General features: G+C 30.5%; 15 protein-coding genes across 27 annotated transcripts; 9 read left to right on the top strand and 6 right to left on the bottom strand.

Moving 5' to 3' along the window:
• Nucleotides 1-9,963: 9,963 nt before the first annotated feature.
• LOC129906068 (protein YIPF6) lies at nt 9,964-11,090 on the bottom strand. Its single transcript, XM_055981700.1, has 6 exons — nt 10,952-11,090; nt 10,777-10,899; nt 10,629-10,707; nt 10,399-10,564; nt 10,178-10,335; nt 9,964-10,109 (listed from the first exon to the last, which is right to left on the bottom strand). Exons 1-6 carry the CDS (start codon nt 10,967-10,969, stop codon nt 9,997-9,999), a joined length of 657 nt encoding a protein of 218 aa, XP_055837675.1. The 5' UTR covers nt 10,970-11,090; the 3' UTR covers nt 9,964-9,996.
• Nucleotides 11,091-14,674: 3,584 nt separating this feature from the next.
• On the bottom strand, nt 14,675-17,078 carry LOC129906067 (uncharacterized). Its single transcript, XM_055981699.1, has 4 exons — nt 16,924-17,078; nt 16,516-16,840; nt 16,271-16,457; nt 14,675-15,177 (listed from the first exon to the last, which is right to left on the bottom strand). The coding sequence occupies exons 1-4, from the start codon at nt 16,986-16,988 to the stop codon at nt 14,924-14,926; spliced, it is 831 nt and encodes a 276-aa protein (XP_055837674.1). The 5' UTR covers nt 16,989-17,078; the 3' UTR covers nt 14,675-14,923.
• Nucleotides 17,079-21,480: 4,402 nt separating this feature from the next.
• Nucleotides 21,481-31,447, bottom strand: LOC129920587 (uncharacterized). The gene is made up of 6 exons (XM_056001967.1): nt 31,318-31,447; nt 28,485-28,629; nt 22,106-22,433; nt 21,866-22,052; nt 21,701-21,807; nt 21,481-21,641 (listed from the first exon to the last, which is right to left on the bottom strand). Coding segments are annotated over exons 1-6 (900 nt in total). The 5' UTR covers nt 31,319-31,447; the 3' UTR covers nt 21,481-21,509.
• LOC129920572 (ras-related and estrogen-regulated growth inhibitor) lies at nt 28,877-68,099 on the top strand. Of its 4 annotated transcripts, none has more exons than XM_056001953.1 (7): nt 28,877-28,903; nt 44,595-44,766; nt 64,034-64,170; nt 64,245-64,403; nt 66,740-66,892; nt 66,981-67,158; nt 67,229-68,099. In XM_056001953.1, the coding sequence occupies exons 2-7, from the start codon at nt 44,658-44,660 to the stop codon at nt 67,471-67,473; spliced, it is 981 nt and encodes a 326-aa protein (XP_055857928.1). In that variant the 5' UTR covers nt 28,877-28,903; nt 44,595-44,657; the 3' UTR covers nt 67,474-68,099. The 4 variants fall into 4 exon arrangements, with proteins under 4 accessions (XP_055857928.1, XP_055857899.1, XP_055857909.1 ...); XM_056001924.1 differs by lacking the exon at nt 28,877-28,903 and adding an exon at nt 36,914-37,198; XM_056001934.1 differs by lacking the exon at nt 28,877-28,903 and adding an exon at nt 36,914-37,204.
• Nucleotides 68,100-68,958: 859 nt separating this feature from the next.
• Nucleotides 68,959-74,880, top strand: LOC129906120 (UDP-glycosyltransferase UGT5-like). 6 transcript variants are annotated; one of them, XM_055981763.1, is made up of 6 exons: nt 68,959-69,211; nt 72,979-73,249; nt 73,313-73,692; nt 73,750-73,948; nt 74,015-74,454; nt 74,515-74,880. In XM_055981763.1, the coding sequence occupies exons 2-6, from the start codon at nt 72,992-72,994 to the stop codon at nt 74,801-74,803; spliced, it is 1,566 nt and encodes a 521-aa protein (XP_055837738.1). In that variant the 5' UTR covers nt 68,959-69,211; nt 72,979-72,991; the 3' UTR covers nt 74,804-74,880. The 6 variants fall into 6 exon arrangements, with proteins under 6 accessions (XP_055837738.1, XP_055837740.1, XP_055837739.1 ...); XM_055981765.1 differs by lacking the exon at nt 68,959-69,211 and adding an exon at nt 69,258-69,329; XM_055981764.1 differs by lacking the exon at nt 68,959-69,211 and adding an exon at nt 69,576-69,669.
• Nucleotides 74,881-85,011: 10,131 nt separating this feature from the next.
• Nucleotides 85,012-94,312, top strand: LOC129907429 (UDP-glycosyltransferase UGT5-like). Of its 3 annotated transcripts, none has more exons than XM_055983641.1 (6): nt 85,012-85,224; nt 92,409-92,713; nt 92,795-93,171; nt 93,256-93,454; nt 93,527-93,966; nt 94,023-94,312. In XM_055983641.1, the coding sequence occupies exons 2-6, from the start codon at nt 92,453-92,455 to the stop codon at nt 94,294-94,296; spliced, it is 1,551 nt and encodes a 516-aa protein (XP_055839616.1). In that variant the 5' UTR covers nt 85,012-85,224; nt 92,409-92,452; the 3' UTR covers nt 94,297-94,312. The 3 variants fall into 3 exon arrangements, with proteins under 3 accessions (XP_055839616.1, XP_055839614.1, XP_055839617.1); XM_055983639.1 differs by having other exon boundaries at nt 85,012-85,241; XM_055983642.1 differs by lacking the exon at nt 85,012-85,224 and adding an exon at nt 85,772-85,913.
• Nucleotides 94,313-97,202: 2,890 nt separating this feature from the next.
• LOC129906295 (uncharacterized) lies at nt 97,203-114,718 on the top strand. The gene is made up of 16 exons (XM_055981994.1): nt 97,203-97,320; nt 102,107-102,355; nt 103,309-103,679; nt 103,739-103,937; nt 103,994-104,433; nt 104,501-104,777; nt 106,772-107,017; nt 107,079-107,403; nt 109,375-109,592; nt 109,650-110,089; nt 110,156-110,321; nt 112,723-112,971; nt 113,095-113,465; nt 113,524-113,722; nt 113,785-114,224; nt 114,295-114,718. The coding sequence occupies exons 2-16, from the start codon at nt 102,110-102,112 to the stop codon at nt 114,572-114,574; spliced, it is 4,467 nt and encodes a 1,488-aa protein (XP_055837969.1). The 5' UTR covers nt 97,203-97,320; nt 102,107-102,109; the 3' UTR covers nt 114,575-114,718.
• LOC129907432 (UDP-glycosyltransferase UGT5-like) lies at nt 105,993-110,574 on the top strand. The gene is made up of 7 exons (XM_055983646.1): nt 105,993-106,119; nt 106,772-107,017; nt 107,079-107,400; nt 109,288-109,336; nt 109,394-109,592; nt 109,650-110,089; nt 110,156-110,574. Exons 2-7 carry the CDS (start codon nt 106,772-106,774, stop codon nt 110,433-110,435), a joined length of 1,536 nt encoding a protein of 511 aa, XP_055839621.1. The 5' UTR covers nt 105,993-106,119; the 3' UTR covers nt 110,436-110,574.
• A 1,617-nt stretch (nt 114,719-116,335) lies between the features above and the next one.
• Nucleotides 116,336-127,733, top strand: LOC129907430 (UDP-glycosyltransferase UGT5-like). 2 transcript variants are annotated; one of them, XM_055983644.1, is made up of 6 exons: nt 116,336-116,587; nt 125,206-125,457; nt 125,516-125,886; nt 126,371-126,572; nt 126,888-127,327; nt 127,388-127,733. In XM_055983644.1, the coding sequence occupies exons 2-6, from the start codon at nt 125,206-125,208 to the stop codon at nt 127,662-127,664; spliced, it is 1,542 nt and encodes a 513-aa protein (XP_055839619.1). In that variant the 5' UTR covers nt 116,336-116,587; the 3' UTR covers nt 127,665-127,733. The 2 variants fall into 2 exon arrangements, with proteins under 2 accessions (XP_055839619.1, XP_055839618.1); XM_055983643.1 differs by lacking the exon at nt 116,336-116,587 and adding an exon at nt 119,728-119,915 and having other exon boundaries at nt 127,388-127,731.
• A 2,093-nt stretch (nt 127,734-129,826) lies between these two features.
• On the top strand, nt 129,827-138,648 carry LOC129907428 (sterol carrier protein 2). The gene is made up of 5 exons (XM_055983638.1): nt 129,827-130,049; nt 136,695-137,018; nt 137,077-137,267; nt 137,319-138,202; nt 138,262-138,648. The coding sequence occupies exons 1-5, from the start codon at nt 130,005-130,007 to the stop codon at nt 138,450-138,452; spliced, it is 1,635 nt and encodes a 544-aa protein (XP_055839613.1). The 5' UTR covers nt 129,827-130,004; the 3' UTR covers nt 138,453-138,648.
• Nucleotides 138,649-140,160: 1,512 nt separating this feature from the next.
• On the bottom strand, nt 140,161-152,332 carry LOC129907427 (uncharacterized). The gene is made up of 8 exons (XM_055983637.1): nt 151,492-152,332; nt 151,168-151,433; nt 144,991-147,000; nt 144,784-144,924; nt 144,577-144,716; nt 142,399-142,538; nt 142,036-142,326; nt 140,161-141,981 (listed from the first exon to the last, which is right to left on the bottom strand). The coding sequence occupies exons 1-8, from the start codon at nt 152,039-152,041 to the stop codon at nt 140,444-140,446; spliced, it is 5,076 nt and encodes a 1,691-aa protein (XP_055839612.1). The 5' UTR covers nt 152,042-152,332; the 3' UTR covers nt 140,161-140,443.
• A 3,846-nt stretch (nt 152,333-156,178) lies between these two features.
• On the top strand, nt 156,179-158,833 carry LOC129907431 (UDP-glycosyltransferase UGT5). Its single transcript, XM_055983645.1, has 5 exons — nt 156,179-157,208; nt 157,276-157,480; nt 157,939-158,161; nt 158,227-158,443; nt 158,545-158,833. The coding sequence occupies exons 1-5, from the start codon at nt 156,577-156,579 to the stop codon at nt 158,786-158,788; spliced, it is 1,521 nt and encodes a 506-aa protein (XP_055839620.1). The 5' UTR covers nt 156,179-156,576; the 3' UTR covers nt 158,789-158,833.
• Nucleotides 158,834-162,442: 3,609 nt separating this feature from the next.
• Nucleotides 162,443-171,011, bottom strand: LOC129906431 (uncharacterized). Of its 2 annotated transcripts, none has more exons than XM_055982204.1 (2): nt 170,482-171,011; nt 162,443-163,089 (listed from the first exon to the last, which is right to left on the bottom strand). In XM_055982204.1, the coding sequence occupies exons 1-2, from the start codon at nt 170,879-170,881 to the stop codon at nt 162,473-162,475; spliced, it is 1,017 nt and encodes a 338-aa protein (XP_055838179.1). In that variant the 5' UTR covers nt 170,882-171,011; the 3' UTR covers nt 162,443-162,472. The 2 variants fall into 2 exon arrangements, with proteins under 2 accessions (XP_055838179.1, XP_055838178.1); XM_055982203.1 differs by lacking the exon at nt 170,482-171,011 and adding an exon at nt 166,781-167,337.
• A 34,988-nt stretch (nt 171,012-205,999) lies between these two features.
• Nucleotides 206,000-207,421, top strand: LOC129906070 (uncharacterized). Its single transcript, XM_055981702.1, has 6 exons — nt 206,000-206,110; nt 206,171-206,280; nt 206,343-206,568; nt 206,656-206,709; nt 206,770-206,993; nt 207,054-207,421. Exons 1-6 carry the CDS (start codon nt 206,057-206,059, stop codon nt 207,055-207,057), a joined length of 672 nt encoding a protein of 223 aa, XP_055837677.1. The 5' UTR covers nt 206,000-206,056; the 3' UTR covers nt 207,058-207,421.
• Nucleotides 207,422-207,537: 116 nt separating this feature from the next.
• On the bottom strand, nt 207,538-208,912 carry LOC129906617 (putative nuclease HARBI1). The gene is made up of 2 exons (XM_055982433.1): nt 207,788-208,912; nt 207,538-207,736 (listed from the first exon to the last, which is right to left on the bottom strand). The coding sequence occupies exons 1-2, from the start codon at nt 208,476-208,478 to the stop codon at nt 207,606-207,608; spliced, it is 822 nt and encodes a 273-aa protein (XP_055838408.1). The 5' UTR covers nt 208,479-208,912; the 3' UTR covers nt 207,538-207,605.
• Nucleotides 208,913-255,663: the final 46,751 nt, after the last annotated feature.

The raw sequence follows: 255,663 nt of genomic DNA, 5'->3' as shown, positions 1-255,663 counted from the left end.
CTCAACGAACTTGAGTTCAAGTTATGATTAGCATGCAATCATGATAAGCATTCATGTATTTTTGAAGATTAATAGAAACATTTGATGGGACACGTTTTAAATTTAGTGTAACTGATAGGATTTCAAGCAGTTGGTGGTGAGAAATTTGATTAAATTAATGTGATCTAAAACTCAATGCTAGTAGTCATCAAGAAATGCTTTACATTTTACAAAAAATGTTCCTGTCATTTTTAGAAAATACTCGGCTTTAATTCGCTTGAACTGCTAGTATGCCATATTTCGCTTGTAACATTGCATTTCTACGAATCATTCGAAAGGTTTAGATTTCAAGAAGAAATTTCATGCATTGGATTTAAACGAAAAAGTATTCCAAAGGAAAGACCCTACAAAATAAAAAACAATATTAAGGACATGAATTTGTAGGAACAAAAGAAACATCCTTACTTTTTAAAGGCCTTTTCGCTTTCTGCATTGTTGCCTTGCCACACAATTGCTTGGGCCCGGTACCTTTTGTTACGAATGGCAACACTGGCCATTCATGTCAGCACTGAAGTCAACACCTAATTCAGCGCTGAAGACAACCATCTTTGAAATTCTTGTTTGAAATGTATTTTTATATATAGTCTTGTTACGTCCTTCAGACGTGCAGGTCATGTGTTAGTCTTTCAGAAACGGAGATAATAAATGTGGGTTTTTTAATTTATATTTTTCCCACAATAAAAGTCGTACTAGTTTCATTTTTAAGAAAGGACTAATACACCTTTATTAGGCCCCCGGGAAATCAAATTGAACAGATGAATTTTCGTGGAGTTATCTGGTAATCGTTAGTACTAATTTATCCTATTTCCTTGACCTTTTATTAATTTATTAATCAATCAATAATGATCCTTAGTATTGTCTGGAAATATCCGATTCGGAATGCTTAAGAGAATCACAACTGTCATTTAGTTAAAAAAAAAAACGATTTAAAAATTACTCGGAACTACTTGGAACTATCCGAAATATCCGGACTACTCGCACGACCAAACGAAAATACTTTCAAAAAAGATTTAACCAGATTTTATAAAAGAAAAACTAAGAGAAGAAGGTTATCTCGGTTAATTCCTCGCCTGGCCAGCCAAATAAGTTATTCTTTGGACTGCCGGTCTAATAAAGTTAAGATTTCAACAAGTGCCTTCCTTTGTCTTCTTATCGCATCTTTGGCATTAAGACAGATAATTCAAGTCAATCTCAATTCTTGCCAAAAATGTATTAATGATCATTTTCATTTAAGATTCACTTTAAAAGCTCATTTACTGACGTTCGGGATCGGAAATAAAAGATCTAAAAGATCACAAATATAAAACTCCATAAATAATCTACTTCAGCTTAACATATCTGTTCACTAAAGGGCTGATGTACCTAATGCTCAATGTACACGGAGAAAAAAAAGGGCACCTTAAAATAAGATGAAGCGCACATTAAATTTCACAACCTTAAAATTAGAGGATATCCGCTTAAAATAAGGTGATTCCACTTAAACTCAGGTAAATTTAATGTGAACTTCAGTGAATTTTCATCTTAAAAAGCCGACACAAAATTAAAATTATAGTCAAACTTTAGATTAAGTTGCAGTTTATCATACTCATTGCCAACAGTGAGATAGCATGATGGTAAGGGACTTGCCTAGTGACCCTACAATTTTATGTTCGATCTTTCTTGTATTTTATTTAAGTCTTTCCACATAAAAATAAGATGATCTCCCTCTTAAATTAAGTGGGAGATCATCTTATTTGCGCATTCAAGAAATTAATGTGATTTGTCACCTTAATTTAAGGTGGAAGTCATCTTAGCAAAAAACCATGCAGAAATCCGTTTAATTTAATGTGGGATCCGCTTAATTTGATGAGGTGTTTTTTTCTCCGTGTAAGATACTGCATCTCTTACCAATATTTTCTTCTTTCATAACTGTTGTAACTTTGTTCAAAAATTCATTCAACATTCTTTTTCCCCTCATTAATATTTTTCATTCGAAGTAAATTTGTATTCTTTCATTATCATCTGTACATTCTGATAAACATAGGTAATCACTTGTGCCACACCCACACAGTCTAAATAATTTTTGTTAAAAGTTATTGAATAAGTCATGAAAATAGTATACCCGAAAGGAACCATAATACAACGGTTGTTTACCATGCCACGCCACTATTGGTGGATCGATTCGACACTGAACTATGTTTATCGATGTCACCAATTTAGATGAAACACATCTAATTCGCATCATAAAAATTGAGCTTTGGTTTTGAGCTAAATCCATTTTATTATCACGAATTTTTCTGTAAGCGCACTATTCTAAAATTTTACAAATAATAAAAACGACTAAAGACTTAAAGTTTCCAGGTCTTTTGAGTTATTCCAATACAACTTAAGTTATCTTAAGTGGTTTGATTACAGAGAATGGAAAAATGTTAAGAGTAGGACACTCAATAAAAATTTGAGTGAAACAAGTAAGTACCATAAGTTATGTACACAATGTACGTATAGGAACCTTCAAATGTTGGTAATTTGTATAATACGACAATGAAAGTAAGAATAAATAAAAGATTCAAAAAAAAACTTATAGTGAGAGAAAGTATGATATGAGTTTCAAAACTTTACATGGTGCGAATCAAGAGCCTACGATTTTATTACTACAAATTTTGAAATTTTCTATTAATTGAGATTAGCTTGGATTTAAAAAGGGGAAAAAGAAGCTGGAACACAATATAATTGCATTTTTTGAATATGGGATCCTCCAAATTTCATATTTAAATTGAAAATAACTTTAACTTTAATACATTTACACTTTTCCAAGCCATAAAATACAAAAAACTTATACCTTTCATCATTGAGTACAGTCAAGGTTCAAATATAAATAGAAAGACTTGAGAAAATAGAATACGAAAAGCTAGCTAACAAATTAAGCTTTTGGAGTCTACACGCTTCAGCATCACGTGAAAAAAGAAATCCTTGTGTTCGTAATATTCTTGTCACTTACATACTATCTACATACATTATTGTTTATCAATTTTATCAGTAAATTGAAGTCAATGAACTGGATTTTCTATTATTATTAATTCTTATAGCAACTGTACCATTGTGTAAATACTATTGGTTACTTATAGACGTTCCTAAAATAGATGCTTCATGCATACAAATGAATGCATCCTGTTCACCTTATCTTAAATAAAGAAATAAAATCTTCGGAATGCGTTTTAATAAAAACAAAAATTTTTATAGACTTATTTTGCGAGACGAGCCTCTCATTTCATAAACATCTTTTATCTCAAAAAAAAAAAAATAATAAGTAAGTAGCAACTCATATTGGAGTTTGTTGTCTAGCTTCTCATTGAATGCGTTTTTAAATATTATTCAAATATTTAAAAGTGCGTATTGTATTTTTTTTTATTACAAAAAAAATCATAGTTTTCAGCCTTGAGAAAAAACACAAAAAATATTTGTATTTTGAGAAAGATGATTTGTTCTTATCAAACTGATGATGGGCATAATGCTTTCTAGCCTGTGACAGATTACACCAGTTTCAATTGGAACAAACCAAATTGTAAAGAGCGAGAAACAAAATATTTAGCAAATAATGACGAATTTATTATACAATTCAAAATTCAATCAAAACAAAATTATGAACAAGTGGTGTACAATATTTTGAAAGAGAGAAATAATATACGAGGTATATTTTATTTCGCAGTTAAAGAATTTTAATTGGTTAGGTAACTTTATCATAAAACTTTAGCTTTTACAATTGTTACGGATTTTCAAACATACTAAAACATCAAGAGATATAAAAATTAGTTGCTTTACCTAATATCGTTTAATGACTTTTATGAACGATAACGCATTTCTTGTTTGTTTATTGTTGAGAATGTTTTGAAAATATCTATTTTTACTATCGATGGAAAAAGTTTGCACTCGGAAATAATTTGGACTTTTCAGGTCATTAGGTATGTAGGTATTCTCTTTCTAAAAAAAATTAACAGATCTATACTCAAAAACAATAAAGAGTTTTCATAAAAAAAAATTTAGGTGAAAGGGTGTTTTTTTCGAAGAGACGTAGTAAAATCTGTAATTGGTCCCAAAAAGCTAATAATTCTTTTTTTTTTTTTGGTTTCGATGAAAAATTGAACGTTTATACTTAAGTTCTTAGACGTTTTACACGAATCATTGGCTTTTTGGGACCAATTACAGATATTACTGTCTCTTCGAAAAAACACTCTTTCACCTAAATTTTTTATGAAAACTCTTTCACCAAATTTCATTACGGTGACCCATCATTTTTGTTTTTACTCAAAAAAACACCCTTTTAACCATGATATTTTTATAGACACTTTAGGTTCTTATTTCTAATCTGAAAATTAACATAATTGTTAATTTCAATAGGGTACCACTAATATTACTCTAGTATTACACACTTTTTCAAATAAACCCATATTTGCTCTACACCTTAAAAAAACACCCTTTTACATGAACAAAATTTATAATTTTGTTTTATTCGTAATTGCCATGGGAAAGACGACATTTTTAATACATTTCGTAAGGGTAAAAATAAGATTAGGGTGACAGATGGGAATAATTCGCCTTATCACTACGGCTTCTGGTTGGTCTATTGTGATTTCCCTTTTTTAAAGTCCACGTACAAATCCTGAGTTTATAAAACTTAGTATGTATGTTTTTGGGTGAACTAGCTGCGATGTTTTCCGCTTCGAGTATAGGTAATACCCGCCGAGGTGATGGCGACGTTTACTTATTGATTAAGGATTAAGCATACAGTTGACACAGCATGTGTTCTGCTGTTTCTTCGTTACACATTCTGCAGATATCGGTCTATATGCATAAAAAATAGTAAATACTAGTATTATGAAATTAATAAGTATAAACTAGGTTTGATATGCACAAAATGCTCATACTTTACAATTTTTCACGTTAAGCATTTTAAGCATATGACCCATCGTCTTGTGTAATGCCCATGGTCTTCAGGTTTTTTCACATGGGTTACGGTTATATTTTATCTGTTGAAGTCCAAAAACAAGCACCCTTGTTTTTAATCGGCTGTGACTTTTCTTATAGAAATCGTATTGACATTAATTAGATTCAGCATCAAAAAATACCTAAAAAACATGTGTCATATGATGATATTCCAAAAAAAAATTTGTACTACATATATTTTTGACCTTCACCTTCTTGTCCGCGAAAAAACACCCTTCTACCCAACTTATTTTATAGACTTTTTTATCCTTGGTTCTTATCCCAAAAGCAAACTTTTTGCCAAGTTTCATGAGTGTAACCTACTAATAATGTTCCGCGTCAGCAAATAAGAATAACGAACAAAAACTGCTCCAAAAGTGATCGCCAGCCTTTTCACCCGAAAAGTAGGTACAATCAAATGAAGAATTAGTTCCAAGATTTTTAGAAAGTATGTTTAATCAAAGCAGTTTCAAAGCCATCCTATTTCAAATTAGAAATTAGAATTGCAGCATTTCCCGTAGCATCTCGAATATCAGATTATATTACTTTTAAGAAAGAAACTAGGTATTTAAATAATAAAAAAAAAAACATCATCTAATCAATTGCTTTCGGTGATAATAAATATTCAAAAATTTTAAGCACAACTGTGCTTGGTGCAGGTTCATATCCCTTTAAGCACTTATAGCTGGATTTTATAAGCCAAACAAGTTTATGTAATTAATTCGATTATTAAAAAAAAAAATAGTTTTAAAAAAATAAGTTTTAAAAACAAACAAAACTTTTTTTTTATTATATGAAATGATGATTGTATTAACCTTGTTTTGACCGCCATTAAAAATATTATGTTGATAAGGAACTACTGTTTGCATTTAGTTACGTCTATATAGTTTACTTATACAATTTACAAAAGGGTGCGGGTGAACAATTTAAGTGAAAACAAAAATAAATAATAATAAGATTAGTTGCATTTATATCTTTATATAGGAGCTTTAGAAATGTTTTATTAACTTTTCACTTTGCCTAATCTTGATGAGGTTTAGAGAGACTATATTCAGCTGCTTTCTTTCATTCAAATCCAGGGTGACTGTCACATAACAATCACGGTTTATTCTCACAAATACACGTGATATTATATTTCCGGAAAGTGACGTTCGACATTCACTTAGTAAGAAATAGCAGCATTGAACTTCGAGTTATCTTAGTGGTTTTTTTTTCTAAAATTTCAGTTTTGTTTTCTTTTGGGAATCAGACATTTGCACATATGTATATAATATATATATAATGTATGTACCTAAATATTATATTAAAATTTTATTGATACGAATTTGAACCCAAACTTTAGAACTTGGTACACTTTTACATCTCAGTACTTTTTGTGCCAGCATAATTTCAACATAGGAGAACTTGGCTCTTTTTTTAACAGTAATGTTTTTGTTGTGATTTATTTTTAATTTATAATCACGTAGGTTGGACATTTTTAAATTCCTTCTACTTTTTTTTAAATAAATTATTTTTTTCCAAAAAATTACAAGCCGTCAACATTATGCAAAGCTTAATGTATTTTTTCACAAAAAAGAATATTCTGGATTTAATTCTCTTTTTATTGATTTTTATGGACGTCAAGTATTTTCAAATTCTTTGCTGTTAGCCAACAAGATCTTAAGTTCATAAATTGCATTTTTGGGTTTTTGATTGAGTTCTTTATTCTCTTTAATTTTGTATCAGAAACACAAATTTGAGACAACTACATCAGAGTTTTGACAATTAGTCTGTTATTGAATAAATAAATAAATTGTAGAAATATGCGGGTCAATACTCAAAACGTTATCGATTTATATGCATTTCTCAAACTTCAATCTCATTTTCTGAAAAACTACAATTTATGACTAACGCCAAGAATTGATCCCGGGATTCTGATTATCTGTCTTGACTCTTGAGCTACAGCCTAAAATACTAGACTGCAGTTTTATTTTTCTTTGCAGCTGCAACTGATTTTTAAAAATTAAGTTTTATACGAACAAGAATTTATAAATCATTTAAACTTGTTTCACGACTTTTTGTATAGATTTTAAGACCGTGTGTGAATTGCGTTAAATAGTTAACAGACTGTACAATTTTTGACACTATTGAGGATTTTCAGCTGTTAAAAATTTATTGGGCTCTGGGAAATGGTTAAATTTGAGTTAAATTTTTTTGCAGATGGTTTTGTTTTGTTTTTTTTTTTTTTTTATTAAAAAGGAGTTTCATGGCAGAAAAGAGGCAGAGAAAAATATTAAACAATTTGAAATTTTTTTATTCACCCCAATGGTGTCAAAAATTTTCCACGGTGTTAACTATTTAACGTTATTCACACACGACCTAACCCAGAGATCTCGAAAATCATATATTAAATAAATTCTGTGAATACGTTTTTGAGATATGATTTTTTAACGTTTTTTGTTGTTGTATTTCCGGGCTATATCTTGAGTAAATAAATGACCAATCTAAACATAAGAACAATTTGCTTCTACACATCTTTTAACAAAGTCACGAGGGGAAATTGAAAAAAAAATTAAGGATCAAAATTAACGGTATTTTAAAGGGATCTTACGAAATTGGAAGAGGTTTAAAAAAAAACAGATAATGATTACTAGACTAATAAATTTATAAAATTAGGTCCTGTAGGTACCTACATACATAAATCAAAAATGTATCTGCTGAATTGATAACAATTTTTTCCAGCTCGGTTATAGTACAAGATCCTGAGAAGAAATGTGTACCTACACTAATCTTATATTTGAAAATGAACAAGATTGCATGTAAGACAATATACAGTGGTGGTCATATTTTTAAGAATAGTGAGGGTTTTAAAATGTCTTAGCATTTCTAAAAATAAATTGTACAGAAATTAAATAAATTTATACTTTATTTTCAAAAACACATTGTACAGGTCATTAGATGTAAAGAATAAAATTCAATATCATTCACACAAATTCAAAAAAAAAAAATCGATAAATCAAAACTTTATGTTTTTCACCTGGTCAAATTTATAGGGACACTGATTTAGTTCTCTAGAAAATGGTCAAAATTGTTACAAGTTTCTGCTTTTAATACTTTATATGTGCTTAGTATTTAGCCACATGGGCACAATTTGCAAACAGCTTGACACCTACCAAGCATAGACCCTAAAATCCTCCACAGATTTAAACTAATAATTCCTTCCCATGTTTTCTGAATCTCAGCTTGACTTCTATTTTTTCTTTTCCAATGCAATCTTTTACATACTTTCACAAACTCTTAGTGCTATTTTAATACAGTGGATGCAAAAAAAAAAATTATATTTAAATTTTTTTTAGACTGAATAAAGGTGTTTAAATTCTTTGCCAAATGCATTGAATCATGATCCTTTTGTAAAATCCATCTAAAAGGTATATTATTCTTGGCATACAGCAACAAGTCACTCCCCCATATGCCACCGACGTAAAATTTTGCAGCCATTGTATCTTTTATAAAAAAAAAAATGACCTTCTCCAGCAATAAAAATGCTTTCCTCATTTTAAGGTCAACGTAACTAGATTTCCATTTATAATTAACGTTTATTTAGAGATAAATTATATATTTTCCATAACTAATTTAACTTTTCGTAACTTAGAGCCAATTTGAATAAACTGATTTCCAGGAAAAATAGCACTTTCATAAAACTACGATGATACTGAAAACTTATACTGTCCTTTAAAATATGACCAGGACCACCACTGTATATTGCCAAAAACAAATTACAAATCGGTTGGCTAGCATAATGCATAGTAATACATATTTTAGATAAATAACTCCTTTCCCAGTGTTTTACAAATCGGATAAAATGCATTCTCAGTATTATAACTTCCAAGCATTTTAAGTGCAAATTATGATACTCTCTCAATTTCCCTGATTCTGAAGACCTTAAATTCGCATGAGCAACCCATAGAACTTGAAATATTAGCTCTTAAAATAATTTTTGTTTTGTATTCGTTACCTTCAATGATTCGATTTTCAATAAAGTAAGTGATAACCATTGTTGTAACATTTATATGAATCAATTATCTCTAAAGCACAAACAAAAATCTGTAAGCTGTCGATCTATAAGTTTAAGAAATTTTTTATAAAATGTTTAATAATCTGAAAATATTCATATTCAAAGTCTATAAAAGAACTTAGAGCCATTTTTTTCACTCGGAGTTGAACATAACTTGAGGATTGTTATCCTCAACTTCCGAATTCGGTTTTATTCACTCCAAGTTGACGTTTTTAACTTTCGATTTTAAACTTGAGATTTGATCAACTTCCAGTTTTCTCAACTAGAAGTTTGCCGACCAAACTTGAGAGTTTGCTTCAGATTTTTTTTTTTCAATTTTTCTTTCAAAAATTTTGTGTTAACGAATTAATATTCCAAAGCAAAAAAAAATCGAAAAAGCAAACAAAAACCGAAAAATTAAACACAAAATAGAATACAAATATACCATCGATATGACAAATTCAAATTTTAATATAAATAGATGACAGTTTGTGTTTCATATTTCATAAATATCTCAGGCATATTTTTCAAACTTAAAGTTGGCCAACTTTAGATCTTTAACTGGAGAGTTGAGAAAATAATTATTGAATAAAAAGAAATTACAACTTGCGTTTCAACTCTCGAGTTAAAGTCAACTCTCAAGTTGGCAAACTCGAGGGCTTACTTCAAGTTGAGCAATAGTGAAAAAAATGGCCCTTAGTAAATCTCAAATGTACTATAAAATCATTAAAAAAAAAAAGTTCAAGTAATATAAACTCCACAAAAGCAGTTGTGAGGATTGACTCATAACTTTGCGTTTCAACTGTTTTCAATTGAATTTTTAAATTCCTGTCCGTCCACTCAATCGCTAAACTTATTTTCATTCATTCTTCTTCTTCTTTTTTTTTACAATTTCTATTATGTGATTACAAAAAAAAAAAAACACTTGAAAATTTAATTTATTTGTATAAATGCAATGTATTTACTTAATTATGTGAGATAACAAGCCACGATACAATAAAGAAGAATAGAAATATTGGATAGACGGCAAGAGGCTTACGATTTGGGGGCTGACTTTCACCCAAAAATACAAAAGAAGCTGAAATTATTAAAATTACGTATTAAAATTTAAATCATTTTCTTTTGTTTTTGAAAAAAAAAACATACCATAAGTGGCCCAAAAGAACCCAACCATAGTTGTCAATAATCTTAAGAAAAACAACAGCTTTGTTTGTGTTGCGAGGAGAATGACACGACAGACAATAAGTGCCAAGGCGACTGGAGTCAAACAATAGCCTAAAACACAAACTGACTGAAAGAAAGATCTAAAACAGAAGAGAACAAGTTAACTTAACGAACTCAGTTAAAATTGAAAATGGAAAATTTACATGTTTCCTCCGAGGAGTTTTGAATTGAGTGTCACAATTGCTGCACCAATCCACACAATCACAAACACTTGGGCGAATTCGGGACCTCCGTCGTAAGTACTGTCAGCAGATCCTTGCAGAATTGTTGCCATAAAAGTGCACAGCACCAATGGTCCCCAGAGATCCCCTAGAATATGTAAATTAGATTGCCGGTGACTAAAATCGATAGTGAATAACTCAAATCAACTCACAATCACGCAGCAAACTTGACTTTTCTTTTGGATAAAGAACGTGGTAGAACTTGACACCGACAGCTCGGATATCACGCATCTAAAATGCATAACAAAACAATTGAATTGTCTCTCAGAGATAAGATATCATAATTTAAATTAAACAAACCATTGTTTCTTTAATAGGCTCATCAAGAGTATTGAAATCTGGAGCTCCCAATTGTGACGTGTTTTTGTTTTTTGAGGGAACAGACATATCGCCCTCAAGACTTTGTGGAATGTCATCGAACATCTGCGGAGATTCTTTTTTAATTTTTGTTTAAATTAATATTGTTTAGACTCACCTCAAGTGAAGTATCCATTTTTACTTAATTATTTTAATACTTTTATTTATTTTTTGTAAAAAGTCTATCTGCAGAATTGTGATGAATAAAACATTTTTTTTTTGTAGAATTTTATTTACGCTGTCATAAAATGACAGTTGACAGCAAAGCAAAGTTGACGTTTAATAAAAGTGATGCCAAACTTACCATAAGATGTGTTCGATTCAAATATTTTAAAACGTACACCATTTTTTTTTATTAATAAGCCCTGTTCCATTGGAGGTGGTAGTTAACCATGGTATAAAAAAAGAAGGTATGATCATTAGAAAAAACTCAGTATCGAGAACTGTCAAAACTTATGGCTACTTAAGGTTTTGACAGCCCAGCCCATTGAAATTGTTGTTGTAAACAAATTTGTCTTGGAAATTGTTGTTGCTTTTGACTTTGCCAAATGCAAACGTCAAAACCTTATTACCCCATTTTGTAAGATGGCGGCTCTAATGATCATACCTTGTCTTTTTATACCATGGTAGTTTACTACTAGTAGATGTTTTGGTTAATCTAGTACTATCATCTACTCATGCTCTTCTTCCCAAGTACATACGATTTGTATTGAATTCGTTAAAAGTGCATTCCATTGAAAATCGCTAGTAAACTACTAGTAGTACTTTGCCACCTCTCAATGGAACAGGACTATAATTTTATTTCAAATAGACCCGTTTGGATGCTTTCAGAGATAACTTTTAAAGCCTAGTACGCAGATCGAGATAAATTTTAACTCCCATACAAATAAGCTAAAGAATTTAGCTGAGATAAAATGTATCTGAGCATTTTATCGATAACTTGTGTGGGAGCTAAAATATAGCTCGGATCTGCGTACCAGGCCCAAGCCTAAAAATCACTTTCATTTTTCTTTAAGAGAAGTTCTATTTTTTTGAGATATTCTGATTTTTCAAATTTTGGGGGCCTATAATTGTTAAGTTTTGCATATTTTAAGTGTTTGTTTCCTCCTGTAAACATTCTCATCAATAGCCGAAAGTGGTATTCGATCCTATAAGTATGCAATGAAGAGCACTATAAGACTCCTGTAAATATTCTCATCAACAAAAGAAAGTAGTATTCGCTTCTATTATGCTATATCAGAATACTTATAGTGCTATTTAATACTATACACGAGAGAGGAGAATTAAAACGTGAGGGAGGAAATGAATCGTAAGTTTTAAGAACGGAATAAGTCCATTTTGCAAGATTGTTGGGAAAATGCGAAAAACTGAATAGGTTCTGTATTTTACTGTTTTCAGCTGTTTGACCTTCAGAAAAAATAAAGATTATGTAGATTTGAGTAGAATGAGATAAAAATTATATTTCTATCGGTTTCTGGTAGAGAGGTTTTAAAAAAAAGGACTTATTCCGTTATTACAACCTACGGTTTGAAATTTCACCCAAAAGCCAAATTTTGAATGAAATAAACATATAATTTATTTAAAACAAAAGTTTTAATGATAGAAATCGATTAACTATTGGTAGAGTTTGAGTAATCAAAGCAAAAAAGTGTTATACATAGTAAAACAAAAATTTTTGTTGTGGTCTTGGTCTATTTTTTACTTTAGTAAAACAAAAAATGGGAAAATAAAGATAGGTTCGAATGGTCATTCCTCGGTTAATTTTCAATGAAAAAACTTTTTCAGCCCAGCTTTGAAGGAAATTAAATCCTCTGTATTTATTTAGAGCAATGCATATGATATGACTATCTCCACCCGAAAAAAATACCGTTAAAAATGCAAAAAAAAACTCAAAAAATCGCTTTTCTTGACTTTTTTTCATGTTTTTTTTGGCCCGTTTTGGTATGGAATTTTTTTTCAATTTTCCAAAATATTTTTCCGATATTAAATTTGATTCTCTGCAACAAATTTTAAAATCATTTTATCAAAATTATGCTTTGCTTAAGAGATATATTGAAAAAACCAAAAAGGGGGGCTTTTGTACCCCTATCTTTAATTTCCACCCTCTCATTTAATAGCACTCCGCGGTATTATCTTCTCTTATAACCCATTCAACGTTTTCTGAAACATAATCAATAGCCTGAAATCCTAGATTTATTCTGTTCTTCAAACTTATAAAATTTTTCAACCCCTGTAACTTCGACACCCAAAATAATTTTTTTGTCTAAAGATGAAATTTGCATCAAAAAGTCAATTTCGGAATAAAGTGGACCTATTCCGTTCTTACAACTGACGATTCAAATATAAAAGATGCAGAAATAAAAAAAAATTAAATTGTGTTGCATTTATATTGACTTTTGTTTTGATGTTAACTTATTTATATAAAACAAGCTTATCCGAGGAGCTAGGCTCGTAGGTACTATTAGTTTAAAAGAGAAATATTTAAAATTTTACATTGATTTTAACTGCTTTTATATTTTTGAGTGTGAATAAATATCAAACACTTCTCAACTAACTTCATTATAATGTGACACTATAAGTACTTCCCAACATCATTATAGTGTGACACTGTACAGAACTCCAGAGAATCTTTATACAGTGCGTACAGTGCGCCAAATAGATTCTGATAAATAGAACATTCAATAAGGTTTTTAGCACTATAACATGGTAGATACCTATCTATAATCTCCCAATCATTGTTATGTGTGGAGTAACTATATGGCCTAAATGGAAGAATCTACAATTACATATAATGAAACAAAATTGAATGTAAACTAATGTCGTTTTCGATTGGCTCTCCGGAAGCGTCCGGAATCATTCAGAAGCCTTCTGAAACTGTTTTATTCGCACGAAAATGACAGAAAAAACTCTTCTCAGAAGAGAAATTCTCTTCTCGATTCAAAATCAGAATCCATTCAAGAAGCACTAATACATCAATATTCAAAAGTCAAAATAATCACTCAATCAGTTTCTTTTGTTTTGTTTTCTGAAATTATTTTTTTAATTTACTTTCAAACAAATAAGAGCATTATTATATTTATTTAAAATATTTTACCACCCATCTATCCTATTAATTTATTGAATATTACCGTTTTTGAATATTAATTTATATTATTTCGTTTGAAGGAAAAAAAAATTATTTAATGTTTGACGTTTGAAAGTTCACAATTTTATTTGTTTATTAACAAATACAGATATAAAATTTCAGAATTGAGTGACAGTGATTCAAACTGTTTTATTGGATTTCAGAATGAGTGAATCCTTGAGTGAAACCAATCGAAAACGACATAAGTCTTATGCACTTTGTAAATCAATTGTCAAAAATTGGTACTGCTTTTTGTCAACCATCCAATTTTTCCACAACCCAAACAATTTCTATTTTCATTAAATCATCATGAGCGTGACATGTACGTAAATCACTCATCTCACAATACACATCAACTCAATAACAAAACATTAAAAACCCGAATAAATATTAAAATCGATCATTGCCCTCTCACAGTGACACTAAAAACCAAGAAATAAAAGAAAATTTCAAAACAAACTCATACAATTTTTAAAATAAATTATGAATTACCACCCAAAAAACATCAGCAACTCAAAATGCCCCAGACAAACACTTTCATGCATGAAATATGAAAATAAATCATCCGTCATTAGAAATACATTATTCTGTTTACAAAAAAAAAATTCTCAAAAATGTTTATTACTTATTTGATTTCTTTTTTCTTTTTTCAGCTATGGGTTAACTATGAGCAATAATAATGACGGTTTTGAAAATTTTTTCAAAACAAATATCTAAGCGAAAAATCTTGTTTCGTTTTCAACCATAAATTGCACTTTTCCTTCCTATCAAAAGTGATAAACTAACTACAAAAAAATATTAATAAATTGTACATAAATTAATTTTGTTTTATTTTTTTTTTGTTTGTTTTAATTTAAAATTACATAAATAAAAAATACAAATAATGTAAAAATGAGAGCGACAAAAATCTCATGAAAATTATAAATAATATGCGTTTTTTTTGTGTGTGTTTTTGTGTATGGAAATTTACAACTTCTTCTTCTTCTCGTAGTTGGATTGAAGCCATTGCAAGAGATAACCAACCTCTTCAGGAGTTTTGATCTGGAAGTTGGCGTATGTCTTCAAGGTTGGCAATTCTGATACACGGAAAGTCTTGCCAATTCCATGGAGCATTTTCATGGCATCCTCATCGGTGGTATCATCACCGGCATAGATGATTTTCAATTTTGTTGCCCAATCAGCATCGAATTGCTTCTCCAAAATCATCTTGGCACCCTCACCTATATTAGCAGGGAATTAACGAAAAAAAAACACAATTATTTTCAAAAATAAATCCATTTCACATCTCTAAAGATGAGAATTGAGAGGATAGAAAAAATATATTTCCATCGAAATGACGGACGGGTGGAACAATTCCAAAAACCAAAACCATCGCTACTTGGGCTCTATGGGGCTATTATAATGAACATTTTCGAATATCAAAAAAAAAAAACCTAGAAAACCGTCCCAAATGATCTTGTTTTTTTTCCATTCAAGAATAAGTAACGATATTATGTCCAAAATAAAATACAAGTGAAATCGGATAGAACACAAAATGTTTTATTTATAGTCGCGCCTGTAGGCGTCATGGCAAGTTTGGCTGTTTTTGAGTTTTTGAGGTAGATACGCGCGCTCTTGTTCGTCGAATTAATACCCACGAAAATGCTAGATATTCATGTTTAACGGTATTTCTTTGCTGTCCGACTGCTGGCATATGGTGGGTATATCCTGCATTATTCAACGGTACATAGAAACTTTTGCACTCATCTCTGAGTGTATTGCAAGATGACGGCGAAAAAAAAACTAAACGGAACCGAAATTTCAAAAACTCTAATGGAATAGAAAAACGATGAAAACGAAAACGAGATGATGTTGGAATGTTTTTTCAAAAATAAAACTGAACATTGGAAACGAAAAATAGAATTTCTATCTATCCTATCGTGTACTGTCCAATTTACGAGCGCGTTCAAATTCTTGGCGAGAAATGTTTTTTAACCCCCTTACTCCCCCCCCCCCCCTCATTTCTGAAGAAACGACCGAAAGAACCGATGATTAAGTGGTTATTGGTTGTTTTTTATGAAAAAAAACGCCCACGGTTTTTTTTATTTATGAGATGAGAGAGACGCGACAGATTAATTTCTATGAGCAATAGAAGCAGCCGTTAATTTTAATTGCTTTGCACAGGTGCAGGAGGAAAAAATTGAAAATTCCAATACCGCCCGACGACAATTTTTTGTAAATACCACGTTCAAATATTTAAATGATGCGCGAGATGGTTTTTAATTAAAATTTTTTAGATGCGTCGTTTGAGTTTTAGTATATTCATCAGCTTACCCTTATCCCAGTTGACCCTTGGTTTGCCCTCCAAAGCGTATGGGGTTTCAATAAGTTGGAATCCATGCGATTGAATAATACCCTTGGCGGTTTCGACGAGTTTGGCCTTCAGTTTGTCGTTGACACCCTTGTAGCGGTATGAAACGGAGATTTTCTTATCCTCGACCCAGGCACCACTGCATACAACCTGTCAGCCAAAAGTTCCAGTCAGTTTGATCATTGAAGGAAGATCTCGTCAAACTTACCTTTTCTTTAAGTTCTTCAACCAATTTCTTGTGTTTTTCAAGAAGTTCTTCGGGCATTTCAATTTTAAATTTCTTGCCGGAAGGATATTCAACTTCCAAACCATGGTTACCAGCATAGGTGACATTTGGCAGTTTCAGGTGGTTCTTAATATCAGCCAATTCACGGCCAGAGAAAATGCAAAGGAAAATCTTTTCGTTTTGAGCCAATTTCTTGATGTTGATTTCATTGTCCTTGGGCATGGCAGACAATTCTTCGGTCAGGGGGGCCAATGTACCATCGTAATCCAATAAAAGGGCAACTTGATCCTCAGCTGGGTTAATGAAACTAAACAACACAAGAAAATCATTCACAATTGAAATCACAAATACTGGAGTAGGTTTGTTTGATTTCCAAGAAAAAGAACCTACCCTTCAAGGTTTTTGACGAAATCTTCTTCCTTCTTAAGGATCGGAGCTTTCTTTTGCTCTGCCATAATTATTTAGGTTATTTTTCTATTTTTTTCTTGAGTTAAAAATGAAAAGTGCACCCACCGACTGATTCAGCACTACTGACAAAAAATTTTCCCAACATTTGAAATCATCCTCGAAAAGCGGGCGTTTTCGTCCAAAAAAAATATAAAATTTTCATATTGAAAACGTTTATGTAGAGACGACGACGACAGAGCAGCTACACACGGATTCTCTCATAAGAATCTAAAATTAATATAATATTGCTCTCTGTCTGAGGCGAGGCGTTGGCAACGAACGAAGACAGCGTTTTCGTGTACACATTAATAATATTATATTTTTCCGTTTTTCCTCTTTTCAAAAACAAAAAATATAAAAAAAATTGAGGGAACGTGAACGGTACAGTGCCTCTATAGCCTGAAGATAACTCTACCTATACCTTGCCTCTTTCGCTTGCTCGTCTACTGCATATACATCATCATACGAAACACTGTTGAAGAATTCATTAATCATTTGCGGTGTTGGTCTTGTGAAGCGTCAATAGAATTAAGTAGATTTTTGGAACGAAAATAAAATATACAATCTTGTATTACATTGCTTATTGGGTTTAAGCGTTTAAGTAGGTACATGGGAGCGTTACGGATTAGACTATTGAACATTATAGTATTTGTAGGTAACAGCAAAATTCTTGAATCTGATAAATTGATTTACAAAATAAATTATTTGCCACGCAATATATGAAGGTTTTTGTTTTAATATTTAAGCTAAATCGTGTTGACCAACCCGAATTAGTTTTTGCACCACAAGAAAACTTTGCTTAGGATCTGGTACTTCTGATTGAGACAGAGTGGAAAGCTTTATTGCCAAAAAACAAAAAATATCGAAAAATACCCGAATTTTTCAGTCTTAGGTGATTTTTGCCTTTGAGTATGGGCAAATATTTAGTATAACGGCCCTTAAGCTATGTATTTCCTTTATTTTGAGGCCAAAACAGTTTCAACGGTTTCTAAAATATGGTTTCGGTTTTAGGCTCAAATTATTTTGATTTAATGTTCTTACTTAATGGAGACTGACATCTGATTTAAAACATCTAGGAAATGCAGAAGACGATATGTGGGACTGAAAATCAACAGATGAAAAACAAAGATGATCAGCCTCGGAACCGAGTCGTCCTCACAAATGAATATTTCTGAACACGAACACCCTTAGGAAAAATTTGAGAATTCCAACATTTGAAGTATCTTGGGACTATTGACGCTCTCTCTACCAAAGGTGGGGCCAACAGACATCAATAACAAAGGCGTACGTTCAGCAGCTTGGGCCCCGAGCAAGACTAAATTTTTGGGGCCCTTTTCTATATATTTTTCTTTTGAAGAAAATGTAGATTTCTTTCCTTTTATTTTTGTTTACCGTATTCAACATTTTGTAGCTAGTATCGCCCAGTTTTTATTTCAATTTGAAGTTTAATAAGTGCACTTCCGACCCTTGAAATAATACTTGTTTACTAGCAACACATACCTACTATTTTTATTTTCTTGAGTCCCAGAAATGAAAGATGACAGAATTTTAACTGGCAGTCTTATAAATCTGCTTATTTATGTCTACTTTTTTTTTTAATTTTTTGGGGGCCCGGTGTTTTTTGGGGGCCAAAAATTTTTAATTTTTTTCGGACCCAATTAAGGTAGGTAAAAATTCGGAACCTGAGTTAACATAAGATCTTTTTGCTTCGTTATTTTGTTTATGTGAACAAGTTTCTTCCTCATATAATCTCCCGTGGGGCCATGCCGTCTGTCGGGGGCCCCGGGACACTGCCCCCTCCCGGAAAGAATAATAATTTTGTCTAATTTTGGTTGTAAAAACTCTTTGAGACCAAGCTACAAAAATACCGCTCAAATATTGAATCCGTATTTCCAAACGGAAACATCACTTGGAAAGCATTTGTGAATCGTTGTCTATGGAACATCTTAACGATAAAAAAAAACGAGAAGCTTTGGCGGAGCCAGCGCAACTTGTTTTAATTATATTTTGAAAGCAAAAGAAAGAACGGCTTGCAAGTGCGGAAATGAATATCACACAATGAACATCACACATGATGTAAATAAAGAAATACAAACATAAAGAAAAACTTTGCGAAAACATTCTAAAAATTTATTTCGAAAATAATAAAATATTATAATTTCAAAGCCTTATAAAAACTTTTCTATAACTTGTAGGGGTTCGTTATTCAATTAATAACACTAATCCTTAAAAAAAATGAAAAAAAAAAAAACTGTCAACATTAATATTTGTTCTTAATAATGTGATATTTCATTTAATTTTATTAATTTCGACTCTTTGATACAAACAACTTTACTTTAAGTTCCGAAGTGGAAAATCATATTCTGTCACTTCAAAGTGGATTAATAAGTCAATGTTCGTGCAGCATTTGGTTGTCAACAAGATTTTGAAGCAAAAAAAAAAATTAGACAATTTATAAAAATCACCAAGAAACTTGTCTTTCTCTATAAAGATGGCAGACAACAACGACGTCGTCGACAAAGACCGCCGCACATGACTAGACTATGTATTGTAGGTCAACAAGTGTTTCTATATCAATCAATCAAAACTGACAAATATTGAGCACTATATATTTTCAACTAAACATTTTTAAACATCTATAAACCATCCCCTCAGTTGTATAATGCCTCATATAATAATTCTTATTTTGAAAGCAAAAGTAATATGTCAAAATTAAACACAAAACTTTTTTGAAAAATATTTTTTTTTTTCACAATTTTATTTAAAATATTTAATTATTTGTATAGGAGGATTAAATAAATAAAAAAAAACATAAATTATTATTTTTTTTTAACAAGAAACATTCAATGAACAAAAATACATTAGATCAACTTTTTTTTGATGAAATTTATTATTTATAACAAACTATAAAAAAAATTCATTTAAATGAATTAATTCTTTTTTGTCTCTCAACTTGAATAGAAACAAAACAGCATTAAGATGTCGCATTTTGTTTCCCCCTAATTAACTCATAGTCAAAAAGGCATTATAAAAATAAATATAATTAAATATCTAAAGACATTCATTTATTGCTATGAAAGTCCATAAACATATTCAAATTACCGCACATGCAACGAAAATTGTCACTGACGAATTCTTAGTAAAACTTTTATTGCAAATTTTTTGATTTATATGATTTTAATCATAGTTTTTTTTTTTTTTTTGTTTGACTATTCAACCAACTTAATTATTTAGTAAAGCTTGTAAATAAAATTTGAAATTGGAAAATTTTTTGGCATCATGCCATTGGTAATAAAAATTGTGTCAAAATACATTTTATTGATTTTACTTATTTTTTTATTTTTTGATAATATTTTACTTGAGAGTGATGATTCTATTGGATCTTTGTTTTCTTTTTATAATATAGAATTATTGAGATAAGGCCAATTTAATTTTATTATGAAAAATAAAAACTTAAATCAAATAACTGAGAAGGAAATTCGTTCGGTCTAGAAAAATTAGACAAATTGTATTCCAAATTTCAGTTCAAATCACGTGAACAAAAATTGGAATTGGTATTTGTAGATTTATTGAATTTTATTTGTATTGATTTGTAGTGAACTCGCAACTAGCAATTTTAAATATATTCACAGCTTATCCTTTTACCCGACTTGATAAATGAGATATTATAGAAAGCGTCTTGTTCGTACGCTTTAAATCCCTTAAAATAGACTATACGATGTCGGATGAATATCATGAGACAAGAGAAGTCAAATTGTTTTAACCAAAAAAAGTTACGCATACACCCCAGTGACCTAAAGAAAATTTGCGCTCACTACAGATTACCCGTTGCCATCGTCCTGGAAAACTTGAAGTGTAAAAGATTATGTATCCAGTATTGTTTTTTTTTTTTACCTAAAAACACATATATATTGCAGAAATGAGTTACAATATAAATTTTATTTTTGATCCTATCTATCAATTTTGCTGTGGAGCCATGTAAATCTATTAAAATTATGTTAAATAAAATATTTTTTTTGTAATCGTACAATGTAAGAAAACATAAATTGTTTATTTTTTGAACCAATTAAAACAGCCTGTCGTGGGTTTATTTAGCAAATCAATTACATTATTATAATCTTGATGACAAATAATCACATAAATAACCAATTAATGTCTATAAAACTGCTGCTGTTGGTCGATATACATATGCCTACCATCGTTGCAGGCATCATCATTTCGATGGCTTGACAAATCACTTGCTAAATGCATTTGCCAGCGTAATTGAATGTGAACGAAACATTTGCCAAAATCTACCTTACACCATGTGTAACATCTTCAAATAAGCATTTTAGTTCTTTTCTCTCTGAAAATGAATAATTTCGGTTCTGCGTATTTTTGGCAGCAAAACTCAATCAAATTGCTTAAATACATTTTTATTAATTCATAAAATCATTACAAAAAGAAATATATTTTTTTTTTAATTTGACAAATATATAGAGAGTTAAATAAATTAACGTTGCATTGGCTAAGTAAAGAAGTTTTGAGAACTAACACGAACTTTGACAAAGCCATCTTATCAAATCATGGACGAGTTCCTGTTTGGGTAGTCTGAAGTCTGCATATGTTTCGATTTTGGGATCGGTTGCTACTCGGAAGGATTTACCAATTCCTTGTAAAGCCTGAAAGTTACAAAAATTCGTTAAAGTTAGGATTATCAAACAAAACCTTGTAATCTTACTCTCATGGCATCTTCATCTGTTGTATCATCACCAGCAAAGACAACACTGGTTTTTGACTTCCAATCATTGCCAAAGTTATTCTTAAGAATCAATAACGCAGCCTCTCCTAAAACATAAAATATAGTTAAGAAAAAGCTAAAAAAAAACTTTTATCAAATTATTACCTTTATTCCAATTTACTGGAGGTTTTGCCTCGATAGCTGCATGAGCTTGATTAGCTGAGAAACCATGCCTTTTAATGATTTCCACAGCTTCTTTCCTTTGTGCTTCAATCAAGTCTGATGCGGTGTCTCTGTAGTGGTAAGTAAGTGAAACCTTTTTATCCTCTACCCATGCACCATTTTTGTTTAACTAAAAGTTGAAAGGAATTTATAAAACATCATATTGATAAACCGGTTCCATACCTTCTTATTAAGCTCATCAACAAGACTTCTATATGATTTCTGAACATCTTCAGGTAATTGATAATCTTGTCTACTTCCATCAGGACTTTGAATTTCAATACCATGATTGCCAGCATATGTGATGTTTTTAATTCCAACCTTTCCCTCCACATCTTTCAAGCCTCTACCAGAAATGACAGCCATGAAAACTTTTGGATTTTCCGCTAACAAATGCAGGTTTTTTTCTAGCTCTGGATCCATAACAGTGTTGGCGGGATTATCACAGAGTGGCGCCAAGGTACCATCATAGTCCAGCAAGACACACAACGTCTTATTCGCACTTAAGAAACTGTAACGATGCAATAATTTATTTTTAAAATAATTTCCGTTCATCGCTTGGAATTATACATTTTTCAATACTTTATGTAGAATAAAACTATTTTTAGATTGATTTTTGGGCCACTCGTGACTGATCTAGACAATTTTTTTTTTAAATTCTTGTTATGGATTTTGGAACTCTTTAAATCTATTTGTAGGTTATTTGATTTTTAAGTATAGATAATTGGGTTAGCGCTTAATGGAATGTTTCTGTTATTTCATCAGAAATATAAATCATGAGTTTTTTTTTGAGAATATATACAATACATATATATCCATTTTTAAAATAATTAGAAAAACAAATGTTTATCATTAAGTATTTAGAAAAAAAAAAACTTCAAAAAAAACTTGATCTTATTTCTAAAATCAAGATAAATGATTGATGTGGAAAACATATTTCTTAAAAAAAAACCATTTATTAATTTACTGAGACAAAGAATTCTATTATAAAATCCATACCTAGCTTGTTTTCGAAAGTGAAAATAGACAAAAACAATAATAATATATTTTTAAGAACAAATTAATTTTATTTGTTGCTATAAACAAAATTGTGAATCAGTGAACATCTTCCAAAAATAGAATTCATATTGTGTTGGTTTTTTTTTTGTTGTTCAAAACATTAAATGCATTTGGCCAGGTATTTGGTCTCATGAAAAATATTTATCACTTTAATAGATAAATACAAGAGATATCGGCCAAAATACTATTTAGTGCTTAAAAAATTGCCCCTTTTTTGAATTTCATTTTCCTTGAAGAAAAAGTACAAATTAGTAGAAAAACTATATTGAGCTATAAAAGTAACATTATTGAAACCCAAATTTGGATCTAATTGTTTACAAATTACGGTAACATTGTGGTTTATCTTGGTAACGCAGTGGTATTTAAAGTTTTAAAGTTGATTTTTGGTAATAAACTATTAAGAGTATTTAATTAGTTAATTTTTCTGTGATTTAACTTCATAGGAGACTTACGTTGTTCCTATACTTTTAAATAGGAATATCAGAGAGCTTAATTACCTATATAATTTTACAAATAAAACTGAAATTTGCAGTAAAGCAACGCAGTTGTTTGGTTTTGATCACTTTCTGTTTAAACTGTCATAATTATAGAAATAAAATTCCCAACATATCGGTGCAAATGTTATTTTAAAAAAAATTAAAGTATAACCATTCTATGTCAACTAAAATATATGAAAATAGATATATGAAAATATATTGATAAAAATTTCCATATTTTTTTCAAAATTCACTGTCCAAAGGGACAACTTTTTAGGCACTAAATAGTATTTTGGCCCATATATAAATAAAGGGCGCTTTAAAAAAAAAAGAAAACAATTAAGTTGCATTGCTACGTTTTTTAAACACTTGATAATTTTTACAATTAAGAGCTTTTCAGAATCATTAAGCAAAATAGGTAATTAATATATAATTTTTAAACTTAAGAAAAAATTTGGTCATAACACTAACAAACTCTAAAGTTGTTTCAAACTCTATAAGTCCCAATTTATCCACACATCATTAGTTTTAAAGTCGACATTTTAAACTCCATATTTTAAAATTAGTATGAGATCTGACAGATTTCTTATTTTGAATGGAAAAGCTCTCAATCGAAAAATTCCGATATGTTCATTCCCTTTTCCCTCGAGGATCTTTAATTTTTTTATCTTTTTATTAAAGAAAAACCGGGAAACCAAAAATATTTTCCCAGAATAGCGTTGATAGATACATTGGCATTGACATCGTCGATTTTATTTTTCAGAAAAAGTTTAAGGGGGGAAAACCCTCTGGAATTTTTTTATTTTTGCATTATTAATTAATTTTTTGCCTAAAAAAATCATTTATCAACCGAAGAAACTATTTTAGTGGTCTTAGCCGTAAATGAAGCCTCAAAAGTCCCCAGATAGTCCTGAAACCCATGGGTTCCGAGCCTACCACAGTACAAAAATGAAAACTTTAAACGACTTTTCTCGAAACACGTTTTTTTCCGCGCCGTGCAACGTAACTCAAAAACTAATGAAGCTATCGACATGAAATAAAGTGCAAATTACTCGTTAACTCATCACTGCATGAACCTAAAATTTCAATTTTCTCAAAAACTAGAAGACATAGAAACATATAGTTTTAACTGTTCGATAAGGAATCAATTGAGGCAGTTTTCTGTGTAAGTAATTTGTTTACTAAAATTCACAGTCTGGACAAAAATACTATTAAATGAGTTTTAAAAAAAAATTGTTCGCCTATTTTTAACTTTGAAATCGATTATTTCAAAAACTATTGGTTATATTATATTGATTTAAAAATAAAAATCAAATGAACAATTTTTCCTTTCGGAAATGGTATCATTTATTACTGTAAGTGTTGCCGTTGTTTTTTAATAATTTTTTTTTATTTTGATAATTTTTTTTTAGAAAACTGCCCCTCCCACCTAAACGGGGGGAGATAGACCCCCCTTCCAAAGAAAAAAAATGTTTGTATTGAGCTCCTCTACAATAACCCGTTATCAAATCCTGGCGCCCAGGTTATCCTACTACGTGCCGAAACAACATTTTTGTTCTATACCTAAAAGTTCGAATTTCTGTATCTGGGTTTAAATCGAAAAAAATTTTTTTCTCAGCCAATTTTGGAGTGATTTTCATAAAAAATACCTCGATTGATTGGGAAATAGATATTGTTTATGAATATATTTTTTAAATAGCATGTTGTTTTGAAAACATATACTTTAAATTGATGCCGAAGTTGGGCAAATGACGAAAAAAATGGAATTTTTGAACTTCGACAGCTTATAAATTCTAAGTGGTTCAACCGAGTTACATGTTTTATACATTGTTGAAAAGGTATATTTATCTTATATATTTTTTATTTTGTTTTGCTGAATTGTTATATTTATATTCTTTAGTTGTATAGCTTTCTTCAAATTCAATTAAAACGCCATTTTTTATTTTTTAATATTTTGCCAATATATTTCGAGGTGATTTACACCTCATCTTCAGGGCTAAAAATAGTTATAAAATTAGCGTTTTCATATATATGTATATAACAATAATATAATATAATAGATTACCTATGATATAATTATATTTATAACATATAAAATATTTTCACAGGCTACAACATTAATATTTATGAAATGATTGATTTAATTTTTATTTTTGATTTTTAATTTTTAATTAAGAATCAAAACAAGCAAATTACTGAGTACAAATAAATAAAGTAATTATTTATAACAAATTAATATTTATGTTATTTTAAGAACTAACTATTAAGTTATGGTAAGTATTACTATAGTCTTTTTTATCAGTTTTAAAATAAAAAAAACAAAATGGACATTCTTTTAAATTCGATGAAACTAAAATTTTGAAATCTGAAAATCAAAAGTTTAAATTACAAGTGCATGAAGTAAATCAAATAATTAAGTACGAAGAAATAGCTTGTAATTTTAAAACTGATAAAAAAGACTATAGTAATACTTACCATAACTTAATAGTTAGTTCTTAAAATAACATAAATATTAATTTGTTATAAATAATTACTTTATTTATTTGTACTCAGTAATTTGCTTGTTTTGATTCTTAATTAAAAATTAAAAATCAAAAATAAAAATTAAATCAATCATTTCATAAATATTAATGTTGTAGCCTGTGAAAATATTTTATATGTTATAAATATAATTATATCATAGGTAATCTATTATATTATATTATTGTTATATACATATATATGAAAACGCTAATTTTATAACTATTTTTAGCCCTGAAGATGAGGTGTAAATCACCTCGAAATATATTGGCAAAATATTAAAAAATAAAAAATGGCGTTTTAATTGAATTTGAAGAAAGCTATACAACTAAAGAATATATATTTATCTTCTATCAGAAACTGTAAAAAAATCGAAAATGGTTAAAAATTGTCGAAGCTAGAATTTTTTCAATGGGTGAAGGTCCAAAAAACCGTTTTTTGCCCGTAACTTCAGATTTTGGGGGTGTTAGGGGATTTTCAAATACCGTTTCGTAATCAGTGCGATTAGCTCTACAAAACCTGATAGGTCTCCGCCCGCGTATATTTTGAAACCTCATTTTTGTAACACCGTGTTTTTATTTTACACTTTTTTTTGCTAAATTTAGGTTCATGCAATGCGTATAAATATATTTTAATGGAAAAAAATTTTCTTTTGATTATAAATAATTAACTGGACCTTGGCATTGCACGGCGCAAATGCGAGGCATCAACTTTAAACGGCTGTAGAGCCGCCATTTTGTTTTTTTATTACTTCAAAAAAATTGTGTTAATACTTCATGATGTCAATAATATCATGTATTTTTCCAAACTTTAATTAATGCTTTCAGTTTTCCAAAAAAAAATTCTTGAAAAACCCGTCGTCCAGAGGGATTTCCCCCCTTAAGTGTTTGTGGATACTTTTACAAAAAGAAAAAAAAAAAAAACATTTTGTTGCGGTTACTTCGATTTAGTTAAGCTGATTTTTTTTTTAAATTTTGAACTTCATACCAAGAGCGTTTCAAATCATGTATCAGTTTAAGTATAGGAACAACCTCAGGTTAACACTGGTCTCCTCACGGACCCCTGTGAGTTAAGAAGGGACCTAAATATTTTGGGCCTAGTAAATAGTACAACATGTAGATTCTGTAGCGAAAAATAAGAAACACCAGATCACATTTTGGATAGTTGCAATACATTCATACACCAAAGATTCAAACACCTGGGTCGCTTACCAGGTCAAAGAGGAGAAATTGCACTCAAACATAATATCTTCATTGTGCAATTATTTACCTCTTATTATTTGTTTACGGTTTAGAGTCAATTAAAAGTTACCTAAGAAAGTTGCACTTAAGTACCTATCCAATATTTGAAATTTAAGTGTAGATACTTTACCCATTTGTTATTGTATACATTTTAGATTTAAGATAAACCTTTACTGTTAATTTGTATAAATCGATTTAATATTGAACTTTATTTTCAGATTTTTCAAACGACACACAATAACAAACATTACTCTTCTGCGGGCAAAACATTTTTATGTTTCGGTTAATGAACCCATAACGAAGGCAATGCAAATGTTTTTTTTTTCATTAAAAATAAAACAACAAAATATCACAAATATGATGACACATAACAGTGAAGAATATAGGAGTAATAAATGTTTGGTTTCCTATTCAATAAAATAAAAATAACAAAATAACAAAATAATCCAAGTCTCAATTGATTGACGAAAATAAAATATTGGTATAAGAAATTCATGAGGGTCGTTATCCTGTAAAACAAACATAATTTTGCAAGTAAAATGAAAACATAAAAGGTTAGTACTCTCTGTGTTTATGTTAGAAAATAAATGCTGGAAAGTCTCAAGAGAAAACATTTTAATGTGTGAAATTTATGAAAAAGAAAAAAAGTCTTTTAAAATACCTATATTTTAACTAAAATTTAATAAATTAATTTTGCGAATTTAATTGAAAAGTTATCCAAAATGGATATCAACTTATTAATATATCAGAAAAAATAGCTGTTTTGGGATTAAAAACACGCCCAATTAACAATTTAACTTATATAAAGTTTTACAGAAGCTACTCTAGCTGCTATAAGACTTTTTAGAAGCAAAATTCTTAAATAGGCGGTCTGAAATATAACGATTTTGAACTTTCGAAATATGAAGTAAAAAAAAAATGAAAACAAAAAAGGCAACACTGATCACTCTACAGAATAAAGCTTTTCTCATAGTCAATCAAGATCATAATTTTCTTTAACCTAAACCCTGATAATGAATTATTAAAGTTCATCGCACACTATCATAAATTTGACAGAATCTATTGTTGCATAATCAAGATTATCGATGTTTGTTAACAATTTTATTATAACACAATGATCACTTCAGATGAGTACGAGTATAAACTGGAAGTGAGATTATCAGTTCATAAACTTGTATTTTTTGTACCTAACATTGATTATGTGTGTATAGACTGCTATCAGCATTTAGAATTAAAAAGATAATACATACTTTATTGTGAACTTACCCCGGAAGTTTTTGTTCGAACTCCTCGGCCTTAGAAATAACTGGAGCTACTCGTTTCGACATAATATCCGTGTTTTCCTCTGTTGAACAATTATTAATCACTGTCAAGGACAATAAAATAGCTAGAACACTGCTGCACAAAGTCACTAAAACAAACAATAAAAAAAACTGTGGTAATCGATTTATAGATAAAACAATAAAAATCTAATCGATCAAATAAGCGAGATTGTGTTCACGATAGAACTGTCAAACAAGACTGCGTTACAAATGAAAACTGTTCACTTTGCAACTAACTCGACTAACCTATATAAATGCTCGTATGGTTTTTTTTGTCCGTGAGGCACCCCAAGTCGATCGATATGAGGATGGCTCGCAAATCTCAACCTACATGAAACTATTTTATAATGAAGTGATAGCTTTGTAAGTAGGCACTTGACTCGAAATCGCAAACACACTACATTCTATTAACAAACAAAAAAAAATATAAAACTAAACTCACAAAACAGTGATAACAACTTGAATGATTTTTTTTTTTCTGAACTGATAAGAATCCAGAAGAGTTTCACTCAAAAGGCATCTATCTGAATGCGGCAATGAACTATGGTCATTGTGTACAAAAACAATATCAAAGCTACTAAAGATGATTTTGTAGATCAGAGGAAAGTGTATTGGTTTGTTTATTATGGAAGATTGTGGTTTTTGGAATATTTGAAGAAAGTGATGAAGGTCAAGAAGACGCCAGACATTTATTTTGTTTTTCCCGAAGGTTATTTTAAGATATTATATTTTATTTTTGAACTTTTTACTGGCAGTTTTTTTTTAACTTTTGTTGCAAAAAAGCCAAACTGTTAGATGCATTGAGTTCAGTGAATGATTTTATATGTTGAGTCCAAGCTCATTGATAATCTCGAAATTTCACTTTTTTACTTGTTTTTGACCTTTTTAAACTGATTGATTAAAATGCAAAGTGCGATCATGAAGCTTGGCTTTAGGGTCATAGGCTTTCGGTTGAGTGACATTAAAAAAAGAAAAAAAAAAAATGGAAACACTTCAAAAGTACTTAACAAATTTCAGATATTTTGAATTGCTTAAAAAACTTTTCTTTGGTTTTAAATTGTTTTGTATTTTATTGAAGCTGAAATTGTTTTTCTTTTCTTAAACCTAGGTATATTGCACAATTTACAGAGATATTGTATAACTCTTCCTTACTACTGAAAAATAATAACTTTTTTATTAAAATTATTACAGAATTCATGTTAAAAGGACGAAGGAAAATCTTATTTGGTTTTAAATGATTGTTTAAAATTGATAAAAATGTTGACAACTCTCAAACACGTTTGTTGGGTCTATATGTGAAAGGCGTTCGTCGGATGAAAACTTGTTTTATGAAAAGTGCCAGAAGGAACACTTATTGAGTGTCGTTTTCGGGTGGATAGAATGAATACCTTAGGCAAGAAATCATAGGTGTGGAGGGTTTGTGGTAAAGAAGACCAAACCAAGAAAGAATTCTGCATCCTTATCGACTTGGCAGCGGAATGAAATATTTATACAACTCTGGTTTCAAGAAAAAAAAAAATATTTTTCCACCAGTAGGTTCACAACAGCTCTTTGGCTATGAGAGAACATCGTAATTCGGGTTATGATGTAGGTACTCGCTCATCCCACTCTTCTCCTGATTTAGTACCATCAGCCTTTCATTTGTTCCCGATCATAAAAATGTGTATCTCGTAAGTGATATTGATGATCTAATCCACCCAAAACAAAAAATCTTACTACCGCCCGATATTCATATTTTTTTTTTAATTTTAAGGACGAATTACGGAGGATGATTTGTACACAAACAAAATGAGATACAAATTGGAAGTTCTCATATCGTCGCCGTTCAATGAGCCTAAGTCCATTTCGACTTCAATTACATTTTCCCAGTTAACAAATAACAAAAACACTATTTTTCAAATTGTAAGAGAACAATTATTTTACCGAAATGTTAACGAACACGTAGATTAAACCATTTTTGGATTTTTAACATTGGATAACCAATTTCTAACGCGATTTCTCAAAAAGTGAAAAAAGGACTTAGGGAGATTTATAAATTAGATTTTCGCTGATTTAATCGCTTCAACTGTGTCAGGTCGAGAATTTTTCACCTTGCCAAAATTCGCTATTATGCAATATCTTAAACTTATTCAATTAAAAATTCAACTCAGGGGTTTTCAGTCAATTTTTACAATTAAGTTAACTTATCAACTGGGCTGAGTTAACCTTAATTATTATCTTTTCACTGTTAATTTGCAATGATAAACTGGTCCTTAATAAAGTAACTTAGGTTAGATAAGGCTTAACAAAGAGCGTATATCAATTTGTATACATTACGTATTTTCAATGTAAAATTCGATGGTGTTGTTTGATTAGCCCAAATAAAACTGACCCAAGTTCGTATTTAAATTATAGCGATATATATTTTCAATCAATATAATGAGCCTGACAATATCAAATCAAAAATAAGGAACTAAATTCGGGGTCAAAAATGTTCAATCATGATTAACAATGTAAAAAAACTTCTTCCAATTCAGCATTATTTACATAGTTAACATCTTGTTGTTATCTATAAATACAATCCACTTTTAATTAAATGAAAATAGTAAATTCGATTGATTGAAATCTTCAAACTCAAGTGATGGGTATTTACAATTTATCGATTGTTTATCTATTTTTCTTTTTATGTTTATCGAAAAGTTTATCAAAACAAAAACCGTACACTATAATACCACGTGAAGTGCATGCATGATCACAATATAGCTTCAACATTTAAAACATTAATATATTTAACTCACTTTTTGTAACTTGTTATAATCTATACATAAACTTATAAATATATACGAACTTAATCAATAAATTTGCAATACTGCACTATAATACGAATCAAACGCTTTGATATTGGAATGTGAACTGAAACTGATGATTTATTCATCTTGTGGATTTGTAAACACCACTTTGATTCTGATGCTGTCGTCATTTTAACATAGCAATCGCAGGGGGATGTTCTGTAATCAATTGGAATTAGAACTCATCTTGACGTAAGAACTTTCCCCGATCTTATTTAAATTGCAAAAAGAAAAACAATAACAAAAAATATTTCCATTGACGTAATTTCGAATAACTATCGGGATTTTAATTAAAATAATTTCTTTCATAATAAATCTAGGTTTGAAACAAAATATTAGGGTACCGTTATATAAAATAAAAAGTTGTAGAAAAGAACAAGAAGACTTTTTTAAACCATGCACTAGGCCAAAAATATCGGAATAGTGACAAATTTTTCTACAGTTCTTATCAAATTAACTACATTTTTAAGATGAGTACTAATAGTTTAATTAATTACACATCATTTTAAGAAAAAATAGGACTTTTAGGATTTAAAAAAAATCTTAAACCGAATTCTACCGTTTCTTTTAACTTTCTTTGGAATTTACTCGTGCGTAAATTTTTTATATTTAAATATTTATTTAGTTGAATAAAAGTCGCCATTTAATTAGTATTGAATATGTAAAAATAAACATGTTAAGCTTCTAAGAGTATAGAGGGGTTGTAGTGTAAGTGTATTGTCTATATCCAAGTAATAAACCTACGCACAACGCATCATCAAGTGTCTAATCCAAGGTAGCACGAATTGTTTACACAATTTCACACCTCTTATGTGTATAGAACAACAAGAAGTTTCCACTTGTTGATGTTGACACCTAATTTAAAAGGACACGACATGCAAGGATTATTATAATTGACAAGTAAACTAATGTGCATAAACATGAACCACCATTTCGAGAAGGAGAATAACATGTTTCTTCGTAAACATAAAAGGCCATTCATATGCATAATATGATTTCATTTAAATTTAAATCAAAAAATAAATATTCATTACAAACTTTGAACTGATAATATGTAATGTTTTTAATTCAATAGACAGAGAAAAATTTAATGATTTTTCTATCCTTGAGTTCAAAACATCAAAAAAGTGGGAAATTATAGGGACAAGAACAATATGCTTATATTTTCTCAATCATATAGAAAATTAAGCTTTATGAATTTTTTATAACACTACTAACATACATCAATACTCAAAGTTGTAACCAAAGTTAATGGAAAATACATTTAATATGTATGTGTGCACAGGAAAACTCACATGAAATAAATGTCCTTAACCTAATTTAATTAATGTCTTTACATTTTAGCTCTATATGAAAAAAAAAAAACATATCATTAGAATAAATTATTAATCAACAACATAAGTGATGATGAATTTATCAACTTGTCGTAGACTATATTCACTCGGAGGTCATAGCACTCAACTCAACAATATCTTATTCAAGAACCAAACATTTTTTTTTTGACATGTCCATGTTCATACACGGCTACCAACTTTATCTTTATTATCTTAATAGCAACGTTTATTGATTTGTACATAGTAGGTGCTATGTCTACTTGTTATCCTGGACTGGATTTGTCGAATGTTGGTTTGCATGATATAATTTTTCGAAGGAAATCGTGTAAAATGGCCATATAAATCGTGATGAAAAGTGTTTTCAAACTGATTCTGAGGCATGATTCAACACAAACAAAAATCTTGTGTGCCCTAAATTTTAAAATGAAATTTTGGTATCTTAAAAATAAAAAAAAAAAAAATGAACCATTTCTCCCGTTTTAAAACCCTAATTAGGTAATTGAGCTTAATTTCAATCTAATCAATTGTCGAAAATAGCTTTATTTGGGGCTTTTTTGAATTTTTTTTATCTGACTTAATTCAAGCGACAAGAACAATATGCTTAGCTTATACTTTAAGTAGAATAGAATCAATTTTGACGGGGTTAGTGATGAATGGCCAAAACCGATATTTCCGTACCATGTCAAAAAAATTGTTTATTTTGTACAGCCTGTTTTTGACTGAACCTGAATTTTAAATTTGTCAAGTACATTCATTAATTTCAATACGATCTCTAAGTAAAATAGTTCAATGAGGTAAGCGAATTTTGTTTTAGTTAATATTAATTTTGTCCGTTCAAAAGAAAACTCTTGGGGTATGTGGAAATTTTAGAGATTTTTTAGCAAGAGTATGTCTCCTATTTAACGCCGTTTATTATTCCAACAAATATACCAATATTATTTGGAATCCAGCTCATGTTAGATTTGAAAGGAAGAATGAGCGACCAAGCTTTTCAATTAATTAAACAAAATCAAATCAAAGGTGAACTACATTGAATAGCTTAACCATTCTTGTGTGCGTGCAGGAATATAAGGTACCTGAATTTACAGCCGAGTATGAACGTCTATGCAGAGATGCACTTTTTCATGAAAATGATACTCTTGGAGGGCTTGTCATTTCCTCACAAGAGTACCCCTAAAAAAAATTTTTTTAGTTTAGTTGGTGGAGGTTGAGAATCGAACCCAAACCTCTGGCGTTATAGTTCATCGCAACAACAAATGGTTGCTAATTATTGATAAACTAAAGTATAGGTTTCTTGCACTTACTGAGACATTTTTGTTTTTGACCCTCCATCCAAATATTTCTAATAATAAATAAAAGTTTCTCAGCTCAGTACTGAGTTGGAATAAAACACAGCTTATGTCAGTTGTTGCCTACTTCCAGTAATTATTATTGAAGTTATACTTCTTATGGGAGGGTGAGTATGAAAATTTACTTTTTGACAAGAATGTCAAAGGGATTATGACGCGATCACCCTGGGTAGCAGGGCTGTCGTTTCACCTTTAGAGTAGGCAGTACTTTAGTATTTAAAAATGCAGTACGCCGCAGTACGGCAAACATAAAACACACAACACGTTGCAAGTTACATGTTTCATGTGGCAAGTTGCATGAGGCAAGTTGCATGTGGCAAGTTGTATGTGGCAAGTTGCGTGTGGCAAGTTGCATGTGGCAAGCTGCATGTGGCAAGTTGCGTGTGGTACGTTGCATGTGGCAAGTTGCGTGTGGCAAGTTGCATGTGGGAAGTTGCATGTGACAAGTTGCATGTGGTAATTTCCATGTGGCAAGTTGCCAGGGTTGCAAAAAGCTCACATTTCAGCTCAGCTCACAGCTCAGCTCAAATTTGAGCTAGCTCACTTTTGAGCTAGGTACCATAGCTCAGCTCATTTGAGCTGAGCTGAAAGTGAGCGCCCCCAACTTCCAACGCCTATATCTCGGAATTTTGAAGAAAATGAAAAAAAAATGTTTGATGCCAAAGGTAGCGGGGACTCTAACATACATTTGGGTACAACTCTCATCCGTGTAGGTCCACGCGTTCTCAAACCGGGAGAACTTAAAAGTAAAAAAAAAATACGCACGATTCTGAAAAAATAGGCATGATGTGGCGGTTTAACATGGAAGGCGATTTTTTAAAAATCTGACAATGTGCAAAGCGTAGGCCCATGACACAAGCTATCATTTGGCATCACTCCCAAAAATTGCTCTCAAGCAGTTTAGCTTCCAGGAGCGTTCAAAGATTCGGGGATTTTTCGAAAAAAAATTTTACCCCAACTTTCAAAGGCGATTTTCTCGGAATATTGAAAAAAGTCGAAAAACCGGATTGAACCGGAATTCAAATGAGCTGAGCTATGGTACATAGCTCAAAAGTGAGCTAGCTCAAAATTTGAGCTGAGCTGTGAGCTGAGCTCAGCTAACTTTTGAGCTTTGTAGCAACCCTGCAAGTTCCATATTGCTACTACTTGTTCTTGTGCTGAAGCACACACAATTCTCATAAAATTACCATATCGCACATTTTATGCGCAATTCATTTACTTTCGTTAACCATCAACCGTACGTTCTGAACCGCACAACATGAGTAAATTTCACAGAATAAATTGAAAACTACATGGACGCAAGGAGGATGAAAGAATTAATTTATTGTTCACTTGATAAAAATGTAAAAAAACTAAGTGTGGATTAATTACTTCATAATAGAAATTAAAAATTTCAAATAAAATTAATTTACATAATACTGAATGAGAAGAGTATAACTTCAGTCGCGTGTACATGTGTACACACACTCTTTTTTTGTATTAAAATTGAATTTTTCGTTTGTTTTCTGAAAGCTTAACTTGTTTAAAATAATATAATTTCCAACACTTTAACATTAGGTAAACATATTGATTTCTGGATAAAGCGCAATATGTTTTTTTCTCTAAAATAAAATTAAGAAAAATGATACACATACACCACAGTGACCCAATCCAGGCCGCCACTGCGTAAACGCTTAACTATCGAAAAAACAAATTGGAAGTGAAAGATGACTATTGGATTGGTAGTTACGAAAACCACAAGTCTTCCCGTCTGCATCCTTTATTCCGATGAGTACAGAGTTTCTGCTCTGGCCCTAGCTCTATAAGGGATGTAGAAAAACTTTGGTTTGCACTAAAAAATAACAAAAAACTATTATTAGTATGTATTAAATATAATTATTATAACATCAATTGTATACAAAAATTTACTACTATAGGAACATTTGTATCGTAAATTAAAAAAAAAAATATTTGATACACTTTTTTAAAATATGTATTGAACACTGTCAACAGCTTTTTGTTATTATTTATACCACAATAATCTGCTACTCATTGATAATTTTCATTCATCCGAGTTCCTTCCAGAATTCACAAAGGCCACAAAACACCTCAATCTAACCTTGTACACTCGTATGGTAAACAAACCAACCATTGGACAAGTTGAAGTGTTTTCCCATGCAAAGGCTAACAACATTAATCAAACAAACATTTTATTTTCTAGCCAAAAATAATAATAACTCACCCGACTGAATATTTTTATCACACCAACAATAAGAGACAAAAATCTGACTAACTTTTGGGTTTATAAGTGTTTTATACACCGTACTAGATACGACAGCAGTAATTGATATAAAAGAACTTAACAGTTGGCAGTCCTGCGCGCCAAAACTCTTTCATTTTGTTGCGAAACTTTTAAAACCACAAAATATTAAATCCAGTTTCATTTTCCAATTTCTTGTTGATAGAACAAAGTTAAGAACTTTATTGCTGCAACATATAAAACGATACTAACTGAATGTATCTGTATCTTATAGAGACTCCAATAACTTTTGCTACAAAATTGGAGTTCACATTCTGAGAGTGTCGGTCTATTCTATCAGTTCAGTAGTTGTTGTCTTCCACCGGAGAAGCATTTTTTGCATAAAGCATCCCGATTTGAATAATTTCTTGCGCAAAAATTCGTATAAAATGAACGTGAAACGGATGAATTGGAATTAATCGAATACCAACTGTTGATTGGAAGCATTTTAGTTCCTAGTTTTTTTTTTTATTTAATTTTAAGGATTTTCATTTTGTGTTACGTACAAACAACCGGTATTCCTATTTTTATGCAAAAAAAAAAAAAAAAGAAAATCTAAAAAGAAATTGGTTCACATTAATAGTCTCTACTGCCAACAATTCAGGAGTTTGAAATTATTTTTACCGATAAGCCCATCATCATCATCTTGTTGTCGTCGTCATTATGTCGTCTCTGCCATCGAGTTATTTGTTTTGTGATTTTAGCCATAAATGTTTAAATTGTGCGGTTATTGGCCTATACTGAATATTATTGTTGTTGTTGTGTATAACGCGAGTGAGTTTACGTCTTTTTTTTTTGGGTCCCATGAACTTTCAAGCCCAATCAATTAATTTTAAATCAAAATAATTTCCTATCCATCGATAACAAAGGTAAAGGTAAATACATATATAAATTTATGTGCCTTGACAATATTTGATACTTTGTGTGTATTGCGTAGATTACACTGTGTTTTCCAATAAATTTTGATACATTTTGGTGGAAGGATAATGTTTTTGGGTATTTGTGCTTTGTTGGCTTTCACGCACTCATAACAAATACAATTTACGATGAAGATGATATATAACATACTGTGTGGTTAATATAGGCATTACGAAACCCTAAGGTTTAGATCAGGTGCGTGTCTGTACAAATTGAGAGTATTCTTTATTTTTTCTAATTGATTATTTTTTTAGTTTTAATTTGTTAGCCCTTAATTGGTTAAGTTTATGTGTCAGTTTAAGGTTATTTACCATTTTTTTAACAGAAATTTGAGTACCGTGTTCCTGAATGTGATGCTTTACGATTTAACCTTCAAATCGGCTGCAACAGCTGCAATATTTTGAAGACTTGGTATCTTGGTACCCATCAGCTTGACGTCAACTTTGTCCACAACAAGTTTAATAATTTAAGTGAGCATCAAATTCGAGTTTGGACCCCAAAATTTTCCATACTGTATAGCAGCTTTGAAGTTTGTAAAAGGACACGGAGAAAAAATGGCACCTTAAAATCAAATAAATAAGGTGATTCCACTCAAACTCAGTTACTTCAGTGAACTTCATCTTATTTCAATGTGAATCATCTTATTTCAATAAAAATTTTAAAATTTAGTCACACTTATTTCTAATAGTGAGATAGCACGCTGGTAAGGCACTCGCCTAGTGACAGTTTTTAATTTCCAAATACTAAAATTGATTGAATAAAAATTGCCATGTTTCTGCAATATTTATATTAGCTCAAGGAATTAAACAAATTGATACTCCCATCTTTTTTCATACATCAGTTTTTCTTGACTCAAGTCCCTACACAGAGAAAAATATGACCCGCTTAAAACTAACAGATTGCCATATTGTTCTATCGTCCATACATTTCATAAGGAAATCTTATTAAAATCAACGATTAATAAGGTTTTTTTAAGGAGATTTCTTATTATTTTTATAGAGAAAATCTTATTAAAATTTGACTGAAAAGTTGAATTTTTTTGCAACTTATCACTAGAACAAAAATCGCGATCAATATTTTCATGGCAGGTTGGTTCAGGTGGTAAGGTGGGCGACTAATGATTTGAAGTCTCCAGTTCGATTCCCAGCCTGGTCATCGTTTTTTTTTATTTTTTTGCAGATTTTAAAACAATAAGGAAAACTCGATTGTTTTAATAAGGTTTCCTTCTTGGATGAAAACCATAGAGAAATCTTATTGTTTTTGTTCTATTTTATGTGGTCTATTTTTCTCTGTGTATTAGGATCAATTTTATTTAACTGGTTTTAATGGCTCCAAGTAGTTAAGCCTAAACGGATGGATGGATTTGCTTGAAATTTGGAATTGATGATTTTTACGTGATTCAATAGATCCGTTTTTTTTTTATTTTTTCAATATCTCTTTTTTAAAGTATACCTCCCATATAACGTTTTCGAGGTATTGCAATTTTCTCAAAACGGCTCTAACGATTTTGATTAAATTTGGTGTACAAAATACTCTTATTGATTCTAACAAAACTGGGTTTTTAGTTTTTCTCAAAAAATTCGGAGAACGGAAATATGGCGTTGCCGTTTTTCAAAAATTGACATATTTTTTAAGTTCATAGATTTCATTAAAGCATAAATCAATTTTATTCAAAATTTACAGACTATATTTAAGTGTAAAATGTAAAAAAAAAGTTTTTGAAAACAAATTTTAAAAATTAAATTTTTTTAACTTTCTATTTTTTAAAAATTTTTTTCTCTGCACACTAAACAAAATGTCAAACTTCCAATAGATATTTAAAAATAAAGATACTTTGAATTACATGAGCAAGTACGCGCGACCCAGTCGTGCATTTTATTTTAATTGTGTTTGTCATTTATTACGCATCCTTTTTTTTCATAGACAGTGATTAATTGAAAGAGCAAGTTGCGTTCCTCCCAACGCTTAAACAACGCTTTTAAAGAAAACTAAAATAATAAATATCTCTACTTTAACTCTTAATAGGTTGCAATCTATACTTCACTTTGCAACGCTAAGTCAAAAAAAAAAAATAATTTATTTTAGTACTAATATTCCACAAAAACCCGTTTGCTGCTAACTTTCAAATAGCAGTTCATTGACAGTACCCCATACAGATGTTCGTTCTTGTTGATTCTCATGAATTAGTGTGACCAAACAAAATTTATTGATTTATTCTTTATATGTATTATTATTATTAAAAGAAAGAAGTTAAACCAGATTATCCCATAGATCTAACAATTTCCAAAATGTCTTCTGGGCACGTTTTACATTTCGAAGCTTAGTTTCTTCTTTACTGCTGTTGGAATAAAAATTGTTTCAACTTTTTTTTCTCGCTTATTTGAAAAACTATGTAAAATAAGATGTCTTTATGTGCTATTTTATCCATGCATTCCAAAGCAACCAGAAAGTAAATACTTTAATTTAACGAGGGATTTGTTATACATATGTATTTGTAATAAGTGTGCCGAAGGATAGCATTCCTTGCGAAAATTCGTTTTCGTATAGTTTAGAAAAGAGGAAAATAAAGGTTGCTAACGGTCAGATTTGGTAAATAAGGCTCATGCTCAGCATATTGGAAGTCGTAGTAGTTAACTTTTTCCTTAGCTACCGCCAAAGTTAGATAAATATCAAGACTTTTTTTTATTATAATCGAAAAAGCTTACAAGTGTTTTTTTTTTTTCCGAAATAATACTTAAGGAAAACATAAAAAGAGATAAATTAAAAAAACAGGCATTCAAAATCCCATGCGTCCCCCTTTTTGGATTCGCACTTGAATTGGATGTTAAACCCCAATGACAACAGTTTCCAGGTGATAAGCACAATTAAAATCGAAAGGACGACATTATCGACGACAACGTCTGCTTCTGTGATATCACAAACACACATACACATGGTTAGGTTTGTTGTGACTGTCATCCGCCATCCACGTTGTAGTCGGTCGTCGCTATTGACATTTCATTTTGTTATTTGAAAAGGTTGCCTGCCTGCCATTTGCTTATAAATATGCGACGTGTTTTCCGATGATGGCTATCAGTTTCACTTTACACCTGTATTTTACTGTTTGATTACTTCGTCACGGGAAATCAAAACACACAGAACACAAAAATTTACGGCATTAATTACAAAAAAAAAAAAAGATGCGGGAAATATGTATATTTTAGGTTTTAATGGCGCAATTGGATTCAAATTCATTTATACCACAAAAATGTAACGCGCAACAGTTTTACTTATATAGATACTTTAGATAGGTACTTGTAGGTTTTTCCACAATGATTGTGAGTTCTTATTATGTCGTTTATAGAAAGTAGAACGAGATTAAGTCGCAGTCAAACAAAGACAGAGACGAGGGCACATCTATGAGACAAAACAGGTGAATGGGGGTTGGAGAGGGTTACGAGAATCTACCTATATTACCTACAACAATAATAATAAATTAAAGGTAGAAACACAGACGAAAGAATAACGAGATTTTGAGATCTTAAGCCATTGGTTTTATGTGCGTGCACATATTTCTACTCACACACGTAGTAACTATAAAAGGGCTTCAATTTAATATTAAATAAAATAAAATGAAAAAAAAAAACACATCTCATACCAAGCTCTTTGGGTTATTTTGCGCTTGAAGAAATATTTTTTTTGGAATTGTAATTCAATTAAGTAATTAGAATTTAATTTTGCGGATTTATTAATAATGTTTAATGTTGAATCCGAAAGAAGAGGTAAATAGTTTAAGAGCCAGCGACAAAATTGAAACTTAACTTCGTGAATAAGAACAATGCGTAGCTTAGCAACCCTATTCTAGTCATGGGGAATCCCCACCGATATGGGATTTCTAAATGGAAAAATCAATTGGTACCTATAATTTTGTTTTAAGGAAAAACACGTCATCGAAAGGGGGAGAGGGGGAGAGAAATGTAGGAATGTATTCCATTTGCCTTATTAAGGATAAAACTTTAACAGAAAATAGGATAATTGGTGTAAAGGTCGAAAAAATACCCAAAAAGTCAAACTGTATTGGGTATTTTCTAGTTAAAAGAAGAAAATTGGCGGTACCATACCAACCTTTACATATCTATGATATCTAGATAGGAATTGATGATACATTTTCATATCATATTTGTGAACTATTTCTCGAACAAGGAACAGAATAGTTTTTTTTTATGGTACCCAACTAGCATACAAATTTGTAGAGTACAAAGGGTTTGTTGGAATAACTTTTTCGACTCTTTTTTTTTGCGCCAACACCGGTTAACTGAATTTTGTATTCACTATTTTACGACCTTTACAAAAAATACAATCAATATCAAAACATTTTGTTTGGTTAGGAAAATCATATTGCTATTGAATTTCGGGTCATAGAGCTTTGTAATTTAATCAATTATTGAGAAAAAAAAACGTTACAGCAGCATAAAAAAATTAGAGCTCGACAAGCTCAAAGCTAGAAATCGCAGACAAAAAAATATATCAAACCCCCTTCATCAATGCATGCATTTCACAGCTCAAAGCGGTTGCCATGGTGTATATCTACAAAAAAAAAGTTTTGAACTACTTTAATCAATTTTAACTACTTTTTTTTAAATATTGCTACACATAAATATAATAAGTTTCGTTATCATAACTTATAACTTTCCAAGAAGTCTTAGCAAACATCGGTACATGCAGGGACTTAAAAAAAAAACTTTAACTGATTCTTAGAAGCTTTGAAGTGGAATTCGGTAAGACCTTAGCGAAACTTTCTTATTTTTCTTCAAGGTTTTACAATGTATTACATATAAATTCTATGCAAGTTGATTGGACCTTGTTAAATTTATTTCTAACAATATTTACGCGATCCTATTTTAATATAATCAGAAAAGCAAGGACTGAAGCTAGGAATTGACCCAAGACCACTGGCGTCATAGTTTGCCCCTCAGTGGAGTACTAAAAAATTGGGATTTAATTGCATAAAGGAATTTGCCTAAAGCTAGAACCCGTTGATGGCGGCGCGCCCCAGACATAGTAAGAAAAATTCCCAGGTCAGTTTCAGGCGTTATCGATGAAAAAAAGGATTAAAGGAATAACTCTTAATATTTAAAAAATAATAAAAGAAAGCTTAACGTTTCAAAAAATAGTTTCTCAAAAATAACAAAATATTTTTGCATTCTGTTTTCTATTTTAGACTATAAAAATAAATGAGAGCATTGAATACGGAAACCAAACAAGTTTGAAAAAAATTAGTTCCAATTTTTATGTTCAAAATTTTGAGTCCTTAAAACAGCTTTATTTAAAAAAAAAAACCAAAAAGATATAGCACGTCCTAACTAAGTCAAGTTTTTAGAAAAGTGCCCCTCCTGGCTAAACGGATGAGAATATAAATTTTTTTTCTCGTTTTGACCCAACCGTGAATCACCCTGTGTAAAAGAATCATCCTCAATTTAAGTCTCAGTACAGGATGAAAAAATAACGCCAGGAAAACATTTACATAATAGACAACAAAAAAATGTTCCTCATACGACACAGTGACCGTAAGCTAAAACTTTTAAAATTGTTAGAAATACTTTGCAGAGAAAAAATCTACCTATATATTAAACTATTAAAAATATCTAAAAATGACTTCTCCTTTTTTAGATTCTGGTCGTTTAAATGATTTGTCTGTGCTAGACAGACTATATACTTCGTTTTTATAATATTTTTTTTTTTAATTGGCTTATAATAGATCAATAATTTTCATTATTCATTGTTTCCTTAAATTCGAATGCTTAAATGAAAATTTTGTTTATACTCTTCCGTCTGTACGTGACGGGATTTCTTTTATAAAAAATTTGTAAAAAAAATTTTGTTTTGAAATTCAAAAATCATACCTAACAGTTAAGTGTCACTAGTTAGGTTCTTTTTCATAGGTATTATCCCCACATTTTGGTTCCATTAATTTTGATATTGGTTCTTTTATCAGTTTTTTTCACGAACCTATTGGTTTTCCTCACATTTATCTAAGCTATTACGTACCTTTGAATAAAAAAAATTAGGGATTTGTTAAAGTCACCATCCTAATCAATACTTATTTTGCCGCAGGTATAATGATGATTTTTTTTTGTTAAATTTTATCCTTAATATGTATTTGTATATATATTTGACTATATGACCATTATCATGTTTAAAGATGGTTTGTTGCTATTCCGCACTAATTCGACCCGAGGGTGACGACGGACGACAACACGCACGCACTTTAACAAATACGTGGGTTAGAAACCGGGTATATTTCAATAAAAGATTAACCATAACTTCTTTTATATACAAAACATCTTAACGTCTTAAGGCAATTTAGATAATTTTCTTTAAGTGTTATCCATAAGTCCGGGAATCTTGACAAATTTCCGGCAACATTTGTTCATATAAAAAAAAAAAAAAAAGAAAAGGTCTACCTCATTTTAATTTGAAAGATTTTCTTGGTTTGTTGTTGTTTGAGTTGAAAGATACAGCAAAAAAAAAATGTTTTCTCACCACGATAAGATGACTCGCATCATTTATTATTATTATTATAAGAAGGACAAAATATTCATCTTAGTTGTAGAACAAAATGTATCTCATTAACTATAACCTCAGTTAAATTGTTTATTTTTTTTTTTTTGTAAATACAAAGTAGAGTGATAAAATCTTTATCATGAGAAATTTCTTTCAAGAAAAATTATTTTTTAAAAAAAGCTAAGCTAATTTACGAGGAAGTAATTAAATTAATTATTATTTTAAATGGTTACGAAAAACTGATTTTATCATTTTAAAAAACACCCTGTGTATTACTTTCTCTTATTTAATAGCTAAGCTTATTTTACTTAGTTGTTTTCTAATAATAAACAATTTTTATAACGTTTTCAAAAGGTACTCAAACTTATTTAAACAAAAACTGGCGTTTTCTGTAATATAGTGTGTTTAACATCAAAAATTTAAATCGTATTTGGTTTTCATTTTTTTTTTTATTTTTAAAAATACTTTGGCATCTTAATCAATAAAATGTTAATAAATTGGACAGTTTAAGGTCTGGGGTATGATCTTCAGTATTTTAAAGATTACTCATGTTGCTATTAAAATAAAGTATACGAGTATATTTTAAAATCTAAAAGTAAAATTGAAACATCTAAGTAAACAGTTTAAAAATAACAAAATAATTATACACTAACTATTTTAAGTTGGGTCTTTGAAATTATAAATATTTTACTTTTGATGTTTTTAATTGGTTTTGTAATATTGACCTTCAAACAAAATATACTTAGTACTAGTTTTTTTTTTACAAAAGATGTTAATGTTTTTTTTGTTGTTGTTTATTTTTAGGAAACTTCTGAAAATGTAAGCCTTAAAAATCTTTTCAGTCCCAACATTCTAAGCGCCTTGAAAATGAATACAACTTCACCAAAATCTTCATTAGCTAAACTCGGATTACATACATCAAAAACTAAAACAATCAAAGTTATGGTTCTTGGACAAAGTGGTGTTGGCAAAACAGGTAAACATTATGTTTTTTTTAAACCTTTTTTAATAAACAATATTTAAAAATTAAAAAAAAAATTGATTAAAAATAAACAACAAAATAAGTAAAATTTTATTGTGTAGTAAAATATACATTCGGTGATTACTTAAAATGAAATATCCAAATTTTGGGCATTTTGAAAAGTTAGGACCAATAAAGATTTCTTGTCCATTTAACATTGTTCGGGCCAAGAATAAACACGGTATACTAAATAAAAAAGAATGCAGATATTTTGGAATTTTTCTAAAAATGCAAGAGATTTCTCAGATTGGGACTCATACAAATAGTCCCTCAAGAAATGCAAAAAATAGTTGAGACAAATAAAAATAACTTCTTGAATTAATAGAAGGATCCTCCGAAGGGTCAAGACCAAGGAAAATGCTCTCGAGCAATCTTTTAATTCTTAGATACAGTAAGCAGATATGACAAAATAAGTTATGTGACATTTTTGGCTTTAAAATAGACCCTAAAAAAGTTCCCATTTTAAATAGGGCAACCATTTTTAGTATCAACTTCATTCATTTGTCACCATTTTGAACCTTTAACCTTATGAGCTAAGTAACTTGACTTGACTAATATTAATATAAAAACAATAAATGACCCGTTGAATTTGATAATCACTGGTGTTCTTCGTTCCTACAAAAATAATTAACTTAATTGGAAAAATAATAACTGATTCGCTATATCTCTTGAACAAAATTATCTTCGCTCCATATAACCGTGTTTACCGCGATTGTTACAGAATATGACAACAAAAAATAATATAAATAAATTGTAAAAAACAATTGGTTTGTTTTCCTAAGACCTAAAACCAAAAAAAAAAAAGACAATCCAATTTTGACATCCTTGTGCTGCCCACGAAAGCGTGACAAGAAACTAAATTTCCAATAAACCATTTAAAAATTCAACACTTTGGCCAAGTGTGAAAGGACTTTTAAAGCCCAGCGAATCAAATTTCCATTTATCATTACATTACCATAATCGTTTCAGCCTTCAAATATAAATATTTTTTCTCTTAACTTTTGTATCCCAATCCTAACAAAAGAAACAACAACAAGAATAAAAACAAACACCATCTGTATTGATGGATATAATAAAATTATGGATTTTTATTTTCTAGCTTTAAAAGTTGCGGATCTTATAAACATGCTGCGCTTTTCCCACTGTTTACTTCAAGGTTTCGATAAGTTTTTCGTGTCAGTTTGATACTTTTTCGATGTGGATTTTTTTTATTTATTTATTTATTTATTTATTCATCAAACAGAGATAAAGTACTCTTTTTAGACTAAAAACTAAAACAACAATAGTAAAATTTAATTATAAAAATAAATAACAATTATTTAGGTATGTAAAAAAAAAAATTTCATAAAAGTAATTAACAAATTATTAAATTACTAATTGATTATGCTTAAGACATATAGTTTGAAAGTATCTCTTGAACAACTTCTAAAAATATCGATCCTTAAACATACAGCATTAGTTTCCCTGATGCAACGAGAAATTGGCTCGTTTAGGCCATAATTTGTTCTATGGAAATATTCATAAAACAGATTTGATTCCCGGACATTTCTTTGAGGAACACGAAAGTGAATAAAATTTAATAAGTGGGGACATTTAATGTGATAGGTTAAAATATCTCTGACAAACATAACAGAGAAGCAAGTACGACGACTTTCTAGAGTTTTTATGTCAAATAATAAGCATCTAGTATTGTAAGTTGGCATTTCTATTTGCCAATTTAATTTGTAAATTAAATATCTTGTAAAGTTTCGCTGAACTTTTTCAATTCTATTACAAGAGTTTCTATAAAATGGATTCCAAACTATACTAGAGAATTCCAAAATAGATCTAACTAGAGAGTTGAAAAGTGACTTGAGTGCATAAGGATCTTTGAATTCTCTTGTATTTCTCTTCAAGAATCCAAGCATTTGGTTACCCTTATTAACCATATAATCTATATGTGGTAAAAATGAAAGTTTCACATCTAAAATGACACCAAGATCTTTTTTACGCTCAACTCGCTCAAGAATTACATGATTAAGTTCATAATTAAACAAAATGGGGGTTGTGTGTCTGAAACACGACATAACCTGGCATTTAGAAACATTGAGATGAAGCAAATTACGCTGACACCATTCTGTGAGTTTAAGTACATCTTCAAGAAGTAACTGACAATCGGAAAAACACTTTATTCTACGATATAACTTGAGGTCATCCGCAAATAATAGGCACGGTGAGGATTTAAACATTAAAGGAATGTCATTTATAAATAAAAGAAACAGTAGTGGACCCAAATGACTACCTTGTGGGACGCCAGAGGGGACACATATATTTTCAGATTGGCAGCTTTCAATTTTTACGATTTGCAACCTATTAGAGAGGTAAGATTTCAACCAACTCAGAAGATTAGAGTGAAATCCAAGCAAAGACAATTTATGTAGAAGCACCCTGTGATTAACACGATCAAATGCTTTTGCAAAATCTGTAAATATTATATCTGTTTGTATATGATTTTCAAAATTATTAATGATGTAATTTGTCATTAATGACAGATTTGTAGTGGTTGACCTTCCTGAAACAAAGCCATGCTGATATTCAGATATGTAACTTCTTAATTGGAAAGACAACCTATTATAAACAATTTTTTCAAATAGTTTAGGCATGGCTGAAATCTTGGAAATTGGTCGATAATTAGTAATGTCCTCCTTAGATCCGGACTTAAAAATTGGAGTTAAAAAAGATATTTTCCAACAATCCAAAAATTTTCCTTCAGATAGTGAAGCATTGAAAATGTCAGTTAGTGGTTTAGCGAGTGAAGCGCCACATTTGACTAAAACTATAGGAGGAATACCATCAGGCCCCCCATTTTTACTCCCATCAAGTTTAGAAAGTGCTTCTTCCACTTCGGAAACATCCAAGACCATAGACCCTATGTCAAAAACTTTTGAAACACTTGGTAATTCTTGATTAGATGATATATCTGAAGAATAAACAGACTCAAAATATCTTGCAAATAAGTTGCATATTGAATGAACATCACTAGTAATGGTATCTTGGAATCTCATACAGCTAGGATAACCAGTAGTCTTGCGTTTAGAATTGATAAAGTTCCAAAAAGATTTACTATTATTTTTTACATTAGATTCAATAGTAAACATGTACGAGTTGTAAAGAAATTTGTTCAAAATGTCAAATTCTCGTTGAATAGTTTGATATTTAGCACGTAATTCAAAACTTTCAATATTTCTTTTATGTAATTTAAAAGCTTTATTTTTTTTATTTTTAAGATTAATCAGTCTTTTATTGTACCAAATAGGATTAGAGCTCGATATAACTCTTTTGCTTGGAACGAATCGATGTATTGCATCTTTGATAGCTGTCAGTAGATTTTTATTAGCAGTTTCTAACTGTCTATCACTGTTTAATAGAAAAGAATCCCAAGGAAAGTTAAAAAAATAATCATTCATTGCATCAAAGTTCGCTTTACTGAAGTTTGGAACATAAGTATTACTAATATTATTTTTTTTAATAAAATCATAAAAATGAAATTTGCCTTCTAATGCTACATGGTGCACTGAATTTTTAACAATTGGCAGGTCAGATTTTTCAACGTAAATAGCAAATTCTTTATCCACAAAAATCAAGTCAAGCAATCTTAAATTATCATTTTCAAAAGAGTTTATTTGAATTAAATTAAATTGACTGAAAAAATCAATAAAAAATTCTTCAATTTCTGAATTAACATTATATGGAACTAAATATTTCTCATCTGGATCTGGGATCCAATTAATATTTCCTTGATTGAAATCACCAATACATATAACATGTTGTAAATTATTAAAATTTTCTAAGATATGTTTACAATTATTAAAATGTATACTATACACCTCAAGAGAACTTCTAGGTGGAATGTAACTTAACATAATAAATATTTCTATATTAATATCACATAAAAGCTTTATAATTAATTGATCAATGTCAAAATTTGATTCAAAATTGTTGATATCAACTTGTTTACATGATAAATTAGAACGTATGGCAATCAAAACTCCTCCACCTTTTTCCATACCTGTTAATAAATTACATCTATCTTTTCTAAAAACATTATAATTATTACAATCAAATATTTCAGATGTTAATTGATTAGGTGTCAACCAGGTTTCTGTCAACATTATAATATCATATTCACAAGATGCAAAAATGATGTATAAATTATCTAACTTAGTTCTAATGCCTCCTACATTTTGATAATAAAAAGAAATAATTTTACTTGGTATGATGTTTAAAGAAGACACAGCAGCATTAACTGGAACACTTGAATGAGTTGTTGAATCTTGAACATTTGGATTGTTGATAGCGCCAGTTAAAGTTAAGTAAGGTTGGGTGACTGGCGAACACTTTCGTTTTTTGGCCTGTTAATGAATTCTTTAACTTTTACAGAACTAGGCCATAAAGTGGGGTCACTCAATAAATTATCAAAACAGTCACCAGGAACACTTAGTTTAAAATTAACAAATTTTATATCAGGCTCAGGAATATCTTTTTTAACCAGTTTATAGCACTTGAACAAATCAGTAGGTAATTTAGTTTGAGAAGCTATATGGTTTACTAACTCCTCTGGAAGAGTATTTGAATGAAACTTTGAAACATGTAGCCACTTAGCAGGAATTAAAGCGTTAAGAGAACTTGAGCCAGTTCCAGTAAGTTCACGATGTTGATTTTGTGTCGATTTGGTTCTACGATTTGCATTGCGATTAGAAGCATTGTTTACATTTTTTTTAGGATTATTTATTTTCCCACTTTCATTAGAAATAGGAAAAGGAATTGGAGTAAACATAGTAGAATTATTGACGGTTAAATTAGCATTATCTCCTTCACACTTATTTGCAGCAATTGTTGAAGATTCACTTTTCTCGTCGACGACGATAGCAGCAACAGCACCAGCAACAGCAGCAGCATTATTGTTCTCAACATCCACGACGTCATCAATATGATTTGGTGGTATCATTTCTGTTGTCCCATTAATAGTGACCTCATCAACTCTATTTGCAAAAGAGTTCAACCCAATTGTGTAATCTTGTCCCATTCCCGATGCAGCAGAAATATCATCAGCGTTGTTATTGTTTTTAATAACAATATGTGAAGAAGCAGCATCGATGGAAGACCTCTGGTTTTCAAAAAAAGACATTATTAGCTTTAATTTGAAATTAAATTCGCCTTTTAATTCCGTAATTTGTAAGGGGCGCAGCGTATTATTTGAGACTTTTTCGTGAATTATTCGTAGTTTTACATATACTTTGGGTCATTGTTAATAATCTATCAAGCTTTTTCCAAAATATCGTTTTATATTTAAATGCTAATAACTCTTAATTTTATTTTATAGTGAAAAAACTCCTTAACTCATCCACCAAAATACCAAAAAACAAGACTTTATGAAAAAACTCACTTTCATCGCTTCTAACCTTAAAACGGGCTGCATGACAAAACTGCCAGACTTTCGCCCGGAAGACCTCTGAATTTTGATAGCTGACAATATCACCTTTAATTTGACACCAATATTGTCTTTTAAGTCTATGAGATGCACAATGCACTTTACCACGCCAATCGTGCCAGGATGCGAACGGGAAGACCTGTGGTTTTCGTAACTACTAATAGCCCTCTTTCACTTCCCATTTGAAATTTTCTTTAGCTCGATGAGTTGAGCGTTTCTGCAGTGGCCGCCCGGACTACATTACATTCGAAATAAATTTTTCCAGTAAAACTTTAAAAAACGCTTGTGATAATAAAAACTAAAAAAATAGTATTAAATTATCCCCAAAACGTGAAAAATGAAAATAACTAAAAAATTAAAGCTCCTAGAAAGGAACCAGTGTGAACCCAAATGCATATAGTTAAAATAAGCATAACTTTAAAGTTAGCACGAAATTTACCCCCAAAATGTGTTAAACAAAAAAAAAATATAAAAAAAAATAGAGCTCCTGGAAATAAATGAATGTGATTTTAAGGCTTATAGGTACATAAAGTTTAATATAAAATTTTCTGGAAAATTTTAATAAACGCCTAAAACCCTAAAAATTAGTATGAACATTTTAAAAACTAGAGCTGCAAGAATGAAACCAATATGATTTTTGAGCTTACTGAATCCAAATCCATACCATTTGATATAAATCTTTCTGGAGAACTTTAAAAAGTTGAAAATTGTTGGCCAGTGTAATTAAGTGACGACAACTCCAAACCGAAGCTATTCTGCCTTTTTGGTAAAGCTTTTGTCAGACAGATACTGATATTATTTATTCAAATATTCAGCACTCGATAATAAAGAAGCATTAAAAACTATAAAAAATTGCAATTGCAATTGTCTCCGGGGTATTTTAAAGTAACGCCATCAAAATACGCCTTGAGAAGAATAACCATTGCACCATAGCCGTATTTAGGGGGGGGGGGGGGGTTTGGGGGTTTAACCCCCCCCGAAATTTTTTTTCAGAAAATCAAAAGATACCTATATTATAAACATATACAAGTCTTATATGTGCAGCACTTAATGATTTGTTTTTGTATTTTAGTGATTTGATTACCTATATGAAAATCTCCCTTAAAATCACTACCAATTTTGCATCGTTGCAGAAGCTGTCGATGAAGTTTGTATAAAGGAAAACAAAAATTGTTTGGTCCATTACAAAGAGTTTTTATCTTTTTGACCATTTCCTTAAGCACTATGTTAACACCTTAAAATGCTCTTTTAAGAACCCTCTAAATACCACAAGTACTTATGCAGGGTTTTTGGTGCCGAGACTAAACTATGCTTTTTCAAAGGGTTTCGGTGGCCGAACTCGAATCCAATCCATCTCGTTTTTGAAATATTACCCTTAAATCTATTTAAATCTTTCAGACATCTTTTTTACTGTCCGAGATATCTTCAGTTGCTTATTACCCACTTTTGGGTATGTATCGATTTATTCAGAGACTGTAGTACCTAACAACGCTAGGAAATAACCTCGAAAACTGGTAAAAAGCGGGATTTTCGATATTCTAACGAGAATATCTCAAAAACGCGATGTGATAGAATTTTTCTGAGTTCGGATTCGAGCTCAGCATATAAAAAACCTTTGAAAAAGTATATCTTTGTTTCTGTAACAAAAACCTTGTTGGCCATACTCAAAATAAAAAAAATGCGATTATACTTTTGCAATGAAAGAAAAACTTGTTTTTATTTCTAAAAATTATAAGAGAAAGTTACGGGACATTTTGTTCTTCTCAATATTCTTGTTTTTTGATCCCCTTTAATAAAAAAATAGTAGGGTGTCGCTGCAATACTCGGTTTTATATAAATAGCATTTTTATATGGTGTGATTATACTTTTGCAAAGCACTGTATTTACAACATTTCGTTATTCTTTTGTTTCAAATTATAAAATTAAACAATTTCAGTTTATTGTTAAATTTCAAAGTGAAGTATAACACTGGTCAACAAAATTAAACTTCTTTTTTGTTACAGAAACCAGGGTATACTCTTCTATAGGTTTTTTTGTGTGCTGAGCTCGAAACCGAAGTCAGAAAAATTCGTCACATCACGTTTTTGAGATATTCCCGTTAGAAAATCGAAAATGCCGCTTTTTACCAGTTTTGAGGGTTATTTTTTAGCGTTTACTTATTTTTTTTTTAAATTGAATTTGTGACAGTTTCTAAAAGAATTAAGTTTTGTCTCTCTAAATCCGTTTAAATCTTTTAAATATCTATTTTCTTCCTCGAGAAATCATAACTTGAAATCAAAGTGTTTGGGGCATCTCATATTTATTTGCTTTTAATATCGAATAGTTCTGTACCAACCGCTTTCAAATTTTGACACAATTCTTTTAGAAACTGTTACAAATTTAATTTAAAAAAAAAATAAGTAAACGCTAAAAACTAACTTTGAAAACTGGTAAAAATCGGCATTTTCGATTTTCTAACGGGAATATCTCCAAAACGTGATGTGATAGAATTTTTCTGACTTTGGATTCGAGCTCGCCTATAGAAAAGTATATCCTGGTTTCTGTAACAAAAACCTTGTTGACCAGTGTAATTAGCTCATGTGAAACAACTTGGATTATTTAAAATTTTGGTTTTTAAGTATTACTAATTTTATTTAGAACTCAATAGAACTCAGATAGAATGTACCTGTCAATTTTCTGCTAAAAAATTTCAGTGCAAAAAAAAGTCCATTTTTCAATGTTTTATATATTAAATTGTACGAAATAATTTTGTTTATAAGGCCTTAGAATCGTTAAAATTTGTTTCTTTAAAAAAATTTTCTTGCTCGCTAACGCTCGCAATTTATATCAACCAACTTATCACTCTTTGTACCTACAAAACTAGAGATGCCGCTGAATAGTCGGCCATTTTTAAATTCGTTTACCCTAAGCAGGGCTTTTTTAAACTTTTAACTACGAATTCCTCTCCTAAAAAATACTTAAAAAGGATATTGGCAAATTTTTCGCTTCTACACAGTTCAAATGACTATTTGATTTAGCGGGATTTAGAATCGACTGCAGTTACATATAGTTGATACAAAGTATTGTGATTTATAAAAAAAAATTTGTTTGGTCTGAGCTACCCCCCCCCCCCCCCCGAAATGAAATCCTAGCTACGGCTATGCATTGCACATAGGTGCTTTTCGTGAATTTTACCGGCCAACATTTTTTACTCGGCCATTTCTTGACAACAAAAATTAAATTGAGCACACTTAAGTACTTAATAGTGCTGAATCTAAGAAAGTATTTATTTGAAATTCAATGTTATGGATTTTTTTTTTAAATTAAATAAAAAAAAATATGTATGTACATTATATAATGACTTCAAAATGCTTTTTGACAACTGCAACCATAGGTATATTTTTTCTGACTTTCAACTCTATTTTAGAATAGAAAATCTTTTCAAAAAGTTTACTTTCAATTTATTGATTTCCTCAATATGATATGATTTAACATTTTTAAGGAGGCCCATAATGAAAAAAAAAATCAAATGATATTGTTTAAAACTTTATTTAAAATTTCAAGACTCACTAACTTTTTGGACGACCACCCTTTAAGATTTTCGTTCTTAAATTGTAGAACATTCTATTTCACGAAGTCGATAAATTTAAATTATTGAATAATTATTGAATAAACTCTGAAATACCCAAATGAATACTTTTCAAAATGTTCAAATCAGAAAGTATAGCCTAAACAAAACATTCAACAAAATAAAGAAAAGAAATACACTTTAAAAGTCTTTAAATAATATAAAATAGCAAAACGTGTATATATCTTCTATCCGAAAGAAATTTACGTTCTGCCTTCACAAAAAAAAAAGAGAAAAAATTGTACATAAATCGAAAAAATTCAATGTTTACTTAATGTCCTTCATAAAGTGAATCGAAATTAACAACACTCATTTCGAGATGAAAATCTCCTTCAACATTTTTAGAGATAGTCTTCTTGGAAAAAAAAATCTCAACTGCTAAAAGGTGATAAAAAAAATCAATTCCCTTATTTAATTCCATGCTTTTCTCTGGAAGTTCTATAGGTATTTCGGTGGTACTCGGTAGGTGTCCCCAATGTCAACAAACATAGAGTGGATGAACCTTCTTTATACCTACCGACGCACATTGATGCCAAAATATAATACTGGAAATCGTTATCTTGAGAATTTGAAATTCTGGCACCCAGTTTATTACAAATGTGATGAAAAAATAATAGAAAATAATGAAAACATAGAATAAATCGATACAATCTACTAGTAAATGTTTGAACTCTTGATGTAGGTTGGTACACCTGGCCATGAATAAGTAGCTAGGTCATGGCGCCTATACCCAGCGCCATCCAGCTAGTTAATGGTTAACTACACATTTAGATCTGCTATCTAGATATTAAGGGTGGTTTGCTATTGCTTTCACGGTCTAATTTGAATTCTTAAATAAACAGTTTTTTTCTTTCCCTTGAAGTTGATGTGAAATTGACTATGAATGTATGAATACAGAAGATATAGACGCACTTGTGTAGAGATCAAGGAAGTTGAATTTGTTTTGTAAACAAATAAAAATATTCTTTAAATATGAATGAGAATGGTGGGGAACATTTGAGATGATATACTTTAGATGTAAACTGAAAATTAATATCAATCTGAAAATTTAATAAAAAAAAATGTATATAAAAAAGGAATAGATAACTACCAAAAAAAAATTACATTCGTAATATTTTATATTTTCAAAAACAATGTGACAAAATAATTTTGAAATAAAAATAAATATGAAAATTTTGTTCAAATTGAAAATTTATTGAAAAAAAAACTTTTAATACAACAAATTTAATGCATAAAAAATATTAACACATTTAACGTAGAGCCTTGAACTTTTATTCTCATAAAATATATATTTCAACATAAAAGCTTTACTGGAATCAAGAAACCACGAAATAGGTGTGTTCGCAACAATAAGCACTTTATAGACTTACCTGGATGATTTAGGTAACCTCTTTATGGTTTTTTTTTTTGTTTTTGTTTTCCAATTTTAGTTATATTTTCTTCATGATAGCAGTGAACGTCCTTTTATGAAGCTCATAAAAGTGATGATTCAATTTTTTTGTAGGTAAACGCAACTTTGAAAAAAAAAAACAAAGTTTAATACTTCTGAATTCTGAGAATAGTCAGGCAGTATCTAAAATGGATAAAATGATTATGTTTTAAGAGAGCAGGAGTGTGAAAAGTGAGCGCCAAAGTTTAAGATGGCCAATCTACTTCATAAGTGTACGGGAGAAATGTGTTGATATAAAGTTTTTTTTTATTGATTTCTTTTTGTTGAGTTTGTTGTTGAAGTGCATTTAACGCCATGTGTATTAAAATATGATTTTAATAAAATATTTTCAATTGTATATGAAACTTTAATATCAAACACTTCAAAACCATTTAGTAGATCATTTTTAAAAATTCGCCAAAGGAATAATAAAAACAAAAAAATAATTCTAGGTTTTTATCAAAACCAACATTAAGATGATGAAGAAGTTAGAAAAAGTGGTTCTCGTCATGCCGGTCTTCGGTCCGTGCGTCATCCGTGTGTTCATCAATACATCGATCTAGGGCCTAAACCCTAAACGGACGGTTGGATTTGCTTGAAATTTGGTATAAAACCTTTTTAAGTAATAACTTATTTAGTGCATTACATATGTCCCATATAACTTTTTGAGGTTTTGTAATTTCCTTGAAAACGGGCCCAACGATAAATTTGGTGAACATAGTTAAATTTGTTATTTTAACAAAACTCAGTTTAGTAGAGTAACTAAAGCAAATTATTAGGGAACCCGGCCGAACAGCTCTGATTTTGACGATTTTTTTTTTTAACGTAGGTAATTAAAAATACTTTAAAGTCTATAGATTAAAAATTGCCGGTGTTGCCGTATTGTTTTTTAAAATAAAAATAAAAATTTTTTTTAACAAAACCAGTAAGGGACAATCTTCCATCGTTTAAGCGATAAATGCAATTTTCTAACGTTCTGACCTCAAACACAAACAAAATATTTTGAAAACAACGGCAACACCTACAATATTTTAAAATACATTTTTAAAAACCCAGAAGCTCATTCTTATCTCTTAAATTTTAATCCACTAAATTTAATCAAGACTTTTTGAAAAAATGGTCCTCAAACTCAGAATTTAAAAAAAAAAATGTTGTTAGAAAAATTTAAAATGACTTTTTTCCAAACTTTTTCTAATAAAATATGAATTTATTTAAAAAAAATGTTTGGCCATAAATATTATCAGTTGAATTTCGAAGCAAAAAAGGTCAAATATATCACACTTTTGAAAAAAAAATGAAAAATTACTTCAATTTCAATGTTTTTTTTTTATTAAAATTGAATTTTTGCATTGAAATAATTAATTTTCTCAAAGACTGTGGTAAATAGGAATTTTAAATTTTTGCTATTTAACTTTCAACAGTAAGGGTTATTAAATCAAGAAAAAATAATTTTATGTTTAGATGTTGAACTTTAAAAAAAAATAAGTTACATTTTTTTTCAAAACTTTTATTAAAAAAAGTTCTTCGAAAATGAAATACTTTTTAATTTTAAGTTTAAAAAACGACATGTTCAAATTTTTTCAATAATTTTTTTTTTCAAAAATCTGAGTTCAATTACCATTCTTTCAAAAGCCGTTCATTCAATTAACTTAATTTTAATTTTACGTATATGACTAAGCTTCTAGCTTTTAAAAAATACATATTTGAATATTGTAGGTGTTGCCGTTGTGTTCAAATATTTTTTTTTGTGTTTGAAGTCAATTAATAAGAAAATTGCATCTATCGCTTGAACTATGGAAGATTGTCCCTCACTCCCATATATTTTTTTTCCTTGAATTTCCTAGACAATCTTTTGGCGTCAATTAATTTATGAAATTTAAGAAAAATTTTTTAAAAAAATTTGTTTTTGTTCACAAAAATCTTCAATTAAATTTAAAAAATCAAAACGGCAACACCGGCAATTTTTAATCTATAGACTTTAAAGTATTTTTAATTACCGACGTTTGAAAAAAAAGATCATCAAAATCTAAGCTGTTCGGCCGGGTTCCCTAATATTGCCAATTTTTGAGCTTTAGTTACTCCACTAGTTATTTGTTTTTCAAAAAGTCGAATAGCCGAATTTAAGAGTTGCCATTTTTTTTGAAATTTTTTTTTTTGTAAATCGTATCTATTTTGAGAGTTTTTTTGTTTAATTTTTAAATACATAGTTTTAATAGTTTGAAACTATCGAACAAATTCTAGAAGTGGTTGGTTTAAAAATCATATTTTATCAATTGTATTGGTCTGATTTTGAAGATTATTGTCTTCAGTGTGAGGGAAAATGACAGGACATCATATTTTATATTTTAAATAAAAAATATAATTCAGTTTGTCCTTCACAAATTGGAAGAGGCACTATAAAAATACTTATATTGCAATATCTTGAATTCTTAATGCAATTCAGCAAAACTTCCATGAAAAATGTTTTCCAAAGTTATAGTTCGTTAATTTGATACAAAATTTGTTAATGACCCGTTTTCACTGTCCAAAATGCCCATTTTTCTTTAAAATTTTGTTTCTAAAAAGTCTCTATTAATTTTTTGTTAAAAAGATTTATTTCATTAGTTTTTTGTTTTATTTTTCTCAAATAAAATAACTATTCCTGATTTTATTAAAAGAGTAAAGATATTTGACGATGAGCTAAGGGGTGCCATACTTAATGCAGTTCCCATCTACTCGGCCAGAAGAGTATGAGAGTCTCTATAGTAGTAAATTGTACTAAATTATCTACTCATGAGTTAACTATACGAAATACGACTATACCTCCTCCAGAGAAATGTGGCTATTTTTGTATAGCTTAATTCAGGTATTTACTTTTAAAAACATTGTCTGTATTTATATGTTATTAGCTCTACAAATGTATCACATTTGATAAAGGGATAGTTGAAAAATTTGAAAATCAGCAAAATCTGATAGTATTGTATACCAAACTCTCCGTGCCTATGGGTCAATCCCCAAGTATCTTTCAAGCTGAGGTAAATGCCTTTGTAAAATGTGCAGAAATAAACCTCGAATTAAATCACCGGAATAAAAATATTGCCATTATGTCTGATAGTCAAGCTGCCCTAAAAGCACTTAAATCCTACGAAATCAACTCCAAGCTAGTATTGGAGTGTATAGGAAAACTTAACGAACTTGGCAAAATAAACAAAGTCACTCTCCACTGGGTATCTGGGCACGTTGGTGTCCAGGGTAACGAGGAGGCGGACTCCTTAGCAAAAACGGGAGCAAATTCCCCTTTAATGGAACCCGAACCGTATTGCGGAATAGGAGAAAATGTCATTAAAAATAAAATTAAACTAGACGAGGAGAGCAAAAAACTGGGCAGAACTACCAAAACTGAGACAAGCGAAAATGCTCCTTATGAACTACAACCGAGAGCTTTTCAAATCATGTATCAGTCTAAGTAGGAACAATCTCAGGTTAATCACTGGGCTCCTCACGGGCCACTGTAAGTTAAGTAGGCACCTACATATTTTGGGCTTAGTAAATAGTGCAACATGTAGATTCTGTAGCGAAAAAGAAGAAACACCAGATCACATTCTGGGTAGTTGCAATGCACTGATACACCAAAGATTTAAACACATGGGTCGCTACCAAGTCGAAGAGGATAAATTGCACTCTTTGAAAATACCCCAAATAATCAATTTCATGAAAGGAATTAGGTTAGAGGAGGAGCTATAAAATGAGGTACTAACTCATTTAGCTTCAAAGGGGGGGTACAATAGATCTTACAGGTCGCAGTACATCTTACACCCCATACATTAATCAATCAAAAATAGCTCGTATTGTCTAAGGTGAGTATCATTTTCATACCATTAAAAGGGCTTTAAAACCTATAATCTTGGTTTCCTTGAGTACATTAAAACATTGATTGTTAATCTGATATGTCAAATAAACTGATAGAACTAGAACCTTTCACACAGGGTCTTCACAAAAGAAAACTGACTCTTTCATTTTATTAGCTATGAATAATAAAATGATAATAAATCTGTAATTATCAATCAATCAACAGGTACCTTAATTTATCATGACATCTGATATTATTTAAAACATTTGGTAAAGTATCTAAATCTACTCGATAACACCCACAACTTATATACAAAATGAGCAGATATACATTATATAATTTTATTATTATGTGAAGCAAACATAGCAGAAGAAACAAAAAAAAATATTCTCAGACAGAATAATAAAGATTATACATCTATTTTTGTGCACGAATTTTTATTATTATTATTTTTATCATAATCAATGTTTCATTCATACATTTATATCCACTCAAAAAGGCTACCTAAATCTTTGTTCATAAAAAAACATTTCAAGATAAAACTCACCTTCGTGTAGTACTCGCATTAATTAGGCTAAAATAATAATTAGGGGAATGTTAGAAACGTGATCTATGTATGTATAGGGTGTATGTAGGGTTATCATATCTTCAAGAGCTTAATTTAAAAGGGTGTCTTTTTTTCTGTGAATCTTTTGTTTTTCTTTAAGATTTGTGATTTGAAATTAACTTTGTCGTGCATTTAACATGTAAGACAACTTTGAACTATTTCCTTTTATCAAATTCAATACTGTCTGTATTGTAAAAAAGTCCTTAATTAAATGACTTAAACTAAAACGCCAAAGCCTTTAATAAAGACTGAAAAAAACTTAAATTTGTCAGATGTCACAATTACTGATTTCTGTAAATAAAGTTTTACACAGCTTTAAAATATCGTCAAAGTCTCATCATAAAATGTCAACGCTTACCCAAAAGGACAAATTTAAGAAAAATCATCTACCAATACCATGAATGAGTGACAGGTGACAGTTATCCTTATCGAAGTTGGGTGATGACGACACCCTTTGAAATCCTTTGAAAACTTTGACTAAAAATTACTTAAACAACCCTAAGTCCTTTAGAGCTCTTAATCATGATAATCCTAAGGCACAGAAAAGGGTATTTTAAAAGCAAAACAAAAACACCTCACATTACAATAAAACATCATTTCGAATTCACTTGAAAGGGTATAATGTGCTATGTGTTGTATGAAGACAAACAAAAAAATCGTTTATAAATCGATTTTCATTTATAATTCTTTGGAAAACAATAAAGACAACAAAAAAAAAACAAAACAAATCAAAATGAAATATAAATAATCGCACGCAATACTTTCTAATATCCTATTACTGATTAATCAATCATTGTCAATGGTTTATTCTGGGAATCCTTGGAATTCTGGTTCTGGCCTACTTAAAAATCAAAACTTCCATTTTTAAATCAAAGAAATTGAGATGTTTTGCGGGGGTTTCCTTTTATTTTGTTTCATCTATCAAATTATCAAAAATTATCCAATGGGTAAGTGCGCACAGAAAATTGACTTGCGAAATTATATAAATATGTCCTTGCTCGCGTATAAAAAGGAATTTCCTGTTTAGATTTATATAGGATGGAAATATCCAGAGAATATAAAATTCGATTATACTTTTTTTTTTAAAGCCCCCAGAGTGGCAAGAGTTATAGAGAAATTTGTGATGCTCATTTGTGTTAACAACTGTTGCTTGTGATAGATATGAGGATGAACACTCGTATAATTGTATATCTTTTGCATAATGTTTTGAATATTATGGATATTTTATACAATCTGGTGTGTTTCCGATCAGCAAATATATGCTCGTAATATGAAAGAGGATAGAATGCACGCATCATTGACCAATAAACATGGATGTCTGTTTGCCTATACATTCAACTGACAAGACAAGTCAAAGGACATTTTTATGAATTCTTGGGATATGTTTCCAATTTTTGTGTTTGTATTTTATTCAGTATAGTACATCCACAAGCGATGAATATTGAGGGTTATTTGAGGGCATTATTTATTCTTTTCTGGTTGTAACTTTGTTCAATGTTGTTGTGGTAACCTAGTTGAGAAGTTTTGGGGAGAAAGTTTGAGTTTATTTATTTTTTTTTTTTGTAGAAAAAGTCCTTCTTCCATGACGGACGATGAAGACATAGACGACGCTGACATTTTGCCCATGCCAGAGGGTGAACAAATTAATTTATATGATGATTTTATTAGAACATATTTTGTTTTGTGAAGTTGTTTTGAAATTTCAATTTATTAATTAATTAATTGGAAGTAAATTGTAAGCATTCATTCAGTTTTGTTTTCAAACCAAATATTTTGCTAGGAGTCATTAAATTTGTTTATTTACATAAAATATTAAATACCTTGGTTATTAAATCGTTTGTTGTAAGAATGCTTTGAGAAATATTTTGCCAACTATTCCAAATATTTTGTTTTTGAAATTAATATATGACTGCGTTTTCCAGTCAAATACTAAAATATAAATTTCAGAGATATTTGTTGTTTTTTAAATCATCAAGTAAAGACACTTTTCAATATAACCCTTTCAAAAAACTCATTTTTGTCAGAAAAAGAATTTATGTACCTACAGCTATTAAAGAACACCAATAGACTTAAGTAATATTTTAAATTTACGGAATTTTAAGTTTTCGGAATATTGAATATAAGGGACTTTGGGTTGCATTCAAAAATAGAGCTGATTGCAATAGCTGCGTTAAATCACTCTGCTATTTTACTGAGCAGACAACAGTTGAGATTGCTCTTCAATATAGCTGCTAAGTCAATTAAAAATTCAACCCAATCCAATTTTCTATGTTCTTTTGTTTATTTTTATACATTATGAACATAAAGCGATCAAATGAAATTTTACTTTTTTGTAAGCAACATATTTTTAATCACATTTCAAATCCGGAAAAAATTCAAGAGTAATTTGTGGTGCTAACTGTAATTTAAAGAGTGATAAAACATCCGCTATTAATAGCTGCTCACTGCTCTTTTAAAATCGCTTTTAAGTACACCCCTTTTCAAAAATTTCACACTTTTTCCTAGATACTTTAAGGCTTTTGGATGGTAAACTTTGAAATAATGCCGAAGATTGACATTTATGAACTCAAGATGATTTAGGGCAAGCATTGAAAAACTTTAATTATTACAAAATAACAATGTTCAAAAAAATTGAATTTATTTAATTTCTCTAGAACAAATTTTATATTTATTAATTATTATTTAATTTTTAGTTATTTTTTTTTTTTTTTTTTGTGAATTTGAAGCCGTTTGTAAAATTTATGATATCACGCTTTTGACATGTAATAACTTCAAAATTAAAAGTCGGTAGCCTTTTTGGATTCAGTACACTTAACAAAATTTAATTAATTTTTATCATGAAATGACTTTTCAAATAATTTTTGTTGCCACAGTTCATGAAAAACACCACTGTGCAAAGCACCGAATCGCCTTGTTGATTATGATTAAAATTTTGATTTCTTTGATACGAAAAAAAGAGTAGTACATACAATTTGCCATCATAACAACATTTGTAAGAGAGAAAAAAAGCGTTAAAGCATCTATTCATTTGAACTAAGAAATGTTGCTTTTCGGAAGACCTTTATCAAAAATATCCAATTGATAGAAATCAAGACACAAATTCCGACAAACTAATAATAAATTAAACAAAACAATCAACAAATCTTTTTTTTTCTGTTCAGATCCCAAAGGGAAAAAAGGACTTCTCTTAATATGAAATCAAGTTCTAAACGCTGTTCTTTACATTTTATCAAAAACTTCAAATTCAATTTTTTTTTTCTATTCAAAACGTCCTCTTATGGCTTAGTCCTTATATTCATTCTAAATATAAAATGAAATCACATACATACATATTTTAACGTAGTAAAATTTCATGAGTTCCTAAAATATTTACGTAGGTATTAACAAAACATCTGAATGCGTAAAATGTTTTCTTAAAATTTTTTGATGGAAAATAACGTAATTTTAAAGAAAACTCCATTTCGGTTTACAAATCGGGTTAAAATAGTCAATTTTGTGTTGCTTATATTATTTTGTTTTTATTGAAAAGAATGTCACATTGCTTATTCAACACACATCCAAAACTCCCTTTATCATTGTACGTCTATGTCTACTTTCAGTATATCTATGTATGCAATAGAGGTATGTATGTTAAATTGGTTGGATGGGCTGAAAGAAAGTATAGTATCTTAAGACACCCACAAAATAAATTGAGCAAAAAATTACCACCCAAGAATTTACGGAATCGGTTATTTTACGATACGACTGAGGCAATAATCCTCACAATATTCAAATAAAATAAAACACAGAGACTCAGAAAGACAGTATATATTATAGCTTTTATACAGGGTGATTTGTATGCGAAGTCAGTTTGTTGTTTGTCTGTCGAAAGAAAAATTATTATTATAAACGCTTATGAAATAGATAAAAAAATAGTTGTGTTCACTATGGTGTATACGTACTTTTTCTAATTTTTTTTTTGTACCTAATTTTGTATATATTATTGAATGTGCTAAGAACTAAGAAGAAAAACTCTAAAATACGGGAGTTGTTTAAAGGTTTAAAGATTTCTGGCAGTGTTGCATTAGAAACTTGAGGCATTCGGCCATAACTATAAACAATTCTGCCAAAAATCACAGGTGCCAGGTTTGATATTTTCTTGTATTCTATCTTGTTTAGAAGTAATTTGCAGCCCACCCTGTATGCTGCAAATCTATACATGGCCTTATTCATTTCTTGATCCTGTTTGATTATTTAAAAAAACATCCACGTAATATCGTTTTTTTTTTTACTTTTTCCAGCAATGGTAGTTCGATTCATAACAAGGCGTTTCATAGGTGAATATGAATCTAACTTAGAGAAAATCTATACTCACACAACGATGGTAGACAACGAAATGGTGCAGTTCGATATCCTGGATGCTGCCGGACAACCAAATGTAAGAATATTCAAATTTATCTTTACGCACGAACTCCGTACATTTCTGGTGTTTATTTTTATTATTCCTTCTAGGAAACAGAATTTGTACGTTTAGAATCGAATATCCGGTGGGCGGATGCATTTATATTGACTTATTCGGTAACGGACAAATGTAGTTTTGATGAGTGTAACAGATTGAAGTTCCTGATAAACTATAACAAAAGACGACGTAAATTGGGATACACAGCTAAGGTAAGTTTTAGCCGCAACATAGGAAATGGAATCAATTAAGAAGTTTAATTGATTTATGAAACTCCTTCACCTTTAAAATTAAATACGGGGAAACAAAATACTAAGACAAAATATAAGTTTTTGGTTCTGTTTGTTTTGTATATGTGGTGTTGTACTGTGTGGGTTTTATTTTTTTTTTTTTAGTTTACTAGCGGAGCTTTGGTAGAAAAATCCTTATAAGCTCCAGATTTTAAGATGTGTTGTGGAAAATTACCTATTTGGAAGAGTTGAAAAAAAACGTAAAAATGGCAAATATTAATGTATTTTGAATAAAATCAAGAACTCAAATTGGCTGCATAAAGCAAGTATCTACTTTACAAAGTAAAATTGCCAAGTAAAGTATGAAATTAAAACAATTACAACAGATCATTCAATTACAGGCTTTTTGTTCTATTACCCTCCAATAGGTTATGAACAGGGTTGTTAAAATATCAATTTAAACAAAATGCATTTGAAATTAGAAAAAAATTTCTATATCTCTCCAGCGATGTCGTTTTGGCCAAATCAATCGGTTAAATAGAAACTATTCATTACCAGGGTTGTACAAAATCATTTTATTTTTAATGCATTTGCTTTCCATTACAAATTAAAAAATAAAAATACTTATTGCAAATACAAAAAATTTGCATCGAAAATAAATGCGAATTTCTTACAAATTTGGCTTCTTGTCGTTATATTATCTTCAATATTATACACTGAGGGAAAAGCCACTATAAAACAACGTGAAATCAATGAAAACCACATTGATTTAACTATTATTCGGAATGATTTTGCGTTGAAGATGGACATTTTAAAATCAACGTGGAAAATAGGTTAATTTTTGATGGTTTCGTATCACATAAATCAAAGTAATTCAAGTTTGAAACAACGACGTTTCAACTTCAATTTATTTTTTTCCTCAGTGTAGTTGTATGGCCAAATAGCCAAAACTGTTAGAAATTCGACGAGTATTAAAAAAAAAAATTTTTAATGCACACATTTTGCATTGAACTTTTTTTTTTTGACGTAAAATATTTTTATTTGCAATAAAAATTTTATTCTAATGCATTTTTTTTTATTTAAGTACAATAATTTTTTTTAATGCAAAATATTTTTAGTTGCAATAAATATTTATTTTTTTTTTTTCAATGCAAACATTTTTCAGTTTCAATAATTTAACGCATTTATGTATTATTTGCAATGATTTTTTGTTTTTAATTTGTACAACCCTGGTTATGAATAGTTTCTATTGTACCTACCGATTGATTTGGACAAAACGACATCGATGCGGAGATATAGAACTGTTTACGTTGTAAATATATTTCACAAATTTGATGTCAAATCATTGAAAAATCATTTAAATCATTTTCTTTTGACGAGAAGTGGTCAATAACTAAAGTATCGTCTAGTTTTCCAAAAAAAAAAAGGCTGACTTCATTGTGAATATTGTTATCCGAAATTGTTTGCCCTTGATAGTTTTCTGCAATCTTTTTAAATTCAATCTATCTATTTTTAAACATTTGTTTTTGAAATGTTGATAGGAAATGTCAATCACGTTTATGCTACGCAAAATAACTCAATAATATTTAAACCTGTTTTTTTTTTTTTTTGTTTTTTTAATAAATAATGAAAATATGTACCAACCTACTGAATACGCTTGACTTAGAACACAAACCTGAAAATTCTTTCAACTCACAGCTTAGTTCTTAATATAAATTTATTTTAGTTGCAAATAAGACTTTTTAAACTTTTTATGTTTAAACTTCAAGGTTTTCTATAAAGAAATTTAAAAAAAAATCAGAAATATCTCCCAGCATGGAAAAATGTTTAAATATCCTAAACGAGACATTTTAAGCGAAAGTGAACCCCCGTTAAAACGTCTAAAAAGGCATTTTCGAAATTGCCAAGCTCAATTGGCCTGTTGAATTATAAAAAAAAAAAAAATATCAGTCCCCTTTTGTTGACAGCCACGACAAAACACCAAAGATTTTATTAAAATTCCTCTCAATAGCCCTGCACTTTTCTCCAGTCGCCAAAGAAACAGCAATATTTCGATGACAAAGCCTCACATGTCCAATAAACGTACTCAAACTCATACAAACGTTAAAAGCCAGGCAATAATATAAATTAAATTCCTGATTTTGTATTCAACATGTCAGTCAGTTAGAAGGAGAAGACAGGGAGCACCCCAATTCCATTTAATACCACACACGACATATCAGAACTCAGATACTCAAATACCACATTCCCACCCTTGGAACTTTTTATTTTTCCTTCGAAGCCACTTACCTTTTTTTTTTCTTCTTACTCTTTTACAGGATGGAATTTCAGATGTGCCAGTGATTCTGGTTGGCAACAAAACAGATCAATGGGGAGACCGTATGGTAAGCATCGAAGAAGGACAACGAAGATTCCGAGAAATCTCATGTGTTTGCTTTCATGAAATATCTGTACGAGAAAGTGTTGATCAGGTAATCTCTATCCCGGAGGGTGTTGCAGTACACAGAGAGAACTTTGTGTTCAATAAAATTGGTGTTTATCTTCTTATCTCGTTTGTAGGTTCAATCGGTATTCCGAGATGTTTGTCGCTTTTGGAGAGTACTAAGTAAATTTCCCAAACTCAAACGGTCCACCAGTGATGTCCAGAGTGCCACTGAAATGGTTTTGAGTCCTGATTCCGGAGTCGCCTTCTATCCAACATCGTCCAGTGAGAACAATTCCCGAAGGTCATTTTTCGGTAAAACTATACAACATCCATTTATTCAGCTTTCAATATTTTCTCGGATTTGATTAAGATGCAATTTCAGATAACACATGCCTTGAGGAACGCTGTGACCACAACGAATTCGGTGACAAAGTCGGATCGAGTAGCTTGTGCAGTTCGAGGGGTGAAATGGAGACGCCATTCCGTAGTCGTGCCTCCACCGATGGGACTTTGCTATCTCGGCCAAGGCGATGGCGCTATCCCCCGCCTGGATGTGATTTACCACATTCGAATCGTGTTGAACGGCGAATGAGTATTTCAGCTCGTGGCAGTAATGCCAGTTACTAAGGGGATGGGTTTTTTTTTTCTATTTGCTATTAAACAAAAACAGGGTGTTTTTGGAATTTCGCTGTAATTCAGATTTGTTTCGCAGAAAAAATCATTATTCAACCGAGAGAGATTGTATTCAAAGAATTTATGGGAAAAGTCTTAATTTGAAGCTTTATTGGGTTTTCATTTGTATGAACTTACTACGTTTTACAAAAAGATACATCTACCACAAATTGAAGGATTTTTTTCTCAGAATATACCTACATTCTCTTGAAAGATTTCATCTGAAAATTAAACCAACACCCTGTTTTCTTTTGCAATTCGAACTCATCTCGACTGAAGACATAATATACATACATTCAGAAATAAAATGAAATATATATTTAGGTATTACTCCAATATGTGATCTCAAATTACATTTATTGCTGCGGTTTCAAGCCATAACGCAAAAAGTAAAATAAAAAAAAAAAAAAATAAAAATTCATCAAGTGGGAATTTTTTTTTCTCAGGTTTTATACCCACTTAAATAAAATTAAAAAAAAAAAATTAAATTATAAACAATTAATTATTACCAAACAACAAGGGGACGGAATACGTTTTTTAAAATTATTTATATATACTAAAGTAAATTATATACAATGAATAAATAAATTTAGCTAATAAATTAACATTACTACATGCATAAATAAAATTATAATTATATTATTTATTAAATAAGTATTAAATAGGTAAATTAAATTTTAAATGTATAAAATGAGCTATTACCAAAAATTTTGTGAACTGTTTCTGTACAAATTATACAAAAATATATTATATATTATATTATGTAGGTAATTATTATTTCAATGTAAAAAATAAAAAAAAGTCAATATGCTTTAAATAAACTTAAAACAAAAATATATTATTGAGTTTGGTCTATGGAAGAGAAGGTTCAAGAGTTTTTCTGTATTGTAGAAGATTTGTTTAACTTCATTTTATTTTTATTATTAAAATTTTGTTGTTGTTTTTTTTTTTTAATTAAAAAAAGTATAGTTTTTAAAGAAATAAAATAATTTCAAAATTTTAATTTTTTATTAACAATCTGTAAGGCTTCAAAAAGGTAAGTCAAATAGATTAATAATACTTAATAAAATAAGTAAAAAATGTGACGTTGAAATTATTTTCATAACTATTAAATTAAGTTATATTTGATGGAACTATACAGAAAAATAACCAAAAGAAATCACAAATACACGTAATTTTTCAAAAAAAATCTGGTCACACTATTGTCCCACCTACTCTTATCAGTTTGAAACTCAATTAGTTTACTCTTATATATTTTCAATTCCAGTTTTTAATCAACTTCACTCCAAAAGAGCTTTATCTCAATCTCTTCTCATTCTCTCAACTCATTTTTTTTTACAAAAAATAAAAAACAAACCACACAAAGTAAATCAGTATCATTGATCATGATCATCATTAAGACGTTTTATTCTCTGTCTTGTTTTGAATTTAGTTTGAGTATTTGCGCTGAGTGAAGTTGTGATTTGGCGAAACATAATTTATTTCACTTCTCATAAAAAAATATAAAAAATATAAACAAATGAAACCTAACTCTGTTATGCTTCATAAAACATAAGAATGAAATAAAACAAATTTATATTATAAATTTTCAAGACAAAGATCAGTTTTTTTTTTTCTTCAATTGTGACACATACGATTATACAAATACAAGATTATTTTTTCTTAGTCTTTAAATTTGTTCTTTTTTCTCGAGGTAAGTTAAGTTCTATAATCTCGAGTTTTACCACAGCTGATTTAATTGTTTGCTTTTGTGTTGATTGGTTTCTTCTTCTTGGAATCGATTAAAAAGAATTTATTTATTATTGAGTAAGGTATACAGTCTCTTTCATATTTATGTACATATGTTGGTTTTTTTTCTGAAACTATGACATTTGACTTTTGTGTGTTGTTATGTGCCGGTGTCGAAGAAGATAAGATTACCTTTTAGTTTTCATGTAACACGTTTCATAGCATTTGTGGTCAAAAATTGTTTTTTTTTTGTTTCATTGTCTAATTGACACATCGTCTTTTATTAAAAACAATAAAATATATAGTAAGTCCGTTATAACTATTCTTGCATTATTTACTAATCTATTAAAACAATACTGGGAATCGGGAGTGAATACCTTCTTCAATTAAACCTAAAATGCAATGACATTGATTAACACACGTGTAGGTGAACATTTATAATTCTTGTTTGCATTTCTATAATTTGTTATCAAGTTTTTAATTATAGTTATGAGTATGACCGTAGAAAGATTTTCCGAAATTACATTATATGAGTACCTAATTACCGAAATAATCGAAAGAATTATTTCTATTATGAAAATTTTGTACTAAAGTCGTCGATTGGTTGTAACTTCTTGTGACTTTTCATTCTTAACCTGTATTTTTGATCTGTCTGTATGTCTATGTATGTACGTCAAACTGCTCGCTGCACTGGATGTTAAAGGAGGAATTGCAATTATGTTTTGGGCCAAAACTAACAGTACCTGTGACCTTTCATACAATATATAAGTAACCAAAATATAAAATTTAATTTTCCAAAAACGACTAACGTATGTATGTATAACCATTAATCAACTTGAAAATTATATTAAAAAGCGATATTACTTTCAAAAACTTTGTGTATAAGGATTTTGAAAATTTTGAACTTGCAGTTGCGAATATCTAATAAGTCTTAAGCTTATGACTACAAAATTAACTTAATTTTTTTAATAATTAAAAAATAACAATTTTTCGAATTCTATCTGGGTTACCAGATTTTTTTTTTTTTTTATTTTAAATTTGTTTGTAGGAAATATCGGAATTAAAGTTAATATTTTAAATTAAACTACATGTCTCTACGACTTCTAGTTTTTGAGTAAATTGAAAAATAAGAAAATATAAGAAAATATAAGAAAATATTAAAAATATAAATAAAAAAATAAAAATCTAAAATAAAAATGATTTTTTTATTTTTCAATTTACTCAAAAACTAGAAGTCGTAGAGACATGTAGTTTTCAGTGTTTGATAGAAAATTCATTAGAGCATTCACAGTCTTGACAATATTATTATTCAATGTGTTTTTTTAAAGTTTTTTTTTCCTAATTTTAACTTTAAAAGTGGATATTTCAAAAACGATTAATTTAAATATTTTGATTTAAAATTTAAAATTAAGTGTACAATCTAAGCTTTTAAAAAAAGTATCACTGATAACTGTAAGTGTTGCCGTTGTTTTTAAATATTTTTTTTGGATTTTAAGTCATTTTTTAGAAAGTTGCATCTTTCCACTCACCTAACTAGGACTTATACTGGTCAGAACCGACTGTAATTACACAGTTCCTCATAAAATCGCTTAGACAAACACATATATAAATTTCGACTTTACAGAATAAAGTTTCGTTTAATGCATGTAAACTGCACACCTTTAAGTTAGTCTGGCAGGCACTTGTGCACCTCAAAAAAGTCTGGCAATTTTTTGTTTGATCTTCTCGATGGGTAAACTAAATTCTATAAAAATTTCAACCTTACAAGAGCAACTTTTTTTTAAGGTCATATGTCATATGATGTGCACCGCTGAGGCCTGCCAGACCAAGATATTTTTACTCAGCATGCTAAAAATGACCACTGTAAGAATTTTCAGCCATAGAAGAGCTACCTTAGTCAAATGTGCAACTAGCTCTCCTACTATTACTTTTATTTGAAAATGCACAAAATAAACGGTTATTTTTACTTGCTCTGTGGGGCAAGTATTGGTTTCGTGTCGAAAAAAAAAATTTGAGGTTTTAATCAAAACCAACATTGCGATGATGGAGAATTTCGAAAAAGTGGGTCCCGCAATTCCGTCCGTGCGTCTGCGCGTTTGTACGTCCATCTGTACACATTTCCACAGCCTAAACGCGTGAACGGATTTTCTTCAAATTTGGTACAGATGATATTTATAGAATTCTGAAAGTAGTTTTTTATTATGTATATATTACTTAGAAAGTGTAGGTACCTCCCACACAAACTTAAACTTTGCACACGTAATACTCAAAGCAATTGCAATAAAACTGCATTTTTAGTTTTTCTCAAAAAAGTCAAATAACAAAAAAAAATTAAATTTAAAAAAAATTTGCCCTGAGTAAATTTCGGCTCTTTCTTTAAAATTAATATAGACTCAGCTCTTAAAATCTACAAGTAAACTAACTGCAAGAGCAAGTACGTGTGACCCAGTCGTGCATTTTATTTTTGTTTTTGTTTCTAAGTCCTGACAGTTTTAGTACCGTAACTGTTTTTTTTTTTTGTGAAATTGCGAATATATGTTAATATCTATGAGTCAATTTCTATTAAAAGGTGTTTGTTAAGTCTCATAATCTTTTAAAAGATGTACATATGTCTTTAATAAACCTTTACCGCATGTACAAACAGAAAACAAATTAAGTTACATAAAAGTTCTAATTTAATGAAAAATAAATTAGAAATAATGAAATATATTTAAAAACAAATATGATATTTGCTAAGTGAAAATATAAAGTAAAGTTTTCTACAATATTGAACAAGTAATATTTGCTGAATGTAACATAACCCTTCAACAGTTTCTTCTTAATTAAGGCATACTAACAACAATTTCAATTGCTTGTAGTTTGAATTTCTGTATTAATAACAAAGACAAATAACTTGCTGAGTCAGGTAGTAAACATTAAAACTTTTGCTTTCTTTGAGATACAACCACAAATTGGAGAACAAGTTTGAATCCAAAAAAATTATATTTTTCATTATCTTAAAAGAAGCAGCGTAGTATATAAGGCTTCCAAATGTGAATTAAAATATTTAAATTACCTTCTGAAAGCATGGAATAAATAAATACAATCACCCCTTCATTAAAATATAGGTTAAAACTATAACAGAATCAAACATAGATAGTTTTTTAACAACATGTTGTGAATAGATTTATGATTTATCATATTTCTACCCAAAGAAAACAGTATCTAATGTAAACTATGTTAATACCATGACTTTCAAAAATTTCAATGCTTGCAATCTGATTCAGCAATTTATAAGTCCTTACTATTTGATACAAAACGTGCAACTAATATGGCTTAAAAATGTTATCTTTGATTATATTTTTATCAGTTATGGCTTTGACCAATGACGAAGTATATCTTAACTGCAGTTATTATCATATTAAAATCAATATAAAACGATGGTCATTTGCAATCAATACTTCCAGTATTACATTGTTATGCCAACTTTTAACAACAGAATTTAAATATTTTAATTAAATTTCCGGAAATGTTCTAAATCCTACATCAACAACTCAGTCACAGTAGGTTAATTACAAAAAAAGTTTGTTAAAGAAGGTTACAAATTTAAATTTGATTTCACACAGGACTCATCCTTAAAAAATATGTACATAATTATCTAATTTATTCATTATTATTATCTACCTTGTTTCAGACTTTGTTTACTTTGTCTTTTAATTTATTTTAATTTACTTTTTTTTTTTTGTACAACAGCTATCATTCCACCATGAAGGTTCACGCCCTGATTACTTTACTCTGTGTGACAGCCATATCACAGTCAACAAATGGAGCAAAAATACTAGGCCTTTTCCCTTATCCAGGAAAAAGTCATTTTGATTTCTTTCATCCCCTGTTTTTGGGCTTAGCTGAGGCAGGACATGATGTTACAGTAGTCAGCTATTTTCCAAATAAAAAACCTGTTGCCAACTATACAGATCTAGTTTTAGATGGATTGCCAGTAATTATTAACTTTGTTGACCTCAAGGTAAATTAAAGTTCAAGTTTTTATAGAAATTTAACAATATCTATTGGTTGTTTTATTTTCCAGCAAATCGAAATGTTACACTTTTGGCTTGGAGAAGTAAGATTGGCAAATTTTGTTGTTCTCCATCAATTGGGCATGGAGTCGTGTGAGGCTGCTTTTCAATCGAATGCCATCAAAGACCTCCTAAAAACCTCTCAGAAGTTTGATGTTATTTTAGTGGAAAACTTTGTAAATGACTGCATGATGGCAATAGCTCATATGCTTGGAGCTCCAGTAATCGGATTGACTAGCCACGCTCCCATGCCCTGGCATTATAACAGAATGGGAAGCCCGTTTGTACCGTCATTTATGCCGAACCATTTCTTGGGTCACTCAACCCAAATGGGATTCCTTCAAAGATTAAATAATTTGTTGCATCAACGTATATTCAATCTTCTACATGAGTAAGTAAACTTGCTTTAAAGTCCTTATAAATTTGTGTCTGATATTTTTTCTTAAAGTTACGTTTGCCAACGAGCTACTAACAACCTGATCCGGAAATATTATGGAGATTCAGTCCCACCAATAGAACAATTAGTCTTGAATACAAGTGTGATGCTCATAAACCAACATTACTCCCTGAACGGTCCGACACCGTATACTCCAGGAATAGTTGAAATTGGAGGATTACATATTCAGAAGGCAAAACCTCTAGATTCGGTTCGTCAAAAACCACATTTTCTGATCTAAAAAACAAGTTTAATTGATAAATTTTCCTATCCACAGGAAATAAAGCAAGTCCTTGATAATGCCAAGAATGGGGCAATATATGTAAGCTGGGGATCAATGGTCCGGCCGGAGACCATTTCACCTGAAAAGAAAGCTGCCCTAATAAAGGCTTTATCACAATTTGACCAAACTATTCTTTTAAAATGGCCAAAATCATCGATCCCAGATGCACCGAAAAACTTTTACCTTCGCGAGTGGATGCCTCAAAGGGACATATTGTGTCACCCTAATGTTAAAGTGTTCATGACTCACGGAGGTCTTCTCGGAACTACCGAAGGATGTCATTGTGGAGTTGCAATTGTGGTAACTCCATTTTTCGGTGATCAGTTCCTTAATGCAGCAGCAATTCAATCTCGAAATGCTGGTGTTGTATTGCATTATCGTGACTTGCAAGAAGAAAATATATTGAAAGCTCTCCGAACTGCCCTAAGTCCAAGGTAATAAACTTTTTTGTTTATCATTTTATAATCAAGTGTTAATATTGGATCTCCTTTTAGTGTTCAAGAAAATGCTAAAATTATTTCAGAAGCATTTAGAAATCGTCCTCAGTCACCACTTGAATTGGCTATTTGGTGGGTTGAAAAGATTGTTAGAACCAAAGGATTACCATTGGCTGTGAATGCTTCATCAAGAATGCATTGGTTTACCTACTACAATCTAGATGTATACGCTGTTCTATTTATTGTGTTGTTTTTGATAATAATTGGAATTAAAAGACTGGCAAAATTATTATGTTGTTCGAGGAAGACAAAGAACAAAAAAGACATTAAACAAAAAAAGCATTAAAATTTTTAAGAACCTTTAATTGCCAATTAAATAAAAAGAAAGTTTCAGTACAAATAAAGATATAAATATTAAAATAACCTTATATGTTATACTATTTTTTTCGAGACTAAATAAAATTCTTGGTTCGTAGAGACTAGTTATAGCGATCAAAAAGTTGTATGTCACAAACCAAGGTTGCGAATTTATGAATTATAAAAACACTAAGTTATAAGATCTTTTTTTCATTGTAAATTTTAAAAATATGTAAGTAAAGTAAGGCATATACAGTTCGTAAGCTATCTTCGTAAATATCTTATTCATAAGCTAGTTTTGCATTACAAATTGAAAAAACTTTTTAATTCGCAAGCCGTTATAGATTCCTGAATTAAATATAGATATATTATTCAACATGTTTCACAAGTGGCGAGATGCTGGTTTGAATCCAGTCCTCAATTAACATATTATTTCCTAAGAAAATAAACTTCAAAAATATTTTACTTTACAAGCTTTTAATGAGAGGAAACATAAACATTTTATAAATTTAAAACATTTTATAAAAAAAGGTGATAACCTTTAATTATTTAAAATGGTAATGCCTTCTATGTATATATAAGTTTTTTGTTAGAATTAGCTTTGCACAAAACCCTCATTTCATATTGCTCATTTTCTTTCTTTTTTTTTGGCAAATCGAAAAGGTCCACATACGAAAACAATCTTTCCACAAGCTTATACTTAACAACAAACAACGATCTTACTGAAAGAAATGCTTGATGATCTTCTTAATTTGAACATCTGATGCTGATGAAAAACTTCATCATCTCACTTTCATGCTGAGCTTGAGGAATAAGTGAAGATAAAACATTATTGCTCGCAAGATAACCAATATCAAAGAAGTCATCGCCGTTATCCGAATCATCGTTGGGAGAACTATTATGTAAAGTAAAGTCTTTGGGCTAAAGTTTAAACTTTCTCCTGTTTTCATGGATCGAGGAGATTTATATCCATGCAATTTTGAATCGAAGGTGCGTCATGGCAATTGTTGCTACAGACAGGGCCTCTAAATTTGAGTCTTTTATTTTTTATCAACGATTCTCATTTATTTTTTAATGTCAAAATAGTTGGCAAGAGAAACCCGTAGTGGCAGTTTTCCTCACCTTAAAGGGACATACCAAAGTAAGGTAATTAGATGTATTCGAAATTGCTATTTTCAAACAACAAACGTTTGTTGGAAATCGTAATGAGTTCGCGAGTCAAGAGCTTGTCTTTTAATTTATAAATTTGATTGAGGCTATTAAACAAACTATACCAGTGAGTACCTAGTAATGGATTTTTTCAAGCTACATCCTAAGAACTTTTGTAGTTCTTCCTTACTTTTTGGTGAACGCAAGCATTTCTATACGTTTTCAACGTTATTAAAATGTATCACTTTTGTGGATGGACATTCGTTTACAGCCTTGCTTGTGTCGTAGCTTGCGATTAAGTTCAAGGTGTGACTAGCATATCGCAAGTGGTATGAAATTTGTAAGTGAATAGATTCATTAACAACTCTTTCATCCTCCCAATGGATTCTATTTCATTTTGAAATGGGTTAATTTTGTCTGAAAACAATGTTTAGAAAATTGACGATTTTTTTTTGTAATTTCGAAAAGAAATTGATTCCATTTATTTTTATTTAATATATCGATGGTTCGTAAGATCCGATTGTATACCTGAAACGACTATTTGATATACAAAATCTTCTTTTGATAAAATCATACACAATCAATCACATTTTTGTCAATAAATTAGATCTTTGTGATAATCTGATTCAAATATGCAAGAGCATAAAGATGTCATTTTTTGTTAAAATGAATAACAATGGAGCTATTCAATAAAAACGATAACAATCTCTTTTCCAAGATGGCGGCTGCTCCCAACCCCCAATTATCCCAACAAATTGACTTTTATGATAAGGACAACCAACCGAACACATTCAATAAAAAAATTTTGTCCCGCGAAAAATGCGATTTCATACCCATATTTTGACTAATTTCCCTGTACAAGTACCTACATATATTATATCTTATCATATAAACCCTAATAAAAATATTCCATTAAACATTTATGCAGTTTTAACTATAATAAAGGATTTTTTTAACTCTTAAAGTTTATATTAATGTCAAGGGAATAATTTTAATTTTTTCCTACTGCATCAAACAAATTTATTATATGGCTATTTGATTTTCTATATGAGGCTTAAAACAAAGATTTAAAGTCAGCACATGCATGACACACTTTAACTCACCAAATTAAGTGTTATGCAACATTGACTGTATACAAAAAATTTTGTTAATATACAATGTTGCCAAAAATATTGAAAGCCCACTGTAAGAATAACATAAGAACAGCTTGTTTTTCTTTTTTAAGCTAAATTTAAAATTTGTGCAAAAACTCACTTTCACATAAAATCATTAAATTAACAATCTCATGGCTATATATTGTTTGTTTCAGGGTTTGAATGGAAAATAACATTAATGTGCATTAAAGCCTTAAACTTTACAAACAGAAGTTGGTATAAATCATTCAATATCAATATTAAGGTTTTCAATAGTAGATACCTAATATTAAGGTTTTAAGGTCCACCAAGGATTCTGACGATTTCTTTACTTGAAAAAATCGTTTGCAGTCTTCTCTTCTTTTTATGGCGATGAGTCAATTGAAGTGTGAGTTTTTTTATCATGAAAAATAAAAACAAACAAGGAATCGCACTGAGAAAATTATCTGACTGCAGATCTGGGTTGGGTATGTCATTTATGACAAACTTAAAGACGTAACTTTTTTAGATCTTCATTAAAAAATCCACACTAGACCTTGTCGTGAAGAATAAAAATTATGAGACTCTATTTTGAAACTGATCGTTGAAGATAAATGACCCAACAGCACGAGACATTGATAAGGTCAAGGATGTCCATTCATCTCAACAAATGATATTTGATATGATTTGATTCCGTGAACACGATTCGTTTGCTGTGTGCTCTATGCTATGCAATGCATATATAAAATAAAAATAACCATTCTGAAAATAAATAAAAATAAATAATTTATTCAAATATGAAAATTGCATTTATTGGAAAAGTAGCCATTTATGTAGGCATACCATTTAGTTAATTAATTCCATGTAGTCATTGGCCAATACTTATGGTGACTCTGGTCTGAACTCTGCAGTATAATTATACCCCAACTTTATTCCCGCAAACTAAAATCTATACTCGGTTCCAGAAGCATATCATTAATGAAAAGCTAAGCTTGGCTGTTTAATATTTAATTTGAATTACAAATGAAATTCAATGCATTTTCTTTTTTGCAGTATGAAACCATTAAGTTGTCCTTAGCCAATTTAATGTTACAAAATTGAGTTAATAAAATGTTAGATAATTATGAAATAGGAATAAATAAAATTGAACTACAACACAAATGACCAGTCAAGACTTGTTTATGAACACAATTTAAGATAAAATATGAAAATGTTTTTACTACACCAAGTTAACAACGATATAATAATTAAAAAAAATTGTGATTAATGGAAATCGATCTTGACTTGTTAAGCGTTTAGATAAGAAAAGTTTATTTTTTTCGCATTTATGTTAATATTTATGAACTATCATGTGTGATACAACTGACACCTGGAAGAAGAATTTAATTATAGTATTTTATAAAATATTAATAAAATAATAGAGTTGCCAGGTCTCAGCCAGCTGTTACTTTCAGGTTACTTATAAAGGTCGTTATAACCTAAAGCTTCCCAATTTGGCCCACGAGATACAAATGCAAGATGGCAACCTTCGAAAGAAAGATCAAATATTTTGGTTGTTTCCAAAACTTATTATACCAGTAAACAATCAGTCCGAAATGTCCGCACAGCCTCAACTTGAATTTAGTTAATCAAGTCAAAAGTGAACTGCGTCAACAATTATGGGGCCGGTTGACTGCCGATCGAACTGGATGGAAAAGAAGTGCTGAGATGCAATCGTACGGAAGTGAGTGTTAAATTTATTTTACGACCTCTTTTAAATGCTTCGAAACTTAAACTTTTATCTCTAATTAATAAAATACAAAATAAAATGTATTTTTAAAATACAAATAAAAATATGAGATAAAGTTGTTCTTAAAAATAACTTCAATTTATGTGCAGTAAATATCTTATTGACAACAGGTAAAATAACATGTTTCATTAAAAAATAAAAAACAAAGTCGATAAAAAGATATTGATTCATCATCTGATACCTGATTATCATTATAAACCACTAAAAGCAAAAACAAAAAAGTGCACACAAAAACAAATTTTTTTAACAGAATTTGATTGTAAAGCAAAGGTAATGTCAAAAGGTGATTTTTCTATTCAAATGGATTTAATCAAACATTTTTTTATAATTTTTAATGTTGAGTGGAGTGAATGTTTGTTTTTGCTTTCAGTCTGAAGAAATATTATTCAAGCAAGTAAATAAGTTCCATCAAAATTAAATTAAGAATCTAATAGGCCCTTATTGCGAGTGTCGTTCAACTTTCGATACGATAAAAGTCGATCGAATCGATAAATATCTGTTTTGGTATTGTGTATCTCTTTCTACAAAAATATTTGTTATTGTAAACAATGAACTTGACTTGAGTCGATAGTAAAATTGTAAACGAAAAAGTTGGAACGATAATACAACAAATTTCGTTCCCAACAGAATTTCAAAACACCAATTTTAATTTTAGATGATCGATTTTCGACAAACGTCGTCTATCGATAGACAAACGACACTCGCAATAAAGGCCATAGACTTTGAGCTTTAAGTTTTTGTTGACTAATGGATAACGTTTTGCACTCGAAAGATATAATATTTCAAATATAATAATTTAATTTAAGAATGATAAAGTGCGAATATAATTGAGTTACCTAAAACAGAAAAATTTTTTACATACTTACTGAAATATAAAAATATCTTATTAATTTTAAAAATAATACCAACTTGGCAATATTGGTGATTATAAAACAATATTTTCCTAACTTTGTTGCAAGTTAATTTTTCGATTCAGAAACTCATAATTTATAAACCTAATCATCGCATCGTGCTTATGCAGTCAAGCTGTGATTAATTTAAATTACAAATTCAGAATTTTTAGTTGTGCTTAATTTAATTGCTTTTAAAAATAAATGAAATTATCTTCGATATGGTAAACTTTATTAATCGAATCTTAAAATGAAAGTAGTCTGTCAAATGCTAGGTTTCCATATGTCGTTGACAAACGACATATTTTTATCAACATGACAAGTGCAAATAGGTTAAAAGTGGTTTAATTTAGTGAAGTTATTGAGTATTTAAGAGTGATATTTGCATATTGCAATTCATTAGGTAGCATAAATTTGTTTGCTCTTTTTTGCTTGAATCAGGAACGATTTTTCATTCAATTCAAAATAACAAATAATTTTCGTCATTTGTCTTCATACATTTTTATATCTATTATGTAAAACTTATACTTATACTTTTTATTAAAAATGATCGTTATGAAGTTCATTAGCACTCAAAAGTTCCCGCATGATAAAATATAGCGAAATAACTTAACAAAATTATGAACAAAAAAGTATTTTTCATAACTTTGTTGCAGTTTTTTGCAGCAAGTTCAAGGGTCCGATACAGAAGCTCATAATTTGTAAATGCATCGTGCAGATGTAGCTAGTCAAGCTGTGATTAATTTGAATTACAAATTTAGATTTTTTTTTGTACTTACTATATAATTGCTTTAAAATATAATAAGGAACAAATTTATTTTCATCATTGGTGATTGGAGTTAAAAAATTGTTATGAAAGTAGTCTAATGCTAGCTTTCGACGTGCTATTGATAAATTGCATTTTGTCAACCTGACAGGTGCCAATAGTCTTAAAGTGGTTTAGACTAGTAAAGTTAGATACATAGTATAATCATTGAAAAGTAATCTGAATGTTTATATACAAATTTATTGAATTGGTTTAGTTGTGTGTATTGACATGATTTGATTCTAATAGCCAGGGGCAAGTTTAGAATATTGCCTATAGTGAACGAAAATTGGGGGCGACAAAATTGATATTGAATAGGAAGTAAAAAAATAAGTTAATTTATATGATTTTTTCTTAACTAATCTGGACAATCAAAGTGTTTTTGAACCTGACAAATAAAAGACAATTGTTTAAAAAAAAACTTATTTTAAACAAATGCCATTAAAATACCAGCAGCAAAGTCCGTATTGTAACTGTCTCAAATCTGAAACCAAGTCTAACACGGAAAATTACCAAACATAGTCAGTGATTTCGGCGCAGAATTTTTGATGTCGATTTAAAATACATATCTCATATCATTTTGTTAATTTCACGGGGAATTCCCATTAGATATAACGACTGTTATGCTAATGTCAACAGTTTGTTATGATCTCTATTGAAAACTATTATTAGTCACATCTAAAAAATCTTCCTTTAGAACAAAGTATAAAAACGGTGCTTTTTTTAAATTTTAAAATAGTTTTGTCTTACTTTTCCAATTTTATATATAGGTATACAAATGGCCAACACCCAGAGAAAGGTAAATGTTTCAAATGTTTCTGTATTAAAATATTCTGTAAATGATAGGTAAAAGAAAAATTGTTTTGATAGTGAAAAAAATTGCGAATTTTTAGAATTTAGAAACACAGAGTTAGGGTACACCTTTAGAATTTTGGAAACCGAATTATCTCAACCTTTCTTGGATTCAAAATAAGTAAAAAGCTTGAAATATTTTCGAAATGTCATATTTTTATAACGCTGTGTGACAAAAAAACGAGCTGAGTGCACTGATTACAAAACGGTATGTAAAAATTCCACCCCTGGAAATAAATATTAAGGGGGGAAATCCCTCTGGAATTTTGTATTTTTGCATTTTTTTTTGTTGCCCTAATAAATTCATTTATCAACCGAAGAAACTATTTTCAGTGGTCTTAGCCTTAAATGAAGCCTCATAAGTTCTTAAATAGTCCCGAAATCCATGCGCTCCGAGCCTACCATAGTACGACAACGAAAACTTTAAACGCATTTTTCTCGAAACGCGTTTTTTTCCGCACCATGCAACGTAACTCAAAAACTACTAAAGCTTTCGACTTGAAATAAAATGCAAATTACATGTTAACTAACTAGCCATTGCATGAACCTAAAAGTTCAACAAAATTCTTACAATAAATATTTTTTTTAACAATTTGTTTATAAAGAAACTTTGTGTTTTTTCGTCTCTAATTTTTGTTTTACACTTGTTCTTAGTAAATTTGGGTTCATGCAATGCGTATAAATATATTTTATTGGAAAAAAATTACTTTTTTGATTATAAATAATTTTCTAGACCAGGGCATTGCACGGCGCAAACTCAAGGTGTCAACTTTAAAGAGCTGAAAAGCCACCATTTTGTTTTTTTTACTTAAAAAATTGTATCAATACTTCATAATGTCAATAATATCATATATTTTTCCAAATTTCAATAAATGCTTTCGGTTTTCCAAACAAAATTATTGAAAAAAAATGTCGTCCAGAGGGATTTCCCCCCTTAAGGACAATCTCAAAATTGTCCAATTTTCGGTCAGGAAATAAATAAAAATCTAAAATAAATGTCAATAAAAGTGAATTTTCAACATATTTACCTTGAACCATAAGCTTTTAAAGCACAAAAACTAGCTATTAACATGAAAACAAAATCCAGTCAACCTACTATATTTGAACATACCTTACATAAATCTACAATCAACCAATGCATAAGATATACAAAGTAACTTTTTCTTTGGTCGCTTTCATAATCACTAGTGGTGTATCATAATTTGCAACTTAAACTACCGATTAAGACTTGTTTAAGATGCAATATTGAAAGAGGTTATAATTATCGATTTACATTTATGTAGATGGGTGTAGCAATATTAATTTTGATTTATTCGAACACAAGCTATTGAACAACATAACACACACTAGGCAAAATTCTAAGCTAAGATAAAATACATGTAATGCGTTATGATAGAAATATTCAGTGAGTATCTATATTTTAACCATTATTCATCATTATGTCGTTTTTGTCAACATTGTATTTTTTTTGCTTTTTTGGGGCAACTTTTGAAAATGTTTTTAAATTAATTTCTTGAAAATTTAAACTTGCTTTAGTACCTACTTTATTACAAATTAAGCATATATCGTATAATAATGAAACTACACTGATATTTCTTTAAGTGTACGACACATAATATCTATTGACTCATGTTATTCTTGTCAATCAGCAAAACATTAAATTTCAAAACAAATATGACCTTTCATTCTAGAATGGATAGTTTCTTTTCAATCGATTGAGTAAAACAATGTGAAATGTGTTGATGGTTATGAGTACATTTGTCTACGTTCGCGTATGTCATGATGATAAGAATCAACAATCACGGTAATCGTGATTCGCCAACCTACCACAATTCTAGACATTTTACAATTATTTTTATTAATAAACAAGGAATCACCCTGTACATCGAAATGTGCGCACGAAATAAAAACATTTTTGATAATAAAGAAAAAAAAATACAATAATAAACAAACAACACAGACATTTTATTTATTTTTTTTTTAACTTAAATCTTAATCATAATTAATTTCTTATGCACAGTTTCATTACGTCTGTCTTGATAGAAGCGTTTGCCAATGTAAACATAAATAAATGAATTAGCAATAATTATCCGGTTGCATTTCAAAACTTTTTAAACTAATACTTTGAAATTTAATGCGCTATCACCACTAACCCTTGAACAAATAAATATTAATTAGATAATAATTCTAAAAATAAAAAAAGTCTGTATTCTTAAATGAATAACAACAATAACACCTATATTTCCAATCTACCCTATAACCATCCCCTCGAAAATTCATTAATTTACGAATTATGATAAGCTTAGAGCTAAGTGTATAACAAACTACCCCATCCTACTTGCGAAACCGATCATGCACCACAAAGTTGCTTCCTAAAAAGCTCAACGGCTTGGGTACCCAGTGTTGTTATACTGCAGGCAATATTGAATCTATCTCGAAGTTGTTTGTTTCTTTTCAAACTAATGATCTTCATCCCAATTCTTTCTAATTTTATTGTGTTTCAAAGTTTGAAACAGTAATAGCAATCAAAAATGTGAAAACAAATGCAGAAGGCTATGATGAAGTATCCAGGAAATTAATAAAAATTATCTTCCTCAAATTTAATACACCTTCTTATACTCAAATTATAAATTGCTTTATCTTGAGATCAGAATGAATAGGAATTTGGGAAGTTATTTCGATACCCAAAAATTAGAACTAATAAGTATGCTGTCATGTTTGTCTAAAGTTTTTAATGCACGACCAAATTAATGAGCACATTATTCGAAATAATTTACTATCTTCGTTGCAGTACTGTTTTCATAAAAATCATAGCTGTTCAACTGTTATTGAGAAAATTCTTGAAAAATTAAGATGTGAATTTCGTAAAAAACGTTGTGTCTGTTAGATTTTTCAAAAGCCTTGACAAGTTTAAGATTTCAAAAGGCTTCGAATCTAGTGTATCCTCAAAATGAGTTGCACCTGGGGTCCCTCAGGGGTTTATACTAGGTCTACTCTCGTTTTCTTAAAAAAAAAATTATGTTTCTGAAGGTTTTTGTGATGTCACAATGGATATTTATGCTGATGATGCCCAAAATCAAGTTCTCAAGACACATTGGTCTTGTCGATGACTGTGTGGCGAGAATAAATCTTTGCATGGACTTGCAGTAACAAGTTGCTGCACTCGTATGCAATAATCAAATGAATAGTTTATTTTAAGGAACTCTTTGTTCATTTTGTTAATTTAAAGTACATTTTTAATATCTTAAAATATATTACGTACAAACTAATGGCGTTTTCGATTGGCAGTCCGGAAGCGTCCGGAATCATTCTGAAAAAATTTTATTCACACAAAACTGTCAGTTTTGTACGAATAAAACGCTTTCAGAATGATTCCGGACGCTTCCGGACTGCCAATCGAAAACGCCATAAAAGAATTTAATTTATTAATATAATTCCTATTATAAGTAATAAATAAACAAAAAAAAAAAAATACAAAGTAAAAATTCTTAATCCTTCAATTTAGCAAATCCGTTCTGATTCATTTTTATAACAACACTGTTCAGCCATATACGACAAAACAATAGTGCTGCAAAAAAAAGTGCAAAATAAAACTGCAAATTCAAACTTTCAGAACGTGCCACCATCATCGGCTACCCAGTGCACAGTCGATCTTAAACACCAGCGCCATGAGATTGCAGTGATCTGCCGGTGCAGAAAACAAAATTAAAGAAAAAATATTCATCGAGACCTAACTAAAACCACAAACGTGTTTAAGATTTCTTATCAGTGCGAGAGTTCGTTGGTATATTATCGGACGAAGACAGCAAAAAGGTATCTCTTCCTGAAAGGTCGTCTAAGTTTTATAAATAAAACAAAAAAACCTACTTATACGAGTCGAACGAATAAATCGTTGGTATTGCGCAATGATTTATTTTTTTTTTACTTTTTTTTTTTTTAAATTTATATTTAAATTACAGTGTGCCCGTTAATGAGGCAAATAAATTTAAATTTTTTTGTGCAATAGCCCCTTTGTTGATTTTGTGTTTAAATCTCAAGTGTCTGAGTGCACATTAAAAATGAAAAATATGTACAAGTAAGCCAAATCTTATGGAGCAAGGTCGCAACCTTTCGCTTCTGTACACTTCTAGCTCATATACCGTCCGAAGATTAATATTACGTGTTCTTTTTTTTTTGATTTTTTTGTTTTTTTTTTTTACGACAAAACCATTTAAGGTTTCGTTAGAACCAAAAACAATTGTGTATAAAAAAGGATTGTAGCTGTGTCGTGTGCACCACATTTCGCAGTTCAAGATTTCGATCGTGAGAACCCATTATTTTTTATAGACAGACAGTCAGTTTATGTTTGAATTGTTGTTATTGTAACGAAATATCGTTATTCGATACAAATGGGTTTGTCTATATGAAATTCAAAATAGTTCGCAACTTGGAGTGGAGAGTTATTGAAGTTATAATTGCATTTAATTGCAGATAAAAAAGACAATCGAATTGATAGAGTGTCAGTGAGTACCTATACCTACACAGGCATTATGGGGGCAGATTAAGAACTTAAACGTATTACAGCAACGACCGACGCACGGTGCATAGAGCGCGAAAAATTTCGCGATGAAAAAACCGGCGGAAACTTAAAACCTCTTATTGAACAATGATGCACTGATTTTTTTTTTCTTATTCTTTGGTTGACTAATTTTTTTTTGTATTTCCATTGCGTTGGTTTGAATTGTGTGGCTTCTGTGGTTATGTCGATTAAGTGCAATTTAATGCAGTGCTGAGTTGTTCAAGTGCCGTTGAACTAAATTTGAATTAGTGGTTTTTTTTTGAGTATATCGAACCATAAAAATACATTCATATGTACTTGGTATTCGTAATCACTTGTTCAGGTTGTTTGTAAGATTAACAAGTGTGACGACATTTCTTAAATCCCCTTTCACTTTAAACTATTCAGGCATAATTTTTGTATATCATAGATTCTATGCGAATGCGAATGGGAGGTAATTGAAGAGTTTTGTAACCTTCAAGAGCAGGCAGTGCGAAAATGAAATCCATGGTTGTTGTTGCGTTTCATATAAAATTGATTGAATTCGAAACTAAATTAATTGTTTTATAAATAAAAAATGACAGAAAATATTAAAATTGAGTTCAAAATTCAGATAGATCTTTATTTTCGTTATTTGATTTACATTTGGTAAGCTACCGCACAGTTTACATACAGAGATTTGATAATGTTTACATTTTATCTTTCTACTGAATCAGTATTTAAATATTTCTGATTTAAGGATTTGTTTTTAAATAAAAATATTTGAAGGAAAATACAACAAAAAACCTTCAATTTGAAATGAAAGGGCAGGTACATTGTGACTAGAACTAAAAATTTGCTTCAAAACGTAAGATAATGATTTGAAGCAGTTAGATTAGTAGAGTTTTGTTAGTGAAGAATATTAAATAAATATATATAATAAGGGTCGTTAGTACTTGTTAGTAAGAAAATAAATAAATGATTAATAAATAATAAATAACTCAGCATTAAATAAATAATTAACAAAAAGAGGTATGAATAAATAAATAAATAAATAAATAAATAGATAAGTAAGTAAATAAATAAACTAGTAAATAAATAAATAAATAAATAAATAAATAATAAATAAATAAATATATAAATAAATAAATAGATATGAATTAATAAATAATAAATAAAGAAGTATATAAATAAGATATGTTTAAATAAATAACAAGTAATAAATAACATAAAATGGGCAAATTAACATAAATAATAACACAAAAAAGAAATATGATATAATTTAACAATTAGTTACAGTTAACATATAATTACAATTCTTGACTTTTCTTAGATTAATTAACATTAATGAACAATAATACATAAATGAATTATATAATCAGAAATATGGCTAAGATATTAATAGATTTATCAGTGGATTATCTGACATTTCGCATTTGGTTACAAAAGAATAATTAAGTTTTTCAATTCTATCACAAATCAATTCAACATTTGCTTTTTCGTGTAAATCATTGGTAGAGTGGTATCGAGAAAGGTTGAGCATCATTTTGAGTAGTTTATTTTGCGATACTTGCAATTTGTTTAGATGGCATTTTGCGCAATTTCCCCATACTTGGCATCCGTATAAAAGGATTGCTTGAAATATCGCTTTGTGAAGAATGATTTTATTATCATTGCTAAGTTGTGACTTTCTATTTATGAATGGATAGAGTATAGTTATCGCTATGCTTACTTTTTGCAGTGTCTTAGCAATGTGTTCCTTAAATGTTAGTTTCTGATCTAAATAGATCCCAAGGTATTTGACACTCGATTCCCACATAACATTTACACCATTGACATTAAGCTGATTGCTCGGAAGAAAACAAGATTTTCTTTTTCTACTAAAAAAGATAGCTTGTAATTTGTCAGAATTCAGCTTAATTTTCCATTTTGTATAATATTTGGTCATCAGATCCAGCGCATGTCTTAAATTTGTCTCAATGTTGAGACTAAACTCATGCGAGGAAAAGATGCCAGTATCATCAGCAAATATAGCTAATTGGCATTCTGGTAATCTGGGAATATCTGATGTATATATGTTGTACAAGAAAGGACCCAACACTGATCCTTGGGGTACACCATGGTTAACAGGATAAGAATTTGACGGGATATTATTAACAAAGACATTAAAACATCGGTTGGACAAGAAACTCTGAACTATCTTTACTAAATACACTGGAAAACCTAAACATACCATTTTGTGCACAATCCCATCGTGCCATACAGTATCAAACGCTTTTTCGATGTCAAGTAGAATAAGACCTGTCGATTTACCAAGATTTCGATTTTTCCTTACATGATCGCAGACTCTTAAGACTTGATGAGAAGTGCTATGAAACATTCTAAATCCAAACTGTTCGTTAGGAAGAATATTTTTTTCATCAACAATCTTTAATATTTTGTTCTTAAGCACCTTTTCCAGTATTTTACTGAGACAACTTAACAAGCTTATCGGGCGATAGCTGGTTGGAAGTTTTGCAGGCTTTCCTGGTTTTGGAATAGGTATTATTTTTGCATGTTTCCATGTCTTTGGGAAGTACTGAATTTTGAGACATGCATTAATCAAAAATGAAATAAATTCAAACCCTGCTTTCGGTAGTTTCTTTAAATAAATATTTTTGATTTTGTCTAGTCCATCAGATTTCTTTGTTTTCAGGCTAGAGATAATATGTCTAACTTCCTGTTTCGTTCAAAATTCAGATTATACAAAAAACGGATTTAAAGTACATGCTTTTTACAATTCCCATAATACCGAAAATACTGCTCTTAAGAAAAGAAGTTAGTTACTTTATAAAAGGTATTCGCAATTGAATACAATTAATCACAGTGTATTATAAAAATAATCATCCATTGATATTCAAAGATAGGAGGAGTGAATATTGATTTTAGATAATAATAGTGAAAAGAAATCGGAACAATCAAACATGAAAGAGTTGCCGCAATGTTATTTCTACAAAGAAATTATTTATTAAAAATATTTGTTTCAAACAAGGCGAACCGTTTTCGTGTTGATTGGTATTTTTAAAAAGCTTTTTTCAATGTGTTTGCAGCATTATTATAATTTTTTTAAATTTAAAATTTGGCAGTGCACTAGTGCATATGTAGGTTAGCAGCATAATTTTATCCATGTTTTAGTCCCTTAAACCGAAGATGAAAAAAATGGCAAATATTTATTAAAACTGCCCTAAAATTCTAACCACATGCAACAGTGAAATTGCATTTTAACAATGAATGCTAAGATGCAAAAAAATAGCTTCAGGGGACATAAGGCCACTATTTACTTATGCTCTACCTAAGCGTGATATACCTCCACAATTTGTTGGAATATAAACTCGTGTTCAAGGTAAACGTTCAAAATTCCTTATGTTATTTTAAAACAGCTCGAAAATATGTTCACAGATTTTATTTCAATGCGAAAATAAAGGAAACAAGTGAAGTTGAAATATTTAAGAAAAATAAAAGGGTAAATAAAAATAATTTAAAGTTTGGAAAACGAGAAACGCAAAAAAAAGATAATACTTTTTGAAAAAAAAGATAAAACTTCAGCCAAGTATGCTGTTGTTGCAAAACGAAATTTTTCGTCACTTTTGACATTACAAAAAAGTTTAGAATTGTTCAACAAATAAATCGTTTAGGAATTTGAAAAAACACCATGGTAAGGTTTGAGGTAAACCTTCACTTCATCAGTCGGTTTTATGTCGTTTTAAGGATTTTTTTGCTAGCCAAAATAACAAAACTACAAAAACAGTGCATTGAAACATGGATTAAGTTTGTAAAAAAATTAAATCAATATTTTTTAACAGAAAAGACTGACAAAAAACTTTCAAATTCTTAAATAATGTTTAACATCTCCAAAATCAAAACTGGGCCTAATCTAAATTTTATTTTCACCTTGTTAGCAATAAAAAGCCAATAATATTAAAAAAAAAAAGAATAAAAAAAAATATATATTTTTTCTTAATATTCATTGATTTTACCATAGTCATTTTTGCGAAAGATTGGAATAATTAAAAGTCATATTAATGGTTAATATTGTAAAAATGGTTTTGAAAATTGATAAAATTTGATCAATGTGAAATCCTCAATGTACACTGTGGCGTATGTGTAACATTTTTAACATAAGAATTGTTATAAAATGTTTCCATGGCCGAACATTTGTAAAATTCCTGGGTTTTGTTGACTATTGTCTGACCATTCCAGGTTTTAAGTCAAACATTCAAATTTAACACAAATGAGTGCTGAGATATATAATTTTGCAGTCCTATATTCCAAAAATAAAATTTTTCTAAACAAATTTTTTGTCTCCTGTAATAGACTTAACTAAAAAAAAAAAATAAATACAAAAACTAGAATCCTTTTGAATCATCTAATTCATTTCAGGTGCTATTACTTCAAATAATAATATGAATTCAATCAATTTAATTCATTTATGCATGGCGTGTGTTAGAGTTTATCATATTTGATTGTAAAAAAGATTTACTTGAATAAATTTAACCAGAATAGTAAAACTCTCTTCCATGAAAAAGTAAATAAATTACAAAGAAAATATTACTTTATTTAATGCAAACTCAATGCATTCAAATCAAACAAATAAAAAATAAACAAAATGTAGACACTTTACCTTTCCAAATAAACTTCACATTTATTTGGATTGATAGATAACAGTGCGTGATTTAATATTAAATTCAAAATGATTTATTTATACAAATTTTAAATATTCAGCGGAATTATGAGTGAAAGTTGAAATAAATTTATTAAATTAATTTCTCAAAATAAAATTTCAATCAACTTTCGGCTTACAGATTGGATTTATGTATACACTTTAAAATTAATTTACTTTTGCAAACAATACAAAAAATTTATATTAATACGCGAAAATAAAAATAGATATTGATAGTTGTATGTATGAATGAATAATGTGTATTTTATTTTTATTCATATTTTGCACGTAATATCAATGTTGACAGTAAATGTACCTAGTCAACACACGATTTATTTTCACAAAAAAACAAGGAAATTTAAATTTATTCACCCCTTTCACCAGTGCGACAAACAATGTTAAATTGAAAAACAATCGTGGGGAAAAATCACTCAGTTTACAATAGTTTTTCTTTTTTATTTTTAATTATTAAATTAATTTCATCTGATAATGTATAAAAACATTGCATGAATTAGGTTCACAATCGAATTAATGATTTTGATTTTTTTTTTTATATATATTCAATTCAATTGCAAAAGTTATGCATCATTAAAATTGAACTCAAGATTTTAATCATTATAATAATGAAAAACAAATGTGATTCATTTATTTGAACTTTAAACATGACATTAAATCGAGTAATTTGAGATCCGGTCAGAGAGGATAATATTAAATTTCGAAATGACTTTTTGTTGAGTGATTTAAAGAAGTCAAAATTTATAACAGCTATTTTTAGTTCCATTTCAATCAATAGAAGATACAAAAAAACAAATAAGATAATAATGGAAGCGGACGAGTTAAGTTGCCCAAAGGTTAGAGGTTAACATTGTCGGCAAATAAAAGGCTTGTTTATAGGTAGACACTGAAAACGAAAAAATTTGGTTACCACTTTAAAAATTGGAGCTAAGTTGGCAATTCTATTGTAGCGAACGAATTTCTACATCACTATCATTGGAAAAAAAACTTTAGCCTAATCTCATAAGTGTTTAACCTCGCAATGAATGCTAATAGAAAATTTTTTTGCTCAATACCTTCGTTTTGGCATTTTATAACTTCCCTCAAAAGTCTCGAAAAATCTCATTTCTATTAGCATTCATTCCGATGTTTACCCCTTTTTTCACCTTATTTCACTGTACCTACAACTTGTATTTTTCATGTGATTCACTTTAAAATCCGTCCGTTTTGAAGCATAAAGTCAAATTGCACCAAGTTGCTTAACTTATTGCCTAGATCCGAAATTGCTCAAAATATAACATTTTAGATTTTTTCTAAGTTTTTTTTTTTATTTAAAAACGGCTTACTACTGATTGATAGATAACAAAATTTGATTAGTTAGATTAACCTAGTAATCAATCTGCTACAAAATATCCAATCACCAGAACTGACTTAGATAACTGTCGGCAGTCTTTAATGTAGCAATTCATAATTGAATTCTTAACTAATAACGCATTTAAATTAATCTCTCTGTTCGAATTGCAAGCTAGAATTGGTTATGTTATAAATTCAGATTAAAACCACTTGCATAAATTTTCTTGTAAATTTAAACTTCAAAAATGACAAACGACAGACACCGCACAAAAAAATTCCTCTTCAATCAAGAGCAAATCGCCTTTTTACCACCAAAGTATATAAACTTGTTTTAATCTTAACCATAAATTCATTTTAAACTTGACAACTTTTGTGTCTTAATGCTTCAAGCGCCGTTCTTATAAGCCAATTTAATTTAATCTAACAATCTTGCAGAGTAATACAAAAAACTAAAGCAACACCAACGAAATAAAAACATTATGAAAGTCGAAGCTACAGCATTGATCGTGGCCTTGCTCCATTGCACGATCTCGTTGGCCTATGGATCTAAGATACTTGCACTCGTACCACATCCCGGCAAAAGTCACTTTGACTTTTTTCGTCCACTATTCCGAGGACTGGCAGCTGTTGGCCATGATGTGACCGTCATAAGTTATTTTCCAAATAAAGAACCAATTGCCAACTATACGGATGTTACACTATCTGGAATGTCAATTATTGCCAATAATATTGACTTGAAGGTATGTGTCGAAGACGAAGACGGAAGCTATTTACATTTCAATATGACACTTTTTTTAATAAAACATTATAATTACTTTTAGATTTTTGAAAACGAACAGGATCTCATTGACTTCAAAGTGCCAACATTCTTCATGCTTTACGGATGGGGCTTAGAAGGATGTGAGGCAGCTTTCAACTCCAAAGCCATAAAAGACCTTCTGGCCAAGAAGGAGCACTACGATGTGGTGCTTATTGAACAATTTAGCAATGATTGCATGATGGCTGTGGCGCATGTGCTGCAAGCACCTGTGGTGGCCTTGAGTAGCTGTGCTATAATGCCATGGCACTATAAGCGAATGGGAAGCCCATTTATTCCATCTTTTATGCCTGTCAATTTCCTACCACATACTGACGAAATGACGTTCTTTCAGCGATTGAATAATTTCTTCCATTACCATGCTATGAATTTTTTATACGAGTGAGTGTAGCTGACTATTAGATTATGCAAACATTTTAGCCGAAGAGAAGGAAATTAAATTTAATTACCATTTTTTGTTTTTAGTCAAATTACACAAAAGGCTACTAATGAGATGATTAGAAAGTACTTGGGCGACTCTATTCCTCCAATCGAGGAACTCGTGCTGAATACAAATGTTATGCTGATAAATCAGCATTATTCTTTAACGGGATCAGTACCGTATGCTCCTGGAATAGTCGAAATCGGTGGATTACAAATTCAAGCTCCATCTCCTCTAGACCAAGTTAGTGTAGAATATCTTAAGATACACTGAGAGAAATGATTAATGATAACATTTTTTGATATTTCATTTTAGGATCTCAAGGCATTATTAGATAGATCACACAAAGGTGTCATTTACATCAGCTGGGGTTCAATGATTCGACCTGAAACGTTATCTCCAGATCGAAGGGAAGCACTGCTAAGGGCTCTTTCACAGTTTGATGAGACAATTCTAATGAAATGGTCGAACGAAACACTATTAAACCGTCCAAAGAATGTTTTCGTGCGTCAATGGATGCCTCAGAGGGAGATTCTTTGTCATCCGAATGTTAAGGTCTTTCTTACCCATGGAGGCTTGCTTGGCACATCGGAATCTTGTCATTGTGGAGTTCCTATGGTTGTAACGCCAATTTACGGTGATCAATTTCTCAATTCAGCAGCGATACAGAGACGACAGATTGGCACAATTTTGAAATATAAAGACATGAATGAAGAAGCTATTGTCAAAGCTATTAAGTCAGCTTTAAGTCCAGAGTAAGTTTGAGATTCTATACATTGTGTATTTTTGTTTTTAACTTTTTTTCTTTTAGAATGCAGCAAAATGCAAAAACCATTGCCATTTCATTTAATAACCGTCCACAGACACCTCTAAATCTAGCAATTTGGTGGGTTGAACATGTTATTCAGAATAAAGGACTTTCTTTAGCGACAAACGAATCATCAAATATGTCAGCAATTATTTACAATTCTTTAGATATTTATGCATTTTTCTTAGTTTTAATTTTAGTTTTAGTTTGGATAAATAAAAAAATTGCAAACTTTGTTTTATCTCTTTGTAAGAGTGGTAAAACGAAACGTGAATAAAATATGTACAAAATAGGATATTGTTTTAATTTTTTTTTAATCTTTAGATAATCATTAAAAAAGAATCCAAAATTGAACTTAGCAGAACTCCGTCTTTCTTTTAAGGGAAAGAAAAAAGGTATTGGTAGTTAGTTTTCATGCATCGTTTCTCTTGTTTTTACCGACTTCCAAAACGGAAGTTACCTCATAACTTTGGACTTGGTGAACCAATTTTGATAATTCTCTTTTTCAGCTGGTGGCTGCTATAAAATTAAATAAATATAAAATTTTACTTGCGGATCTTTCAAGTTACCAAAACAGCACTTTAAATTTTCAAATGAAATTTTAAATAAAGTTGCATACTTTTAGGATAAATGGAAAGTTTGAACTGCTGTAATTTCTAAGTGATACCAGAAAACATTTTCAGGCAGAGTTTTCCAAATTTATTTGATTTTATCTAAACGGTAAACTCCACGTTATTTATTACTAATCTTATTACTAAAACTATAAATGCTTGAACCACCTTTGTTCTCGGTATGTACATCTGTTTCTTTTAGATAGATCCCCTTTTGCATATTTTTCGAAAATCCGAAAAACATAAATTTAAATTTTGTGTGCCTGTTCGCTGTGAACTTCAATACTTTTCCGGAGACTTTGGCTACGAGTTATTTGCCTCCGAAGGTAAGAAAAAAAAAATATTTCGATTTGGAAATAACTAAGCAACCAAGCACACAAAAATTTTTTGCTTTTCAGTAATAAATAGAGCTTGAAGAGAACTTCTTTTTGATGTCTCATTGGATGCATTTGGAAGTAATTTTTGAAATGAAAAAAAACCATTAGAAAAGTATACCTTGACTTCTATAAAAAAAAAACTTTTTGATTAGTGAAATCGAATAGGACAGAAAAATATCTGAAGATCTAAAAATGACACCAATTTGATTGAAACGCTGTTAAAAAGAGTCATATTTCTTCTAAAAATAGAGCCATTATTTGAGTTTTTATTATTATTATTAACAGAGTTATTAACAAAAACGTGAGTGAAAGTACGTTTTTTCATAACTAATTAAGCTCGCAAAAAACGAATAGCTCGATAGAAGATTTTAAAAAAGCTTTTTTCTTACTATTTACACCCCAAGGAACATTTCTGCACCAAAAAATTTGGAGCGCAAGACACTTCGAGTAGTGTCGCGTTCAAACGACCCGTGCATCGTGAATTTCCATCTGAATTTCGTTTTAGGTAAAGAAAAACAACCAACTTAACAAAAATCTAATTTTATTTGGTGCACAGATTAAGAAGAAAAACAATGATTTTATAAGCTGATGACGATGAAAAAGTGCGTGAAGAAAAGCAAAAATTTCTTTAAGGACTATTTCTCAATACCTCTTTGTTTCGATTGAAAAAATATTATCCTACAAATAATTGAACGTTTCTTTGCTTGTTGGACATTCTGGCAAGTTCATTTCCAGAATCAAAAAAATCTTTTAGTATTCCACCCATTCTAAAGTTTACCAAGAAGTTTGGAGTACGGAAACCACTATTACGTGGGTCTAACTCAGTCTTCGTATTTAGAAGTGGTCATGGATGTCTTGAATATATTTGAAGACAATTTGGATAAACATGTACACATCAGCACAAGAGAAATAGATCACAGCCATTTAATAGTTTTTTAGATTTTTCTTCATCATGTCAACCAAACTTTCCATTTTTTTTTAAATAAATATTTATTTAGAAAATAAATATTTTTAAAGAAAAACACTTAAATTACACTGTGCTTGAAAATGCAACTATTTTTTGCCGATAGATGGCGCTTCTATCAACTAAAGATATCAAGTATGCTGAACACGATGGCGTCCTTAGTTTTTTAAAGTTTGCTCAGATAATTTTCAGTGGCCTAACCCCTTAAAATAAAATTAAAAAGTTTTTGGATTAAAAATTGATATAGATTATATGAAATTTTGATACTTTTTTGTAGGAAGTAACTTTAAAATAGTATCATTTTATTGAGGCATTAGATATAAAACTGGAGTAATAAAATTTGAAGAAAATCGGAGCAAATATGAAGTAATAGTTTTTTTTTATCAAAAAACTATGTTTAAAAGTTTCAAAATATTAATTTTATTGATGGAATATCTTCTACAAAATTGTTATTCTACTAAAACAACATTTATTTTATCTATAAATGTCAATATAAACTAATAAATACTATATGTATGTATATATGATGGATCTTTTCGTTGATTTCTGGATTAAAACAGAAATCTTTCATAACTGAGTCAACTTTGAAAAACTAAGGACGTCATTGTGTTCAGCAAATTATGTTAAGTAGATATGAGCGCCATCTGTCAGTTTTTTTTACTAGAACAGTGTTATTACTTCTTAAGATCTGTTGCCTAACAAAAAAATAAAACAAAGACGGGAAAGGATAGGGATTTTTAAAGGAGACATTTTGTCTTGGAAGTTATTCCATTCAAAAAGTATTGCCAATATTACTTTTTGAAACTAGAGAAATTTTTCTAGGGAAACTGTCGACAGGTCTGATTATTTCTCACTATAAACAAAAATTACTTGGAAAAAAACTGTGTTAACAAATTCAAATAGTACTTTTATTTTTAAGGAATGTTTGACTAACAGAATAGTTGTCTTGAATGAACACGCCGAAATTATCTAAAAATCTTATCGTATCGATCATTACTAAATCAAATACAAACATTTTTAAGAGAGCAAATTACATGTGGTGTTTTGTTGATGTACTAAAAACAAATATAAGAGATTTAAGAGACATGCGGCATCATGGAAACATTTCAATTTCAATACTTTTTTAGTCTCTTTATCTTTAATCTCTTTTGATTTAGCCGATTCGTTTGTGGTTTTTATTTTGTTTATTTTCCTATTTTGTTTGTTGTTGTTGTTTTAAGATTCTTCATTCAGAGAATCATACTTTCGCTTGCTCTGCAAATCAAAAAAAGACCGCAGTCTATCTTTTTAGTTTTTAGTTAATAATTCGTGGGGAAAGTGCTTGGATGCACCAAGCGAAACTATAGACGGTAAAGAATTTTTTTTTTCTATTTATTTGAAAATACAAGTATATGTCACTTATTCCGAGTAAAAATCAAAATTTAATTTGCATCATTAAAGAATGTGTTGATCTTGATATGATTACAAAAGAATAAAAGATTTTTCTTTAAAAAAAAAGTGTATCAATTTTTTAAAAGTTGTTACACAACCTAAATTTTATGTAATTTCTAAATCAAAAGTAAGAATAAATTGATAATTAGACGTGAAATTTTATCACAAGAAGCCAACAAGCTGACCTTAAATGCATAATTACTCTAAAATTTAGAACTATGTATGTGTTTTAATGTTTGATAATATTTTGTTTTTATCAATCAAACTATTGTTCGTAAGATTGTCAAACCTTGCTATCAGAGATAACGTAATTTTTATGGGCAATCAACTTTGTTGCAATTCCTTTGATGTTCAATTTTAGTATGTTGCATCTTGCTTCTTGCATTTAAAGTGTGTATGTACGTGCATCATCCAATTGATTCATTTATTCGAGCAAGTGTGCAATTTTTTAATTGTTAGTATTTACCGGCAACACATTGAACTACACCAAATATTTGGCGCGATTTTCAAGGTTATATTTTTTTGTTTGCTTGTATCGACTATTTGTTTGAATGAATTTTCATTTGTGTCAAATAATGTTAATGAACCTGATTGAGTGATGAATCGAAAATAAATTTAAAGATTGAAATAAAATGGTATATTTTTAACACCTATTTGTATCTTTTAATTAAAGTTTATCGCCACTTATTGTCACTTACGAACTTGAATTATTTTTAATTGTTCTAATTAAGTGATAATTAATATTAACACGGTCAAGTTTATTGTCATACAATTATCACATCGGCACGTAATATTGAAGATTCACAATTAAGACAAGCTAAAAGGTATTATCCATTTTGTGAATTAGTATCAAACACTTTAAAAAAATATAATATAGAAATGAAACTCGTACATTCTTTTGATAATAAAGAACACTGGTTAACAAAATTAAACTTTTATTTTGTTGCCGGAACAAAAAATTACTTTTCTGAAGGTTTTCGGTGTGCTGAACTCGAATCCGTAGTCAGAAAAAATTAATCAGCTCCTGTTTTTGAAATATTACCGTTAGAAAATGCAATACTTCGGGCCTTATTCTTTTATATAAGTTAAATTGTTTGAGCATATTTAGTAACGGTTTTTATAATAACTATTTTCCACCTTTTTAAATCTGTTTAAATCTTTCCGATATCTTTTTTACTTCTCGAGATATCCTTAGTTGTTTGCATATTTCATAAATTTTATAACGTCATTATCTCCTTTATGATATATGAAGCCAAAGCCACTTACTTCATTTTAAGATATCTCGGGCAATAACAAAGATATCGGAAAGATTTGAAAAGTTCTTGAAAGACGGAAAATAGTTTCTATAGAAACCGTTACTAAATATCGTCTAACATTTTTTTTTATATTAAAGAATAAGGTCCGAAGTAGTCAAAAAAACGTTTTTTTGCATTTTCTAACGGTAATATTTCAAAAACGGGAGCTGATCAATTTTTTCTGACTTCGGATTCGAATTCAACACACCGAAAACCTTCAGAAAATTATATTTTTGTTTCGGCAACAGAAGCCTTGTTAACCAGTGTAATATATTTTTTAACTTTCATCAAAAATTAATTGTTCTTTTTTTATTATTAATCATATTTTGAGTTGATTATGCCTGATTCACAATTTGCCAGGCAACGAGAGAACTTTACGTTTTTTACAATGATTTTTATTGTTTAACAAATTGATTTGTTTAACAAATTAAATAAATTTGTATGTAAACAAAAAAAAAAAAACAGCCTCAACTTTCAATGGGATATGAACCTAGGTCAGTCGGAGTAAAAGGTAACCATCTCGTCCCTTACGCAAATATGATTTTGTTAAAAGGACCAAAAAATTTTCATTTTATTTGCTGAATAATTAGGTACCCATTATATTTATTGGGTGGTCTCCACTTTTTGTTTGCCCACGGGCCGCCACTTCATGCCTAAATACAGCCCTGCCTTAAATGCATTTCCCCTGTAGATGTTTTTCTTAGAATCACGTTAGACTGCTTCATCGTTTTGAGTGTAACCTACACTAATAAAAATACGTTGGGATTCTGACTATCGTATCTAATCCTATCGTGGGCCAATTAAACTATTCTTGTCATTTCAGTAAGATAATGACCGCGAAACTTAGAGAACAGTTTTTTGAAAAGCAAGTTCTTGACTGGCTATCGTCAAGTCCCGACCTAAACCTTATTGAACATCTCTGGTATAGCGTAAAAAATGAAGATCATCATGCGAAAAATTTCAAATTTGGACATTTTGTTCGAAAGAGTGAAAAAAGTTTAGTGTTTGATTGTTGTGAAGAGATAGACAGATAGACTTCATGGAGTAGGCCAGTGCCAATCCGGTTTTCAGAAGGCAAAAGTTGAACAAATTATTAGCAGGGGAAAGGGGGTGGGTGGGCGAAAAAGTGGGGTGGGTGTCAAAAATCATGGTTTTTTTTTTAAGGCATTCGATGTTTTCTGCCCTGTTCGATTTTACTAGTCAAAAAGTTTTTTTATAGAAATCAAAGTATATTTTTTTAATGGTTTTTTGTGCGCTGAGCTCGAATCCGAAGTCAGAAAAATTCTATCACATCATTTTTTTGAGATATTACCATGCCAAAACATCACAAAAATAGTGTTTTGGACGTTCAAAATTCAATATCTCAAAAACTTTTCACGTTAGAGCTATTCTAATTCTAGATTCAAATTAAGAAGGTCAAAGGTCATTAGAAAAGTATAATTTGGTTTCTATGGAAAATTATTTCTCGCCAATATTACTGTAATTTACGGAAAAATCAATCTTAAAAATCGTTTTTTTTTGTTTTTTTTTTCAATTTTTCTCAGTATTTTCTATAATAAAAGTATACTTTTTCCACACAATCTTAAAAAAAACGGTTTTAAGCTAAATAATTGCATTCCAAACTTTTCAAAAATCAAAAATTTTTTCGGTAACTTTTTTGATTGAAAAATAGGCTATTTTTTCAAATTAAATTCGTCAAAAATCCAAGAATTAACTTTTTGCTCAAAAAACATTTTTTTATAGATAGAAAACATAACAAAGTAATTTTTAACCAATTTTTGTTAAAATCCAACTATTTTTGTAAAAGATAAAAATAAAAAAATCGTATTTTTGCATTTTTTTCAATGTTTTTGAGGTTATAGAAAAAAATTGTTTGAGTAAATGTTGTAGACATTTATACTACCTACAACTTTTGCATTTGATTTTTTTCGATAGGACGTCTAATTTTGACAGGAATCGTAAAAAACCATGATTTTTGACACCCACCCCACTTTTTCGCCCACCCACCCCCTTTCCCCCAATTTTTTTGTGGGCAATTTATTTTTTCCCTTTCATATACCATTTATCCTAAATTTTCCCACCACCCATATGCTGCTAATAATTTTTTTATTTTCAAAAATTATTGGCACTGGTCTAGAGGCTGTGCAAAGCACATGTGGATGTACAGAAGCAAAAAGGATTCCCAACCAAGTATTGACCGTTTAAGAATATAGAACCCGAGTTAAAATATTTTTGGTACGATTTTCTTGATTTTTCTTTAACTTTTCTAATAAGTTGTCTTAGTGTAAACTTAGTTGTATAGGTTAAAGTGAGCTCAAAACGATGTGCCTTATTGAAAACAGGATAAATATTGTTTAACAAAATATCAAACAATTACTTAAAATTAATTAATTTATTAAAAGAAATATATTTTAAGTGTAAGTATGATACCATAAACTTAAACGCATCTCAACTGCATGAACTGCAATTAAAATCTTTTAACATTTGCTTGTGAATGTATTTAAAAATCGTAAGAAAACAATGAAGATTAACATTTGGCCCTAGTAATCATCAAAAATGCAAAAGCTTGATATATATGTAGGTAGTTTTATTTTTTTTTTTCTTTATTAGATATTTGTTCATTTTTTATATATTTTTATCTACACCTGAGTTTTGTCACAAAAAAAAAAACAAATAGCTGCTCCAAACTTCACGAATAATGTCAATATCATAACAATAAAAACAAAAATAGATACACAACGTTTATTTACATTTCTCTATTTTTTTGAATTTTTGTCAAATGTGACACAATAAAAATATAAACATCTAAATATATAGAAGAAATATGTATAATAATTTTGTTTTTATTTATTTATCCGCTGTCTAGGATAGACTCGTATGAAGCGTATTTGAGAATATACATAGAAGCGTGTTTTAGAATATAGAAGTGGGTTATTTTTTAACCTTGATAAAAATTAAAATTTTGTGTCGACTTTCTTCTTGAGACTTCAGTACCTAACTTATATCTAATCAAGTAACATCATTTTATTTTTTTTTTTTTTTCGTTCACTTACATTATTTAAGAAAAAATTAAATCGTAAAAGGCTTTGCTGTAGGGGCTGTAAGTGCCAGATAAAAAAAGCTGTGTGCTTAACAAATCAGGCTTAGAGTGAAAAACTGCTAACTCCATTGAAAAAAGATACAAAAAATTCAAATTTAAAACCTTGAACTTGATCATTTAAAAATGTCGCATACTCTTAATCATCCACTTCTTGATAACAACTCATACAACAAATTCACTACAAAATCTACTCTGAATATATCGATTCAAATGCATTTCTAAACCACTCGATTTTTATCATTTGTTTGTTTTAGTATCACACGTGCTTACACTACTTAAAGTTTTACTATACATATATTTTTTTTCCAGATAATGAAGCTTCTTATACTACTCATCGCACTTTGTGTGAGTCAAATAAATGGCTATAACATACTGGGCCTATTTCCACATCCAGGTATAAGCCACTTCCACTTCTTTCATCCTATTATGCGAGCATTGGCTGAAGCTGGCCATGATGTCACAGTGATCAGTCACTTTCCTGATAAAAGTCCACCAGCTCACTACAAGGATTTGGTATTAACCGGTGTAGATCCTCTCACAAACACTGTGAATTTAAAGGCATGTACTGTTTTTATGTGTATTTTTACTTGTATTATAATTTTGCAGTAAAGCAAGAAGTGCAATCTTCTTTGAAAAGTTCATCAAACTTGTATTTGCAACCTACCTGAACAGGTTTTATTTTATAATTCTAACCATTATAATGAAGGTATGGGAATATTCAATTCAATTCAATTTTTTCTTTATTCTCACTTAAAAGTATCTTAACAATTTCATTAATAAAATTTTTAACATAATAATGAGAATAGTTAGTGACATCTTTTATATTAAAAATAATTGAGATGATGCCACTTTATTAAAAAAATAATACTTTGTGTGGGGTGGACAAAGAGAAGAAAATTTAAATGAAATTAACAAAATGGAAAAGAAAAAGATAAAGGACAAAGAAAAACATTTTTTTTTTTTTTTTTTTTTTTTTTTTTTTTTTTTTTTTTTTTTTTTTTTTTTTTTTTTACTTATTAAAAAAAACAAGGGTATACCTTGTAACTTGAGATTAATTTAACGTTTTTTTTTCTGTCTGCTTTGTGGTAAAACACAACAAACGAGACCGAATTCTGGAGATAAAAATAAGAGCACACGTGTTTTTTTGTTTGTTTTAGAATTTCATTTGGCGAAGGTATCAAATTTATGAGAGTATATTTTTTTAAATATTAACTAATAATAAGAGTCAAATTAAAATAAATTTCGGAATTAATTTTATTGTTTTTTAAATCAATTTATGTAGATATAATTACGAGTATTTGTTAAGTATGAATTATCTCTTCATCTTATTTATCTTACGTTGCAGTTTCACGACCTTTGGTTTTCAAAAAAAAATTAAACATCAAGTTTATGGATTATAAGATAAAATTTGTATTAAAATTATATAATAACATTCGTGTTTCCTAAAATTATTATCTTATAAATAATTTCCTAAATCATTTTTCAAAATCAATTTTTTTATATATCCACAGTTCTTTGAAAACAGACCATTCTACAGCCACTTTCTTGAATTCTTTTTACTTTACGAATGGGGCAAAGATGCCTGCAATCACACAATCAAGTCTCCAGCTTTAGCTCAAGTTCTCAAACATAGGACACGCTATGATGTAGTCATTATGGAACAATTCAACTCCGATTGCTTAATGGGTGTTGCACATATCCTTAAAGCACCTGTTATTGGCTTGAGTAGTTGTGCTCTAATGCCATGGCATTATGAGCGAGTCGGAAATCCAATCATACCATCGTATATTCCTGCCTTGTTCATGGGTCAATCCGAGAAAATGGACTTTATGCATCGTGTTTCTAATTGGTTTACATTTCATGCAATGAACTTTCTTTACAAGTAAATTATATTTTCAAATTACTTATTGAGCCGATTTTAAATAAAACTTTTGCATTTAGTCATTATTCCCACAAAGTTGCAACAGATTTAATTCGTAGAAAGTTCGGACATGATATGCCATCTACTCAAGAGCTAGTTCAGGAAACTTCTTTGATTTTCGTAAATCAACACTATTCTTTGAGCGGTGCTAAGCCTTTGTCACCATCAGTCATCGAACTTGGTGGAGTTCATATACAAAAAGCGAAGCCATTGGATGCTGTAAGTTTAAAGCAATCAACTATTTCTAATTCTGGAGTTAAACCCTTTATTTTCAGGATATCCAACGTTATCTAGATAATGCTCCCGATGGAGTTGTTTTGATAAGCTGGGGTTCAATGATACGGGCAGATTCCTTGCCAACTGCCAAACGAGATGGGATTGTCAAGGCTTTGCAACGGTTGAAGCAGAAAGTCATTTGGAAATGGGAAAACGACACACTTACTCATCAGCCACCGAATGTTCATGTTATGAAATGGTTGCCTCAAAGGGAAATTCTCTGTCATCCAAATGTTAAGGTTTTCATGACACATGCAGGTTTGATGGGCAGCACAGAAGCTGCTTATTGCGGAGTTCCTGTTGTTGCAACACCAATGTATGGTGACCAATTTCTTAATGCTGCCGCCTTGGTACATAGAGGAATGGGCACACTTTTGAAATATGAAGACATAACAGAAGCTACAGTTGTTAAAGCAGTTCGGTTGGTCCTTGAAAAGCAGTAAGTATGCTCAGTTTGGAAATTTAAAGCTGTTAAAATATCTATATTTTTCTGTACTTTTTTACAGATTCATGGAAAATGCAAAGAAGGTTTCATATGCATTTAGAAACCGCCCCAGAACTGCTAAGGAAACAGCTGTTTGGTGGGTAGAACACGTTATCAAAACCAAAGGAGCTCCTTTGACCAAATCAGTATCAAGACACATGTCCCGTTTTGTCTATCATTCATTGGATGTTTACTTATTATTTGGATCTGTGATTTTAGCAGCAGTCTTAGCATGGATTTGGATTTTCACTAAAATCTGCTCTTGGAAAAGACAGCAACAAGAAAAAGCTAAGACCAGTTAAGAAAAAAAAAAAAACAAAACAAAAACTTAAACTTACTTGACCAAAAATATGTTAACTTATAAGGCTGATATGCTTTATTCTATCTATAAAGTTAAATCTGTTCCATTGTAATATTTTGAATTGTTAATTATTATTAATAAATTAAGGAGGACAATATTTATGCTAGTTCTATATATATTTTATTTTCTGACCCAATAAATGCCAGTGGCAGAAGTATTTGTGTTGTTTTGTTTCCTTAAAAAAATGCACAGTTTCAGTTATAATTTCAACCAATCTCTCTTGCTGAGCCTTTGTCGCTGTTTTGTATTAATCTGCACCAAAAAATAAAAATTATATTTAGAAATTTATATTTTTTTCCTGTGAACTTCCACTTTTTTTTAAATATTCCGCAACTATTTTATGTCGGAGAATTTCCAATGAAATTTAAGGCACAACTGTCAAAAAGATTTTGCTGAACACACTTAATCGCAATGCGTTACTGGGCGCAATGTTTCTTCGGTTCGATTTCGAACAAATCGGAAAAACAAATTCTCCGAACGGATACCTCGATAGGGTTGAATATGTTTTATCATTGAACAAAGCCATACTGTATAATTTTTTATTTTTTTTAAGTTTAATACGACAAGGGGTCACTGTGGCGTATGTGTGACATTATTTAACAAAAAAAAAAAATTGCTGGTTGAGAACAAAAATTTAATTTTTCAATGAAAACATAGAACCACTTGACATCTGTGGAGCATTTTCTGACTATCAACATTTTGTAATCGACAGCGTAAATTTTACAAATTAAGTAGAAATACGGCCCCAAATTTAGTGCTGCCCGGGGCTCTCAGCAGTTAAACGTACGTCTCTGGCGCTTCCCACGTTTTTTTATCTGGCCACGGCACCATCTTCATGTCTTATTTTAGTTTCGTCACAAATATTTATTTCTGTTACTAGACAATTTACATTAATTGATTCATTAAAGATAGCTACATACGTTGTTTTTCTAATTTTAATTTTGTTAACAACAATTTCTACGTTCAATATTGTGCGAGATTATTCTTTCTTTTTCGGGAGATTTCTATTTAATAGATTATTTACTATTAAGATATCTCGGTAATCTACGCTCTACGCTATTTTTTTTTTTTTTTTTATTATTTATTGAGGGGTTGTTATCTTTTTTGAATTAAATAAAACTTTATAGTGATTTCTTTAACTTTTCAGTTCCTTGTTGAAATCAAATCAAGTAACATTAACAAAAAGCTCACGCAGCGTTAAGCAAACTACTTCACTACGTTTAGTAGTGGCTGTGTCTGTTCTACAAAAACAATAACAACGAGCCATCTTTATAGGGGTTGTAAGTAGCAGGAAAACAAAATCATTCACTTATAACATTTGAAAACAATATTAAATAACAACTAGCTCCGTCTTCAAAATAGCCCTTATAGTTGATACTCATCAAAATAAGATCGTGGTCCAGCAACATTCAATAAAAATGTTCGAAAACGTTACAAATCTCCCAGAATTATAAAAAAAAACTATAAAACCGTGAAAATCAAATACATTTATTTAAATTTTAAAGAAAATCTTCAGAATTCGTAATACACAAAAATAACATTTTTTAAACTTCTGACTTCGACTTGTTTGGCAAATTTATTTTATTCTATAAGTTTTGCATTAGAATTTGCGACCTGTGAGATTTTTCAACTCTGCAATGATAATTAAAAGCTTTAATGAAATATTTTGTGAATCAATCGGTTGTTTTTAACACTATCTAATATTTTTTTACTTAAATACAGTCTAGACAAGTGGGCAGTAAGGCTGGCAGCAGGCAAGAAAGCTTAATGTTCTTCTACATTAATATTGCCAAGAATTTTATCGATAAATTTACTATATCAATCTTATCATTGAGTTTGTTGTATTATCACACGTGTTTATAGGAAGTCTTAGTAAATTAAATAAAATACATTGCAAGTACCTACTTAATTATTTATTTATTTATTTTTCAGATGATGAAGCTTCTTATTTTATTCATCGCGCTTTGCGTAAGTCATACAAATGGATATAAAATACTTGGTATATTTCCACATCCAGCTTTTAGCCATTTCAAATTCTTCCATCCAATTATGCGTGCATTGGCTGAAGCTGGGCATGAAGTTACAGTAATTAGTGCCTTTCCTGAAAAAAATCCACCTGCTAACTACAAGGATTTACCACTTAACATAGATCCTCTTACGAACACTGTTAATTTAGAGGTATGTCTGTATGTAGTCTTACATGTAGTACTTCTAGTTTCGTTTAAATTTGTTTCCACAGAAATTTGAAAACCTACCATTCTACAGCCATTTCTCTGAGTCATTTAGTCTTCAGTATAGAGGCACTGAAGCCTGCAATCGAACGATTAACTCTCCAGTCATAGATAAAGTTCTGAAAAACAAGAATCACTATGATTTGGTCATGATGGAACAGTTCAGCTCGGATTGTTTAATTGTTGTGGCTCACATCCTTAAAGTCCCAGTAATTGGCTTAAGCAGTTGTGCTCTAATGCCATGGCATTATGAGCGGGTCGAGAATCCAATAATACCTTCGTTTATTCCTGCGTTATTTATGGCTCAATCAGAAAAAATGGACTTTATGCATCGTGTAGCCCAGTCATTTTAGTCATTTTTAAGCCCAATCTGCGGAAAAATTCCTACTGGGCTGAATTTTGGTATACAGCTTAATGACGGCTTTGTTATGAAGATGTGAAAAATCGACATTGATATCGTGTCCGCGTTAAGAGTTATAGGGGTCAAAAGGTCACAAAAACTGGTTTTTCACGATTTTCAGCAAAACGGTAAGTCTTATCAAAAAATTTTCAATGCAAGAATTGTAGACCAGATTATTATATATAAAAAGTGTCATGACACTTTTTTTCCTAAGACCCACCGTTTCTTAGGTATAACGATTCAAAAAGTTGAAGTTTAGTTGTAATCGTCATAATCCTATTCCTGAAAAAAAAAACTCCAAACTGAAAAGTTCCTGAAATTTCATTATTTTTTTAGCTTGAATTTCGTTCCTCAACTGTTAAGAATATGGGGAAACCAAAAAAAAAATGGAAATTTTCGCCATTTTTCCGATTGGGGCCCTTCTCCCGAAACCATTTCCCTGGGAATTTTTGTTTAGAATATGTCTGAAAATATACAGGGTGTGCAATAGAGAATGGACAACCCTAAAACGGCTTATAGCTACACTTATGATTGTTCTAAAAACAGATAGAAAAAAGTTCTATCGCAACCAGTTCATAAAATATGGACTTTTTTTCGTTCAGTGTATTTTAAATTTTATCATCTTATGTTTTCGTTCACTACAACCACGAATGAATGAATTTTATTTATTTCTTTTTTTTATAATTTTCTACAATAATTGGATGAGTACATAAACACTTTAAAAATTTCATAGCTATTGCACATTTTCGTAAAAAAAATTTTGAAATCTGTTTTTTGATGCAAAATGTAAAAAAAGTATTTTATGAAAAATTTTAAACACCTGTGGTATAAAATAAATCTATAGAAACCTAGGTGGCCATCTTTCTTAAAAATATTCTCCTTATACCAGAATATTTTTAAGAAAGTTGGCCACCTAGGTTTCTATAGATTTATTTTATACCACAGGTGTTCAAAATTTTTCATAAAATACTTTTTTTACATTTTGCATCAAAAAACAGATTTCAAAATTTTTTTTACGAAAATGTGCAATAGCTATGAAATTTTTAAAGTGTTTATGTACTCATCCAATTATTGTAGAAAATTATAAAAAAAAGAAATAAATAAAATTCATTCATTCGTGGTTGTAGTGAACGAAAACATAAGATGATAAAATTTAAAATACACTGAACGAAAAAAAGTCCATATTTTATGAACTGGTTGCGATAGAACTTTTTTCTATCTGTTTTTAGAACAATCATAAGTGTAGCTATAAGCCGTTTTAGGGTTGTCCATTCTCTATTGCACACCCTGTATATTTTCAGACATATTCTAAACAAAAATTCCCAGGGAAATGGTTTCGGGAGAAGGGCCCCAATCGGAAAAATGGCGAAAATTTCCATTTTTTTTTTGGTTTCCCCATATTCTTAACAGTTGAGGAACGAAATTCAAGCTAAAAAAATAATGAAATTTCAGGAACTTTTCAGTTTGGAGTTTTTTTTTTCAGGAATAGGATTATGACGATTACAACTAAACTTCAACTTTTTGAATCGTTATACCTAAGAAACGGTGGGTCTTAGGAAAAAAAGTGTCATGACACTTTTTATATATAATAATCTGGTCTACAATTCTTGCATTGAAAATTTTTTGATAAGACTTACCGTTTTGCTGAAAATCGTGAAAAACCAGTTTTTGTGACCTTTTGACCCCTATAACTCTTAACGCGGACACGATATCAATGTCGATTTTTCACATCTTCATAACAAAGCCGTCATTAAGCTGTATACCAAAATTCAGCCCAGTAGGAATTTTTCCGCAGATAAAACCTAAAATTACTGGACTACGTGTGGCTAATTGGGTGTCATTTCATGCCCTTGATTTTCTTTACAAGTAAAGATTTTTAAATTATCCCATTGGCTATTGTCTAGTGAATTTACGTCATTTTAGTCAATATTCTCACAAAAAAGCAACAGAACTGATTCGAAAGAAGTTTGGACAGGATATACCTTCTACTCAGGAACTAGTGAAGGAGACTTCTTTGATGTTTGTCAATCAACACTATTCTTTAAGCGGTGCTAAGCCTTTGTCGCCATCAGTCATTGAACTCGGAGGAATTCATATACAGAAAGCAGAGCCATTGTATGCTGTAAGGTTTTGGGAAAATCAACCATTTGATTATCAGCCTTAGATCTTCTATTTCTAGGATATCCAACGTTATTTAGATAACGCACCCGAAGGAGTTGTTTTGGTAAGCTGGGGTTCAATGATTAGAGCTGATTCTTTACCTACAGCCAAACGAGAAGCTATTTTAAAAGGTTTGGAACGTTTGAAGCAGAAAGTCATTTGGAAATGGGAGAATGACACCCTTACCCATAAACCACCGAATGTACTAGTTAAGAAGTGGCTGCCTCAAAGGGAAATACTTTGTCATCCAAATGTTAAGGTTTTCATGACACATGCAGGTTTGATGGGCAGCACAGAAGCAGCTTATTGTGGAGTGCCAGTCGTTGCCACACCAATTAATGGCGATCAGTTCCTTAATGCAGCCGCTTTCGTACATAGAGGAATGGGCACAGTTTTAAAATATAAAGACATAACAGAAGATTCAGTGGAAAAAGCGATTCGATTGGTTCTTCAAGATCAGTAATTTAAACTTCAAACATCTAATCATTGTTTATTCATTATTTTGTTTGTTTGATGTTTTTATAGATTCATGAAAAATGCGAAAAAGGTTTCTTATGAATTCAGAAATCGACCTAAAACTGCCAAGGAAACAGCTGTTTGGTGGGTGGAACATGTTATCAAAACCAAAGGAGCTCCTTTGACCAAATCAGTATCCAGACAAATGTCACGTTTTGTTTATCATTCGTTGGATGTTTACTTTTTATTTGGATCTGTGATTTTAGCAGCTGTTTTAACATGGATTTGGATTTTTACTAAAGTCTGTTCTTGGAAAAAGCAGCAACAAGAGAAAGCTAAGACCAGTTAAGAAAAACCAAAAATATGTTATCTTATAAGGCTGACAAGCTTTATACTATCTGAATGGCTATTAAAATAAATCAGTTCCATTGTTATATCTATTTCGAAACGTTAATTAATATTAGTAAATAAAGTAGAACAATATTTAAGCTAGTTCTAAATTATTAATTAAAAATTCATTGAAAAGAAGAAACAATAACACTGGTAAACAAAATTGCAACTTATTTATTTTGTATGAAGTTTCTTAACTGACTTTTACTAATTGGGCCTCCCTGATTACAAACCTGCCGTCAACTATTTTTAGCAGCTCTAGTTTGGGTATAACAGGTACTAAGTGATTGCTTAAAAAGTAGGAAGAAATCGGTTATTGAGATTTAGTAAAGCCAGCTGATAACAAATTTTTGACTTCGGATTCGAACTGAGCACTCGAAAACCTTTCGGAAACTTTTATCATATGTACTTTATAAAGCAAAACTCTTGTTGCAACAAGAGATAAAATAAACAACTAATTATGGTATACACAATGATGGGCATTCAAGCGTTCAAAGTTAAACTTTGAAGGGTCACTGTGGCGTATAAGTAACAGTTTAAGATGTTTCTACAGTCAGTAACATCTTTAAGTAGTCAGCCGAAATTTTACATATAAAGTGCCCCTTGAGCTATATATTTCTGTAATTACAAGCTCTATGAATGAAAAAGAAAGCAGAAGAATCACAAGATACCGAGAATGGCTCCATAAAATTGATTATATGTCAGATAGTGAGTGAGTGAGTACAGTTTTTGTGATTGATTTTTGAAGCACTTTTTCATAGGAAATACTCATCTTAAGTAGTCGAGATTTTCTAAAACTTTTCTATCTTGGAATTTTTGGCATCAACGTTTAGTAGTCCTAAAACTGCTAAGAAACTTGGCTGGCCACCTATCGTGATAAAAAAAAAAAAACATAAGATCCGCAACTTCTCAACTAAATTAAGTTCAAAACGCAACTTAATTAAGAAAAGAAAAAAACAAAACATAAACATAAACAATAAAAACAATATACATAGATATATATTATTTAACGCTTCAAAAAAAAAAAAATTCTCTTGGTTACGGAGTAGGTAGTTATTAATTTCTTGCCTCGTTTAAATTTTTGTCTATATTCAATTTATCTGCATTGATAAGTTGTTAATCTTCAACTAATTTTAATTTTTCTAACAAAAGTTAGAAATAAGAATTATCTATTAAAAGAGGCTCTTTTATCAAGATATTCTCTTTCAAGATTTTTATTTTCTAGGTTTTTTTTGGTTTTCAGCTATCTTGCCAATTTTTATCATTTTTATTGAGAGCTTAATAATCTTTTATAAGCCCAAAATTTTTTATTGACTTTTTTTAGCTTCGATAAAATAGAATTTAGTTTCTTTCTGAAATTTAACCAAGTAACATTAACAAAACCTCACGTCACTACGTTAAGCTGTAGTGGTGCCACTAAAGCAATAAATACGAGGCATCTTCAAAGGGATTGTAAGTAGGCAGAAATACAAAAGTCATATACTTATCACATTTGAAAATAATATTAAATAACAACAAGCCCCGATTTATTAACCTAAAATAGCCCTTATAGTTGATAGTTACTGATCGAAATAAGTTTGTTTTATAAGAAACAGTTCGGTTACTTTGACCAATGAAACAATACTTTTTCTTGTTTTCGAAATGTTGGTGCGGATTTAAAAAAAAAATTACTTAAACTGTGGGAACCAAACAATTAAATTTCTGGGGACCGAAATCCAGACAAATTAAAATCTTCAGAGCTCATCATGGCTAACAACTCAAAGTCAACTTTTTTTAAACATTTTGTGATTTCAACTCATTTGGGATCCTTATTTCAAGAAATTCGATAAGATTGTAGGAGATTCTAGGATTTTATGAGATTAAATTATAAAAATTCTGACATCATGCTTTTTTATTTTCTTAAAAAAAAAAAAATAATAATAATAATAAATAAACGTTTACTGAGACTCTTTCTCTAAGATATGAAGTATATTTTTTATTTAAAACTGTGAGCTAGGACTTGTTTTCAACATTATCTAAAATTCTTAACTAAAATACAGTTTGGACAGACCAGACAGTAAGGTTGATATTACCAAAAAAATTTAATTTCTAATTTCTTTAACTAATTTTATCAACCTGTTGATAACGATTACTTCTTATTCATTATACCAATCTAATCAATGGGTTGGGTATTTGTTTTATTATTACACGTGCATATTTAATTATATTAAATATATTACGAGATACTTAATAATTTTTGTTTACAGATAATGAAGTTGCTAATACTATTTATCACGCTTTGCGTGAATCAGATACATGGATATAACATACTGGGGTTATTTCCACATCCAGCTCTTAGCCATTTCAAATTCTTCCATCCAATTATGCGTGCATTGGCTGAAGCTGGGCATGAAGTCACTGTGATCAGTCCCTTTCCTGATAAAAATCCACCAGCTAACTACAAGGATTTGCTACTTACCGGCGTAGATCCGCTAACAAACACTGTTACTTTGGAGGTTTGAGAATACAATATAAATACTAGATGGAGAGCTCTAACTTTCGTGATAAACTATACCTATATGATAATAAATTTCTTAGCATTTTTAGAAAATTCTTTATTAATTGTTTTTTTCCCACAGTATTTTGAAAACCTGCCATTCTACAGCCATTTCACCGAATTCTTTCATCTTAAATATTTTGGAAATGTTGCCTGCAATCAAACACTCAACTCTCCAGCCTTAGATGAAGTTTTAAAAAATAAGAATCACTACGATTTGGTCATGATGGAACAATTTAATACGGATTGTTTAATAGGTGTGGCTCATATTCTTAAAGTACCTGTTATTGGCTTGAGTAGTTGTGCACTAATGCCATGGCATTATGAGCGTATCGAGAATCCGATTATACCCTCATTTATTCCTGCAATCTTTATGGCTCAATCAGAGAAAATGAACTATTTGCATCGTGTCGCTAATTGGGTGTCATTTCATGCTCTTAACTTTCTTTACAAGTAAGGACTTTCAAGTTATGATGATTTCTTTGATTTTAACGGGTTTTCTTGAATTTAGTCAATATTCTCACAAAGAAGCAACAGAGATGATTCGTAAAAAGTTTGGAGATGATATGCCAACTACTCAGGAACTGGTCAAGGAGACTTCTTTGATGTTTGTTAACCAACACTATTCTTTGAGTGGCGCAAAGCCTTTATCGCCATCAGTCATCGAACTCGGTGGAATTCATATACAGAAAGCGAAGCCATTGGATTCTGTAAGCTTTGGGAAAATTGTAAAACTATTTCCAATTTTACATGAAAATCCTTTATTTTCCAGGATATCCAACATTATTTAGATAATGCTCCCGATGGAGTAGTCTTGATAAGCTGGGGTTCAATGATAAGAGCAGATTCATTGCCAACTGCCAAAAGAGATAGCATTGTAAAGGCTTTGCAACGTTTGAAGCAGAAAGTTATTTGGAAGTGGGAAAATGATACGCTTTCACTTCAACCACCGAATGTACTTGTTAAGAAGTGGTTGCCTCAAAGGGAAATACTTTGTCATCCAAATGTTAAAGTTTTCATGTCACATGCAGGATTGATGGGTAGTTCAGAAGCAGCTTATTGTGGAGTGCCAGTCGTTGCAACGCCAATTCTTGGTGATCAGTTCCACAATGCTGCCGCTTTAGTACATAGAGGAATGGGCACGCTTTTAAAATATGAAGACATAACAGAAGATTCAGTGGGAAAAGCGATTCGCTTAGTCCTTCAAGAGGAGTAAATTTAATTTTGAATCTCTAATCCTTGTTTATTGGTTAATTTATTTGTTTCTTTCATGTTTTTTAAGGTACATGAAAAATGCGAAAAAGGTTTCATACACATTTAGGAACCGTCCCAGAACTGCTAATGAAACAGCTGTTTGGTGGGTGGAACACGTTATCAAAACCAAAGGAGCTCCTTTGACCAGATCGGTATCAAGACATATGTCCCGTTTTGTCTATCATTCTTTGGATGTTTACCTATTATTTGGATCTGTGATTTTAGCAGCCGCCTTAGCATTGATTTGGATTTTTGTCAAGTTTTGCTCTTTGAAAAAACAGCCACAAAAGAAAAGTAAGGCCAGCTAAAAAAATTGGAGTTTTCAAAATCTATAAATCATAAACTAAAAAACGTAAATTTTTGAGGCTGAGTTGTTATGAAGTTATATTTGAAATTTTATGAGTTACCACTTATACTGACACAACTGTATTTTAAAAACAAAGATAATAAGTAAAAAAGTTTAAGTAAGTACTAATAAAAATCAGCATTAATACTGAGGCATTGAAGGCATAAAACATAATAATAATGAATAGCTAATACTATAACCTAAAATTATGCCAAGTTTCAAATTTTTGGAACAAATTTTTAAGCTGAAAATAAAAATTTATTTTTCAAATGCTTTTATAATAAGAAATGGCCACGGGTAAGAATTTAGTTACAGTCTTGGAAACTGTGCATCCCGAAAGGCTTAACAATAACTTTGGAACATACCAGCAGTTAAACATGATGAGACAATGAGTACATGAATTTAATATGACTTAAAAAAAGAAATTTTAATTAACACATTAAAACAAAGTATCATAAAAATTCATTAGTCCCTTTTCCAAAAACAAAATCCAAAATTTCAACATTAAGAGACTACTAAAATCTTTGAATACAATTTGTTGTTGAAATCGGTTGAGGAATTCAGAAATCAAGAAGAGAGTTCTATGAGGTACCGTTAATAAATGATACAAATAATTTGTTTTCAATTTTAGATTGTATTTTTTTAATCGTTAGAACCGTTTTTGAGAAAAACAATCTTTTCCATTTTTTTAATACAAAAATCAAATCTTTTAAGCAAAAGGTTTGAAGCAAATCGCTTTAGTAGTTTGGATTGCAGCTCGAGATAGAGACACCACACAGAGCGAGATAGACTGAATTTTGAGACCCACTTTTTTAGCTTTTAAAATCATAGTTAGGTCATATTTGATCGTTATCTCGATTTTTGTAGCAAGTCAAAATTGGGTTTTTTCCAATTCCCATTTTGTTTTATCTAACTTGTGGGAACTAAGATGTCTGAAATGACTGGCCAGTAAAATGTCTTCAAAAAATTATTTTAATTATTTTGTTCCGAATTTTGTTGAATAATTAAATTGAAATATTTATATAAATATTTTTTTTTAAAGCAGTACAAACATTTAAAAATTCTTTTTCAAAAATGATTTTAATTTTTTTACATTTTAAGAATAGAATATTAAATAAAAATGATTAATGATATCAAAAACTTTAAATCTATATAAGTAAAACTAGCTACGCATGGAACGTGGATTTTATTTGTTTGACAAAGTACAAGGATAATGCAAATCGCAGTCATAATCAGTACCTAAATTGTATTGTAACATGTCACTTGAATGTTTTAACAAAATTTCAAACTTTTTGGATTCGATGACATCCAAAAATTATTTCCATATCTATACGTAAACTTGCTAACCCTTGTAGTTTCTATGCAAACAATTCACATGTCTTATCAAAAATGTTCTATTAAATATAAAAAAAATAACTACTGATATGTTAAAACTAATAATCTTATACACAAAACTACTAAAATATATGAGTTAGCTAACATGTGCCAAACAATAAAAAATTAATCGAACATTTAGTTTGTATCAAATCTTGCGATCAAATCAAACACCAATTTCTTACCTATGTCAACACTTATTTTGTAGTACCGTTATTTAAAAATATCGTAATGAAACCAGAGAGAGAGTGAGATGCAAAGTCAACTAAAAAAAGAGTGTGTAATAAGGAAATTCCTATATAGGCTGTAAATAATAATAGTTTATCAAAGATCGCACTAAGAGCATAGCAAAACTAATCGATGAAAGCACAATCTTTTTACCACCGCGGTCAGTAAAAAATCAACACCAACAAAATAGTCTTCATTCAGAAGATCTGGCGTTAGAATCAGTTATTCGATAGAGAGAAAGGTGTTAAGACGTGCTGACAAGTGTTTTCCGAAAAGAATGTTTTGCCTTAAATAAATAACTTAGTTAAAAAAAATTATTAAATAATATTATAAATAAACCTTTTATTGAGTGGAAAAAATTATAATATTCAAAGTAAGTGAACTTAAAGTACTCTTGTAGCATCCTTGAGCTACAAGATATAGTTAAAAATGCATTTTATTTTTTTTTTTTTTTTTTTTGTGATAAGCCATTTTAAATGAACTATATGGGTTATTCAGTTTCTTGAAGTTTCAATGCTAGACTTATATTGAAGCTTTGTAACAAAAATTTATTGACGCAGCAAATAACTATGTTAACAATAGCTTAGTTTGAATCTCTTGGAATAATGCCATGAATTGTATCCTTCATAAAGTATTTGTTAGTTAACATTGAAGACACCTCAAATTATTTTAGTTTCAAGTGCAAAAAAAAAAAAAAAAAACAATTTAATTGAAGTAACATTGATAAGAAACATTTCTAATGAAAATTGCTATAAGATCTTTAATTTAATAATAAATTTTTTTTGTTTACTTGAGAAAATTAACAATTTCACAATTATTATAAAAAATTAGCTCATTTTTCTTTGCTAACCTTAGTATTCTCCTATTCTGATCTTTGATTTAAAATTTAAAGATTGTGTTTATTGCGTACAAATGATTTAAAATAAGGTCAAAAGTTATTTGAAATAAAGATTTTCAATTTGTGAAATATTTTTTTCTTCGTGCAATATACAAAAAAAAAATAATATAGGTACGACTCAATCGCACGTATGTATAAATCGGTATCAACATTTTGTACATGATTCAAGGAAACAAGGATTAAATTTCTATGGCGTAATGGTGAAGGTAATCTTAACAAAAAACGACTATAGAGGTCTAGAAATTGCATCAATTTGAATGATGCATATTTATACTTATGTATTTATGTAGTAAATTAAATAAATCAAATATGGATTTTTTTTGCTGTTCCAGGAACCAATTTCTAAAAAAATATGTATGTATTTATGAATTTCCGAAATATTAGGCCATAAGTGATTTTTTTTTTATTTTATTTTTATTACAAAAGTTTATATTACAGCCATGTTTAGGGACCAGTTATAGCTATCATTGAAATGCATCATTAAAACTTTTCAGAATATTTTTACTTAAAAAAATAACATAATAAAAAATTTTATCATTTTACTGATTGAAATTGATTTCAATTGATTTTCGTCAAATCAAACTAATTTTTTTAAATTGTATATAAAAAAGTATCTTCTAATTTAGTTTTAAAAATTCAATGCTTTTTTTGCGAAAAACAAAAAACCGTATCCAAAATTTTCTTGTCGTTTTCGATAAATGAAAAAAAAAACAAAAACTACTTTTTTAAGAAGTCCTATACCTACTTTTTTTTTTGTAAATTGATTTTTCAAAAACTAGTCCATTAAAGATTTTCCATTATAGAGATTTTTTCAAAAAAAAAATCATGTGTGCAATTCACACTCATTTTTCTTGCAAAAAAATCTACTATTATTCTACCAAGTTTTCTAAAGTTAACTATGTCGAAATTTCAAACTGAGATTACGGTACTTAATACACTGGTGGCTGGTCATCGGCAACAGATCTCCACAGGTGTTCTGAGGTATTTTTCAAGTTTTTCAATTTAAGATTGTGTAACTTGTAGAGCACCTACCGTTATATCTTATATGTGGTATATCAAATAAAAGGTAATAATATCAGCATACGTATTAAAGTCAAATAAAATGTTTATGTGCTCTAGATCAAAAGATATAACGTGTTTAAAAAAAATAACATTTTTTTATATTTATAGTACGATACTAGTACGATACTAAAGAAGTTTTAACTTCAATAATCTAAAAAAAAAAACATTTTAACAAAAATGTACAGGTAAGCAAACATATCTTTAAAAACCTAAATTCTGATGAACTGTATTTTGTTTTCTTCTAGAGAGCTTAATTTAAAAGAACGCTTAATATCCCAAAACCAACAGACAAGTAAGTCACTTTAAAGTTTAAACATCTCAAGTATCAAATTTATGATGAGTTGTCTAGAAGTTATGAGGGAAAAGATGTACGTACTTAAAACCAATTTTCCTATACAACAGATCCAAAAGTTAAACAAATTTAACGCAACTAGAACTCAGAAGCAAATATGTACGACCTTGTCATGCATTTTATTTAGCATTCCTTCAAGGTATTTATTGCAAAATTCTCATACTTATAAATTGAAGCCTAACTCCTAGTGTGGTCCAAAAAATATGTTTTTCGATTTTCGGTCGGGCCACCCGCTAAATTTGTTCCACTTATCTATAACATTAACGTTCTAAAATTTCAATTCGCTATCTTAAGCGCAAGAGGGGATAGTAACAGTTCAATTTTTAAATTTTGATCTTGATTTTTTTTTAATTTTTTTTTAAAGAAAATATTTTATTTAAGTTTTACTTGTCTTTATAAAACATATAAAATAATTTTTTTTTACGAAAAAAAATGAGCAATAATTAAAAAAAAAAACAAAATAATAAGCAAAATTTGCAAATAAAAAGTCTGTGTACTATCTGTTTACAAGATTTACTTGGAAGTGGCCCAAGAAGTTATTATTTCGATATTTTTTTTCAAAATAATTACAACAACCACAACTTTCAAGCAATTTTTAACTTAAAAAAAAAAGAAAAAATATTTTTTTTTACTTTTTTCCAAAAAATACAGTTTTTCAATATCGATCAGAACCCCCTTTTATATAAGATAGGAGGCGGAAAAAACAGTATGATACCAATAGTATGTGGAACCAAAGTAGGGGGAGCCCAACGTTTATTTGACAATTTTATTTATCCCATACAAACGTGGACCGCTCTACTCCGCCTCTTATAAGACATAGAAATAAAAAGATCATCACTAAAAAAAAAAAAAAAAAACAAATAACCTATCCATTTAATGCTCTAACAAAAAGCAAAAAAAAAAGAATAATTGTTACTTATGTACATTGTAGGTACAACGTTCATTGTAGTTGTAGATATAACAGTTTAAAAATTTTGTGTATTATTTAAACAAAAATCCGTTACTTAAAGAAACAAAATTCTTATCTCACCCGAAGAGCTAAATACTGGCATACCTATAGACTTATTATGTTTTTAATGAAAAAAAGATTCAATTGGCCGAATTCATTTAAAATACAAATTGTTATCAACATTCAAATCTTTAATCCCTACTCTAAGTTATTGTTCTAAAAATAAAAAAGAAGATTGCACAGTTCTTTGATGAAGACAGAAAATATTCTTCTTTCTTCTATTTACCACAATGTTCTCTTGAACCTTAAAAAATAACTTGTTCTTTGCTGTTAGAATCAGTTACTCAAAGGACAGAAAAGTGTTAAGACGTAAAGTATTGTTCCGTTCCCGATCCTTTTTTTAACAATTTTAAACGGCAACTATTGAAATAATATAAAACGTAAGTTTAAAAAAGTGGAATCTATTATGTTTATAAAAATATTAAAAAAAAAAAAACAAGAATCCAAATTATAAAAGGGTATGATTAAAAATTTTATTATAACTTGAATTTCTATCCCTATGCTAAAGCTTGAACTTTATGAGCATATTTTTAATTTTAGAAATATGTGCGTCAAAATGTAGATCAAATTGTGTGCGAAATCATTTTAATGTTTCTAATTAAACATGTGTACACTATTTGACACACGACCTAAGTAATTAAAATTTAATCATTCATGAATTATGAGATAACTTATCATGATTTGTATTTCTGACATTTGTGAAGACTTGTGCCTTAAAAAACTACGCGTGAAAAATTAATGTAAATAAAAAGAAAACATTAATTTCAAAGAATGGTGAAATACTTTAAATTTTGGTGAATAGAATATTGGGAAGAGAAAAGTACCAAAACATAATTTATAGAATATTGTATGATTTACAAATTTTGTATGTGCGCAATATCATGACAAACGCTACCATGAACAAGTTAACCCTTTCCGACCCAGCGTTACTCTCATGTAACATTTTTTTAAAAATTCGTAAAAAATATTAAATTAAACAATTTTTTTAGGTTACGATGGCTTAATTTATTGAAAGATAATAATGCCTAGTTACTGGATTATTACAAAAAGTTAGTTAAATATCATACCTTTAATTTTTTTTATCGAGAAATGGACTGAAATTCACATTTTTTTTTTGCAAAAAAATTTTTTTTATATATGGTCATAATTTAAAAAAAAAGATATAAAAAATGTTAATGCATAAAGTGTTTTGTTTTTTTTGCTTAAAAGAAGTAGCATACATTATAGTTTCATAAAAAGTTATTTTCTCAGTTCTCCGACTTTTTTTGGTGGTCATAGGCAGTGCATGTAACTTACATGTAACATGAGAAAAACACATTAGTTTTGCTATTTATTATTTTGGAAAACAACTTTTTGCTATTCATATTTCTTAGTTGTGATTTTTTTGACCCGATAATACCGAACAAACATTTTTTTAATATTGATTTTCATAGCTTGGGTTCGAAAGGGTTAAAAACTTTGTGGCTCCATACAAAATTGTTTACCCAAAATGAAAAATGTGTCACACCCGAAACATCAATACTTTAAATCAAAACTATATCAAAAAAAAAATAATAAGTGAAAGGTAGTTCATAAACATTAAATGGTCCCGGTTTCCTTATAATACCTAAGCTTTAAAAAATATGGCGCAAAATTTTAAACGATAAAGTAAATTGCTAAAGCCATTTTAGTAAGTTACTAAGCCAAAAAGCATACGTATTTTTAACTTATTAACTTACTTAGGGCCAATTTTTCACTAGTCAGATAAACCTCAGATAGAGCTTATTCCTAGGAATAAAAGTTTTTTTTTATATTGACATTTATTCCTCTGATAGTCTAACTGACGATTGAAAAATCAGGGCTTAATCTCTTTAGCAATTTACCAAATCGTTTAATATTTTGCGCTTATGAATTTATGTAATTGTAGTACCCGAAACAATGAAATTGGCTATCGCCTATGAATTAACCTTCGTTTAAGACTTCAAGAGCTTTTAACCAGCGGACAAGCTAGACGATTCCAACCATACCTCATTTGCCAAATTATGATAAGCAAGATACAATTTATTTAAGACTTCACAGCGCACATAGGAGTATTTCGATCAAAAACCTGGACAAAATTATTTTTTGAAGTAAAACTAATTATTTTTGCTAGAAATTATTATTTATGCAAGGAAATCATTTTTTTCAGCAAAACTTTAAAAACGCTTGTGATAAGAAAAACTAAAAAAAATAGTATGAAATTTCATACACTCAAAATATGAAAAAATAAAATATCTAAAATATTAGAGCTTCTAGAATGGAACCATTGTGATTTTTAGGCTTAGTGAATCCAAATGCATTAAATTCAATAAATAAAATTTCTGGAAAATGTTAAGAACCAGTTAAAATAAAACGTAGGGCGTATGAGTCATTTTACTAAAAGTAAAAATTTCACTCGCAAATTATTTTGTTAATCGCAAAAAATCGCACCCAATTTTTTGATATTAAATTTAAAGAATAGTCAAAGTTATCATAAATCTATGTATCGAAGCAGAATAGGAGGGAATACTATAACAAAACACTTAGACTTTAAAAAAAAGCAATACAAATATCTATATGCGGCAGACTCTTTTCCCAATGTCATTTACTCAAACAAAAAAATTTAATATTTCTATAACTACTCTTTAATCATTATTTAATACCTGAAATTGTATTTTTCATATGAAAATTTAATGTTTAAAAGCACACTTGCTCACAATCAATTTCCTAACAATACTCATAAAATCACCAAAAATTACGAAAAAATTCCAGACAATAAACAGCTTGTTTTGACACACCAAACTCTTTACCACAAAAAAAAAGAAGTGTATCATATGATCCCATGTATATTTAGCATCCGCTTTATAAAAACTTTAATTCAAAATTTTGATTTCTAGAAAATCGACTTTTGTCCAGCTTTTCGACCAGAATACTCCTATGTGCAGCGTATAATTTGTACATTGTTTCGTATGCAAAAAAAATGAGCTTGAGCTCTATCTCACATTTCAGTACATCTTCTTCAGATCTATCTCAAGAAAATGAGATAGATCTCAAGAAAATGTACTGAAAAGTGAGATAAGATCTTAAGCTTATTTATATTGCATACGACCCAATATAACAATTTGTTTTGATACAAATCTCATTGTTTTACTTATCTTAAAATTAGTTTTAGTAAACTTTGTTCCGTCTTCCTTTAATATAGACGCCACATAGTGGCTCGTTTATGTTTTTTCGTTGGCAAAAATCAAAACTCTATATTGTTGTTAATCTCCCTTATTAACCGACTTCTAAAAAAGGAGGAGGTTCTTAATTGTTTTTTTTTTTTCTTTTATGTTTTGTTACCGCAGAACTTTGGACTGAGTGAAGCAGTTTTGATAATTCTCTTTGTATTTGAAAGCTGATGCCATCCATGAGAAAACCGTTTTATAAGTTTCAATATAGAGAAGTCGTTTTTTTTATATGGTTATTTTAAGAGCAAAATTTCAAATAAAAAAAAAATTGATGAGTAGGTACGCGGCTTGTTTCCGAAATTTCTGTTAAAATCACAATTTTGACTTAGAGCCAATTTTCTTTATATTGACATTTATTCTTCTGATAGTCTAACTTACGATTGAAAAATCAAAGCTTAATCTAATATTAGCAAAGGTTAAATTTATAAAAAGTAAGTGTTAAATAGCAAGTTTGAGAGAAAAAGTGGTTAAAAAGGAAAATATGAATGTCTAAAATATGTCCATTTTTTTTATCTAAAATACTCCAAAAATTTCTAACTACCGAATAATGGATTTTGCAAAGCCTTTTGTATAAACGCACCACTGTTATTTGTCTTATCGTAATTTCTTCTTTTAGTATTACTACGCCTTATTAAGTGTGTCACAAATAAATTCTGTCTGGTGGGTCTCGTGCATTTGATTTCTTATCATGCAAACAATTAAAACATTTTATGCGTTGAAGTCAAGGGTAACATAAAATTTTGTTTTTAATTAATTGCTGATTAAAAACAAAAAAAATTTATTATCTTTTAATTTCGTGGATTGTTTTGATGTTTTGACTAAAAGAAACGCATTTTCATTGTGCATTTCTATTTATTTATTTAAAAAATTGAATAATATTGTCATAGCTGCGATACAGAAAATGTTCTAAAAAAAAAATCCCATCTTTTATCTGATGAAAATAATCTCGCACGTAGGCACATAGCTATGGTGGCCAAGTGAGGATGTCATAAATTTTATTCTTTTTCCTTCACATAATGGTCCTTTATCGGTTTGAAAAGGTATTTTGTATTTTCATTCCTTTTAAGATTATTCAATATCAAACGGATTTTCAATTTAATACTTAAATTCCAAAAATTTCTACCTGAAGCTATGTTAGGAATTTTTAAAATCGAACAATTAATAGAAAAGAAAGTAAGGAAGAGAGTTTTAAAATACCTACAAAGTGTGGGAAGATATAGTAATGTTTTTTTTTTATATTCCTGGTTCTATACGGAGATTTATTATATTTTTTGTATGTTTGTATTTGAAAAAAAAAAAAAACGATAGGTTTAACCCTCTGTTGACACACGGGTGCGAATTTGGCATTACAAAAACTAAAAGTGATCACAAAAAAGTGTCTTTATAAGGGTGAAAATACATTTTTTTGAATTGTAAATACAATATTCGAATTCCTTGGAATATTCTACATTAATTTCATGTATGATTCTCTATAAAATAGTGAGACCGAAAAAAGTTCTAGCGACATGAAAAAGTATGAACCAAATTCGCAAAAAACAGGTGTGCCTACAGAGGGTTAACTATAATAAAAATGTATTATGGTAATCCCCACAAAAAATGTTTTTATACAGCATTTTCTTTCCATAATCTAATCTAATCTAATCTAATCTTAGTTACCGAAACCTTGATCATATTAACAAATCAAATAAAGAAGCAAAATATTGACTTGAATAAATATTAATATTATTTTCTTTATTTGAATTTAAATTTGCAATAAAAATTTTGATGCACAATAAAAAACGAAATTAAGGCCAAACAAAAAAATTAAAGTTCATTACCATTTGCATGTTGCCTACGTGCTACGTTTAATGAATTTGAAATCTGTTTATATTTTAAAAGCTTATCAGTTGAGTATTTAGACTTCAAATAATACTGCCTTAGCGTTTTACAGTCAAGTGCGCTTAACTGAAACGACAGCAAATATATTATATTGTCGATTGATGGTCCAATCATAGAATTTGACATGAACGTTTTTTTTGTTACGAAAATCAAAACAGTTCATAGCAAATCTTCAAAAGAAAATATGCGATCTCAGCTAAGTTGATTACATTTTAATGCTTCATGTCTGAATAAGACTTAATAGGGTGTTCCACAGTCACAGTCACAGCAGGTTTTTATATTTTTCGGTGTTAACTATTTTTTTGTTTTTAATTCTGGATGACAATTTGAATAAAAAAGAGATTGTAGCCTTTTATTTTGTATTGTCTTAAGTGTACAAAATTTCATCACTTTCTGTATAGAAAAATGGCCATGCAAATAATTTTGAGCGCCAAAATGCATAAGAGGCACCACTGTGCGACTTGGCGGATTTTTATTATCATTTAAAATGATAAACTCTTTAACAACCCAAACTGATGAATTAGAAAATACAATTTTACACAACTTTTTTAACATTTTATTTCAGATGAATTGGCTATTATTAATTGCAACAATTTGTGGTTGTACAACATACACTTCCAGCTACAATATACTAGGTCTATTCCCTCATCCTGGAATCAGTCATTTCCATTTCTTCCATCCAATAATGCGAGGTTTAGCAGAAGCTGGTCACAATGTAACAGTAATTAGTCATTTTCCCAATAAGAAACCAATGGAAAATTACACAGATCTAGGGTTACCACCTGTTGATTTATATGTAAACGTTGTAGATTTAAAGGTGAGATTTTTTTCATAATTTTCATACAAAATTTATTAAAATAAATCTTTTATTTTAGGATATAGAAAAACGAGTCTTTCACACTCCTTTCCATATATTCTTTTCGCTTAACCAATGGGGTGAAGAAGCTTGCCGAAATACATTTGAATCAGATGCATTGGAGCAAGTTATAAACGGAAATACTCAATATGATCTCATTATAATGGAACAATTCAATACAGATTGTTTAATGGGAGTTGCACATGTGTTAAAAGTGCCTGTAGTTGCACTAAGCAGTTGTCCATTGTTGCCATGGCATTATGAACGTGTTGGAAATCCAATTATTCCATCATATATACCAGCATTGTTTCTAGGTCAATCGGAGAATATTGACTTTTTACATCGTATTGGAAATTGGTTCATTTATCATGGATTTAATTTTCTATATAAGTAAGTATATTTTTCTGCAGTAGTCAATTTTAACTTAGCTCATAGATGTCAGAATTTTGTTCACGATAGCGGTGATTTGGTTTAGTTTTAACATTTAAAGCGAGCTTAATTCTATAAGATACCCTTCAAGCAAGAAAACCGAGTTCAGAAAAGACACTCCGACCTCAAAACGCGAAAAACGAGGTTGCACTCACACACTTGCAACTTTTTGTATATGAATACAAAGTCGAAGGAGAAATCGTGGTGAAAATACCAATACATATGCAATCGGCTCTGCGGTGATTATAATTTCCATACTAATTTGAGCCGCCGCCCGCCGTGAGATATTAAGAACATAATACAGACGTCACATGTGTCAAAAATTAAAGTAAAAACTTAATTCCTTATTTATAGCAATTTTTAAGTTACAATGTCTTTAAACAAAAAAACAATATAGAATAATGTAAATGTTCAAGGGATTAATGTTATCTAACGAATTTTTCAGTCATTATAGCCATAAACTTGCAACAGAGCTGATTCGTCAAAGATTTGGACAGCACATGCCGGAAACTAGAGATCTCGTTATGAACACTTCTGTGTTTTTTGTCAACCAGCACTATTCATTGAGCGGAGCTAAACCGTTGTCCCCAGCTGTCATTGAACTTGGCGGAATTCATATTGAAAGCCAAACTGACATATTGAACAAGGTAAAACAAAAACCGTAGATAACTGATTTTGTAGCTAGTTGTGGAATTTATGCTTAAAAAGATCTAAAGGTGTATGTCCATTTCAAAGTAAAAATAATGTTGCGAGTCGGTATCAAAGTTTGAAGACAATTTGAAGCCAAATCACAGCATTTCGCTCTTAAATCGACAGGAGCCTTTAATTTAACGTTTTGACGATAGATGTCTCTCTGTTGTCGAAAAATTAATAAAGAAAGCATTTTAAATTTATCTTTGAACTGTCAAAAAAATTGACAGTTAAGATCATTTTCTTATTAATTTTTTTAAATTTATTTTAAGGACATTCAACAATTTCTCGATAGTGCTGAACATGGCGTGATTGTGTTTAGTTGGGGTTCAATGGTTAGAGCAGAATCTCTTTCCCCGATAAAACTAAATGCCCTTCTCTCAGCTTTCAAACGTTTGAAGCAAAAAGTCATTTGGAAATGGGAAAACGAAACGTTGCCAAATCAGCCCAAAAATGTTTTAATTAGTAAATGGTTGCCTCAGAAAGATATACTACGTCATCCAAATGTCAAAGTTTTTATGACACATGGTGGATTACTAGGCAGCACAGAAGCAGCATATAGTGGAATTCCAGTTGTTGTCACTCCATTGTTTGCAGATCAATATCATAATGCTGCTACATTAGTTGAACGTGGTATGGGGACAGTATTGCATTTTAAGGATATCACAGAAACTACAGTATACAATGCAATTACTACAGTTCTTGATAAAAAGTGAGGGTTTTTAAAAGAATTTTTTTGTAAAATTAATAAAATATGTAATTTTTTTTTCAGATATATTGACAATGCCAAAAAAATTGCACATTCATTTAGAATACGTCCAAAAAGTGCAATGGAAACTGCTATTTGGTGGGTTGAACATGTGATTGAAACACAGGGAGCTCCTTTAACTAAATCGATATCAAGTCGAATGTCACGTTTTACTTATTATTGTCTAGATGTTTATACATTTTTGGCTGTTTTATTGGTTGTATCAGTTTTTGTTTCTCGATGGATGTTAAGTGTAGCGAGTAAAATAATAAATCGTTTGGATAAAGTCAAAATTGCGTAGTTAGGAAAAATATTTATTTAGTATTAATTCATCTCATTGTATTATTTATTAGTTTATAAATTAGTAATAAAGTATTTTTATGTATGTAAATAAATTTTGTTATTATTGTTTTTGTAAAATACTTTTTGTTTACCTCGGAATTTGTTCCCAGCTAAAGTCTCAATGGACTGCGTACTACTGGCATAGCTGTACTCCAGCTCTAAGTCTGACCCAAATAAAAAAAAAATCGGTCATAACATGCTGGATGCCGATGCCGTTCTTCTTCTGGAAAGAAGAGAATTTCTCTTCTGATTTTGAAATCAGAATACAGAATCAGAAGCACTCACACATTCAAACATTTAAACGTCAAATTTGTCAAACTTCATTTTTTGTTGGTTTTTTGATGCGCAAGAGCGATGTTGACGGAATGTAATCAAAATCGGTGGAAAATGTTTTTTTAATGAATAATAATATTCTGCGATTTAAAAATATGTTTCCATAAGTTTTTGCCAAGATTTAGCATACAAAAAAAGAAACAAAATATGACATTTCACAGACAACTCTCAAGTTTGCTCCCTCAACTTCTACTATTTTCGGAAGTTGAGCAAACCAGAAGTTGACCAACTCGAGAGTTGAGAATCAAAAGTTGGAACTGTCAACTTTGAGTGAAGAAAAATAAAATCACAAGTTGAGAATAAAAATCCTCAAGTTGACTTCAACTTTTAGTGAAGAAAACGGCTCTAAATGAACTCTTGAAAAGTTCCACAAAATGAATATTAATGATTATAAATATTCCTACAATCAAAAAGAGTTTGCTATTTACCTCTTTATCATCTTCATAGTCGTCAAACTGAAAAGAACTACTGTGTTTGGGTGTTTTTTTGGCGTTCGGGATCGGAGAGCTCTTCCGGATTACCAATTGAAAACGACATTACTAACACCACTATGTATCATTATTGACATCCCTCTGTTTGAAAAGTTTTCGTTTGTTTATTTCGGTTTCAAGAAAGAATTAAAGTAGTCTTGAATTCAAATGGAAGTTATTTTAAGTGAATTAATTTATTCGTCCAGCTCATCAACGGTCGCATCGATATTTGACAACTGTCAAATACACACCAATACTATAGCAAATATAAATCAATCTGAAAACGTATTCGGTTCGTAACCAAAAAAATCAATTTATAGAACAAAATATTGATTTACCAAACGAAAACCTCATTAAAGAGTTTAGTCACAAAAAAGTCTTGGCTAAAGCCTGGTACGCTGCTCGCGGTAAATTGTAGCTCCCATACAAATTATCGAAAATTTTTAGCCGAGATAAAATGAGTCCCATACAAATTATCGATAACTTGTATGGGAATTTTATCTCGGGTAGAATTTAGCTCGAACAGCGTACCAGGCTTAAGTTTTCTTGCATTTAAAAAATTAATTTGTATCGAAAATTTTATTTACCATAGTCGACACAGGCAGAAAGTAGCGAGTATCGATACAGCACCCAAAAACGCAGGGACCGTTCGAATACTTTATTTGGGGAAGAATGTTTTTTATCTCAAATTAAAAATGTAATAAACTTTTAGAAAATTGGATGAGAATTGGGCTTTTAAGCCAAACGTCAGTGTGGAAGAAAAAAAAACTTTTGACATTTCAATTTTGAGGAAAAAAGGCGTAGGTATATGTATATATGCTTGTGCATGCATGTGTTAATGTATTTATTATACATGTATGCTCAGAATTGATTTGATTTGATTGGTTGGTTTTTTCTTGTACCTACTTCTTTAATAAACAGTTATGATAGAAAGGAAAAAAAACAAAGACAGATTAGCCCTGTTCCATTGAAGGTGGTAGTTTTCTAAAGATGTTTTGGTCAATCTAGTACAATCATCTACTCATGCTCTTCCCGAGTAGATACGATTTGTATTGAATTCGTTGAAAGTACGTTCCATTGAAAATTGCTAGTAAACTACTAGTAGTACTTTGCCACCTCCCAATCCCCAATGGAACAGGGCTATTGTTTAAAAGTCCAATTAGATGTGAAGAATTTATGAATTTTAAAACATCTAACGAAATGTAAAAAAATACACATCTCTAGGCACCAAAAATATACTTAAACGGACCAACATGAGAAAGAAACACTAGAAAAACGTCATCCGTCTTTGTTGTTTTTTTTTTTTTTTTCTGTTAAATGTCAATTACCTATCAACTTTGATTTGATTCGGACGTCCAGTTTTATTTTGCAAAATAATTTGTTGAAATTCACTGCAAGTAGTGAAGTTGCTTGTTAATTGTAATTAAAAAAAATTATATATATAGCTACTTACTATCACTAAGCACTCGCTTTTAATCAGTTTCTATTAAAACAAAATGGCTAAGACAAGAGTTTATGTTATTGGAGTTGGTATGACCAAGGTAAATTTTCATGTATTTTGATGATGTTTTTAATTTATTTGTTTAAAGAATTTAATGTTTTTCTTTTGTGTGGGAGTGGTTTTAACAAATTTAAATGAATACCAAAGTGCAATACTAATCGGGCATAATGGTATTAAAGATAAGACGTTAATCTTTTAATCAATTTTAGAAATAATCTGCAAAACTTGTAGCAAAACAACTTCGTGGTTGGTTGATATGATTATTATCAAAAAGATAGAATTATCGTATACCTACTTAACAACAAAGCTACAAGTTGTTTTATTAAAGCCTTTAGAAACTTTCTTTTCAAATAAAAATCTAGATTTTGAAAGCTGGAATGTAAGTAGGTACAAAGTGCGCATAAATATTTTTGGTAGTTAACAACTTTAACGATTGTCTTGAAAGAAGAACAAGAAATAAATTAATAAAGTTGTGCACTTTTAATTGAACTCTGCCCTTTTAGCGCAATTATTGTAGATGTTTAAAGAAAATGTATATACCTACCAATGCAACTTTTCTTTGAATAATTATTTGTCTAATCATTGACTAATGAATACTTTTAAAAGGAATTATTTACATGCCATTTCTTGCCAGGCTCTTAATACTATTATATGGGTACTAATATTTAAAGCTAGAAGATTTTTAAATCTTCTTTTAAGAACTAATTTGTTCATCAAATTATATTATGCTTTAATATACCAACAATTTTGTATTGAGGAATAATTAGGATTCTGTTTTAGCTAGGTTTGCAAAATTGATAGTCTTACTTATACCACAAGAATAGATTTTAAGACTTCATTCATTTTACCAAATATTGCAGAATTTATTGACTCCAAAAAGATTGGAGAATCGGTGCAAAAATTGGTGTATTACCTTCGTTCATTATTCAAAAGTAACAATCAAGTCAAATAAAAATGGCTTTCCATGGATGTTCAGAATATAGGAAACCGATTGAATTGAATGGAATTGAATTTATTCGGTAATATTTAGAAATATTTTTTAAAATTTTTGAATCAAATATATGATATGAAAGTTTAAATGTAGCCATATTCCCACAATATTTATTCAAAGTATTACTTTTCAAAGTAATTTTTCTGACGGAGGGAAGATCTTCTGCAGTGGCACTAAAACCGAAGAGATAAGAGGTAACATGTCTCAATGTACATGTTCAGATCCATTAACTACCATCGCAACAAGAAGGGAACCCGTCAAAAGTGTGAAAACAAAAAGTATTCACGACTTTTAGTATTAGGGAGGAAAGTATGAACAGATAAAAGTATTCAAGGAAAAAAGTATGCGCGACAAAAGTTCGAAAAATGGAAAACTATTATTTTGACTGGGTTTTGATCTGGCAATAGTTACAAAGAGAAATGAGAATTTGCGAAAACAAATGTGGCGATGGACAATTCTGATTGGTCAAGAAAGAATAAATAGATGAACTTATTGTTAGATAGGGCTGGGGTCTCAGAAAAAAGAGAGTATACAGAAATATTTATTCATAATGATAGGAGGTCTAAATTTAATTTTCAGTCTCGCAGCTGAGATGAGCGAGGCAATTTTAAGAGTGAGAATAAATAGACGAATTTATTGTTAGATAGGGCTGGGGTCTCAGAAAAAAAGAGAGTATAGTATACAGAAATATTTATTCATAAGGATAGGAGGTCTAAATTTAATTTTCAGTCTCGCAGCTGCGATGAGCGAGGCAAGGTTAAGAGTGCGCTCGATTTTTTTTTATCTGTAACAAAAGTGTGAAAATAAAAAGTATTCTCGACTTTTAGTATTAGGTAGGAAAGTATGAACAGATAAAAGTATTCAAGGAAAAAAGTATGCGCGACAAAAGTTCAAAAAATGGAAAATTATTATTTTGACTGGGTTTTGTAAGAGTGAGAATAAATAGACGAATTTATTGTTAGATAGGGCTGGGGTCTCAGAAAAAAAGAGAGTATACAGAAATATTTATTCATAAGGATAGGAGGACTAAATTTAATTTTCAGTTTCGCAGCTGCGATGAGCGAGTGCGGAGTGTTGGAGTGCGCGAGATTATTAGTCCTTTGAAATGTTGCAAAAATTTGACCGAACCTTGCATTTTGGGTAGGACAAGATTTTTTTGTTTTGATGTGTAGAGTAGGTTAATGTGAGTATACAACCTTGTTTTCGGGGTTGAAAACCCCGTTTAAACTGTTTTTTGCTAATATCTTGCGAACCGTTCGTCCCACAAAAAAATGTTTAATATGGTTTTTGTAGATAATTTAGTTCTCTACAATTTTGGTTAGGGTACTTTTTTCTGTAAAATTGGAAATAAGAAAGTTATACTTGAAAATAGATGTACATTTTCAAGAAAAAATACTTTGAAGGGCCACAACTTTTTTTCTACAACTTTTATTGAAAAAATACTTATGACAATTTTTAAAGATCATTTAATTTCCAACAATTTAATGTACTCATTTTGTAGATTTCGTTTACATAAAGGTGCTGCAATGGTTCTACAAAAAGAGGTAACAATTTATTTTCGTACTTTTATAAGATATATTTTATTTTTTTTTTACTTTAATACGACTGATTTCGATGGATTATGTAAGTTGGGTCGAAGCAAGAGCAAGAAGAAAATCGTATAGTATAGGGGATTTCAGGTCCTGGGGGACCAGGGCAATTTTTTAAAAAATGTTTTACTTTTGAAAAAAAATTATTTAAAACCAACGATTATTATTTTGTTAACGATTTTTTTATTTTTGATAAAACCTGTTTTATAAAATAGTTTATGAAAAAATAATTTTCAAAATCAAGACTTTGAAGAAAAATTACGAAAAAAAAATATTTCGAACTAATTTTGTTCAAACGATTAACCTTGAATTAATCAAAACCATCATAAATAAAAAATGTCTTGTGCACACATTAAAGTCAATCTTTATCTGAGTTTTTATTTCACAAAAATATCTTATTTAAAGGATATTCTGTACGAATGAAACACAATATTTAAATCCATCAACTTTAACTATTTTTCCTCCACTAAAAATGAGTTGAGATAAATACTTTGGAGCAATAAAATCTCAGTTTTTTTTAAATGAAAACAATACAAAATATGTAGGTAAGCAAGAAGTTGATAATAATGAAAAGAATTTTAAACCATGTTTTCTGATCCTTAAGTTTCAAGAAAATTATTTCTGTCATTTGAATATCCTTATCCAGTCACATAAAAACAAAAAATAATAAGGTTTCTTAGTAGTTTCTTAATAGATTTTTTCTTTTATTTTCTCGAAAATGACAAGACTCATTTGCATTCGGTTTTTTTTTTTGTTTGAAAACACATAACAGCATTGAATTTTGAAAACTAAATTAGTACTTAATTACATAACATTTTGAACTAAATTAGTTCGAAATATTTTTTTTCGTAATTTTTCTTCAGTCTTGATTTTGAAAATAATTTTTTTATAAACTATTTTATAAAACAGGTTTTATCAAAAATAAAAAAATCGTTAACAAAATAATAATCGTTGGTTTTAAATAATTTTTTTTCAAAAGTAAAACATTTTTTAAAAAATTGCCCTGGTCCCCCAGGACCTTAAATCCCCTATACTATACGATTTTCTTCTTGCTCTTGCTTCGACCCAACTTACATAATCCATCGAAATCAGTCGTATTAAAAAAAATAAAATATATCTTATAAAAGTACGAAAATAAATTGTTACCTTTTTTTGTAGAACCATTGCAGCACCTTTATGTAAACGAAATCTACAAAATGAGTACATTAAATTGTTGGAAATTAAATGATCTTTAAAAATTGTCATAAGTATTTTTTCAATAAAAGTTGTAGAAAAAAAGTTGTGGCCCTTCAAAGTATTTTTTCTTGAAAATGTACATCTATTTTCAAGTATAACTTTCTTATTTCCAATTTTACAGAAAAAAGTACCCTAACCAAAATTGTAGAGAACTAAATTATCTACAAAAACCATATTAAACATTTTTTTGTGGGACGAACGGTTCGCAAGATATTAGCAAAAAACAGTTTAAACGGGGTTTTCAACCCCGAAAACAAGGTTGTATACTCACATTAACCTACTCTACACATCAAAACAAAAAAATCTTGTCCTACCCAAAATGCAAGGTTCGGTCAAAATTTACCTCGCTCATCGCAGCTGCGAGACTGAAAATTAAATTAAGACCTCCTACCCTTATGAATACCTATATACTCTCTTTTTTTCTGAGACCCCAGCCCTATCTAACAATAAATTCGTCTATTTATTCTCACTCTTACAAAACCCAGTCAAAATAATAATTTTCCATTTTTCGAACTTTTGTCGCGCATACTTTTTTCCTTGAATACTTTTATCTGTTCATACTTTCCTACCTAATACTAAAAGTAGAGAATACTTTTTGTTTTCACACTTTTGTTACGGATAAAAAAAATAATCGAGCGCACTCTTAACCTTGCCTCGCTCATCGCAGCTGCGAGACTGAAAATTAAATTTAGACCTCCTGCTCCTATCCTTATGAGTAAATATTTCTGTATACTCTCTTTTTTTCTGAGACCCCAGCCCTATCTAACAATAAATTCGTCTATTTATTCCTTTTTGAACAATCATAATCGTCCATCGCTCTTTTTTTTTCGCCAATTCTCATTTCTCTTTGTAACTATTGCCAGATCAAAACCCAGTCAAAATAATAGTTTTCTGTTTTTCGAACTTTTGTCGCGCATACTTTTTTCCTTGAATACTTTTATTGTTTCATACTTTCCTACCTAATACTAAAAGTCGAAAATACTTTTTGTTTTCACACTTTTGTTACGGATTCCAACAAGAAGATATCCTCAGGAAGGTAATTAGGTATCTCGTTTTGCTGTGGGGTCTTACAAATAAATTCCTTCCAGCGAGTGTCGTTCAACTTTCGATGCGATGAAAAGTCGATCGAATCGATACATATCAGTTTTGGTAGTGTGCATCTCGTTCGACAATTTTTGTTTTCTATTGTGAATAATAAACTTGATTTGAGTCGATAGCAAAATTGTAATCGAAAAAGATCGATAGATAAAAGAAATATCGTTCACAATACAGATTCAGAACACTAAAATTCATGGTCGACTATTGACAAAAGTCGTCTATCGATAGACAAACGAAACTCGCAATAAGGACCATTATGTTTTATTATTTTTGATTAAATTTAACACACGTAATGCTGAACAAAGTTCTAACAAAACTGCGTTTTTAGTTTTTCTCTAAAAATACATATAGTGCAAATATGGTATTTCTCGACTCATCTTCTTCCCTTAAATCTTTAATTAGTTATTGCAATTTTCCCGAAAACGGCTCTTATGATTTTGATTTTTGCATACGTAATATTCAAAGCAATTGCAATAAAACTGAATTTTTAGTTTTTCTCAAAAAAGTCAAATAACAAAAACTAATTTTTTTATTTAACAATCTACAATCTACATAAACCAAATTTCTTAAAAATTTATATAGAGACAGTTCTTATAATCTACAAGTAGACTAACATTAAAGTGCTTTGAACTGCAAGAACAAGTACGTGCGACCCCAGTCGTGCATTTTATTACTTTAGCAGAATAATATTTCATATTACTTTTGATTAATTTAAAAGTTAGAAAACTTTTATTTTTATTATCGGTTTTCATTTGCCACATTTGGAGTTGGATTTTTAAATTTGACAGCTGAAAAAGGGGGTGAATTGGGGAAATCGGAAAATCTTATATTTCATGATCTATTTGCCACTTAAAACTCGAAAAAATCGAGATTCAAATTTCTGTAGATTGATTTTTCTCATGAATCACACATACATACATGCACACCCACTTTCACACACATTCCTCTGTTCGACATTTGTCTAAAAATTTGTTGTTATTTTTTTTACAAGTTTTTTTTTTTATTAATATGAACAGATTTTGTACATAAATACAAAAACTGAGTTCATCTTTCATTTGCCAGGAAAAATCTGGGAATTTTACAAAAAAATATAATTAACATAATCGATCAAGGTCTCTCTCTACCAAATGTTTGGTCAGATTGGTAACAGTGATTAACGGTTGCAAAATTAATAATTTTTTTTTTATAATTAAGGTCTTAAGCCTTTAAAGCGACAACAAAAAATGTTATTATCACATATCGCTTGATATCATCCCTGTTATTATGATACATTTCTATTTTTTGTAAGAAGTAAAATTAAATGCAAATCAACAGCTGTACGCCCGTGAACTAGTCGAAATGAAAACGAGTATTTGTTTTATAAAAAAAGATAGTTTTTAACATAGGCTCTTGGGTAGATATTGGATCTCAGAACACTTTATTTCGTGGTAACTACCATCAGATACATCTTATACTTCAAGAATCTACTGTTATTCCTCGTAAGATGATGAAGCTGGTTATGCACAAGTCTGTATCGTTCGCGGTTCTACCTTTTTATGTGTTCCCTATCTTGATTCTCTTGATAACGTTTGAAAGGATAGTGAATTTTAGGCCACACTTTGCTAATAATGTTTGGAAAATTTGCAGTACTAGTTTTCGTACTGTAACATTTATGACCGCCAAACAAAAATTTGGGTTTACTTCTACAGTTTTCATTGGGCAACTACATTTTTGGAGTGTTGAATATGTTCCCACAAAATTGTAACAAACTTTTTTCATTTATTCTTAACAGTTCGAAAAGCCAGGAAAACGCGCCGATGTTTGCTACCCAGATATGGCCAAAGAGGCTGTCACAAAAGCCCTAGCAGATGCCAAAATAAGCTACAACGAAGTGCAGCAAGCTTGTGTTGGTTATGTTTATGGCGATTCAACCTGTGGACAACGTGCAGTTTACGAAGTTGGCATGACTGGAATTCCTGTCTATAATGTAAACAACAATTGCTCAACCGGATCAAGTGCTCTTTTCTTGGCAAAACAAATTGTTGAGTCTGGCAACGTCGATTGTGTTCTTGCATTGGGCTTCGAGAAAATGGAAAAGGGATCACTTTCATCAAAGGTATCATTTAACTTTTCATTAAATGAAGAATGAAAATATATTGAATCAATTTTTTTAGTTTTTTGATCGAGTCAATCCAATGGAAAAGCATGTTGAGTTAATGAGTAATCTTGTTGATATTGAAGCTGCACCTATGGCGGCACAAATATTTGGAAATGCCGGTTTGGAGCATATGAAATTATACGGAACCAAGCCTGAACATTTTGCAAAAATCGCATGGAAAAACCATAAACATTCTGTTAATAATCCGTAAGTTGCATTTATATGAAAATTATAATTTTCAAAACTTTTAATTTATAGCTACTCACAATTCCGTGATGAATACACTTTAGATCAAATCTTAAAGTCGCCAAAAATCCATGGAGTTCTCACTAAGCTTCAATGCTGTCCCACGAGTGATGGATCAGCTGCTGCAATTATTGCATCAGAAGCCTTCGTTCGTCGTCATGGTCTGGAAGCTCAGGCTGTTGAAATAGTTGGAATGGAAATGGCCACTGACCCCGAGTCAAGTTTCAGTGACAAGAGCCTGATGAAAATAGCTGGTTACGATATGACTAAACTTGCTGCAGAACGTTTATTCGCTAAGTCTCCTTACAAACCTCAAGACGTTGACGTTGTTGAGTTGCATGATTGTTTTTCTGCCAACGAACTGATAACTTATGAAGCCCTTGGCTTGTGTGCACCTGGAAAGGCTGGCGAAATGATCGATAACGGTGACAATACATATGGCGGAAAGTATGTTATAAATCCTAGTGGTGGATTGATCTCAAAGGGTCATCCATTGGGTGCTACAGGTTTGGCTCAGTGTTCTGAGATTGTCTGGCAACTGAGAGGCCAAGCTGAAAAACGTCAAGTACCAAATGCAAAGATTGGTCTTCAACACAATCTTGGCTTAGGCGGGGCAGTTGTATTGGGCTTGTATCGTTTGGGCTTTCCAAATGCAATCAAGAAAGTTTCACAAAACTTAACTAGTGCCAGTAACCTGGCAGACTCTCCCGAAGGATTCAAAGTTGCTCCTTTGTTGAAGATACTCGAACAAGCCATGTTAGAAGACACTGATAATCTGATTGAAAAAGTTCGAGCAATATACGGATTTAAGGTGACAAATGGACCTAATGGAAAAACTGGTTTCTGGATAATCAATGCTAAAGAGGGGAAAGGAAAAATTACTTTCAACGGAACAGGTAAGACATTGTACCTTTGTTATGAATACAAAAATAAATCATTTATTTTTTATTTAAAGATAAACCAAATATAACTTTCATTGTGGCTGATGAAGATGTGACTGATTTAATATCTGGTAAACTACCTCCTCAAAAAGCATTCTTCCAAGGCAAAGTCAAAATTCAAGGAAATATGGGCTTGGCTATGAAACTAATGGATTTGCAACGAAACGCCCAAAGTCGTATTGATGTTTTGCGAGCAAAATTGTAGATTTGTTTTTGCTTCTTTATGCATTTCCAAAAGTTTTATTGGGGATCCTGGTTAATATTGTATATTTTTTATCTTTTAGCTTTAAAGTAAAGTCGGTGAGAATGATTCCATAGTCAAGTTTGGCAGATATTTTTGTACTGTTGAAATTGTGTTATATATTAGGAGAAATAAAAAAAATAAATTGGTTATTTGTTAATTCTTTGTGTTCTTTTTTAAAAATATATGTATTTCTCTTGCTTAAAGAAGCTTGTATTCTCAATGGAGCAATGTTTTCTATCTTTGAAGGATACGATAGCCTTACTGGTGGGCCAGAGCCATTAATACAACACAGAAAGAACAAAGAGAAGAACATTTATTGAGGTTTAAAAGCTGAAACGGACCAAGTCAAAAAAAGAAAAAAATCCAAATCTAGTGCCAACATTTGAGCAATGTTTGACTCTAATAACGTCTTTCATTAGTTATTCACCATAAGATTCAATGGAAACGTATTTATTTTAACTCGTTATATCTCCGAATTCAATTTTTGTGACTTGGTTCACTTCAGTAGACCTCCATATAACACTGAACTACGTGGCACAGAGGGGGAGACATAGTTGAAAATTGTCTCATATTATTGCACAGGTGGCTTCAGTTAAGCTGGCGATTTAAAAAAAAACTTCTGAGCCGACCCACGATGCCGGCTCTGCAGTCATCTACCTATTCGTCTGTGCCATCCATGGCCACCTGCAATACACGAATACGATGACGGGTGTTTTATAGGGCATATCCTTAGTTCTCCGTAATAGGGCCTAGTTTCTCTCAACCCATGGAATCATCGATTAGCAGAGTTACCCTACAGTCCAGTGTTGCCATTAGTGCATATTTATCTGCATTTTGCAGATTTTCTACCCATTCCCAGACTTTTAAGAACCATAAATCTGCAGTACAGATTTAATCTTCAAAAACAGAAATGGATTTCATTAAAAAAAATCTTGTAAAATGAAAATTAATTAAGGCCAAGGACGAATTAAGCCACCATTTAATTAGCCAAAACTATCAATTTTTCCCATTATATATAACTTTAGTTTTCGAATCAGCTGGAGTTTGTTCATAACGTTCTATAATTTTCCTTCTTGAAATCTAGATTTCATTTTCTCAAATGCAAATTGTAACAAAAATTCAGTAAGATTTTTATTTTATAGAGGAAAAAGCTTAACAATACAATTATTAAGAAAATTTTACGATTTGAGCGAGAAAAAATACTCCCGTAATTAATTTTGCTGACACCTGTTCGCAAACTTTTTTCAAATTGAGTACGAGTATCGCAAATTTAAAAAAACCTGCTTTGCAGATTTTTTTTCGTCGTTTCTGTAGATTTTTCAAAAGATTTTCATGGCAACACTGCCCTACACTGACGCTAATTGCTACCCGGATTGAAAACGGCAAAAATCTGTCCGATTGTTTTTTGAAACACCTATGAATTCGCAAAATGTGTTCGAATAAAGAAAATTTCAATTTGGAAAATTCAAAATCTATTCCCTGCGTATCCTTTGTCTCTGCGTTCGTCTCCCTCTCTCTTAATGATACACATCATACGCATTGTGGACGAATAAGTTTTTTGTTCTTTATTTTCTCTTTATAATATTTTTTTTTCGCTTAACAATATTAAGTAGCTACATATAAATATATATATGTGTGTATGTGTGTATTTGTAACTTTTATTTACATGTTTTTTTTTTTGTTTTTTTTATTTTTAATATTTAATAACTTATGATTTTGATTAGCTGATAGTGATTTTTCTCGATAGGTACCACACGACTGTACACATGGCTAAGTTTTTTTTTTTTTTTGTTTTAGTGGGGAGGGAGGATTGTTTAGACAGGAGAAAGTGGATGAAGAAATAAATTAAAATAATTATGTATGTATATATTTCCAATGGATTGGGGGAGAGTAGTTGATAGTGGGTAGGTTCGTTGGTGTTGGAAGTCGAAAATAAATTCGAAAATTTCAAACTAGAAGGAGGACGATGATGTGATGTTGTTCCGCGCACTCGTTGTTGTACTGTTGTCCATACTTGCCATGATTGAGCTCAGAAGGTCTGGCTTAGCCCCACCACTATTGCTCTTGCTAATTGACACATTTGCTGCTGCTGCTGCTGGCGAGGACGACATTATCTGCGACTTGGTTCGTATGTTCGAGGAGATTTTTGTCCGGTTCTCTGCTAAGGCTACAACTGGATTTCCTCCCAACGAGGAACTATTTGCTGGCATCGAGGGTGGAGGAGGTGGTGGAGGTGTTGAGGGGGCTAATGAAGGAGGCAACGGAGGTGGCGATGCCTTCGGTGGTGGTGGTAGTGGAGGCAATGGTGGTGGGTGAGTTATTGTATCGATTATTACCTCTTCCGCCACAATCAAGTCTTCTTCATGGCTAACAATGAGTGGGGATCCTATACCTAAACCGACACATATATTACTTGAATTGACGTCACCACCTTGTATTACTTCCCGTGTATTTTTAGTGCCTTCATTGCTGGTCACGACACTCACCACAGACACCGGCACTGGCACTGACACTGGCGCCACCGGCACCGGTGGATGGATTTTTTCATCGGAAATAATTTGTACTTGGATTTTAATTTCGGGTTGTTTTTGATTTAAGCTATTGAGGTAGGCATCTTTATCCGCAAATGCCGACGGAGTGGGAAGTGGTGGCGGTTCTGGGATCTTCGGAGGAGTTCTCTTCGTATCGATGCCGACATTGACAGCTTTGACATGGAAATTGGGAGCTATCGTCGTTGAAATTTTCTTGATGCTGCCGCTGCTTTGCTGCTGAGGTTTATCTGGCATTTGCACTTTGGCAACAATGCCTACGACTTGCGTTGCCGAGTCCTTTCGATCGCGGTCGTAATCTCGCTGTCGGTGTATACTACTACTACTGCTGCTGCTGCTACTATTTTTAGAATGTCCAGATGATGAGGATTTACCTTTGCTCTTGCTGTTGGTCCTTACACTATTCTTACTATTACCTAAAGAATTACTACTGCTGCTACTTGATTTTTTAGGTCTCGGCTCTGTTGTTTGCAGAGATCCTGAAGAAGAACTGGCAGTAGAAGCTGCTGCCGCTGCTGCTGTACTCTTGTGTTTAACCGTAGTTGGGGTCACAGAAGATTTAGAATTTTTGTGGACTTTATGTGGATCGAGAACTAGTTTCCTCATGTCGATCTTAGCCTCTTCTTTGGAAATATTTTTCTTTGTCGAGGAGCTTCCAGGGGATTCGCTGCCACATTCTTTTTGAGTGGAGTTGGTTTCTTCGGCTCCACTTTCGCTAGACCGTCTCTTATCAAAGTCGGCAAGCTTTTTGTCCGACTTTTTAACCTTGCCATCGTGGGTACGCTTGCAGGGTGTGGATTTCTTATCTTCGAGCAATGAAATCGGATGCGGGAGTATTGTTTGTTTTTCCTTATAGTGAGGTGGTTCAGCTAGAATGGGGTTGTTCTTCTCGTTGATTACTTCTTGGCCAGGATAGTATTGTCTCAATCGAAGATGCCAAGCTAAAAATAAATGTATCAATCTATTTCCTAAAATCTATTAAAGAAGAGACAAACCTATACTTGTTACTGCTGTCACTGTACGGAATTGATGAATTATATTACGGGGCAAAAAATATATATCGTTATCACAAAGCTGTATTCGGGAATATCGAATGCCTTCCCTTCGGAGCTGGTTGAGTTTTGCATCTTCAATCCACTGCACACATTGCGATATGGGTGGTTCGTGCAAATCTAACTGCAACATCTCAACTAAATAGTTGAAGTCTTGAGCAGCAAATGCGACCACATCCTTAGTTACACGATTTTGTGTATAAGGTTGACCACAATGAACTGCTTTTAAAATGCCTTTTTTTTCGTTAAAGTAGATAAAATGTTAGATTTAGTTGAACCATAAAATAATATAAACAAATGTCTTACCAACTGCGGCAGTGGTTATTCGCTCATGACCATGACCAACATGATCAGCATGAGCCTTAGTTCGGTCCTCTATCATAGTTTCTCTTGCTTCAGATAGTCTGGGCAAGTATTGGAGGTTTCTCAATTCGTTTATTCGCGTTCTAAAAGAAATGAAAATAATACAATACATTACGTTGGAAGTTATAAATGATTACCCAAGATTGAAAGCAGCCAGTGCAAGCATGCTATTTAATTATTTCTTGATTTTCTTGATGCTATTCTTATTATTATGTATTGTTATTTTTATTCTTGCTTGAGGTTATTTTTTTGTATCTTTATATTCTCTTATTTTTATAACATTAACACAAATAAACAAAAATAGTCCCGGAACATATAAATTTCTTTTTCAGAGTTGAAAGTCAGACCTTAAACAGAAGGCTCGAATTTCGAATGCCTTTTTTCGCGGTGGTTTATAGAAAGAAATATCTTTCGAAAGGACGTATTTAAGTAGACCAGCCATAGCGAACCTTTTTATATGGGGTTTAAATACGTTACACTCTCGATTTCTTCGGCATTTCATTGAAAGGTTCTGTATTTTTGAAGGATAATATTGCCAATTTTATACCTATTTAAAGAAAGCCACTTATGAATGAAGGAAATGGCATTATACTGCCATACTTTTAATATAGTTGCTCTTAACGAATCTTAATATGATAGATCGACAGAAAATCTGAAGGACACCTCCGAGCACTGTTTATTGAATAAATCAATAATGTTTCGGGTAATTGAACAGAATCTTCGGTAAGGGTTTATTGAACTCAACTTATTTACTTTACTAATTGCAACAGTCCCTATTAAACAAGATATAAGAGGTAAAACCACTCTGGTGCCAGCAAAAAATGGTATGATCTGATAATTTCTTTCCGAGGATAGGTTTAAAGAGAAAGTTTTTTTTTTTTTCATTCAGGGTTTCTTACACATATTAAGCTTGAAAGAGAAAGACAGTGGGGAAGTCTTTTTACAAAGGTACTTCTACTTTGATCCAACAGCATCGAAAGGATTCCCTAGATAAAATTAAAGGTGGCGTTTTCAATTATATTGAGGACAAACTGCTTAGTAAGTTTCTTGTATCGGCTTCTTCGGCATATTCAGAACTAAGCCCAGTATATAACTGCTTGAACAATCTATCGTTCTTTAAGATATTAAACATCTCCCTTGGGACCCGAATATAAATCTTCCGGCTTATGAAAATCGATTAAAGCTTCTTGGACTATCGACACTTAAAAAACGGAGAGAAGTCACCAATGTTCTTTTTATCTACCAACTTATATCCGGATCAATCAATTCACCTTCTATCCTCAGCATGCTGAACATCAACACTCGGCCAAGACTTACTCGCAACCCTTCATTTTTTTATACTGCTTCATCCACAGTTTACTATGGAATTAATGAGCCTGTTAATATTATGTGCATGGACTTTAATCAATACTATCAAAACATAGATTTTAATTTATCAAAAAATATTTTAAAGACAAATCTATTGAATTGTTAAATATGATTTCTTAAATTTTGGAAAATAACTATTGTTACTATTTTAACAACTTAGACACTTAGTCTGTAGTTGAATAAATAAATAAATAAATAAACAACACGGCCCTGCCATCGCGACAACTGTTCGTTAAGAAGAGGGTCTAGGATATCTACAAACGGATTTACTGACAACGAGCTTAAATTACGAAAAACGGACAGCGAATTTCTAGGGTTACTCGTCACCTGCTATAATGCAAATATGCCTACAGAGCCATGAACTTTGAAGATGGTGGATGAGAACTTTGGACTGATCCGCAAAAAAAAAAATTCGGGTCAATTTTGGTTCTGTCTGCATTAATGTTGATTGGAGATGGATAATGATTTTAAAACCACATTGCACATAGCCAAACGTGTAAAGATGCAGACAATAAGATACCAACGTCAACGGATTGTGTTATTGCCTCCTTCGAAAGATATAAGAGATCATCAAATCGGTATTTCGATTGTCGATAATGATGGATAGTTGCCGATTATATGATTGCATTTTACTTATCGAAAACTTTATCTTAAATTTTATAAGAAGGTTTGGGCTCTAGTTATTTTTTCAATGATTATTTAAAACTTTTTTCCCTTTGAACAATTTATTTAAAATAGATTTTCCTAACATACCTTTGTCTCTTCAACGGCGTCTTGCTATTTAATTCAGCTGTCGGTACTAATTGCTCTCCTGCTCGTATCCACAAAATGGGTCCATCATTTGATAGTCTCGGATCGGACTGTAGAATCGAGGTTGGACCCCAAGGCATCGTCTAAAAAAATTGCATATTATTATAAAACTAAATTCTGCAAATATAAACAAAAAATCATCTATCATACCTTTTTTAAAAATGGATTATCTTCAATACGTCCAAGCAGATCAGGAAAATATCCGCCAACCTCTTCATGGACTTTACCAACCAAACTTATCTGATGCAATGGACCATATCGAAATGTTCCTTGGGAATAATTTTTCGCAACCTAAACACAAACATATTCAGAATTTAAATTCACAAATCATTAAAAAAAACTTTAAATTATTCTTACCTGCTCATTATATTGACTCATGGTACATGTTTCAATATCGGAATTACGTCCCAGTACTCCAGCTTTAACTGTCAATGTTGAATAATTATCAGCCATGTGTTCCAGCAGATCGGGCAAATATGCCGCCGAATCATGAACTATTCCCATCACATGATGGGCATACCCATCGTCGTCTTCTGCAAAACACACCCTAAAGAACTCCTCCACCAAATCATCCATTTCTTCTGGAGGCAGTGTATCAATTTCACTCTGATACATATGCACCACGGTTGCTCCTCCATTCGGGTGCAATTCAATACGGAAAAATCGACCGTACTTTAGATCTTCTAATCCCTTCCGTGTATAATTCATGTTATTAGAATGGGAGGGAACTCGTTCAAAGTTTGTTGCCGCAGGAGCAATTTGCATGCATTGAGTGCCCACACTAGTTCGTCGAATTTTTGAGCGCTTATAGCACTTAGAGCAGTCTCTGCTGCTCGTTGACGACGATGAATGTTTTCCCGATGACTTATGATGGCTACTACTGCTGCTGCTGTTACTGGCTGCACTATTTTTCCGAGAGTACGAATTGCTGCTCTGCGATGAGCTTGATAAGGAATGATTTGTTTTAGTCTCGTGGTTAACCTTTGGTGTGGCGGTCGTCTCAGCAGTCGTTGGCAAAACTTTTGCTGGCTGCTGCTGCTGATTTGCAGATTTGCTAACGCTGCTGTTCTCTGGCATTTTCATCATATGATTGTTGTTGTGATTGACAGGCACTGGTACCGGCTGGAGAACAGCCTTTGTGGTAGCTATAGGTTGTTTCTTTACAATTTCTGGGCTTGCGAGACTGGTTGATTCAGCTTTTAAAACCTGTTTACCTGCATTGGTGTTGTTGAAGTTCAAAACCCTCGTCACTTCGGTGAGTGTTTTATCAGCTTTTTTGGACTTGGGTGTTAATTCTCCTCCTCCACCGGGGGTCCTAACTTTCAACTGCACTGATGATGGTGTTTCCACATTCTTTTTATTTTCCGATGCGCTTAGTTTAACTGCAGAAGACGTCGCTGCTGGTTTTATGATTCCCAAGTCAGACGACGTTCTTTTTGCCTCTATCCTTTTTGAAGAAGGCGAAAATGTAGCATTTTCATTATTTTCAATCACAGATACGGAAGGTGTTTTTGGAATTAGAGAGTCTTCGTCAACAATGCTTGACGATTTCGTCGGTGTTTTCGGTATAACCACAGGATCGACCTGTGGGATTTTATTAATCTCTGACATTGGTCCCGTTTTTTCGGCGGCGACAACGAGTGCCTGGTCTATCGTTTCATCCAACAACGCAGGTATGGGTGTTGTTGGCTTGGCCTTTATTTCATTTTCTAATGATGGAACTGAGGGTGTTTCTATTGAAGACGCAGTAACGATATCAAATGAGATTTTATCTTTTGTTTCAATAGGCGAAGGGGTATGTGGAGTTAGAGGTTCTGCAATATCGGTCTTAAGCGAACCAATTTCCAACTTTAACTCTGGCTCCATTTTTACTGAAGTTATTTCCAACTTTATGTCGGATTTGGATTTCAATGGAATCTTATCCGGCTTTTCATCAATTTCCATTGGTTCTGGTTTATTTTCGCAACTTATTTTCGGTTGGATTGGTGCTACTATTTCCTGTTTAATTTCCATGGGAATGGCAGCTATTTCTGGTTGGGGAAGCGAAACAATACTAGGAGTTTTATTATCTTCAACTTTGATAGATTGTGACGGTTCCTGTTTGACTTCTACAAAGCCAATGTCGGTTTTTGATGGAACTGCAATTTGTTTCTTTATAAGCTCCTCACTGGTCTTTGTTTGGAGAGACTTGTCTTCCAATTTTGGACACTCCATGGGAATTTTAATTGATTTATCCAAAATTTGAGTGAGTTGAATTGAACTGCGTCGTCTCTCGGGAGTTTTGGGTTTTTTATTTGATACTGAGCTTGAGGATTTGGAAGAATGATTGCTTCGACTGCTCTCTGAACTGCGTCTTCTTTCCTGTAACTTTGTTTAAAAAGAAATTTTAACATATTAAATGAATTAAATTGTTACATATCATAAAAAAATTAAATAAATAAGTTTTGAAGAACAGAAAAAGTTGAAAGTCTGATTTCCTAATCACTCACATACATTATTTTCAAATAGATTCCAAAAAAAGAAAATCGACAAAATTGGCCTTACACAAAAATACAAATATCAACTATTGTTGTGCAATGGGAAATATTTTCGGTTTATTTATTCAATAACAATGATAAAACAAATTTAGAGTTAATGCGATTTATTTATTATGCATTTATTTCAGAATAAGGAAATTAATTAACTTAAACAAATGAAACCTTCTAAAGAGTCTTCACAAACGCTAGATTACGTAGCGTCACGGAACATCTTGTAGGAAATATGTTTGTGGGTTAAATGTGTATAATTTTTTTTTTAATAAATTATTTAATAATCATTTTTATCAAAACAACAAAACCGACTTCCATGATTCAAAACGGGGTTTTATGGTTTTTCTAATAGTTCCTATGGCTTAAACTGAACGAAATTGAAATGGGACCACATTGCAGCCACCAGTTTTCAAAATTGATTCACTCTTCCTTTTTGGAAGTCGGTAAAAAGGATATTTCTTGACAACTTTTCAAGGATTAAGAGCTGTTGCAATTATAATGTTTACGTGTTGTATTAAATAAAAGCGTAAGAAGAAAATGATGTCGCATGGGAAACATTTAATTATAATTTTTCTATCACTGATAAAAATAGGAAAATGGAACTTTCTTTTGCTTTGAAATTATGTAATGTTAAAAGCTTTTTTATATAATTTTTGTTTGTTTCTTTTTAAAGCTTGAAATTGTAAAAGCTTTTGTTTAAAATTAAATCAAAGTCGATTGTGATACGAGGATGGCTGTTTAGCCGAAACGCGTCATCAATAAGGCGTTTTATTGACTTTTTTTTATTAATTTATTAACAGTCTTGTTGGCCGAACTTTTTTAATTTAATAATTGTTTTTTAGATTTATCATTAAGTTCAAAAAAAAAAACATACAATTCAAAATCAGCTCGAATAACGCTAAGAACAAAAAGTATTAGAGGTTTTATCGAAGCTTATACCTACATACATGAGACGTAAAAGTGTACCAAATTCTAAGGTTTGGTTTTAAATTTGTATCAACTAAGTTTTGGTTTATATTTGCTGTGTTCCTTTGGGCTCAGCAAAGTACTTTTTAGTACTTCTGAACCATTCAAAGACATTTTTTCTATAGAAGAAATGGAGTTGAATACAACCAGAAGTACTTAGCTAGCAGTAGATACTTAAGGCCAAAGGAACACAGCTATTATAACGAGGAGTACTCAATTATTTTTATAATCTGTCAGACAGTCACTTACTCACTTACGGTTCTTGTTATTTTAGATTAAAAGATCTATAACTCAGGAACTAGGTATTCATAATATGAAGCTGAAATTTTCTAAGGCTATGAATTTTAGCGCCATTGTGCCGTTTGAAAGTAAAAAATATAAAAACAAAAACAAAGAATTAGGTTGAAACAGCTCTCCCTTCCAAGAAATTTGAGAACAAATAAATACAAAACTCAAATTTATTGGCTCATCCCGACAAATTAGCTCAAAAATAACAACAAAACATGCTTGTTTGAATGAAAAAAAAAAAAAAATGCTAGAGGAAACAATAAACAAACGAAAAATATGAATTTGTTTATAATGATTTTTAAGGTGATGACTCCAAAATAATCAAAAAATAATAAGAATATACGTATATTTAATGCTCAATTATACAATTAAAAAGTAGAATTTAAAGTTTTGAAATCATCATGGGAACTTGAATTGCTCTCATATAAACTGGATACTTCTGATGCATCCCAACTGCCTTCAAATCATAAATAATCAAAAAATTGTATGTATGTTTTTTGTATTGTCCGCGGATATGGAACGATGCAAGCCCAGGAGACTTGCCTCCTTTTTCTGAGGTTAATCCAGCGAATCTCAGAGACGGATCAATTAATTAAAAAAGCGAGAACTGTTCTTTATTATTTTATCGTTATTTCAGAAAATGTTCAATGTACAAAAATTATTAGTACACCATCCGCAATAAAATAAGTTTTTACAAACTTATTAGAATAAGAAGTGTGCGTAAATTTTGGGCAGGACTTTAGTTTACAGTGAGTTTTCACTTTAAAATATATAAATGTTTGTAATCATCAACTACGAATTTTACGTATAAGAAGGGTACAACAGCATCTTACTAATGAGCCCAACTGTTGTGTTTGGGCAAAACGCATTATTTTGGACTACAGGTCAAAACCAAATATAAAATTGAATTTCCTTCATAAAGTTCACAAAACAAAAACAAATTCTTGTTTACTTTTTCTTCTTCTTGTTAATAATAAATAGTTGAAATCTTACACATTCTCTTGCAATAAAATTAGAATATGGCGGTATCAGAAGAGTTTAAATTTTTTGATTGAAAGTTGGACGTTGGCGTAAAAGTTGTTTTCAGAAGACTCCGTCTGAAAAATGCAGACGATATTTTTTTCATGCTTGGTAAAGCTTTTAAGTGTCGAAAAATCACCATCAAGACAGCAAATTATCTTCAGATAGAAGATGAACACGAAAATGTCGAGCCCTTCCCGACGAATTATCTTCAGCGACGCTTACGATGTTTTTGTATACTGAAAAATCTTTTTATTCTTTTGTTTTTAGACTTTTTGGAGACAATTTTGATGTATGAATGTATTCTTAAACAAATCTTGATTACATTAAAACAAAAAAAGTTATACCTTATCCGTTCTTGGTGTTGGAATACGATTAAATGTTGTCCATACTTCAAAAATTAATTTGGCGCCTACGATTAATTTAATAAGCGCGCACTAAAGGGATTAGTCTACCCTTAATATAGAGCATTATTTTTTTTTTTTGATTTTTTTGATTTGATTCTTTATTTAGCTTTAGCTATTATTTACAATATTTTGTTAAAAAACTAATATAGTAAAAAACTAATATAATATTAGGAAAAAAGGGATTGGTTTGAAAGAAAATGCCGATGAACATTAGTTTTGAAGTTCTGCATTTTGAAAAGGGATGGGAAAACAGAGGCGGGTAATGTGTTCCACATTCGTGTAGTGCGGCTGAAGAATAAATCTTTGTATTTAACGGAACGTCCGAAATTGGACTCTAAGGTAAACTGATGAGCATTCATTGAAGCGCGAGTGTTACGGTTGAATTGTTTCAGGAAAGGAATGCAGCTAGCTATTTCATAGGAGCATTGCTTATACAAATAACGATAGAACAAAGTGAGATATGAGACGTTACGACGGTGCTCAAGAGACAGAATTGTATCGGTTATTGACCTATTTTTATTTTGTATTCTATCCAAGAAACTCAACGACGTTATTGGAGCACCTGCCCAGTTGGGCGAGTTATACTCAAGCTTTGGACGAATATACTCCTTATAAATAATTGCTAGATCAGACGGGAAGAAAAATGTCTTGCATCTTCGGAAGAAACCTAAACATTTCGCAGCGGATTTAGCGGTGTCAAATATATGTTCATTCCACAGGAGATGGTTTGTAAAGCACATACCGAGAATGGAAAGCTTTTCGGTTTTCTCGATGCAAGTACCACTCATAGATATTGGCATAGGAGACAGGTTCCGCTTTAATGATAGTAAGCAGCATTGTGTTTTTGAAGCATTAAATTCTACGCCATTTCGTATTCCCATTGAACAAAGCTATCAGGATCAGAATTTAATCAGCTTATCATATTTAGCCGTTCAAGATCCACTTCCGAAGAATATGAGCGCGAATCAAGAACCGAACATGAAAAACTGAGGGTACTATCATCAGCAAAACAGTTGAGTGGATCAGAAGATGTTTGCGCTAAAAGATACAATACTGGCCTCAATTGTCAAGCTCCAAAGCTTTGATTTGTTAATTTTATATATTATCTAAATCTAAAGGACTAATATAATAAGGGATTCACGTAACGAGATCATTTTCTACTTTGCAGAAAAATAGAAAATTCCGCAAAAGGTTTAAATGAACACCTTCACAAAGTATTTAGTTTCCTTACATAAATAGTCTTTAAATTGCATCAGACACGAAAGTGTTCCATTTGATTAATCAATAAAACATGGCAAAAAGGTTAGTCAAATTATTATAGGTACCTTTTCATGGTCCCTTGAAGCAGATTTATGCTTTGCACTGCTACTGCGATCCTCATGTCGGCCCTTGTCCTTGTCCCGAGAGGACTTCTTCCCCTCATGATGCTTACTGCGACTTCTATCTTTACTGTCGCTCTTATTCTTCGCACTACGATCCTTCTCCCCGTCCCTGTGACGGTCACGATCGGTATCTTTATCCTTGGTCCTGTCACGATCACGATACCGATCCTTCTCCTTCTTTTTCTTCTTATGACTTCGCGACTGATCGTCTGCAATAAAAACAATTTGCCAATCACAACTATGACCAGTGTTTCGCACAATATTTACCTTTAGCACTGATTCCAGTGTCACCTTGACCACCCTTTGCAGGTGGCTGCTGGTGCAATGAAGAACTAATTGCGCTTTTATCTTTATCTAATTCAATTGAATACTTTTTGGTCTTGGCAGGTGCTGGGAAGAGCTCAGCTCTGCCTTCAAATGCACCAACCACTTCGACTTCGACATGTTCGCGGTTCTCGGCGGCTGCGGAGCGCGCCTCCTTTGACAGTAGTTTTTCTTTGCCACCTACGTGATTTACATGATTCACCTCAGCAGCCATTTTGGCTCCAGAAATGTTTGGTGTTTCGTCGGATTTGATTGCCGTTGCCGGACAAACGATTTGGGGTTCAGCGCCCCCGTTTATTTTTATGGGAATAGTAGGAATGGGAATTTTGTTAACATTTTGAATAATTTGCACTATTTCAGTGGCTGTCGCTGTAGCGAGAGATTCATTTGTGTTTTTGCTAAGCAAATTATTCACATTCACAGTATTTTTTTTCGATGTTGCAATTTGTTCTTGTTGTTTTGATGGCGATGATGAAGAAAACGGAGACGCCATTGTTGTATGCAAATTCAACTCTCCCAATCTCTAAAATTTCAACTCGACTCGAAAGCACCGGAGTGACTACATATAGGTTTTGGTTTGGCCCAACAAAATATAAATAAATTAAAACAGCACGAATTCACACGAATTTCATCATTTTTTTCAGTAAAATTTCAATAGTATACAATTGGAAATGGATTTAATTTGCAATTGCGTATTAAAATAACATTTTTCTATCAAATTTAATTATTTAAAATATCATCGCACGCTCGCGAGCAACACCATTTTACGATTTTACGAAAAAAAAATTCTTCGGAAGTACAATCGGGTCACGTACAAATGGTGAATATAATTGAGGAATTCATTTGAAAAAGTTCATTCTCGATGACAGTAGAAGTTGCTGAATAGAGATTTTGGTTTGGGTATTGGATAAATGTCATGGTAAGGGGGCGTTTACATGGAATTGATTTACACATAAATATCTTAAGGTAGGTTTGCATTTCAATGGATTCTAGTATAAGTAGGTTTATTTTTTGTAAACACACTTTTTTGTTTTTTTTTTTCGTGAGACTTCGATTTATTTATTATTATGATCGTGAACAAAATTTCTTTTAATTTGATGATATAAATAAAATGGATTAAAAGTCATTAAAATTTTGTATCGCCATTGATAAAAGTTATAGAATAGAGGCACTGTGTTCCCATCATTGACTTAATATATATGGACTGCTAGAAGCATATTCTGGTTGGTTCCACTTGTTTCTTCGCGATACTAGCGCCCTAAAAAAAAGCGGAGAATAAGTGCAACATTTTTGACGAAGTGCGAAAGGAACAAATATAGAAAAACAGAGAAAGCACTACCTTTTAACGACAGATGTCATTCACTAAAAGTTTCTTCTTTTCGCCGTCTAAGGTTATACCGCTAGTAGAGCTAGAAAGATGTGGAATCATTTTTTTTTCAATTTTTGTATGGAAAACTCAAACGACTAGCAGTCCATATATAGTAGGTCAATGGTTCCCATGCAATAAAATAAAAGTTGCTGATCCGCGGATCAAATATTTGTACAACTTGCCCTAAGTTAACTCCAAAATTTATCTGAACTATAATTTCGTTTCAGAATCTCAGCCGAGTTGTGCAGCTCCAGCTAAAAACTCACATTTTTGTTTCCAAATGTATATTTTGTGTATGCCACAACTCCAGCGCATGTGGCATGTAATAAAAATGAAGAAATTGGTAGAAAAATATAAAAGCAGCTAAAATTTAGCTTAGATAATACCGACTTTTCACGACTTTCTGGTTCACCAGAATATTTCTATGGAAATTGTCACTTGCGGCTTACGTTCACAAGAGTCGAAAAGCTTCGCCGCACAGCAAAAATCGACTCGTGAAAAGTTAGCATAAAGAAACAAATAAATAGGAACAAAACACTACTCGTAAGTCAGCTATTACACGAAGCCTCAAGAGGCTTGAATTTTTTTTCTAATTTTCTTTTGATAATCATTCTGTGAGGCGCGTACTATTACATGATGCCTCTTGAGTCCAGGCCTCAAATTTGACATTTCTCTTTTCATTTAAAATGTGTTGTTGTATTGCACCAAGAAGCAAAAAGAAATGAAAGGGAATTTTGAAAAAAGAAAAAGTGGAAAAAGAAACGTCAAAAAAGAGTCTCAGAATTCCGACCCACGACTATCTGGTCGGATAATTTTTTGTTTCATCTTTTTTCTCTTTTGCACTCATTACGTTTGAAAAGAGGCGCGCCTCTTGAGGCTTCATGTAATAGCTGACTAAAGAAAACTATATAGTTTATATATACTTAGTACACCTACAATTACAATGACGGTCAATTTTGCAAAAAGTGTTGAATTTATAAAAGTAAAAACAAAAATTGTTTTCTTTCTAGCGCCTCTTGTTTAAAAAAATACAAAGATTGGGCCATATTCCGAAAGTTGTTTCTTTTGGAGACTTCTTAACAATTTTTTGTTTTGATTCAGCTGCGTAGTAATCTTAAACTTAGAATTGGCTTAGAGGCAGTTTTCAGCTATAACATGAGTTGATTAAAAAAAAAATAGACCTTTCTTAATTTGGAAGTGAGATTTTATTTTATTTTTTGTTTAAATCGAGCTTTCGTTAAATTCGGGTCTATTACTAAGGGCCAGTGTGGGAAATAATAAATAAAAATAAAAATAGAAAATTCCGCAAAAGGTTTTAATCGACACCCCAGCAGAAAATAATTGCTTTAAACAAGGGAGGGAACAAGCAGCTGTTTGTTAAACGTCAAATTGAACTTATAAAATTTGTTTAATTAAAAAAATAAAGTCAAGTTAGTTTTGAAAATACTAGCCCTGTTCCTTTGGGAGGTGGCAAAGTACTACTAGTAGTTTACTGGCGATTTTCAATGGAACGCACTTTCAACGAATTCAATACAAACCGTATCTACTCGGGAAGAAGAGCATGAGTAGATGATAGTACTAGATTAAGCAAAACATCTACTATTAGTAGACTACCACCTCCAATGGAAAAAAATGTAATTTGCTCAAATAAAATAGTAGGTATTCTCTTTTCAATATTAACATATTTTATTTGTAGTTATCTGAATAAATCGCGTTCAAAAAGATATTCCAGATACGGGTACCATACACCCAAAGTTTATCAGATTTTTTTCTACGGTTTCTGCTTCAAATTTGTGAGATAAAATTCTATGATTTGCAGAATATTTTTTTAATTTCTACCGATAAAAAATTCTACGGTTTCTATGGGTTTTTCGCGTTTACGTGAATACCCCTAATGAAAAGATCTAAAACCTTAATGATCAAATCATATTTTATTACATAAAGCTAAGTATACAGTTTTTCTAGCAAAAAACCAATGCATTTCTTATGGGAGAGATTTTTTTAGATTTTTTTCCGAAAAAAAATATTTTTTAACTCACCACAGCTTTTAATTATAATTTATTTCTTGTGTTAAAAATTATGTTCTGTAGTTTTTTTCAAAATCACTGATTTTGAATTGACTTTGACGGAATACTCGATGATATTTTTTCGCTAGCATTTTCGTTGTCAACTTTGGAGACTTTTTTAATTCATTTAATTTACAAACCTCGAGTGATACCAACGCGACGGGAATAAATAGGGGCCCTTTTTCATTATTTTTTCTTCTATTTGTAATTAGGTATTCAATGTTATTAACTTTCCAAACAAAACTAAAATTTACTTGAAACATAAAAATGTACTTTTTAAAAAAATTTTACCAAAAAATTGTCTCAATATTTTTTAGGTTGTGTAAAAAAAAAATAAAAAAAAGTGATTTCATTATAGGTACCTACAACTTTCACTTTCACTTTTTATTTTTTTTTTTTTTTTATTTTTTGCGATGAGAGGTCCTATTTTTGCTATCAGAAATTGTATAAATTCCTTTTTTAAAAATGTTTCCCCTAATCTTAATCGTTAACCCTAAATTTTCTCATCGCTCATTTTCCTATTATAAACTTTTTGTGTATCTTTAATTAGGTTAAATAAGATTTACCTAAGTTCAATCAGATAACTTCAACTACCTACTATAATTTTTTTAACTCATTCTAAAGATAACTTATGTACATACATATGTAGCTTCTACATCGATTAGAAGGTTCCTAGCTTCTTGTGCAATTTTTAAAATCATCATATTTGTTTTTTTTTTTTTTCTAATAATAAAAATTAAATTACATCACATTTTGTTATTTATTCATTGCAATAACTTACAGAAAGATATTTAAGGTTCCTATATACACTTACCTAAAAACAATTAAAAAATACAATGCATTCAAATCCATACAAGTCTAATAGACATTTATGGTTATCTTAAATGGCCCATAAAATATGACTATAATTCTATAGTTATAAAAATAAATATAAATAACAAATGTTGGCACATATCATTAAGACCAAATCTCAACTGCGAAAAAAATAAACAAACAAAAACAAATCACATAAACGTGTATCTTTTGATTGTATTCAATCAGCTGATTAAAAACTCTCTAATCTCTTGATTAATCAATAAAAAAAGCTACCCAAAATGAACAAATGTTTACGTTCAAACTGACGCTTATATTTCTCTTAATCTATATCTCTTTTCTCAGAAATAAATTTATTTAAATGTATGAACTTCAGTTGAAACTATAATAGTACCCGAACATTTGTTCGCGCTATCGAGTCACTCTTGAATGTTTTCAAGCACGTCTCACTGCCACAGTAGACACTTAAATGGCTGCCTTTCGATTAAGCACCGCACCGCAGCACCTTTGTATGAAAATCCATTCAATTCAGTCATCAGTCACTAGGTTTTATCAAAGGCTTCCGGTTGTACGAGCGTCTATATCAAATTAACGGTGTATAAACTTATTAATTCGTTTTATTTGTTTCTAAAGATAGATTTGTAACTTATCACGATTAATCTATATCTGTGTGAGTTGAATAATCATATTTTTTTCACGTATCTTGACCGCAGTTTAAGATACACGCATATATTAGACATACGACTGCGTGGGTTTTTGTTTATCTGTCGCGTGTTTACAATGAAGTTTCTTCCATTAACATATTTTGTGTTTATTCTCTGTTTGGGTCTTTCTGAGCAAAGTAACATTCTCGGACTGTTTCCACACTTCGGTTATAGTCATTTCAAAGTGTACTCCCCCATTTTAACAACCTTAGCTGAAAGGGGGCACAATGTGACAGTAGTGACGTACATAAAAACTCCCGATCCCCCTCGAAACTATCACGAACTTTTGCTCGAGGGCAAAGGCGGAACTGATGTATTCAGTTTGGAAGATCACATTCCCAGCCGATCACTATGGACTTTGTTTATGGAATTCTACATCCTTCATGTTGAAGGTCAAAAATCGTGTGAAGAATTCTATAATTCCCCACATGTTGAGGAAATCATTAGACGACATTCAGTGTCACCATACGATATGATCATATTGGAGATATTCAACACCGATTGTTATTCGGGTTTATCTTATCTACTTCAAGTACCTGTAGTAGGCTTAAGTAGTTGTGCTTTAATGCCTTGGCATTATGCAAGGGTAGCATTGCCAGATACGCCATCGTACATTCAATCGGAATTTATAGGTTTCGCCGAAGAACTCAGCTGGCAAGAGCGTTTGGTGAATTTCATTCAAAGTAATGGAAATAAAATTCTTTATCGGTGAGATTAAAGTTGTTATCGATAAAATTGATAAGGAAGTTTATTTTGGTTTTGATGTTTTGACTAGATTAACGGAATGGAAAGACAATGCCATGATAAAGAAGTATCTTAATCTTGATGTTGATGTACGTGAGATTGCCAAAACGATGACAAGTTTAGTTTTTGTAAATCAACATTATTCGCTATCGGGAAATCGGCCTCTTTCAGCACAAGTTAAGGAGATTGGTGGAGTTCATATTCCCACAGGAAATAAACTTCCATCTATACCTAAGGTTTGTTAACTACAGGACAGCGCAACTAGCAGTTTTGCTTCTATAAGGCTTTATACCAATTCATAATTTGACTTCTTTAAAGCTTCTGTAAAGTTTTTTAGAAGCAAAATTGTAAGTTCGATAAAATTGAAGTTTAGGTACAGTACAGCCCAACTAGCAATTTTATTTCTTTAATGCCTTACAGATGCAGGTAAGTGTAGCAATTCATAATTTTGCTTCAATAAAACCAGATGCTACTGTAACTCCTTTAAAGTTTTAGAGAAGCATAATAATTGTAAGTTGACGTCTGTACAGAATAACTAGCAATATTGATTCTATAAGGTCTTACAGATGCTACTGTGAGAATTCATAATTTGACTTCTATAAAGCCTTAAAGATGCTTTTGCAACTTCTGTAAAGTTTTACAGAAGCAAAATTTTTTGTTTGGAGCTAACGTTAATTTCAAAATATTTCTATAGGATATTGATGACTTCTTGAATGCATCGAATGAGACAGTATTGTTCATCAGTTTCGGTTCAATGCTCAGAGGTTCAACAATTTCAAAGGATAAGTTCGAAAGTATAGTTTCAGCTGTGAAAAAGCTTAATCTTCGCGTTATATGGAGATGGGATAGTGAAAAAGCACCATTCACTTCTAGCAGGTTTATTTTTCCAAAATGGGCTCCACAATTTAGTCTTTTATGTAAGAGGCTTAATCTTCCTCCAATATGAATACGTTAGTTTAAAAATTTCTGTTTTTATTTGAAGGCGATCCAAGAGTTAACATATTTTGGGGACATGGAGGAATGTTAGGTACAACGGAAGCTGTACATTGTGGGAAACCACTGATTGTTACTCCGTTTTATGGAGATCAATTTTTGAATGGAAAAGCTACAGAAAATCGTAAAGTTGGAATAGTTCTAAACTATGAAACAATATCCGAAGAGCGAGTGTTGGAAGTTCTTCGTGAAATTATGAGAGCAAGGTACTTAAATTTTAACACTACAAGGCTATTTTGTTTTTGACACAACTGTACTGAGTTCATTTTTCCAAATATACACATTTTTTTTTCTCTTTTTTCAACAGATATGGTGAAAATGCGAAAGAACTTTCGAAAGTATTTCGAAATCGTGAAAAATCCCCATTGTCGAAAGCAATTTGGTGGATTGAGCATGTACTAAATGAAAATATTGCAAAGGACCTCTTACGGACAAAAGTAGTCAACATGAATTGGTTCATCTATTACTCACTAGACTCGATAGTTTTATTGATTTTTTCTGCAGTCCTTCCGATTTTAATAATTTACACAGTGAAAATTCGTTATTTTTGAATTTTATAAAATAAAATGTTTTGTAGATAAGTTGTTTAAAAGAAATTATAGTTGATGCCAGTCAAGAAAATAATTCATACAACAAAAATGAAAGCAAAGCTGTGTTTTACGTTTCATCATATTTTCCAGATACTCAAATATTCGGCCATTCCATTTGCATTTTTAGGACATTTTCACGCTTATTACACAGGTCAACATGAAATTTGTGCTTGGGTTGTGACTATGAAATTATGATAGATATATTGATACTCATCTAGAAAATATATATATACTATATTTTTTTTAATTTGCTTTTGAAGTCAGCAGAGCAATTTCCAGTTTTCAAGTAAATCTGTCTTTTACAAAAATTGTCGTGCGTAATTTTGGCAAAAACTCGAGAACGTCTTACCCGTTTTGACTGATTTTTGTTTTGTTTTATTCATTTTAATGCTGTTTTCATATTCATATTCATAATCTTTAAAAACTTAATTAAATAATGAGTGCTTGGTCAAGAAGAAATTAAAAATGTATTAAATTAAACAATCACCTTATTCTAAAGCACACAACATGTTTACTTTATAACGTTAAAATGAAAAATTATCGTCCATAAACCTTCCTTAGAGACAAAGTTTTTTTCTTTCAAAAACGGCTCTTATGATTTCGATTTTTTTTTTTCTAAAAATGCATCTTTAATGAAGAAATGGAGGCTGTACCCCAAAAAATTGAGCAGCGCTATTTATCAAAATGTTCACCACTTTGTTGACTAAACGTTTAAAAAACAAGTCATCACTCTGTTCTACTTAGTGCCACAAAATGATCATACTTTCAAATTTTAATTTAAAAAAAAAATGAATTGTGTATTAACACTTCTTACCATAGTACCGTTTTAAAAAAATAACAAATTTGGATTTCAAAAAATATCGGTTTTTTATTCTGAGCAACCAAAAAAGTAGTTTAAAAACTTTAATGATTACCATTTTATTTTCTACATTTAAAAAGATATTTTAGTAATTAAAACAAAATTTGGATTTTGATTTCTATGACAAATAAAATTACAATAAATTATTGTCCAATAAAATGTTTACATTTTTTAACGTTTGTTTCCTTAGACAAATCTTGTTGGTTTAAGTCCTTCCGCCGAAATCCGGAGAGCTAGTATCAACCCTAAGCAGCGAGAGGGGTCAAGGGACGGCTTGAGAAATTAATTTTGTACAATAAGTTATTACTTAAAGCCTTAAAAATAAGATTTTATATGAACAAGAAGGGTAATTAATTTTAAAGCGTAATTATTAAATAATTTCGTATAACGACCCAATTAAACCTTCTGAATGGGCGATTCAGAGGAATTTATTTTGTTCGTTCTCAAATTTCAAAAGAATTTGTAGTATTTTTCCATCTTTATACGTAGCTTTTAAACAATCGAATTATTTACGCATCCTTGATAATTTCTGCAGCTCTTTTGTATACATATAAGTAACAAATTCACAATTGAATGCATTTTCACTCAAATTTTTCATCTCTTTGTGCCTCTTTGGGATATTTTATGTTGTATTTCCACATGAAAATAAAAAACGATTGTACCAACGTCAGTCATATTGATCGAAAAGCTTTAATTGAATTTTTAACATTTTAACTGTTTCAATATTAAATAGCATGTATATCTATACTTGAATACTTGTTCTTTATACAATTTTGTGTTTTTTTTCATCCCTTTTTTTCTATTTGGTTAAAGAAACGATGGCGGCTTTTTTAACTATCATAATTTGTAATCCTTTGCAAATGGTTTTGAAATCAGTTTTTTGAATAAATATATTACTTTAATACCTTTTATACTCAAATACAGAAAAATGAGACTTTTGTAGAATAGTTATCGATTAAGATAACGAAAATGTAGAAGGTCACTGTGGCGTATGCGTAACTTTTTTTTTTGCAAATTCTTCTTTTCTGGAGTAGAACGAATTGGCTTTGTTCACCATTATCTGAACTTTCAATTTATTTAAGAAATCATGCAAAGGCTTACGTATGGGATGCAGCACTAAAGGGAAAATTTATAAATAAATAAATATATAACTTAAGTATAGAAAAACATATATTTTCTATGGTTTTTAATATCCAACTTTCTCGGTCATGGTTCAACTGATTTTAATATTTATTTTTTAAGAAAAAAAAGTATAAGGTACCAACAACAATACGGAAAATCTGAAAAAAAAACACATTCAAATAAGAAAAACAAAATGCAATTAAAACCATTATGTTCTGACATCTGTTTGCTAGTTTCATTCAAACTACCATGATAAATAAAACAAATACCTAGACATTAAATTAAAATTATGTGCCTCAAAATTCTTATCACAGCCAGTGCCGAGTTTTTCATGGGTAATAAAAATATAAAACAAAATAAATAAATCAGTAAAACTAGCAAATATAATATTTCTAAATGTTTTTTTTTTGTTTGCGTTTATTTTATGCATCGTTAGTTTTGAGATAGCACTTTTTTGTGATAATCTCGCTTGGCAAAGAATTTTAATTAATTTTCATTTCACTGCTGATGAATTTGCATTCAGCAAATACTAATAAATAATTGTAGCAAGTTAAAAAAGGGCAATCGTCAAAAACAAAAGATCCATTTTCCAGCTAAAGCATTACACCCTATAACTTCAGAAGTTTTAGATATCTAAATACATATACAACAAAAGAGTTGAGCCCCAGGGCTAAAAATTATTTTGCAATTTGACTATTATTTTGGTAATCCCAAAACAATTTTTCAATTAGCACCTTTGTGCTGAAGACTTTAAAAACATACAGGGTGTCCCGAAACACGGTAAAAGGTGATTCTTGAGTTATTTTAAGAAAAAAATTGTTCTAAAGTAACGCTCTATCTGCAAAGTTGATACCACGAGGATTTACGAAACATGAACAAGACAATATCTAACTTAATAATTTTCATAACTCCAAGAATCAGATTGCAAAAACAGGATTTTCTTATTCATTAAGGATAACACAAAAAAAAGGATATGATGCAGATTTACAAAATTAAACCTTTTGTATGCAAAAATCAGCAACCAAATGAGTACTTTAGATATGAAAGTAATATTTTTGCAGTTTTGAAACAAAGCGTTGTTGCATTGCAAAATGAAAAAAAAAAAAAAAAAACAAAACTATACAATTGCGAAAGGTACAGGGCTCTTATTTTATAGCTTGACTCTGTGCGACAATAATATTGTTTACATGTAGACAGGAGTTAAGGCTATCAGGACGAAACAAAAACCAGGAGGATGGTTTTGTTCGCTGAGTTTGTGGCAATATTTATCCAACAAGTATAGTGTTGGCTCTCTCTCTGTGGTCCTATGATGCTGCTGCTGCTGCAACTGCAAGTTTATTATTTGACTCTGACCTATAGGCTATATTATAAAGCTTTCCCTTAGTGTATAGTTCTGCCATTGTCATTGTCTGCAGGATAATAAATGAAACGATTTTCATTGTTTCCATTGTTTTGACATTTTATTATGTTTTTGTGGGCGCGTATTGAAAAATAACAAGCTTGCAGGACTTTTGGTTTGGGAATGGATGGATGGTGAGTGTATGTGATGATTTTTGCACAAATCTAAATTCATATATACGTGTGGCTTTAAATTACTAAAACTGTCCTTTGAAGGGAAAAAAAAACTACAAACATTTTAATTTGAACTAAACTTTATTTTATTTCTATGCCATTCGAAAATCAATTGCCGGTCTTTGATTAGGATCTATAATTTGATATGATAACTTTGAAAGAATATCATTCGATCTTTTCAAAATCCGCAGCTTATCAATAGATGAAGAAACTTCAAACGAAATTCCACTTGATGTGTATTCAGCTTGCAAAATAGTCGATCGGAGATCGAATAATTTGAGTTTTTCAACTATTAAATGACGAACATCTTCAACGGGATTCGTTTGCACAGGCAAATTTCCGACAAGCTTCAAATTTGTACCAATGTCCATGTTCTTAACAAGTTCTACCACTATTTCTGTGAGACTGTTTAGTTTTTCTTCCAATGGCTTAACGCTTTCGTCAAGAGTTCTCATTTTAGCTACAGTTACATTTAGCTGAGACCATATATCGTTGAGGAGATTATCATTGCATTCACATTGCTTTGCTGATGGAACAATCTGATTAGGTGGTGTGTAAGAATGTGCTAGTGGAGGACTTTGATGAGGAGGACTTTGAAAAGAATTGCTTTGATATGAAGGTCTTTGATGAGAAGCACTTTGATGAGAAGCACTTTCGTGAGCAGGACTTTGATGAGAATATTGTTGTCCTATATTCATTGGGACGGTTTCTGAAAAGAATAAAAAGATGAAATCATTACTATGTGTGTTCAATAATTAAATAAGGTACAAATACAGAGTCTTTTGGGATGCCTTTATGGACAAGGTAGAACCTAGAGATTTTTATAGGGTGGACCTAGTAAATGGGTTTTAAAATACCTTCATCCATATTTCAAAACAAAATAGAGAGTATAGTTCAGATCTGTGTTTTATCCTTAACCCTTATTATCCGTTATCGTTGTTGTACCTTTAAAAATCTCCTACAATTATATGAGCCAATATTTAAAAAAAAAACATAATTACTCATACGCCACAGTGACTTGTTTTTAACAAGACAAAAATTTGCCTGTTGATTTGTTTGATCTGTCTTTTGTTTTACCTTAGTGTAGCAGACCCAAAATATGTAGCGAATTTATGAAAATGGATGAGATTTTGAATGAGGCTACAGAAAAGACCATCTGCTAGCAAAGTAAATCCAAAAATGGCGGTTATAAAAAATGTATATATTTTTTTCAGTACACATATAAATCGAAAAAATATTATAGTTTCAACATTATTTAATTTAGCATTATTATTTTGGATGTCTGTTCGATGTCAAAACTTGTTTGTTTTTTTTTCTTTGAATGTTCTTAAAATTCGTACATTTCTGTAGAACAAGACATTTCAATATACAAATTTATTCATTAATTCGTTATCGGCACGCATGCGACTGGTTTGGAGCTGGTCAAAAACTTTGTAGACTAAATCAGGAATGTGAAGTGAATCATTTAAATTTAAATAATGATAATGTACAAAAAACTTTATTCGGCTAATGAAAACGAGTATTCTTTTATTTTGCGGTAGAAACTTTTTATTTTGACAATGACCAAGTGAAAGTATAAAACCTGTAATGACTATGTGAGCCCGTGTTAAATAAAACGCATGACTAGATCGCATGTACTTGCTCTTGTAGTACAAAGTACTTTTATACTAACTAACTACATACATATATTCAAAAAATATTTTTTTGGAATTTACATCAGTTACTTTTTTCTCTTTCATGTTTATAACTGCACTGAAAATAATAAATTTCGTAAAATTACGAAAATCGTTTCATACACTACATTTTCGTTGGCCCACGAAACTTTCGTTGGCTCAACGAAAATATGTAATTTTTCGTAATATGAAAACTTTCATCAATTAATGAAAACGTTTCATACACTTTTTCTCCCTTTTTAGTGCCAAAAAATTCAATTCAATGAAAAGATTTATTAATTAACGAAAAATTTCATACTTATTTTAAAGAATAAGAATTTTTTCCTTACTTTATCAAAGTTTTAATTAAGTAACGAAAAAATTCATTAACTTATGAAATTCAACATTAACTAACGAAAATCTTCATAAGCTTATGAAAATTCTTCATATACTAATGAAATATTACATTGGCTTATGAAAAAATACATCAGTTAACGAAAAAAATCGTGGCCTTACAAAAAAAAAACGTAGACTTGGGTGCATTTCTGTTTTAATGATTAAAAATTTAATCTTGCTTTATATAGTTCACATTAGGTTTTTGTTTAAAAATCTATGTAAGTTGAGCTGAATATAAAAAATATTTGCGTATTGACAAGGTGTCTCACGATAAGTCGGACTCATCAGTTGACTTAAGTGAGCTCAACCTTGTCGAAACGCCAATTTTTGGTTTGGACTGTAAATTAATAATTAAACAAGTCCAATAAATAAATACTTTAATCTACTAAAAAAAAAATAATTAATACAACGAAAAGTTTCATTAGCTAACGAATATTTTTTCCTAATTTAATTAAAATATTCATAAAATTTACGAAAAAATTCGTTAGCCAACGAAAGTTCTTTCATAAATTAATCAAAAAATACATTGACTAACGAAAAATATCACCGTGGTTAATTAAATTTTACGTTAATCGATGAAAAATTTCGTAAAGTGATGTAAAAATTCATTAACTCTCGATCAAAAATTTGTATGAAAAATTTCATTAAAATACTACAGTTTTCGTTGATTGATGAAGTTCTTCATTAACGTATGAAAGCCATTTCGTTGAGCCAATTAAATTTTTCATCGGCTGAAAATTAATTAAATTTTCGTTGGCTCAACGAATTTTTTCGTTGTATTTACGTAAGGATTTGGTTCAGTGTGGAAGTGTTGTATATTAAGCTGAAAGTTATGTTTACTGTATGTATCTTATTTGTTGTTTTAGCATGGGGTTTGTTTACCTTTTTAATAGTGATTTTATTTGCGGAAATGTCCATAATTTCATTGTCCTACAGCAACTACTAGGTCTTATTTTTAAGAGACAAAAACAACTGTATTTTATGTTACACTAAGGCGTATTTTAGCTTGCAGAAAGCCTTTCAATCGAATCAATACTATATGAGGTATCAGACTGAGATTCATAAAACACTAAACATCTAAGAAAAAGTAAAATAGGTACCATCCCAGATAAACTTTTGTGATAAAATAGAAGACTCTTAATAAGTCTCTAGATACATGTTTTCAACCTTTTTTGTGATATGTCCCACCAGAAGATTTCTAAAATTCTGTTTAATGAGAAAAATATGTAGAACGAAACAGAACAGTTTCATGAGAAACACCAGAGTAAAAAATTCAAAAAAGACCAAACAAATTTGAGAGTTTTACAAATCTGTTCTAAGCTGTTTTTGTAGCAAAAGCAAGTTTAAAAAAAAGTGTAATGCAGCATAATTTTATAAAATCAAATTGCCTTCCTGTGTGGCGAAGGTCCCACGTTCGGGAACACTACTCTAGATACTAACTTTGCGTTTAGCTCACAAAATATAAACACGGTTGACCAGTCAGAAACAAACATAAAAACAATAAACAAACTTGTTCTGATAACAAAAAAACTCAAATGGGATATCAGCTTTAAACCGCATTAACTTTCTGGTCCAGTCCTGGAAATAATTTTTGATTGGTACGTGATCTTAATTATCTCTGATAGACATATCAAATCTTAAGTCATTCAGAAAGACCTCCAACCAATCGGTGTATCATCATTCTTTATTTTTGAAACTCTAGAACGCTTGCCAAACTTCTCTCAGGAAAAGAAACCAAGTACATATTAAGCAAAACCATTTATTTTATAGTAAATTGTAAAAGTTTTTTGTAATGAAAATACAAATTAATCTTATAATCTCTTAACTAATAAGTCGATGAACTAGATGATATGAATGATAAATAGAAACACTTATAAAACGTTCTTCTATAGTCTATTACAAACCGACTCATTCCATTCTTTTCACCGAGCCTGTCCCAAAACTAAATTAAACTTAGTTTCACTGAACTTATAAAAAAATAGCAAACTACCGCTAAATCTAGTTATTTAACATATTTAAATTCTGCGAATACTAGAAAAAATGAAATGAACCTACATAATGCTAATTAGCTGATTTAAAATTCTTTAAAAGATGTTAAACAAGAATGGGTTTAGTTTGTTCTAAACATAAATTATAAATCCGGAATAAAAAAACACACAACCTAAACTCACAGAAATGTCATTATCTTCTGCTGTATCTATTAATAAAGCTAAACAACACAACATTAAAACAATAAAATATTGATTGGGCCATTGTATACAATTAATAATGTAAACAAAAAAAAAAAAACAACACAATTTTTGTTTACATTCAATTAACAAAAATTAAAAAAAAAAACAGACTATTACTTACTTTTAACAACATAGGATAGATCACTGAATCGCTGTCCAGTTCCTTTGTATTGAAGGAATACCCAGTAATTCAAAACATCACTCTTTTCAAGTTTAATTTCTTGGTTTTCATACACCCATTGACCATTTATGCTGCTAGTAACATCATGGGCAAAAGTATTATCATCTGAATCCGATTGCGAATTTGTAAATAATGGTCGCGATGTGACAATTCCATGAAATGAAAACAATTCTAAACCATCTCTATGTGGTATTGACACTCGTAATCCTTGCGGATAGAACACTGTTATATTCAAATGAAAATCAATATTCATGCCTTCGTAATGTAGTGTTAAAATTTCATTTTTGCTAGCAGCGATTTTACTGGCAGAAATTGTAAATGCTAATTGAGATGATAACACGAGGAGTAACACTAAAGCAAATTTCATTGTTTTTGATTGAGTACCTATTTTGATTTGATGAACTGCGCGACAGAAGTGGCAGAAGTTAAACAAAATTGTAAATATTTTATTCTAGCATCGGCTGTGCTTACAATGAGACTAAAAATTTCCAATCGTTACGTTCGCGGAGAAGCTACTATAAAGTCATAACAATATGCGATCTTAAACTTGATTTTGATGAAATCAAGTAAGAGAAATCCCGGGAAGTGTTGCCAGATAAGATTGAAAAAAGAACCCTTATCTTGTTTTAAAAAAAACACCCCAGTTTGAATGGAGATAAGATTTTAATTGTTTTTTTTTCAGTATTTTATTTTTTTTTTTTAAGTAGGTATAAGAATTATGAGTCAGAAAAGGAGAAAAATGATGCAGCTTATTAAATTTACATGCCAGTCAAAACCCCCATTCGTTTTCTATCTGTCCAATTTTTTTTTCAGCACCGAAAAATTATATAAAAAAATAAAATAAATTTTATCAACAACTTACTGCGGAAATATAGTTCAAAATGGATAAAAAACTGGATGCATGGATTTAAAAATCTCATCTGGGAACACTGTCAATGGTGACCCAGCTATCACTATAAAGATAGGTGGATAGGTCACTTATATAGTCATGGGATGACCATGACTATCTGAAGAATAAGAGACGATATATTGATAAATAAATAAAAATGAAGTATGTTGGTTTTTCCAGGAGAGTATTTTGTATCGGATTTTTTGTTATAACAAATTAATAGGTATTATCTGAATCTGAATGATGGCGAGTGCCAAAGAGAGGCAGGTACATTTTTTTTTTTATTGTTCTCTTAAATTTCTCGTTTTGTTTTTAATGCTAAAAAATCCAAACGGGGTTTTATTTAAATTAAGAGAACAAAATCCAAAAACGTGGATTAAGAAATTAAAAATAATAAACTGGAAATCCCATTGAATTGCAATTTGTATGTTTCTATTGATAATTCTTATCATTTAAGTGTGTATTTATTTATTCGGTAATGCTAGTTTGAAACAGTTTCGGCTTTAACATTTTTATAATTTATAAAAAAAAATACATTAATAATGTAAAATATTTTGTAAGGAAATTTTTACGTTTGAAATTTTTTTTTTTTAATATTTTAAGTATATTTTTGAACATTATTATCTATAATTTCTATGTATATTGCTATATTAGAATGCCTAAATAACTCAACATTCTCTCTTTATCTTGAAGGAATCATTGTAGGTAGATTTTTTAGAAAGGAAATTAAAAAAAATCCTGCTAAGACATTGCTCAAACAATTATTCAACAAAGAAGTCAGGATATTGTCTTAAATAAAGTGGAATTGCGACACAACTACGTAAAGGATTCAGTGAAAAGTCAATACTTTAAAATATTAAGTAAATATGGTAAACGATAAATTTTATTGATTGAAAAAATTCATAGCCGATGATTTTCAGAATTATATTATTAAAATCTAAAAAAGAGGTGTCCACAAATGAAAAATTTTTTTGAAAGCCAAAAGGTTTTATTTGACCTAATGTGAAACGACTTAACCGATTTTATTGAGTTTGTTTTTAAATTAATAAAAAAATATCTTCTGGCGTTATAATACAAATATTACATTGAGAGTAAATGCATTTTTTGGAACAAAAAACAACAGTAGAAAACAAACATTAAGCTAACATCCATATGCTTATTCATTTTTTGTAAACCTACTTGTAGATATGCCATATATCATATTCAAGGGATGATTGATATAAAATTTTTCTAACTAACAATTAAACACAAAACTTCAATTAATAAATACTTCACACTCTTATAACTGTTACCTACATTCTGAAGTGTTTGTTTTTGTTTTTTTTGCTAAGATTTTGAAGAATTCATTAATAATTCCGTCTAACGTCTTACACAAACAATATTCCTCAACAAAAGATTTTTTTTACAAATCAAACAAGATTGATTATTGTCTGAGAATTTATAGTAGAATGTAGAACTGACAAAATGAGAAAATTTTATTAAGAATTCTTAGTAAGAAAATAGATAAATAATAGTTTGAAGATTTCATATTTAAAATACAAAATTAATATCGTCATTGTGGTTGTTGATTTCACACGATTTCACCATTAGGAAGAAAAATTGTAAAAAATCACTTAAGAAAGCACGCAAAGCAATAATTACTATTCAGCCACTCAGATTACAATTATCGCTTTAAATGCAAACCCATTTTACATATTCTGCCTAAGTTTTCATATATTTTTTCTAATTAATAAAAATATGCATTTATAAGATACAAATTTGCTTAAAACAAATTAATAAATTTTTTTATAGCCCAGTTTTTTTTTACTAAAGTTAAAGGATTACATTTTAATTGATCTTCGGTACTTTTAGGAAAAAAAGGCTTGTGAAACTTGTGCTCAGCAACCAGTTTGTGCACTTCTTGATAAAAACATTCCATTTCAATGGGTTGAAGCCAGGATATAACAAAATTCTGCTTATCATAATTCTGGTTCAAAAAATTATGCAAAATAATCATTTTTATCACAAAACAAAACCGACTTTAATGGATCAAAACTGAGTTTTATGGTTTTTATAATAGTTTCTATGGCCAGAACTGAACGAAATTGAAATGGGACCACAGCAAAAAGAAATATCAAAATTGCTTGACTCAGTCCAAAGTTATGAGGTAACAAACACAAAAAAAAAAAAAAAAAAAATACAAACGAATTGAATACCTCCTCCTTTTTGGAAGTAATACTTCTTTTGCGTTGAATTTAATCGAAATTATAATTATCTATAACAACTTTGCCTTTAGGGTTCAAGTTTATATAAAAGTTTAATAATTAAGATTTAAAAAAAAAACAAAAATAAGAGTAAACAAAAAGTCGTAAGGATTTTAACAGGTTTCCAAAGGAAAAATCAAAAAACTACCTCATTTTATAGCATACATAACCTCAAAAACATTAAAAAAAATTTGTTTTGCATTGTCTAACGGTAATATTTTATAAAAATCACAAACAAAAGTATTTTCTTTAACCGAATTTCCCAATTACATATAATCCAAGAATTTAAAGTAATTATTATTAGAAATAAAAGTCTGAGAAGGATTTTCTTCTAAAATAAAAAAAAAATACGTTTTTGTATTTGATGTGCCAATTAAATTTTTTGTTTACTTCAAAACAAGACAAAAACCGGCAAAAACCACAATTATCAAATTTATAACGAAACTTCAAAATAAATTAGCTAATATCTATTTTTAATTCATTATAATTTATGTGATATAAAACTTTACCTTTAATTATGTGAGAAAGACTTTCCGACTGCAAAGATACACCATTCATTTGTATTCGTACCCAAAAATTAATAACATCTCCAACTAGTAGTTGTTGGCTGGGAAATTCTTTAACCAATTTATCATCCAATGGATTTATAATTTCCCAAACAAGAGTTCCGTTTTCTCTTTTGAATAAAGGCAAATTAACTTTTGCTTGAAATGAAAAAAGATCAATCCCATGAATAGAAGGAACTGTAACACGAAGTCCCTGAGGTGTATAAGCCTCAAAATTTATTTTTAACTTTTTTAATTGATTTCTATTTCGAAATTCAACAATTGTTGTTGAATTTGATGTGAAGTCAGTTTCAGCCGTTGCGAGGCTTAAAAGAAATGCAAAAACAATCAAAACACAATTCATTATTTTAATTTTTTTTGTGATCGAATGTTCTTCGGGAACTTCGCGACTTAAACTAGAAACAAAAAACAAGAAATTTAAATTAGAAACCGAGAAACAAAAATACGATATTTATGACTGTCAGAGATCCATACCAGAATCATAAAGTCTGAAGAGTGTTGAACTTGTTTTTCATGATTTATATCAAATTGTTTGGTTATAAAAGAGAGAGAATAAGAGAATATATTTAAGAGAATCAAGAATCTGAATCTGGTTTTAGTTTCAAGAAGAGTGATTAAACAAGCTTAACAAAAAAAAAAAACTACTAAACTAAACACAATCCCATAAGACCAGCTGATTGTTTTTGTTTCCAAGAGATAAGATAAGGAACTCAAAATACAATATGAAACACATGAATCCGGAATTTATAGTTTTTGATGTATTTTCTTTGAAAAAATGCATAATTAAATGAATGACGTTGTAGATGAAACATCAACATGACTCATTTAATCGAGATGTTGGTACTTTTTTTGTAGGAAAATTTGTGAAATACCTAAAGGGTAATCCATAACTATTCGACATTCCAATGACGATTATACTCAGAAAGACGTCAATCTGGTCATTTTGGTTTAGTCTTTTAAGACTGGATAGTATGTAGATAAAGAGCACATACCTTTCGATTACAAAGGAATCTTTTTTTATGTTTCAAATTAAACTAATGAATTCTTATTTAAAGGCCATAATGTTGGTACACTATCACAATATTGTATATTACAACATACATATTTCAAACTAAGCGACCCAAAAATGAACAAAAAATACTTAAATTTTTTTAACAAAAATAAAAACAAAATTTTTAATATGAAAAATTGATGAAATAAATAAAAAAAAATTCTCCTCTTTGGTACTAGGTAGGCATTCCATGAACTTCATTTTCATTAAATAAACTCGAAAAGAGAACTTTTTCATGGCACACATTTTCTGCCTCTAACACTCATAATCTTTATTGAAAAACTTTTTCCTTTAGCAATAAAGGTTAATAAAGGCCAGTTTTACTTTAGCTTACACAAAAAGTAATATGAAAATTCAAATAATTTTTTTCATTAACTCAAAATTTTGTTGGAAATAATGTTCTTTAATACATAAAAAAAATGTTAAAATCGAAAAATGAAGGAAAGTCCGAATTTCGTCTGTGCAAAACTAACCGGATTTTTCAAGGATTTCGATTCTCGGTGTTAAGGTAACGGGTTTAAGCGTCACTTCTGAAAATTTTTTGTTTGCAGTGACAAACAAAGTTGTTAGCTTTGTGAATTGTATAAATTATTTAATGGAATAACGGAAAAAACGCATTCTAGTCATAAAATTCGTTACTAAGTCGTAGAACACTTTTAAGTCGAAATAAAACCAAATGTTATCCCTTTGGGATGTTGTAAATTGCAACGTCAAGTGAGTATGATATCGTCAAACAGTAAAAAGGAAAAAATCAGTTAAAGCAGACCACTAGGGTGGATGCCATAACAAAATATTCCTAAAAACTGATAGGCGAATAAAGAGGTTTTTAATAAAAGATCCTTTTGCGACGTCTTAATCGATTTGTGAGGAGATTAATCTGCCTTCAACATCAAGTACAGTAAGGAAGGCTTTGAGAGATTTGGTCTTAATCTCTTTCCGCTTGGAAAAAAGCCATTCCTTAATGCTAAGCATTGTCTAAAAAAGTAGGCAGTGAAAGGATCTTAAGAAAAACTTTAAATTTTAAAATGAGAATAATTCATCATGCTTGTATTTACAAAAAATCATCTGAATTGCTCGATAACATAATCATTTTTAGCAAAAAAACAGAACCGACTTCCATGGCTCAAAACTGGGTTTTATGATTTTTAAAATAGTTCCTATGGCTAAATGAAGATGAAATTGAAATGGGACCACACTGCAGCCACCAGCTTTCCAATACAAAAAGATTTATCAAAATTACAGACGAATTGAATACCTCCTCCTTTTTGGAAGTCGGTAAAAACGGAAAAATATGTTTTTCAATGATTAAAGCAATTTTAACTTGTTCTATTCCGATTGTAAAATGGCAGCCAGGCGCTAAAACATGGACATGTTTGAAACCAAAAAAAAGTGCTCCCTGCCGTGAAGCACAGGAGAGGATCATTGATGGTTTGGGGTGTTTTCAGCTGCAGGCTCTACCCCGTTACACTAAATCAAAGGATTTATGGGTCATTTCCAGAATGGAGAGATGTTGGAGTCGATAATGGCTCCATAAAAGGAGAAAGAAATGCCTTTACATTGGCTTTTCCTGCTGGTTAAGATGCCAAAAATTCTTAAAAGCTCGTAAAAGAGTATTTCGGGGTAGAAAACACTCCTGGTTTGACAAAGCAGCAACAATTATCCGACTTGAACCCGATTGAAAATTTGTGGGTCATCTTTAAGTGCCAGGTAGAGAAGAAAAAGCACACCTCAGCAACTAACGTACTTGTAGCTTTGAAAAATGACTAGGAGCATATTCTTCGTTCTACTTTATTTAATTTGGCCGAGTCCAAGTCTCGTTGGTGCCAAGCAGTTTTCGAAAACAAAGGTTTCTCAACAAAATATTAACTTTAAATATTAACATTAAAAAATCCGGTTAGTTTTTCACAGCCGAAATTCTGGCTTTACATTCATTCAATTTTTAAATTTTTTGTATATGTCAAAGATCGATATTTCTGTTGAAATTGCTTAATTGATATATGAACGACCTAGAAAAATATTAAAACAATATTTTGTTCCAGTTTTGTGTTTTAAAATTTTATTTGATGAAAATGACAAAAAAATCCGGAATGTTTTAAGCAGCACTGTACATTAAACAAATGGAAAAAACTTTTTATTTGAAAACCAAATAGAAATAGAGTAAAAATAAGAACTATTGCAACACAAATGTTGTTTTATTGGATAGAAAAAACAGTCGCTTTCTTAATATACCTAACCACATGTACATTAGGGTGTGTCACTTTTGTATGGCCGAAAAAAAGTACTCTAATTTTGCAAAGTAATAGTGGTCAAAAGTTTTATTAGGGTCTAAGGTTTTATAATGTGTAAAAAAAAATTATAATATCGTTCGTCTTTGGATCGCTCAAATCGGTTGAAGTTATTAAGAAAAAAACGATTTTATATGAAAAAATGATTTTTTTTCCTTCGCTTATTTTTCGCAACTTCTTTACTAAGTGTTCAATTCCAACAAATATAAGCTTAAAACTTTTTTCTTGGAATAATCACTTTAAAGCCTAAAAATATTTAGTATATTTGTTTTTGTATCCAAACATATATTTCAAAAATCGCTTAAAATCCAAATTTCTTCGATTTCTTCCTATATTCTGAGCGAGCCAAAGATATTAATTAAAATGAAAATTGTAAACGCAGGATTTAATTTTGATAAGCAATGCAACTTTTAAAAGCTATTACATTTGAAAATTCCATACTTTAGCATTTTGACACACCCTAATGTACATACGAAAGTGATTCAAATAGTTCAAGGAAGGAAGGGATTTGGTGTTATATCTAATAAGAAAAGGCTTAAATGTATTTGGGACAAATAAGGTGATATTCTTAAAGAAATAAACTATCGTAAGGTATTAAAGGTACCATTTTCTAGAATTCTGACTTTCTCTTCAACTACACGGAGAAAAAGACCACCTAAAAGTAAGCAGATTTCTGCATGTTTTATTTTTCTAAGATGACTTTCATAGTAAATATTTAAACTTAAATTAAAAAAAAAAAAATTGAAAAACACATTTTTGGAAATTAATTTTAATTTTTGGAGATATCAATTTTTGTTGATTTTTCAAAACGGCATGTTGTTTTTTAAAAATACTTTGAAAAGTTTGTTAGAACACATTAATTACCTATTAAAAAAAGGATTTTTTTCCGAAAAATCAAACTACAAGCTTTATTTTGTGTTATTATCAAGGTGTTTTTTTTTTTAATTTTAAAACCGAATTTAATTTTTCTACAACTTTTATAGTCTTTCATTCGTAGTTTCAAAAGGCAAATATAAATTTCTAATCCTATTTAGGGCCAATTTTTCAATAGTCAGTTAAACAGTCAGTTATTACTTATTCCCCAGATAGAGAAAAAATCAATTTTTCAACAGCCGGATATAGCTTATTCCTTTAATAAAACATTTATTAGAGGAATAAAACTATCTGCTTCTTTCAGAGACGAATAAAAATTATTGTAGGGAATAATCTCAACAAAAATAGTGTGTCAATTGTCAAAGCTGTTTTAAGAAAATATTGATGAAATAGATTTTTTGAGATTATAAATTATTAAGATGCTTTTTTTCACAAATTTAAAGACCACGTTTAAAAAACATAAGGGAACACAAGAAAAATAATATGAATAAAAATGACGTTTAATTTTTAATATTTTTGAATTTAACATTTTTTTTGTTATTCTGTGGAATTCTGTGGAATAAAGTTTTCTTCATTGAAAAATTCAATTTTGTTATCTGATTGTTTATGAGCCTAATAACTTTATTCGTCGAACAATTAACTGACTGTTTATTAGAAAATTGAAAAATCGGCTCTTAAAGATTTTTAAAATATTTTTAATACAAATGCACATCGTAACAGCCAATGAAATATTTAAGTTTATGTCTTGACAAAATAATGTCCAGGAAAGATTTAATACATAGATGTCCATATTTCATTTTAAAGATCTTAGAGCTTTCAGTAGCCTCAAGAATTTGAATTTCGCAATTTTGTCTACAGGAATTTTTTTTCAGCCCACTCCAATTTTTGTTATCATCACCAATTATATCCATGCTTATGCATTTTCTATAGGTTCCGTTCTAGAATACTCGCTCAAACTCCAAAATTAAATTGTTTTCTGAATTTCACCCCGTTTATTAACGAAAAAAAAAAAAATATTTTGAATTGTCCTATCGGGTCGATTTGGTTCCCAAGTTTTGGTGAGACTAATAATAAGCTGAAGTTGATAAATAAATGTTGACCATGGCATATAAGTAATATAAATTAAGTTTTAATTTGCGATATTTATGCCACTTATGCATTAAAAAAAAAGTTAAAATAACAGTCAGGAGATAGAAAATGCGAAAAATGGGTCTCGCAACTCTGTCTGCCTTTTTTTTTAACAATTACTAAAAACTATTTTTAAACATATTTTTCAAAAAATCATTTATTAAAAACCTATTTTTTTTAGCAAACGGCTTGAACGTTTTGAATTTGTTGGATTTGATACCTATTTAAACCAATTTTAGAAAGAGTTTTTTAAAATCAAAAACATTCAGTCAATTTAAAGATGGGATAACATAAATGAATAATAATAATTTAACAAGAATTTACTTGTGGGCCTTAGACTTAATCCATTTATGTAAGTCTAATTGTTTAGTATAATATAGGGTTGCCAGATATATTTTGACGAAACTAGTAATCGAAATGCAAAATCCCGGACTTTCCTGGACAAATGAGGACAAAAAAAAGAGTACAAAACTAGGACAAAAAAAAAATGCATAATTTTATGAAAAAAATAACCGAACAATCCTTTTAACTAAAAATCACATTTTTAACCCTTGTTCCCGTAGCATTTTTTTTCTTATTTTTTCACAAAAAAAAAACTCTGAGGCAAAGTTTGGCCTTCTCGGTATAGTATTATAATAAACATTTGAGCTATAATACTACAAAAGTTGCAATGCAATTCCAGTTAAAAAAAATTTTTAAATTCCATTAAAAATCAATTGCGCAAAATTTTAAACGATTTAGTTAAATGCAAATAAAATTTTTAGTAAGTTATTAAGTAAAGAAATGGTCTTTTTGACTTAGCAACTTATTTAAGTGGCTTTAGATTTTCCTTAATCGTTTAAAATTTTGCCATATTCTATATTTTTGAGTTTTGATTATATTGGAACAGAATACAAAACAGAATTGAGCAGATAATAAACCAAAATAAAAACGCCTCGCTTTTAATGAACTCGATTCGTTTTTTGAATAATAAGGGCCAATTTTTCAATAGTCAGATAAACCTTAGAGCTTATTCCTAGGAATAAAAGTTTTTTTTTATATTGACATTTATTCTTATGATAGTCTAACTGACGATTGGAAAATTAGGGCTAAATGAATTAAGAGTAGCATACAAGTAGTGAGATACTTAAAGGCTAGAAAAGAGTACAATCCCGGACAATTGATAGAAACTATCCCGGACGTCCCCCACACAGCCAAAAAAGAGTACATGTCCGGGAAAACCCGGACGCCTGGCAACCCTAGTATAATACCTAGTAGATAGAAATAAAATTTCTCTAACTTCTATGTACCTACCATGTTTCTGTTCCATTTTTGAGCTAAGACAGAAATCCGGGTGTTTTTAATACGGATAATGTGGCGAAAACACAATCGTTCAGAGTTCATTTTCATCGGACTATACACTTTAATAAGTATTCTTTCTCTTACTAGCAATGAAAAAATGTATTTTTCTGATGTAATATTCATTAAAATTTTCCTTTAATTGTTTAATTAGAAGAAAAGCACTTTTCATTGATGTCATAATTATTATTACGATGATTTACTTGCGGAATGATATTTTCAAAATACATATGATAATTTCATTTCATAAATTTTCATCACACGTTTATATTATAAGTTGTTTGTATATCTCGCTCCAAGCCATCTGCTCCACAGGACATCCTTTCTGTGAGTGAGCTATGGAGTGTTTTATAAATGACGTAGGATATAATGTTCGTTAATTAAAAGTTGGCACATAAGTAATTTATTGCCAGACCTGTTTGCTTTCGATGATGAAACTTTTTCGTTCAAGTGAGTGAATTATTATTCTGAATATTTTATTATGCCAAAAATAAAGATGGGTCATGTGAATTAATAGATCTTTTGTCCAACTAAAAATATGCATACATATGTAGTGTTCAGTAAAACCCAACATGTATATATTTGGATGGTATGTCCTAGAACACTGTTGGTGTTATTATGGTTCCATCAAATTTATTATCCGTGAACTTTTTTTGCACTAGAAATTGGTTTTCTGTTCTGGGTGGTGTTCAGTAAATTTCGACGCCAGCCAAGCGGTTTTTCACGCAACAAGGATATTTTGAAATTATTTTTTGTTGGTTCCACCTTTTTTTTTCCTCAAAAAACTAGAAACGTTAGTCAGAGTATGTGTACTTTTATCCATGGTACCCACAACCGAAGAGTTAAACCTATAATGCTAGCTGAAGGATGGAGCAAAATGGATACATTTGAATGAACATTGGACATCTAACAAATACTTGGCAAAAAAAACCTCCCACACACACACACACCCACATGTCTAAAATGCTTGTCTGTCTGTCTATGGGATCTCTGTTCAGCGATATGTAAATTTATCAGGTCGTCACAGAACAATTTGATGTCTGTTTCTTTTTTGGTGGCATATTTTTGTGGCGTGAAAAATGCAACCACAATTCATATTGCAAAAAAAGAAAATACCATAGATTTAGGACGTTTTTTTTTCAACCTTTTTCATTTTTGATGCACTTATTTTCAGTTATGGAAAATGACATGGCAAAAAATAGGATAGAAGAAGCACCCGATGGAAATGTACGTCAAAATCCGGATCAAATGATTGGAGTTGAAATTTTTTGCAACGTTTGAATGGAAATTTCTAGCGAAAACAAAATTCTCTAAAAAAATTCTTTTAAAGATTTTTTTCACAGAAAAACATTTGCAGAGATTGTACTAGATTTTTTGTATTTATTCAGAAAATGTAGCTTAAGGGCTTACAATAATTCGTTAACAAACATAATTTAAATAAATTGTTTCTTTTTTGGTCTGTAAAATACTTTAAGTAGAACATAAAATCCTTAAGTTCTACTATTTCCTTCCAATAAGTTATGTTAAACTTAGAGGAACTTATGATACAATTTAAAGTTTGTGCAAACCGCTATGTAGAATTTAAGGGTTTATGTTTCACATAAATTTTCAGCAAATGGGCCTAAGTAAGACAGCTGTAAAATTAATATTAAAAAGATAGATTTGTCCGTACGTGGCAGAAGAGACCGTAGAATATCAAAATGATACCACCAATTGACGGCTTAAAATGAGAAAAAATGTAACTTAAATCAAATGATGTGGTGTGTGCGTATCTAATGTGAATTGTTTTTGCTTGAATAAATTTGCGTTGAAGCACAACACCATTGAGACATAAATTTAAATCATTTGTTAAAAAAATCTAACTGATTTGTTTAATTTAAACAATTCTTTTAAAATCAATTTAGATGATTTGTTTTCAAATACGTGGAAAACCCTTAATCAAATGCAATGACCTAAAATGCAAATTGGGCTTGAAAAAAAAGGTGCAAGATAAATTTCTAAAATAGGCATTCATCTAGGACACTTTTACGATTAGTGAAATCATTTAGGATTTGATTTTCCAATTGGGACCTGGAAACTTTGAATTTTAAAGTAGGTACTCCTTGACAAAACTGTCAATGTTAAGAAAAACTGTCTGTAGAAGTCACATTTCTTTTATGTTGACAAATTTAAATTTGGTAGCAGCAAAATTTATATGTTGGTGATGACAACTTTAAAAGTTAATCGTAATTCACCTGTGAGTAAATAAGAACGTCATTATTTGGCCATTTCAGTCTTAATTCACTGTCGGATTTTCCCGAGTCAATTTTAGTGACAGTTAATTGTTTTATAAAATTTATTTTTAATACAAAAATGATCTCTAGATTTTTTTACTTGCTCTATAGGGCAAGTATTGGTTTCGTGTCAAAAAAAAAATTCGAGGTTTTAATTGAAACTAACATTACGATGATGGAGAGGTCCGAAAAAGTGGTTTTCGTCATGACGTCCGTCGGTCTGTGCGTCGGTGCGTCTGTGCGTCTGTGCGTCTGTGCGTCTGTGCGTCGTCAAAAAAAGGTGTACATGAAGCTGCAGCCTAAACGGGTGAACGGTTTTTCTTGAAATTTGGTACAGATGATTTTTTCGTAATTTCCAAGGTTTGTTTTTTTTTGTTTTGTAATATCTTGCTTAGAACATATACCTCCCATACAAAATGTTCGAGGTATTGCAATTTTCTCGAAAACGGCTCTAACGATTTTGATTAAATTTGACCCACGTAATACTGTACGTAAATCTAACAAAACTGCGTTTTTAGTTTTTCTCAAAAAATACGTATAGTGAAAATATGATATTAAAATTTTTTTTTAAATCACCGATGTCGGCTCTTCCCGTGCATCGTTAATGAGTTATTCCAATTTTCTCGAAAACGACTCTAACGATTTTGATTAAATTTAACACACGTAATGTTGTACGTAAATCTAACATAATTGCGTTTTTAGTGTTTCTCAAAAAATACGGATAACGGAAATATGGCTTAAGAAATTATAAAAAAAATTACATATTTTTGCATTTCTTATGAAATTCCTTAAAAAATCAAATTATAACCAATTCAAAATATTTTTACAAAAAAGCTTTGACATAAAAGTTATGATAACATAAGAGCAAGTACGTGCGGCCCCAGTCGTGCATTTTATTACTTATCTAAATCGATAAACTTGTCAGATTAAGATGTGCATAAAAATAAATAATAGCACAATACTCATTAATTAAAATCATCTTACTGAAGTTCAGATGAAACAAAAACGATTACACGGTAATTATGTGACGTCAAAGAAATAACCCATTGATATTAGTTTTTTTTCCGCGAAAAGTATGTTATAAAGTTTACTCACTGTGTTACTGTTTCATTTTTGTAAAAGTGTTTGTGAAATGAGTATTTAACCGTACATTTAGATCATTAAGTGACTTTTTTTGAGGTAAGAAGCTATTGTTTCTGCTTTGAAGTAGGTTTTTGTGAGGAGTTGAGCTTAGCGTGTTCTTATATTAAAAAAAAAAAAATAAACAGACAATTGATTTATAAATTATACAAAATATTAAATTATTATCAACTTTGCAGAAAGAGAGTCACTGTAAAACAATTTTTTTCATAGAATATACCCAAAAATTAAACACACTTAATTTTTACTTTGTATCTCGTTATGGGACACCCTGTATAATGAGAAAACTACTAATTCTTGGAATTTCATCGACTTTACATTTTACAAGTCAAGGTTTTAATTTTATTTTTTGTTTTACACGATAAATAAAAACAAATAAAAATTCAATTAAACGCATATACAGGGTGATTCAGGAGTAATGTGCCAGAAAGCTAGAGCGTGTAGGTTGGGTCGAGACAAGAACAAAATCGTATGGGAGGAGTGGTCTATTCCCCCTCGTTTAGCGGGGAGGGGAAATAAAAAAAAAATTAAGTTAATTTGGAAAAAAATTATTAAAAGTCAACGGTTATACCTACAATAACGTGTTATACCTTTTTGTAAAGCTAAAAACCTAGTCTCTTACAAAAAAAAAATAAGTTAAGCCAATTTTTACCATAGTTTTTGAAAATTAATTTAAATTTTTTTAATTTTATTTTAATAAAAAGCAATAAAATAATTTTTGCGCAAGCAGTTTATAATAAAAAAGGACATTTAAAATCATATTCTTTGATTTTTAAAGGGTTCCAGAGAATTATTTTTTCCTAGATATCATCGATTTATTTTTATTTTTATTTTTTATGTTTGTTTCCTCATAACTTTGGACTGAACTAACCAATTATAATTCTTTCTGTATTGGAAAGCTGGTGACTGCAGTATGGTCCCATTATAGAAACTATGAGCAAAACGGGTTGGGGTCGATATCCTGTATGTTGCAAAATTCTGTATTCAAAATACTGTATGCCAAAATACTGTGTGTCAAAATTCTGTATGTGCAAAATGCTGTACGAACAAAATTCTGAAAGTCAAAATTCTGTATAGCAAAATTCTGGTTGGTTAAAATACTGTATTTCAAAATTCTGTACATCAAAATTCTGTATTTCAAAATTCTGTAAAAATGTAAAAAAGTGCGCGAATACAGAATTTTGAAATACAGATATACACTCCTGCTCAGAATTATCGCACACTAATTATTTTTCAGAAAAAAAAAACTTTATCACTGTATGCCTCAGTGTTAAGGTAAAATTTTGTTATATCTGCTATTTGTTTAATAAAGTAGCATAAAATGAATAAGTAAAAAGTAAAGGTAATATACACTGAACTGAATAATTAATGAATTTCGACAGGCGCAGAATGCCTTTGATTTTTTTTTTTTTTGAAAATGACGTTGGATTTCAATAGGTATTTGAAGTCATTAGAGAAATTATCTTTAATAGTCGCGCTTTAAAATTTGTTAAAAAAGTTAGTTTGAAGAAAGTTATGCCCAACCGTCACTTTTTAACAGAAGTTGAAGCTGTTAGAGCAAGAGTTTTGATTGAAACAGGAAAATCGCAAAGTGAAGTAGGTAGAATGATGGGGGTTCACCGCACTACAGTTGGAAGAGCCCTAAAGCGATTTTCTGAGACTGGATCTGACAAGAGAAGACCAGGACAAGGTCGGAAAAGATCCACAAGTGCAAGAGATGATCGATTTTTAAAAATCACAACTTTAAGAAAACGCACTGTAACAAGTACAGAGCTGAAATGCCTAATGAGAGAGATAAGAAATGTGAACATTTCAAGGCAAACAGTCTGCCGACGTCTTAGAGAGTCGATATTAACAAGCAGAAGACCATTTAATTGCCCACGGCTTACTGTACAGCACCGTGTAGCTCGACTCAGGTTTGCTCGGGAGCATATCAATTGGACATTAGATAACTGGAAGCAAGTTCTCTTCTCAGATGAGACAAGAGTGAGCTTAAATTCACCAGATGGAAGGAAACGTGTGTGGAGGAGGGTGAGATATTTTCTAAAGTTTGTCTATCAACCCGAGAACCTTTTGGAGGAGGGTCAGTAATGTTCTGGGGAGGAATCTGCTTCACGGCACGTACAGAGTTGGTGAGTGTTCCTAGACCTGCGCTGAATGCCCAAAGATACGTGAATGATATACTCGAACAACATGTGGTCCCAATCAGCGCTCGAATTGGGCCACGTTTCATTCTGATGCAAGATAATGCACGACCTCATAGTGCTAGAGTGGTTTCAGGATATCTTCAAGACGTTGGTATACCGACTTTGGACTGGCCCAGCTAGAAGTCCGGACATGAATCCCATAGAACATGTCTGGGACATGCTCAAGAGACGCGTTCGTTACCGAAATCCGCCTCCAAGCAATCTTGATCAGCTGGAAACCGCAGTAAAAGAAGAGTGGGCGAATATTTCACAATTGGACCTACAAAACTTAATTCGTGGAATGAGCAGACGACTGCAAGCTGTCATAAGCGCAAGAGGAGGCAATACCAAATATTGAAGACAATTTTTGCATCGAACTGACACTTGCTTACCACTTTCTTTCTTTTTATTCTTAAAAAGAAAAATAATTTTAATATCAGTTTTTATAGCATTGATTGTTAAGTTTTTGTTTTTCTTTTTTTTTGTTGATGCTACTGTGGCAGTGCAGCGTTTTTTTACTTGTCAATAAACAAACAAACACCAAAAAATACAAACTTGAATTTTTAATCCATTTAAGCTAAGTTATAGGGGCTTAACTACAAAAGTTCAGAGATGTGCGATAATTTTGAGCAGGAGTGTATTTAAAAGAGGGTTTACTATGAATTTCTAAGAGATCAACTATATAAAGAGGCAAGCTTCTAATGCTGATTAATCTAGGTACTACACTTATTTAAAAAAACAATCTGAATTAAACCACTTTGCATACCTAAAACGGATTGAAAAAAAATAAATTTATATTGATTTTGACATTTTTTTTTGTAAAATGTATTTTGTATGTTTAAGAAAAGTTGAATTGATTTACTTTTTTACTTTAATAATTTTGTTTGTATAAAATTACAACTTTACTGTCAATAATAATATTTAAAGCTAGTATTTAGTGTTTTTTTATCAAAGGAAATTTCTTTAAAAATACTGTATTGAAAATACAGTATTTTGCGGTACAGAATTTTACAAAACAGTATTTTGTTCATACAGTATTTTGACGTACAGAATTTTGTATTTACAGTATAATGACGTACAGAATTATGGTCTTACAGTATTTTTACCCCACAGAATTTTGTCGTACAGAATTTTGACAAGCAGAATTATGACCCGCTCCCGAGAAAAACCATAAAACCCAGTTTTGATCCACGGAAGTTGGTTTTGTTATTTTTTTTTTTTTTGATTCTCCTTTTTGAAGTCGGTAAAAATGATTATTTTAATGACCATTTCAAAAATAGCAAAAAATTTGATTTATTTTTCTATCCCATTAATTAGTCTTATCTGGCTAGAATCAGTTTTTATATACCATTATAAATTCAAGTTGAGTGCTAGAAGATCCCTCCCACAACAATATTTATTTTAACAATAGCTGTGTTTTATTTTCATCGTGATCCAGATCAGATCATTGCTTTTACTAGCCTTACAACAAAAGTAGGATTTCGCTTTGTTATTGTAACATAAATAAATACGATGATCTGATTTGGATCACAATGAAAATATAATATAATTTTAAATTAACACTTTACAACTCAAATCTATGTATTTTTTACATTGTCACTTAAAATTTTAAAACTTTTCCACAAGCTTTAAATCCCTTATCAATAAACTGAGATAACTTCAAACCACACCGATTTAATCAAATATCCACTTTTCATTTCACATAAACTTCTTCATTGTTTTAGAATATAAACCGGATTGTCATATTACTCAAAAATGTCAAGAAAATAAAATACCAATGACTATACATTTTATTTCCCTACCAAGTTTAGACAAACATCTTCTACTCTAAATATACGCACTTCCTAAAAACATGAAGAAGCTTACTTTTATTTATTATATATTCTTACACTGAAAAAAGTATTATTCTTAAAAACTATGAATCTCGTTCATTAACCAAAATTCATACATTTTTAAGAAAAATTCATTAAATTTAAGCACAAATTCTTAAAAAAAAAGTTTAGTTTTAAGAAAGATTCATAAAATTTAAGAATCAGTTTTCATAAAAATTTTCCTATGGAAAATATTTTTATGAATTATTTTTAAGAACGAATACGAAAGTTTATGAATAAATTCATAAACTTCTAGCTCCAAATTGAAAGAAAATTTTGCTGAATCATAGAATCTGGACATACTTTTATGAATGAAATTCACTATTATTTTCTATTCAGTTGTATTTTGAGTTAAAATAATTTTTAAAATTGACTTTTTCCCTTTTAAAATTGAAAAAAAAAATCTATTTTCAAAATTACATTTGTAAGAAGTTCATAAATTTTGTGTTTTTAAGTATTTTTTCTTAAAATGAATGTATTTTTTCTTAAAATGAATGTATTTTTTCATCAATCGAAAAACAAGGAATATTTTACCGTTATCCTGTATTCGGTATTAAGAACTTATTCTTAAAATTTAAGAATCTGTTCATACTTTTTATGTTCGAAATTCATATTTTACCAAAATTTAAGAATTAATTCATTAAATATTATGAAAGTATACATATAATTAATGAAAAAATTCTTACGTTTTGAGTGTTTAAGTATATTTTCTTAAAGTCTATGTACTTTTTCATCAATCTAGAAAATAATAACTGTTGTTCTAAATCTATGCCTTAGAAAGATTTCTTTGAGGATTAAATTTAAAATCTGATATTCAAAGTGGACGCTCGTTGCCGAAACAAGTTATAAAAGTTTGTGAATAAAAGACTATATTGTTTATAGTGTAAAGCATTTTAACTACGTATACAATTTTGAAGAGTATAAGTACATTGCAAAAGTGTAAAATATTGTTGGTTCCTGTTGCCTCTTTCCCATATTTAGATAAGTATAAAAACATATAATGTTAAAAAGTGCTATTTTTTATTTATTAAATATATTTAATTTTTTTTTTTATAGGTGCATATTTTAAAATTGAATATCGTAATTTGATATTTTTGTGAAATATGGAGGCAAGTACGTAATCTTCAACTTTGGACCTGCAAAGGGGGAAAAATCAACACAAAATAAAAACCATATTAAAGCCGATTCTCAACAAATCCTGTACACTTGAAATTGTCATTGCAAACTAAACAAAACATTGAATTAAGTAAGTGTTGCCTTTTATTTTATTTCTCTAAATATTTATATATTGTTTTAACTTAATACTATCAACATTTCTCATAGGTACCTAAATTCTTTATATTTTTATCTTTCCCCAACTTATTCAATTTTGTATTGTTTTTTTTTGTTTTTTTCAGCTCCAAAGTCTAATGCTGCCGATTACAATAAGGTAAGAATAAGATAATTTACATTTCTACCTATTTCGATTTTTTAAACCAAATACTACATATTCATTTTACTAATACAAACTTTGTTCTATCTTTCCAGATGATGCATCCATTAAAAAAGTAAAATTAAATTCAAAATTTAATTCATACTGAAATTTATAGTGCTAGTGATCAATAAAACATTTTTATAACGTTTAAACTTAATAATTTCTTTTATTTTTAAAAACAATTTTCATTTTTTTGTTTTAGATTTTGGGTTGTTTTCTTTTCCTGTTTGTTTGTTTGGAATACAATTTTTTATTAACAAATTAAAGGCTTGGAATGGTAATGTATTATATGCATTTATATAAATAACTGCATAAATTTTAATGAAAAGTGTATTATATTTTATGAAAACAATCATACAACTTTAAGAAAAATTCATAGTTTTTATGATTTTTTTCATAAAATTTAAGCAAAATTACATTTAAATTTTTACGAAATTTATGAAAAAAATCATAAAATTTAAGAAATAATCTTAAAATGTAAGAAACTTTTCTTAAACTTTATTCTTAAATTATAGCAAAAAAAAAAAAAAGATTTAAGAAATAATTCTTAAATTGTATGAATTTTTCTTAAAATCTAAGAAACTTTTCTTAAAATCTAAGAAACTTTTCTTAAACATGTTTAAAAATTTTCGAATTCGTTTATGAACAGAATTCATAAAATTTAAGAACTTTTTCTTAAATTTTAAGAAAGATTCATTCCCTTATGAATTTGTTCATAAAAAGATTCTTAAATTTAATGAATTTGTACATTGGCTCATTTGCCATGAATTTTTACATTAATTTAATGTACAAATTCATTAATTTTATGTACCTTTTTGGTTCAGTGTAGCTAGCGGATATAAAAATAAAGAAAAAAAAAAAAACAAATTCAAGGGATGATGTGTATTATAGTCTTTTCATAGCCGCGTACTTGTAGCACACACAAACAATTTTTCCAGCTTGCCACTCATCCCCAATTCGCGAATCTTTATTGTTATTCAAATACCAGATTTATTACAATATCCTGAGACCCGAATTACTCAGCGGGTGGGATACTAGGATAATCTACTATCCAGGGTTTTTTTTTTGCCTTCTTTTTTTTTTTATTTTTTTTATTTAAATTGAAAATTCCTTCTATGAAGAAAAGATACAGTAAAGAATTTGCAAATGGTATAATAAAAGATTACCGAGGCTAAGAAGATTAAATAGATTTTCACTCAGCCCCGAAAGAACCCAAAATAATAAACTACTTGACATTACATTAAATAATCTTAGATATACAGAGGATGAAGAGAGTATCTATTTGTTTGTTTATTTTTTGTATTTATAAGCTACTTGACTAGGTTACTGGGGTGTCAGTAGTATCTTAGTATTTTTAATCCCAATTATTAAAACAAACTTTATTGGTCTTCGATTTCCATCTCTCTCTACGTATTCTTCACATTTTCCAATTTAACGATATCCTCAAATCGATCTAAAACTTTGTTGTCCCTCGAGGTTAAACTATATTTCTCTTTATGTTTTCAAAAACCAAAAGTTTTAACTTGGAATGATTGAGTTAGCCACACTTGAATGACTTAATTCGAGTTTTGTTTCCAGGGCTTCAAATAAACGAAAATGAACAAATAGAGGAATAATCGCATCTGTGTCCTATAGTGCTTGGGACTGGACCAAAGCAATATCCTTGAATACACTCTGGGGGGATAAAAACAAAAAGAGACTTGGTAGAATCTTCAATCGAAATTCAAACAACAATCCTCCACAAACAGCTAACTGGACATTATTCAGTTATTTTTGAAATGCTTTTGACTGAACTATATAACAGATAACCATGGTCCATGATATGTCCTGATGCCATCACATATCCATATCCACCATCAGTAGGACTTTCTCTCTTTCTGTATAGAAAACACAATACAAAAGCAAAAGAATCCTTTATTTCATTTACATTGTGTGCCATGTGATTCGGATGTTACATTGATGTCATGTAAAATGCACAGGCACACACAATACAATTCATTTTCCTAGAAACTAGAACCGAGATATATCGCATGATTCTGGAGTAAAGTGTGCATCATCAGAGACAGCAGGACGTTTTATACGTTACGAACGAGTGATGTGATATGGCCAGAAAGAAGGATTCATTTCATTTGAAACTTTATGAAATACTGGATGAATAGAGCCAGCAAACATTAAGCTCTAAACATCAAGGAAAAATATCAAAAAGCTATATGTGTGGGTGTATCATGCTTAAAAGTGTATAGTATAGTATTGTTACAGTTACAGGTTAGAGTCTCTTTGTTTCGATGCTGTGTGGAATATTTTTCCTTTATGATGACTGTGGGGTATCCAGGAATTTCATTTCAGTTTTTGTAATGCCACATCATATGGTGATTTAGATAGTGGATGTTAAATTTTTAATTGGTTCACCTTGTATTGTTTGTTGAGAAAGGAATTCTTTAGAAGACAACAATTGGTATTGCCATCATGTTGTACTGATTTCGACTGCAAAACGGTAAGGTACCAGAAAGACCTTAAAATTATAAATAAATATGACTTAGAAGGGCGGATGCAATTGATATTTAATTGGGATTTGAATTTAATAACGAAATTTTAACTGGCTTTCAAGTCCATCTCAGTCAGGTTCGAGGAACCGTTGTTAGTAAGTTGGCAGTTAGAAAAAAAAACTTAACAATAAAAATATAGGTACCCTAAATATCCTCCAAGGAAACAGATTTGACCAAAATGCACCTTGAAACTGTTTTACAAGTTGCTCAAACAAAATACGTCTGGAAAGTCCAGAACTTGTATGCGTGCAAGCAATATTAGATGTAGATGTAGAGTATACCTACAGACGATCTGATGATCAACCAACTAGCATTTTAGCTTCTCCACTTACCGAAACTACATTTCAGCTGTTAAACTTTAGTAAGGTTGTTGGGTGCCATTTTGTCTGATAGTCAAGCTGCCCTAAAAGCACTTAAATCCTACGAAATCAACTCCAAGCTAGTATTGGAGTGTATAGGAAAACTTAACGAACTTGGCAAAATAAACAAAGTCACTCTTCACTGGGTACCTGGACTCTGGACACGTTGGTGCACTGAACCAAATCCTTACGTAAATACAACGAAAAAATTCGCTGAGCCAACGAAAATTTAATTAATTTTCAGCCGATGAAAAATTTAATTGGCTCAACGAAATGGCTACGCAAATATTTTTTATATTCAGCTCAACTTACATAGATTTTTAATCAAAAACCTAATGTGAACTATATAAAGCAAGATTTAATTTTTAATCATTAAAACAGAAATGCACCCAAGTCAACGTTTTTTTTTTTTGTAAGGCCACGATTTTTTTCGTTAACTGATGTATTTTTTCATAAGCCAATGTAATATTTCATTACTATATGAAGAATTTTCATAAGCTTATGAAGATTTTCGTTAGTTAATGTTGAATTTCATAACTTAATGAATTTTTTCGTTACTTAATTAAAACTTTGATAAAGTAGGGAAAAAATTCTTATTTTTATTCTTAAAAATGAGTATGAAATTTTTCGTTAATTGATGAATCTTTTCATTGAATTGGATTTTTTGGCACTAAAAAGGGAGAAAAAGTGTATGAAACGTTTTCATTAATTGATGAAGGTTTTCATATTACGAAAAATTACATAATTTTCGTTAAGCCAACGAAAGTTTCGTTGGGCCAACGAAAATGTAGTGTATGAAACGATTTTCGTAATTTTACGAAATTTATTATTTTCAGTGTGTCCAGGGTAACGAGGAGGCGGACTCCTTAGCAAAAACGGGAGCAAAATCCTCTTTAATGGGACCCGAACCGTATTGCGTAATAGGAGAAAATGTTATTAAAAATAAAATAAAACTAGACGAGGAGTCCAGGAGAGCAAAAAACTGTGCAGAACTACCAAAACTGAGACAAGCGAAAATGCTCCTCGGGAACTACAACCGAGAGCGTTTCAAATCATGTATCAGTCTAAGAAGGAACAATCTCAGGTTAATCACTGGGCTCCTCACGGGCCACTGTAAGTTAAAAAGGCACCTACATATTTTGGGCTTAGTAAATAGTGCAACATGTAGATTCTGTAGCGAAAAAGAAGAAACACCAGATCACATCCTGGGTAGTACCAAGTCGAAGAGGATAAATTGCACTCTTTGAAAATACCCCAAATAATCAATTTCATGAAAGGAATTAGGTTAGAGGAGGAGCTATAAAATGAGGTACTAACTCATTAAGCTTAAAAGGGGGGTACAATAGATCTTACAGGTCGCAGTACATCTTACACCCCAAATATAAAAAAAAAAAGGTTGTTGGGCATGACAATGTCAAAATCAAAAAATGTCCGAGCTAGATTATTCAATGTCAAAACAAAAAAACAAATACAAAACTTGGTAATTTTTTTAAGCTTCTTATAACCAAGAGATTCTAAGGTCTTATAGCAAAAATTCTGTACTTCTATAATTCTATATTAAACTTCCTTAAACGGAAGCGGGTCATAATTCTGCTTGTCAAAATTCTGTACGACAAAATTCTGTAGGGTCAAAATACTGTAAGACCATAATTCTGTACATCATTATACTGTAAATACAAAATTCTGTACGTCAAAATACTGTATGAACAAAATACTGACTCGCAAAATTCTGTTTTGCAAAATTCTGAACGGCAAAATACTGTATTTTCAATACAGTATTTTTAAAGAAATTTCCTTTGATAAAAAAACATTTCGTGTAGCTTTAAATATAATTATTAACAGTAAAGTTGTAATTTTATACAAACATAATTATTAAAGTAAAAAAGTAAATCAATTCTAGGAACACAAATCAAACTTTTCTTAAACATACAAAATACATTTTACAAAAAAAATTTCAAAATCAAATAAATTTAATTTTTTTTTCAATCCGTTTCAGGTATGCAACGTGGTTTAATTCAGATTGTTTTTTTTAAATAAGTGTAGTTTTGTTTTCTCTCTCTTTTTTCCGTTGCTCCTAATAAAGTACCTAGATTAATCAGCATTAGAAGCTTGCCTCTTTATTAAGTTGATCTCTTAGAAATTCATAGTAAACCCTCTTTTAAATATATCTGTATTTCAAAATTATGTAAAAATGCTGTAAAAAATATCGATATTTTTTACAGCATTTTTACATAATTTTGAAATACAGAATTTTGATGTACAGAATTTTGAAATACAGTATTTTGACCAACCAGAATTTTGCTGTACAGAATTTTGACTTTCAGAATTTTGCTCATACAGCATTTTGCACATACAGAATTTTGACATACAGTATTTTGGCATACAGTATTTTGAATACAGAATTTTGCAACATACAGAATTTCGACCCCAACCCTCCTTAAACTTCTATAAGTAAATTAACCAAAGCTTTTCCGAAAAACAACTTTCTTCGGTTAAGTTTCTTTATTTTGTACTGAAAGTTGGTTCCATTTTTCCAGTTGGTCTTTTTGCTTTCTTACTTACTGCATTATACTTGCAGTTATTGGTATTTCTATTAGTCGTTGAGATAACGTATTTCATGATTTCATTGCGAATATAAGAAAAAAAAAGATTCCTTTTTTTTTTATTTTTTTATCAATCTACTACAAACGGTATCATCAACATCAATATAAACCCTTTTTTTAATCAAATCAATCTTTGTCCATTTTTTGTCTATTGTCAATGTCAAGTGTCAATAATTGACCCATTTAAATCACATCATAGATTGTCAAAAATGTATGTGTAACATTTCTCTTGTCCTTTTATTCAATTGGAATCAAATAAAAAAAAGTGATAAGGATACATAACACTCGCCTCCTAATCACATTTAACTTTCATCAACTGAACATCATTGAACTGCTTTGGAATTTTCAAGTAGTTTTATTTATTTTTTTTTGTTGTGTGGAAGGCCTTTGAAATGAATAGTCCTTGAATTTACAATTTACATTTGAAAAGAATAAAAATAAGAGTTTACTGATTTTGTGAATGTGTTTCTATTTTTAGTATAAGTTGAGCGTAGGTTTTGATTTGATTTTTTAACATTTTTTCTGGCAAATAAGGATTAGGTACTTTAAGGAGAATCTTAAGAAATCAAGCTTCAAATAGAATGATAAGAAAACATATTAGAAAATTTTAACTATAGTCAAAACATTAAATAAGGTTTTCAATTTATCCCTTTTCTACTTTTCTAAAAAAAAGACACACGAAGAAACCATTCCCATAGACAATTAATTTACTATTTCATTGTCTCGTCGTGATTTGCTGCAATTACCTGTTTGCAATGAAAGTTTATTGTTTCCACAGCTCAAGACACTTGAATCATTTGTATATTTGCAGTAGAAAGCCATATAGCAGCAAAACCACAGTGCCACACTATACTCTTTCATTCGATATAAAAGGGAGGAGCTCTCAACAATTGTTACGATTATTATCTTAGCCCTATTTTCAGAAGGTTATTGCTTGTTCAGAGCCACACAATTGCATTTAGACGAGCTTACCCTGATTTAATGCCTGCTGAAATTGTTTCTAACTGAAGGAAATGCCCTATACCAGACACTAAAGGTACCACTAGTACAAAACGTATATCAGCCTAAGTATATCGTATAGTTGGAGTTAATTCAATTCTCAAGTTTGCATTGCAAAACAGTGCTCCATTCTCTCCACATTCAACTCTCAAGCATATAATACACAACAGCAGAAACATACATACCTACTTGAAATACACATAAGCCCGATGTGTGAAGTTAATCTTAATTGAAATTCGTGCAATGGTTTGTTGGAAATTACAGCGAAAGAATATACAGTCCCTATCGTTTCCCTATCCGTTGGGGCTATAAATCAGTACCAGAGTGTATTGAATTTCCGTAAGGTAAATAAATTTCAATACAACCTTCCCGTTTCTATACGCACATATAAAAGGAAAAGGCAGAAAATTGTTTTCCAACCATGTGCTCCGGTGCCGCAGACAAATTTCAAAATTCTAATAGAATCGCCGCATCACACCCGATACAGCTATAGATTTTCATAAAAAATAAGGAATTTATAGGCTTTGAGGTAGCTGTTTGCTTTGGATTTAAGCTTCCCTAGAGTTTACATTCAGCGTGTTAAAGTTGCTTGATGTTTAAACAAGTATAGAATGATACAAAACAGGTATATGCAGTATTGGAAGTTCGGTTTTATTGGAGATTATAAGATCTACGACAGATATTTATTTATTTTGACTCAAAGTCAAGCTTTTTTCGATTCCCATATGGAACATTAATAACAATTTTTAATACTTGAAAAGGTACTATACCAGTTTCTATAAGCAAAACATCACAGTTTTACTTGTGTCATTCAAAGCTTGGAGATGACCTAAGCTTTAAAAGAACAATAGGTTTACCAATCCTGAAAAAGTATTTTTTTTACCTCTCGACGCAAATTAGTATGATGGGCTTTCCCCAGAGATCCAGCCCCTCTTGGCTTTTTATTCAGGGGTACTGCCTCTTGCAAGGAATTGACAAGATGTCTCCAAGATTCATCCTTCAATTCAAAAATAAATGAATTTTTCCTTCAAAACTATTTACGATAGATTTTGATTTTACTAGAATTCGGATTTAAAATCCGGCGAAGAATCAAAAAGTTCAAACCAATCAAAGCTTTGAACAGTATTTCCGGTTCAAGGAAATGGAAACGAAAAATAAAATTGGTCTTCCAAAGTTAAACGAAAACCAAAACGTAGGTAGGTACATATAAGTTTTAGTGCAATAAATTGGTTTTTATTACATCACATTTTCTAGATGGTTTGGTATCGTATTAAATTGGATTTTAATAATTCGACATCCTTGTGCATTTGATGCCATATCATATTGAAAAGTATGAGAATGGTTCGGGTGGTTATGGGTTTCATAAGTTGTGTGGAAAACGGAAACATTGATAACATTTTGTCGTTTTATATTTCCGGTTCATTTTGACATTGGTATAAAATCAAAGCTGTGTTGGTTTGAGAAGAAACCTCTGTTCTTAACTACCTAAGTCAAAAAAGAATCTGAAGTTTTTGGTTGTAGAAATATATGTAGACAGAAAAGGTATATGCATTTTTTAATACGAAAATTGTTAAGAGATACCATTTAATCCACACAAACGAAGTATTCTGAAAAGTTTTATATAAAAAGCCCCAAAGTTGCATTTTATCAACAGGTTTTCACCTTAAATCCATTAAATTTAATTTCAAGATTTAACAAATCATTTGAAAATATGTAAGAAAGTTTTATTTTAGTGAAAAGTTACTTTAAAAGTTTTTCTTTTTAAACATCATCAAGAAAAACACTCTTTTCATTAAGATTTAGGCTATATCCTGTTTTTTGCTCTTTTTTATATTCTCTTCACTAACGATGTTTCATATTGTTTTTAATGTTCTTTTTATTTTTTGTCTTATACTCTAACTCACTTATGCGATTGTGCTCCTTAACTCGATGAGAATTTGTTCGCTTAAAGCCACAAAACAGTAAAAAACTTTTTATTAAAATTTCCAAAATAATGTCACCATACCATACTATGTGAAAACTTTAGGTCAACAATACTCTCTAACAGAAGTATTGTTTTTTGACAATAACTCGGCTTCAGGATGTCCTACGGCAAAAATTAAACAAATACAAAATAAATAATATTTAGTCGAAATCGTTTTTTTGTTTAGCAAACTCTTGCCTTATTATTTTGCAAACGGTACAAGTATTGGCTAACAAAATAAAATACTATTGTAGTCCTTTAAATTATCTTCTTCTTCTTTTTTTTCTCGGCGCTGTTATGATCTCGATGTCGAGGGGATCATAACTATCCCACGTTACTGCTTCACACTAGTGATCCGCCTGTGGGGTTCGCCGGGTTGACCTCAGAAATCGGCGGCAAGCCTCCCGGTTTTGTATTGTTCCATTTCTAAGGCCAACTGAATGCTGGTGGTTTTGCATTTGCTTGTACCAGGAGTTTTTAGGCCTACCTTTCTTTCTATTTCGTGTTGGAACGTTGTATGATATTGCTTTTTTGACGGGGTTCTCAGGATCTCTCCTTTGAACATGGCAATACCAACTCAGTCGGTCGTGTTCAATTTTTTGGGAGATGGTGTTTTTAACATGAAGGCTTCCTCGGATCTTCGTACTTCTAATTCTATCAAGCTTTGTTACTCCTGCTGTCATACGAAGCATCTTCATCTCAGCTGCCGTTAACTTACTCTCATACTTTTTGTACATTGTCCAACATTGTGAACCGTATGTGAGTGCTGGACGCACAACTGCGGTGTAGAGTCTTCCTTTCAGCTTAGGGGCATTTTTCGATCACAGAAGATGGCAGAATTTTCCCGCCACTTCATCCACCCTACGCTTACGCGATGATTGATATCGTCATCACAAGTACCTTCGTTATTTATCATAGACCCCAGATATTTAAACTTTTCACACTTGGGAAGCACTACACCATTCAAATAAATGTCAGGAATAGGCCTGTGTGGATCAGAAAATGGGCAGCATAGGTATTCTGTCTTTTTCGCGCTCATGCGGTACCCACTACCTTCTAGAACATCCACCTATACATCAAGTTTTCGTTGCAGGGATATCGGGTCTTCACTTATGATGGCTCCATCGTCAGCAAAGAATAACTGATGCACTTTTGGGTCCGTCACTTTGCCTTGAAGCAGGTAATCAAGAACGGTAATAAAGAGCAGAGGACTCAAGACGCTTCCCTGGTGTACACCTACTGTGATTTCGAATTCTTCGGTGACTCCAGCTGCACATCTTACTTTAGTAACTGCTCCATCATACATGTCCATAATTATCCGCACATAGGTTTCCGGAACTCCTCGTTGTCTGAGGGCCACCCATATCAGATCTCGTGGTTGTCGATCGAATGCTTTTTCAAAATCAACCAATACCACATGCAAATCCTCCAAGGAATCTCGATGTTTTTCCATAATGATTCTGATACTCTGGATTGCATCTGTGGTTGATTTACCCGCAACAAACCCGCACTGGTCATCAGATAGCCTTATTATTTTTCGCAGTCGGCTACCCAAGACTCGCTCAACGATCTTAATGGTGTGTGACATCAGCTTAATCGAACGGTAATTATCACAGCTTCGAGTATCACCCTTCCCTTTGTATATTGGAAGAAGATAACTTTCCCTCCATTGATTAGGCATTCGATCACCTCGTATAAGCTTGGAAACAAGAACCATGAGCCATCTAGACCCGATGTCTCCCATCTTTTTCCAAAACTCTGAGGGTATTTCGTCTGGCCCAACAGCTTTTCCCTTTTTGGAGTATTTTACAGCCTCACTAACTTCTTCGACTGTGACATCGGATACTTCGCTTAAGTTAGGTGAAGCTATTGGAAAGTGTAGCCTTGGAAATTGTTCATTTAGAAGTTCGTCACAATACTGTCGCCACCTGTGGAGGATTTCGTCGTTTTCCACAAGTAGTTGGCCCTGAGCATTGTTAATAAACTTTGGCGAACAGATCTCCTGAGCATTTCTTCTTCTTTGAGCAGCTATTTTGAAGATGGTTGCGCCCTTATTCACGTTTTGTCGTAGCTCTTGAATAGCACCAGCAGTCGGGGTAGAAATTTCATCTAGCTCCCGATATAGGTCTTCTGTATTCTTGGCTTGAATTTGGGCACATATCTTCTTCGCTTCTTTCTTGCAGTTTCTATATTCTACTTCGAGGCGTGACTTTTGCTCTGTATTATTAGAGGGGCACTTCGACCAAGCTTTGAAAGCCATTTTCTTTTTACTTACAACTGCTTTGCTTCATCATTCCACCACCATATTTCTTTGCCTTGTTGGTTGTGTCCTTTTGAAACCCCTAACAGTGTTTTGGCTTTTTCTATGCAAGTTCGCTGTAGGAGGTCCCACATACTTTGTGCTGTACTCTCTTCATTTCGAAATATATTGGTGTTGCTATACAGATAGTCTTGCATATTCGAAATAAAAGCTTCGTCTTTTTCCTTATCCAGATTATACCATTTGATCTTCCCAAAAGTCTTTGTCTGTTTGTTGTCGTTCACTGTCTCCATAAAAAATTCTGTCAGTAGGAGACGGTGTTGGTGGGCGATCGCTTCTCCCAGTATCACTTTACAATCCTTGACCCGAGGTTTCATGAAACTAGATACCAAATGGTAATCAATCTGGGTCTCATTTCCACCACTGCTGTAAGTGACCAGGTGTCGGCTTTGTTTGATGAACATGGTATTTAGTACGATAAGACCATATGTTTTGCACGAGCTCAGGATGTCTTCACCAGGAGAGTTCCTAGTGCCGTATCCGAGGCCTCCATGGCAATCTTCATAGTCTTCGTTTGTTTTCCCGACATATCCATTTAAATCTCCGCCCACGAACAAAAACTCTTCCTTTGGGATGCCCTTAAGTAGGTTGTGAAAATCAAGCCAAAATGCATCTTTTTCCACCTGCTCACATCCAATTTGGGGAGCCGCAGTGACAATATTCCACAACTTTCCTTTAATCACCAATTTAAGGGACATCAAACGGTCACTAGATTTCGAAATGGACAATATGCTGCCTAAGAGGTCTTTTGCAAGGATGATTCCGATTCCGTTCTTACCCTTTTCCGTTCCATAGTAGAACATCTTGTAATTTTTTGTCCTTGTATCCAAGAAACGAGCTCTTTTTCCCGTGTTACGCCATTTCGTTTCTTGGACACATAAGATGTCTACTCGCCTTCTTATCATCATCTCTTCCAGCTCGAAACTTCGACCTGTCATACTCCCAACGTTCCAACTCGCAACTCTCAGGTTTTGTCTAATCTGCAGCATTATTTTGCTTAAAATTATCTACAATTAAAAAAATTTTTTTGTGAATAACTCCGCTAAAAAGAATGATCAGGTGGTGAGAACTTGGGTTTAAGCCTTTTAAATATACTCCAATCGATCCATGAAATAAAAACTGACAGTGCATCTGTGCGCAAGGTTAGCCCCTTTTTTCCGACGCTTTGATTAAGAAAAAAATGCATACAAAAAGTTAAAGTTAAAGTACACAAGATTAAGTTTTAATTTTTTAGGATCAGAATTAACTTGACTTTTTATATGGTCAAAATGAAAAAAAAAAAACAATTTTTTTTTCGCAAAAACGGCTCACACGAATATTTTTCCCTCCGTCCGTGCGTCGTCGCAACACGTCGTCGTTGATATTTTTTCTCGTTAAAATTGAACGGATTTCAACAAAAATGAAAAAGTTGTAGAAACTTTTATTTAAAAATTATATCTACTATTACCAATATTTTTTTTTTAAGTTTAAAATATTTTGAAAAATCAATTAAAATATAATGGATTAATGAATCTTCTTGAATTTTTTTTTTAAATAATTAAATTAAAATTATTCTTTCTTAATGCTATTAAAAAGCTTTAATTTTATAAGCTACTTTTACCATTTTATTAAATATTTTTTTTTTTTTTTTATGATTTTGTAATAAAGGCAACAGTTTTTTCTATATTTTAATATAATAAATCTTTGTAGAGTCTCGATACATGTTTCTGAAATAGACAATTTTATTTAACATAAACTCATTGATACCCTTAAACAAAATAAAACTTTACAATTCAAAATTATTCACATAAAAATACTTTGGGTATTATCAATTTATCAATGTTGTGTCAAATGAACAATTTTTGTTTATTTATATGGGCCAGATTTTCTGAAATCACCACCAAGGGAATAATTGTAAAATTTCAAATGAATGAAAACTCAGTCGAAATTTAGAGCTGTACCAATAAATCAGATTAGATGGGGCATATAAAATGTGACACATTATTGTTGCCTTCAATATTGGTATGTGTGTCTTCCTAGATAATTAATGTAAGAGCTGATATTTATACCCTTCACATTCATATAAATTACAAAATGGATGATGATGTTCATGTTCCATAGTATCTTTATGGGGGTAGAGAAGGTTTAATGTAGGCCAACATCAAAGTTCAACCCATTTTATTGCATGGTTCCATCTGAGAGAGAGTATTGATGAATGCAAAAGCCTCCAGAGCTCACCACAAACTCGAATATGAAAACAAATCGACACAATACGCCCAACCAACCTTTGGCAGTACTCAGTATAGATGCACGCACATTAGGCAAAGGTCTCTGTTGCTTGTAATTAGGAACATAATGTTGCTTCAATTCAAGAGATTTGTAAGGATTACTTGGGCATCTGTCTCTAATTCATATTGACGAGATCCCATTAATATTGATAGATGATGTGGGTCAATGATATATTGTGGTTTAGAGAAATTGAAGTCAGAGAGGCGCATGGTTTAACTAATGTAATGTGGCTGCTATAAAAAGCATAAAAACCAATGTCATTTTAACAAATAAGCTTCATGTAATATAGCAACGTTCTACTTTTTCAATTACAAGGTCATTTTTATTGGATTCCAAGTTTTAATTTAAGTTTTTTTTTTAATGTAAAATAATGCTTCGATCTTCAGAATATTTAACATTTTTTCAAAGGAAAATACTGGTTAAGTAAACTTTTTGACAAAAATAAATATATAGAATAAATATTAACAAATAACTGACATAAATTTCCATTTGTACATATAGTATCCTTATATTCCGTATTCACTTCTCTTATTCAAAATTGACTTCACTTTTGATTTTATTGTCTCATTTTCTACAATTTGTTGACGAATAGAACATTCCAATATGCATAGAAATAACTTTGACATGTGTTGTGGAGGAATTTTCAAAATAATGTATCCCGAGTGATTTTATTTTTATTACTTCGAATTTCTAGACATGGAAATTCAATAAAATTTTACTTGTGTTCTGTGAATGAATTTTTAAATTGAATTCCTAGAAGTCAGTTTTTACTCTTTTGTAAATGATGAAGAAATTGTGATTTTGTTATATTCAAACATTTCTTCCTTTTTCAGTTTTTGTTATATTCAAAAAAATCAAATATTAGAAAGGGGTATTTGGTTTTATCAAAAAAGAAAATCATACATTATTATCTATTATCCAAAGTATTTCTTGTGCCAATTTTTAAACTTGCAGGAGATCAAATAAGAATTTATTTTCAGAAAGGCTTTTTGAAAAATTTATTAATAATGAAAAATTACTGAGATTTTTTATTTTAATTTCATTTGTTGCAAACCCATAGTATCATGGCGTATTTAAGATGACAAGGGAATAAAACAAATAATAAACTTTGTCGATTCAAGATGTACCTTTGCAGCTTTTCCCATAGAAAGGAATATTAAATCACAAGAGGCTACAGAAAATAATTGAAATTGAATCCCAAATCCAATATACGAAGAAAAGTCAATTGATAATTTCCCTGAAGAAAAAATGGAAAGAAAATTCTATTACTTTGACTTCGATGAATTTAATTTAATTTATTTTGTTTTTTTTTTTTTTTTTTTTTTTAATAGTTGGTGGTTTAAAATTTCAAACTTCAGAATATGAAAAGTAAAAAAAATAGGAAAAATATGACGGTAACACTGAAAAAAAAATGTTTAATTTAAAAATAAATAACAAAATAATAGCAATAAAATAAATAAACATAACATAAAATATATTTTTTTTTTAATAAATTAAATAAAAAGAAAAATTTAATAGAAGTGCAAAAAATAATACCTAACTTTTACAATATTTAGTTAAAATATTTTTATTTTATATTCCATGGTTCTGAAATACGAGGTATACGCTGGCAAAATAATTAAAAATTTGCCTCAAAACATGCTAACATCCTCTTGTAGCCTGTTGTAGCAAGCCACCCTTGCTAGTGGTAATAGTTGAGATTCAACGTATATCACATGGCATTGAAAACAGATGGTTGGTTTGGTTTGCTGGTCGGTTGAGTCGAGAGGTTTTGGCTTCCTATTCACCTAGGTGGAGCCCGCTGCTCAGCCACATGAAACACCACACAAATGAATAAAACAGCTAGAAAATCTGCTTCTGGGTGATGCTGCCGGATATAGTTTGCAGCTGTGTATACAAGTATAAACAGACATGTAGTTGTTTAAAGAAAAATGCATGCATCCTTATATAGGATTTCTCTGTGCTGTGGCCATCATTGTATATATATTTCTATAGTACTATCATGAAGTCGAATTTAGTATTAGTTGATGTCGCCACTTTTTTGAGGTGGCGCTCAGTGTGTTTTTTTCATACAAATTCTGCTTTTTCAAGTCACCACTAGAGTTCCTAAGATCGTTTTACTTCATGATAGTACTATGGAAATATATATACAATGGTGGCCATAATACTTAATAGCTTGCTTTCGGCTATTAATAACGAGATAAAACTCACTCTGTGACAATAACACTAACTGCAACCTTCTGACAAAAAAAGTTTTTTTTTTTACATTGATAAATGTCCATAATTTTCCTGAAAGTCGCAGACTGACAAAGTGTGTGACACAAAAAAATCATTAAATTTTTTCCCACAGTTCTGAAAACATTTTAATTTGCAAAGCAACAAAAAAAATGTATTGCTGAGTGAAAATAAATTAAAAAGCCTTCAATCGGTTATATTCCAGCTCCAACATCTGTGCAAAGTGTCTGTCCAGCCGGAAATCTATATGCAGACAAAAGATGTTTTACGGACCTGGTATCGGTTGGTTTTTGTAAAAAAAAAAAAAAAATAAAAGCTCGAGTTTGCAAATTAATACTGCCTAATGAATTTTTGTAATTTAATTTGTTTCGTAAAATAAGGGTTAAAATAACCAATTAAAAAATTAATGTCCAACTATAATGAGGTAAACATGTATTTTCAGGTTGATCACATCGGATATTGGTGCAAAGGCTTGTAAATTGAAAAACAAGAGTTTCAACTATATCATAATGAGCTCATTAAAGTTTTTTTTTTTTTGTATTTTGTTGTTTTCTCTTTGTAGAAATAATTTTTAATTATTTTGTAAAATAATGTTGAGGTTGTTAAAAAAACACACACACGAGACAATTTAAGGCTAAAAAATTGAAATTTTTTGTATATGTATAATTTGCTTAAAAAGCGAGGAAGTAATATTATTGTCTAAAGGACATTCATGTGACGTGTTTCAATTTTATTTCCGATTTTCTGTTCAAAAGAATAACGTTACATTCTTTTGGTAAGAGCTAATAAGAGAGGCAAAAATAAATTCATAATTTAAAAAATTAATAAACAAAATTTTCAAATTTTAATTACAACTGCTGGGCCACTATTTAAAAAATTTTAATTAATGAATTTGTATTCTTACAAAATGTTATCAGCACTTTAAACATAAATTATCTAAAGGAACAAAATTAAATTTTTCATTCTTAGAATTTTGAGTCTTAAGCAAAAAAGTGGTTGTCCGTAAAGTTGGTTTACGGAAGATAGGTTTACGTGATAACGTCATAAGAAAACAGGTTTTGTGCTTTTGTTTAAAATAAAAATGATATAAAACTTATTTTTTATTTGTCAACTTTCTTGTAAAACAATTTAAGAGATAATAAATCTTATAGTAAAGTACTTGAGTTAAAGATTAAAATTTATATATATTTTTATCTGTATGTTTTGTAGAAAAACGAAATAACTTTATGAATCCAATCATAATTTTCAAGAAAAAGCTAAGAAAAATAACTTTTTTTAATGAAAAGCTCACCAAAAAAAAAGTTTAGTATTTCTTTTAAAGAATAAAACCATACTTAAAAAGTATAAGAATTATTTATTGAAAACAATCATTTTTGATTTAAAAAACAAAAAATCAATCTTCTATATCTTCTCACACTACAAATTCAATTTTTTTCTATGGCAACCTTTATTAATTTTATATCATGTGTAAGCTTATTATTTCACGTCTCATAGGACGCTTCAATCATACATTTTTTTTCAGTTCATTTTTAAAGCCAACCATGTCGAAATTTCAAACTGAGATTTTGGTACTGGCTGGTCATGGACAACAGATCTACACCACCGGTGTTTTGGGGTATATCTCAAGTTTTTATTTTAACATTGCGTATCTTGTAGTAAATTTACCCTTATATATTAAATGGAAGTTAATATGATAAGGATGCTCAGTAAAATTTAATCAAATTTGTATCTGCTCTAGATCAAAAGATATAAGGTATTGAAAAATAGAACTTTATTTTACCGTTATCTCAAAATTGTGAACACGAAGTTGATTGAAATTGTGTTCAAATATAGTCCTGCCTATAATATACACTGTAATATACACTGTAAATTTTATTTATTTAACTGTTTGAAAAAAAAAGATAAAAATAAAAAAAAGGTTTAAAACGGTCAAGAAACTTGGGGCAAAAAAACTTATTTTTCCCGTTGTTAGATTTTTTGAACGCTATAAATAATTGTTAGAAATAAAAAAAAATCACCCAAAAATACCCCTAACAAAGTAGGTATTTTAAAAAAAACTCATATTTCGAAACGCAGATACTAAAAAAAATCCATTATAGACCCCTAATTTTTTTTTATTATCTTTTGAATGGCATTTTTCAACTTGTCATACAAATTTTCCTACCTGTTATCACTACTTTGTCAAAGGCTTAATACATTTTTAAGAAACCAATTATAACTTGGTTTTGAAATTTTCCAGAATTTTTTTCTTTTTTTTTCAATAGTGGAAACATTGGGTTTTGTTTCTCGTCAACAAAATTAGCCAACAATAATTGAATTGTCTCACATCTTCTAAGACATTATTTTTTACCAGCGATATAATTTTTTTTTAAACCTTTTGACCTGTAGAAAAATTTATTGATCTTGAATATAAAACTAATTAATTTTTCTTCTTAGAATGCCAAACAATAAATTTGTTCGATTTTACTAGGAATTTCACTAAAGCTGTTATTAAAAAATAATTCAGTTTTTATCTCCCACAAATTTGGTATTGCCAAATAATATTTCCCGTTGTGTTAGATAAATTTATTTTTGAACTTAATGTCTAACGGAAGTCCTCAACTCAATTGCAAAAATAATATAAAACAGATTATTTTTTTTGTGTTTTCTTCCTGTTTTTAACAACATCAATATTCAATAAATTAAATCAATTCTTCATACTTCACCTTTTTGGGAAATCATAAAATTCAGGAAACAACAACTCAGCATGGTTTTTTATACTTCAAAGAAACTTATAACTTCAATCGAGATCAAAATAAAATATAATAAAAGACACCGACACAAGTCCTTCTCACAAATCAATGCCATTGGTTGTTGCCTGTCATATCGAACGGAAATTTATATTAAACGAATATACCACACAAATTGTTATCATAATGTTTCCACTCGATTCCGTCGTAAATATTTTCGCTACTGATGGTTATATGAGCTAGCGCTGTATATTATGTGATGGAAAGAAAAGAGCTCGAGGAATTTTCTGCGATTTCTGGAAAATCCAATTTAATACGATATTAACCCATCTAGAAAATTGCGATATAATAAAAACCACTTTATTGGTATAGTATATGTATACGAGTACCTTCATTTCCGTTTAGCTTGGTATTATTATTTGAAAAAAAAAAAGAAAGAAAAACCTTTAACCATAATTCCTGCTTCGTCAGAGTAGCATGAGTTGAGTATCTGTGTGCGGTTAAGTGCCCTTGTCCAGGAAAAAGCAGAAAGGGAAATCGAGGAATAAGACTTATGCCAATGTAGCTTTGAAATAATTGTTAGATTTGATTTGCTCAGAAGAAAAGTTATGTTGATGGAATGGCAAGATGATCTCCTTTTGGAATCATGATAGTTGTGATTGTTCTTCGGGATAAAATTGAAAAAAATCTAAACAAATTATTTGTGTTCTCTCGAATTACCAATCTGATTTGGTTTGGATATTAAAAACTGTAACTAAAGCTTGCATTCTTAAAGCATATTAAATTTTTAAATAAAAAAAAACTTACAAGCTTTTGAAAAAAAAAAAAAAATAAACAAGTATGTAGTTAATTTAAAAAAATAAAGGTTCTTATTTTCGATCTAAATCATTTGCATGTGAAAAGGGTTGTGTAACGAACTGCTTTTTGTTCTAACAAAATGATGATGAAAGGAAAATAATATAAGAGGTCCTTGAAATAACGTTTCATTTCCAACAATATTTTTGATACTTAACGGTAAAACAATATTTGTCATGTTTTATTAAAAACAGATATGTAGTATATTTGAATGCAAAACAATGAACCTGTCAAGAGAGAGCTTACATAGAAATACATTTCTGTGCTTGGCATCAATTGCATAGAGCTCTTATGATAGGAAGCTAAAAGATAGTTATACAAGCTTACATACATATTTTGTATATGGTATTTACTATTGAATCCAGTAACTGGTTGAAGTTGTACCCTCGAGTGAGCTATACTACTTGAAGTAGTAGTATCACAATGATTGTTAAAATTGAATATGATGTTCATTCATATTCAAAATCATTTGCGAAGGGTTTTATAGGTACTTCACTCTATCTCTAAAAACTAAATAAGTTTCTCTGAGTTGATTTAAGGTTGTATGTGTATGTGTGTGTACTATAAATAAAAAACCGTTCAATTCCATTTCTCTAAGTTAGAGGAAGAAAGAAATTTCCTCCATTGTTTATATTATGCATTGAATGTAAGTAGAAAAAAGTAAAATTTCGAAATTTCATATTTTACTCGTCTGATGCTTTTAAAATGTATTTATACAGCCTTATTTAATAGAATCAGCTAAACAGATAAATAGTTATACAGTGCATAAAGGTTTATGTAGGCTCTATGTAACGTTGCGAAAATTCCTATTTATAAAAAATTCTGCTATAAATTTTAGTTATGCAATGCTTATGTCAAAAAAAATAACTATAAATTCTGACCATCTAATGCCTATGTCAAAAAAAGTACCAAAATGGGCCAATCTATTACATTTATCTGTCTATCAAATCAGCTGTTTGTCAAAACAAATAAATAAAAAAAAAATTGTTGTGCTTTTGTGAAAAAAATATAAGTTGAAAAAAATGGAATCAAAAACAAAAAGATCTCGGACAGCGAATTGGGATTCATCCGATAAAGTAAGTAATATCAGTAATTAATATCAATGAAATCAATAAAACTTCCAATATTTCTTTTAGATACTCCTTCGACAGCTCATTGAAGATAAAATTCACATAATTGAAAACAAAAATGTGGATACAAATACATCGCGACTGAAAAGAGAAGCCTGGCGTGAAATAACCAATAGGTATTTCGAAATATATGTACATAATCTTTGTTATTTACTAATTTGTTTGTAATGATTTTCAGTTTCAATAATTTAAGCGCAACGGTGAGAGAAACAACTCAAATCCAAGCCCAATGGCGAGGCACAAAAATGAAAGCTAAAGCCGAAAATGCTAATTACAAGAGAAACCTAAAAGCAACAGGTGGTGGGCCACCTCCTAAGTCGCCTGACCCAGAACACAATAAATTATTGGCCCTCATCCCCCATGAATTTGAGGAAGGCGAATGTGAATATGATTGCGATACTGAGGTTTGTATTTGTAACACAAGATACATATATACGTACTTATATGCTTTATACAATACTTGAAACAAATTATTTTTTCTATCCGAGTAGATGATGAAAGAAAACGTTACTCCTTTGAACCACAACAAGATCAAAAAGAAAGAGGTAATATTTAAAATCATATAATGATCATTAAAATAAACTTAACCGTATATACTTCATTAGATTGTAGACGTTGATTTTGAAGAACTTGTGCTCATGGAATTTGAGTCACCAAAAAAATATGATGCATCATCCTATTCACCAGCAAACATACCTGAGCCATTACCATCGCAATCACCACCTTTAACATCACCAGCAATAACATCACCACCAGCACCACCACCACCATCTTCACCTCCACCTTTGAATACTTCTTTTAAAAAAAGTCTACACCAATCAAACGGAAGGTAGTATATTAGGTACATGCATTCCTCTTCGTCAATTGTTTTTTTTTTTTGCTTTATTAGATGAACTGTAAAGACGGCGAACTCCTTAAAAAGGAATTATTTGATTTCGCCATGGAAAATCGGAGAACCGAAAAATCTTTAATGCAGCTTGAACATCAAGAAAAAATGAAAAGCATCGTGATGGAGCGAAATGAAAAATTAAAAACCTTACAGATGGAGCGTTTAGAAAAAGAGAAAACTCTAAAGATGGAAAGAAGGCACAAAGATGAAATACACCAACTGAAAATAAAACGATTAGGGGAAGAGCACTTTACTTTTTAGTTATGTTTTTGGTGATTGTGTTTTTAGTTATTAGTTTTGTTGTGATTTTAGCTATTAGTTTTTATTCATTCCATTAGTTCCGTCCATTTTTTTTAACACTCATTCTAGTCATGATGAATTTGTTTTTTTTTTTTTTTTTTTTTGTTTTGAGTGGTCTTTTTTATTATGTTTTTTTTTTATCTTTGTAAGTGTTTTTGTATAATTTTGCATAGTTTTAGTGAATCAATTTAAGTTTTTTTTTATGTTTTCAAATAAAAATGTATTTAAAAGATACAAGCAAATTTATTTTTTTTATTGATTGGGCGTGGAAAAGTATTGTTCAATAAAAACACGACGTGTGAGATTTTGGTCGCTTCTTTCTTGATGCGGTCTTTCTTGATTTTCAGAGGAATCTGGTTGATTGTCATTGTTCACATCATCATCTATTTAGACAAAAATATTCTTAAAGTTTCTTATTTTGTTTAGTTTTATACCTGTGGCAGGAAGAACATCCTGAAAATCAATTGCCAAGTTATGGAGAACTGCTAAGGCTACGATAGTTGTTTTGGTATTTTCTAGGGAGCACCTCATACCTGATAACAAAATGCGGAATCTTTGCTTCCAAACGCCAAAGCATCTTTCCACCGTGTTACGAGTAGCTATATGAGATGTATTGTATCTTATTTCAGCATCCGTTCGAGGATTCAAAACGGGGGTTAAGAGGATGTTAGTACAAGGGTACCCACCATCCCCAAGCAGACGACCGTTGAACTCCCCATCATCAAATCTTTGTTTAATTCTGCTTTCCCTAAAAATTCGTGAGTCATGAGTGCTGCCTCTCCAGCGGCAAACAATGTCATTAATTTTTAGGGATGCGTCGCATACTACTTGGGTATTCAACGAGTAATACCCTTTTCTGTTTATATAGTACTGCCCTGATGGGCCACCTACTTTTGGGATCCTTATGTGGGTACAGTCAATGGCCCCGACAACCCTTGGAAACCCCCGTATTTCAGAGAACTTGTTCATAGTTCTCAGCTGGTCCGTAAACGATGTTGGCATTTCAATGAACACAGGCCTTTTGGCAGCTAATGCTCTTGCCACTCGCTTACATATTTGGCATAGCGTGGGTTGGCTGAATCCGTGGATGTCTGCTCCATCGTCTTGAATCTTTAAACAGGTCATAAAAGGTACGGATTTCGAATTGGTGGAACATTTAGTAGGTACAAACTTACCTCGTTCCGTCCCCAATATCTAATTGCAGCCATAACTTGGAGATCTATGGGGATGTGTCCTCCTCTATTGTCGCTGTTGAAGTCCGAACGGATAATGTCAATTATTTTGATCATATTTTCTTTCGAAAATCTATATTTTTGTTTAAATTCAAGATTTCTAAGGCTCATTGGGTTGAACCTTGTTTTGTACACTTTCCTCCTTCTCGGAGTTGGTAAAACGCGATTTAAATTATTAAAATCATTTATGAATGAAAAAAATTGAAAAGGCATTATTGTTTTCTATTTAATTTAAATTATGGATAGAAATCAAAATGACATTTACGAAATAATAATACAAATAATTTCCTTATGTAGGGTCTATTCAACCTCAAAACGCGTTTAGCTTATTATGGGACTATGTAACCTTGCATAAGATTTATAAATAGCATTTTTGCGTTATTCGGACTACATAACTTTATGTAGGCTCTATACTGCTTTTTTAAATAAGACTGATAATGTATACCAAGCTGAAAATATAAGTTAGGACAAAACAACCAACCTTATTTCTACTTAAGGGGTTATATCTAGTTGTAAGTGCAAAAAAACCTTCTTTTTTGTGGATTTTTTGTGAAGAGGCTTTTAATTATATAAACATAAAGAATACATATCCATATAGCAAATTTAATGTATTAAAATAATTCGCTGTGTATTTAAAAAAATATTGGGTTCTGTTATTTTTGTAGTAGATCTCCTAGGGAACCTCCAAAAAAAAGGTGTCAAGTCTCTTAAAAATTAAAAAAACCAAAAGATTCATTTTCAGGATTTTAAGTTATATAACATTCCTATGCATCAAAACCACACTCATTTTATCTTTGTGCATGATTTCTCACTCTAAAACGAACACTTGAAGTTGCCACATTAGTTGTATTTAAATTGTGTTGTAAAAAAATTAACAAAAAGGTCTAGCTGCCATTTTTGTTTAAATAACAGTATAATTCTGATTAAACATGGAATCGAAAGATTCGGTTGTATATTTTATCATTTAAATAAAAAAAATTTAAATCAATGAATTATTTTGCTCTATTTTAAACACTCTACATTTAATAATGTAGAGTGTTTAAAATTGTTAGTTGGAAATTAAGTTATTTTCTAAAAACTTTAGCTTAAAGTTAGTTTCCACACACTTCCACACTTCATATGCCTTGACTTATTATCTGTGGAATTCTAAAAAGAAAGGGTGCTCATAATGTGCTCAATTTTTTGTTTTAGTTTTTTAAAGTACATCCTCAGTATATTTTAAAAGGCTTACTTTTTGATCCAGGTTTATTAGGAAGGTTCTTATTTTTGAGATATATATAATTTTTTGCTCCCATAATCCCATATGGTTGAAAAAAAAATACGAATTTACATTCCTCAATTAAAGTTCCTGACTTAATTCTAACCCGTTTTTCCAAGGAACTGAAGTTTCTAATGGGAACAGTATGGTATTTTAGTCCTTGCCTTGAATAGTAATATTAAGCGTAATATTGCATACTTTACACTAGTAATTTTTCGTATTTGCAGCACGGGTTCATCGATTTATAACATTTTACCACGTCACAAATATAATTCAGCCAACTAAATTTCGCAAATGAATTAATTCCAACTTTTGGGGTATCTTGCCCCATTGTGGGTCGTCTAGGAGATCTCACAAAAAATCCACAAAAAAGAAAGTTTTTTTTGCACTTACAACTAGATATAACCCCTTAAAAAAAATATCAATCAAACTGACCATTGAAGAATTTCAACTTAAAAGAAATAGGAAGAAAATTATATCTAGCAACTGATTACTGATTGCAAAAGGAACAGATTTTACCCCCTAAGGCATAAAGTCATCAGTAAAAGATAAATTGAAATAAAATTGAAAAGAAAATATTTCAAAGTAAAAAAGCATCTTTATTGTACCTACTGAAATGAGATTTTAAAATCATCATTGCATCAATCCTAAAAAATCAAAATTAAAATGAAAACCATCGTAATTGCCTCATTCAACAAAAACAAACTTTTTTGATTATGCAGTATTGTACCCTCTAATAATAATAAAGTTTCGGGTGGATATAAATTTATTGACACCAAATTTAAGGTACTTGTTAATAATTTGATAACATTTAGTGTTTTTATCCTTTTAAAAATTTGGCTCAAAATATAAATATTTATATACTTAAGATTCATTGAAAAATACAACGTTTTCTCAGAAGCAAAAAAAATCATCTAAATTGCTGCTGAATAACGTAACTATAAAATCCTTACCTTTATTTCATCGATAAGATGACCTCAATATTCCTTATTTTTATGTGGAGATTACTGATAATCTTCTCAATTAATAATTGTTACTCATTAAAAGTGCTCATTAAAATAGGTGATTATGTTGAGAGGACTTTTAAGCTTCTCTCTTTGGCACAAGTTAATTGCACTGGAGTCATTAAAAATTCAATAAATGCAATGGTTTATAGATTGTAAGAGTAGACGGTACAAATTAATCTCGTCAAAAAGTTATAGCAAGTTAGTTAAACAAAAACAAAAAAAAATATTGTATCGTCAATGATATAATTATTTTAATTGCCACATAAAGAAACGAGAGAAGAAGAGATTTTTGAATCAGATTTTTTTATGTTGATTTTTACTTGCGATATAGGTACTATATATCAAGTTATGCATTCGTACAAAAAAAAAGTTGAGATAGCATTTTTCAAGTGATTCCCGGAAGTCCGTCTGTCTGTCCATCTGTCAGTCTGTCTGTCTGTAAACGAAGCTACAGCCTAACAGATGAAGCGATTGATGTCAAACTTGGTATGTGGCATTATTTGGCGACTCTACAGAGGGGTTTTTGGAATTAATTTTTTTGGACCAAAAATAACGGTACTTGTCATATACCGATTTTAGTAAAATTGAAATTGCTCAAAAACTGCTCCAACGATTTTGTTTAAAAAATTCAAATGTAAGTTTAAAGACAAGGTCTATCTTCTAATAAAAATTATTTTTTTGAAAATCATTATTAACGGTACCTGCCATAGAACCGTTTTTTTTTTTTTCAAATCCGATTATCTCCGAAAGTGCTTATTAAATTTCAACGAAACTTTTTGTAAAGAAGCATTTATATGATTTTAGTATAAGCCAAAAATAAAATTTCCAAAAAAATAATTTTGAAAAAATTTTTTTTTTTTGAAAAATCAAATTTTCGAAAACGGGAAATTGAATTTTTTTGAAATTTTGTTTTTAGATGTTGATTAGTGATTTCTACAAAATGGTGTACCAATTTTATTTTAAAACATTTTTTCCAAAAAATTATTTATAAAAAATTAGTTTTTCAAAAAACGGCTCTAACGATTTTCTAAAAATGCATGTTAATATATCAATCAAAATCAGATTTTATTTTATTTAAAAAAAAAAACGAATTTTATTTTATTGTTTTTTTTTTTTGTTGTACACATAAAGTAGGTACCTACATTTTCCAAATTTCTATATAAAAAGTCTTAAAAAATTAAGCAACTTGAACTCTAAGAGCAAGTTCGTGCGACCCAGTCGTGCATTTTATTTTTAAAGCAATCGACTCGCTTTGAGTCAGACTTTAACAGGACACGAAAATTTGTTCGAGTTAGAGGGAAATTCGAGTGAGAGGAATTAATATAATCTTTTTTCTTAAAAAAGAGATGTTTTTTTTTTAATTCCTTTGACGTCGAATTACATAACCATTAATTTTTTTTTCTTCAAGTCCACTTATGCTTCTTTTTTTATTTTTCAAAATTAATTTTTTTCCTCAAAGATATTTTAATTAGAAACTTATTATGGCTATTTCAAAATCTTTGTGGCAAACATAACTAATGGGTATTGAAGCAAATTCCAGTTTGCAACTTCTGATTTCGGTTTAACCCTCTACTGCATACGAAGCCAAATATGGTTTTGTCTGTTTGTATGCACTTTTCTCTTCTCTGTCACAAAAAAATGGTAAAGATTAAATACAATCCTCTTCTTTAAGTTTCTGAGAACCCATAGAGATAGTTTTTTCGTGTGTCCGACACAAAATAAAGGTGTATTTTATGATCACAGGTGAGTCGATCAGTCTTGTGCATTGAAATCGAAAATGTAGAATATATTCATACTTTAAGTGTTAATTACTGCGTTTGTTTGGAAAGTAAAGTGGAATTAAAAATTTATTTTTGATCGATTGTCTAATTATTGTGTATGCTATGAACCAATTTTTGTTGAAAAAAAATTATTGGCCTGGTCTTGGGAGGGCAAAAAGTACGGAAGCCATATTTGGCTTCGTATGCATTAAGGGGTTGTAAATCTACACAATTTGTTAAATTTTTTTGTTGGAAAATTTTGTTTCTTTACATTGTTATTTTGCTTGGAAGTTATGTTTTGCTTCAGAAATGGAGCCCCTTCGCCTTTAGAGACATTTTTCTCATGTTAATCCCATTTCCAGCGGCGTAACCTTTAAAATTTTAGGGGGAGGGGGCTCACCAATAATATTTTTCAATAATTTTATTACTTTATAGTTTTTGTAAGATCTGGGAGTGGGTGAAAATGTTGGAGCAAGACTAACTTCGACAGTGGAAAGAATGTGAACCAGAAGAAATGTTTAAAACGGACGAAAACAAATTGCTTTTCTCGGTTCCATGTCTTAAAATGAGCCAAATTTGAATTAATTCGTAACCTTTTGTAATACAATGTATTTTTTTTTACTTTATTTTGTTTTTAAATGATAAATATTTATCTTTTGATGTTTTTAATTGTATTTTTTACATAATCTGAATAAATAAAATTTGTAAGATTTCTTACCCCTTAATGCATACGAAGCCAAATTTGGCTTATAAACAAATTTTTTAAACAAATTAATTTAAACAAATTTTTTTAATGAAAATCGTTTTGAAACAACCCAAAGAACCCATGTAAAGCATTTTTTAATTTTTTCGTCCGCTAATATTAATTCATGCAGTAGAGGGTTAAAAATTAGAGGCAAAATGGCATAAGTCGAAATTTGTCATTTTTTAGTTTAGAGCACAGAACTGATTAAAAAAAACGCAATTTTTCTGCGTAATCAGCGCTTTTCTACTTCTTCTCCATTTTTTGTATCTTTTTCGTTATTAAATAATTAAAATTGACTTAAAATAATATAATATTTTTATATTTTTTCCATAGAGGTAGAAAAAAAAATAGTTCTATTTTTTTGAAAAACGGCATTTTTTTTTTTAAATATTGCGTTTTCTATAAAACGAAGTATACCAAAAAATGCAATTTTTCAGTGTTTATAACTTTAAAGATTTGTTTTTTATTGACAGCGAAAATCATTTTTTAATGATCTAAAAAACTTTAAATGTCTCTCCTGAAAATAAGCAAATTCCGACTTATGCCACTTTGCATTGAAAGCGACGATTACGGAAAATATATATTTTAGATTTAACACCAAAAAGAATTTCATTAAAAATCAGTTTTTGAGAACTTATTGCAAAAAAAGTGATGAGTTTAGCTCAAAACCTAGACGTGAAAGAATAAATCTATAAACAGTTTTGAATTCACTTCTATTTGACTTCAGATGACAGGACCTAAGATCCCAAACAGTTAAACTTTATATATAAGTTAACGTGGAATTGCCCCAGTTTCTTATTTGGCAAATTGAATGCTCAAGAAACTCGTTTTGGATGAAAAATTATTGTCATAATATGATCTATGAAGTAAGATGAAGCTTTTATGTAATTTATTATTCCAGATTTTCATGAGATTGGTGAAATTAATTTTTTTGAACTGGGATATATTTTCGCGTAATTTGTTTCAACACAAAATAACTCACAAACGTTCGAATTTTCATCAGAAAAAAAAATTAATAATTCAAAGAACAAAGAAAAATAAAATGGTTGACATTGAGACTCTCAATTCAATACCACAACAGAAATCATATTTACATTTTTATTCAGGTACAAAAAAAATATATAAAAATGTTAATGTAAACATATGCATGAATTGTATAAAATTATCAGGATTTCCCATTCAAGCTACCATGGATGCTTTTACAATGTATGTTGGTATTTTTAGGTACCTACCATGTGTGGGTTGAAGGGAATTGCTTTGTTATTGTGTGTGCTCTCGCAAGCTTATATTTTTGTTTGCCTGCAATATAGACTGCAAGGACACACATGTAAAAAAGCTATCCATAATTGAATTTATCCTTTGGATATTGATTAAATATTGGTCTTACCAATTTATTGATGTTCGAAGTTGATGTTTAATAAATTGACAAATAACAAATAAAATTTACAAATGATTTTAAAAAGAAGTGGGTGGTATAATATAGAGTAGGTATAATATAGGTAATCGAGGGGATTTAGCTTAAGGCTTTTTAAATCGGAAAACCGAAACCAAAGATAAAACTATCCTAAGTATCCTTTAAATACTTCTATTAATATGTGAATACATTTTAATTTCAATTTTACTCCGAAAATTTTCCAAATGAAGAAAAATATTTATGTGATTGAAAAAAATCAAATCCACTCTATAAATATTGAAAATTAAATAAACCCATTTATTTTAGAAATATAAATCAAATCAGTTATAGCCTCATCGAGAAGAATTTTTTCCAACCAGTTTGTAACTAAAAATTTTCATTTCAATTGTTTTGAAACCAAAAAAACTTCCATCTACCAAAAACCCCATAACCAACATCAGAATATAAATTCTGAGAATAATTTAAGATCTTCCGTTGAAGGAAATTTATTTGAATTTGTAATCTCTTTTTCACTTTTCCTGGGCCTTCTATAAGCCTCATCGAAATGATAAAAGGCCCATTGTAAGGACAGAATTTTTTTTGTGTTATATCGACTCTCAATATTATTTATTTGTGAAGAATGTAAAATGGTCGTGGCAAATGTCTTTTTGGTCCTTCCTGTCTTTTGGGAACTGTTTATATATCCTCTTGCACAAAATAATGTATCCATATCCATATCATTTTTCAAAATCTATAAATAAAATGCAAGGCTTATAAAGTTCTTTGCATATTATAATAAATTTCATCCAAGATGTCCTTGAATAAAATAAATATAAATAAATGTTCATTGACGTGTTTGAGGAGAATATGAACGTACATTTTAAATTTTTATTTTGTGAATATTGTATTAGAATGTGAATATAATAAATCATTGATAACATTTTGGCAAAGAAGACAACTATGTGACAATAAATATTCCATGATAGTATTTCTAGCAAAGAAAGATAATCTTCCCTATTCTTTCTTCAAAGCGAATATGTGTTATTGCGATGATGCCGAAGAAACACTGATATTTGAAGTATTTTTCACTGAAATTGAAAAATATAAATAGTTCGAACTTTGGGACTATTCTACAGATTCAAATAGAAAAACAATGTTCCATTCTCTCCCCCACAATCGTCAGCCACTTTATTAATAATGTAACCCAACCTAGCTTTTTGATAATATGCAGCATCTACTATAAATTTGCAGGCCAGATTAATATTAATTCAGATAATATTTGAGAACAAGTATTATTTAAAAGCAAAACGAAAGAGCTGAGCAGCAAACTTGATTAATTTTTAATTAAGGTAATATTTATTTTTACAGTCATTAGTAGATGTAAATGTTGATCAATTTGAAGATTCATTAGAACTATAAAAAGGCATTTTGAAAAATACTCAACTTAATCCAGCAAAAGTTAATCAATCACATTTAGTCGAGTCAAATTAGACATAAAATTTGTAAGATCTCGGAATCCAGGGAAAGTCGATGCATCTGAAAAACGAGTACAGGGCTGCATTATAAAAGGGTCAAATAAGAAAGTTAAAAAAAAAATTTCACCGCTCTCGATTACAACAGTTTTTATGGACCATTAACTGTCATTCCGTATGCAAGCGTCAATCGGAATTGCTGTCTCATTTTAGATTTTGATCAAACTTTGTAGGGATGTTCTCTAGGACTGTAAGGAAGCAAATCCATGATGATTTAATTTTAAGTTGCGTGGTTTCCCCGCTACCCGCATTCGAACTTTTTCAGAAGGTCTTTTTTATGTTATTATAGCTTTGCGTCTACTAAAGATATCTTTTTGTTTGAAACGCCATTTTAAAGCTTAAGAGTAGTAATTTTTGAATATATATTAAAAAATTACGTAATAATTATCCCTGAATTAAAAATAATTTTTGAAAAACTGGTAATTTTGCTGATTTTTCATGGTTTTTGACTGGCTCCAGAACCTTGGCTATTATATGTAGGAAGCTTATACTTACCAAATATTAAATATAGATATTTTTCAACAAAATAAATCTAAAATGAACTCGATGGCTGTACTCTTTATGCAAAAATTTTAAGTTCAAAGTTTTGAGTTTTTTGAAAAAATATTTTTTTATACTATGATTTTCTACGATTTGACTAAAGATAGAAACATAAAACTAACAGTGTGTTAAGTTGAAACTTTTAACTTTAAGTCCTCTAAATAAAATTATGTTATTTTCATATCTTCTTAGTGTACCGCTTGTTTGAAAATTCGCAAAAATGCTAAAAAGCCAAAAAAAAAAACACCTAATTAAGGCCATGATTGCACTATGTTTGACATCAGATAGAAGCATGAAATTAATAGTATATTTAGTTCGTACTCTTAGCTTAACACACTGTAAGTTTCACATTTCTTCGTTTAGTCAAATTGTAGAAAATGACAGTAAAAAAATTAGCTTTTTTAAAATACTCAATACTTTGAACTTAAAATTTTTGCATAAGGAGTACAGCCATCGAGTTCATTTTAGATTTATTTTGTTGAAAAATATCTATATTTAATATTTGGTAAGTATAAGCTTCCTACATATAATAGCCAAGGTTCTGGAGCCAGTCAAAAACCATGAAAAATCAGCAAAATTACCAGTTTTTTCAAAAATTATTTTTAATTCAGGGATAATTATTACGTAATTTTTTAATATATATTCAAAAATTACTACTCTTAAGCTTTAAAATGGCGTTTCAAACAAAAAGATATCTTTAGTAGACGCAAAGCTATAATAACATAAAAAAGACCTTCTGAAAAAGTTCGAATGCGGGTAGCGGGGAAACCACGCAACTTAAAATTAAATCATCATGGATTTGCTTCCTTACAGTCCTAGAGAACATCCCTACAAAGTTTGATCAAAATCTAAAATGAGACAGCAATTCCGATTGACGCTTGCATACGGAATGACAGTTAATGGTCCATAAAAACTGTTGTAATCGAGAGCGGTGAAATTTTTTTTTTTAACTTTCTTATTTGACCCTTTTATAATGCAGCCCTGTACTCGTTTTTCAGATGCATCGACTTTCCCTGGATTCCGAGGTATAAAGCTAATTTGACTCCACTAATTAGCAAATTTACGAACTTTCGAGACTATTTTGATTGATGATAATTGATTTTGGAATTATTTTTAATCTTAAGAAGAGAAGATATGACATATGACAAATAAAAAAAAAAAAAAAACAAACAAAATTTCAGAAGGAATGAAGTTAAAAAATTGGATGCCTGCTTCAGTACTGTAAAAGTTCTGTCGAAATTTTTTATCATACTCGTTCTTTGATCACTTTAACTCTAACAAACACAACTTGTATTTTTTCCTTCAAGTCAATGATGCCTCTAAGATATAGGTAAACCTTTTAAGTCTCCGTTTTCGTCCTCATTTAAGGACCTTCATTTTTTTCTCTCATCAAAGTCAACAACAAACAAGGGAAAACACAGTTCCATTGGAACTGGATCTATATTTGATGATTCCTTCAGGCTTGTTTTCAATGGACACACACCTTTGTTTCCTTAGATTACCAGTGCTATCGATATCAATGGTAAAATGGCTACATGCTGTTAACTCTACCGGTGAAAGCATCAAATTATCCAAATGCCTTTTTTCTTTCAAAAGCAAGTTCTATATCTTATAAATGGGGACTTTTATACTATACTAAGGTAGCAACGATACTTAAGGCAGAGTTTTCATATAAAAGGTTTGAATGAAGGTAACTTTGAAAGCTGTCGGCACTCAACGCAGTGGTAAATCCCATTCAAATGCTTTTATTGCGCTTCAAATGAAGTGTTCTATGTAGGTTTTACTTTTGAATCCTACTTCTTTTCTTTTTTTTTTTTTACTATCAATCACCTCGTTTTCACTATTATATACCTATATTTCTCTACACAAATGTCCTTCTTCTTTCTTGCACTTTTTGACTATCTCTCCTGTTGCTGATGGTTTTCTATATGGAAGAAATTCAGGATTTTTACTGCCCACCAGTTGACTCAATGGCATCACAGTAAGTGTATGATTTTAACATTTTATGATGATGGCATAGAGACTTGCTTTAGGATAAAGTTTGAAGAAGGACGAATGTGGACAAGAGAGTCATTTATTTTTTTTTGTGAGGATGGGATGAGTCTTGCTTCAAATGATAAATGGGACAAGGATGAAGTGAGCACACTTTGCTGTTTTAAGGGTGGCAAAACCAGGATTTCAATCTTCTTAACACAGAAAAGCAAAATAAAATGCAAGACAAGGTTGAAAGGTATCAAGTGGTTCTGAACCGAAAGTCACATACAAAAAGTGAAAATTTTAATTTTTAGTACATTTTTTAACTCAATATTTGACTGTCCTCCGAAATTTCCTTTTTTTGTACCAAAACTCTACAATCTATCAACAAAATTATTATGTTTTCTTCAAATAATTTTTTTTTTTCTGAGCAGAAGTAACTATAGATACGAAGTTAGCTGACCCAAATAAATATCGAAGATATCAGTGCATTTCTTCTAGCATTCTTAAGTACTACCTTTTTTTGTTGAACTTGATTACAATAAATCAACTCATTTCCATGAACCTAAACAAAATAATAGATCAAAGATAATAAAAGCAATGATTCAGCTTATTGAATTCAAGATTGTCATAAACTTTTTTGTCTCTGGTTGTTCTTGATAAATTCATTCACATCATTTAAATCTACCAAAAAATAATACTTTGATGAATTCACAATTCAGCACTCCCTTTCTTCCACATCACTTACTTTGCATGATAAACTCAACTCAACCCAAAATTCACTCGTGATTTTTTCAAAAAAAAAAAAACAAGAAAAACTTCTGAATAACTTTGAACAAATAGGACTTAAAGAGCTCAAAAGATCAGCTAGTCATCAGAAAAATAAAGAAAGAAGGTATATTTTTCCCTAATTTTCTTAGAATTGTATGAATGTGTGTATGAGGAGAGAAGGTTAAACGTGAAACAATCATTTCGGGGTGAAAAAGTTTTTCTCTTCGATTCGTCAGAGTGTGTGTTCAAGAGGAGTCATCTTATCTGAAAACTTTTGAAAACAGATTCAGCTAACAGCTAACTGTTCAAGAGTCAGGCAGCGATGACAAATAAAACTGAAAACAAATAAAGCGGGTGGTTTGTTCTTTTTGTTGTTTTTTTTTGTTTCTAAATTCTGCTTCTGGTTAGTCAGGAAATAATGTTTTTCTTTGACACCAATAGAGGACTTTTTTATGGGCGGGAGAGTCAATAAAGTTTTTTGAAATTCGGTTTCGAATGCGGGGTGTGAAATCAATCGTTCAATCGAAATCAGGAACTTAGTACTAAACGGAGTTGACTGCTTGATAAATCATGTAATTGAAATTTTTATTAACGAAAATTATTGAAGTTTTCATAATTGCAACTGCCTACAACGTCTAGCTTTTTACATTATTATTACCTACCTGCGATTATGATTATTTCGGATTTATTTTTGTCTTTAATAAAATAAAAGAATGTTGTTAAACTTGTGAGGACGAAAAACCAAAACAGTACTGAAACTAGAATTTTTTGTACACTTTCTAGACAAAAATCCACATCAACATTCCTGGGTTTTTGTTTGAGAAACAAAATCTGTCTTGTGAATTGGTCTTACACTTCCACGGGAGAATTGGCTAAAATAAGTCTTTACCTAAGTTTTTCATGTTTTACATGTGTTTTTTTTTTGTTTTGAGACAATATGGGTTTATTGCAAAAACTATGCACTGCCGGTCAATAGAATTGGTTCATCTTATAAACGATAAGGAACTGAATTTTGCGCCTACAAAAACCGAAGAAAAACCCTTTTAAATGATTCATATTCAAAGATATCCCTTTTTTTCTAACTTATTTATAATAAAAGCTGACTCAAAACTATAAAAACAAAACATTAATACAATTTATTGCAATGCTAAAAAAAAGACGTTTTTTCATCGGTCAATAGAATAGGTTCACTTGTCATATTTGGGAAAATGAGACGAAAACGACTAAATTGTAAATGTAAAATAGTTTCTATCGATAATACTGATTTAATTTTACTAAATTTATATGTAAAAAAAAACCCTTTTAATTACCAAAAATCTCAAAATCTCCATTAGGTTTCGGGTAGTAAAGCTTTTTCATGTAATTTCAGTTTACTTTCTTCAGGCTTCTATTATTGGATTTTTTGATTACCTATATTTTATTATATTTTATTCGAAATTTCCGAACTTTTCCGACAAGTTAAAGTTCGGAAGAGTACAAAACTATTGCAAAAAGGTAGATTTTACTCGTTTTTTTACAGTAAAACTGTTCTGATGGTGCCGGCCGATGTGAATACCTCTTTATTCCGCGGAAAAGTCTACCTAAAGGTTCCGAATAAATCACTAAACTCTGAAAAAGTCATTTTGAGAATGAGCTTGCATGAATTTGCAGTTAAACAAGACGAAGCGACGGACGGAAAATCAAGGCCATTCTTATTAAAATATGGAATATCGACTATAACCATTACTTCGACCATTACTTGGACTGTCTCTTTTTCTCTTAAAACATGTTTAAATAAAACTCACTTTACTCCACCAAAAACCCCCATATAAGAGATTGGAAAGCAAGAATCTATAGTTTTCATGAGAGTTAAAAGGTTGTTTCATGTTTTTTTTTTACCAAGTTTCATAAGCTCAAGTAGCACAAAAGTCTAAAATACACCAAAATATTTGGTGTATTTTTTGCACCTTCGTGATATCCATTTTGAATATAAAAAATACACCATTTTCTCGTACATAATAAACTTCGGTGGTTAAAAAAATATACCGATTTTGGTGTATAAATGGCGCTAGTGGTATATTAAATGATTTGGTTTTTTGGTGAAAATTATAGGTACCTTTGAAATTAAAAAATACACAATAAATCAATGGATAAAATACACCATTTAAATTATTCTGATTTAAAATTGGAACCAAAGTTTATTTTTCACCTCAAACAGTTTGATGAATTCTAATTCACACCATTTCTTATGAAATAAATGAAAATGAATTTTTATTCACTTTCATAATTTTGCCATAAGAAACTAATGGTTAAATATGAATTTGTTTGCCTAATTTAAAAACGAAACACTTTCTGTCTACCAATTTTAGATACTACCCCCTCTAAAAATCGAGCTCCTCAAAAATGTCAGTGAATTAATGATTTATTTTTTCGATTTTAAAAATAAGTTTTTTTTTAAATTACAATTTTTGTGCTGTTTTACATTTTTTTAGAAGAGTTATTTTATAATATAATTCACTGAATCGAAAAAACTAAGAATGCGGGATAATAAGTCGATAGTACATAATAAGTTATAGTACAATAATTAATAGCTGTCTTTTTTTTTAAATGGCGGCCATTGAAAAATATGGGGTCTCCCACACTCCCACTTATGCATTCTGGTGAATTGTATGTCGACAGGGTGTGCTTCCTACACCAAAGAGAGTGTACAAAATATACCGTTTTGGTTGATTTCAGAATCGAATAATTTTATGCACCATTAATGGCATATTATAAAAACAACTGAATATCGGTGTATTTTTTGCACGGAATCTTAAAAAAAAGTTGAATTTTTTTACAGAAAAGACAGTGGTACCTATAATTTGTATACCACTAATTTTGAGAAATACACCATATTTTTTCAATTTCCTCAATTTTAAACCAAATTAATGAATTTACACCAATTTATACACCAGTGTGCTATACTTGAGAGGATAATGGTGGATTTGTGTATGCCTATTTTACCTTTACTATCACTGAGGGAAAAAATAAATTGAAGTTGAAACGTCTTTGTTTCAAAGATGAACTACTTTCATTTATGTGACTTTAAGATACGAAACCATCAAAAATCAACCTTTTTTTCTCGTTGATTTTAAAATGATCATCTTCAACGCAAAATCATCCCGAATAAAAGTTAAATCAATGTGGTTTTGCACTGGTTTTACGTTGTTTTATGGTGGCTTTTCCCTCAGTGTACTAATTCTCTTCTTCAACTTTGCAGCAAAATCACTAGAATCTGAAAAAAAAAAAAAAAAATAGAAACCACTGTAGCCTGAATTTTTTTTAGATCAGTGGATCATAATAAGCTGATACTGAAAGAACTGGGCTTTGGTAAACTTGCAAAAATAATCGTGTGGTCGTGGTCTAATGTTTCACTCTCACAAGTTATTAGTAAATTGCAAATCCTCCTAGAATTTAGTTTCTGAGAATACACAAATTTATTTGCGAATGAAATTTTGTTCGTTTATTTTCTTTCAGACTTTTGTGACTTTGATTAATAACCAACATTTTCCTGGGTGTAACTTTACACTCCAACACCATTTATTTTTTGTTTAGTTATCCCAGCAGAAACATTGCATTTTATGCTTTAGCTGGAATTGCTTTCGCGTAATGTACACTCATTACTCGCATGGTTTATAGACCTAAGGGTTTAATATAGAAAAAAATATATGTATAATATTTCAGCCACAGTTAATTTCAGATTTTTTTGTTAAAGAAGAAAACTGAAAAATATATATAATTTAAATCCTAGTTTATCCAGGTTACCTATGGTTATAAATTTCTTTTTATCTTGAGTGCTTTTATTAAATATTTTTTCCTCTTTTGATATTTCTGAAGCAAAAAGAATAAATTTTGCCATCATAAAATGGGCCTGAAAACCTGTTAAATAAAAGCAATTTATTAAAAATTCTGAAACACTCTCATTATAGAACAAAAAAATGACATTTCTCATTTATTAGAAACATTATTCTAGCCATGTGGTATATTTGAAAAAAAAATTTGACAGGACTTCTTGTTCTGCTTCTCCAAATTTCTTTTGTCCATTTCATTAATTAACATGGCAGTATAAGCTAAAAGCCTAATTTTATTAGTAACATGCTTCGTAAAACTCATACCAGTAATAATTAGATCCATGATAATAACAAGGAATATTTTATCCATTCAATTCCTAAGGACTTTGCCTTTGGACAGCTACTTTGTGTACGAGTATAATTTTAATTGAATTGTTATGTTTTCGCCAGAGCTGATGTTAACGTCGCATTTAAACAGTTAGAGGATAATAATTTCCTATAGAAAGAACTTCAATTTTACTAATTGGTTATTGTATAACAGAAAACAAATGTAAAGAAAAATTAACAAAACACTTGTAGCAATAGAAAGATTATATTGACTGATTTTTGTGATAATCTAAGAACAGTAGAGGAAAGGCAATAAAAGTGATTGAATTTAACGAGGAATATATCCTTCGTCCACCAGAAATACAATTCAATAAATTTCTTGTATTCCAATGATTATAGGGTAACATAGAAAATGGGAGGAAGCTAAATATTCTGAAAACATTTATAACAAAATTCAAATATTCAGTACTGTAAGAAAAAAATTATGTACCAAATGTGTCATTTCTTGTGAATCATGTATCGCCTCTGGGTTAAGTTCTCGTTGCGAAAGATTATGATCTTTCTGAACCTAATTTACCCCCGACAACAGAGAAATAAATTAAAAAAAATCTAATTAAAATTTGTTAGCCACAAAAAAGTTCATTTATGAAATCACAACCCTTTCATTCTAAGCCCTCCCAATGTTTTGATAAAAACAAAGCTTCCCAATATTAAATCTTTTTCTATAGAAGTTTTTTTATAGCTTTGGATGTCCTTTTCCAGCCATTCGTCATATTAAACTATGAATATAACTTCTAACAAAAGCGGAAGTGAGAATGCATTTTAATATAAGAAGGATGCTTATAATTGAAAATACCATTGAAATAATTTATTCCAACTTCTTCTTCTCATATTTGTTTTTTTTTTGTCAACGTCCATTTGTCAAGAAAAGTCCTAAGGGACAAATTTTCCATTTCTGCTTTGTCTCCTCTGTCTCTCTGTTTAAGAGTGCCTTTTTAATTATCCTGGACGTGTTTGTTATCATCAGCATCATCATCGTCCTCATCATCGTCCTCATCATCGTCGTCGTGATGATGTCCACCAATAGATAGAGGGCTTTTGCATGCAAAAGTCAGTCCCATTTTTATATATAAATCCTCAACCCCCAAACGCCAATTCCACAGTTCTATAAAAGGAAAATTTTTAATTAAATTAAATTTCCGCTTGAAAAAATATTATGAACCTCATCGTTTTTTCTATCTCTTTCTTTCTTTGGATTGTTTTTTTTTTTTTGTTTTGGCACTTAATTCTGACATTTTCAATTAATACGCAGAATTAATGTTTGAATCAGAAAAAGTCATAAATTTTATATCTTTGTGATTGCACAAAATGGAGTATTATTTTTGATTAAAAATTTATGTTTGTTGATAGAGCGAAGGAATGTCTTAAAAGTCTCACTTTACTTACAAAATAAATGCGTTTCATTAAAATTAATGACCTGAAAGTATTTTGATAAAAAACTTCAATTTCATAATATTGGCAATGAATAAACTAGAACAAGTTCCAAAATCAAAAGGATCCTTGACAAAAACTTTAATTCCATTTGAAAGTTATGCCAAAATAACGATGTAAACTTACTTAAATCTGATCGACTGCAAAGACCAGAGACAGTCAAGTCATACCTAAGGATGATGCATTCACGATTATTTTGTTTTCCAAAACTTTAGTTTTGGGTCCTTATTTTTCAGTTGTTAGGACAACTTTTGCTTTTTCCAAATCTCCAATCGAAAAGTAAACAATCCCTGAATTTTAATTCAAACGAAAAAACCCAACTTTTCTCTTTTAGTTGAAATGATGTTGTGTTGAAGTTTATATAAGACGAACAAATTGGAAGCATCACTGAGATGTTATTCTTTCTTATTTCAAAACCTCCATTATAAGGATATTCGCCAAAAAGAAAACTATCTGTTGAGGCCAGATTACAAGGATTACCGCATTTAGTCCAATTATTTCGATGGTGTTTTTATCTTGTGTACATTCAACAAGCTGGCTCAATGTGTATTTCTACAAAAAAAAAAAAAATCTCAAGGATTTAGATAAGGTCATCCTTTTCTCTAACATGAATAATTCCCAGGGTCAGCATTTCTTTCTTTATCTCTGCTGACGGCATTACATTTATTTTTCATTTTGTTGCCATATCGCAACAAATTCTAGTTTTATGTACAATTTCCATTTGATTTGATGTTGCCATCAAGGATCATTGAAAAAGGCTTCAGAGTCTGATTGTCTGATTAAAATTGGATTTCTTTTTTGTTTTTATTGTTGCTCGTATTCTATATCTTTTTGATCCTTGAATTATTTTTGGTTTATTTTGATATTTTTCTTTGTTTTTGTTATGTATTTTGTGGGGAGTAATGAGGAAGGTGGTATTCCTGCTTAAATAAATGTCTTTCGACATAAAATCCGCTCTTAGTTTTATATCTCATTAATATTGAATATATTCATTATTTTTTTTTGTATTTGCTATAAATGAACTATTTTTGTCTGATTTGACTGTACTACACTCAGAAAAAAAACAAGCAAAAATCATGAATCTCGGAAATTCCTAATATAAGTTCGAAATTCTTGTTTTCAGCCTGGTTTTTATTAATTTTAGAATTATTATTTCAAGACTAACACGGTTTAAGTTAAGTATTTAATCGGTTTATTTTAATAATGAAAAAGCTTAATTTCAGACCATTCTGATCTTAAATTAAGATTTTTAATTCTTAAATCAAGTTTTTTTATTTCCAAATTTAGCACGAAATTTCTTATATTTCTTATAGTTTCTTTCGGATTATTTCTAACGATGGAGTTAAAAAATCAAAATATTGAAAAAAGTCACAATACCTAGAGATAAAAACATTTAATTTCGGAACCGATCAGTCGATTAAAAAGGAATGGCTGCACCGTCAGCCGTTGATGAATTCAGGGCTTTGATCAGAAAAAACAAAAAGCGGTTTGTCCAACACTTATTGCTTGGAGTAATTGATCTTTCAAATTTTGTACTGAAAAATTCAAAAATTCCCCTAAAATCCGCATAAATTTCTATTTTTTTTTTTTCAAAAATTCAAACTTCTCAAGTTCATATTGATATTGATATTTTGTATGAAAGTTTCTATTAAAAAATTGTTATTTAAATATTTCCTAATCAGATGTTGGACAAAAGAAAAATTTGGGTGGACAAACATGGACAAAAGGTGAACAAACGAATTAGACTAGTTTGGTGCAAAAATTTTTTGGTTGCAGATCTGACTTCACGGATCTGTGTAGATTAGCCTGGTGGCTCCAGAGTTCCAAGCCACTGAGGAATAAAACAACTGACTTTAGGCTCTTAAGCCCAGAATGCAAGGTCTTCGAAACATTGAAGATAACCTTGTCAGCTTAGAACAAGGAATACGAAAATTTTAAGCAGCATTTCGAGCAGCTGCTTAGTTGAAATCAAGGGAAGATGAAGGCACATTCAGAAAAGCACCTTTCTCCTGTGAATGATGACAATATGTTATTAAACATGTCTATTTTTTTCTTTCATATTCCGCAATATCATTTTATTTATCAAGTACAGGTCTTTTTTTTTTGGGCCCATGTTATTGAAATTGTAAATATTTGACAGCGTACCAATTAAAAAAGTTCAATAAAATCAAATAAAAAACTATTCCTGTTCCTGTTTTTCAAATAATAGCCTACATCCATAACCTTCCATGCCAGGTTTAAAATAAATTTTTTTCTGAGAAACTTAATCAACTCTCCGTTGATTTCCACGAATCAAAAATTTCATATAAATAAAATTGAACTGAAAATAAATTCAACACCATCAACCTGTGAATTCAAAAACGAGTTAATTTTGTTTCCTTTTCAATTTTTGGTGTCCTGTTGGCCTTTTGTCTGCATGATTAAGGACATTTGTGATTTTTATATTCATTAAATTCAATAAAACTCAAAACTCTATAACTGACTTGGTGGAAAATATTAAAAATAAATTGTGATATTCTACGAAAATTGCGTTCGACCGAAAAAATATTCAATAAAAATAAAAAAAAAAAATGACAAAATACGAATTTCATTAAGTTTATGTAGAGTGCTGGTACAAAAGTGACACCAACAGAAGGATGGCATCATCGTTCCATTTTCGGTGTCAACCTCTCCATCAAACACACACACACCCTGAGAAAAAATACCCAATTGTACTGACAGAGACTTTCCAATAGCCCTTGATGAAGATTTTATGTCATCCCCACTCTCACTCAATACAAAACGTTAACAAGTTTCATGTGTGTGTGCAGAAAAACCGTCGATAATTGAAAAACATTTTTTCCGCCGATGTTGATTAAATATTTGATATAAAATTTATTGGCAACACTGAAGTCGATCATTGACGGAACACGGAAGAGCTAACAAATTTACCCGACAACCTTTGTTGTCAACTGAATGATTTGTTCAGGAGGACATCGCATCGGTGAGAACAGGAGGACACAAATTGTCATTTGGGGAGGGAAAAATCTCAATAGGTATGTGCCTATATGTTATATATAGTGGTTATGTCCAGTGATGAGAAAGGACGAACTGACAATTCCAGGTCGATAACTATTGTCTCCTGTTGCTTGACAAATTTTATAAAAGTTTCATTCCAATTATCCTCGGAGCGAATAAACCGTCCACTGATTTCTGTTTTTGCATCCAATCCCAACTCAAAGGACAAACATAATTACAAAATGGCTCTGACTGTGATTGTGATTGCAACTTGTGAGTGCGCTACTGGACTGAGTGCTGTTCTGTGAGCTGGGATATTATTTCATTTCACTCAATGGATATTGGTTTTCATTAATTTGTCGGTGCATTTGTTTTCCCCAACCACAATTGAGGGGGGCTGGGGGTAGGGATCTCTGAATACTGAATACCTCATTGTATTCGAGGTCGATTTTGTGTTGATGTGGTTTTTGGGAATTGTGCGTACGCCGAACGTTTATTATAATTTAGCCCGCGAAATAAAAGGTAAAAATTTGGAAATTCTAGCTTTTTCCAATTGCAATGGGAATTTCGGGGCCAAAAATTGTGATAATTGGCTGGCGCTGAAAATGTGTAATTAAAATTTTGTGTGGATACAATTACCTAGGATGATTGTGTTTTTGTATTTTGTATTTTGTGTTTTGTGTATCTGACATTTTGATAATTATGGTGTTAGATTCGTTTATTGAATTTTTTGACCTGGCAGTTTTAATAGTTAGAAAGAATCGAAATTATATTTTTTTCATTGAATAGATATTGTTTGTTAAAAAGCCATGGTTATAATATTGGAGTTATTTTAATTGTTTGGACTCGAAATAATTGAAGAAATATGAGTGAATTATTTTGTTATTATATTTAGTTAATAGAATGAATATTTAAGTTCGTTTTTGTAGAGTGTTGAATTATTTCCTAATTTACTCTGGGAGGAAAATGAGGTTTGGAATTGAACTTGGGGAACTATGTCCTATTTTCTATTGGAATAGTTTTTCTTAAACACAGTTAAATATTCTTACATTCCCTTAGAATCAAAAACAGATTTAATTTACGCACTCCTTAATCGTACTTATCTAAATTTGCTTGTATATTGGTCATTTGCAATCTTTAAATATTTCAAAATCAATTGCCTCATTTGAATCTTTTAAAACTTCAGAGTTAAAACCCTAATTCAGAATTAAAATTTCTCCAAAATCTCTCCATTGTCACCTTTTTGATACTTCAAACTTGTTTGTTTAATAGCTACCAGATCCTTCTTTGTGTTTTCTTTAACTTTTCTTTCTTAACGTATGTTAAAACTTATGACAACATGATAAGTAAAAGTTTCACTTCTTCAATCGTGTGCCCTTCTTTGTGTTTTTCTTAATATTTAAATATGAAAGACTTCAAGTTGGGGAGGGTTAAAATGAGACTGCTGCCTGCCGATGGCATTGAGAGGATATATCATCAAATCTGCTTTTGAATCTCTCTTCCCCCCCCCCCCCCCTCTCATATATCTACTTAAAGGACTCGCATAAATGTCAACTTCTTTATATTCACTCAGTAAAGCACTCGTCTTTCAGTTTATCTTTTGCTTTATACCTACTTTATAATCCTTTGAAAGGAATTTATACACATATATTTTATTTTGCCAATATTGTTTTTAAGGATTTCTCAAATAACAAGAAGGCGTGTTCTTAAGATTGAATTGGATTGGGGGCAACTTTTGTTAAAAAAGTTTAACCCTTCTTCTATCATATTTCTTTTCATGTTCGAGCGATTAAGCACGTTCGTTAAGTACTGGTGGATGGTTCTTGTTCTTCTTTTACCTTTAGTATCCTTGTTGACTTAGTACATTGCAATTGAAGAATTAAAAAAGTTTTCAATGATGTACTGTTGGCATTTTGATGCCCAAGTGATGTTTTAAAAATGTTTTTTTTCTCTCCAAGGACCGTTGTAAGCATAATTAATTGAAAAGTCATATATTTCCTCTTGAATATTAATTTTGCCGCTATAAAGCATCTATGAAGCTTTATAGAAGCAAAATTTTAAGTTTTATTTTCTTTTGAAGAAATACATTACCTTTTACTAATAAATATTCCAACCATCAATTTTACTGCTATAAAGCACCTTTAAGGCCTTATAGAAGCAAACATTTTAAATTTTAATTAAAAAGTCATACCTATTTCGATATTACTTACAAGTAATCTAAATAATAATTTTGCTGCTATTAAACATTTATAAAGTTTTATGAGAGCAAAATTTAAATAATACAAAATTCATATTTTCTCTTGAAGAATTAGGATAATACTAACATATAACCGAATTAACAACTTTGCTGCTATAAAGCATCAATAAAACTTCGTAGAAGCGACATTTTTAATTTTAATTAAAAATTTATGTTTTGATTCTTTAATTTGCTTATAGATGCGAAATTTTATATTGAAAATTAGGTATATGTAGGTTAGGGTGGACCAAAAAAATTATTTTTCATTATTTTGATTTGCTCTACCGATAACTTGTTTTCTCGACACAAAATATTGCCACCCTAATTTTTTCAGAATTTTTCGATGATGTTTACGGGTTGCGCGCACCCCTTTATTAAAAAAAATAAGCTCTTTTAGTTTTTAATTTTTTTAAAGCTTAAATAATTTTTTTATCGAAAAGCTGTTTGAGTAAAAAGTATTAAGTATCAATAGATCTACTTACCTCAATTTTTCTTTTTTCAAAAAAAAATATTTTTGACTAATTCCCAGGCGTTAGAAGTCGAAATTACTGATAAATGCTGGGAAAAAAGCCTTAACATTATATTTTACTGTTTTTTGTAACGGTTAAAATTATTTTTATCGTATTTCTCATCAAATTTACTATAAAAACCGTGCTTTTATATTGCTCAATTCTTCTTAGATTGATAAAAAAAATAATTTTTAAAAAAGATCGTACCAAAACAAGTGAAGGAAAAATGGGGGAGGATACTATATTTTGGGCGCCGAGATTTGCTAACGTTATTTTGTAGAGGAGTTAAATACGATCATTTTTTACGATTGGAGGGGTGATCTATCTGCCTCCGTTTACGCGGGAATGGCAATTTTCTAAAAAATGACTTTAAATAATAAAAAAAATATTAAAAAACATTGCCACTTACAGTTATGAATGATAGCTTTTTCAAAAGGTAGAACTGTACACTTTATTCTAATTTTGAAGTAAAGTTATTTCAATCAATTGTTTTTAAAATAATCGATTTAAAAGTCAAAATTTGGGAAAAAAAGTTAAAAAGAACACATTAAATACTATTTTTGTCAAGATTGTGTCACAATTGATTCCTTATCCATACTGAAATCCATATGTTTTAATGCTTTCTAGTTTTTGAGAAAATTGAAAAATAAAAAAAATTATTTTTTTGGTCCACCCTAATGTACATAGGTATATAAGTCCTATTTGAAAAAAAATCAAAATTCGAAAAATTCTGTTGTTATTTAGCAATGATAAAATCATGGTGCCCAAAAAAAACCTTCATACTTACTTACAAGCCTTTCAGCTTGGAATGAATGTAAACACCCTGTTCCTAACCTTAAATTCACTTAACCACCACTAACCGAAATGACCTAGAAACAGTTCCAGTTAAATCCAAATATTTTGATCTTCAGAGAATTGCGGTTGTTCCTCCGAAAACTTCCAAAATTTTAGACAACCACAAATAGACACAAGAGTTTCGAGTCTCAACTGCAATGGCACACACACTTAAACGACACAAGCATGAAAAGTTTTTCGGCTTTATTGTAATGGGTATCCAACGACAGCAAACTGTACCACCTGCAAATTAGACATTTTCTAGAACAACACTCTTGTCGTGAATTGACATCAACTTCGACTCTACTTGCCTCACCTTTCCTGGATACCTATAAGATTTAAACCATCTGAAGTAGAGGAAACAAAATGGTCGCCCACACGCGCTCCGATAGCGTTAACTTTTGATTGAGGTCAACTTGGGAGTTTTTCAAACTCCAAATGCTATATGGTAATGGTTTCCAAAAAAGGGATATCCTATTCAGGTAGTTTTGTATACTGTGATGTTGAAATGTCCCATTTTCAATTGTATTGTTGCACTGCAGTTTAATTTAAGTTTATAATTAATTTCAAGCTTTGTACCTACTCCTATAATGTGTGTTTAATTACGTTCATTTCCAGAAGCTGCTTGGCTTGAGTATTTTGTTGTTTACATTATTTTTAACGAGTTCCGTTCGGGAAGTTTTACTCAATCACACAAACACACATATACAGACGCCAAAATGACAAAGGATGTGAGTCATCCATTTTCCGGTGTACTAAGGAGGACCGCCGCCGTTAATATTCCCAGCACTACACAAGTACACTATAACTTTCGATAGAATTTTCCATTTCATTTACCCAAGCAACTTCATTGTCGAAGAGAGATAACATTGTTTTGCGGTTTGAGTTTGAGGATATAGACAAACTGTCCCCCTCTTTACTCCCAGTCTCTTGTTGAAAATGCTGAGAGTTTTGGTGTTTTGGATCGATGCCAAATTGCCCCAAGAATTTCCGTTCGCAATTTTTGTGGTTTGTTGTACCAGCGTGTGTTGCAATATCCTGAAGAAGTAATTTCTTTTTGATTAAGAGGAAGAGAGTGTTGCTGGAAGGAGAATGATGACGATATAAGGACGAGAGATGGGTGCTTTATGATGTTTCATTGATTGAACCTCAACAAACAGATATTTCAGTCGTATTTGTAAAAAGAAATTTTGGTTTTTGAGAAGGAGAACTCCTTAAATGAGTTTGGAAAAGTTCTTTTCTCAAGAAAAGTAATAAGTTGTTGACTTGGTTCATTTTTATGAACTTCTGAGTCAAAGAAAGAAGTACATACGTCCTTCACTTAGTTACTGTTTTATTGTCAAAGAATAAAGTTAGGTACATGAAATGAGCAATTACTTTATTTTAAAATTTGACAGCTTAACACGTTATTGTAATTTCATGCTTTTCAACGCAGAGTTAATCCACATTTTGTAATAGCTTTTAACTGGATAGGAAAGTAGACAACAAATATGACAGAAGGTTTCTGATTCACACATGTTTTGTCACATTGTTTCTCATACAAAAACATAATAAAATTTGAAGATAAATTGAAATAACAAAATGATAGATAACAATTTCTTGTAACATGTATGAAAGTTAGTACCTACATTTTTATTTTTGATCTACACAGAGAAAAATAGACCACATAAAATAGAACAAAAACAATAAGATTTCTCTATGGTTTTCATCCAAGAAGGAAACCTTATTAAAACAATCGGGTTTTCCTTATTGTTTTAAAATCTGCAAAAAAATAAAAAAAAAGGTGACCAGGCTGGGAATCGAACTGGAGACTTCAAATCATTAGTCGCCCACCTTACCACCTGAACCAACCTGCCATGAAAATATTGAGCGCGATTTTTGTTCTAGTGCTAAGTTGCAAAAAAAATCAACTTTTCAGTCAAATTTTAATAAGATTTTCTCTATAAAAATAATAAGAAATCTCCTTAAAAAAACCTTATTAATCGTTGATTTTAATAAGATTTCCTTATGAAATGTATGGACGGTAAAACAATATGGCAATCTGTTAGTTTTTAGCGGGTCATATTTTTCTCTGTGTATGATTTTTTTAAGCACAAAAATATTAATTTTCAGAAATATTAAATTGCAACAATGATAGAAGCTATACTAATATGTTACTTGTGTAAGTTTTTCTATACAAAAAAATGTGTTACGTATACGCCACAGTGACTCACTTTTTTCTCACATGAATTTCGGATTCGAATAGTTCCTTCACAATCTACAATAGAAATGAGTATCATAGTGAAGAACTATAATTCTCCAAAATGCCGGCGAATGGTTGTGATTGAAGCTTTTACTTGATACCTAGAACTTTATATTTTCGTTTTGTCTGTAGCAATTATTTTGAACGTTTGTCTCATATATGCAAAACTTTGGCCTTGAATCAGTGCTCGAAATGGCGCCGAAACCAAGTTGATTTTATCCGTTAAACCTTGAAATCGATAGCACTGAAAATTAACTATTAAAAATAATTGTTGTTTCATGGTTAAAAATGACTTTGAGTAGGAAAAAACCAGAATGATGCAACATATACATTCCGATTGACATATTTTTCAAAACCAAAACCATGTCTTTTCTCTTCCTTAACATAGAAAAGTTATATCATTGCAACTTGCAGTTGAAACTTAATAATTTATCATTGATGCAAACTCTCAGGTAGGAATGAAAAATTATACCATGTTCCGGTCTCAATAGTCAGTATCACATGCATTATAAATAAACCTGACTCGAACGTGCACAGTATTCATCTTTTTCTTCTTTTTCTTCGTCTTCGAGATAGTCACCATCAGCCCTTTCTTTTGCCACAAAAAACTATAGATACACTCTTATACTTTTCATTCTCATTTCTTGAGAAATATATTTTTATCGATGGAATGTATTTTATTCATCTTCTATAAAAATATATAGGAATTACGTGCAAACTGAAGAACAAAAAAAAAAAAAAACACAAAACTAATGTTCAAAGATTCCGATAAGGTTTTCTGGTGTTTCAGACTTTTATGGAGGTACATCTCTTTTCTGAAATGCGCTTGAAAATAGATGCAAATATTTTATGAGACTTTTTCAACTTTGTCATGGATGCAAAATCATTTGTTTCTTTTTTTTTCAATCCTAAGAGTGATGTTGACAATCGACTGGATGAAGAAATAACTCGAATGTCTAACCACGAAATTGTCCGTGTTTTTATCAAATCATAAAGTTATCTGATAATCACAGGGTAGACGGTCGTTTCTTTTCGAATCTTGGACTTACCTAAATTTTAGAAATTGATTTATTTCGTTGGAAAAATAGTGCAGCTCCAATTGTTCAAAAATAGAATATCCTTAAAATAATAATTTCCAGATATCCCAGTACCAAATGAGTCCTACAAAATGTGTCAAATAGTTCCTGCGAAATGTCATCAATTGCAGCCGAAGTTAAAAGCGTTTAAAAACTTCACTGATACAAAATAAATTATTCTATTGCAATCAATTTTTAGTAGTTTAGATTGCACTTTTATTTAAAGTTAAAAATAAGGTCAGCTTGCAAACTTGCATGACTATATCGAATAAAAAGATAATAAAGAACTCTCTAGTCTGTCTAACATTTTACAAATAAGAGTATATTGGTATTTGAAAAGTTTCAATTTAACACCCACCATCGTCATTAGCTTTACCTACCTACATGCGCGTAGCAAGGGGGGGTCCTGGGTGGGCCAGGCCCACCCTAGAAAATCAATGGCCCACCCTAGAAAAACCGACAGTTCTACGGAACCTTTAGTCTGGTATTAGCTCCTACTAACATTTTTTTTTTAATATCGCTTGCTGAGAATTATAGGGCTGTATGTTTGTTTAATAATTTAATTAATTTTTAAATTAAAATTAATTTTTAAATTAAATTTAATTTTTTACAAAATTAAGATTTTTGGACGTCAAAAATATCTTTTAAACGGTTATATAAACGAAAATGGTGTCCAAGGCCTTTTTTGTAGAGCGTTCAATTTCATACAAGAATATGTAAAGAAACCTGCTAAAAAGCCGATTTATAAAATCATGATTTTTTTTAGTAGAAGGATAATCGGCCCTAGCGAGGTAATCCGTGGGAGCGGAAATTGTCCGATTTCGTACAAAATATGCTTCGAGGTGTGTTTCCGACAGGTAAAAACTGTCCGATTCGGATGAAATCGGACAAAATCCGCTCCGACGGATTACCTCGCTATGACCGAATATAAAAAATGGAAAATTGCAAAGCGAAGGACCTTTTCATTAATACAAAGATTTTATATTTGGTGAGTATATTCTAGAGATGTCTGGCAATCTATCGGAGTATATAATCAAAAAAAAATTTGATTTTTTTGAACCAGCCTTGTGTTTATGTATATTTTTCTTAGTCAGCGATATGTATAAATACCCCGTTTATATGAGCAGTCTAAAAGGTCGGATTCAATAATTAGCTTTTTCAATTTAGGCCGTGTGTGAATTGCGTTAAATAATTAACAGCATGTAAAATTTTTGACACTATTGAGGTTAATAAAAAAATTTTCAGCTGTTAAAAATTTATTGGGTTAAATTTGAGTTAAATTTTTTTTGCAGATGCTTTTGTTTTGTTTTGTTTTTTTTTTTTTTATTCAAAACTAGTATCATGGCAGAAAAAAGGCAGACAAAATTCTAAACAATAATCCTTACAGCTGAAATTTTTTTTATTAACCTCAATAGTGTCAAAAATTTTACACGGTGTTAACTATCTAACGCAATTCACACACGGCCTTAGACCGTGTGTGAATCGGGTTAAATACTAAGCCGATAATATATTTTTGACACTTTTGAGGTGAAAGGATAATTTCATTAATTTTTTCGATTTGCAGAAAAAAAATATTTATGTACGTTAAAAATGTATCCAAATTCACACAGCTAAATTAAGCCAAAGATAATTTTTTATTCAACAGACATTCAAATGTCAAAAATGTATCCTCTGCTAAATATTTAACATACGGCCTTAGAGTCACCCGCATACAACAACTTTTATTTACAAATTTTTATTTTTATATGTACCTACACTTCTGGCTTAAGTTTCAAGAGCACCTTAAACAAAAAAATAAAGCAAATTAAATTGAAAACTTGGTAAGGTCAGTTTTTAAAGCCAATCGCTGTCATAAATTGCGACTGAATTCAACTTTTGTGTAGCTCAAAATAAAAGTGATGTAACTCCATCCAATTGCATTTCGATATATCAAGCTTTTAAAAAACGGAATACCATATTACACTACACAATATAAAAAGAAAAACCAGTAACTTTTTATATTGAAAGATATTAACAAAATACGATACCATTGAGCAAAAAACACACATTTTTCAAAAAAAAATTAGTTACACCACTATTATTTTGAAAAACACATTTACCGATCGAATATATTATTAAAAATAAACTTTTGGCAAATTTTAAGTTATTAAAAACAGCAGAGAGTGGCGAATTATTTGCCAATTAAAGGCGCAAAGTAAATAAAATGCTAGACTGTGTCACGTAGTTCCTGTAAACTAACACTTATGTTAGTTTACAGATTTAAATTTCAAAGAAATTTTGTTGATGTTGGGGAAGAGCCGACATTCAGGGCAAAGTTTTGTTAAATAATTTTTTTTGTTATTAGACTTTTTTGAGAAAAACTAAAAATGCAGTTTTACGCCTGCAAAGTTTAATCAAAATCGTTAGAGCCGTTTTCAAGTTATTTGGTATAACTTGAAGAATTTGTATGGGGGTACACTTTCTAATAGAAAAAGAACAAAAAAAACAACTTTCAGAATTCTATAAAAATCATCTGTACCAAATTTGAAGAAAATCAGTCCACTGGTTTATGGCTGTGGAAATGTGTACAGATGGACGTACAGACGCACGGACAGAATTCCTAGATCCACTTATTCTTAATTCTCCACCATCGTAATGTTGGTTTTGATTAACACCTCAAATTTTTTTTTCGACACGAAACCAATACTTGCCTTATATAGACCTAGTAAAAAAAATTGCACACTCATGGTTATGGCTTCAGGTCCATGATAACATCTGGCCCACCCTAGATAAATTCTTTAGCTACGCCCATGCCTACCTATTCCCTATATCGCCATCAGATAAAGGTGTCGGCTTAACCGACACCTTTAGTTTAAAAACTATATAGGACTTAAATGGTTCTTTGTCACGACAAGATATCACGAAAGTGGTACAACTTGAACGAATTGAAATTTCAATCAAGTGCAGTATAATTGGCGAGAGTAATAACATGGTGAATCAATCAATACTTAGATTTAGCACGTTTACATAAATGGACGAAAAAATTTTATATATATAAACAAATTTTTGGAGTGATATCAGAAATATTGGCAAGTTAAAATTTTTTTTACAACAATACCATTTAACTGGTAATTCGATGTCCTACAAAAAATTAATTTGGGTAGAAGTGGCCAAATATTGGTCTGTTGTGATTTGTGATACGACGCCGACGGTGACTTAGAAAACTTTTTTGCTACTCTTAAAACAAAAGATGAATAAAGGGGAGGGAAGAGAACAGTTTCCACTTAAGTACTTTTCCTTGGTTCCAAGCTTCATGGCAGCGAAGGAATCCGCCCAAAAGTTTGCTCATGTAAAGGATATTAACGTTATTAGAAAACGCAGCTTAATGTCTGTGAAACTTTTGCGACTATCCAGCTGAAAGTCGCTAAAATGGATTTAACAATTAAGGCCGTGTGCGAATTCCTTTAAAATGTTGGTTTAATTTTCTACCATAATTAAGTTTTGACGTTTGGTTAAAAAAGTGATCAAATTTATTTTTTTGCTGTGCGAATTGTGTTAAATGGGACTTTTTATTTGGTACTACTTTGATTAAAATTCCCTCAAGATAATACAAAATTACCCTCAAATATGGTTTTTCTTATATTCAATTAATTATTTTTTTTAAGAAAACCCAGCTGAAAATATATAAAGTTAAATATCCTAATATGAAAATGTAAAAAATTCTCAATTTCACATACTTCTTTTTATTTTTATCGATAAAATCCCACTTTATTACGATCAAAAAGAAATTTGTAATTCATTCTTCGAACACTTATTCATAGTTCACAAGCTGCCAACAAAAAAAAAATTTAAAAAAAACAACCAATTCGTACATTTTCAGTTTTTCAAGATAAATAATAATTTGAGGAAGTACTTTGTATTAATACTTTTACATTTCTTAAAATATCAACGCATTATAACAAAATAATTTCAAATCTATCTTGATCTTTCAATCTTGAAAAACGTCAAATTTTAACCACTAGTGTCAAATTTTAACCTGCTCCGCAGCTGGGTAAATTTAAACCCATTTTATTCACCACGTAGGGTCAAAATTTAACCAAATGTCAAATTTTAACCAACATTTTAAGGCAATTTGCACACGTTCTAACAGTCAATGTGGAAAAAAACCTAGGTTAGACTTTGATTACTTGAATTGGATTAAAAGTACTTTTCGAAATGAATACTTCATATTTTTGAAAACTTTTTCGTTTATAACACCCATTGCGGATCAAGACTTTATGGCCGTTAAAGATTTTGTAGAGACAGAGTCTCTGAATTTAAGAGCACAGTTGGTTGCAGTCTGAGAACACTGAATTCCGCATGCTCACATTTCGGATGAAATGTTTTGAATAGCTGGTACACGTAGAGCGAATGCTCATAGACGATGTTCCCATAAAGTCTTGAACGCAGAGCCAGATGGTACAAGAAGTAGGGAAAATCTTATCTCCGAGGATTGAAAGTCACTTGGAAAGAGAAATTGGAGACGGTTAGCCTTAGATCAAGATCACTACTGTTGGAGTCTATATTGATTGCTGAAAGACCTCAGATAATATAGCCTTACATATCTATTCAATATTTTCAGCATGTGAACCGGAAGTTTCGGAACTTTCCTTACCATTAAAATTTATTTATTTTACAGAAATTTAATTTTTTTTTTAACTCGATGACTAAAATGTTTTTACCGCAATAACCACGAGCTTGAAAATGCAAAAATAGCATTTCAAAATTAAATATCTCTCAAACCTAACGTACTGGAAAAATTCTTCAGAAAATTATAATTTGGTTTCTGTCACAAAAACGTTTTTAACCACATGTCATCACTCCTTACACAACTGTAAATATTTGTCCATTATTGAATTCCTACTCAGAAATGTCAAACCGACCGCATAAATTCATATAATAATTGCAACTCGCCCAACTTAATAGCGAAGAATCTCGAAATCGATTAAAATGTTCATAAATGTCACTTTATGCGTAAAGTTGCAATATTTGTGTAATGAGTGCAGGACAATTATTATTATACGTACTCGTAGGTGTTCAAGAGATATTGTATAAATATTTTAACATTTTGCTAGCATTCCAATCACAGAGGATAAAAATTGAATTTGTGTGTGCGGTGGCATCCTGTAACACATACCGCTACCGCTCGCTTGGGTGTGAATTATAATGCCTTTTGTGTCGTCGGCTGTTATTTTGCTGAATGCTTCCGTTTCCTTCCTTACCACCGACGATGATGATGATGATGGCCTCGGAAACATGCTGCTGCATTCTCCATATCTCAATAACCATTTCCGGTGTCCTAGATAGATATAGATACTCGTAAGCCATAATACCAATACACAGCAACATAAAACAGCCATTAATAAATTTTACAAACAATGTTCATTTGCAATTATTGTCATTATGCGCTCACAGCCAGGGCCCGGCCAGGCATCATCAGCTTCAGCTTCAGAAGTGGGATATAGGAGATTCTGTGGAAATAATTTGCCAATCTGTTTGGGAGCACATTATAAATGACTGTCAGGTCGTCCCTGGCTTGTCCTGGCATTAATCCTTATTAATTCAAAAAATATTCAACTCTCTGCATTCGATGGATTGTGATGGTTGTTGCATCAGCATTCAACATCAGCCTGGAGAGTGTCCATCCACTGACCACTTACGACAAATTTTCTGATGGATCGGATTGAAATGACAAATTCCATCGATATGTGTAGTATAAAGCCTTTATGAATTGTCCAGTCGAGCAGTCAGTCAGTCATTCGCATTCAATCGAGGAAACAAGCCTTTTGGGTCATTAAATTTGCTTAATGATTGATATTCGGGTTCAGAGATGGTGCAATTTCTAGCCCACAATAACATTGTGAATTCATCATAAATGGACGCATTCAGTACTGGAAAATGGGGATGGGGAGAGACACTCCCTCCAACATTAAGTGTCAACAAGTAGTTTGAGGTGGCGGTTGCGATGCATCCGCTTTATTCAGAAACATGGTAATCATGACGAATATGACAGGTCCAATATGGCTGACATCTCCGGTTGGTCCTTCCGCAGTTTGTGATCGACATAACACGTTGCTTGCTTTATTAAAAATAAATGGTTAATATGTGTACTTGGTCGCATGAAAACGACACATGAAATCGCACGGGCAAGCGGATAAACCATAATTATTTCACGTGTCACTTTCAGTTAAAGGTAAACTCTATCCCAATCGAATTCCAGGAGAATGACATTGTATAACTCCTGACAATAAGTAGGTATGGAGTGAGACACGTTGCACAATGCTCTTGCTATATGTTTTTAACTTGAGGTTGAATTACATCAAACGAATAAAATATTTCCGTTTTCCTTTGAGTGAATTGAGTACACATGATGATATAAGCATTGTATAAGGTTTCCTTTGATTCTATAGACTTTTTGCTATAATTAGCCATATTTTTGAAGCTTGTTGTAAGTCAAACTTCAGTGCTTCTTAAAAATATTATTAATTTCTGCCATATTTTTGGATAACTTGATAAAACCCACTTCAAATCTCCCAGGTTTAAGGGCCTAAAATGCCCTTGATATATGATTCTTTAATTTCAGAATATCAGGAGTTCTTGGGTTGTTTGTTTTCTCTTTTTTTTCTCAATTTTCACTCCGTCAGTTGTATGGTATAGATATGAGCTTTAACACCAAAAAAATTGTCACTTTCATCAATCAAAAATATCTGAAGGCCATTTTCCAAGCAATATATTGTAAGAATATTTAAACGAAATTGATTCTGTCTATTTGAACACAGCATGATTGATTGCTGAGTCACTTATATACATATAAAACGTGAAGCATCAATGGTTGGTGGATAATGTGAATATATCTTTGTGTTTACAGTTAAGGCATCTTCTGCAAATGTAACACATAGCATTATTGTCATTTTCGCCATACAAAAGCCTCCAAGGAAGATAGAAATCAAAAAGTCAATATTTTCACCATTTTGTGTATATGAATATTGGTGTGATGGGATATTATATTGTTAAGCCACAACACATCTTAAAATATATTTTGGTTAAAGGTTGTTAAACATAGTTAACACTTATATCAACTTGATGGATGTTTAGTTTAAGGACGACTTTTTAGTAAAAAAGGGCTTAGTTTTGAATGCAATGTCTTAACAGAAAGATGTATATGTATCGAAGTGGAAAAGGGAATCAACTTTGAAGATATTTGAGCTTTAAACTTTTATATTTTCAAATTTGTGATTTTCAACCATCACTAATCACCATTTGTTTGTTAAAGAAAAATGGTTTAACAAGTCCAAAAACAGTAAATTTTGAAGGTCCATATTTTATCCAATTTTAGCCGTATTAGAAAAAATCGATTTCTTTTAAATGTTTTAACACGGAGAAAAAAATGTCACCTTAAAATAAGATGATGTGCACATTAAATTTCACCACTTTAAATTAAGGTGATACCCGGTTAAAATAAGGTGATTCCACTTAAACTCAGTTAAATTTAATGCACGGAAAAAACAGACTACATAGAATTAAGCGGATCGCACCTTAATTTAAGCGGATTTCTACATTGTTTTTTTTGCTAAGATGACTGTCACTTTAAATTAAGGTGACACTTTTTTCTCCGTGTATACATTGCACTTAAACATCTAGAGCTACCCAGAAAAGTTACTCTATTAATATTTGCTTATTTATTCAGCTTTCAGGTGCCGGTTCTTCTGTTCAAATTGATCTTTTATTACTCAAGATATAGTATGAATACTAAGCATTAGGGTGGAGTGAAACTGCACTTTTTTTTCTTTTTTTTTTTTTTTTTTTCTTCTTCTACATACCAGGGACGGGTGCCATTAGTCACCAAAAAAGAGCATACCAAATCTCAGCCCGATCAAAAAATATCTTGAGGGTTCACAACGCCCTTTAAAATTTACATGCTTGTTGGAAGTAATGTACTGGGAGCAATTTTCAAAAGAAATGGAGCAATGTGCCAAAAAGTTAGAGCGTGTAGGTTAGGTCCAGACAAGAAAAAAATCGTATGGGAGGAGGGTCTATTTTCCTTCGTTTAGCGGGGAGGGGCAATTTAAAAAAGAAATTATTTAATTTGAAACAAAAAAATATTAAAAATCAACGGTTACACTTACAATAACGTGCTATACCTTTTTGTAAAGCCAAAAACCTCGTCTTTTACAAAAATGTTTAATATGGCCATTTTCTGGCCCAGTTTTCGAAAAATTAATTTTCGAAATCAAAATTTTGAAAAAAAAAAAATTTCAAACTAATTTTTTTCAAAATTTTATGTAAATAAGTACTAGTTAAGTTTTTAAAATTCGATGCTGTTATTTGTTTTTAAAGAAAAACAGAAAACCGCATCCAAAAACATCTTGTCATTTTCGAGGAATTAACAAAAAACCAAAACTATTTTTGTCTAAGAAATTTCTTTATTTTTTGTTTTTACGTGGCTGGATCATGGGGGTTGGGAGTGCTCGCCGCCCATGGATTCTTGCAGTAAGGGCCTTAAGTCAATAAAATCGCAATTTTTTAATGAAAATTATAACAATAAATAATAATGTACATGTTTTTCGAATCAAAAAAACTGAGTAAAACAGTAAAAACTCAAAAAACTCCATAAATTAACCTCTATGGTGACTTGTGAACCCTCTAAAACTTATTTGATCGATCTGAAACTTTTTTGCCGTTATTTAAGTTCCAAATGGCACCCATCCTGGCTATGTAGAACAAAAAATAAGACAACTTTTTTTTTCACTCCACCCTACTAAGCATGCTGGAAAAAACAACGACAAAAAACTTTAAAAAATCATATCTCGAAAACCTATCTATCGTAATTTTTTTAAAGTTAAATCCGAGTCCCTGAGTCACTGAAGTACGTTTGAAAAAAAAAAATGGGATTATTGTGTACTTGGAAACACTTTGCAGTATCTCTCGCTCGATCAGGAGGCGCACTAGTACTCGGTCGCTTTTATGAAAATATGAGGAAAGCCCTTACTCCCATTTCGATCCCGGCGGCAGAAAAAATTTTAACATTCGCAAAAATACCATTGCTAAAAGTGAAAGTGATATTATCAAGCTTGATATTTGAAAGTGATTTTATAGATTTTCATGAAGAAATCTTTAAAAATATGTTTACATGTAGTATCTATTGTTCTCATCTTTGTTAGGCTAAGGATAAAAGTTACCATTAGAGCATTTTATACAAATTATAATTGATGAAATTAAGCCTGAACAATTCAAAATGGACAGTGGTGTGCCCCAGGGATTCGTTCTGACTCCTGAATTCTTTATCATTTTTATCAACGATTTACTTCCATTCATCCACTTATCTTTAAAAGAAAAAAACAATTTCAAAGTAATCATAATAAGTTCGGTGGTGAGGAAAATAAAATAAATTTCATAATCATGGGCACATTACAACACCTACCTTAACCTTTAACATAAATATTAAAATACTGTGCTATTAAATTTTTATTTCCAGACATTTGTTTCGTCGTATCGTATCGTATCGTTATCTAGTTAAAAAAAAAAGCGAGCCTCCAAACAAAAACAATATTCATTTCAATAATAGCATCTAGTCAATTTGTTCCAATTTATTCCAACTAATGGAAATCTAAGTGATGAAAATGAAAAGTTTGATTCGCGAAGTGCCCACACATTACTCAGCCCATTTATAGCCTTGGCTTTGAATGGTGTTGAACCAAATCAGACTTCCAGAGAGACAGGATAAACTCATTGCATTTGCCCATCACCCAGCATAGATGACTTTTCACTAGATAAAATTTGCTTTAGATTGGAGAATTGGAGCCCAGTGCACTTAGGTTGATTAATTTTTTATTTGCTATTGCCTCGATTTTATTTTATTTTTTTTTTATCATTTTTTTTTTCATACCAAGTCCGAATTAGATGATATAAAATCCTCTAGATATGTGTTGGCACAATTGGAACCAATATTCTACCGACTGGTTGGCTAGCTAGAAACTTCTATTGATGACATTGGTGAATGGAATCGCAGTCGTATTGATGGTGATTAGAGGGAGGACTAGAAAAATAAAAGTCGTCGTTCCTGCCGTAAACCTACTCTCCGGTTTATAGGAAAAATAAATATTTGCAATCCGATAATGGTTGGGGTTTGGTATGGTAATATTATGTAGATTTTGCTTTAACTGAGTATTCAGAGCTAAAATCCATTTGAAATGACACAGCAGCGACGTGGCTAGTGTGGTGGACTATTATGTAGGTTTTTTGTTTTTTTTTTAATGGTCGGTATTTAGTTCAATAAGGGATTTTATATAAGTAGAGATTTTTATTTTATTCTTGAATTAAATTTTTTGATTAAATTAAAATAAAAATCTTAAAAAATGCTAATATTTCGAAATCTGGAGGGTTTCTTTTTGTTATGAAACACGCATGAGTCTGCTAGTTACGTATGTTCAATGGACTATTTAAGATCAAAGAGTAGTCAACAAAAGTGAAATGACGTCCTTATTCGGTCAGCAATAGAAATAAGTAAAAAAAGCAAACAATTTCGCACACGGTCACTGTGGTGTATGAGTAACATTTTTTTATAATACACTAAATCTGCTTATCAATAGTTAAATATTGAATTTAGTTGATCTTTGTTGACCATTTAAAGGCCTTTTAAATGATATAACTAATCAAGTAGTAGGTATGTAGGTTGTAGGGTGCTACCCAGCGACAGCAATAAAAACTCTTATAAATGGAAAGAAATTCTATGGAAGTTCAGCAAAGTATTTATTTTTTTTAATTTCAACCATACACCAAAAAAAAATGTTGAAGAAGTACAAAGGAATAAGAAATTAAATGTAAATAAATCATTATTATCGTTTTTCTAGAATTTTTCAACCCCCCCCCCCCTTTCACTACTCCCTTGACATCAATAAATCCATCTGTGGTAAACATTTTTATTGATACAAAGCCCCCCAACGTCCATAGGTTGATGCAGTTCTTTCACATCCAAACTTTCGTGTTTTAACTGGTTAAAAACATTTGTCCTCATTACATTGTTTGCTTCTATTCATTTAATTGCATTTTCTATATACAATAAAAGAGGGTTAACAACCTATACTATAACCTACTACACAATTTTAATCCTGTGGCAACCTATATTGTTGTATGGTTTCAGTGTTCTTTGTTAGAGCCATTAAAATCTATATTGATTACCTATTAAATTATATTTTACTGAAACATTATTTTAATCCTTTGTGTATAATTTATTTTGTTAATGATTAACTTTTATTAATTGAACAGGAAATTTAACGTTAAAAAAAAACTAAAACCATGAATATTGTTATTAAGTCTTGAAGAGATTATTAAACGGCTTTGTAATATTGTATGAAATTATAAAATTGCAATTTATAATTTTTTAAGACTTAAATCCGGATTTAATAGTACCTAAATACCTAATTTATAAAAAAAATCCTAGGCCCTGTTAAAAAATTATAAGATTTTTCCTTATTTTTCCTCTTAAGTTCTTTCACTTCTATTTTGTATTGCTTTTTTTTATTATACATCGCGTCGCTAAAGAAAAACTGGCAATATTGAAATCTCAAATGTAAACCTTTATTGCAAAAAGAAAGTTTTCCAATAACGAATGTGAAATGTGGGAGAAAAAAAGTGGAAAAAGTTTCAAAGTTTTGTTTGAGAAAATGAAATTTTCAGATTGCCTCTCTCTGCGAGTGTCCTATTTTTTATTTTTTCGTTTTATTTTATTTTTTTTTATTATTAAATCCCTGCAGATATCTCCTGTATACTGAAATATCCAAAAGTCGTAGACTTTTTCAAGCAATAAGTACCACTTTTTACTTTTTACTATTAGAGTGGAGAGTAAAAAAAAAATTAATAAAGATTTATGAATTCAGAAGTTAGTCTGTCATTTTAAGTATCTAATACTTTCATCATCACCACAAGTGGTAGTGTTGACAGAAAGTATAAGCCAAGAAATTTACAACAAATACAGTTTGTTTGTTTTTTTTTTTTTAATAGCGTTTCTGATTGTAGGAAGTTCCACATAAACTTGGATTATTTGAACAATTTGCAATAAAGTCACTTTTTTTGCCTTGAAAGTTTTTATTTTTTTTTAATGATTTTAGCAAAAACTAACGTATGTATTTGTAGTATTTTAGATAAATGTTTTTGGAAGGAGAACGATAACATTCAAGCAAATTTTGGAAATATTCACTCTTGTAAATACATCAACAAACATAGGTACACCTCAGAGTGGCGGCAGGGAAAGATACTTATGGACTACTGCATAGAGAGAAAACAAAGCAGGGATAACTTTACTTCTGGTATATTTAACTATATTTCTGGTATATTTAACTATATTTCTGGTATATTTAACTATATTTGTAATATTTAAGTATATTATGATTAAAAATACCAGAGGTAAAGGTATTACTGGGACTCTCAATGTTGAGAGGAAGCCTCACAATCACTCTTCCAGGCATTTGATGACTCTATAAAACTTTTTTAATCCAATGAATTATTTTTTTTGTTTAAGATCGCCTTTATGCGTTAAAAAAATGGTATGCCAAAAAAAAACTAACTCGTAGGCTTTTATTGGATATCTTATTTCAACAAAACGCCTTAAGGACGAATTCGCTTATTAAAAACCTTCTCTTAACAAAATTGAATTTTCTACCCAGAAATTCTATTTTATTTCATACCCGTTATAACAACTTTATAAATTTTTATATGAATATTTCTTATTTTTTTTTTTTTAATTTAAATTACTTGAACTGATGCCTGCCTGCGTTGGTCTACTTATTCATCAGCATCACTTCATTGAAAAAGAGAATTTATTTCATGGAAATTGAGGTTGAAAAATTTGATCCGAACAAAAATGAAATTCATGTGATGAAGTCAAATGGAACGCACACCCCCGGAGGCATTGAGTAAATTGGTTCACTTGCCTGGCATATGAACGGACACACATACAAACACAAAACAAAAAATACAAAAAAAAGGAGGCAATCTGCCTCTTTCAATCAAGAATTTTGCGGCTTTTTTGGAAAATTTAATTTCCATTGACCGAATGTTTTTATTTTTTTTTTTCTGAAGCGTCCACCAGTTGGCCTTTTATTTATTTTTTTTCTGCGAATTGAAAAAACAAAAAAAAAAAATATTTTTCGAACTACATAACTTTTAACTCAGAGAGTACATTTTATGCCCCACAGTGGATTTTCATAATAACAGCGAATTTCACTACACAACTCTATGTACTAGCTCTCGTGCCTTCACGAACAATTACCTCTCAACGTCAACATTTTAGCTTGACATTGATCCTTCTCATTTGCAGGAATTCCGAATAAAAAAATTTCCATTTATACACGGTGCCCCCATGGCGTTCCATGTAACTACATTATTTTCCGTGAAAGCATTTCTCCCCTAAGGGCGACATATCCCATTACCGAACAAGGATCTCTGCAAGGCAAGTAATTCGAAATTAGACTTTGTCGTGTTACCGTAGAGCCTCTCATCATCAACTAGTACCGAAAAAAAAGCGACGAAAAAGAATACTCCATGAGCTTCGCTAATCCCTCACAATGTCTATGAGGTGGTATCATAACAAATTATGCAAATCCTGTCGAATATTCGGGTTTATTATAAGAAACGAAGGGGTTCAACCATCGCACTAAGAGGGAAAGTATTTTCGAATAAATATCCTATTTTCAAGACACCTTTATCGAGTTAGAGTAAATTTACATTTCAAGGGTATCTGGGTATCTTTGCTCTTGAGACCCTTTCGTCCATGGATTTGTGATCCACCCATCACATTCCTATGTACCCAAACATACACACGCAGTAAAAATTGTAACTTTATATAAAGCACTCCGAAGGCCAGGGTTGGATTTGAAAGAAATCGCCTTTGAAGTGAATCAGGGCCCAAAGGAGTGCACCACCACCGCACGGCTTTTTGATCGCCACACCACCGCCGAAGCACGTTCGCACCATGATCAGAAATTTCTAGTGCGCTGCACCATCGCAGCACTATGTCCGCACCATGATCAAACATTTCTAAAACGCCGCACCAAAACCGCACCATTTAAAAAAAAATTCTTAAACACCGCAACATCACCGCACCACATCCGCACTACTTTAAAAATTCCGAAATTTCTAAACCGCCCCACCACCACCGCCGCCAGTAGTTTTTTTATTTTTCAAAAAATATTCATATAAAAAGAAAGGGTGTGGACTTGGTGCGGCGGTGGTGCAGTGACTTTTTTCATTTCACTGATAGCTTTTGTTTTCTAGATGAAAATTTGATCAGAAAAGTAAATCAATCCAGCCCTGTTGGAAATACACCGAAACAGGAAAGAATTTAATTTTTCATTCTTATTATTGATCGTCATTTAATATCCCCCCAAGGATGGAGAAAACAAAAAAGGTGCTCCGCAGTGAGCTTATACTTTGGAAAATTGTGAAACTAATACGGAGTTGTGGTGGGTTGGTGGCAAAACAGAACCCATTGGCAGCTTAGAGTATCTGTTTTTAACCAGGGAGAACTCTTACAGGTGTTCTAATAAATGAGGTGAGACTATAACCCTGCATAATTGATGTGAAAACCATCCTGAATAAATTATACAAAATGTTATTGAGATACAACCGCAGTGCACATGTATAATTTCCCATACCATATAACTGACTGTGTGTGCTATCAACATCGTCGAAGCCGCAGCCAGCTATAATGACATGGACAGACACCCTCCCCTCCAAAAAAATGGAAGTGAAACCTTTTTCAATCGAATAGGTAGCCCTCCACTGTCGAATATAGAATTTTCGTTTTACTTTTATCCATAATTTTCAGTTTGGAAACAGAATATTTCGTAAATTTTCAGCTGTGGGGGCTTAGGAACAGAAAACAGCACAAAAAAATATATTATATCTAGACCCTTGATCGTTATGGGTGTAAATTTCTTGGAAACGAATACGTAATTGATGAAATCCTGTTAAGAAGCTAAAAGGATAAAATATTCACCTTTGCGGAAAATTGGATTGGATTGAATACCTTTTAACAACGAATTTTTAATAGGAAATAGGGTGTTGTTTTGCTGTAATAAATAGTTTGGAAATGTATGATACTGTTTAGTGTGATGAAATTTAATTGGGTGTGAGAAGCTTGAAAAAAACTGAAAAACAAAATATGCTGTTTTCCTCCGTCTTATCTTTCTATTAGAGCACTTCTTTAAATACCATCGACATGATTGTGTTGTGAAACTCTGAAGAGAATTGTAGAATGATTTCTGGAAAACTTGTAGGTGAATTTTGAAGATTACTCTGAGGGGTAGATACGATACATTATTATGGACATCTCTTCCAAGTTTATACCTTTAAAAAAATGTTATTCTATAAGACGACAGTGACACTTAAATCACATTGCTCAAGTATTGGAGTTAAAAAATTAGTCGACTTTCAAAATCTGCATTTTTAAAACTTGAGCTTATCATGTACTTAAAAACAAAAAAATATGCGCTTAAAACATGTTCTTAAAAATAGAAAAACCACATATTTTTATTAATTTTATCAATATTTTTTTTTTTAATTATGAAAAAATTGTATGTTTCTTTTGTGTTAAATTTATATACGAAACCATTTGCGAGTTTAAAGATGTAAAATTCATACATTGTTATTTGATATTTTTTAAAAATTACTTTAAAAATTAATAATCTTTGAACAACAACAACATCTTGAAGGTGCTACCACCAAGTGTTTTATGGCTAGAGTTACAGTACTGTTTCACGGATGCCAATCCGATCATCAGACTCCTTTTATTCCATTTTGTGTGTGGTGCTTGGTCTAGTAATTTTTTCATTTGATTTGAAAAACTTCTTCCGTCACACTTGAGTATTGAACCTAGACCAAGCGAGTTCAGAAGCCAGTACACTACGCACTGCGCTACCTCACCCACGTGATTAGCCTCACCCAATTGCAGGTTTTCTTAGTTTATCAACATGCAAATGAATAGACTTAGCATTTTTACTAGCTCCTTCAAGTATGATTGTTGTTGTTCGGCTCTTTCATGTTTTTCTCCATAGTCTTAAGCATAGCAACAATTCGTTTGCATATACGAAAGTAGGAAAGTGATTAGAAAGATGTTAGGCGCGGGCCCTGATTATTTTTCATCATATTAAGTTTACAGTTTTTTCGTATGTTTCCATACTTTGCAGTGACTGCTTTTTGTTCCGTCAATTCCATTATAATCTTTGAACAACAACAACATCTTGAAGGTGCTACCACCAAGTGTTTTATGGCTAGAGTTACAGTACTGTTTCACGGATGCCAATCCGATCATCAGACTCCTTTTATTCCATTTTGTGTGTGGTGCTTGGTCTAGTAATTTTTTCATTTGATTTGAAAAACTTCTTCCGTCACACTTGAGTATTGAACCTAGACCAAGCGAGTTCAGAAGCCAGTACACTACGCACTGCGCTACCTCACCCACGTGATTAGCCTCACCCAATTGCAGGTTTTCTTAGTTTATCAACATGCAAATGAATAGACTTAGCATTTTCACTTTCCTACTTTCGTATATGCAAACGAATTGTTGCTATGCTTAAGACTATGGAGAAAAACATGAAAGAGCCGAACAACAACAATCATACTTGAAGGAGCTAGTAAAAATGCTAAGTCTATTCATTTGCATGTTGATAAACTAAGAAAACCTGCAATTGGGTGAGGCTAATCACGTGGGTGAGGTAGCGCAGTGCGTAGTGTACTGGCTTCTGAACTCGCTTGGTCTAGGTTCAATACTCAAGTGTGACGGAAGAAGTTTTTCAAATCAAATGAAAAAATTACTAGACCAAGCACCACACACAAAATGGAATAAAAGGAGTCTGATGATCGGATTGGCATCCGTGAAACAGTACTGTAACTCTAGCCATAAAACACTTGGTGGTAGCACCTTCAAGATGTTGTTGTTGTTCAAAGATTATAATGGAATTGACGGAACAAAAAGCAGTCACTGCAAAGTATGGAAACATACGAAAAAACTGTATACTTTAAAAATTAATTTAATTTTTTTATATTGTTTTGTTTTGTGTTAACTTTTAAGATAAAACTAAATTTAATCATAGGTACCTAGACCTACTTCAATCATACTAAACATATTGCTGGCTGAGAATTATAGGGTTGTATGTCAACTCACCTTAGTTTTGAGAAAATCGATCTTAAAGTTTTTTAAGGCTGGTTTTTGGATAAAATAGTTACATAGCAGTAAAGTATTGATGCAATCTTATAAAGGACCCTAAAAAAATTTTAAAAGCATAAAAAAAAACATTAATTTCACCACAAAAAAGGATTCTATGAGCATTTAAAAAAATGACGTAGAACCTTTTTATGATAATGTTTGTAAAAAAAATTGAAAAATGTTCTATGTTAAATATAGAACCTTATAGTTATAAAGAGCTTACATGTAATAAATGGATTTTATATGAAAAAAAGTAACTTAATCGTGAAATAGGCTTTGATTTAATTTAATTTTATTCAAGTTTTGTACAAAACAGTCAAATTCTATTTTAAATAACAGAAAAAAATACCACAAATCCAAATTCCTGCTTTTGTTGAATTATAGGTATACAGAAAAAAGACATGTTTTGTTTTTTGGGTACCACCCCTGTTGTTCAATACCAGCAAAAACATCAAAAGATCTTTTAATTTTACTTTAGTAAAAAAAATATCATTTCCATAAGATTTAATTTTAAAAAATTTGCGCAAAAAAGTTCTATGTAACTTAAATCAATGTATTTTTTTTGTTTGAAAAAAAAAAAAAAAAAAAAAAAAAATCAGTAACATAGAACCTTATTATATTAATACATTTATGTGAAATCATGAAAGTTGTATGTCTTTTTAACCTGTATCATCGCCATTAATTTTTTTCTAATTTTTTTTTAAATTTTATCTGAAAGCCGTTGAAATTACGAAAAATTTGATGTATAAAACTCATTTTTTGTATTTTGTATGAAATACACCCTTATAATTCCAGCGATATATCTAAGCTCAAAATTAGTGTGGGAAAAGAACTTCAGTAAAAACTAAATTTAAAAAAAAGACCAAAAAAGTAGACATTGAATTTTCATATTTTATCCGCATTTAATTTTCATGGCCACCATTTTTCCACCATTATGTTCAATATATAGCTATAAATACTCAAAGCATAGAAATAAGCTTATCAGTAAAAATATCAAAAATGTTGTTTTTTTTTTCTCTTGTTTTTATTAAATTCAAAAAATTGAAAAGTAACCCAAAAATAAAAAATTTTGTATGGTTGCAAAAATTTCTTCGAAATTCGGCCAGAATTATGTACATTTATGTAGGTACTTCTTCTTCCTTTTCTCAACGCTGTTATGATCTCGATGTCGAGGGGATCATACCTATCTCACGTATCTTCTTCACACTAGTGATCCGCCTGTTGGGTTCGCCGGGTTGACCTCAGAAATCGGCGGCAAGCCTCCCGGTTTTGTATTATTTCATTTCTGACGTCTGAGGCCAACTGAATGCTAGAAAACATTTGCTTGTACCAGGAGTTTTTAAGGCCTACCTTTCTTTTTACTACGTGTTGGAAAGTTATATGATATTGCTTTTTTGACGGGGTTCTCAGGATCTCTACTTTGAATACGGCAAATATTAACTGAGTCGGTCGTGTTCAATTTTTGGGAGATGGTATTTTTATGTAGGTACTTGAACGAAAAAATGCTGCTAGTTATTTTTTTTTTTTTTTACAAAAATACACCTCATTAATGTAACTCAACCTTAGTATGTACGGGTCAAAATCATGGAGGTGGAAAATTTGATGTCCAGGCATTTTTTTAAATCAAAATAACATTTATTTAAAGTTTTTTCTCATTTACCAATTAAAATATATAGGCACGCATCTTAAAATATAATAGGCACGCATCTACGAATATATTTATTTCGGTTAGAAAAGTTTAAATTTCTTTTTTATTGCATCTTATACCTATACCCAAAAACAGCGTTCCCGGACATGTCCATAACTCAAAAACTGATATTCAAATGACTTATAAACACATTAAAGTCAATTATTTTTAAGTATTTCTTTTCTAAATACTAACTATACACAATACTTTTTATAAATTGGTACATCTCTTACAAAAAAGTCAAGTTTTGTTATTTTTTATACATTAATAAAAGTTGTCCCAAGAAAAATGACGCATAAAACCAACATTTCTTAATGTATCAATATTTTAATCATCTAACGTACAAATTGTGCTGCAAGCAGTTTTTAAATTTGATTTTATATAGATTTATCATTCCACGCTTATTTTTATATTAATATTCCCACGCCTCTATAAATATGTAAAATGTATGTAAGAAGCTTGTTTTAGTTTTATTTTTAAGTAGCGTACATCAATTAACCGTCATTCCGGGAACGCTTGTTTTGGGGTATAGTTATATTGAAATTTTAATTTTTTGGTGATATTATGATCAAAAATCGAGGCCACTGCAATATAATCTCAAAAATATTTCGCTTAACTTTGTGACATAAAAAATAAAAATAAATTAAGGTCAAAACATCATTTCCGGGAACGCTCTTAGAATCTGAATAAATAATGCAGTCTAACACTCATAATTTTGCATTTTTTGGGTATTTTTACTCAGAAATCTATCTAAGTATGGCTGTAATAGTGTAATATAAGTTAACACGATCTCCTAGGTCGTCAGCGGAAGCGACGGTCGTGTATGTCGTCGTCGTCGTCGTCGCGTCGTCAATATCATCGCCGACATACAACATTATATGCTGACACAACGACTTCTATAAACGAAGTCGTTCACACCGTCGTCAGCCACAAAAAAGATAGAAAGCAATGTGATATTTTGCACACGCTGCAAAATATTATAATTGCTGCACCAGCAGCAGGGTAGAATAGAATTAGCTTAGAACTTAAGTCTTCAGTCTTTAAAGAGATTCGAATAAAATATCATATACCAAATACAAACGTATTATTATTACTGGCGCCCAACTTATAAAGAAGCTGAACCCACCAAGAAGCTGAACCAAGATTATTTGGAAATAATTAAATATTTTATTGAAGCTGCATCATATTTTATTAAATAAATTCGGAAATGTAAGAAAAAATTATTATTTTATCAAATTAAGTATTACATCATCAAATTAATTTATTATCTTAACATAACAGTGTAAGCAAGTGTTATTTTGTGCTTATGAAATTTCATGGGAGATTCTAGTAAAAGCTTAGATGAAGCTTTAGAAAGACTAGGATATTTAAGAATTAGTGGTCATATAGTAACTAAAGAACAGAAAGAAGCAATGAACGCGGCAGAATTAAAAATTGTGATTGAGGCTGCCGTTCGTGGTGCTTTAACTACACAAAAGGAGGAGTTCGAAAAAAAACTTAATGAAACTATTGAGTTTTTAAGTGTTAGTAATAATAGTGAAAATAAAATAGAAGTTTTTAAGGATATTGAAATTAGAGAGGGTGTTAAATGTGAGGAAACCCTAGACATAGTCAAATCGTTGCCCGAATTCGAGGGAAAACAGGGCACTTATGTTTCTTGGCGTCAAGC

This window comes from Episyrphus balteatus, chromosome 1 (genome assembly GCF_945859705.1).
Source record: "Episyrphus balteatus chromosome 1, idEpiBalt1.1, whole genome shotgun sequence".
NCBI lineage: Eukaryota > Metazoa > Arthropoda > Insecta > Diptera > Syrphidae > Episyrphus > Episyrphus balteatus.
This window is presented reverse-complemented; position numbering and strand designations above follow the sequence as displayed.

Coding starts and splice junctions, on each gene's coding strand:
- LOC129920572 (XM_056001953.1), top strand. CDS start 44,658: ATGAATACAACTTCACCAAAATCTTCATTAGCTAAACTCGGATTACAT. Junction 64,171..64,244: donor ATGCTGCCGGACAACCAAAT/GTAAGAATATTC, acceptor TATTCCTTCTAG/GAAACAGAATTTGTACGTTT. Junction 64,404..66,739: donor AATTGGGATACACAGCTAAG/GTAAGTTTTAGC, acceptor ACTCTTTTACAG/GATGGAATTTCAGATGTGCC.
- LOC129906431 (XM_055982203.1), bottom strand. CDS start 167,207: ATGAAATTTGCTTTAGTGTTACTCCTCGTGTTATCATCTCAATTAGCA. Junction 163,090..166,780: donor TCTATCCTATGTTGTTAAAA/GTAAGTAATAGT, acceptor TATTCTTTTCAG/AAACCGTCCCAATGAATATA.
- LOC129906070 (XM_055981702.1), top strand. CDS start 206,057: ATGGAATCAAAAACAAAAAGATCTCGGACAGCGAATTGGGATTCATCC. Junction 206,111..206,170: donor ATTGGGATTCATCCGATAAA/GTAAGTAATATC, acceptor TATTTCTTTTAG/ATACTCCTTCGACAGCTCAT. Junction 206,710..206,769: donor ACAAGATCAAAAAGAAAGAG/GTAATATTTAAA, acceptor ATACTTCATTAG/ATTGTAGACGTTGATTTTGA.
- LOC129906617 (XM_055982433.1), bottom strand. CDS start 208,478: ATGACCTGTTTAAAGATTCAAGACGATGGAGCAGACATCCACGGATTC. Junction 207,737..207,787: donor GGATGTTCTTCCTGCCACAG/GTATAAAACTAA, acceptor TTGTCTAAATAG/ATGATGATGTGAACAATGAC.
- LOC129907429 (XM_055983641.1), top strand. CDS start 92,453: ATGAAAGTCGAAGCTACAGCATTGATCGTGGCCTTGCTCCATTGCACG. Junction 92,714..92,794: donor CCAATAATATTGACTTGAAG/GTATGTGTCGAA, acceptor AATTACTTTTAG/ATTTTTGAAAACGAACAGGA. Junction 93,455..93,526: donor CTCCATCTCCTCTAGACCAA/GTTAGTGTAGAA, acceptor ATTTCATTTTAG/GATCTCAAGGCATTATTAGA.
- LOC129907427 (XM_055983637.1), bottom strand. CDS start 152,041: ATGGCGTCTCCGTTTTCTTCATCATCGCCATCAAAACAACAAGAACAA. Junction 144,925..144,990: donor TGAGTCAATATAATGAGCAG/GTAAGAATAATT, acceptor GTTTGTGTTTAG/GTTGCGAAAAATTATTCCCA. Junction 144,717..144,783: donor ATAATCCATTTTTAAAAAAG/GTATGATAGATG, acceptor CAATTTTTTTAG/ACGATGCCTTGGGGTCCAAC.
- LOC129907430 (XM_055983644.1), top strand. CDS start 125,206: ATGAATTGGCTATTATTAATTGCAACAATTTGTGGTTGTACAACATAC. Junction 125,458..125,515: donor TAAACGTTGTAGATTTAAAG/GTGAGATTTTTT, acceptor CTTTTATTTTAG/GATATAGAAAAACGAGTCTT. Junction 126,573..126,887: donor AAACTGACATATTGAACAAG/GTAAAACAAAAA, acceptor ATTTATTTTAAG/GACATTCAACAATTTCTCGA.
- LOC129920587 (XM_056001967.1), bottom strand. Junction 22,434..28,484: donor TTCGAACAAAAACTTCCGGG/GTAAGTTCACAA, acceptor GCATCGTTACAG/TTTCTTAAGTGCGAATAAGA. Junction 22,053..22,105: donor TTGATGAGCTTAATAAGAAG/GTATGGAACCGG, acceptor TTCAACTTTTAG/TTAAACAAAAATGGTGCATG.
- LOC129906120 (XM_055981763.1), top strand. CDS start 72,992: ATGAAGGTTCACGCCCTGATTACTTTACTCTGTGTGACAGCCATATCA. Junction 73,250..73,312: donor TTAACTTTGTTGACCTCAAG/GTAAATTAAAGT, acceptor TTTATTTTCCAG/CAAATCGAAATGTTACACTT. Junction 73,949..74,014: donor AGGCAAAACCTCTAGATTCG/GTTCGTCAAAAA, acceptor TCCTATCCACAG/GAAATAAAGCAAGTCCTTGA.
- LOC129906068 (XM_055981700.1), bottom strand. Junction 10,336..10,398: donor AAACTCCTCGGAGGAAACAT/GTAAATTTTCCA, acceptor CTTCTGTTTTAG/ATCTTTCTTTCAGTCAGTTT. Junction 10,110..10,177: donor GTTCTTTTGGGCCACTTATG/GTATGTTTTTTT, acceptor TAATAATTTCAG/CTTCTTTTGTATTTTTGGGT.
- LOC129907428 (XM_055983638.1), top strand. CDS start 130,005: ATGGCTAAGACAAGAGTTTATGTTATTGGAGTTGGTATGACCAAG. Junction 130,050..136,694: donor TTGGAGTTGGTATGACCAAG/GTAAATTTTCAT, acceptor TATTCTTAACAG/TTCGAAAAGCCAGGAAAACG. Junction 137,019..137,076: donor AGGGATCACTTTCATCAAAG/GTATCATTTAAC, acceptor CAATTTTTTTAG/TTTTTTGATCGAGTCAATCC.
- LOC129906295 (XM_055981994.1), top strand. CDS start 102,110: ATGAAGCTTCTTATACTACTCATCGCACTTTGTGTGAGTCAAATAAAT. Junction 107,404..109,374: donor AAAAATGGACTTTATGCATC/GTGTAGCCCAGT, acceptor GCTATTGTCTAG/TGAATTTACGTCATTTTAGT. Junction 114,225..114,294: donor CGCTTAGTCCTTCAAGAGGA/GTAAATTTAATT, acceptor ATGTTTTTTAAG/GTACATGAAAAATGCGAAAA.
- LOC129907432 (XM_055983646.1), top strand. CDS start 106,772: ATGATGAAGCTTCTTATTTTATTCATCGCGCTTTGCGTAAGTCATACA. Junction 107,018..107,078: donor CGAACACTGTTAATTTAGAG/GTATGTCTGTAT, acceptor TTGTTTCCACAG/AAATTTGAAAACCTACCATT. Junction 109,593..109,649: donor AAGCAGAGCCATTGTATGCT/GTAAGGTTTTGG, acceptor TTCTATTTCTAG/GATATCCAACGTTATTTAGA.
- LOC129907431 (XM_055983645.1), top strand. CDS start 156,577: ATGAAGTTTCTTCCATTAACATATTTTGTGTTTATTCTCTGTTTGGGT. Junction 158,162..158,226: donor TCCACAATTTAGTCTTTTAT/GTAAGAGGCTTA, acceptor TTTTATTTGAAG/GCGATCCAAGAGTTAACATA. Junction 158,444..158,544: donor CGTGAAATTATGAGAGCAAG/GTACTTAAATTT, acceptor TTTTTTCAACAG/ATATGGTGAAAATGCGAAAG.
- LOC129906067 (XM_055981699.1), bottom strand. CDS start 16,988: ATGGCAGAGCAAAAGAAAGCTCCGATCCTTAAGAAGGAAGAAGATTTC. Junction 16,841..16,923: donor TTCGTCAAAAACCTTGAAGG/GTAGGTTCTTTT, acceptor TGTGTTGTTTAG/TTTCATTAACCCAGCTGAGG. Junction 15,178..16,270: donor AAGGGTCAACTGGGATAAGG/GTAAGCTGATGA, acceptor CTGCTAATATAG/GTGAGGGTGCCAAGATGATT.